At 39.0% G+C, this 282,949-nt stretch overlaps 6 protein-coding genes across 17 annotated transcripts; 1 reads left to right on the top strand and 5 right to left on the bottom strand.

The window, feature by feature from the left end:
* Positions 1–3,265: 3,265 nt before the first annotated feature.
* On the bottom strand, positions 3,266–73,582 carry dnmt3ab (DNA (cytosine-5-)-methyltransferase 3 alpha b). Of its 5 annotated transcripts, none has more exons than XM_084742922.1 (23): positions 73,448–73,582; positions 71,554–71,758; positions 65,724–65,831; positions 57,123–57,474; positions 46,087–46,133; positions 44,094–44,240; positions 31,736–32,116; positions 28,297–28,455; positions 27,937–28,044; positions 25,694–25,850; positions 25,299–25,445; positions 23,092–23,136; positions 22,638–22,717; positions 22,338–22,450; positions 15,381–15,564; positions 15,149–15,233; positions 14,765–14,910; positions 11,938–12,028; positions 11,620–11,768; positions 11,129–11,214; positions 9,835–9,904; positions 8,690–8,808; positions 3,266–8,528 (listed from the first exon to the last, which is right to left on the bottom strand). In XM_084742922.1, the coding sequence occupies exons 2-23, from the start codon at positions 71,632–71,634 to the stop codon at positions 8,387–8,389; spliced, it is 2,997 nt and encodes a 998-aa protein (XP_084599048.1). In that variant the 5' UTR covers positions 71,635–71,758; positions 73,448–73,582; the 3' UTR covers positions 3,266–8,386. The 5 variants fall into 5 exon arrangements, with proteins under 5 accessions (XP_084599048.1, XP_084599046.1, XP_084599047.1 ...); XM_084742920.1 differs by having other exon boundaries at positions 11,114–11,214; XM_084742921.1 differs by having other exon boundaries at positions 11,114–11,214; positions 73,476–73,579.
* A 12,524-nt stretch (positions 73,583–86,106) lies between these two features.
* On the bottom strand, positions 86,107–133,322 carry dtnbb (dystrobrevin, beta b). Of its 7 annotated transcripts, XM_084742547.1 has the most exons (21): positions 133,120–133,322; positions 129,566–129,612; positions 126,666–126,733; positions 126,335–126,415; positions 126,011–126,224; positions 121,360–121,445; positions 120,863–121,017; positions 120,645–120,750; positions 119,333–119,499; positions 114,472–114,596; positions 106,056–106,130; positions 98,390–98,480; positions 96,621–96,709; positions 95,359–95,472; positions 92,422–92,518; positions 92,053–92,073; positions 90,080–90,239; positions 89,803–89,892; positions 88,567–88,620; positions 88,363–88,386; positions 86,107–87,214 (listed from the first exon to the last, which is right to left on the bottom strand). In XM_084742547.1, exons 3-20 carry the CDS (start codon positions 126,730–126,732, stop codon positions 88,373–88,375), a joined length of 1,806 nt encoding a protein of 601 aa, XP_084598673.1. In that variant the 5' UTR covers position 126,733; positions 129,566–129,612; positions 133,120–133,322; the 3' UTR covers positions 86,107–87,214; positions 88,363–88,372. The 7 variants fall into 7 exon arrangements, with proteins under 7 accessions (XP_084598673.1, XP_084598672.1, XP_084598671.1 ...); XM_084742546.1 differs by lacking the exon at positions 88,363–88,386 and having other exon boundaries at positions 120,645–120,747; XM_084742545.1 differs by lacking the exon at positions 88,363–88,386.
* Positions 133,323–137,810: 4,488 nt separating this feature from the next.
* asxl2 (ASXL transcriptional regulator 2) lies at positions 137,811–156,665 on the bottom strand. Of its 2 annotated transcripts, XM_084742290.1 has the most exons (12): positions 156,415–156,665; positions 153,990–154,072; positions 151,602–151,710; positions 151,189–151,330; positions 149,085–149,203; positions 146,598–146,715; positions 146,209–146,268; positions 144,373–144,533; positions 143,117–143,213; positions 142,889–142,994; positions 140,946–141,678; positions 137,811–139,970 (listed from the first exon to the last, which is right to left on the bottom strand). In XM_084742290.1, the coding sequence occupies exons 1-12, from the start codon at positions 156,469–156,471 to the stop codon at positions 138,189–138,191; spliced, it is 3,567 nt and encodes a 1,188-aa protein (XP_084598416.1). In that variant the 5' UTR covers positions 156,472–156,665; the 3' UTR covers positions 137,811–138,188. The 2 variants fall into 2 exon arrangements, with proteins under 2 accessions (XP_084598416.1, XP_084598418.1); XM_084742292.1 differs by lacking the exons at positions 151,189–151,330; positions 151,602–151,710; positions 153,990–154,072; positions 156,415–156,665 and adding an exon at positions 149,871–150,008.
* A 1,079-nt stretch (positions 156,666–157,744) lies between these two features.
* kif3cb (kinesin family member 3Cb) lies at positions 157,745–168,561 on the bottom strand. Its single transcript, XM_084742880.1, has 8 exons — positions 166,854–168,561; positions 166,659–166,760; positions 164,739–164,861; positions 163,075–163,193; positions 161,508–161,621; positions 160,094–160,208; positions 159,395–159,573; positions 157,745–158,537 (listed from the first exon to the last, which is right to left on the bottom strand). The coding sequence occupies exons 1-8, from the start codon at positions 168,258–168,260 to the stop codon at positions 158,387–158,389; spliced, it is 2,310 nt and encodes a 769-aa protein (XP_084599006.1). The 5' UTR covers positions 168,261–168,561; the 3' UTR covers positions 157,745–158,386.
* A 1,026-nt stretch (positions 168,562–169,587) lies between these two features.
* Positions 169,588–180,848, bottom strand: hadhab (hydroxyacyl-CoA dehydrogenase trifunctional multienzyme complex subunit alpha b). The gene is made up of 20 exons (XM_084742166.1): positions 180,696–180,848; positions 179,888–179,929; positions 178,814–178,884; positions 178,599–178,732; positions 178,230–178,368; positions 178,006–178,125; positions 177,458–177,560; positions 176,956–177,078; positions 176,735–176,853; positions 176,489–176,545; positions 176,292–176,401; positions 175,736–175,870; positions 173,566–173,737; positions 173,390–173,476; positions 173,166–173,306; positions 172,427–172,495; positions 172,083–172,278; positions 171,854–171,968; positions 171,519–171,664; positions 169,588–170,426 (listed from the first exon to the last, which is right to left on the bottom strand). The coding sequence occupies exons 1-20, from the start codon at positions 180,760–180,762 to the stop codon at positions 170,281–170,283; spliced, it is 2,292 nt and encodes a 763-aa protein (XP_084598292.1). The 5' UTR covers positions 180,763–180,848; the 3' UTR covers positions 169,588–170,280.
* Positions 180,849–183,931: 3,083 nt separating this feature from the next.
* rps6ka5 (ribosomal protein S6 kinase A5) lies at positions 183,932–208,735 on the top strand. Its single transcript, XM_084742083.1, has 17 exons — positions 183,932–184,246; positions 189,305–189,376; positions 189,564–189,782; positions 190,009–190,124; positions 190,236–190,337; positions 191,967–192,050; positions 192,188–192,291; positions 192,388–192,538; positions 192,713–192,874; positions 196,181–196,306; positions 197,994–198,127; positions 199,673–199,766; positions 202,129–202,299; positions 202,618–202,809; positions 204,833–204,992; positions 206,284–206,447; positions 207,515–208,735. Exons 1-17 carry the CDS (start codon positions 184,177–184,179, stop codon positions 207,806–207,808), a joined length of 2,415 nt encoding a protein of 804 aa, XP_084598209.1. The 5' UTR covers positions 183,932–184,176; the 3' UTR covers positions 207,809–208,735.
* The last annotated feature ends 74,214 nt before the right edge of the window (positions 208,736–282,949 follow it).

Here is a 282,949-nt window from a genome sequence, read left to right on the forward strand (position 1 = left end):
TTTTCAGAATTTCAAATTTAAAAATATATTTTGTTCATATACATATTGTCATGTTTGCATCTTATAAATGTTGTAACCCCTTGTAAAGAAACTGTCAACCTATGTTGAAATATTTTTGTCATAAAGGGGGATTTGTTTACTGTCATAGAGGACTAAAGAAACCAGAAAATATTCACATTTGAGAAGATAAAATCAGAGAATTTGGATATTTCTTATAATACAAAATGACTCAAAATGATCCATCAGTAATTTTTGGATATTTATCTTACCTTCTGCACTTGAATTTTTAGGATTGTAAAGTGTAAAGCACATTGTGTTACCTTGTGTACAAAATGTGCCACATAAATAAAGTTTGACATGAATTATACTTGACAACTAATCAATTAATCGACTTATGGTTGCAGCTTTAATGAAGTCATCATTGGGTGAAATACTAGACTACTAAAAGTAATTGTGTCAGGCTACAAATATTTCTGGAAATGCAACCTATTGCTGAAATGTAGAAGAATTACTACTCTTCATAAATACATCCTTCCAAAATTTTATTTTGTCAGCTGCCAATATCACAGCTGCATGAAAGTGTTTGACTTAAAGTACATCCTAGAGCTCGCTTAGTGCTTTTATTTTGTAAGCTAATCGCTAATCTTCCGGTACCAGTCCGTCTCTCTGTGGTCAACTTGATGCGGCTCGCAGCATCCAGGCCGTGCGACGGTGCGACGCTCCAATCAGCGACACTGAGTGAAGGCTTGGTCGCCTAAGCAACCAATTACTGTGGACTTAGGGCGTGTCCACTGTGAGGAGGCTGTACCACTATCAGAGGGAGAGGGTGACATGGAGATAACAGCAGAGTGAGGCTGCATAATAGACTGTCATCAAGTATTATCAGCACCATTTTTATGGAATTGATGAGCTTTAATTGTATATATTCATGGTCTAATCTTCTTTATGTCTCACCTCACATGACCTGCTGCATCTGCCACATTTATGATTGAAGAAAAAGAAACATTCAACAGATTAATAATATATTTTTTAGCATATTTGAATTAGTAGGAAATGTAAGTGCAAACCAGTAAACTCACAGTGTGATTGATGGCTGAATGAGAGGCTGTAGACTGATGACATGTTCAGGTTTGATCAGAGAGGAGCTGCAGGCCAACACCCTCATTTTGAAGCTCTGAGGGAGGTGAAGAAGACCCAGGTGTCAAGACTCTGAGTAACAGATCCCCTGCTGGAGGGCATGATGGCACAGAAACTGGAGCTGAATGTCAATGACCACTTCTCCTCTATCATCCCCCCCGACAGTTAGACGCTAAAACAGATTTGTGTGAATATTAATTACGGTCTAAACTGTCCAACATCCAAAATATCATCAATTCTAATGAGATAGTTTGACGATGCAAGCTGGGTTTCATTACCAAATTATTTTTTTCCACCATAATTCTGACTTTATTGTATCATAATTAGGTGACAGTTCATCATAATTACAAGAGTTCACATAATTCTGACAAAAACATGTCATAACCTTGACTCATTTTCTCAGAAGTCTGACAGTTCTTAACGGTAGTAACACCTAAGGTTTTCCTAAAAGTTAATATGCCATGTGTGCATATGATATATGTCACAATATTGAGGCAGAGTCACATGATTATTGTCATAGTTATGAGAAGCTAAATCAGAATTATTATATTCGATATATTGAATGTTAATATAATAATATATTAGTGAAAAACAAATTAACATGTGTGTAACAGACCTGCAGATATTTTGACTTCTTGCTGTAGGAAAAGCACATATGTTACTAATAATTACATAAATAACACATTAAACATATATTGTGCATTTTTATAATGTTTTTCCATGTTTTCTTGCTAGTTTTCTATTTATGCTTCATGACTTGCAGTATTTGCTTTTTGTCTGTCTTTATATATTTCCATTCACTATGTTTATTGTTACATTATGCAGAACAACACCAAAGCTTTAAGTAAGTAAAGTATTCATACCATAAAACGAAATCAAGTAAACTTTAAAATGTGAATCGTAGTGACACAGCCGCAGGAACATGTCAAATAAACTGAAAAATACTATTAAATGTTTGGAGAAAAAAAAAAAAAAAAGTTTGACTGACATCTGATGGCCAAGTTTTGTATAATTTGCCGTGAGTATAAAAGTGTTCAAGTGTGTTGATTTCTTGCACATCAACAGCAAAAACAGTCTGCCAGGAAGATTAATATGTATATTATATGCTATTATACACAATTATTATGTAGCATGCAATTGGGGCACAGCAAGCATGACAGTGAGCCAGCATTCAGCCATCATTAAATTTATTATCCACACCTGTGTTTTTACTGCTGTGACACGTCATAATGACTTCTGTGGAAATAAGTAATGGTTGAGCTAAAATATGTGGTAATTAGATTAATTTGAAGCAGCTGTGAGTGTGTGCATGTTCAACAGGCTGGAACCACATTATTAGCAGTACACAGATTCACCATTAATGATTGTGCGGTTTAAGGCCTTGACAAAGTTTCTTTAGTTTCTTATTGCTGAGGCTGATTGGGCTCCAAGTGAGCTCACAATTTTCTGCTAAATTTTGAATAGTTTAATCTTTTTTTTTTTTTTCTTTAATTGTAATGGGTTTTTTTTTCTCTGCTTCTCTTGCTGGCTTGGTGTTAGAGACTGAGCTGACATGGATTTCTGTACACCAAACAGAATTTATCAACATTTGAATCAACATCTGAAGATTATTTTTTGGTTGTTTAATGTTAGATTATAAAGATAAATAGTGCATTGTTATAACACAAAAAACTTTAAGTTTGTACGTCTTATTAACGTGAAAATATCTTGTCATAACAAAAACTTTTTCATGTTGTAATGTGACATTGGTCAGTTTTTCTACTTCGAGTAATATGCTGCTGTACTTTAAAAGTAAAATATGCAGGATTTTCCTCAAAATACTTCATAGACTCAGACAAAAATAATCCCACTATTTAATCACCCATGACCCAGCAGAGTTTTGTAGCAGCACCTGCATCCACAGATAGCCTGCCCTCTGCCTGTACCTTCTTATTATCTCATTATTTTACTGCGCTCGGGACACTTTACCAACCAAAACGTCCTGGGAATGAGACTTAACTATCAACTGGTGCATTTATTAACAGGAACCGACTCCAATTTATTCTACCTTTAATGTAAATTCAAAAGGTCTGTTTGTATTAAATATGAATAATAATATTTTTTTTAAAAAAAAACAAGAAGTGGAAGATTTTTTGCACAAAAACAATACATTTATTCAAGTGTTCTCCAGCACAAGTACATACGGAGCCTTTATCTTCTCTCTGGACACTAAACATAAGTATGGGGGGGTGGGGGCAGGGAGGGGGTCAAAGTGGAGAATGACTGCTACATTTGCTGTACGAACTGGTCTTGAGGAAAAGCGTATAGGCCATAAACAGTTATGACAGAAAGAAAGTCAACAGTATCACCGAATATAGAATTATTGACCTGCCTTGAACAGTAAAACTGAAATGTTGTTTCTGATTTTAAAATAATAATAAAAAAAAAAACAATCAATTCAAAACAACATTTTGAAAACAGACATGGAGAATAGTACGGCATGGAATGTAGGATTAAGAAGCAATGCGCATTAAGCATACATTATGCTACAGTAAAAGTTATTACCGTTTTTTTTTTTCTCACACGATTTTCCCACAGATAAGCACCAACTACAGCAATCTCTAGTCTAAAACAATATAGGAAACCTTTCATTATTTGTTATCCTTATTTTTTCAAGTACAAAGTTAAAATGCCTTTGTTAATATATTTATACGAGTGAAATAATAGTTCTTTTTCCATTACTACAAGGAAACTTAAAAACAGTCATTGTCAATACATGTTTATTTCTCTTCCAATCAAATATATTTTTCTTGATTAGATAAAATGTTTAGCACCATCAGAAACACCTACAATCCCTCTTTTTAAAGTCTTACAAAAGAAAACAGAAGCCAAAAAAATAAAAAAATAAAACACCACCGTGTAGGGCTGTGCAGTGAAGTTGAGACCGTTCATCTTAAAGCTGTCCATAGGCCACTATTAAGATCACATGACATATTAAATCTGGATTCACTTGACACAAAAACAAATCAGTACGATATAGTCGACTTGGAGTCTCCCTACATCTAATGCTCAAAGCAAAGTTTTGAATCAAATTTGTCACTTGATTTTTTTTATTTTTAACCTAAGATTTTCCCTAATTTGATGATATATATTAGCAAAGAATTATATTTGTACATCTCATACGTAATAAAAAAAAAAAAGATAAAAACAAATTGAAAACAGCAACCGGAAAACTCTATGTACAAAATGTACAAATGTGAGGGGATGTTAAGTATTATAAGGAGGAGGGGGGAAATAACATCTGGTTAAAATATCACAAAGCACAAGAGTGCATGGACAAAAATGATGGCAATAAGGTCACTTAAGAAATTAAGTACATTAAGAAATTAAATTTCAAATTTTGAATCTTAAATATGATATAGATAAGCGATAACATCTGTTTTTTATTTCATTATCATCTTTACTCTTTGAGTGCTGACGTCTTCGTCGAGCACTGTGTCAGTTTTACGTTTTGACAAACTGCAGCCTAAATCCTCCATATTTAGCTTAAGAGGTTACAATCAAGAGAATTTAGTTTGTGAATGTAATCCAAATTTTGGATCAGCACTTAAATTTGTCAGCATGACGACTACGATTTATCTGGGCCAACTGTCCTTCACAAGGGACAAAATATTACATTATAAAGCGCAGGACACAGTTCTTAAACTCTGTCTTGCATCTTACAATCTTAATAGAAATAGACATTCTTTAAATCTGGGGAGAAACATACTGTATCGCTGCTGTCAAACAGAGAACAATATAGATGATGGAGGAGGGGAAAAGGGTTACAAATGTTGGTAGCACTTTATTTGAAAGGGTGTTCATAAGACTGTCATTACACGGTCATAACCATGTCATGACACCTGTCATGAACGCGAAGGGTCTTTATGAATGTTTATAACTCTTGTCATTAAGTATCATTCAGTCATCTATGTCATTTTTAATGCAAAGTTGACATTCTTTGAGATTTTTGTGATGACAACTTGACATTAATAGAGCAAATAATGTCTTTGTTACGATAATTTGACATTAACTATGACAACATAACCTGTCGATGTCTTAGTAATGACAACTTGACATTAACCAAGACAGCATAACCTATCAGTGCCTTTGTTGTAACAATTTGATGTTAATCAAGACAAAAATGTCATTGTTGTGGCAGCTTGACATTAACCAAGCCAATAATGATGTTGTTATAACAACTGGACGTTAACAAAGCCAAAATACTGATGAGACATTTTTGTCTCGGTTAATGTCAAGTTGTCATAAGACAGACATTTGTCTCGGTTAATGTCAAGTTGTCATAACTAAGACATTAATGGGTTGATAAATGTTAAGTTGTCATAACCAAGACATTGGCTTGGTTAATGTCAAGTTGTCATAACAAAGACCTTTGTCTTGGTTAATTTTTAGTTGTCATAGCGAAAACATTTTTATCTTGGTTAATGTCAAGTTGTCATAACCAAGACATTACTAGCTTGATTAATATCAAGTTGTCAAAACGACATTTCAAATGTCAACTTTGTGTTACAACATAAATTAAAACATACACAACTGACCGAACGACAACAGTCATAAACATTCATAAAGACTCGTTCCTGTTTATGACAAGGGTCACGACATGGTTATGGCAGTGTAATGACAGTCTTATGCACACCCCTTCAAATAAAGCGCTACCCAAATGTCAATCCATCTACTGTACAATGAGTCAAATAACATGGGTTTCACATATCAAAAATCCATTCTTTCACTTCTATTGGCACAGCCCTACTGTATACAAAAAGTATTACACGAGGGTAGATCAGTTCACATCATAAAACGAAAAACAATTCACAAGAACCAATATCTTTTTTTAAAAAATATCAAGAAAAAAAGAAAGTATACATATAAAAGTGCTTTATAATGTTGATAAAACAGCACAAAAATTGCTATAAAAAGGTAGAAGAACTTTGTGAAGCCGCACCATATTGTTGAGGATTTTGCACCTGACAGTTTTTTTACAGTTTAGAGGAGGAGAGGTGGAAGTTGAGGAGCAGAGTCACCCGGCCTGGTCAACCTCCCTCCCTCCAGCGACCACACTACTTGCTAACAGTTGTACAGTAATGTCATTGGTCAGGATGAAACTAGAAAAAAAATAGTTTCACAGACGTTGATCTTATGGTTGTTTTTTTTTTTCTTTTTTTCCTTTTTTTTTTTGAATGACAGAAAACATCATTTCCCATGTGGCTAGCTTCACTTTTCTGTTTTGTGCAGATTCAGGTAGTGAGCCTGAGCGTAGCAAGGCTGAGAGATTAAATGAGCACCAGTACAAACTGTATAAAAGCTGTAAAATGCAGAAAAGAGGATATGCTCTATTTTGCAGTCTACTGTCTGTCACTCCGACTCCTTTGAAGGGAGCAAAATGGCACAGAACAGATTTTTTTTTTTCATTAAGTGTAAAAACATCAAACACATGTTTTTCCAGCAATAGGTTGTAGAGCTCCGTCTAGACTTAAAGGGATAGCTCAGATTATTTGAAATTGGGTTTCATGAGGTATTCATCCACAGATGGGGGTCGGCACACTCTCAGCTTGGAGAAGCAGAGACGGACGCAAACACGGAAGATAATAAATGGACTGTTGTTGACAGGATCAGCAACAAAACGTATTTTAGCCACTTAAAAAAAGGCCTACCTAAAAACTTAAGTGTATGCTATATTTAGAATATTTTCCTCACTTTACTGACAACCTTTTTTTTGAGTGGAAACAGCTGCCTTATGAGCCAAATGTAGCTCTCTTCAAAACAACCAAAGTCCATAGGCAAAATCTGTAATTTTACCTCACAGAACACAGGAGTTGCTGGTCTGTCCCTGCCTAGATCTGTTAATTTATTTGTGTTATTGTGTGACTTCGGTGTTTTAAAGGGTTAGTTTGGATTCACCAAAATCACAAAATAACACTAACTAACTAACAGATTGAGTTAACAATTGACCAGCAGCCCCTATGCTCTGCAAGATAAAAATACTGATTTCACCTATGGAGTTTGGTTGGGTTTTTGTTGATGGATAAAGCACTGAAAATATTCTAAATATAGCATATATTTAACTAATCTTGATTTTTTTCCCCCTCACACTGACAGAGGTAGGTCCTCTAGAGGCGGTGTAAACTTTACAACTGTCTCTTTGCTGAGAACATAAAAGAAAACATAAAATGTCAGTAGCTCATCTGGTAATGTGGCCTCAAACAGGGTGGTTTTGCAGCCTGTGATGTTCTGGATCTTGTGCCACATATCTTTGGTGTTGTTGGTGCTGAAGTCTCACTTTGCCCTGTTGATGCCAGCCTTTATTCTTGCACACTGAAACTATTCTAAATATAACATATACGTAAACTATTTTTTTTTTAGGTGGACCTTTTTTAAGTGGCTAAAATACCTTTTGTTGCTGACCCTGTCCAAAGAAATGCATTGCTCAGCTTCCATGCTGGTACTCCTCTCTGCTTCTCCTAACTGGGGGCCTGTTGACCACCATCTACTGCAGGTAATACACAGACTATCGATAAGTACCTCATACAACCCCACAACAAATAATCCAAACTATCCCTTTGAGTTGTAGTGCCACATGGGCTATGATGTTTCTCATCATCTTGGAGCACCATGGTATTGTAACCATATTACAGTAGTACCTTTATTACCTTCAGTTGTGTATAGAAACTGTAAACAAAGAGGTATATGTGATCTGGTGTTTTGGATTCTTAGAGACACAGCTCTCCTGACACTGAAGAAAACCGTCTTTATCTTCACATCTCTGTGAGGCTCAGTAGCTGGAAGCATGGCTGCACCGCAGGTGGGAATCTCGCAGCCCCCGACGTACAGTACGCTCACACAGCAGAAACATTTCACATATCTCAAAAAAAAAACAAAAAACCGCTACCTATCTTTCGGGATCTTTCCAATCACGTTACTGTCTCTTTTAAAACACACGTTTCTGTCTCAGTGTCTTGAGAAGAAAGCATAGTCTCAAGTATAGCTTGCACAAACAAATCAACAATACTTGATAACACTGCTAAAAGGTAAAATGACATATCAAAAATTAAATAGAATAAGAATTACATTTCAAATACAAGAAATAATGTGAAATCTACGTCAATGTTTCGCTTGCAAATTATACAGGAGTATAATTTGAGGATCAAGGCTCTTATTTCTAGTCACAACGTACAGTTGCAGTTCCTAAATGGTTCTGAGTTTTCCTCGCTGCTCAAACACAGGCAAAGTAATCTTTGAGTGGTGCAAACAGGTGGCGGATAACTGGGACGCTCCATGACCTGCCCAGGAGCCTCTGCCTCGCCAGTCGGCTCATGTTGGACACGTCTGTATAGTGGACTGGGAAGCCAAAGACCCTGACAGGGAGACCAGCCGGACACAAAACAAACAGGGGGACGGACAAGTGGGCAGGGAGGGTGCAGGACAAGGGGGAGAAACAGGAAGATGATCTTGAGATTTCTGATCTCTGAAAGAGCTGTGAAAGGTAGTTTGGCAGACAGTCTTTATGTTTACATACCTCTCCATCTCAGTGCACCAGAGGATGTCCTCCTTTTCATTCATGTAGACAGGGAAGTGCTGGTCCTTGCCCTGCTTGATGGAATTAGACCTGGTGGTGATGGTCCTCACCTTGCCAAACTGACAGAGAAGAACAGGAAATATTAGTGCCCTGAGTCTAAGATTGCTTTCACACTACCAGCCTTAGTGTTAAATTTGGATTTATTGCACTGATCTGATTTTTTTTTTTGTGCTTGGTTGTAGGGCTGCACAATTAATCTCAAAATTACAGAAACCGCAATATGCCCGAGTGCAATATCCAAATTGCAGAAACGAAAACAATTTCTTGAAAAAGGAAAAATGTGAGAAAGCACAAATTATAATGAAGCACTGTGGTGCTGCAGAGATACCATAGCCTAAAAGTCTTGTCCTCCATATGAAAGAAAACATATTTGTTTGGTACAGACCCCCACAAATGTCACATCATCACAATTTTAATAGTTTTGATACAGTTAAAATGAAATATTATTCACGTTAATCGTATCACAATCGCAATTTAAGTTAAACAACCGTAATATTACTTTTTTGTACCATATCATGCAGCCAAGTGGTTTACTGTATTACAGATCAGATCGATTGATAATTCCTCATTACTGATTGTTACCTCTTGTTGCCACTGGGAGCCGCCCATGTGCACAGTTGCTGACTTCTGCTTGAAGCAATCAAATTCTTTTATGTCATGTACTACTACTTACTTTTTGGAGTTGTTTTTTTTTTTTAAATTAAGATTACATTTCTGAATACCACAAGGTGGTGATGGTTTCCTTGGTTTTCAAAACATGAGCTGACAGAGAAACTCATATTTCTGCAATCAGTTCAAATGCACTTATTGTGTTTAATTATGCCTCTACCAAATTAATGAATTTAAGCAATGTAAAAATGTTAAACTGAGAGAAGCTGCACACAAACCATCGATGAAATGCTTGGGTAAAAGTGTTTCCTGGAAGCAAACTGAGTGTTTTTGAGATACTCTTTGATTAAAGATGCATGTGTACATAAAAATCACACCAAGTCACTCTTTTTTGAAAACAATTAAACTGCATTTATCATAATGGCATAGTCATGTCATGATCATCTTTCACAAAAACCAATATATTACACAAGTACCTTAGCTGTTCTGCCATGTTCTAAACAGTCCTGGAGGTCCAGCTTGTCACTGCCCATAGCACTCAAAGGCCTGCAAAGAACACAGAAAAAAAAGCAACAATTTAAATTTAGATTTTACTTAATAAATTTGATACTTGATAATTAACTGCACATTTTTATCCTTGATGATTTTAGTCTGGAAAGACCACATATTTTGAGTCCTCTTCATATAGATGAGTCACAATTCTGATCTTCAACTTTGAACCGGATTAGATCAACACATAACTTGGGCTGCATTTGATTTTCATGTCATTTTCAAATAATGATAGATAAAATAAATAAGATAAACATGTACTTGAAATGTCACACACCAATACCAGGTTCAGAACTGGCCAATATTATGCTTTTTATATTCAATATCTACTAGTTTTAAAGTTGGCTAAAGTTGGTTGCAAGTGTAAAGTTATTGGTCAGTTATATGATTCTAAAGTGGACCGACCGGTTGTGTCAGGCGTTGTTTGTTGTGCAGCATACAGTGGAGAACAAGGACAGATCAGCTGCTCCTGAACAGCTGTCAGACAATCGGATAAATTTCTGATATGCCAGAAAATTTGGTCAGGAAAAGTCTGCGATTTCAGTGGCGACGGTATGTGTCATGTGGACAGAAGGTATGGACAGTGTGGCAGGCTTACCTCGTATTCTTTCTGCAAAATGGAAAAGCCATACTGTCCACGTCTTCCTCACTACCTGTGAGTCTATATGGACCATATACGCCAGCAACACCTCATGTTTTTTTCAAAGTTCCGGCACACAAAATGGCACAGACGATCAAAGCAGCGCGTTTCTGCCTTGTTACAACTATAAATCAGCTTCAGCATTACTGCTAAGAAACAAACTTCTACCTGCCACGGAGCTTAATCTTTATTGACAACTGCCAATAGTCAGGGCAGACTGCAGGGGCCAACACGCCATTTTATTTTAGATTTTACACATACAGTGAGAGCGCTCAGGTCACGGCTTGACGATGGGATTGTACAGTGTGAGCACACAAATCATGATCGCGGACAATCCACTCGTACAGTAGAATTAAACCACAACATTTCTAAAATCACCTGTGTATGCCCAGCTTAAGCTCTGAAGATGCACTCTGGTAAGTAAACCAAAAGTCATGTAAAAAAATAATTAACTTTAGCACTCATTTCTCAGTTTAGTTAATATATGACTGGCTTGTCGCTATCCTAACTAGGCTCTGCTGAACAGAAAATCTCTTATGTACGCCACAGGCCGATGCATCCCTCACCATTCACACACCAACCTGTTCATGCCAGGAAGGTTACCCCAGAAGTAGCGGGCACGGTGGGCAGCAGACACCTCCTTGGCATCGATCATCACTGGGTTGCACTGAAATCCAAGTAAAGCAGAGGAGAGGTTAGATGCTGTTTTACAGTACAGTGAAGTAGAGTTAGCTTTGATTGACTGACTAAACTCGATTTAGGGTCAGGTGAATACTACGTATTTTTCACAGTATTCCATTGTTTAAAAAAGGTTTCAAAACCTAATAAAGTTGAAGAAAATTTTAAACAAACAGCTGACCAGATCTTTGCATCAGAGTCTTCCCTTCTAATGATGTGTCTTAATATAATAAATTAGTACCACAAGGGGGCATTCATAATCCATCTCTCCTTTGTCACTGGAGTCAGATCATAAAATATTTGCACTACAGTCTAACACTTAACTTGTTGGTAGGAGTTATGACTAGTGATGACCTGCAGGATTAGATAAACTAGCCGACAGAGAGAAGCTGACCTCTAAAAAGCGAGATATGTCCCTCTTATCGCTGACACCCATGGCAACCACGTTTTCAAAGAGCCAGAAGAAAGGCCGGTCGTCGCCCTCCTTCGGCCGAGCCTCGTGGAGCAGCCTGTAAAACTCAAAGAACAGGCGGCCGGTGCCCTCTGTGGGACAGAAACGACACGTTAAACAGTGCTGAACCACAGTAATGATGATGAATTATCTGTTCAGATCAATCGACTTGTTTGTATTTGACAGGATCTTTAATTTTGACCAGGTGAAGATGCGAAAATACCTCACAAAGAAAGTCATTCCACTGATGAGTCTACCTACCATAAAGACCTTTCCTTGCAGGATTGACTATGGAGAGGTCGTTGCAGGGGCTCCCACCAATAACTAGATCAAAAGGACCCCACTCATGTATCTGTACAAAGATAAGATACAGAGTCAGAAACACAGAGATAAAGATAATATACAAACACTACAGATAATATGTTGTAAGATGAAGTGCTCCATCCTGCAGCTTACAGGTATATTGTGCAACAAACACAAATCCATTAACAAAACGACCCATTCAGTTGTATTTGTAGAGTCTGGCGGAGGCTTTAAAAACGTCTTTATTGTGCCCTAGTCTACGTTTCTATCTGTAATGAGTTCATGCACTTTGGTAACAACATTTTTGTTTTTTCTCTTGGAAATGTTGAATGTCAGCGGCTGAGAATCTTGTAATATGATGGCAGTGAAATGTGCATCTGGCATGTTAAGAAACCTTGAATGTCAGACATAGGAGAAGCTACAGATTTTATGTTTGCAGCTTTCTCTGGTTCACCACCATTAGAAAAACCTGTTTAGAAAACATTTTTATATTCTTACACTTCTCAAAATTTTATTCAAAGGATTTTTTTAGAGGCCAGACGAGGTTAGTATCCTATCCTATATTTTCCATTAAAAAATAAAAACAATTTTGTGTAACATGATTTTTTTCCTAATTGGTTTAATTATCTTGTGACCCCTCAGATTTATCTTTGGATCCCAACATACAGGTTCAGAGCTACTACTATCCACTATGATGAGTAAAAAGAGCAACTATCGGTATCTCACAATGAGAAAAAAAAATATTTTTAGCATCAACCAACTCAATTTGAACAATACTAAAAAACAGTTTCAGCATACATGAAGCAAGTACATCTGCCAACAAAGTGTCATCAGAGCATCACTGCACTCTGACAGGAAGATTAAATTGTTTTGCATGAGGTTAGACACTAAATGACGTCTTTCTAAAGTCCATGACTAATATGAGAGGCAGTCATGTGACAGACAAAGAGGTATTAGACAAGAGATTATTACAGTATCACCTACAGTAGGTGATGTTACACTGTCAGGTGTTATAACCAGAGTTGGGCTGTAACACATTACGCACTAACTTGTTCCTGTAATATTGTTACTTATCCAAGTAACGCTGCGTTACAGGCTGATTCCATAAAGCACCGCATGTCTGCGCCACAGTTTTGATCTGTCCTCCACACGGCTGCAGCCCCCACCAGCAGCATTTTTAAAGAAGTGTTTCAGCAGTGGAGCATTTTGCCCATCTGATTATGCTGACTTGCTCAGAATTTGTTGATCTGGTCCTCATTCCCCGCTCTTTGTACTTCCACCGTGGATAATTAGGTTGCTTAGTTTTTTTCTGTCTGTCCTTATGATCGCGAGTCTGCACAGGGTCTTTTATTTTGAAAAATGACCAGATTCTCTGTGTTTTTTGTACGTCCGACTTCCTGCCCACTCATTTGCTCTGAGCTAATTGATACGCCATCTGTCAAAAATAGACTCAGCGTGTATTTGTAGCGGAGAGGACAGCCGCTCCTGGGACACATGCATGTTGGCATAAATCATCTACCCGCCAACAATCCAAATGTATTACTTCCTCCGATTGAGAAACCCACACCTCTACGAGTTTTAAATTAAGTTGAGCAGTGCAGGTTCTCCAGGTGATTTCTGTATTGTGTGTTGAATTGATGTCTGAGTGTTTTCTTTAACTTTCTTTACTAATGATTAAAGAAGTAATGTCACTGCAGCAAAAGTAAAACCTATAGTTATAAACTCGACAGGACCGAAGAGTCTCTCCAGTGGTAACAGAGCTTGTGCTTTTGTCTCATGCGTAAAGGTCCACACAGCCTCTCTCTCTGGGAAGACGCACACTCTTTCCCACCCACGACCCATCAGCCATTAATCAGAAAGTTCATTTTTATGACCTGGCCTCCTGTGACCCAGCCCGCCCTGCGGTTATAACAGCAGTGCAGTTTTAACAACAGCAGAGACTGAACCAGCATGCAGTGGAGCTTCTTCAGGCAGAGACACACATTAGGACCTCTGAGCTGATTATAAATATGATTTGAGCGTCACAACTGATCGGATCAAGCTGAACTGAGTCTGGGTCAGTTGATGTTGGCAGCCTGGAGATAAAATGATGTAGTGTGTGGTTTGGGGAAGTTCTCATACTTTCTCATATGATTCAGTTCTTTAGTTTTACGATGCACTTTTTTTTTTTTTTATTTAGCCTTTATTTAACCGGGTTCCTCTCATTTTAGAGATACAGGATCGTTTTAACAAGAGAGAGCCGGCCAAGAATAGCAGCAACACAACAGAGTTTCAGCAGTAAATTACAACCAGACATGTGGATTTGAAGACGTAGCTTTAAAATTTGTTCAGGGTTACTATGCTTCAACTATGCTTGAAACGCACTTTGTGTCAAATAAGACAAAAACTAGAAATACTGCGCTCTTTATTAGACAATATTAGACCCTTATTAGACTTTATTAGAGGATCACTAGGGTAAAATCACCATGGAAATGGTAAACTAAAGTGAATGATTTCCCACGTTTGACTCTTATTAAACAGCGAACTGCAACAAAATCAATTTTTACAACCTTCTGAACGATAACTAAGTATCCTCATGTCCTTGTATCTTTATTAGACTTTATTAAAAGGTGACCTCAGCCAACTATCACTCCCTGTGTTGTCTCTGTATTTACACAGTCGTTCAATACGTGCTTTTTCCCCATGTTTCAGTCTAAAGAATCTGTGCATGTTGACAGTCGTTATGTGGGATTTGATCATGCAAACCTCGTGCAACCGGCCTAAGCAAAAACAAAATAAAACTCACGTGTTTGCGCGTGACGTTCCTCACGTCGCCAACATACATGATGCGACCCTGATGCCGGACGATACCCACAGTGATGGAGTCTTCGCACACCTCAGAGGCTACGTAGCGATCCACTTCGATGCCAAGTTCTTTCAGCACCAGCAGCCCTGCACAGGACGGGGTCAAAGGTCAGACAGTACTCAGAAAACTAAGGACAGTAGAAATCCTATGCTGAATAGAAGTGAAAATGACCACTCAAATTCACCAATCCCCTCCAAACCTGCCCCCCCCCCAAAAAGTTCAGGGGGCTGCCCTTTTACATGAGGTGTTCATCTGTGTTTTTTTTGTCATGACATTAAATTTTGGTGCAAAATGATACAGATTTTGATCCACTTTTTGTCTAACCTGTTGCTATGCCGTCAAATAGCGACAGGACACGAATTGGCTTCCTCTTCTCCACCATGACTGGGGGGTAAACCTTTGGTGTTTCCTGAAATACAACACACAGAGACAGAGAGAGAGAGAGAGAGAGAGAGAGAGAGAGGAGGCGAGAACATGAGACACACTAAAAGGGAAAAGACTACATCAGCGAAACATGGCCCAGAAAATATGGCCTAAAAAAAGGTGCATTACTCACAAAATCTTGGTCATGATTATTTGCAAAGAATAGCTGGAGACGGCTGGGCCAGTCGGTGCGACGCCCCAGTAGGCCAAACACGCCCTTCTGACTGCACATGTAGCAGTTCCAGGGGTCCTCTTTGATAGCTGCGTGTGCGGCTCCTGGTCCAACAAGTAGGTCGACACACTCCACACAGAAACACCTGAACACAGAACAAGGACGTTCATTAGTACAAGTCATGACGTATCTATCTAGTATCCAATAGAACAACAGGATATTTAACGATTTAATGTTCTTATAAAAATTACGGTGGAGACGTGCTCTATACGGAAAATGCCCTGAGATAACCGGTGCTGTGTCAGTGAAATTAGTATCAGCTGTTAAACAAAGAGAGCCAAGAGCCACCTGATTTTTGCAGATAACAGAGACAATACTGTACATTGTCTACATACACTGCATTGTGTTTTAACTTGTTTGAGGTTATGTCATTCAACGCATGTCTGGTGATGTTGCATATTTTCCTTATTATTTTCAATAAATCCCATTAAAAGGTGAAAAAAGCATGAATTGTTCCTACTAACAAGTATCTGTGAAGCTAAAGCCTGATGCATCTTATTGTCTTGAGCCATGGTGCCAAGCCAATGTTGTGATAGCCAATTATTCCAAAATCTGAATAGTCCAAAAAAAAAAAAAAAAAAGTCCGAAAGCCCATTGGTCCAACAGCCAAAATACCCACTTTGGTAACACCAACTCATGTACGTAACTCAACTGAAGTGACTAACAGGCTCATTTTAACCATAATCTTTTCCTAAAACCTGACCAAATGGTTCTGATGCCAAAACTCAACCAACCAACAATTATACAATGTTAACCACGTGTTTATTGTTGTTGCCACGATGACAAAGGTCACCTGAGTGTGACGACAAAGGTGACCCGAGTTTCTCCTTTCCTGTACGTCCAGTTTCGCTTAGACATAATGGGGGAAAAAACTGCATGGAGAGTGTATTTTTGGACTTCGGTCTCCTGAACTTTTGTGTTCACGATGATGGGAAGTTGGACGAATGGATTCAGATCATATTTTTCATGTATAAGATGATGAATTTTATGTTTTTGTATAGTTTGATATTTTGAAATTAGCTTTTGTATCACAGTTCTGTAGCATATCATTTCTTTTAAAACTTTGCCTTGCATCTATGTGATACTTGTCGAATCACTCTCCCTCTACCTGTCGGTCAAAAGCACCATTTTTCTGAGTACTGAGGTTTCAGAATAATGGACAGTCTCCTGCACCATACAGCTCCAATGTCGTCCAAAAGAAGATTAAAAATAAATCAGTGAGCCACACCGTTGTGCCGGGGACATGTTCCATTTGTCCTGCTCACAAGTGCACCAAATTAATGAGCAGCTGAAAATATTTCCCAAAAGGAACCGAGCCCCAGTAGCTGAATGGTTACACCTGGTGCATGTCTGCTGCAACGCTGCCGGTTTGATTAAAACCTGCAGCCTCTGTTGTATGTTGCACCCCTCTCTCTCCACCATTGTCCATTAGATTATTGTTATGCCTTTTTTTGGAAATTAATCTTTATACATCTGTGACCTGCTTTTAAAGAGTGAATCCTTCGGTAGTGCTCGGGGCTGAGTGCCGCAGACAGGGAAGTGGAGGACTAACTCTGTTAATGGGATTTGTTGGCAATATCAGAAGCATAGTGGAGTAGATACTCAGCATTTTTCAAGCAAAAATCAAGTAAGGAACAAAATCAAGAAAGCAAATCTGAGGTCATAGGATGATCAGTAATTCATAGTAAATTTTCCCAATTTAAACACACAATAAGTATAATTAAAGACAATAATAAAAGGTTTAATTTCACTTCATGCTGTGCAATATTAGTGCCGAACTCAGGTATACTATCATAACTGTGCAATATCAATATTTTCCTATGTGCAATGGTGTAAATTTGTCCACTTATTGTTTACATTGTATATACTGTTCCTACACATTTTATCCTTCCTCTAGTTTGTCTCCTTCAGTTTTTTTTATATCTCCTCCTATTTATATTGCTTGATTACTTATTACTGTGTTTCTTTTTGATGTCTGTTCTATTTTGCCTTCCACTTTGCTCCTGTGACGCTGCAAATTTCACTGTTATTGGAAAATAAAGGAATATCTTATGTTGTCTTATAGCACCTAGCAACTAGCTAGCAACAACCAGCAGGAAATGCAACACGACCTTGAATAAATCACAAATTTCTCTGTGATTCAAGATTGTTGGAAACATTTGGGGTAACGCAAGTACATAACTCAACAAAATATGCCCAGCATTTTGTAATGTGGACATTTTAAATATTATAGGATGAAGGCGTGGCGGTGGCTCAGTATGTAAGGACCAAAGTATGGAGGGATTAATAAAGCATGCCTTCTTCTTTAAAACAAAATGTTGCACATGCAGTTATTATGAAAGATCCGTCTCATTGGTGAAATAAACACACCATTTTCCCATTGCTCTCCTTCCAATTCTTTTTGGAGTCATATGGAGTCAGTCATCTGTTCTAGAAGATGTGGGGGTTTAACAATATCGATAAAGAGGCCTGCAGTGTGACAGTCTTTCTGAAACCAGTGTTTTGTAAAGTCCTTTTTTATTTTCTGCCAGCGAGATCTTTAGAAGATATAAGGTCTAATCTTTACTTAGCCTGTCAGAGATATCTTGGATGTGAATGATGTACTGATACTATAACCCCGGGTTTTTGATTTGCCACTCTGTTCCAGAAAGTCTGAATGGAGGGACGGAGCCAGAAAACATGAGCACGATCAACTATGATTTCTCTGCGTTCCCTCCAGCAGCAGAACTGAGTGCCAGTTTGTTTAGACTTCTGTTTGGGAGCGATAAAGAAGCAAATCAAGTTTTTCCAACAGAAGTCTCTCCAGGTCCAGGAGTTGGTGGAGGACGACTGTGTTTCCCAGGCATTCAGCCACATGTCTTCAGTTATCTCACTGTCCAATTCTTTTTTCCATCATTGTTTCATGCAGTCTGCCACGGTATATCTTCCCAAGTTAAAGGCATCAATAAATATATGAATAACAATTGATGGTTTTCATGGATTAGAACTTTTCCCTTTTTGAAAAAATAATTAAGACCTGTAAATGCCTGTCTGACATAGATTGTCTAAACTAGCACAAGGACAGTTCTCTCCCAAATCAAAAATACACATTTTTCCTTGCAGAGTTTTGGAGATATAGGTGGCAGAGGTGCCTACTTTCTCTCCAATATAATGGAAATGGTGCTCCAAGCCCAAAAAACAGATTCTACAGCTATGACTCTTTCAACAGTTTCATGTAGAAACTATGAAATTAAGTAGTTCTGGTAGATTCTACTTGAGTTTTTCAACTGTATATTTTTTGGCACACACAGAGCCCCCGTGACAGTACAGGCCTGAGGAAAAGTATGTATTTTTGATTTTAGGGTGAACTGTCCCTTTAAGCTCCCAATTTTATGTTACGGAAGTGATGCCAGAATAGACCCGCTGTCTGTATTTATGATCTTGTGATGCTGGCATAAATTCAGGGTCATACGCCGGCCATGTAAGCAGTTTAACCTCTCCTTGGAGCTGGAAATGGCCGTGCAATAAATGACGGGCAGCCCTCTCCTCCCAAAAATCAATTTCTAAATCAATCAGAGGTCAGATGCAGGTCACGCAATAACAGCATCGGTCTTTGTTTTACACCTATAAGGCCTAGTTTCAGTGGCTTTGAATGAGATTTGGGTGTTTAGAGAGGCAACGTGTTATCATCAAAATGTCATCCAAATGTCAAATTCCATCATCTAAACACACAGTAAACCGTTGTTTACTGATTGGCCTCGACATGTGACTGAAAAGGCTCAATCCATTCTGAGCAGTATTTCTCTAGTCTAGTCTTCTCGTCTGGCTGCGTGAGGATACTTTATTAGGCCCTTTCTTTATAATCAACAGTGGCCTATTCAACTGGCACACAACCGGACTTTATATAATATTTGTCGTGAGCCACTGGACCTCCATGATCGTGTCTGACATCACTGCTGCTAGATCTGTGACCACTACAAAGCCTCTATTATGTATTCAATATGTGCAGTAATAGCACAATTCTGCCGTCTTTGTTGGTGTATTTGTGTCATATGTCTTAAGGGGATTTACTACAAATATTTACAAATAATAGATTGTGCAATCTCTAGATTCAGTAGTGTCCCAGATAACCACATCTGGATTATTTTGGATTTGCTGAAGAAACGCCACTGGGCATCGCAATTTTAGAAATTAAACAAATAATAACTTCTGTGAAACTTGTAATGGCAGAGAGATCAGAAAAAATAATTTGAACATGGAAAAAGGCTGAACATCTTGGCAGAATGTGGTAAATTTGTAAAAGAAGAAAAATGCTACATAGATATTATTATTATCGTACTCCAAGAGGACTCCTCTCAATGGAAATGATGAGGGATGATTTGTGCTGGCATGCAGAGTGGAAGTGGGAACTTTCCTATATGGACATGTGCATTAGTCAGGTGAGTGTGGGTCAAAGTTATGGAAGTTCTGGTTGAACCATATGGCTCAATAACTAGTGACTTATGTTTCTTCACGGACAGATTTCAAATACCAAACGTGCTACTGGTTTTGGAGAAACCTATACTGTCATCCAGATGTCATTTCAAGGACATCGCTGCTTATTTCAACAAGACAATAACGAGACACATTCTGCAGGTGTTACAACAGCGAGGCTTCATAGCAAAAGAGTTCAGGTACTAGACTGGCCTTCCTGCAGCCCAAACCTGTCCCCAGTTCCCAAACATCACAGTGGTAAACATGCCCCTGTCTCAACTTTTTTGAAGTGTTGCAGGCATCAAATTCAGAATGAATGTATATTTTGTTTGCAAAGCATTTGATTGAATATAGGTCGAAAAGTTTTTGCAAATCATTGCATTCTGTTTGTTTTCATGTTTTACACAACATCCCAGCTTTCTTGGAATTGGGGTTGTATTAAACCTATTTTTCCATATTTTCTATACATTTCTGCTTCATTTTATTCTCTATATTTCTATATATATGGTTGTTATATATTGTGGCAGTTTGTGTAAATGCAGAGATAAAGTAGAATCCACTGAGTGTTGAGTAGATTAAAAGTTACATCATTTTCAATACATAAAAATAGCCTCTTTGAAGCAGAGATAAGAACCTGCTGTGACAGGTTTTCTTTTCATTTCTTGCATCTTGCGTACTGGGTCTCTCAGGCTTCTTATTTAATTCATACTTTATTTCCTATACCATGTGCTGTATGAATGTATATTCCTATAACCCTGAAATGATGTAAACATTTACCTGCTGTCACGTGCCGATCCTTTCTTTCATCATTAAGTGCGTTTCCGTCTGTTTGACTGCCGCTCTTCTAATTACATCATCTTGTTGTGCCCTCGTTTTAATGGCATCTGGATGGATAATTACTGCCACCAACAATTTAACTCAATGCATGCATTAAACTAATATGTGCAGTAGCAGCAGTAGTGGATGAAACACACATTTGGATTTTCTTTTGCAGATTTAAGGGAAATTCTCCTATAATTTGCAGCACAGTTTACTGTAAACTTGACAGTTGTACACATTGTTTGTATACTGTGATACTGACTATGTTTACATGCACAAAACAATGTATATTGTATATGTTTTTTCCCCTTATTCCAAAAAAGACAATATTCCTTCTAGACTGCTTACATGTCTAATTAAAGTGAATATTTCACTAATATTCCTCTTTAAATGAGGCTGCGCATGATCCAATTAACAAAATGAATGCAGAGTGGCCATTGCAATATTTGTGCGTATTTAAAAATCTTCCAACTAAAAAAGTGGACTTTCTTTTGTGCATCTCTACCCCAGCTTTGCAAACTGTTGGCTGGTTGGTTTGTTTACCACACATAAAGCCGACCGTGACCGTCTTATATTTCTTCTTAACCAAAGCAGTGAGAGGAAAATAAGAGAATCCTACGTGGGATTCATGAAACGTGCGCCGACAGTCGAGTCTGTTCTTACCCAACTGAGTCAGTTGATGAATCTTAAATTGGATGCACGTGCCAGGAAGTTTGCAATTAGCATAAGGACACACCCAAATAAATCCATATGAGGGCAGCAGACTGAAGCGCCACATGCGAACCACAAACCAACAAGCCACTGACATTTGACAGGTATTCTTAAACTCAGAAAAAAGAAGAAAAGAAATGAAAAGGAAAGGAAATGACACTGAAGGACAGCAAAAAAGAAATGTTTTATCAGACATGAAGGAGCACATCAGAGCATCATTGGAGAGGTTTCTCTGTCAGCGGTGCAGCAGGTGCAGCGAGGTCGTGCTCTCCTGCACCGCCCGGCCAGCGGGGCACAGCGTTCCAAGATTCTGTGCATCACAGATTATTTAGAAATTTATTTAATAGATTTTCACCTTTTGAGGAAGGTCATTGATGTGGAGATGGTGCTCTGATGTGCACATGAGTGCAGTGGATTGCTAAGCAGCGGTGTATGGAAACTGGATGAACCGTGGTGTTAAGTGGAGAAGTTTGGGGAGCACATGGCGTGTCCATAAATACAACCATTTGGGAGTAATCCAGCATTACTACCAGTTAAATGGCTAAACGGGTTGTTAAGAATCTGTCTCGGTAACCTTATCATCTTTAAGTGTAAACATTTTAAGTCATTAAATTAACAAATAGTTGAGTAACATTTTTCTTCTGCATTTTCATACAATGAATTACATTGTCTATTATCTATTATTAATATTTTACATCACAAAACATGAGTTGGCTTTTGTGTATACTGGTTTACATGTGATCACGAGCGCTCTGAACTACTTGCAAGCACAAAGATCAAATCTTTCCACACGAATGATTCATGCATGAGGCTCGTTGTGGTTTTTTATCACCAGTAACACCTCTATCACTCAGTGGAACCCAATAGAAACCTCACCTGCAACAGTTGTTGTTTCCACACATGAGCACCTCTCGTCCTCCGCAGCAGATAGTGCAGTACGACTGGTAACCATCGTCGTCATATTGATATGCACATTCTAGGAAGCAGTTCTGTCAAAAAAATAAGACAAATCAGAAGTGAGCAGTTTGACATATTTAAAGATTTTACAGGGTCATTTAAGGTGCCGCTTGAAGTATGTTGAGTTTATTATTAGCTTTGAAAGGAGCTGTGATTTTTTTTATGATGCAGCAGTTGGAGTTGAGTCCCAGACTTTTAATGACCTCTATCACAGCTTACCTTACAGCTCTGGCACATTCCTCCGGCAAACAGCGGGTGCTCAAGGCTGACATTCAGACTTCCACAGGAGATACAGATGTCTGTAGACAGAAGTGCAGTATGTCAGTATTTAACGGGTGGAGGTCAGGGAGGTGTGAACACGCTGCCGCTGCTGCAGCGCTCCGACTTCACACATCAATGAAATTATTTGAACAGCTGTGATGCAGGTGTAGATCTAATGATGTGAGCTGGTGTGTTTGGAGAGAACTCACAGGGGAGCTAGTGAAGCAGGGAAAGTCAGGCAAATGTTATTTCTTCACTCTTTTATCATTTTATTAACACAGACGCATACATTTCTGCTGGTTTGCTTGTCAACAACTAGGGCGAGCGTAAGGAGTCTGGGTGTTGATCCCCCAGGAGGCCCTCCGGTGCTGCTACAAGCGAGAGCACACAGAGGACGCATCACATCACTTACCCTCTATGCTGCGGCACTTTTGTCTCACTTCATGAACGAGCCGCTCTGAAAATACATATGAGAAATGTAGGTTAACAAAATAATTAGTCAAAATACGCCTCCTTTCAACCTCCAGTTTTAGTTTGGTAGATCAATATAAATACAAATAATCAACCGTCCGTGTACATTCAAAACCAAAGATGCTCTTACGAATGGTCTGAAATTTTATGTTTGAATCCTGTAAAAGCCAGATGAAGTTATACTAAAAGCTGGAGATGAGCAATTTCTTGATTGATTTTTTTTAAAGCTCTCAGGACGCCTTTTGAAGCCAAGCTTTAAAATCATATTTAAGGCCAATTTAGCAATTAAACTAAGCATGAAATGTGAAAATACAGACATACTATTCTGAGTAATACATACAGTGTCAGTTCAAAATTATAAGTGAGACAAAATACCAATAAGTGGTTGAGTTAAAGAACATTTGTCCAAATATTTTTAAAAGCAAAAAACGGATATCTGTGCACTCATTGCACACATACTTAAATGAAAACAATTATCTGCTATGAATGAGACATTTTTTGCAACAGCCTGAGGTTTCTGATATTTCACAGAAAGTATCAAAGACTGATGTCACCTGCAAATAAAATATTATATAACATCAGACAGATCATGTGTGTAAATAAGGAACCACAAAGGCCCCAAAATTGACCCTTGTGGTGCACCAAATTCTAGGAGGAGCTGCTATCATAAGAGAAAATGTTTCAAACTAGAAATCTTTGGATTCAGTTTGGTATTAAATCCATCTTGGCTACCTGTTTTCCACATTGGCAAGATGGAGCGTTATTAGCAGCACAAGTAAATGGGTGCATGAGATACATTTATAGCTTAAAAGTTTTTTTTTCTCTTGCCTCATTAAATCATCCAGTTCGGGGTCAAAGTTGGATAAATAATCAGATGCTAATGGATCTGACTCAGAGCCAGAGTCTGAGCAGGAGTAGATAGTTAACTGATATATGAGAGCTGATGTCCATTCTATTACTGAGCTATAAATTATAGAGAGAACCCCAAAGGATTCAGCTTTATCATATTAATTTAAGATAGCGTTAAGTCAGTTTTTAAGTAAACTTCAGTATCACAGTTACAAAGTGCTGATTTAACAGGTGCACATTTAATGCAATACCATGAAATCCAGCAAGAATTTGAAAGAATGGAGAACATGAAACCATAGCCCTGACAAATTAAATAACAGATTTCAACAAGAGTTTTTCTAACATTAATCTACACTGATACTGGTGTTTGTTATGTCACTGAAGCGTTCACTCATTTCCAAGACACCTACAATACTAACTAGGGTTGAACCAAATAGTTCAAAGCTTAAAAGTTTTGATCTTGAATTCAATTTCAGTGCAGCAGAGCTTTTCATTCTGTTTAAACCTGGTATTTCTGCACAGTTGCAGATAAAAGCTACACTAATATTATTAGTATTACAGTATCTGTAGAATCAGATTTCAGAGGTGGCTGCGTAGGATTGTTTCTGACTCGTGTGATCCAAACTTTACCAGTAACTCCAGACAGGTGTGAAGTCCAAAAGTCAAGTGAAAAAAAGACAGATGTAATCATTTTCAAAATTTACATGTTTTTATCTAATGAAATATTCTGCTTCAATTATTATTTGTTGGCATTTAGCCTTTTAAAAAACAACATTTGCACCGAGATTTAAAAAATCGTTTGTGCTCCCACAAAGAGAAGCACACACCTGTAGCAATGCAGCGGTGCAGCAGCAATCTAACAGCACCATAAATCACACTTATGTGGATTAAACTGACGAGTTCTAATCATTAAACAAAGGTGATTTAATAAGAAAAGACTAACTTTAAATCAAAGAATCACTGTGTTCAAATTTAGGATTTTGTCTGACTTGTTTTGCCATGAAATAATGACGACAGATATTTGATTTGAAAACCTCAATAGAAGCTTTGACTGTTTTCTGGCTTTTCTCAAAAGAAACCCAAACAAACATTGATTTGTTATCTTTGGAACGGCCCAGACCTTTTTGCTTTGTCCCATCACTCACCATCATCTCAAACCGGACGCTCTAATGGACCTCTTGTCCACACACTCCTCCTCCGACCACTTACACTCCGGCGTACAACTCTGCTGAGTCCTCCCCACGGGAAGGAATATAGAGTTCACGACTCCTATTTAACTTAATAAATGAGGCACCTTACCTCGTGTCCTCTCATCAATGATGTCCTTGACCTTGGGTTTCTCTGCTGTGCTTTTGCGAGGCTTTTTGGCAGGAGGAGGTGTATAGGCTGCTGCTTCAGGCTCCACCCACATCTCGGGGTAAACCTCTTTGTATGGGTTACGCTCATCTGGGAATGCACAGCATATCAGACAGTTAATATCACAGGCAACGTTGTGAATGATTCAATCACGTGCTTAATTAGAAAAAATTGTAGTCAAAGAGGTGCATTAAGAGCTTTTATCTGTGAGAAAGACAGAGTTTACACACATGGGAGGTTTATTGGAAATGTAGAAAGTGAAGACTCCCAGTTCTTGGCAAAAAAAACTTCAACAAAAGTCCAACAATTAAACCTTCACAATAGTAACATTCACTTACCCTCTGGTGGCTCTAAGGCCTTGGGTCCAGTGGGCTGAAATCCTGTCATCGCCCACTCAATCATCTGCTTGTTCAGCATTTCCACTGATTTGGAGGTTTCTGTCTCGTCACTATCGGGGCAGGCCATGAAGACTTTGCCTGCCCGGCTGCTAGCCACCTACGAACACACAAAAAAAAACATCCATTGCTTAAGTTCATCCTCAGTCCTCAGCATGGACAGAGTATCAACAAAAGGATTAATCTACCTACTATCCCAAAAAGGGATCATAATTCTTATAGATAAGCACTTTATTTTGAAGTGACAGTTTTATTGACAGTATTTTATTGCAACAGAGTGGAATATAATTCCAAATCACATCAGACAGCTACTCACTTATAAATCTTTCATTAACCAATTAAAACACGTAAATATTTCAGCACTTAACTCTCTTTTTGCTGCTGCTATCTATATGTCCTTCCTGTTTGCAATTCTTCAATTCAATATGTGTACCCTCTTGATCTATTTAAGGAAGACTTTTAGCACCTTGACCTGCAACTACCAGTGAAAAATAGGCTTTTTCTGCCTTTTTTTAAATCATGTATCTTTATTAATTGTACTAAATGAACTCTTTTAATAAACTAAACTAAACTTTTACCTTCTTGTGCTAATTACACTGAATTTTGATACAATTTTTGTGGTTTTATGTACAGTGTACAAACAGCTTGACCTACTGGGAAACACACACTATAAAACACACTTTATGATGTAGAGAATTAAATGAGAAGAAATAGTTCCAGTTTGTAAGTACCTCTGAAGTGCTCATTTTGAGTACTGATTAAGAAAGCAAGATAACACGTTAATTTGTGAGATGCTGGTAGGCGTATTTTCAACGTGTACTTGTCCCAGGTTGTCAAATATTGCTTTGTCACGCCCCTCAGTGTCTCATACAGATTCATGGACATAAAGGTAGTCTTAACCGCCTGAGACACGCTGCCAGAATAACTTATGAAGCGGTCACAGTTAGGTTTAGAAAAAGAACTTTGGATTTGGGTTTAAATTAAAGCTAATACAAGGGGTTTTTAACTGGTTATGTAACAGTCTCAGTTTATTACTGATGCCACTATATGACCCAAACAAACAAGACTATCAGCAGGAAGATCAGCTATTTCTACATAATTATTCTTAATGGCTGCCATTGGGTTGGAGTCTCCTTGAAATCAGATGAAACAAGCTTGTGTTTACATTTTCCCAGGAAATTATACAGTAAGCAGTACATTAGCCAGTTAAAATGAAGAAGGAGGAGATTTTTATTTACATAATATTATTTTTTAGGTTCAATTTTGTGTGTATGGTGGAGGAAACACTACCACTTTTGTCCAAAATCAACACAATATGAAAGTTTCTTGCAGTAGCTTTAAGCAAACAAGATACAGAATGCTAAGATACATCTGTTGTCTGTATCTTAATTTTATTAATTTTATCAGTCCTTCACAGGGACAAATGTGATGACTTTAGACTCGACTTGACAAAAACAACTTTACTTGGACTTGAGCCTTTTAACATGAAAACACTTGTTATCCTGCCGCAAGCCCAAAGAATTAAAAATCTGTCATCCAACTGTGCCACAAATCAATGAATTTGTCTTTATTTCCTGAATCAGCTATCAGTAAATAACAAGACTTAATGCCCCAGATCCACTTTGTTTGAACCAGTCTGACAGCATCCAGTAAAGCTGCAGGAAAGAACCATGGAGAACTAACATTACATTATTGAGCTCCAGTTGGAAAAAAATATGAAACCAAAGATAATTTCGTTCACATACAAATGCTACGCTGTGGTTAACTGCAGTCTGCAAATATGCAGGTTGAAAATTACAGACACCGGCGCAACAATTTCAAACTTCATTTGACATTTGAAGTTATACAAAGAACGAGAAGTTGAAGCTGTGTTATTAAAATGCCATCACATTTGGTGAAGAGCAAATTATGACTTGTTCAGGACGACAAACTAATTTTAGGACTTAACACTCTGGACTCGGGTCTTGAGTGCAAAAGCTTGAGATTTACTTCGGGGTTAAAAAACAATGACTTGGACCCCACATCTGGAATGTTTGCATCTAACTCTCAGCAAGAAAATGAAAAAGTTCATTCAACATATGCTGAAATATTCCTTTGAATAAGAAAAAAACAACTGTGCAGTGCCATCGACCAAATGACACTTTCTATTATAAAAAAAAAACAGCAGTGAAGCAGGTTAAACTCACCTGTAGCACCTCATAGATGGCTTTCTTGTATGTGGGCTGCTTGTTGTAAGTTGGTTGGTGAAAGGCATTATTGAAGGAACTTAAAGGCAAGAGTTTCTCTACACAGACCTGTGAAATACACAGAAAATATAATAATTATTTACTCCACATCACAGGAAAAACTGTGTTGTTGAGGCAATACATCTGGAGATTAATGACTCTTATGTTTATACTGGAAAAGCGCGATTACTTGAGCAAATAAAACAGAAAAGCTCATTATACAGAATGTGGTTGTCACTATAAACGGAAGGCTGTTTTGCTTAATTTCTGATGAAAAAAAATCACCTGACAGCAATATTAATGTTGGCTCTGGGCACTCACCACTGAGAATTTTCCATCTCCAAACCACATGACCCATCTGGTTCCCTCAGCAGCTCTGCTCCGTCCCGTCATCCACCAGGATACGATGCGGCCTGGCCACCACGAGAACCCTCGCAGCTTCCCCCAAACCAGCTCGCCGATGCCAAAACCACGACCGTCCTGCAGCCAAAATAAAAGACAAATCATCCTCTCTGTATTAACTTCTTCTGGGCATAATTGTGAAACCTTTTTAAACACTGTCTGCCTCCGTTTGGTAAAATTAAGTCAAGACAATTTTATTTTTATAGCCTCATATCACAAATTTACCTAAGGGGGTTTTGCAATCTGCAGAACATAACACCCTCTGTCCTTAGATCCTCGATTTGGATGGGAAAAACTCCCCAGAAAACTTTAACATGCATGGAAGAAAACTTAGGAAGAGCAACAGAGGAGGATCTCTTTCCCAGGATGGACAGACATGCAACAGATGGCATGTCTACAAATAGACCAACCATCCACCATATACTATAATCAATAATATAACAAACTAAATTTAACTCTTAATAATAACTTAAGGCACAGAAAAGCAGCACCTCATCAAAATTGAGAAGCTGGAGCTATTTAAAAACTATTAAAATAAATATTGTCATCTTGCAGAGACACGATATTCTACAGACGTCTGCCTCATGAAAGTTGAAGACTCGAATCATTCAGTCGGAGACCCCTCAGTCCACTGAGATTCTTCTAGTTGAGCAGTTGTTTTTTGACAGAAGTGAAGAAAAGTGAGCAGGGAGAACATTTCGATGAGGAATTATGAATAGGAGGAACCAAATATATTTTGTATTAGCTGGTACACTTATTTTAAAATAATTGTCGTGACAACTAGAGCTTTAATTGGGCCTAAAAAGTTGAGCCTGACAAAATTCTGTCCATAAACGACCCAAAGCCGACCCTCATTAGCATCAGCCTGACATTTTTCTTAACAAGCGTCTCGACTAAACTGGGGAAAAACAAACCCGACATGAGCCTGTGAAATATGTGAGAAATAAGGCCCGACCCGACCCGAACCCATCAAGTCAGGTCAGGTTCAGGCACAAATCTCAAGCTGAAACGAGTGGTTGGTAAACAAGCTTCCGCTCTTGTTTTTTAGCTGTGCCATTTAACAGCCTGTAAACTTTACATACCGAGTCTCAAAATCAACGCAAACCACAAAACTAACTGTGATGGAAGCAGAGAAGAGTGATAGAAACGGACCGGAGTGTGTAGAGCAGGTGACGCAAGCATGTTTTTGCCACTGACAGACCCAGACTGTTGTCATGGAAAAGATCATGATGATGACAGACCTGATTTTAAAGAGTAAGACATATTTTGTTTACCAGAATCAGCTGTTTGAATCCTCCCACCAATCTCACCATCTCCTTTTGTAAAACTAACTAAAATTTTAACATCATCATCTTCAACTTAATTGAAACTCAACAGAAACTAAATAAAACTTGTCAAAAACATTTTGGTTCGTCTTTCCACTGTTCAAACAATCAACAACTGTGATTTGGTCGAAATAAATCCTTAATTCACGGCGTGAAGGGGCGTGGAGCACACAGGGCAGGTGACGCCGGACAGCAGCTGCAGCGCTGCAGCGTGGGGAGAGAAGCTCTGTGATGTTGATTTTATACCTGAACTATAAGAGGATGCACACTTCTGCTTTCTCTGACTCTATGAAAATCTGATGTTTTCGCATCACAGATGATGAAGAAAGGTGTTAAAAATAAAGAATCACTTGTAAAACATACACACATGGGCTGATATGGGAATTTAATTTATAAAAATCGCAAATAAATTGTAATATCTAACTACAATACTTGTAGAATCAAAATATGTATCAAATCAGCACCTGACAATTTTTTATAAAGCCTGAGGTTTGTGACGTTTATATAAGAAAGAAAACACACAAAAGACACCAGCAAATAAAATATGAGATGTCAATTTACAAACATAATGGCAGATATCATATGATATCATTTGTCAGCCTACTGGCACGAAGATTGATCTTAACTTAATTGGAAACAGAAGAGAGTGCACCAACACATTCAAACTTTATGAGGGATGTAATGAAATACTTGGAGCGAGAGAAAATTAAATTCTCTCTGGAAAAACAAGAAGGGAAATATTACAGAATTTGGCAACCCTCTATTGCCCATTTTAATCATATTAATCAATCTTTTGGCAAGTCTCTTAGACTCAGGACAAAGAGATAAGGAATATTTTAAGGAACATTTTTTTTTTTATCTTTTTTAACTTTTCTATTTTTTGAGGATGGATAAATGTCTACACTATATAAGCTGAAGGTAGTCACACACTGATAAAGTCTGTAATGTAAAACATCTTTTGAAATGGTGGATAGATTTTGCAATGTGCATTTCACATTTTTAAAATCTCTTTTGAATATACACTTTACACACTACAACTACAGCTCAGGAGTACATTATATATAATTTTGTGCTATGACCCCATTTCTAAGTCCCTTTTTTAAGGCTTAATTTTATTCCCGTCATAATTATTCATTTATTTTCTCCTCTTCTTTCTTTCTTTTACTTACTATTAATTTTATGTTGTTTATATTACTAACATGGTACTTCGTCTGTATATTTGTATGTATGGTACCATGTTACGTGTGTCCAAAAACACAATAAATACAGTTAAAAAAAAATAATAATAATATAATGGCAGGTGATTTATGTAAACTGGGAAGCACAGGAGCACTAAAATTGTTTCAAAATAGATTTTTTGGGTCCAGATTAGCATTAAATCAATTATGTACTAATGTCACCAGTGAATAAAATATTAGATGTCAATTTACAAACACTATAGCAGATGATTTATGTAAATTAGGAACCACAAGGCCCCAAAATTTACCCCTGTGGTACACCAAATTTTAGGATGAGCTGTTATTATAAGAGAAAATGATTCAGAAGGGATTTTTTGGGCCCAGTTTTTATTTAATACGTCTGGAGTATATTTACAGCTAATAAGTTTGTTTTCTCTCTTCATTAAATCATCCTCGTGAAAACCCACATCAAATAATCTGAACTATCTCTTTAAACTGTACGGAAGTAGAATATCACATGGTACACAACACTATACTGTCCACTCAAATCTTTAGATGTTTATTTGAAAGAAAAGTTATTCATATTATAATCTTAACTATTCTAATTATCTATTATCTCCTCCTGCTCATTCATTTATTTCCATCTGCAGGATGTTGGATTTTGGATCTCCACAAGGCTGAGAGTTGTACAACACCTGAAGTGATTCAATTCCCAGTGCACGGCTGATTTAGTTCACATGGATTAACCCTGGCCTTAAACAGAATCCTTTTTCCAATAGAGATCTCTGTAGTAAAAATCCTGTCAGTCTGCAGTCTGACATTAATTAGCATGACTCAGGCTCACAGTGATCTTACCTCATACTCTGGCTCAGTGTCTGCAGACTTGGGGGATGCCTTGTCTCCACCTCCGATGGCGACAGGTTCAGGGGTCGTGGCCACAGTGGGGGACGCGGGGTCAGTAGGCTGCTGCTGCTGAGGCGGCTGCTGATGCTGTTGTGGCTGTGGCAGCGACGGCTGTGATTGCTGTTGATACTGAGGCTGTGACTGAGTGTGCGACTGAGGCTGCTGTTGCTGTTGCTGCAGCTGCTGCTGCTGCTGCTGCAGCAGCGGCGGCTGCAGCTTTGAAGGCGACGGGTGTTTGATTATTGAGAGTTCTTCTTTCTGGGTCTCTCTTTCATTCTCCTTGTGATCCTTCATCGCGTTCATCGCTGACATCAGTTTGGCCTTTTTCTCTGCCTGAAACACAGTGATGAGAAAAGGTCTTTTCAGATGAAGTGTCCGGTGTATCAAAACTGAGAGTTTCATACCAGCTGGATACTTTACTTTTCTAAATGTTAACACGTTTTTCTCCAAAAATAATTTTTTGAATTTAACAAAAAATGACAATTGACCCTTCCAAAGTCCGGCCTTTTTGCTCTGTGCTCCAATAACAGTTTAGCAAACTGGTAATAAGAAAGAGTCGGCTGTTAATAGATATAGCTGTACAAGAACTTTGCATAAAATGCACTGTAAAGTAAAATCTTTAAAAATTGAGATTTAAATCAGGAATAACCGCTTACACATCTACAAGTAGGACAGCTTGGTGGAAAACTCTCTTGAAAATTGTTCTTAAAGGAATAGAAAGAATAGGGTCATGATGAAAAGCCGATATAAAACGCTCCAAACCAAAACAACCTCAGAAAACCCAAAAAAAACTCTTAATGTCAGCCACATTGCCAAGCAACCAATTTCTCGCTGGCTACCCCGAACCTTTACGAAGAAGAGAAGGGTGAAATGGGAGTCAACTCGTAGACAATGCTCATGGAAATAAATCAGGAAATACATAAATCACTTGCCAGTGTTCAGGTGCTATGGACACAATTTTTGAAACACAGCCGCACGAGCATTTACTGGTTGTGATGGCTCCAATGCCTAACTGCTAAATCCTGAATAAACAAGACACAGCAGGTAAAATCAGACAGCTTTGTGTTAATCTATGGTAAACACATACTGAAATGTATCTGTGCAGAGCAGACAGAGAAGCAAATGATATCAATTTCTGAATAATTTAATAATTTATATCTGACTGCTCAGTAATAATTAAGGCCGTCACAGCTTTCCAAATCCACAATTCAATTTGACTGTCAGAATTCAATTTGATTCAATTTGATTTAATTACAGATCAACAGATCATTGCTTTTATGCACTGAACAACTGTTCAAAGTCTTCTTTAAAAGGTGCAGCTGCAGGTTACTGGTAAGCTACGCTCTGTCGTCTTTGAAGTGTTGCTTTATCTTTTTTCTTTTCAGACATGTGCTGGGCATGCACAAGTAGGTGGGTGTGGAGAGAAACTTAAAATGTTTCACTATGTTCAGTTGCTAACTTTGTCTATATGAATGGGGGGGGGGGTTTCTGCTGTGAACAGCTGCCTGCTGCACCTGGAAAAAAAACACTGATGAGAGCAGTGAGAGTGAACTAAAACATTAAAGCTACTACAAGGAATTTTCATATTTTGTTGATTTTGGAGATCTCATTGGACAAAAGCGGCAGTTTTTCCAAAAATAAAAATAAAAATAATCCAATGAAAATCTCCTCCTGCTTCTTTTTAACTGGCTAATGTACTAGCCATTGTACATTTGACTGAGAAAATGTAAATATGAGCTTATTTTATCTGATTTCTGAGAATCTTCCCTTCTAAGAACTATATAGGTAATAGCCTTGGTTGGTTTTGTTTGCTTACGTAGGTTATATAGAGGCATCAGTATTAAATTTAAGCTACTTCATATGCAGTTAAAACTTCTTGTAGTAGCTTTAAAGTTGCACACTGTAAAACTAAATCAATGAGCTGAATGACACTAAAATGCATCATAAAGCCGAGAGGAACTGCAGAGACAGGTGATAATTCTTTGTTTGTCATTACGAGCATCATCTTTCAAATTACACACAGTGATTTGACCCATTGTTTATTTTAATATATTGATTAATGCAGCTTTAAGTAGAAATACCTTGTGGTGCATACTTGTCCATCACACCAGCAATCATACAATATATAATGTACAAATATATTTTGCATTAATCATGGCCAAGCAGCACTATCAATAAAGGTGCATTACTACCAAATACAGTATAAACAGAGGCTGATAGCATGTGTAGCCGTTTAGCTGCACACCACGTTGTGCACATGGTCTCTGCTGCGTTCGTACAGAATCTAGATTGTGGGAGCCTGACAGCCTTTGTAAACATGGCTTTATCTCCGACTGTAAGGCCCATTCATCACTAGCACCGTATACAGTAACTCTCTAGTGTCCAGAGCGGCAGCGGAGAGTTCACTGGGTTTGTGGTACCTGACACTGAACCGCTAGGTCGATCAGAGAGGACGAGACGCAGCCGGGACTTAAGCCTCTCACAGTAAATCCCCAACAGCTGCACTCATTCTGATGTCTCTCTCTCAAACACACATACGGTAGGACTCAGCATGCACACACATGTTAACTTTCTTCCCTCCTTTTCCTCAAAACACGCACACACTTAGAGAATATATATCTGCGGCCCCATATGTAAACACGTGTTAGTCATACTATAGGCTCCACGTGAGAGCGGGGCTGCACAGCTGTGCTTACTTTCCGCAAGTCCTTCTCAAGTTCTCAGGTCTCACACACACACTGTAAATGTCCAGAGGTGGACTGGGTGTGTGGGAAGAGGCGAAAAAAGGCAAGAACGAGAGAGACGGAGAGAGAGTGCAGCACAATCCTCCGTCCTCTCTCCCAGTGTGACTCGTAAACAATAGCGCCTTTAAGGGGAGGTGGTGCCTAGACGGCATGGGGAGGGGTTTCAGCGCAGAAGAGTAGAAACATGTGCTCTTCAATCAAGAGGCTCTGCTGTGGTTTATAAATATCTGTACTGTAGTGCTGGATGGATGGTTCAAAGCCCTCGGCCATATGTGTTAGACCTCTTGGCTCCAGCACAAGCACATTGGAGTTAGTGTTCGACAGACTGCTTGGATGTGTGGTTCCAGATGGTAAACTGCAAAGAATAACAAATGTCAATTAAACTGCTAAATGTGTTATGTGTATGGGAAGAAACAATCTGTGATCATATATCTCCGCTTATTCAGACACTATGTAATATTGGGTTTGATTAAATTGCTGGTATGTGGCTTCATAATTACCTTGTGAAAGACTTTAGTGCAAAGTTGGAAATATCCAATCAGAGTTTTTACCAGCGACAAAAGTAGTTCCACAAGGGTCAGGTCTGGGCCCTGCCATCTTTACAATAAAGCAAAATTACACAGAAGGGTGTACTTCACAACATTAACCAACAAAAGAAAAAATATGATCCAAATGAAATTCAGATTGTGGGGAAATTCACTCTGAACATAAAAAAACTTTTTGCTAGTGTTATCTCTATTTCCATGGAAACACACAGGGTCTATCTAATAACAGGAAAATAATCATTTACGTCAGTAAACTCCTATTAATGAAACCATCAAGAACGCAGGCTGATCCGTAGCAACCACTTAGCAACAGAAACGACTTCTAGGCCCTGTTGAGTCCAAACTCCGGAATGACAACGCCACATGATGCACTGTGGCAAAAAAGGCTTTTTTCCGATAGACTTACATTGTGAAAGAAGCAGTCGTAAAAAGGTGGATACATTTTATTGAGCATCACAACTCCTGCAAAATGACTTGTTTCGCTATCAGGAATAGATCCATTCTGTTTAACTGCACAATTAAATCATTTTATCCCCACTGCAGTTAGCGGAGGGCTAAACTGGAAGTTAGCAGTTAGCCAAAGGAAGTCCAGTGTGCTTGTTTTCTGGGCCGGACATTGCAGAAACTCTGACAAGGAAGTTGGCTTCATGCATCATTGAGCAGCTCTCATAAGAATGAACGGAGCCTCGCCTCCAATGCTGTACTCAGTTCTTCTTTATATATCCACGGTTGAGTCAGCCAGCCAACTTGAGCTAATGTTAATACTTCTTAGAGACTGTGGGATTTCCCAAACTGAATAATCTTGCTCTAACCAAAATATCTGCTGAAAAAAATCCAACGCAGCTGATGGAGGATGCTGAACAGAGTTATTGTGTGATCCAAATAACTCCAGAGTGTGTTAAGTCCAAAAGTCAAAATGTGTTAAAAAAGATAGACAATCATAATAATTTCCAGAACTCACAACCTGTTTTATCTAAGCCTAAAGTGCTTTACTACAAAGAAATTACACAAAGTGCTTCACATAAAGAAGACATAGAATGGGCATAAAACAGGAATAAAGTAAGTTGGTTCTCTCTGGCACAGAAATCCATCCAATCTTTTCCATCGGACAGTCAACATCCTATATAATGTCTAAGCTGGACCGGACTGGTCTTATGGTTTAAGTCCACAGGTTTATTCTGAACTCAACAATTCTGTCCTGCCTGAGGCTTAAAGGAGCAATGTGTAAAATATTGCCATCTATGGAAGGTAACTACAAAGACATAGGTGACAGCGTATCACCAGAGTAGCCTGCTAACTGCTGCTCACTTTACTCTCTGCTGTAACTATCTTTGGCTGTAGCTAGCTTGCTAGCTGTCATTAGCTCAGTTAGCTGTGCAGCTAGTGGCCCTACTATGACTAAAGTCTGGTCAGACCTGCAACTCGGATCACCAGTCCTCTCAGTGAACACAGCAGGACTGGGAACGACCACGGTCTCTGAGACCGACAGCGGCCAGCCTGAGTACAGGGAATACAGCACCAAGGTGACTTACTCCAATCAGGACCTCTGATTGTGAGGGTGATGGGGAAGGCAGGTGGGGCATCCAGCTAATGTGTTGGATAAAGGATTTACTTTCAACCAAACCAGCGTTGGTGATTTTTGAACAGTGGACAGACAAACTAAGAGTTTTGTTTTGTTTCTATTGAGTTTGACGTGTGTTTAATGAACAAGATCATCTTTGTTCATTAAACAAGAGAAACCTGAAGGTGTACAGTTTATTACACACAATAGATGTAAGAATATTTCCTTTCTTGACCTTTTGTGAGTTTATTTTGTTTATTTCTTAGAGTAAAAAAGCTAAGGAAGATTGTGAAGGCTGCAAACTCACCGCTCACATACATCCCCCAGCTCAAACTACGGCAGGAACTGACTACTGTCACTTCAGGTAAAAAGTGTTATTAGACCTCTTGACAGGATGGGCTTGGTCTAGCTGGTTAGCATGCTAACTTCAGTAGATATCTCTGAAACAAAAAGATGACTGTGACATAATGTTGCAACTGTTATTTCTTCATATCCTGTGGATAATAATATAAATGGGAGATCGTGTGAGATAATGTGCTAAAAGTTCATTTTTTAACATTTAAAATTTACATTTTTTCCATATTTTACATGCTGCCCCACTAAATAAAAGTTTAAATGATTAAATATGTGAGATCAGCTGCTGTGGGTTGAAATGGGTGGACTGAGAATAACTCTGGTGAGCAGCAATCACAGGTATACTGGGAGAAAATATAACTGGCAATAAAGCGGCTGAGCTGCTGTTACTGTGCTCATTTTGGTGTGTTTAGGGTCAGACTGTCTCCAGGGTTTTTTCTCCTCAGAGCCAATGAGAAAGTGACGCTGAAAATGCCAGTGGGGGGAGGAGAAAAAGTACAGTGGCTATAAGAACCAGATATTTGTCTCTGGACTTCTTCCCAGTTGTAAATGCCCCCCTTTTGGGGGCCTCACAGTGTGTGTGCAGCTCCACCAGCAAGACAGGCCCTCCGAGTCTAAAGGGGAAAATAGGAAAGGAGGTAGCGGAGACACAATGCGGTCTTTATCTTTTACGCACGCCTGCCCGTCACTGACAGCTCAGAAATACCACCACTTATATCTGCTGTCACGCCGTGCTGAAGACAAATACCAAAAATGACAGCAGACATACTGTAGATGTATAAACACGGCAGAGCAAATGTGTTTAAACAACCTCACAGTGAAAACATCTACACTTTTTCCCCCTTGGAAAAATGAACACAATGGAAAACCAAACCTAAGTTACTGTACTCACAGTAATCGTGGATTTTGTTATGAAGAGGGTGAAAACAGAAGCTCTGCAGGCCTCCGGCAGGGTGCAGAGACATGTTGGGTGCACAATAAGGGATAATCTGACTTAGAGGTCTGTGCAGCATGATACCCTGAGGGCTCAAGGGGTGACAGAGTGCACTGGGAGGCAGAAAAAAGAGAAGAGATATTGGTCTCTCGGGTGTGCAGATGATACTTTAGTATCTAATCTGGGCTGCAGTTAACAAAAAGGTCACGTTTACTGCGTAGCTTCAGTTATTTATAAGACAACAACTGCTTGTTATAGAGGTTGTTAACTTTACAAGGCAAACTTTGAGTCAAAAGTGCAGTTGTTGAGATGAAACATTGTGCATAAACTCTGAAAACTAACATGGAATATATTGACAAAGACAACAGGCCCGAAACAAATTAGACATTAGAAAGACAAGATGTTAAAGTGGCAGTTCAGGTGCCATTGAATCAAAACAAACAGGCGCTCTGCACACTCTGATTAAAGGTAAAAGTTAGATGAAACAAACTGTCACTGAACATTACTTCCTCACACAACGCGACAGCGAGCCTTTGAAGCAACACAAAAGAGTTTGACCTTTGAATGCAGTAGTCTCTCATGCGCAACAGGCAGGAGAGACACAGCGGGGACTGTTTTGTGTAATTGTTTGATGGATAATACAGTCAGATATGTCTTCAGTGCAAAAGACCTAAGCTTGTCTGCAGAGCAGGACTGCTTAAAATAATAAAAACTTCCTTAAGTCGCGACAGGTGTAGTTAACTCAAGATGCATGAGAGGGAAGATCCAAATCTTTGAAAACGGCCGCTTTTAAAGTGGAAATACTGTCTGAAAATGCACAAGTGGCAGGTTGTGTTGTGCAGAAATGTGGCTACTGCATTCATTAGCCTGATTTTAGCACAGATCCCTACAAAGGCTGTGTATTTCATGAGTGGCCTTGGGGGGTCACACCAAAATAGGCCATCTGGTTCTCATTGTATTGCGTCCTTTTAAGAGATAATTAGGAATATTACAGAGTCAGCCATGAATACATAAACAGAATTCCCCATGAATCCACAAGTGGAGTTGTTAAAAAAGCTCCCTGAGGAGGCTGCTCGGCTTACTCCAAAGCCCTTTAAAATCTTTTCAGGTAATCAAATTACTCCTCTTGCTGTAAATCCAGAGTCAAACAGAACAAAGTGCACGATGATAGGAAGGAAAGGGATTCAAGGCCTAGAAAACAACTTCACCTTTTTCCTAGTTAAATGTTATGTAAGGTGCCTCTCAAAACACAGCAAATATATCTGACCTAAAACAAAATTATGCTGCTCTGACATTTCAAGCTGCTGCTATGAAACAGGAAATAGTTTCTGCACATATTCACCCCACGGGAGAAACTTTTTTCTTGCAAGCAACTTTTTCCCAAACACGGCTAAAGCCTGCACTCACTCTTCCCCTTTTTTTTAAAGAGACGGGTTCCCTTTAAGCTGTGCAGAGCAGATGGTTCACGACAACTCTCGTGGAAATACCTGAAGTCAGCATATTCCCCTCGCTGTAAGCAGGCTAATCAAACATGCACACTATCCCCCCGTGTTATCAAACAAACAATGCAGTGCACATACCCATACACACCAGCGCGCAACCCTCATAATCCAGTGTGGGGCTTGAGTTTTTTTCACCCCCACTCTCAGGGTAGAAGAGATCGCTTAAAAAAAGAAAGCATGAACATTTCTTTGTCTGGGAATTCAGGGTCAGGTGATTGCCGACAGGAATTCTGGTTGGCTAGAGAGGACTTGCAAAATGTTGGCAGCGAGCCAAGAGGCTGTCTTGCAAGCAGGGCTGGAAATTTGCTGCAAACCTCATCTTCACCCTCATATCCATAGCACAGAGTTCATTTCCATAGCTGGGGGAGGGGTCAAGAGAAGAATGGGGGAGGGAAACAGAGAGGGAGAGACGGAGAAGTCCACTGTAACACAAGGCACATGAAAAAAAAAAAAAAAAAAGAAGAGAGATCCTGGAGAAAGTGCAAGACGGCAGTAACCCTTTCAGCCACCGTGTCCTGCCTGCTGCACAAACATGCAACAGCAAAAGGCTCTGTGTCAACAGCAGCACCAAAACTACAGGCTGTGCATCATATTACTCCTCAGGAAAGAGCTTTGATGCCTGAACAAATCAGTCTTTGTGCAAATTAGATCAAAGCTTGCAATACGCCAGATGAGAAAAGGGGAAAAAACAGGCACACTCAAAATTTGCATCTTGCAAATCCCCTTAAATCTCCGCCTTGTAGAGCCACTTGTTTAAGAAAATCCACCTCTGTTTGGAAAACGTGAACTGCCTACTTGCCTCGTATTTTACGACATTTCACTTGTGGGACCCCGGCATGTCCTGCTAATTTGGCAATATTTCCTCCCTTGAGACATTTTTATGGCTGCTCTCGGAGCCTTCTCCAGAGGAGAGCAGAGGGGGGCGGGGAGGCAGGAGAAGTGGAAGACCCCATGTTGATACGACGGAGACTCCTTATTATGTAACACATGAAGTTGCACTGCATCATTTTACTACCAGGAGTCATATTTAACATGACTTAGTAATGAGCAACGTGGGGAACTCAAGACTTAACATCTTGCTGTATTTAGGAGTTTTCATTAATGATCCGAAAGGAAATCAGAGCTTTTTCAAATCCCATATTTGTGAAGAAGAAGTGCTGTGTGTTCACGCAGAAAATATTAGTTTTTTTTTGACAAAGTGATTTACAAAGTCCATTATTTGGTAGTGGTTTCGAAACTTTCCATTGAATCACATGATCCTCATGAGTCGACCGACTTTGCTCAGTTGTCCTAGAAATGTTCGTGTTCAAATTTACATTTCTCTGAATTCTTTAAAGAGCCATCCTTACCAAGAACAATAACTATAATCATAACAATGTTAGCATCTAAACTGATGAACAAAAACATTCAGTTCCCTCGTCAGTGGGGCCAAGCATGTGCTGGATGCTCCACTGTGTTGACAGCTTAGGAAAATTGATATTGATGACCTGCTACTGCTGTATGTTGCGCAGAAACTGAAAGAAAGCCAGAAGAATATGGGTTCAAGAAATCCTTCAAAGATGAGAGGAGTCAGGGGAATCCAACAATCTGTTAAGAGAGTTGCTGTCTTTTGAGGACAAATTTTATTCATGGTTTGAGTCAATATCAGTGTGATGGCTCCCTGGTGATTGTCAAAGAGGACATTGGTAAGAAAGAGTTTCAGAGACCCCATGAATGTCAAAGACCCTTCGTGAAGCATGTCTCTGGTAAATTTATTTATTTTTAATGTAGTTTTTTAATGTAATTTGCAGCCTAATATTATGTTACGTAAGGATTTAAATGGGCTAAGACAACAACAAAACGGCCCTTAAGGACTTCTTATCCATGTTGGCTTAAAAGATGAGATGACAAATTTGTTCCTGACCTAAGGAACAGTATTTGACAAAAGAAAAATCTCCATTTTCTAGCTATTCTGGAGCTTAAGGACGATCATGTGATACAACTGAAAGCTCCAAATAGCTACTAAATGGGAGGAGCTGTATGTAGGCAACCGGACTTGCTTGAGGTTTTGGAAGACGTTTCACCTCTGATCTGAGACGCTTCTTCAGTTCTAACTGACTGCATATTTTCTTGTAGGGTCATTAGTATCTTGAGAGTCATGTGAGTTATTGACCCAACAGGCGATCATGTGGGTCATGTTGAAGAGCTCAAACAAGTCCAATTGCATGTGCACAGCTTCTAAAGAATACCATGACCTGGATGATTGTTTTCTTTTTAAAATCAAAGATCTAGAATTAACTTTAAATTGTTAAAAGTTTCCATACATTTACACTGAAAGTTTTTTTTTCCATCTGTTGACAGCAAGCTGTGTTGAGACAAACTTTAATCCCTTAAAGCCACATTTCCACTGTATGGTACAGCTCAACTCGACTCACTTTTTCTTTGTTTTCCATTGCAGACAGTACGTGTTAGTGTTGGGCAAATGGAAAAATATATCGTATATCAGCAATGTTTTTATTTTGGCCGATTATGGGGGTGATATTTGTCACTTGGAGGGGGTATCGCCAATTGAATCAAGTCGATAGGCTCACATAGGTTGGTTGGAAAAATTTTAACATATCATCCAACCTTAGTACTAGCACTTTTTAAAAAACTGTCACCTCAGTTGAGTCTCCAACCAAAGTGACTGACTGGTCATGTGGCACAGAACATCCTGCACAAACCTGGAGTTTTGAGAGCGACCAAGCTGCCATCAATAGCAACTACAAATTTTTTATTCATTCAAAAATGGCAGCCAACAAAATCCATTCATATTCTCTGTTACAGGTGTAGCATAGCTCCTTATTTGTGTGCATAGTGAGTGTGTGGTTGATGTAGAGAGAGCTAGCAGCAGAGAGTGAGCAGTGAAGTTGTCAAACTGGCAGTAAATGTACAGGGTAGGTTACAGTTTGTCAGAAAATAAAGACTGCAGCATCTAAAACCCAAAGCCCCTGTGTTTGTGTGTGTGTTGTTTCCAAACTGCTGGAGCAGCGTCACTGTGATGATCTGCTCTGCCAACGCTGAGAGCAGACCGCCAAGTAGAAGTAGAGTTGAGTTGAGCTGCACCATGTAGTGGAGAAACATCTTTATTCATCTCAAGAAAAAAAAGGTGAACCTGGGAACTTTCACCACAATACCAGTACAGGCAGATTAGGAAATGTGAGCGACATGCTTTGACTTTCTACCTTTTGTTGATTCTTTAGAGTTAAAATCCTTCCTCACTGAATTATAAACTGCTGTGCAGTGATTTGCCACCTGATAAGCCTTCAAAGGCATGGATCTCATAAAGATTACTGGACTTCACAACATCTTACCAGTACCCGAGGCAGCAGAAGCCCACCAACACACAGCTCTTTGTGTTTATTTTTACATGCAAGACTGTTCTCAGTCTGAACACAGACATAGTCTGAGGAGCATCCAGATTAAAGGGACAGTTCACCCCAAAATCCAAAACACATATTTTTCCTATTACTTGTAGTTCTATTTATCCATCTAGATTGTTTTGGTGTGAGATGCAGAGTTTTGGAGCTATTAGTAGAGGTGTAGAGGTGTCTGCCTTTCCTCCAATATAATGGAACTAGATGGGATTAGGCTTGTGGTTCTCAAAGCACCAAAAAAAAAAAAAAAAAAAAAACATTTGAAAAACTCAACAACAATGCCTCTTTCAACAAATCATGATCTGGTAACTGAAGTTAAACCACAAACCTTGTCGTGAGCATTTTTTTGTAGGAATAGAGCTTCAATTTAGCGCTGATGGCTATGTCATTGGTAAACTATAGTATTGATTTGTAAAGATCCTCTGGTTTTATGCCCTGTCTGTAACACCGCACAGAAGGAAGCATGCATCTACTCACGGACAAGAGGCTCGTGCTCATGGCAGTCTTGGACGTTAACATCAATGGCGCCCTCGTCAGCTGACCTGTAACCTCTCATCCATGAGTAGATGCACACTTCCTTCTGCGCAGTGATATGATTGGTTGGTGCAGTTCAGTAGAGAGAAAATTGTGCCATGCACTTCCATTATACAAAAGAGAGAAGGCAGACATATCTACGGCTGGTATCTCCCAAACTCTGCAACTTACACCAAAACAATTTAGATGGATAAACAGCACTACAGGTGAGAGGAAACATATATGTGTATTTTTGATTTTGGAGCGAACTGTCCCTTTAACAAGGACATTGTTTCTGAATAAAGACCATCTGCATGGCTTGCTACAATTAGAAGTAAGAGGAAAAATCTGTTTTTTGGGGGGTTTAGGTGAAATAACCCTTTAGTTTAACATAGAATCTCTTCACTGCAGCTTTGAGGCACCAAAAGCAGTCAGGGTGATGCAAATCTAAATTTACAGCAACGTTTTCATTCAGGAAGCATGAATCATGTCAAGGCATCAAACAGATATGATCATCACAGCTGCTCCTCCACTAACACAACAGACAAGAACAAAGTCAGGAAATGCAGGAGCCGACTGAGCCAATGGGCTCTGGAAATCCACTGAAATAAATGGTACCTTCATGAGATATCAAATGACCCATCAAATACACTTGGCCGTGAACACACCGCAAAGCCCTGTCTTTGACCCTGGCAGCTTTGGGTCCATGCCTGTCACTCACCCTATCATCTACGGTGGCTGGGACAGAGCTGGGGTACTCACCTCCATCTTCCACTTGGCCAGCCACTCCTCTCTGGTCCGCTTGCTAATGTAATAAGGGTCACCAGCCTGGAAGGTTATTCTGGGCACGGGCCTCTGACGAAGGCTGATCTCCCAACCAACTCCCCCTCGCAGCCTGCCTCGACCTCCCTGTTTAAGGTGTTAAAAAACAAAAAAAGTTAGCTACTAGTTTTTGATTCGTTCTTTTCGACTTTCTCTCATGAGGAAGCATCCAGATTTGTGGTAAATCTGTGCGTCCGATCTGTCACTAGAGACTCTGGTTAACAAGTGAGTAATAATTTGCAAATGAGGCGGTTGATGGGGTTGTCTAATTTCGAAAGATGATGACTCACGTGTTGGTGTGCCGTATGGTGCTATTAGCTTGTGATTGGTCAGGCAGCACAAAATGATGCCACAGTGTCTAATCACAACTGCCCGGCAACAGTCTCAAGGTCACCAGCACCAACTGATACAAGAAGCTCCCAAGTGTATTTGATATTTCAGATCTATACACCATCAGGTACCATTTCTTTCACAAGTCCAAAGGCAAGAGAACTACTCAGTTTTTCTGGACCATGAAGAAGAAGCCCTGAAGAAAGGCGACTATGCAAAGCTTCTAGTCAAGCAATGGTGTGGATACTTTCAGTGCAAGCTTTCAAGATACGTTTGTGGGAGGGTAGGTGTCAAAAAGTTTAAGGAGACACAGAAATAAGCTAGAAGGAATAGTTTGATGTATTTTTCACGTTCTCGCAGAAAGTTAGACGAGAAGATCGATACCCCTCAATACAAAGCTAGCTAGCAGCAAGTTAGCTTAGCTTGCATAAAGACTGGATACGGTCTACTCACACAATAATACAAACAAACTAACTGATCGAGGTAGCTGTAGACCAGCAACTCCTGTGTTCTCTGTGAGAATAAATTACTGTTTTTGCCATTTGAGTTTGGTTGCTTTGGAGAGACCAATATTTGGCTTATATACTGGTGATTTCCCATTGAAAAAGGCTGTCTGACAGCAGTGAAAATATTAACCATATAGCTCACACTTTAATTGATATTTATTTTTTTAGGTAGTCATTTATTTGGGTGTCTAAAATTTGTTTTGCTGCTGCTGCAGTACAATGCTTAGCTTCCGACACTGACACTCCTGCTGCTTCTCCAAACTGGAGGCCTGCCAACTGCCATCTACTGTAGTTAATACACTGACTATGGATAAGCAACTTGTACAAGCCCACTTCAAAAACTCTGAACTATCCCTTTAACATTCTACTTCTTGTTTGTTCAATTTGTACAAATCCAAAGTGTAACAGCTGCAAGCTACTGGTTCCTGCCAAGAAATTGTCAAGCATATAGAAACGATGATGAATTGTGGATTTTATTCTTAAAAATGTTTATCGCTGGACAAACTTGGATAGTTGTTTCCCCCCTGTTTCCAGTCTTTATGTTATGGCTAACTGTTCCTTTAAGGGGGTGTAGCCAGGCTACCCGGTGTACCTGTACCTGGTCTTAATGCTAAGATAAGCTAACTGGCTGGTGGCTTTAGCTTCATATTTACCTAGAAATCCTTTCATCAAACTCTGGGCAAATGTATTTCCCAAAATGTCAAACTATTCCTACCCAGCTGCAGACATGCAAAACAGCATGTAAATATCCACATATCAAGTATTCAACCTGTCCTATAATCAATAAAAAAAAGAAGAAAATTGCTGTAACAGCACTGGATGGGCTGATGTTCTTTTAACATACCAGTATGATGGAGAATCCTGTTATATTCAGTATTTCTTCTGCAAAATCTATCCTTATTCAAGTCAAAAAAAGGAACTTCTGTTCGAGCTGCACCACAACCATCTATCATTGTTGGCAAGCAGAGGGTTCACAGTCTGTGACAGGAAAGGTAATTTACCCAAAAAAAAGGAAGCTACAGCCCTGGCAAGTGTGAAAGACACCTCAAGAGTTACGTCAGCCTGAGAACAAAGACTGAACAGAGCAGAAATCTTACCTCGGTCTTGACTGCATCGGCCCCGTCCTCCTCCTTGTGCTCCACATCTAGAGAGAAGACAGCGACACAATGGATGGCCTGAATCATTCATAGCAGGGTGGAAATTGACCACATCGGTTATCCTCGCGTCTGTGTTCAACTTAACTGGCCCCGCATTCATCAATAAACCATATGACACATTTATTAACCCAAATCGTTAACGCTTGCCCTCCACATCATCCCATTAACTGTGAGTTTGATCAAATTAAAGGCAAATTAATAAAAGTGCTGAGAGATACTGGCTCGGGGGGAAACTCCTCCTGCGTGCTCGGAGTTTTAAATCGTCCGTGATCACGGGAGCTTGTGTGCGCTCAGGTGCCGTACGAGGGTTTGATGCAACCCAGAGGGTTTGGAGTGGCTGCCCAGGTTATGATGAGTGTGGAGAGGGGCCAGGTTTACTTTGGCAAATGTCACACTTCTGACCTTATATCCCCCCTTCATGAGACACACAGCTGGTTGCTATTAGTGTGGCCCCTCCCACGCCACTGACACTGACAACATACTGCTTCGCTTGACTGTGGCTCTGGGGCCATATATAATCTCCTTGCCAATCTCCAAACCCTCAACAGGACCAAGACATGAGTCTGTTCTTGCTACAGCTAAGTTATGTACAACTGGAAGGTAGAGAGATGCAGAAGCTGGTATTTGTCTGTTATTTAGAACAACAATTGCTGCACCACTAATCAAGTCAATATTTTGTTTTATGATGATAAAATTAAGTCATTTATTTAAGTTCTCTGCTTAAGTATAACATTGAGGTACTTGTACATTCTTAACCTTGAAAAGATGACAAAATAATCTCACACTAAGTCCATTATGTAGCTGTTCTGGAGCTTTTCGATCATATCATATTATCTTCATCAGCAGATAAGATAGAGTTTGCCAAGGTCTCTTGGAAATGTAGATTTCTGACCACTTTAAGAGATTTGAAACCTGACTGAATTGACCCTTCGCTAAGCCCCACCTAAAAACAGCAACTGTCCAGTCATAACTTAACTAGAGCTAGCAAGCTTTTACATTCCTCTACATGTTGACGCGGCTTGCAGGAGGCTCTGAGAAGAGTGATATTTGGCTTTTCATGAGTCTGGACAACGGCGTCTTTTCTGTAGCCTCTAAAAATGCCAAACACAAGAGCGCACATGTGGGGAATGTCTTCATCTGTTCCAACATAAGCCGCAAAACTTAGCATGTCTGGCTAACTAACACTAGCTTACTAGCTGCAGTAACTTTATCTTCAGCCAAACTTGTTAGATATCACTGCATCTGCATTTGTTCTGTGAGGGTTTGAGGGGAAGGATGTGGGCTGATGCCGAATCGCTGTCTCAGGTCTAAGCCGAGTTAGCTTAACTCTTATCCTGGCATCTTGTTATCTTATTCCACAATCGCAGTTCACTGTGCTAATCGAGTCCCTGCACTTTCTTTTCCCACGTTAATGAATGTGTTTCTGTCATTTATCGAGTTGATATCGCTGCCGTATTTTATCATCAGACCAATGTTTGCTGAGGGGTAAGCTAGCTTTAGCCTCAATCTTTTAGCATTAAAGTTATACCATGTGTGCAGCTGTCAGGTAACTTTACATTTACACTTTCACAGTGTTTGTGTCTAACAACGTGTTGGATGGAAACATTAAACCGTCAGCTGGAGACACACTTTTCGTCCGAGTCAAGGACTTAGTAGTAGCTTACATCAGCCAGTCACACTTATAAAATCCACTTGTGAGTTATTATTTTAGCGGACGAAATCCACTGTCGTCAGCTAGAGACGAGAAGCTGCTTTTGTTTATGTCTCTAAGGAATCAAAGACCTTGCGTTTCAACAATTGCTCTCAATTTCGATGTTATATCTGCCACTGTAAACTGCACAAATGCAGTGTGAGATGGGAAAGTTTGGCAGGCTTAGTAACAGTAACTAAGGAGGGCAGGGCTTAGCAAAGTGTTAATTGTCCCTAATATGAGCATGAGAACTGGGCAAACTCTATATGCTGATGAAGATCACATGATATGATTGAACGCCCCAACAGCAACTAAATGGACGTGGAGGTGAAACCGTTTGTAAATTACTTGTGCTTTACATGAGTTCAACTGTCAACTGAACCAAGAGCTGAAACGCTAACAACATGCCTGTAGCTCATTAAAAACATCAGATTTCAACATGCCAAAGGATTATTTTAGCACCATGTCTACCAGAGAAGAGAAGTTATACTGACAAACTCAGTTTCACTTCTCTTTGTGTTGCTTTTCTTGGAGAAATGATCCCACTGAACGGCCAGAGGTGAAACACTTCAGTCGAATCACCAGGTATGATCATCATTTCACCTAACAAAGGCCAAAACCGGGTCTTTTATAGCTTGATTTGCTTCAACCTCTGCAGTTTGTCTGGACAAATTAGCAACTGTAACACCCACTTAGGCAGGATCCCGCTGTTTTTCCCATTCTTTCTCCTGATGCCCCACGTCCTATCGCCTCTGTCCACTTTTGCCTTTTAAAAGGCTCAGTTTTTGCGGTTTAGCAGCTCATATAAAATCAGCTACCCTCTTGTTAGTGCATCCCACCATACAGCAGGTTTTTGGCATTTTTCTGTTGTTTGCTAGCAGACAGGAATGTCATTTTCCCCTCCCCTCCTTCCTGCTGTGTCTCTATACAGTATATTTGACAGCTATAGTTCCAGTGTTGTGTAAATATAATTTGCAGATTGTGACTTTATGCAATGTAACACATGTTTCTAATAATAATAATAATCTAGTAATAAATATAGTATGTTGCTGTCCTGCCAAGTTTTAAGCATTTTTCTCAACAATCCACTTTTTTTTTAGCCCAAATAGGAAAATTGACCCATAAATTAATACTTAATACTTCACCTATTCCTTCTAATGTAATAAAACTTTTAAATTGATCTATAAAATGCCTGCCTTCTACTTTTTTGTCTGATTTTTGTTCCTTTTTCAATGTACAGCACTTTGAACAGCGCATTTTGTATTAAAGGGGATATTTGAATAGAGTTTATTATTATAAATTATTATAAATCCACAAAATGAGCTGCAACTAAAACTCAAATATAATTCAGCGTAATATCACAAAAAACAGAATATTTTTCCAGGTTCATCTGTGCTAACTTTTTTTTTTTTTTTTTTTTTCACATTAACCAATTATCAGAATTGTTGCCTTTTCATCTTCTTCCAGTCCACAATCGATTATTTGACTAATCTATTAATCTTTCACAGTACATACTTTCACTTGTGACACACATTCTGCCACTTACACTTGCAAACCTTTACTTCCATAAAATGTTTCATGCAGGACTAGTATTTTTAAACTGCAGTATTGCCACTTTTATATAAGTAAAATATCTAAATACTTCTTTCCAGCACTGATGTATTGTGAGGATTCAAAACTCTTGAATGCTATTAGCCGTTTCTTAAAAGGACAAATATTTTCCACAGGAAAGAAAATGCCCATATATGCAGAGAAAGCTGCAAAACCCAAAGCGATAGATGCAGCAGGAGGGTAAAGACGGTCAAAAATAGCACAGAAAATATTTGGTGAAACATGCGCTGAAACCGCAGTCTAATAAAAATGTCTTGAACACAATAAAAACTCCAGTTGGGATTTCCCATTAACTTGGTCATGATTTAAGATGTGGAGGTCCACAACAACAAGGGCCTGTTATTCATTCTTAAACAGCATTGTTTTCCTGCGTTCAGCAGAGCAGCGAGGGGTGAGCCAGGGAGCATGGATAGCACCCAACTGAAACACTACGACAGCAGTCAGGATTCATGATTCATGAAAAGTTTTACACCCGCTGCAGCAGCAGCCACAGAAAAATAGATAAGGAAGCCAAGATCAGCTTCATCACAGGAGCTCAAACCAACACCTCTGGTATTACTTTCACAATGTTTGATTTTAGTGTAAGCAAGTGTTGCTAAAAGCGCCTGGGCGCGGTGATATGACACCAGCGGAGTATATACACATCATTCAAGCAGCTGTGCCCTAAATTAGCATGATGGCACAGCCTGAGTAAACATGACTATCTGCCGAGCCGAAGCCCAAACACTATCATAACACTTGAGCCCTGAGAGGCTAAGGACAACTTTTGATGGCGTGTTTTCTGCACAGCCAACTCTGGCTTGTCAGTGAAGTACCCTACAGACCTGTCCAAACAATAGCCCGCTCTCTTAGCACCCTCTTCAAGTTGGTTCCATGTGTAGCGGAGCCCCCAGTTCCTCCCTCCCCCCCTTGCTCATTTTTTTTCCATCCCTCTCTGCTCTGCTCTGGTCTGGTCTCCTCGTCCTCATCGGGAATAAGTGACTATATAACAAATCGGTGAGGCGGCGCGGACTGCCAAGGTCATTGGGTTTGTGAGGGGAGCTGGCTAACGTTGCCCACAGAGAGTATACCTTGCCAGTTTGAGTGGGTTCCAGCTCTCGTATTGCTAGAGCTCAGTTCCACTCCAGCCGGAGCTCAAATCCTTCCTGTGCCCTCCAGATGGATAACAGAACCCCTGTTAGCTGAGTATCGATCCACCACACTGCCCCCCACCAAGGACTCTTCTCTCTGAATATACCAGCACTCCCTCTGTTCAAACTTGTTTGTTTGTGGGATTTAAATCTTCCAGAGTGTACACTTTAGTCACGGTCAGATTTACTGTATAGTGCATTTAAGGTAAATCAAGACATCATGCAGGCGCTACACTAAGTGATTTCCCAGAAATCACTTAGCAATTAAACTCTGGGCAGCGTTGTGGGCACTTTTTGCTGATGTAATCTGAATTAAAAGTCTGTGTGGCCCCCTGTTTTTTGTTTTTTTTTTTAAGATTGCACATGCCCACTCCTGCTGCTTTTTGTTCCACAGTCGCTTCCTCCCACAATCCTTTGCACCAAGGCCACTCACTAACATGCAATCTGCAACAGTGTGCATTTTACTTTCTCAAAGGGATAGTTCAAGTTATTTAATGCGGGGTTGTATGAGGTGCTGATCCATAGTCAGCGCATTACCTACTAGGGTTGGGCTGATGGATGATGTCATCGTCCATCGATCACTGAGCCCTCTGCCGTCGTAACATTGGGATTTAAAAGCCTTCTGTATTTAAGGTATTGTGTCTCCTCGGACTGGAGGCAGGAGCTGTTTGCGAACTTACAGCACTAATGTTATATCTCTATATGCCGCTCGTAGTTTTACTATTAAACCTGCCCAGTTAGGTGAACCCATAACGCTTAGCTACATCAGAAGGACTTGTGTTTCTTTTCTGTGGCTACTGTCAGTGTGTTTCTTTGTGTTTTCTTAGCTAAGGTTCCTCAGTGTAGCAACTTCAGCTTCAGAGGCTGAACAAAGCTAAGTTACGGACGTGTCTTGCAGAGTCGAAGACCCTGTTAAAACAAGCACAGAGATGTATGTCAGGACACTTGCTGAGCAGGGATGTGTGACAACAGAATCATCATCCATCACGGTGTTTCACTGTGGACATCATCCTGTGACAAATCAGTAGACGTTGTACCACCTTATTACTTGCAATAGATAGCGGTCGGCATTCCCTCCCTTTGGAGAAGCAGCAGGATGCTAAGAAATTAACTGCTGTGGACAGGGTCAGCAACAAAATGTATTTTAGCCATTTCAAAAAGGCCCGCCTAAAAAAAATATCAGTTTAAGTATACTTATTTAGAATATTTTCACCACTTAATCTTGCCATCAGACAGTCGTTTCCAACAGGAGAGAGACGTTACCAAGACCAAACTCCATTGTCAAAATCAGTAATTTTACCTCACAGAACACAGGAGTTCCTGGTCTACTGCTGCCAAATTGGTTAGTTTATTTGTGTTACTGTGTGACTTTTGTGTTTTAAAGAGATAGTTCGGATTCACCAGAGTGACACAATAACACAAACAAACTAATAGAACGAGGCAGCGGTAGACCAGCGACGCCTGTGTTCTGCAAAGTAAAATAACAGATTTCACCCATGGAGTTTGGTTGGTTTAGAGAGTGATATTTGGCTTATATAACAATGGTTTCCCGTCAGAAAAGGCTTTTCTGATGGCCAGATAAAGCTGTGAAAATATTCTAAATATAGGTTACATTTAAACTGATATTGATTTTTTTAGATGGACCTTTTTTAAGTGGCTAAAATACCTTTTCTTGCTGAGCCTGACCACACCAGTTCATTGCTTAACTTCTGTGGTGGGACTCCTCTCTGCTTCTGCAAACTGGAGACTATCTACTGTAACTAACACACTACAGATAAGTACTTCATACAACCCTACACTCTCCATTTAATCCTCCATATTATATTGATGTCTTAACTCAAGGAAATCCTATAACTGTTTTTTCAATGTGTCATAGGCATCAGATATTACTCACAAACTAATGACAAACAGCACATGTGTGCGTGTGTGCAGCTTGCAAACAACAAACTACCCACCCTGCACTATGTTCGCACATTACAACATGACTTCTGATGCCCGCCTGCAGCCTTGAGAGAGGGAAAAAAAAAACATGTCACTAGCATCTGCTGCAGGTCTTGAGGGAGCTGCGGACCTCGTGCAGACCTCTAATCTGAATTTCTGCACGTCTTTTCTTTGACTTTGTGGCTAACACTGCTGTTCTGATAGTGAGTTCCTCTTTCTGTTGTTGCTTGTGTTGAGATTGTGAAAGAAAATACTTCCTGTAAGTCAGACTAAGTCTAACTGACAATTTATAACAACATATTGTAACAAACTGGGCGACACACTAAGAGTTAATGTCATGCTATGAGAGTCAGTGTTTAGAGATGTTAGTTCAGTTACAGAGATCATGATGAAATGACTGTTTATTGCAGGTGCTGCTACTGTAATTTCGAGAGTCAGTAAACATGTGGTCAGCCTGTCAGTCACTCCATCTACCTACAGTAAGACAGTGTATTTGTGTGAGACTGTTAGAGGTAGAGGCAGGGCTGAATGATTTTGCAAAAACATCTGATTGTTTTGACTAATATTGCAACTGCGATTTGATTTGCAATGTTAGAGGTAATGATAATTTTTTGATGATAAATTTTGCATCATCGTTCTTATTTTGATTGAAAAACATGTTAAGATGACTACGGTGTGATTTTTTTTTTTTTGCAGGAATCTGTAGCAAATGAAGATGCTTTTCTTAAGTCTGCAGAATCTGACGTGTAGGACAGGACAACTCTGCCACATGATATTCATTCATTTAAACATTTTGACACACATTTAGCCTTCAACAAATATTGCAACTCCTGCAAATTGCAGAAAGCCATATCGTGATTTCGGTAAACTTTTGATTAATTGTGCAGCCCTAGTTAGAGTGTGTTGTTTTTTCCTGCCGGATGGGTGAGCTCAAGTTAGTCTGTATGTGGAAGTCTTAGTTAGAGGCTAGTTAAAAGCTAACCACACAGCTAATGGGTTTTGTTGTAGCCTGTGTTCTGTAGCAGAACTCATTGTTCTCTGACTGAAAGCCCCTAAAATATGTGAAAGTTTACTACTCAGGGCTTATTAAAAGTGCAGATAATATTGTGCAATGTTGTGGGACATTTTCTCTTTATTTCATCATCTTTAAAAGGTTAATGCAACAAATGTAATTTTATACTCGTGCTGATAGCTGTATATGATAGCCACAACCATAGTTCCTGCAGTTTTTGTGTTATAAAAGGAGAAAACACACCATAGGAGCCAGATGCTATTCTTATTTATTTGTATTTGGAGTTTAAATTGATGTTATGATGAATATCTCTTTTTCAGTGAATTATTACGCAGGTGGAAGGAGTGGGTTACGGGGTTTGTGCTACAGGGACTTTTCTTTTGTTTCCATGTTGATGACTCCTTCAAGGACTGGTGCCGCGCTGACGGACTTTTGAATCATTAATGTTATGAGAACCGCAGAGATGCTGCTGTGTTTTTGTTTAGTCTGTGTTCATTTTATCTTTTGTACCTGTTACTGTAATCTATGTTGCTCTTTAAATGAAAAAAAAGTCAATAAAAACTTAAAAAAGAAAAGAAGAAGAAGAAGAAGTCAGGATAGTACTGACTCTAAAAATGCTTGCTCCAACAATTCCCATCATGCAATGCAATATAGCATCTTTGCATTATACCCTCTCTGCTTGGTAAACCCAAAATAATGACATCATCAGGATTATTTATAAGCCAAAGACTTTATAAATGTTTCCACAGGCTGACTAGTACTGCCTGTAATAAGAGAAATGATCCTCATGTGTTAAATCCGCGGACTGACCCTTTAACAGCTTTCATGATCCGTCTCTTGAGATCTAAAATATCTATTCATATTCTCCCGCCTCATCTTGCTTTAATTCTACATCCTCTTTTAAAGAAAAAGGACTGTGCAACATTTTCGAGTGTTACGCTTTAACAATTAACTTATTTAAAACTTAACGCAGATCATATAAAGCAGATTTATCCTTGTTAGGAAATACTGACGGTGTGAATATTTGTTAAATTGATCAGAAATGTATCATCATTAAGGTAAATATGTCAAATCCTCTGTGTTCACCATTGTATCTGTACCGGACCCAAACCCAGATGAGGGAGCAGAGCCGCACACCTGGTTCAGAAAACCCGTTTTTAGCCACTCGCTCCAAAAGCAAACAGGGTTCTCCCGGATTTCTGCTTTGAAGTGAAGTAACAGATCCTGGAAGCACAGATCAGGTGAATACAGAGTGCAGACTCAGTTTGTAAAGAGTTCTGGGCACGACGCCATCCACCTGGCAGGGCCCCCGACAGGGAGGCGGCCACAACAGAGACCCGCCAGCTCCCAACAGAGGCTGGTTGCCAGGAGACGAGTCGCTCCTCCCCGGGCTTTATTTACCGCACTCCTCATCAAGGTCATAGCCAGTGTCTCTGTGGCCGAGTGAGGAGCGACAGAGACACGTGGCTGAGACACAGAGAGAAGAGAGAGATAGGACTAAAACGCAGAGAGCGGGGGAGCGGCTGAGTGATATTGTTCATCTCCATCTTGGACTAAAAACTACCTGTCAGCACCAGTCTCTCCCAACAATGCCCCCCTGATTTATATCATCTCTATTCTCTCAAGTTATCTACTGCTGCGCTGTGGCTGGTGCAGATTCACTTCTGTACAACCAAAACTTAATTTAAAATAGGCCTGGGTGATATGGACATTTCAGCAATATTGTAGCATTGACAATACCTAGTTTCATATCATGCTGTCGCCCTGCCTTAATTTAAAATTGTATTAAATTTAAATATATGCAAGTAATAATGTGTAAAGTTTGCACTTAAGCAGATGAATTAAGTTCTTATTATCATTTCAGGAAAAAATATTTTGTTGCATTTTGCATTTTAGAACAAGTAATGTTTCCTTTTTTGGGTCATGCTTTTATCTTAGCAGTTATTGTGTTCAAAAAAATTCAAATAATTCTCATAATTAGGGCAACTAACGATTGATTAGGGATGTAAACACAATAAAAAAAGTCCAGAATATGATACGTATCATTATAAAAAAACAGAGAAAAATTACGACTTGAAAAAATGTCCTTGTCCTCTGATGTGTTGCGCATATTTTGCAACTACTACAAAACAAAAACAATGTGGCCGTCAGTGGAAGAGATGAAAGAACTACAAAATAAAACAAAATAAAATGAAATAATTAACAAATAACAGTCTGATATCGAGACTTTTTTTGTGCAATGTCACAATATTCAATATGACGTTTGTTGTCTTGATTAATTGTAAGAAAACGTATAATTCCCATCACAGTTTTCTAAAATATGACATTTCAAATTGCTTGATTGTTTCTGACCAATGATCCAAAACTCAAAGCTGCTCATTTTACTGTGACTTAGCAGCAAAAAAGAAGCTAAACCAAAGGAATGTCACAGTTTCAGTTGATGTACAGCTCATTTGAATTATCATTTATGTAAACAGTTTACCAAATAATTCATTAATAGTTTTGGGTACAGCTACAATTTAAAAGGCAAACTGGTCACAGAACCTGTGCTTGTATGTTCTGATGAAAATGTGTTTAATCTTATATCTCAAACATTTTTCTGAATTTCTGATGACTGCAATCTATTACTCAGAGTATCCATATTGTAACTGCTGTTATTATGTCGCACTCTATCCAAATGATACACTCTGACTAACTTTACTTTCCTTTTTGCTGCATGATTTCAAAGATAATCTGTTTATTGTTTCACTCTTGCTTTTTCATTGCAGCTGTCTGTTACTCAGTCATAAATCTTATTTCGGTCACATGGTGCACGCTGCACATTCAGATGTCAACTGGTTGTGCATAATGAAATCATTTGGGAAGCCACACGGAGACATTCAAAAGAACTGAAACATAATGTGCATAATATTCAGTATAATATTTATGAGATGAATATTAACAGCTAGAGATGTAACAATATATGAAATATTATGATATCACGATAAAAAAATACCAGACTGTGAGAATATCTACTGTTATACGATTAATAATTTATGTATTAATTTATTTTTAGATTATTAATGGACTGCTACTGACTACTGCATTGTTTTTGTTTTGCAGTTGTACAAGCATAATTCAAATATTCATAGCCATTCAGACCATTTTTTGCACATGCTTAGGTCTTTGCTAGATACTTTTACTTTATATCATTTAAAAATGAAAGCAGATTTGCTATGCACATCCTATTTATCATTTCATAAGGGAATTTTTTCAAGTTGACATTTCTTTGTTTTTTAATATTGCAGTAAGTATCATTGACTTTTAATTGTAGTATCCCGTTCTGTCTCTGAGTTTTACATCCATGTTAACAGTATAAACACTGTAGTATCTAATTTAAAGTGCAGCATTAATATCCACTCGTGCCGTGTCCTCACAGCTCTGTGCAGCAGCATGAATGCAACACTTTTATCCTCAGTGTTACTAATCTTGGCTGAATCAGTGCCCTGCTCTGTGTGTCTGACATCCATTTACACTTCATTACTCAACATCTTGTACTCATCACATGACTTTTCCTACTGGACCAAAACAAGCACAAGCCAAAAACACTCACATTTCGTTGGGCGCTCCAGTTTCCGCCTCCCTCGTTTCTTGCGCGGCGTCGTCAGGCTGTCGTCCTTGTCTTTCTCCGAGTCCTGCTCTTCCCGGCTGGGCAGGAATCCGTTCTCCTGGGACAGGCTCCGGCTCTGACCCTGGGAGCTGTCCTCTGCCCGGCAGGAGGAAGGGTCTCTGGGGAACCCGTTCTCCACTTCCCTCTTCTCCTGTTTGGGGAAGCAGGCATCGGACGTCCTGTCTCTGTGCCCGCCCACGTCCCCATTGTGGACCTGTGCCATGGACGGCCTACCCACCCCAGTGTAGCTGTTGCCCACACCCAGACTGCCTTTGAAAGCACCGCAGCTCTCAACCTGCAGGGGAAGAGAAGGAGGCGGGTGAAATGTTAACATTCTGACACATGTATCAGCTTTAGAGATGATTATTGCTGTAGCAGTACGTTACAGCTTGATGTTTTGAAGGTGCACGACAGTGTTGTGGCTGTCAGCAGTTATGAGATATCACTGGATATACTGTAGCTGGCTGTGCAATAAACAAAACCTCTCAAGAGTTACAACAAATCATCCTGCATGCTTGAAAAAACAGTCATCTCAGTGAGCAACTAGAATTACCACCTTGCGGTTGTATGCCTCCGCCAACCAGGCGAGCTCCACTTCCATCAATGTCTCTATAATAAATGCAGTGAAGACTTTGAAGGAACGTAATAAAAGGTTTTCAGCGTATTTCTTGATCACTGTAATTACATGTGCGATTCTAGTGAATAATTTCCAGAGAAAAACGTGCTGTCTTCACTTAAAGAATATTTTTTAACAGCTGAGTACAGACGACAGATAGAGACCTCCACGTGTTTTTGCAGAACATTATGATTTGACAGTGAAGATGACCTTTCACCTTTAGATGTAAAATGTCATTTCATCATTTTATTCTAGAAGACATTTGTGTGAAATTTTCTTAGAATTAAAAATTAGTCTGAAGTGGACATTTGCTCCAGATATATTGAAATTCCCTCCCGAGATATCACGTTCACGGGAATGAGAATGTCGTGAGGTGACAGTGACCTTAAACTTTGACCGCTGACAAACAAAATCTAATCAGTTCATCCTTGAGCTCAAGTGGACATTTGGGCCAAATTTGAAGCAATTCCCTCGAGGCGTTCCTGAGATATCGGGTTCACAAGAATGGGACAGACGTGAGGTCACAGTGACCTGAACTTTGACCTTTGACCACAAAAATGTAATCAGTTCACCCTTGAGTCCAGTGGGACAAGTCTACCAAGTTTCAATAGACTCTGTCAAAGCCGTCTTAAAAACTCATGTTAATAAGAAGAAGGTTGTTATGACCTTGAACTCTGACGTCCAAAATCTAATCAACTCATCCTCGGGTCCAAGTGGACATTTGTGCCAGATGTAACAAAATTCCCTTCAGGCACACACCGAGATGTCACACTCACAAGAACGGGATGAACTTGAGGTCACGGTGACCTTGAACTTTGACCTTTGACCACCAAAATCAAATCAGTTCAACCTTGAGTCCAGGTGGACATTTGTGCATAAGTTTGAAGAAATTCTCCGCAGCCATTCTTGGCTTCAGATCTCACATTAACGAGAACAGGATGGAGAGACAATCCGAAAATCACACCGCCTCCGGCCACGGCTGCTACCAGCACAGAGCCATAACAATAAAACAGCTGGCATTATCAGAGTGAGGATAAGCACTCTTCAGTCTCTAGTGGTTAAATGGGCTGTTTGAAAGAAAATGTGAATTAGAGCATTCATCCATTTGATATTAGATAAGCTTAATTTCACCCCTTAAGCCTCCTCGGCTTCTATCTGCACAGAATCAAACACGTAGCTCAACCTTCACACTTATTAGGCAGTGAATTATGGCATTTCCTTTTCAGCTCTGTTAAAACTAGAGTTGTAAACTTCAAAGCGTTGCCAGTAAATCTGCTGTACAGCCATTAACTTGCGAGTGAGGAAGGGATTACATTAGAGTTCATCAGGTACACTACTGAGCTTCCTGTAGCCGTGCATTTATCATTACAGCAGCACGGAAACATGTCAGGAATGTTGGCTGTTTGACAACGAAGGAGTCTTTCACTCCGTCCAGTTTGGAACGCCCAGTTAAACTATTTCATTCTATGCAGAGGAGTGCATTCAAGCAGAGCTGACCCATCTGAAGCTGCAGCTGAAGTTACAGTCGGTTCGCTTTGCCTAAAAACAGCAGCAAATGTCTTGGAAGACCTAGAAAAGATTCTTCTCAGCGCAACACTTTGAAGAAATGTGATAGTGTCTCACTCCCTCCTAAAAATAGCCCTAAAAACACACTTTCTCAGACAATCCCATTACTGGGTCACTGGGAGCAGAAAGTGGAGCATGTCTTGTGAGATCAGACTGTCAACACTGACGAGAGCAGCGCTGAAGCTTTCATCTCCTGTAGATGTAGGTGCAGCCGTTTGCATTTAAGGCGGGCGACGGCAACGCCTCAGGAGGCATCTGCTTTTCTGCAGACAATATTTAGCAAACACAAGATCCTTCGAGAGAAGCTAAAAGGTCAAATGTAGCCTCGTTCTTGCAGGCTGGAAAGGAAAACACAATGTAAAACTAGCTGTAATGTGACCCAGAGACCTATAAAACGTCTGTGTAATGAATGCAATCAAATTATGCGGAACAGACCTGCAGAATAAACTTCAGTGAAAGGCGTACTGTATCGTAAAACAAAGCTACATCAAGCCAAAGCTGGTTTTTAAGCATTCCTCGCAGGCCGCAGAACTCTCAGTGACTTCATCGTTGTAGTAACTGAGAACAAATTAACTGTAAATGTTGAACAGTTGCACTCACACAAACAGCAGCTCTCTAGTAAATCTGTTTGACACGATGAATGAAAACAACAAATCCACAAGCTCAGCCATTATTAATATTCTGACTCATATTCACTAGAAAAAGAGGCTGCAGAGTGTGTGTAGGCAAACAACCACACGAGCGCAAACAGACACACAACTCAGGGAATATGCTCACTCTCACACACACACACACAAACAGTAGGCTACACATTACTGTCGCTGAAAGGATTACACAACAGATTAGTGACCCAGTGAACTACATGTGGCCCCTGCCAGAGGTCAGGGGTCACAGTTGGTAAATTAGGCAGCTCAGGAAGGGAAAGAGAGGTCAAAATAAAACGCTGGCTACTGCAGCCAACTGACTGCTGCAGCGTTACAACTTAAACATACATTTAATAAATGTTTAAAGCTGCATTAATCAATATTTTCATATTAACAGTGGATCAAATTACCATTATAAAGTGAAAGGCATCACTTTTATTGAAGATAATTTGCAGCAGTGGTGGTCAACCAATATGGGTTTTTCAGTGATCGATTTGATCCAATATCAAAACAAAGAGCAGTTATTTATAATTTTATTATTCAATGCACATTATAATCTAATATAGATTATTTGCCAGTAACATGCTGTTTTACGTGAATTTTTTATCAATCAATTAAACAGAAAAACACATTAGGTTATGCTGTAGATTTCCGAAAGTGACTTGTATTCAGGGAAAAGCATCATTCAAATCCATTATTTTATATATTATAACAAAACGTATAGTTAAGACTAGCCAATAACAGCTTTAGGTTAGTTTTGCTGTCATTTAGGATGGAAGAAACGTGTTAACATTCATAAAAGACGGACCGATCAATCAATCTGTCGTGACTTTGCAGGTCACCTCAGTTCTACAGAGTATTTTAGCGTCTTTCAGCCCCTTGTTTGGGTTTTTACGGCCTGCAACTTTGCTGTTTTGGTTCATGCTTACCACTTGGATAAACCCACTGTACACTAAACTACACTACCTGCTCAGCACCAAACTGCAGACAGACAAAATAAGCAACTAGCTGATGAAGACAGTGGAGCATTTCAACTGCTCAAGAGCCACATACTTCACTCAGAAGAGGGTGGAGACCAAAAACAGAGCTAAAAGTGAAAGATTTGATTAATGCTGCTTTTATTATAAATTACAAATTAACTTATGTCCTGTATTCCTAAAATTTCACATGCATATTTGTGAGACTGCTGGCAGGCTGCTAGCGTCACATGCAGCTCTTTTTCTCCAGTGTCTCTCTGTGGCAAAAAACTGCATGTAAATGAATGACCGCTATTTTTTTAAGTGTTTCTTACACTCCAGTTATAAAACTGTGTAGCCTATACACTCATACACTGACAATTTAATATTTAGTCAACAAAAATTTACATCAAAGCCTATGTCTACAGCTTTTAAACAATTTTTTTTCAACTAGCTTTGGATGCCAAAACCAATGAAATAAAAGCCTCTGAGGAAAATATAGAAAATATAATATAGTTGTGGCTCCAGGTGGATTTGTGTTTTCTTTATATGGCCAAAAATAGCTCTTTTGATATTAAAGGTTGCTGACACCTGGTATAATACAGCACATGACGAAATTACATATTCGTATTATATGAATTTCACTCAGTTATTCAGCTGTACTGTACCGAAATGTGATTAAAGGGATGCAAAATTTACAACAGATGCCAAAAACTACATTATATCAAAGGCAAAATGGGTAAGATCTGCCACTTGGGGTCCCTCCCATATTAAAACAATAACAACAGATGTAGTTTGACAATGTCATGACGTAGCGTGGGATGATAGGAAGTGTTGTCTTCATTGTTTAACAACCGCAAAAGCATATGTCTGCTGTTCATGAGTATATGTGTGAGGATCAGAGGCGCAGAGAGGGAGAGGAAGGAAGGAGGTGAAAGACGAATGGATGAACAGAGAGCAGCAGACATGCTGCTGGAGCCTGCAGTCATACTTACGGTATTTATCTTTCTCAAAGTCTCACAGAGAAATCATGACGTCTGAATGAAAATTTACAAGATATGTATCGGTATCAAAACATGTCTGATTTCAGGTATCAGAATCAGATCAGAACTGATAGAAAGTGTCCAAACTTGGCCAAAGAACATGTCAACATGCAGCCAGTTTGTCTGAAATCACATCGATCCTAATTAAATATTATATTATGAATGTAGCGCAGATATAGTGGTACAACATGTAACCAGGAGAGTATTTTTTAACCCACTTCAGACTAACTGAGGGCACTGAATGTTACAGCCTGGACCCATGAACAGCAAGATCAGTTAATATGTAAATAAAACCCTGTGAACTGAGCTGAATGAATAAATACTTCACTTTAGTTGGCATTTTTCAAGCACTCGTCGAACATTTTCTATGAGGACTTAATTTGACCTTGTCCGTAATGTTTACGGGAAAAGGCTCAGGGTTTGTGAAGACCACTTCCAACAGCCACTCACCAGCCTTTACCTGACATTTAATAATTAACACAAAGAAAGACATAAAAAAAGCAGGGAATCTTCAAACTTAAAAAAATCCAAATAATGCCTTATAGACAGCATATTAAGCTGTAAAAACAGCCACTAAGGCTCCCTGATTCTGACTATAGCTCTTCTTTATCTGTGATTGGTAGTAACCACTCAGCTGCTTTAAATACACACTGACACAACCCCTCTGGCACATCCCTCTCTACCATACATATCTGTAAATATTTCTGTAATCCCTTTTTTGGTTTGTTTGAATAATACTGTGAGAATTAATTAGCGTGATTTTTAGCAGAGGCTTATGTAAATGATAACATCTCGGGGAAAAAAATACCCACATACACGTTGGCCCAAGAGCCATTATTAAATCAGGGCATTTAACTACAAAAGACATCTCAAACAGATTACAAATGGTGCTGGTGCAGTGTGTTTGTGTGTAGCTGAGAAACATGGAGGAGTGCGTGTGATGTTTATGCATGAGTACAAAGTATATGTGGTGTTTCCGAAGACTGAAACTGCGTCTTTATTTTTATGCAGTGGCTGCTGATGGGTGTCATCGTGTGCAGATATTCAATATTTTTAAATTCTCTCAGTTTCCTAGCAACAAAACAGAAATTTTCTAATTTTTCCTGATGTTTCACCCTGGCTTTTTACTGCTTGCAGTCTCTGAATTAGCGTTTAGACCATCATGTGACACTTAAGGACGGGGTTTGCTTAAAACAATCTAGTTCATATGATGTGTCATGCGGCAAAAATCGTTCCAAAGTGCCGCAGTCCCAAAAGGGAGACAGTTCTTCCTCAGAGGCGCTCATTTCATGGTGTTGCACTCGTTTTGAATGAGAGCAGGAAAAAAAAAGACAGCTTGAGAGAAAAAGTTCAGACCCTGTAAGAAAAGTGCGCTGAGATAACCTCAGTTGTGGTTTGGCACTATATAAATAAAACTGACTTGACTTCACTTGACCACACTAACCAAAATTCACAGCAGCCACCAGACAAAGTGCTGGTAAAATATGCAAGTGGTAGATTTGTTTCACTCACAAAATAAAAAGAATGGTAGTCTGTTAAATGGCTGGTAAAAAAAAATAAAATAACACACACTAGTTGACAAAAAAGTTCATTTTGGAATCTGCTTGATCTGCAGACTTAAAGCCTGAATATACTCCCAAAACAACGTGTACAAAAACAGCTGTGAACGCCATTTCGTTATACTGGTTTACTTCAAAATCAGTGCATACAAACAGGTTTTTTAAACCCAGGTAGACCTACTTAAAATATGTGGTTGACCCTTTCTCCATTGTCAGACGACGAGTTTGCCCTTTTTTTGTTTGTTTGTCTGGGAGCCCCAGAAAGCCAAGACACAAGTCGTGCATGCAGGAGAGCAGAGAGAAGGACACTTTTAAAAGTGTCTGTGTGTCCAGTGCTCTGTACCTTTGTAGCTTCCAAATGAGTCTCTGTGGTTTGAGGTTTAGTTTCTCCTCTGTGTCGCTGTTTGTACTTTCAAGTTTCTGTTTTATTACATTGTTTCATACTCAGTTTAAGTTCACTAGGAGTCGTTTTAAGTTAGTGCTGATGAGAACCAGGTTTGCTGCTTTATAATAAAGCTTTCAGATAACAAAATAACAGGGGAATTTTAGTTTGAAGGGTTTATAGGACATAGCTTGTTGCAGTATAGTGCAGTCACAGAAAATTGTAGGTACACGGACGTCGGTAAAGAGCCTGTGCGTAGATCATGTAGACCCAAGCACTCATAGCATATAGTATAGTAAGTGTAATTTCAGATTAACTCACCTCCACATATTTTGCTTATCAGATGATCAAACACCATCTGAAACATGCTCTTCAAAGACACGCACCTTTCTGATGACACAATTGTGGGCACTGTGTCCAACAATGTCTGCAATCCGACATTCACACCCACCTCACGCAACGGTTGCCCAGCTGTGTGGAGGAGGTGAGGAAGTAAACCTGGTTTGAACCTCTCTTTCAACCTCCCTTTTCATATTCTACACACAACTATTTCTGTGCAATACAACAAAGACCTCTGTCTGAAAACTCGCACATTTATCCCCAAATACAAGTGATTAATCGTGTCCCGCCCTTCTCAAAGACAGCAGGATTTCGACTCTGCGAGCGTGGACGTCCAGAACAGCTGCCTTAACTTGTGACTGAACAACGTGTTTTTGCCTTTTATTTGACATTGAGGAGGCAGACAGGCAACAAAGGGAACAAAGGACCCTGGCTGGAAGACTGGGGCTATGTGGCACACACTGTAATCATTCAGCTACCATGGCGCTCCATATGAAATAGTTCTTATCGAGCATAACCCGGTCGGCCTTAACCCATTTCCACCAGCATGGGACACTAAAGCCCCTTTTACACTGGATGAAAATCCCACTAACCCCCACTAACATCTGTCTTTTGTCTTCAATTTGCTTTCATTCCCGGGTCAAATCACTCTGCAGTGGTCATGAGTATTTAACAGCTCCGGCTTCAATCAGCAGTGATAGAAACATGACACTCAGGTGGACATGTCCCCTTTTCAGCAGAAGCAGTGAAGGTTGTTCGCCTCCATTTGTAATTTCTTTTTCCTTTTTCATACACATGTGCTGCTTGGCTTGACTTAATTTGACTCGATGCACCAGCAAGTTGAAAGTGTCCTTCACAATAAAAGTTCCCAGTTATTTTGTGATCTAAACGCTTTTATTATGAAGCAGATAAATCCGGAAACGGAGAGAAAGGGAACTAAACGAAGATTCAGTTTGAAGCTACGAAAATAGCACAGACACGCTTGTCTGTCTGCTCTCCTGCACAGACATGAGTTGAGTCTCGACTTTCGGCGCACATCAGATTCACACATCAGTTCATCTGATGGCAATGATAAAAGGGTTAATCGCTTAATTTTAGCAGGTTTAGCTGCACTTAAAAAACCTGCATATATGCGCTAATTCTGGTGTAAAGTGACCCAGACTACAGAACTTCTTGAAGGGTTGGAAGTTCCTAAAACGGCATCGACCCATTCTTCCAATTAAACAACAGGACAAATTTGGAACGCTACTAAATAAATAAAAAGTTTTTAGTTGCTGTGGTCAAGGACTAGCTGATATCTAATACTGACTACATGCAAAATTTAGCCAATATATTGTACGACATAGAAGATCACTACAAAACAAGTATGCATGGATGAATGGATGGATGCATGGATGGATGGAGTTGTAAAATTTCTGACATGTCAGATCAATACTCACTGAAAATTGCTTGCGCTTCCTTCCAGGCTTGCCAACTTTACAAGAGGCACTACTTTTAGCTGACATCTCCTCTGTCATCAGGTCCATGTCCAGTATTGTGCTTTCACCCTGTTAAAAGAAAAGCAGAGCACATCATGTACACCAGGATTTGGACTGTAATAATAGCCGTAACAGTGTCCTTATCTATGGGAGTGTCCAATTTTCATTTCAGGCCTGGATGCACATAGGACACTGCATCTTTCCAGGTTATGAAAGCCTGTATTTGTGCGTACAGTAAGCTAAGTGGCAGATTCACCTCAGCCAACGATGCACCAGGAGTGATACTAGATGTCCAGGACACACACAAAACTGCACCGCACTGAAACACTTGAACATTTTGGGGGGACTGCAGCAGGGTCCTTGAGTGTCTTTGGCGTGAGCGGACAATGAGACAGATAGAAATTGAATGGCACATCGCTTTGAACTGGGCTGAAGTGAAAGCTCCACGGACGCAGCGCTGACCTTCCACAGACAATCCCCTCTTGACACCGTTACAAAGACGTCGACCGGCCCCCACCTTCCCCCTGCTGCAATTTCCCTTTGATTAATAAAACTGTCTACCCCCATGAACAAAGCCCCATGTCCGCCACCACCAAGTACCCCTGGGGTTGATGGGAGAAAAGATGATCCTAATGTAGATGCTTTGAGTTTCAATATTGACTGAATAGGACCACCAGCACCAGGTCTGAATGCAAATGAGACTGCAAGGCCATTGCTGACAGCTGCGGTGGGGGGTGGAGGGCTGGGTCCTTATTAAATTCCTTCAGTATTGAATGTGAGATTCCCTCCAAGATAAATGAGCTCTCTGCACTGTAAGGCATTCAGCTAACCACGGCCCTCTGCTGACTTGTTGTTAAGGACTTTTATTTTAATCTTAAGCACTGTGGCGTAGGATGACATGAGAGAAGATTACTGTAAGATACTGCATGACTTTGTCATTGTGTAATGGATGGTGTTAAATACATCAAGACAAGTAGGGGAGACCCGGGACAGGTGCAACTAGGGCTGGCCATCAGTACGCAATCCCTATAAGGCATCAACTGAAATAACCCAGTACCAGGTAGTATTGAAACTTCTCCAGTCAAATGATACCTGCACTGGATCTCTTCTGCACTAAGATCTAGAAAAAAATAACTATTTATATGTTTTTGAAGATGTACTAAAATGTTGTAAAGTATTGCTAAAAGAAAAATGTTGAAAATAAATGTATAAAATGCTGTAGGAGTTTCCACAGATCCACAAAAAGAAAGTGGTAAAAAAAAAAAAGGTTGCAGATGAAGTGTTTTAGTACTGGTATTGTTTTTAAACAATACCCAGCCCTGGGTGCAACACCTTTAATTTCCCAAATGAGAGGCGAACTAGTGTGACAACACTCTACGCTGCACATGTGCAATTACATAATCTTCTTGCTCCAAAACGTGATCTCAAAACTATCTGGAAACTAGTTAAAATTTAAAATAAAATCTACTCTGAGACTGCACTTCAGTATGGTACAAAATCACTGTGCTATCCAGACTTTGAAGTGATAACTTATTACATTTGATTACTTCTTGATTACTTTTCTAACAGATGGTCAATAAAGTTGAAACCTCTATATGTTGGTAAAGAAGTCTTAGACTGTACAGTATTAGAGTGTTAGAGCCTTTATGTGATTTTCATAATGAAGATCTTTCACAACATGGCCATCTGCCTTGACATTGTCTGGCTGCAGGCACAGCAGACTCAGGTTGATTTAATTGGCAGACAAGAGGCGGTGCAACTTCAAACAAGAGAACCAATCTTAAAATTGGAGGCTGTCTGGACGTACACACAGCTCCTTTAAGCCATCCTGCCCTTGGTGGTGTTGCACTCAAGTTTGCCCCAGCAGCTTTGCTGACCACGTCCAGAAATATGACAAAACAAGACATTCCTACACAGCAAAAAGATGCAAAGCAAAAGAATGAAGCCTATTTACTACATATAAGATTTTTACTGAAAATAATATATTCAGATGTAACCTTTTTGCTATCACATCTTGATTAGAAAAAATATATAATAATTGAAAATAATATTATGTGCTGATCAAATATTGACAGGTTGGAGTGAGGTCTGTGTGATATGCAACAATACTGTAGGCATGACTAGTGTTGCTTCCATATGAATTTAACACTGAGATTTTTGATAAATAATCACCAGCAATGTGGAGATAATGGCTAAGCGGGTAAAGACAAATAAAAGAACAGGTAGAAGAAAAAATACACTTTACTGTAAGACAGCCTTTAAAATCAGGAAACGACAACACTTAGGCCGTATCATGATGTAAGGATAATCTAAGACAATATCTAGCGTCATATCACAATATCAATATAATATTGATACATTTCCCAGTCCTAGTTGGAGTAATATATCACTGCTACCAGAATGTATGACAATATAGGGAAGCAGAATTTGAAAATCAATTACCTGCTGTTAAGAATTTAACAAATAAAAATGTACTAATTGATAATTAATCTATAGTCTAAAATGAAAATAAATGCACCTCATTTGACATTGTTTTGCAGGGTGGAGCCATTTGTTGAATGAGGAAACCTAAACTGAAAATGAGAAAAAAACAATGAGGAAAAAAAGGGGGAAAATGTGTGTTTTGTGTCCTATGAATTATTCATGATCAAGTGTCAGCATTCAGTTGAGGAAAATGCAGAAAATTTGCAACCGTACTCTAAATACAATAGCATTTTGGGCAGAAGACAGAAAGGAAGAACTTCTTTTTTGCGCATGCAATAAGTTCCATTCATATCTGACAAACCTTCACCACTGTAAAGGTATTTTGTTCTCTTTTTCAAGTCCATGTGAGCTCGGCGCTTGAATGTGCATGACTCAAAAAGTGACAAAGCTACCTGGCTAACTAGAAGGTCACCGTTTTTGATAACTGCAATGAAAATAAAGCCTTTTATGTGACCAAAAACATTTGCAGTGACAATAAAAGCCTGATCAGGCGACGCAGGCTGATAAGTCACGGTACACATGGGAACACCAGCCAGGAGCCTCTGTGACATCTCATCAACTTCTCTCTATGCTCTGTTTTTCCTACTGTCCAGTAAAGATGCCATAAAAACATCCTGGACCGATGCACGCACAGACTCCAGCAGACTCGACTTGTTAAATAATTTAAAGGATGGAGGATGTTAATAAACACGGGCGGCAGGAATTTCAAAGGTCAGGCCATGTTACGTCCTGAGAGTGTTTGCTGCTAAAATGGAATAAATCCATCAACCATTAGTGTCCCAGGGTGATAAACTGATTTGCATAAAGAGATAGATGTAAGTGAGTGACTGATGCTGTGATTAATGGGCTTGGGGTTATAACTGATAAATATAAATCTGGAAAAATCATCATAAAATATTCATCAATAAATTTCAGGATAAAAATACAAAGGTTACCGCTAATGGTAATTTTAAATGTAGATATTGATGCTTTTTGTGAGAGGGTGTGTTTTGCAGATGGTCCCCGTTCATTGTGTGATTACTAATAGAGAGCCTGGTGCTTCAGTTTTTCCTTACAGGGCGGCAGAATTTGCATAGATAATAGCACGTTTTGAGTGCAGCCTGGTGTGCAGGCTCATTTGGGAACCACTTACATGGATGACACAATTCAGTGGTGCCTGCAGGAGCAGCCTACACAACACCGTTCATCCAATTCCCAGCGCGAGCGCTCAGACACACTGAATGGAAATAACACGCCATTTTCACACACAGCTTCACTCTAATATTTTCTGGAAAAAAAGGAAAAAAAACAACAAAAAAGCAGCCTGAAATATGGTTTGTTGTTGCCTGGAGTGAACCCTACTACATTGTCAATATCTCTAGCACTATTTCCGTCTAGGTAGCCGGTTATTTAAGGCAATGTCTGTTGCCAGGCAACAAGACTAAGGGCAGTACTGTGTAATGGGAACGTAGAGGAAGAGGACAGATCCCCCCCCAGTAAAAGAGCTGGAGCTGGAGAGCCATTCCAGCTCTGGCTCAACCTACACCAGCCAACGCCCACGTCACCAACCACCATTACAACAGCAAATGTCACATAATACAGCTGCATCCCGCTACAGCCTCCTCCGTGATGCTGCTGCTGCCGCTGCTGCTGCCGCCGTGGAGCATCAGTGATGCTGCAGCTACACACAGACTGTGATAATGAGCCTGTCTGCATCATGAAAGGTGACATGGCACTCCACATGCTGTCGGATTCCTCAGAAAAATCTGACTATTTTATCAATAAGCAGAAGGATCTGAGGCAACTCCAGGAAGTCTTTGGATTGCAGAGATCAATAAGGCATTAGCTTGACTGATTGATGAGCTCCTATCATAAATTTGGGAGAGGTTTTAATGGATTTGACCTGAAGTGAAGATGAAAGGTGACCCGGCACTCCACGTGCTGTTTGTTTCTTCAGAAAAATCAGACGATTTTATAAATAAACCGGTGGAACTGAGTAATCTCCACTAAGTTTTTGGATGGCAGGGATCAATCAGGCTGATTGATAAGCTCAGCTCATAATTTTGAGAGTGCTTTTAATTGGCTTTGACTTGAGGCGAAGACACGACACTCTGTATGCTGTTGGATTCTTCAGTAAAAATCTGACAATTTTATCAAATTCCAGACAAATTATCAAGTCGAGAGCTGCAGCGATTTATGAATTATTAATCGATCAGGCTTATTAAATTAATCACCAATTATTGTGATAATCAATTAATCAGTTTGAGTAATTTTCAAAGAAAAAAGTCAAAATCATTTGATTAAAGCTTCTTCAATGTGAATATTTTCTGATATTTTTACTCCTTTATGGCAGTAAACTGAATATGTTTAGTTTGTGGGCAAAGCGACATTTGAATATGTCAGTTTGGGCTTTGAGAAACAGTGATTGACATTTATCACCATTTCATAGAGCAAACAAGTAATCAATTAATCAGGAAAATAATCGACAGGTTAATCGACAATGAGAATAATTGTTTGTTGCAGCCCTAGTCAACTAAAAGTCAAACTATTTATCAATACACAGATGGAATACAGTCAACTCCAGGAAGTTTTTGGATTGAGATCAAGCCGAAATTCGCTTGATTGGTTGATTCATAAATTTGGGAGAGGTTTTAATTGGCTTTGACCTGAAGTGAAGCATCATGGAAGGTGACATGGCACTCCCCATGCAGTTGGATTCTCCTGTAAAAGTATTTTCCCAACAAACAGAAGCAACCGAATCAACTCCAGGAAGTCTTTGGATTGCAGATCAATAAGACATTAGCTTGACTGATTGATGAGCTCCATTCATAAATTTAGGTGAGGTTTTGATTGGCTTTGACCTGAAGTGACTTTACAAACCACATGCATCTTAATTCAAGGCTCCATCAACCTAATATCAAAGTAATAACACTAAAAAACACGCACATTCATGCATGCATGCACACATCCACTCTTTACAGATATTTTAGGAAAATACTAAAAGGCACACTGCGCTACATCATAGCTGGACGTGTCCTGGAGTGAGTAATCTCCTTTTAAATCAGCTCTGGTGACTCCAAGGCCTTTCAGAAAATTGCATTTTACAATGATGGAAGAGTCAACTCTAAAATTAATCAGCAGCTTAGCCCGAGTCATTCAAAAAAGCCAAAACACGACTGAATAAACTCTCTGAACCCACTACTAGCAATAAAGCTGAGAAATCCCGAGTCATTCACCAACATGCCAAGCTTCAGAGGAGCCTCATAAATACCTCAAGTGGGATTCCTGAGGCGTACTTTTTATATTTCACACGTGTTTTCTTTCTTACCATTCTGTTTCCAGGTGAATCGGCATAGTCTGAGCCTTTGAATGCAGTGGTGGTGGCGTTGGTGACAGTGTTGGACGGCATCGTCAAGGGTCTTGTGGGGGCTTATGGGTAATGTCTGATGAGGTGCGATGTAGAAGAAGATGAGGTGAAAATAAACTCAAAGAAAATAAAGAAATGAGAGATGATCCCTCTTCTCTCCGCTCTCCTGGAAGATAAAGAGAGAAAAGTGACAATCAACTTGTTCATAGAGCAGCAATGACTAGTCAATTAGTTGATTAGTTGTTAACCATTAAATCAAATGGCAATTATTGTTTTGAGTCATTTTTTACGAAAAATATGTTGAAATTTTCTAATTTCTGCCTCTCAAATGTGAATATTTTCTGGTTTGTTTAGTCCTCTGTGACACTAACTCAAATATCTTTTATCCATTAAATTAACTGCCAGCTATTTTGATGATCGATTAATCAGTTTGAATAATTTTTCAAAGAAAAGTTTCTTGATTCAGCCTCCTTAAATGCAAATATATACTGGTTTCTTTACTGATATCTTTGTGTTGTGGACAAAACAAGACATTTGAGGACATTAACTTGGGTTTTGGGAAACGATTTTCACAATTTTCAGACATTTTAATCAATTAACTGAGAAAATGATTGACCGATTAATCAATAATAAATAAAATAATCGTCCAACTTGATCATTCCTCATATATTTGATACCCCTGTATTACAGCTGTGATGTTTTCATTCAGAGATGAGCCTGGCACATTTTCTGCACATTTCCTCAAATCACTTTGGTTTAATGTTATTTTCTGTCATAAAGAGGCTCTTTCTGAGCATCAGGTTTCCTTTGTTGAGTGCACGTCATGTATAGGAACCTCTCATGCTGGCTTCTATAGGATACTGTATGGCTACTATCGCCTATAGGCCCTGGGCCACTTCTTTACACCACATGCATGTATGGGTGTACAGTAGTCGGCATCAAATGGCTGCTAATCAGCGCCCAATAACCTGCTGCAGAAGAAACCCAGGAAGAGTTTATTGTTTGGGTCTTTTTTTTTTAATTAATTTATTTATTTTTTTAGAAATTATTAATATTTGATTTTCACCTTACGCGTCTGGGTTAAAGTTACTCCTGCAGTCAGCCATGCGCACACAGCGGAGACACACACTGTTGCACTCGTGGAAATGTGCAAAAAAAAAAATCATCAGCCTATATATCTATATTCATATAGGATGTGTTTAATGTCCTGTAAGGGTTAATTCCAGATTGATGACAGCCGGTTCTGACTTATTTAAAAGATGCAATAAGCTGCAAGAATGAAGTCTTCGCTGCTGAAAAATAATTGCTGGCAACAACCAGAACGTGTAATCTTGAAAAATAATTTATTATAAGGGCCACACAGGCGGTAAGTGTCACCGCATTTCCCCGCAAATGAAGCTACAACCGGGCCACACGCTTACATTCATGCCACCGACTGACTTGCATTTATTATTCACACGCCTATGCGTTAAAATTGTAAAGTTTTAGACGTCTTTACAGCAGGGGAAGTCTGCAATATGACCCAGGGGGTTGTGGCTCTTTTACAGGCCACGGCCACTCAAGAATAAATCCCCGTTATTATTTTTAATTCATTTAATGAGGCCGGTGTTTTCAGGAGCCGCGGTCCTGGTTCTGTGCTGTAAATTCGGTCAAGTTCAAGTGCACATCGCGATGTCCAATCAGCACATCTGCAAAAAGCAAAACCCCCCCTAAATTGCTATTTCCCCATTTCCATCGAGCGCCTTCCGCTCTCAGGGCTTTCACGTTTTTGTTCACATCAAGGTTTCCCTTCCTGCGCGGCTACCAGTGCCGGGTTAAACGGATTTAAACGCGTGAATCGCTGTGTGTTCGTTACCCGATTTTTCCCAAGTCCCAGGCCTGACCCTTTTTGTCTCGCTTGCTCCCGGAGCCTCCTTCCTCTTCTCTCCCCGTCCTCCACCTCCCCAGCCGGCCAGCTCTCTTCCAGATGCACCGCTCTCACTGCAGGGGCCTGCAGACTGTCTGCCGGCTGCCACCGGGTCCTAAAGACTGTCGAGCTCCGCTCCACACCGCCGCGGAGTGCACAGGGGCGGGGGAGGAGGGGTGAAAGTGGTCAGAGGTGGGAGCAAGTCATTATTTAACAAGTCACAATTCTCAAGTCAGGTCATAAGTCAAGTCCCAGGTAGGGCTGTTCTTGTACGGACTTACCGGCATCGAATAACCTGGACCCTGCTACTTCCCATTTTTTCACAGGATGGATAAGTCATCCTGTATGAACAATATTCACCACCAATGCTTTATAATAAACTAGATAATGAATGCAAAGATGGCGCCCATTCAGACCGATGAGAGCTAGCGCATAAGCCGAAAAAGTATTCTAGCTTCCAGGTTTACTTCCCGGTTATATGGCCCACTGACTATGTTTGTTACGTTACGTTACGTTACGTTACGTTACGTTACGTTACGTTATAACTGTTATTTTGTTCTAACCTAACATACTGGTTGTTTAGCTTGGAGACAATTAACATCACATTGCAAGATTGATTACATCTAGTCTGTTTTACTTGTGGGCTTAATGTCCAATGATATTTTTGATTTAATTTATGTTTTTCCTATCATATCATGTAACACTATCAGACAGTAAGCCTGCTTTTAGCAGCTACATTAGCTGTTGTCTCACGGTAACTAATGGGTTATCAAATTTGTTACTTTAAATTGAAATATAATAGTTCACTGGATCAGCACTTCAATGAGTAATGTAACTTTTAATCGGTAAAGTAATATTATTACTATTGTTATTACTTTTTAAAGAAGTAATGAGTAAAAAGTAACCTCACATTTCGAGTTACTTGCCCAACACAAGCCATAATGTAACAGTGAGTTTCCAGCTTCACTGACTTTCAAAGCTACTTAGCTGTTAAACTAACATTTGTTCAGCATTAGTTTGCTAGCTTTGTTAATATTAACCTCGACTTACCGTTCTATGCGCAACTTCAAATGTTGAACAAAGTCTGAATTGGTAATGTCTTCATCTGTAATTTGTGATGTATTTGGTGTACTTTTATTAACCACTGCACAGCTTTTGTACATGAATGAAATTTTATTTGGTCGCATTTATTCCAAATTAATCTCAGTAATGTGACATTAGTGCTTCATGGTTGTCTCCTGCAACTTGACTGGATGCTGTTGTACTGGTTCAAACAAAGTGGAACGAATAGTGTAGGCATGATTTGATTCACCAAGTTGAGTTGCAAGTTTTTTTTTTTATTTTATCAAGTCAAGTCTAAAGTCATTAAATCTGTGACTGAAGTTTGACTCAAGTCCAAGTCATGTGACTCAAATCTACACCACTGCTAAGTAATTATCATGAAATACACTCATATCCAGATCTCTTCTCAATACTGCATATGAATTCCTCTCAGGAGCCTCGTGGCATTGAGAAAACACTGCTGAATTACCCTTTATTTATTTTAAAATTTGTTGGGAATTTACATTCATTTGACAGTAGACAAATAGACAGTAAACACCGGGATAAAATAAGGGGGGTCACATGCGATACAGGTCAAAAGACAAATTTAAACCAGGAGTATTGGGATCACATGATTTGCATCTAAAACCACCAGACCCACGCAAGGATGTCTCAAAATCTTTATTTAAAGGTTAAAATATTAGCGCCCGATTGGAGCACGTCCATGTCAAATATTTTAATATCTAGTATTACACCTGAGAGACATGTGAGTGGCCCAGGAGCCCCATAAGTACCACTCAAGTTGCCCTAAGTGCCCCTCTGATGTGACCCGAGGGCAAATATAAACACTAGACCTGTGTGCAAGGACGAATGCCCTTTTCTTATTTTAACCAGCTCCCCTTAGAGGCATTTGTTTTATGCTGATTTAATTGCTGAGGTACCGGTGTGTAGGCTGAGCTGCGTCAGCCTAAACGCACATGGAGCTGTCGAGAAAATGTGTTTGACCCTCCCCCAATACAAAGGTATCACATTACACAGAAAGATATAATTGAAAGATGTCACCAATGGCACATGTATTAATCAATTAAAACTGCATTTATTTTTTAGCTGACCTGTTAGGAGGAAGTGTTTACCCATTTAGGTTTAAAAGAGAAGCGAGGGATAAGTCAGGCACAGGAGACACCGTGTGATTTAAAGGTTTTATTTACCTCAGTGTCTGAGAGAAACAAAGCACTTAAACTTGACTGTGAGAAGAAATACAGCTCTTTAGCTCCCTGTGAAATGAGGTCTAAATCACAAATTGAGCCGCCCTGAGCAGACACACACACTGAGTTAAGCATTTACGTGTCGGACCAGACAATGAGTACAAAAAGTGTGACGGGGAACATAGAATACTTCTGTGGTGGAACAAGCACCCCTTTACATGCGCACGTGTTAATTACTTATAATTAACCACAATTAGAATAAGTGTGAGGCAAGAAATAAATTACCTTGCTAAATTGTAGACTCTTAGAAAAAAAGGTACCAAAAGGGTTATTCTTGAAGGAAGAGATTTGTATTACTCACTACAATTTTCTTCTGAAGAAATCTTTTTTGAAGAAAGTGTTTGTCAAAGAGTTCCATTAAGAACCCTTTTTGAAAGACTTCTTCAAGGATTCCTGAAATCCTTGAAGAAGTCTTCTGCCAATTGTTTGTCAAGGGTTCTTTATACCATAAAATAAAAGGGTTCTTGGTAGAAACCCCTGGCTGTGTTCTTGATAGAAACCTTAGAATATAAAAAGGTTCTTGGTAGAATTCCCTTGCTGGGTGCCAGATAAAAGCCTTTGCATATGAAAGGGTTCTCAGTCGAACCCCCTAAATGTGTTCTAAGTAAAACCCTGGGAACATAAAAAAATTCTAGGTAGATCACTTGGGTGGGTTTTAGATAAAAACTCTTGCATATAAATGAGTTCTCTGTAGAACCACCTTACTATGTTCTAGATAAAATCCTGGGACTATAAAAAGGATCTCAGTAGATCCTCTGGATGGGTTCTAGATAAAACCTTTGAGGACAAAAGGGTTCTCAGTTAACCCCCCCGCCAAGAGTGTTCTAGAAAAACCCTGGGAATATAGATGGGTTCTCAGTAAGACCCCCTGGATGGGCTCTTGTTAGCACACTTAGTAGGTGGAAATGTTCTGGATAGAACCCCAGAAGAGGTTTCTGGGAGGAACCATTACACATAGAAAGATTCTCTGTACGAACTTGCAGGGGGGGGTCCTGGGTGAAATCTTTTGCAGATGGACTGAGGTCTAACCCTTTATATTGGGTTCTAGGTTAAACTCAGAGTTTCAAGCAGAACCTTCATAAAAGTGTCTGCAAAGAACCAAAAAAAAAGGTTCTCCTGTGGGGACAATCTGAAGAACGCTTTATGGCTCTAATTAGCAGCTTTATTTCTAAGAGTGCCGCGTCTTTTCAGTCGAGCCTCCGTCTTTTGAAAAAGTGTATAAAATAAAACTGCACAACAAACACAACGTAATGTTACTAAATGTTGACAAAAAAGAACACAGGAGCCTGAGGAGGCTTCCCCATTTTAATGTGCTGCATTTATGGGCCCCCTGGTGGCTGTGGGGCCCTAAGCAGCCATGTAATTAGCTGATGCCTCGGGCCAGCTTTGAGGCCTAGTGAAGTGAAGCATGTGCCTTCTATAGTTATTGTCCTGATAATACAACGCTGCATATTTACTTCTTGACACTGGTGTGAACTCTTAATCTAATGTCTCATTCATTCTATAGTGCAGGCGTGCAGAGCTCATACTCAGCTCAGATACGTCTGCGTCGGCACAGATGTTTGAGTGGTAAAGCATTTTATAAATATACTGTGTAGTGGTTGCTGACACTGGCGCATTCCACTGCACAAACCTCAGCTATTACACCATATAGGCCCCATTCTAGTAGTTGTGTGGTCACATTTGTACAGTTTTGACATTCCTTTGTCATTCTTGCATGAAATTATCTTTTTCTTCATGTATCTCTGTATCGCTCTGAGTACTGTTTGGCTGCTGTGACACCTGAAGTTTTGCTCAGGGATAAATACAGAGTCCCGTTAGCCTTTTCTGGCTCAAATTCACCATTTGCACAACAGACGTTTTGATTTGTCAAACACAGGTGTAACTAATAACATTGTTAATTGATGCAATGCATTACGTTCATTGCTGGAACGGAACCATCATTAATGTTATTAGTTCCACCTGTGCTTTCCCTGCTATTACGAGTTAAAATGTCTGCAAAAAGTTTGATGAATCTGATTCATTTGGGGGACGATAAAACTGAAAAGGAGAGCTGTGATGCTAACAAGGTTAACATGAGCAAAACAAAATGAGTGCAAAAATACATAAAGTACACAAACGAGAGACTCCTGATAGGGAAGAAATTGGTGGTGCTGCTCATTAAGCAAAATGATGGCGTTTCTGTCAGTATAGTAGAAAATTCAACTTGATTTTTTTCATTTGTATAACAAAAAACAAAAAGAAACATGCGTAAAGAGACATACAGTCTATCACTGAGTCTGTCTTAACCTTCTCTCTTCTCTGCTGGTTTGGGAACCCCAACATTAACTCCAGTAAGTAACGTAAAATAGTGAAAATGAGTACTAAGGTCTTGTTTTGCAAAACAGGTAGGGAGGAAGGATATAAAGCCCATCCTTTTTGACAGCTCCCACCCCTTTATTCTCTGAATTTCAGTTTCTGCCTTCTGGCTCTTGGCTCAGATTTCCCACCTGTTAAGAGTAACAGGTATACATTGAGTACTCCTTCATCCCCACAGCCATTTCTCTTTTGAATGCAGGCCAGAGGAAGAGCTAAACTGAGGACTGAGGCTATAGATGCCTGTGATATTTGATGTGGGAGACTGTGTCCTGATGGAGGGATGTTGATCATGTAATACATCTTGCAGGATCACTGTGCACTTTACTCACCTATTGTATACTTCATACACTGCTGCTCATTCAATGTGCACAGTTAATTTTGTTTAAATGTGTGTTTTTGACATTGCAATGGTTGTATCACAGTGTCTGCTGTTGTTTCAGCTCCTAGTAATTTAAATGTCCGAAAAAAATTTAGATGTTGTAGAATACATGTAATGACAATAGAAAGTCTGAATGTGGAAAAACAAGACACTGTTGAAATTTACTTTATTTTTTTCTTCAGATGCCTCCGGCTGCTCATCATCTGTTTTATAAATGGTATTGATTTTGAGGATTTTCACAACGCACTTGTACTTCTTATCACCAAAAAAAGGTTTTAATAAAAATGGAGGTAATGTTAATTAGGCTATAGGTTATTATGTAAAAGTTTTACTGGGCTGCATATTGCTCATGAACTAAAATGAGTTTGACACCCCTGACTTACAGCAGCCATTGGTATCAGTCTTGTCATGTTAGTTGACTGGGAAGTGGTGTAAGTAGAGGGAGACTTTTGTGAGTTTCTCCAGAAATGTAAATTCTATATTTGCTATATTGTTACAAGAGTTTCTGGTTGCTTGTGTTTTCCTAAATAGATAACAAAATGATCTAAATAAATAAGAATGTTTAAATTGAGAAGTTTGGACTTATCTTTCTGTTTATTGTTTACTTATTAGGTGAACTACGACAACACTTGGTTACAATGCCATGCATTTTACAGAAAAGAAACTATAATATAAAAACACTTTGCATACATCTAGATAAGAAAATTTACACTATACTATACTCTGCAAAAGAATTCAATTCAAAACTTTACAAATCTCCTCTGGCTGCATCTGGCAGTTGTTGTGGCATTGCAGTAGGTGCTTCACCACCTGTTGCCTGCCAGAGATCTGCCCTCTGGGAATCCTCTGGGAATTTTTTTCAGCTTTCAAATGGTCTATGACAGAATAAGTTTGAGAACTACTTTCTTAATCTACTGAAGAGGCATGTCTCTGCTCACAAAACTAAAATGGCAATTATGCAGCTGTTGAAAACATATAAACATGAGGGAAGCAAACACCACTACAGTGATCATTTTTGCAAAATTATCCTGTATTACAACACAATGACACCATGCTAATAGAAAACGTGCTCAGACAAGAAGTACTAGACTCATTTATAAAGATATAGTCAAACCAGTTTAATTCCTGCATGCACTGAACTAACAGCTTGTTTGACTTTAAATCTGCATATCAAAGCAGATGTAGGAGTATGTAGCTCATCTCATGCACTCATAGATTTTATCCTCTGAGAAGAATCTTCATCTAGCACCACATCTTCATTTCATTTCCTAGAAGAGTGCAGCGAGAAAAAGATATCAAATCTCTCCTTATCACTTTCAAGTCCATTAACCCTGCAGCAGCAGCGTTTATCCCACACATGCCCACTAGACGGAGACACAGTGAGCGTGCACAGATGGATCTATAGAGGCTCGCGGGGCAAAAACCCCTCTCCTGTGAGGCAGATTGAGTGCTTTTGAGGGGCAACGAGGGAGAGAGGAAATGTGTGCACAGCAGACGGATGTGGTTCACTGATCTGGAAGCAAAGGCGTCTCCTCTTTCGCATAGAGTCAATGGCCCTGAGTGGTTCATGTGAGGACAGCGGCAAGATGATGCCACATGACCCACTGACAGGAGCAGTGTGACAGTGGCTGGTGGAAAGTCTCTCTCTCTTCCTAGAAACCCACAGAGGAGGATGCTGATAAGGTCACAGCGTCTCGACCTCATTTTACCTGTGTAGTTTCTGTCTGAGCCTGAAGCGACAAGAAAAAGGCCAGGGTTTTGTTTTTGATTTAGGTTGTAAGCGAAGCAGGAAATGGCATTGTGTTTCTGGCTGACCTGTTGGGAGGAAGTGTTTGTGTTTAAACGAGTGAGGCACCAGAGACACAGTGTGATTTAAGGGTTTTATTCACCCAAGTGTCCAAGACAAACAAACCACTTTATCTTGGATGTGAGCGCGTTCAAAAACAACAAAGAAATACTCTGTGCGGCTCCCTGTGAGGTCTACATCTGTGATCTATGTCAATCTATGAATCTGGCCTGACAAATGAGTACAAAAGTGGCAAGGGAACTTACAATACCTCAGTGGTAGAAAAAGTACTTCTTTACATAAAGGGACAGTTCCTCCCACAATCAAAAATTCTTATTTTTCCCTTGACCTGTAGAGCTGCTGTTGATCCATCTAGACCAGCCGTTTCAACCACATCAGCATTATTCAAACTGCACTCTGAGCTGTGCATTTTTTTTTGCACACAGCATGACTGCTACAGAGGTTAAAATTTTTGTAGCACAGGTCAAGAAAGAAAGTAGCTCAGCATCTGTCACCACCTCTAAAAAACAGCGCATGTAATTCATCACTCAAGAAAAGTGGTGTCGCTGCTCATGAAGCACACGCGCCAGTCAAATCCAAAAGAATGACTAATGATGTGAAGTGACTCTTTTACAGCACTTTGGGTTAAACTTTCATTTATCATTAGCACAACAGAAACTAATAAACTGGCATGCATGCATCTCTTTCAAAAAACAAATCATGACCCCATTAGAAACACACCTCTACGCAAACCATGTTGTGAGCAGTTTCCTTTAGGGACTAATTTTTTACCGTGATAGAATCTAACAGAGCTACTTTCTGTCTAGTAGAACAGGGGAATAATATGTATTTTTGACTTTAGGTGAACTGTCCCTTTAAGGATGTGTGACTAAAGTATTTTTCTAAGAATGCAATAACCATTAATTCTATGAAGTGACTTTATAAATAACAGTGGTGGAAAATTCTGATCCCTAAGTAAAAGTGCTAGTACCATTAAGTTAAAATATTCCATTAAAAGTCATATTACTGCATTCAAAATCTGACTTTAGTTCATCAGTATTTGTATATTCATTAATTATTATATTATTATTCTACTGATGCATTTTTTTGTATGAAGCATTTTAATGTAATGATAGCTGGTTGAGGTGGAGTAAATTTTAGCCATTTTATACACTATTCAATAGTTTAGTGTGTGACAATGCAAAGATATACTTTGCAAAGTAACAAGTAGCTCCAGCTGTCATGTAATACAGTAAAAAAGTACAATATTTCCCTCTGAAAAGTCATGGAGTTCAATTTCAAAACATCAAGTACCTCTTAAGAAATGTACTTAGTTGCTTTCCAACACTAATAAATAACACATTACCCATCAAAACCATATTTTAAATCTTTTAATATATCTCACATTTGATTTATTTACAAAAGACAGTGGCTTTGTGACATAAAACTATGTTTTGTAAAATCAACATGAGAAACAAATGTGTACCAGAAGCATAACCATACAGAACACATACATAGATAAATAACATCAGGGGAGCGTTGTTGTCGAGGTCGTCCTCTTTGTCTCTCTGCAAACAATAAAAGGACCACAATGTATGTACCTCTGTATGACCGCCTGTGTTGTATCTGTGTTATTACCCCGAGTTTGGTCTGACAGGGTTTACAGTATTGCCTCCACATTGGCTAAAATGACATCAGTGACTGTCTACCAGTAGATTTGGAATGTGTTTTATCTGTCTTTATTAACTATTAATAATAAATGCAAGTTTCTCCAGCAGTGGAAAACATTAACTGTGAACATCTCCAGGCATTCTGTGAATAAACTATGGGCAACAACAACATACTAATGCAGATATACTTTGATATATACCTGTAATTTGTATGACACACAATGTCTGCAAACAGTTTGGCACAAATGTAAAGGCTGAGCATCAGTTTTCCCCCAGAACACATTTAATAAATAAATAAAATGTCTACAAAGTCACAGACTAAAACTCTGACATAAAGGCTGATAGATCGTCTTATTTGCTGAATGGTTACTTTATACAGCACTTTACAGAACAGCTACAGGCACAAACTGAAAGAACGAAAACAAAGCAAACTTCTGAAGTCAAATGAGTGGTCAGAATGGAGGGGAAGACCTTTTCCGCTGAATAAACGCAACTTTTTGACAACAGTTGTCACAGAATTTTAATTTGCAGCACTTCAATTTTGAAGCCTTCTTCATATTAATTTATGATTGACCCTCGCTAAGTCCCGCCCCTTTTTGCTCTGTGCTCCAATAACAGTTGAGTAAGCTTGGTACCCAAGAGAACTTTGGTGAACTTTTTCCTTTTCCTGTATGTGTCTCTGCTATGTGCTTGGCTCGTCCATGTTGAAGACAAGAATAAGGTTACAATGGTTACAAGATGTGACCTGTAAAAGCCACAAGTCGCATCTTAAGTGAGCTAATGTTAGCAAAATGCTAGCTAACTAGCTAGCTCACACATGATGTGCATTAGCTTGGTGGTTGGTTAGCATTTTGCTAGCTTAAGCTATCAGATGTCACTGTTTAGCTATTTAGCTAGCTTTTTGCAAGAAAGTGCCAACTACAACCATGGAATTTTCTTCAGCTGGTCCCCATGGGAGATCTCCTTTTGGTTCCTGGTAGAACCTTTGTAAATGTTCCACTTGAACACAGAACTATCTGCAAAAGGTTTCAGCCAGAATCCCCAATGAGAGGTTCTACAGAAAACTCTTCTATTGTATAATAGGTCCACCCAGAACCCTCTCTGGAGGTTCTATCCAGAACTGTTCCACCTTCTAAGGGTGCTATCAAGAACTGACCCAACCTGAAACCTTTTTATATTCCAAGGCTTTTATCTAGAACCCTCCAATGGGATTCTATTCAGAACATTTTTAAACTCCAGGGCTTTTATCTAGAACTCTTTCTTCCAAAATGAAATGGGTTCTTAATGCAACTCTTGGTCCTATGAAGAACCCCTAACAAACACTTTCTTCAAAAGAGAAATGGTTCTGGGTAGACCCCCAGCCCCTCTGGAAACCTCATTTCTAAGCGTGTGTTATTGGAGCACAGAGCGGAAAGGGGCGGGGCTTACAATGGGTCAACTGGGTGCAAGTGTGAGTGTGCAGTTGAATCTGCGTTTTGACAAACTCATTACATTGACTGTACTCCACTAATAAACCAGAATAATAACAATAATGATTAACATAGAGCAGAACAGAGAACTGAGTGAAAACATCACATTTAGAACGGCGATAACAGAGGAGCCTCTTTTTGTTCTTTTTCTTGACACAGTGTAACAGGTTGTCAAAACCTTATACTTAGCTTATAGGATAGGCTTACTGTACAAATCTCAAAAACAAAACGTTCAGGCTTTTCCGTTCAGATTTTTACCCACGACTTGCTTCGAAACCTGAACATATTTCTCTAAAACTGCTCCCAGACCTTTACCGCATTCCATTTACTAAAAAGCAAACATTGCTCATTTTCATTTGAGATGAACGGCTACCCTGAAGGACAGAAAACATTGAACCAGAAGACAAAAAATGTAAAGGTAACTTAGACCTGATCTCTCTCCGGTTGACGGCTACCTCTGTGACAGCTTTGCTTTTCTCCGTGACAGACACAAATTCACACACAGACAAACTATATCCAGCGACATGCTTCAACAAATAGCACTTCAGAAAAACTTCTCTCCATCTAATGATCCACATTCTTCACCCGACATTTAATCACTTGCTGTTGTTTTCCTCGATAAATTTAAAGGGTTTCGTTCCAAAATGAGACTGATAAAACGAGAATAAAATGAACCAGTTCCAACAGGGATTGCAATTAAGATAAAGGACTGATGCTTGAATAACAGTAGAAGTGCATTCTGGAACGAAACCCTACATTTTTAATCATCATTAACCTTTAACCTCCCAGTCTGTGGTCGATGATGTCCAACAGTTAAAGGACGTTACTACCATATTTCACTAGAGTAGCTCTGCAGTCCCTGAGCACCTACCTCCATTGCACATAAACATTTGTCAATATTCCTTTATTAACTAAATAAAGCTATCAAAGCATTTCCTACTTACTTACTATGACCTTATATCCTCACGTACTTTATAAGTGTTCATTTTATAACTCACAACTAAAACTCAGTGTTCCTAGTTCATGACTATTTTAAACATCCTGAGGTGCTTCCCTACATTTGAAACAATAAATACTGAGGCTACCAGCTAGTCAGGTGTGTTCAGTTATGTTTTCACGGGGAGGAAACAACGAGACTCGGCGGCTCATTGCTGTGTTTGTAGTAGCCCCTTTGTTTCTCTTAATTTGCGCAGCCCTCTTAATTGCAAGGGTGGCTCACTGAGAGCACAGTAGCAGCAGTACAGTATGTGACTCGGTGAGTGTGTTTACATGCACGCAGTATTCTGGATACCAGCTAGTCGTCTTCATACTGTATTAACAGACAGCGCTGCACACATTAATAGAAAGAATATTATCATGGAAAGCCAACAGACATTATGCCAACAGCAGGAAGTGTATGAAGCTGCAGCCAGCACCTGGTTAGCGTAGCTTAGCATAAAGACTGGAAACAGGCCAAACCGTGAGCCTTGACTGTATCTCTATTGTTTATTCTGTATAAAAATAAAGCGTTAAATGACAAATTTTAGTTTTACAGGGGTTATTCTGCCTGGCAACTTTTAACAAGACTAGACTCGACTAGACTAGACTTGCAGATGAAAATGAGCTTTAAGCTAAGTCTTATAATACATCAAATGGTAAAATTTATGCTTAATATTGAACACGGTCCCTTACAAATATATAATTTTTAAAGAAAGATTTTGGACAGCCAGGAGATGGCTAGGTTGACTAGCGTGACCCTGTCCAAGAGTTAAAAAAAAAGAAAATACACCTAACAGGTTTTATCTTGTGTGTTGAGAGGGATCTGGATGCAGACCTCCAGAAGAGCATGCACAAGAGGTAACTCTGCAAGTGACAGGAAATTTGATTCCAACCAATATTTTTTGGTCTGTCCTGTCCTCTGGCTGCTCAGCCTAAATTTTTGGTGATTTACAGTTTCCTAGTGGACAGATAGCTTTTCTCGCTGGTAAAGTAGCTAACAGCCAGCCATGCAGCCAGCAGCTCGCAGTGTTGCTAGCACAGGAGCTTTGGACTGGGGGTGGAGTTCCAGAGGGAATGCTGGTGGGGATCAGCGCCTGTATGTGCACCAGAACCAGAGCCAGGCGAGTGGACAAGAAAACCGGACTCGGCTAATAGGGCCACTAACGTTAGCTGCACATGTTATTTTTCCCCCAAGGCTGTTCCGCCTGGTCACGCCCCACTGTGCAGTGATTGCTGCAACTACTGTGCTGTGATTGGCAGTGAGATTGAGTGTGGTGGCAGTTGGGAAAAAATGTGAAGCTAAATAACACTGCCAGCTTTTTATACTTACTTGACTTGTTGTTTTCAGTTTTCAGTCATAGTTTGGGTGGGTTTAGACACCAAAACTACTTGGGTAGGTTTACGTTTAAAAGATCATGCTTTATGGTTAAAATAGACCCTTTGACAATGTTAGAAACAGCTTTCTGTTGGTCACAAGCATGCATCATTGAAGTAAGAAGTACTGGCCAATGACAGAACAGTAGGGCAGGATGGGGCGAAACAGTCTTGGGGGAAAAAAATAAAGCAAGCTGCACGGCTAACTGAGCTAACTAGCTAACAGTAGCAACAAGTGCTTAGCTATTTTAGCAACAAATAAGCCTGTCTGTCCATCAGGAAATTTTTGTACTGTTATCAGTGAGGCCCAGCCTCCAGAGACATTCTAGAGGTACCTCATGTGCAGAGGTCTGCAGTTAGGTATTCTTGTGTGCATTTAATCACGTCAGTTTGTGTTTTTTATTGGGTATTGTGTGCTGGACTACAGTTGGTCATGTTTAGAAGGGAACCCAAGATTTGCAGAACTCTTAGGCGATTTGTATGCCTTGTTTCTTCATTTTGCATGTACAAACAAATTATGTTTAACAATGTGACAATGCTGTGGTTAAGATCCGGGAAGGTTTCGGGACACAAAACACCTGGTTAGGGTTATGGGAAAGATAATGGCTTGGGTTAAAATCATTTCTCTTTCGCAGGTCTGAGATTTCCTTCTAATCTCCTAAACTTGTTGACCAGGCGCAGTGATTTCCTGAAGTCTCCGCTGGTTGCTCGGCACCTTCATGGTGATGGCAAGACACTGACAGGTCAGATTTTACAAACTTCAGAACATGGATGTGCGAGTAAACACACTCAGCGTGAATTCTGAGGCAGGACACTCCTGACACCCCAGCTGTCACCATAAACCCATGAAGAGCTGGCATAGCATGGTACAGTACCTAAATCCAGACATGAGTGCAACTTCATGCAAAAATGATAAATAAAAAAAAAGGAAAAAAGAAAGAAAAAAGATACTAGTGCTAATCATACAAAAGCAATGACAGGGAACATGTTGTGTGACAGGAGGTCACCGTTCCCACGGTCATGTGTTTACAGTATTTTATATACAGAATGATCTGCTGCGATGGAACAGTTGGGGGAGAAAGCACAGCAAGCCATTCCTTAGCAGTCATGAGGGAAATCATCGGGTAATTACAGCAGTTTTTGTTTACAGGACAACATACACACTCGCTAATTAGACACATCTTGCTACCTGCAAGGTGTGAAGAAATGTTTTTTCACATAGTGAAATCCTGTTAGATTACAGCATGCATTACTCTACGTGCTAATGCCAGGGGTTTTTGTTGTTGTTGTTGTTGTTGTTGTTGTTGTTACTGATTCTTCCCAGTTGATGACTGTATGTCCTTACAGGGTGGAATGGTGTTGTCTTGTCCTCAGTGCTTCGGTACTCTCACTGTGCCTGGATGCACACACACACAGAAGAGCGAGTTTAATGCTGCTGACAGCCTGCAGAGTCTGAATTAATTTGAAAAAAAAATAAGTATAAATGACTCTGTGGCTGTGTGCCATGGTGCTTTGGGTTGGAGCAGAAGCTCATTATAATGAGCCAAACAAGTATTTTATTGGCTGATAAAGGTGTCATGCAAATGTTTAGCTGCGGCCAACTCTCCCAATCCAACAAATGAGTAAACAATGCTGCTATAATTAGCACCAACTTCTGTTTGTCCACTTGCAGAAAATAAATGAACTTCAGGCACTTTGCTTCCATAAAATTATTATATACGGAGGCCAAGAACAGATGCGGTTGTAATCATTTTATTTCATCCCATTATCTTGAGATGACGAGTTAATTATCCACTTATCTCAGCATACAGGAGTCATGTGATGATGGTTAATTATCTTCTTTTTCATAACTCTGTTGTTTCCCAAAATACGACAATGACGGGTTGTTTTCTTTTGTTAACGGGTGAATTATCCCGTCATCTCTACATAACAATATGTTTTTTGAGAAAACTCAAAATTTCAGGGCAACTTGCCGCAATAGAGTTTCGACTTTTGAGTCCATCTCAAACTCTGAAGTTTTGAAAAAGTTTTGCCAACTACTAACCTTTTTTTGAGATAATTTACTTAAATCTTTGTGTTTTAGAAACAGTAATAGTATTTCAAAAAATATTGATTAAACTCGTTTAAGTGAAAGTGAATTATGGTTAATATTTTAATATTTTCCATCATAACTATTTAATCTTCAGGCACCCAAATAATAACAAATTATGTTTACAGCTCACTGTGACTAATTTTTGAGATAACTTTGTTTGTCAACTCAAGATTACAGGTTGGGAAAACTTTTTATAATTCATTTTCAAAACTTGAGAGTTTCAGCTGGGCTTTAAATAACATATTTATCTCATTATCTAGAAGAACCAACCCGTTGTTGTATTTTGAGAAACAAATGAGATAATTAACCCCATTATCTCAAAATAACAGGATATGTCATTTTTGATGTTGGGGTAACAGAATGAAATTAAATTAGTACAACCACAGCCATTCTTGGCTTTCGTACTAAAATTATATATGCATAATATAATATTAATTAATTATAATTCCTACTTTTTGTTGTTCATTCTGCTTCAGCTGAAAAAAAGAGAGGGAATGTTGAATTTATATTAATATGTTTTGGCCTTGGTTTTTATGATGAACAGAAATAATTCTGCATTCTGTTTTTGAGTGAGATATTTTATTTAGTATGACAGTATAATATGACAGGCTCTCAACGATTAAAGTAGGAAACAATTAGCATGTAGTGAGACTCACCTCTGTCCCCACCATTCCTCATGTTGGTCTCCTCTTCGTCTCCCCCGTCATCTACTATAAAAATAAAACCAGCAATTTCAGTAATGCCTTTGGTGAAAACTCAAAAATACATCAGAAGAAGAGAACGGTTGAGAAGTCAGTAATGACATCTTAAATTCCTTATAATAAAACAGATAGTTCTGCTCCTTGATTATGATTGGCTGAGCCACATTTGAAGCTGTTGTAAAATACTCTATAAACACACACCTGTGACCGCATTACATCAGTATCACTGCGCCAGCAAATTGTTTAAAAATGTCAGATTTTGCTGTGGATTTTGATTAAATGGGGCTAAAAGTGGATACGAGGTTGAAAGAGAAGGAGGAGGAAGATAAAAAAAGAAAGGAGACACTGAAATTAATGACAGAGAAACTGAAGAGCTGGTAAAGTCAAGAAATGAAGCCGCTTGAGCCGTTAAACAGTGGGATTTATGTCTGAGCAGCCAGGGAACCTGCTGTGTCCTGTCGCTTTGATGGAAAAAATAGCCCGCTACCTCTCATTGCTGCTGCCCAATCCACCAGTCCTTTATCTCCATCCAGAGTGGACAAACAACACAATGGCAAGTAAACGATGTAACTTTAGCTAGCTTAAATCATGTCACTGACAGAGCATAAATGTGAACCGTCCCATCAATCTTTCTGCGCCCCAAACTTCAACGAGAGAAGATGCTGGAGGAATATCTAACACACCTGTCCACAGTCAAACACCCTCGTACCGGCAAAGAGGAGTGCTAACATAACTGAACACTACTTCACTGATTCAATAGATATTCAGATAGTCAGATAAATACTATTAATCATTGCAATCTTTCAGCATGACTTTGAGACTTTGAGTTCAGTGGCTGCCTGTCTCACTGCCTGCCAGACTCCATTAACATATTGCTCAATTTAACCTATTATAAACATCTACGCCTTCTACAAGATTATTATAGATTTCTTACAACTTTTAAACAGACACTTACTCATTTGGCGAGCATTCGGCATTCATTTGAACTCTAATTAACATGAAATGGTCAAACAGTAATAGTTATGCCAGCCTGGAATAGAAATTTCAAAATTTTAACACGTTTCCTTGATCGCTGATGGCTTATCATGGTCATTTTCATAATTTCTTACATTAAATGTATTATTGATTCCTCCTCTAATCCAGGAAATAAAACAGTCATAAGATACACCGAAACATGAGGTGTAGACTAACCTGAGTGGAGCTCTTTCACAAGTGATGACATTGTGTTTGTGATTGAGTCAGCAGCAACTAATAGATCATTCCGAAGATTTCTAGGTACACCTAGAAAACACAGACATTTTCACGTGAAATTAAAAACTCATTCAGTTTCTAAGATTATAAGCTTTTGTTCACTGATAACTATTAAAAAATGTGGTTATATACATAATTAATAACTACTCTGTGTGCTATAGATTGTGAATAAGTTTATAATAAATGCTCTTTGTTTCAGGTGTTGATGCATACTCACCCTGAGCGAAGGCCTCAAGCACGTCCCCTCCCACCCCCGCCAGGCAGTCCTGCGGCGTGTGAGTTGGGGTGGACCCAGCCGAGGTGGAGCGTATGGGCATGGGCATGGAGCAGCCCGCACCGTGACTGGGGGAAGAATGAGGGGAGCCTCCAGACTGGGACTGCAACATAAAAACACCTGTGATAAGTACAGTATCGTCAGCAAATTAATGTATTATTTAGAATTTGACATTTGCTGTATGTTCTCCCTCAAGTTTAACATGTAAATGGAAAATAAAGTTTTTATTTATTTCTTTTGTTTCTTTATTTTAAATAATTTAAAGAAATAAGGTTGTTTTGTAGTAAATCAAAAGATTTAACATGAAAATTAATGAGCTTTAAAGGTGCTGATATGTGTCACGACACACTTATAATGGTTTTGTGACAACCAAAGTCAAAACTAACCACATATGACGGTTTAATGTAACATTAAAACATAAAGACAAACATTTTGATCATGTCAAGTTGTTGTGACAAAGACACTGATAGGTTATGTTGTCTGGGTTAATGTCAAGTTGTCATAACAAGGACATTTTTGTCTTGGTTGATGTTGAGTTGTCATAACAAATGCATCTCAAACAATGTCAACTTTTAATGACATAATTCACTGAATTACCTGCATTACAGAATCATGACAGATTATGTTAATTATGACAGTGCAACGGCAGTGTCGATATTATTTTATGTGTTTGACCGTGACAGGGGCAAAAAGACTAGTTGACTAATTAACAGGCATTTTTTTTACTGGTACATAGTTAATAAATAGCAAGTTTTATTATTTAAGTGACATACTAGATATTAGAGCTGCAATGATTAATTGTTTAATCGACTTTGATCCAATTCCAGCCTATTCAGTGTTCAGACTTTTCTGGTTTCTTTGCTCCTTTATGAGAGTAAATAAAATATATTTCAGTTGTGGGCAAAACAAGTCATTCGAGGACGTCATATTTGGGCTTTTGGAAACACTGATCCCCATTTTTCACTATTTTCTGATATTTAACAGATCAAACAACTAATCAGTTAATCAAGAAAATAATGGACAGATTAATTGATAATGAAAATAATCATTAGTTTCAGCCGTACTGGATAATCTTCCAAGTTCAAACCTTTCTTTCATCTGAGCTTCTGATGGAGAGAAAAGAGCTTAAATCTTATTAATCTCTACATCAATAAAGCCAGTTCTGGAACATTTCAATGGAAGATGCCGTATTGCGATCACAGATTGCAGCTTTTGGGCAGAGATGGCCTTTTTGGTTCTAAAGATGACTTTTATTAAAACAAACACAGACACAGATGTGACCAAAAGAACTTAATCCTTACAGGGAGAACAAACAAAAACAAGGCAAGAAAAAAAAAAAAACCTTCTGGAAACTGGCTGGCTGTGCTATATGTCGTCTCTATAGTGCACCTTTACTGCATCGAGGGGGTAATGAGAGCCATATGAGGGCGAGCGACCGGGGCCTGTGCTGAGCTGAGAGATATATCTCACAGAGAAAGGATCACTGTGTGTCTCTGGGACTGGTGCAGGCCTGGGTCGATGGCTCGCAGCCAGGCAGCAGATGGCCGGCCAGACTGCAGTCACATTAGAAGGGAGGTTGTTAGCGCCGATGAAAGGAGCAGGTCCCTGACATTTGGGCTAAGAAAAACGCGGTTCTCTCAACTTGTTTGGACCGAGGACCTGAGAAAACTGATGTTAAAGATGGTGTCGCAGGTTATAGTTTTAGCTCTCTAATGGTGCTAGCGAGGAGTGGTGGAGTAGGACTAGATTAGTGTAACCCAGTTAGATCGTGGAATCCTATTATCTCCCCTAACATCCCTCTTAAAAATCTATTACAAAAACTTCCTTCAATCACATCTGTGTGACGGGCGGAGTATAGCAGCATTAAACTAAGTGCTGAGACTAGAGCCTTGCAAACTGAATTAAGGGCAACTTACAGCCTGCTTCTGCTCCTCATCCTATCAGCCAGCAAAGGTAAGCGGTGAGAAAGAGCAAGAAGAGTGAGAGCAACAGAATTAAAGCAGCAGAAGATCAAGAAGAAGAAGAAGAAAGGGATTTCTGCATGCACCATATGGCACATCAACAAAACTTAAGATCACTGCAACGTCTTGGTTTTAAAGAATCAAACATGCCAACATCTTATTTCATCAAACATGCCACCAAGCTTTAAAAATAGGATCATGTAGACTATTTAAGCACTGCAGATTCAGGACAAGGTGTTAACGTTTATGCACCATTCTAGCTTGGATATTTAGATTTAGAGGGCTATTACATATAAATCTTCTAGAGACAGGTGATCGTCTTACCTTTAGCAGCCTCATGAGTCCCTCCAGCTGCACCATCAGCTCCCGTCTGCTCTCCTGCAGGGCTGACATGCGCCTCTCCAGCTCGTCCTTCCTGTGTCTGCAGCAGACAGAAAGAATTTGGGGACAGATTAAAAAAAAAGAAACTCTGTACTTAAACTCAAAGTACTTCACTCAAAACATGCTCCTGTCCAAACTTTTTTGGAACATGTTGCAGGCATCACATTCAGAAGGAGTGTATGTTTACAGGAAAAAAGTTTATCAGTTTGAACTTTGAATATCTTGTCTTTGTACTGTGTTCAGTTGAATATAGGTCTAAAGTTTTTGCATATCTTTGGATTCTGTTCTTATTTACATTTTAAACAACGTGCCAGCTTTTTTGGAATTTGGGTTGTAGTTAAATGTTTGAGCTTCATTGTACAGAAAGGCATATGTGCAGAATTCGCCACTAGAAGGATGTTTTCACAGTTATTTGCTGAGAGTGGAAAGTTCCTGTGTTCCAGTTCGAAGGGTGGGCCTACAAGCATCAATCCCAATACAATCTTCATCTTGCAAAAGTGTGATATGGAAACAAACACTCAGCTGTATTTTTAATGAAGCAGAGGGAGTAGATGTCATTTCAAAGATGTTAACAAGATCATTTTACTTTTTTTGTGAATTAACATTATCAGATACAAATTACTATTCAGTAGAAGCACTTTATATGCATGGTAAAACATGTCTGCAGGGCATCTTTAAATGAAACATCGTGCATCGACGTGGCGTCACCATGGGATACGTTTGCAAATTATTTCACACATACACACATTTCCTGTAGATATTTTCTAAGATACCTGTACAAATGTGTGCATGGGGGTTACTTTTTTTTTTTTTTTTTTATCTTAGTCCAATAGTTCAAGATACTAGATACTAGATGCTGAACGTATGTAGAGTCATGTGGCATTTTCTTCATTCACATCCTTCCACTGCGCCGTGTTAAGCTCATGCTGTCTTGTCTAGTATAATAATACATCTCTAGTTTTATTTGTACAAATGTCCCTGTTACAAATACCTTTATTTTCATAATTAATCTGTCAGCGGCACCTTCAACGCTGAAAAAAGTGACATTGACTCACCAAGGTCATCTGTCTCCAGGGCTTTGAGTTTAAATGCACAAAACGAGTATGACTTCCTGTTAACAGGCAAAATTGAAGAACACCTACTATAGACACGTGTTCAATTTACTGCAAAATCCAGTTCACAAAGTCACTTTTTTTCTCACTGTGACTTTTTCCCCCCCTTTCTTATTATTTCATTATCACAATTTCCCTCATTTTAGCAAGGCTGTTCTAATGGAGCATAAAAAGCTGCCTTTTTTCATACTCAACATCTGCACCTCGCTGCACTAAAGCTGCCAAAGTATTGAAATGTTTCAATGTGTTTAAAATGATACAATATCCTTTAATTATAGCTTAAGTACATTAAAAAATAATTAAAGTGCTCATCCAGGACCTCAGTTCAGTCTTTGTTATCCTGCCTGAAATTTGGCTTGCAGCAAAACTAGACAGTGTGCAGTGACCTTTTATGCACCAGTACTGTGTGCAGGTTGATAAAAAAAAAAAAACAGACTTTTTTTCTTTTTGCCATGGTATTAAAAGAGGGATCAAGAATCTTTTTTTATGCTGTGATTCAAACAAAGTTTAAAATTCTGGTATTGTGATCCAACTGAACTTTGATTTACTGCAGTGCACTTGATGTGAAAAATGTCTCTTTATAAACCCAAAATACTGACCTGGAGCTCTGACAGTTGGGAGGTGTACAATTGATTATTTATTAATTTACTGCAACTATTACTCATGTCATTGGCAAGGACAAGGATGATGTTCTCCAGGAATACAATCTCAACAACGCTACTCATTCTACAGCTAAGAGGGAGTTTGAATTAACTGTTAAAGAAATAGCACAACGTGGCCTCTAGGTATTTTTTAAAAGTTTGAAACCCCTGTCAAAGGTTCACAGTAGCTAAATATTGTCTCTGGCCATCTCTTTTCAGTGAGGATTCTGGCTCATTATCACCCTCTGGTGTTCACCATCTGTAACTGCATGCTGAAGACGCCTCAGAAGACTGTAGCAATCGTCTGTCTGTCCTATCAAAAACTCACAAACATCTGCAGACTATAAACACCTCGGCTCTGTTATGTATCCCCAGGCTGAATAAAGGCAATATCAGAGCCGTCCAGCCGGGCTCCAAACACAGTGCACAGCCTGCATGAAATAATTACTACTTGATAATATCCTGGTCTAAAAGCTGAATCACAAACAGGCTCAGTGAGCTGAAAAATGCTTCTAGACATGTTTGAATTAAACATGAAAGTATCCTCTGGTGATATAAACCAATTATCTTACACTTTAATTACGATGTCTTTATGAAAAAAACAATAATATATTATATATTCCTGTACAACGTAACTAAGAAATTAAAATTCAACTCTAGTTCTGCTATAACTTTTTAAAATTAATCAATATTAAAAAGTTCCCAGTAATTTATGTCATGAAACATTTAATAAGTATAAAATTTAAATCTTTATCACATCTGTTGACCATAAACATGACTGCTGATTCATTATTCAGACCAGACCGGACAAACAAGGAGTCATTCAGGGCAACAAGTGCTCCAACGCGTCTCTTCCAAGAACTGGACCCGAGGGTCTCAGCATCCTGCCAGCATGACAAATGTCCACGCCACTGCTGGTAAAGCTAATTCAAAAACACCCTCCTGAATTAGCGAAGCACTATTTCTACTTGAAGAATGAGTTCAGCCAACATAAATACAACAGCCCTGAAGCGGCTTTACTACTTGATTTTGTTGATGTATGGCTCTTTGTTCCTGCTGTTGGGAAGAAGATGCACTGTAAGAGGTGTGGTGGATGTGGAGGTGGAGGTGGCGAGCACGGATGGTACCTGAGGAGCCGCAGTTCAGTCAGAAGCGTGGGGTTCTGCTGGGCTTTTTCTGGGGTCGGCTGAGAGGCCTGCTCGTGCTCCAGACGCAGCCGCTGGATCTCCTGGAGGATCTCCCTAAAGACGTGAGTCGGTTAATCAGTTAACTAAACAGAAGTGGTGAGTCTCTTCACTTAAAGGCACGGTTCACCCCAGAAATCATGAATATGTATTTGTCCTCTGGCCTGTAGTGCTCATCATCCATCTACATTGTTTTGGTGTGAGTTGCAGAGTTTTGGAGACATCACAGATGTTAGAAATGTCTGGCACTCAGCTTCTGGTGCTCAAAGCAGCAAAAAAAACCCACAAAAGTTCAACAGCAATGTCTCTTTCCAGAAATCATGACTCAACATACTCCAAACTTTGTTTGGATGTAGGAAGGAAGTTTCATGTAGGAACCTTTTTCTTCTATGACACTACACCTGCCAGTGAGATGTAAGCATTAATGGCGTCGTCCTTGGTTGAGCTGTAACATTAGCACCATTCAGCTAGCTAGCGTAGTGAAAAGCAGGAAACTGAGGAAAAGTTGCGAATGAGTTTTTCAGATGCATTTCTGCTGCTTTGAACAGCATTTTAATGTTGTAGCTGGTCAAGATAAAGCTAATTTTAATGAAAAAGTTTGACATTTTGAGAAATGTGATACTCTCTAATATGTCACTTACTTAAACCCCCCCCCCAACCCCCCAGTGATGACAAGGTGCTTTTGGGAAACAAAAAATCTGGTACATAACACCCTGTAAAAACACAACTTGTCCTTTAATTTTGTTTGGATTAAACAAACAAGATGTAACGTTTAAGTTTTAGATATGCAGGTAAGCAGTTTTACACAGAGTCAGACTACCTGTTATGCTAAGCTACCTAGCTTTTCGCTCATTTACAAGAAAGCAAACAAGCCTATCTGCCAAAATATCAAACTGTTCCTCTAATGGTTTAACAAAGTGTGCTGGGTTGTTTAAATTTGTGGAAATGTGTCAAGTTTTTCAAGCGCATCATGTTTTACATGTAAAATGTGAATAGAATAACCATGTAAAGTCATATGTAATATGAATTATGAATATGTAAAGTTATCATTAATCATAGTTGTCAGATAAATGTAGTTGAGTTTAAAAAAAAACCCAAAATAAGTAGTAGACCAAAGTAATACTCAAGTAAAGCACCTATCAATATATAAATATAATACTGATTAGTTTCTGAAGTGTAACTGAAGTTTAAATGATAAATTGTACCTGTTTTTGTTCTCCAGCTCTGCAATCAGCTGTCTCTGCTGTTTATTCGCATCGAAGTTGAAACTCAGATCTGATGGAGGACATTGTTGCTGAAAAACAAAATTATCATAGAACGGCATTAACAACAGTGGGAGAACAAAAGTCAAACACCAGCTACCATCTGACCACAATGAGCAGTAATGATTCTCTGCTGGAAACTTATTATGTTTCTGCATAAACGGGGAGCCATTTCAGCTCACCACAGCTTTCCTTTATCCCTTCATATAAAACGTCAGACTGCAAAGTACAAATCCAAACAGACCCACGGTGACCCGACATGAACGCTTTCTGCCCTAGAAAACAGAGCAGTTTGGGTAACTTCACAGGAGAGATTTCTGTTTCAATTTTACTTTACTATTCTTGCAACAATAACCTCATTGTTGCTTAACACAGAAACACTGGCCTCTCGGAGACAATGTGAGGTCAGGACTCGGCTGCCATTGTCATGGAGAAGAATCAAAACTCTTTGATCAAAAAGAAGAACAACAGTTGCTGAATTAACCTCAAATTGAGCCCAAAATGAAAAGTGAATAGATTAATAAGATACAGATTATAAAAACAGTTTTCTCAACGCTGTAGTCTTCAGCTTTCACATGAGAGTTTCATGCTCATGTGAGTCATAAAATATTGCCCCACTATGCAACTATAGAATATTTGCTTATATAGTTATGAATATTTGACGAAACAGTTTTCCTACTGCTGCTACGTCACTTTAAAAGTCTTCAACTGTACGACTTTTATTGTGAAACAGTCGTAGGAAATGCAATGTATTTGTCACTGTGGTCAGTGCTTACAGAGTTTATCAAAAGTGCAATGGTTTAGCTAGTTTACTTGTAGCTTAAGTAGGCTAACAGCTATCTGCTGGTATTCATGAGACCATTACAAAAGCATTTGACAGTGCAATAACACTTCATGACATATTTATGCAAATACAAACTGTACCACTTTACTTGAGGTCAAGGAAATTATCCATGACATACTTTGAAGGGTCTCATGACAGCCAGTGTCAAAACCAACCACATATGACAGTTTAACGTCATGTTAAAACATAAAGCTAAACAGTTTCTCTTCGTTTGATAATGTCAAGTTGTCATAAGAAAGACATTTTTGTCTCGGACAGTGTCAAGTTACAACAAAGACATTCACAGGTTATGCTGTCAAGCTGTCCTAAAACAAGACTCGTTTTACATCAAGTTGTTATAACAAGGACATTGACAGGTTATGTTGTCTTGGTTAATGTCAAGTTGTTATAACAAAGGAATTGATGGGTTAGGTTGCCTTGGTTGGTGTCAAGTTGTCAGAACAAAGATGTCTCAAACAATATCAACTTGACATTAAAAATGACAATGGACATAGGCCGAATGACACTAGATGACAGTCATAAACATTTATTAAGACTTCTGTAATAATGACAGCCGTTGTGAGCATGGTTATAATGCTGTCATGTCAGTCTGATGCACACCCGGTCAAAGTGTTCCCAACAACTGCAAGTAAAACTGTTGGATAATAGGTTTACTTATCCCTCCCTTTCTTCGTGTGTCTTTAAAGAACATTTATGAATGGCTGAGTATTACACAGTCTGACTCGCCGTGTGAGTAATCTTTACTCTGCAGCTTCAGCAATTAAGTTCTACAGCCACAGCGAAGCGTCTAACAATAACTTGTCAAAGCATTAAATGTGAAATGTAGGTTGACTGAAGCCCACCACGGGGCGTCCTGCGAGACACTCACTGTGGAGTTGCCCGCCTCGGCCGCCAGGCGGGCAGCGTAGCGAGCGATGAGGCGGTGCTCTTCATCTAGCCGGCTGGGACTCTCCAAGACACTGCCCAAAGTCAGAGACAGAGAAACACATCACACACAGACACACACACAGACACACACACAGACACACACACATACAGCTGCAACACTGACTCTAATGTGAACGCTGTTATGTAAGTAAAGTTTATACAGTCACAGTGATTATATAAAACATTTTGCATGAATAAAACTTTATAATTGAGGTGACCTTCGTGTATGACACTTGGCTTTTGACTCCAGTGTTGATAGACAGTCTGAGATAATTGGTCATAACAATGAACTGAGATGAACAAGAGAGAATGCAGCATGCCAAATGCGTTTGTGACTGTGCCAACGTCCGTTCTGGCCATTTCATCACTGCCTGGAAATGTCAAATAAGGCGTGAGACTTTAAATGATCATGGGCGTGGCATATGGCGAGGACAGATGACAGGACATATGCTGTCCCTTCTCGGCGGGCAGCCCGCAATGAAGAGTGAAGGAGAGCTGAAATGGTGCTGGGCGCTATCTAACTCTGACTGGACAGCGAGCGATGATTAAGACCATTAAACCCAATCTGGCTTCAAACTCTGCTGCATCAACAACCACCACAGTCCCTGCAGCTTTGGCTACCCAGAAACACACTGCACACCAGCCTTTTTTATCGACATTTCTATTAAAATCTTATCTTTCTCAAAGCAGATTAAAAAAAAAGCTGTCAGTGTGATGAGATAATTTTAGCTCCTACCTCGCTTTTTCAAGGGTTTTCTTAGCCCGGCGATGATATCTTAAAATAGTCAGCGGATCATTCGACTTGTTTTAAGATTGTGCCACCGACTCAACAAAAAAAAACAACATTCTGCACTAAATCACTCTGCCGACATGTCAAAGCACTTGTTTGGAGTAAAATCTCAAAAAAATGTTGTTAAATGGGACGCACTCTAAATAATTTACAGCCTCGTCCTCAGGCTAAACAGAGCATCAGACGCAGCCCGAGGTTTCTTGTAAGATTAAAGCAATACATTAATGCATGTCAGGGAGCTGCTCGGGTTGGCTCAGGAAACGCTGCGACCCCGCGAGGTCGTTTGGAGCCGGACTACATGTCTGGATCTTCGGGTTATCAGTATAGAAGCTGCTCCTCCTGCCTCAGCTGCCTTCATCGGGGAGCTTCCTGGCACCACCTGATGGTCTGTGCCAGGTTTTGGACAAAGATGCATGAACTGCCTTCAAGCCCTCCCGAACTGGCACCTTTCCCAGGCATCTTTTATTTTTGTCACGCTTTTGAAGATACCGGCATTTTTTTACTCATACACGTTATCTCAGACACCACTGGTCCTGTTTTGGAAGAGACGGTGCTTTTTAAACGCTGTGTTCTGAGGCCAGAGATACAAATTTGTTGAACATCTGGAGGGATGATGCATCTTGTTCCTGACTGGCCCTGCAGCATTCATGAAGGATGGCATGTTTACTTGTTCAAAGGACTGAGCAATATGGCTGGAATCAGTCTCCTGATATTTATAACAGTATTTTTTAAATTTGATATATGATATATTAAATTTCTTTATTATTTTTCTCTATTTGTAGATATAAAAGTCTCATTCTAAGGTATTTTCAGGTGATTATACACTAATGAACAGTCTTATGGCTAATGCACCACAAAGTACCTTGTTAGAGTACTCAGATTACTTTTTATGTTGTCCAATGTAATGTAATATGTCAGTTATTTTGTAAAATTTTCAAATTAGCAATCAATCACCGTTACAATTTCCTCATATTTCCACCACTGCAAGAAATACTGATACCTGCACAAGTCACTAGAGGAGACTCTGAGGTCGACTTTTTTGCGTTTCAGACAGAGGACAGACACGGGTTACCGTCTCGGTGGACGCGTGAAATTGTGGAGCATCTGAAGTCAAGACTTGGGACAGATTTCCTGAACAAATTCCCCACGATCACATCTTTCTACGAGCCAGCTGTCCAACGTCATCCAGCGTGCTTCGGGGTTTTAGCCTTGAAAGTGTCGACAGAGGAACCAACATTTTGAAAAACTTCTCCTGATTTTTAAAACCCTTTCCACTTCTATAATTTGTATGTAGACATTACACCATCTTTTATAAACTCATAGATTAATGATCTCAGTGAGACTACCTGATTAAATAAAGTTACTAATATCAAGTTAAAGCAAATTGCCCTTTATTTTAATTCCCCTGTTTACCATTTATAAGTTGTATAATGCATTTAAGTGGTTTACTACACACTATAATGTAGGTGGAAGCAGATATATGTAGTTATTAAATGCATTTGTCAGTAACTCTCATGGGTAAGTGGATGCTGGTGTATACCCAGCTAGAAATGGTACGTTTCCAGAACGTCCCTGCTGGTGTAAAGGACGTCGCCTTGTGACAGTCACGTTGTGGAGTGGGGGACATTCAGGGAACATTCAGGACCACAAACAAATACTGAATGACAATATAGAAAAACAGAGTTGCAATAAAATAAAATAAGTCTTTACAGGAGAAACTGCTGTACATAAACTATATTACAGTCTGTAATACATTAAACATTCATTTATTTAAACATTTATAAAATGTTTGACTACTGCTTATAATTTCTAAATCAATAAATGATTATACTGAATTATTGCCAACCCTGACTAGGTCCATTTGAGGACATATTTTCTTATCAAGTTTGTTTTGAAATAAAATTAGGAGGCGGCAGAGGTAGTTTACTCAGCAGGTAATAATTAAATGTTTAATCTAAACTTTCATTCAATTAAATATTTTAGTTTCTAAGTCTTACATAATGATGATGATGCCTCCTGATAGAAACACAAACTGCTCCCCCACAAGCAGCTGCCTCACATTTAGTCAATTCTCAGTTAAGTCTGAATTAAAACTCATCAAGCTCGAGACAGCATTTTCTTTTTTCCTCCTTTTTTTCTTTAATTTTATCTTCTGCCGCTGTGGTTCTGCATGACTAACAGGTAATAAATTGCGGTTCGCCCTTGGAGGACCGGCTAGTGGTGAGCGATTGTCTGTGAGGGAGCTGTGAGGTGGGAGGGAGCAGATGCCATGTCAGCAGAGCAGACAGTATCACAGAGCAGACTGTGATGGAGGCTGTGAGCACAACATGCACTGTTTCTCAAACGGAGAGCGTTTCGGTTTCAGCTCTGCACTGACACACAGTCAGGAATGTTCTTTTTCTCTGATAAAAAAAAAAAAAAGTGGAATCTGAAAGGGTCAACAAACAAGGACAGCAGCTCGGGTGCTCGCTTTCAGTTTGGGGCTGAACTGAGGCAGAGCCACAAGGAGCTCTGCATTATTCAGCAGGAGCATCTTTGACTCATAGGCCCTCTGAGAAATAAGGGTGCTAACTAGAACCATAAAGGTTCTTTGGCTTGTCCCCGTAGGAGAACGCTTTTTTGTTCCCAGTAGAACCTTTTCTCGAGGTTCCAGTTGGAATCCCTTCAGAGAGTTCCATCTATAACCCAACATAAATGGATATACCTTGAACCATCTGTGAAAGGTTTCATCAAGAACCCCTTATGAGAGGTTCTAAAGGAGAACCCTCCTATGGTATAATGGTTCCACCCAAATCTCTCTCTGAGGGTTCCATCCAAGCTGCTAACAAGAACCCACCCAGGGGTTTTATCTGGTACCCATGCTGAGGGTTCCACAAAGAAGCCTTTTATATTCCAAAGTTTATCTAGAACCCACCTAGGGGGTCCTGCCAAGAAGCCCTTTATATTCCAAGGGTTTTATCTAGAACCCACCCAGGGTTTTCTACTGAAAAGCTGTTTATATTCTAAGAGTTTTATCTAGAACCCACCCAGGGTTTTCTACTGAAAAGCTGTTTATATTCTAAGGGTTTTATCTAGAACCTACCCAGAGGGTTCTACTGAGAGGTCTTTTGTGATCCAAAGTTTTTATCTAGCACCCACCCTGGGGGGCTCTGGAGGTTCTACTGAGAAGCCTTTTATATTCCAAAGGTTTTATCTATCTAGGGGCTTCTACTGTCATTTAGAACACACCAAGAAGGTTTGACCAGGAAAACTTTTATATTCCAAGGGGTTTCATTTAGAATCCAGTAAGGATTTTATATTATGGTACAGAGAATCCTTGACGAAAGCACATGTCAACAATCCTTCAAGAACTCTTTCTTTGAATCGAAGGCTCTTTGGATGAAAATGGTTCTTAATGGAACCCTTAGTCATTAGGAAAAACCCTTGACTAACCTTGTCTTTAAAAAAAAGGGTTCTTCTGAGAGAGAGAGAGCCTCAGAATTTCAGGAGGAACTCTTTTGGAACACTTATTTGTAAGTGTGTGTGAGAGCAGGCAGGGCAGTGTGGTGATTATAGAAACAGATATTAATATTTACAAACCAAATGTGACTCAGTAAATGGTCGTCTGGTCTCTGAGACCAGACCTAAGAGAAGCTGCTCCTTCCCTCCTCGTTCAACACCTTATCTACCGGTATCCATGCTGACTCTCAACACAAACTATTTTGGAAGTGTCACGGTGGCTTCATGCACTATTTCTGCCCTAAATATGGCAGCTTTGTAGTTGTTATGCCCCCCCAAGGCAACAGCATCCTCAATGCATGACATCTTCCCAAAGCAGCACTGACTCACAGAGCAAAATGTCAAGACAAAGGTTATCAGGCTTCTTCATTACTGCCACAGTGAAACAGACCTCAGGAGAGCATCGCCTTGCTCTGGTACACGCCGCGACACGTGATGTCTTCCACTGACCTCCACGGGCATCGCTCACCGCCTCGGGTGTCCCTATCTTGTCAGCTTCCTTCAAACCTGCTCTGATCTCGATACTGTCAGCCCTCGGAGACAAGGCTGCGCTGCACAAAATGTTCATCCCGGCAAGAAACTTAATCTAGTATTGATTGTTAGCGTCTCATTTTCCTAAACACAGATAGGAAATCTTTCAGCGAGGTTAGATAATTACACTTGAGAGAGAAAAGAATTTACAGGATATTGGCAGATTTTTATTATTAAAACAACCCCACACATTTTGAAGGGATAGTTTAGATTATTTGAAGAGGGGCTGTATGAGGTACTCATCAGTAGTCAGTGTATTACCCTTCTACAGCATATTGGGGATATTCTCACCAATTTACTTGCTGTCAAACTGCCTTTTCTCACAGGAAACTGCCATTACATAAGACAAATATCACTCTCTCCAAACTGACCAAACTCCACTGATAAAATCAGTAATTTTATCTTGAAGAACGTGGGAGAGGATGGTTTACTGCTGCCTCCATCAATTAGCTGTTTGTGTTATTGTGTGACTTCAGTGAATCCGAACTATCTTTTCAACACACCGAAATCACACAATAACACAAACAAACCAACCGATCAAGGCAACATCTCCTGTGTTCTGCAATGTAAAATTACTGATTTCACCTATGGACTTTGGTTGGTTTGGATAGTGTGAAATTTGGTTTATATACTGGTGGTTTCCCGTCGGAAAAGGCACACATAAATATAAATATAGCGCACACATAAAATATGTGAAAATATGTTTTGCTGCTGACTCTGTCCACAGTAGTTCATTGCTTAGCTTCCGTGCTGGTGCCGTTTTCTGCTTCTCCAAACTGGAGGCGTGTATCAAAAAGTGCCTCATACAACACCACATTAAACAAACCAAAGTATCCCTTTGAGCTTCGGTCTTGCTGGGCATTTTTTGCAGTGTGCATGCTGCCCTTCAGCTGTTGGGGTCCTTGGTGTAGTACTGTACGATAACCCTGGAAAAAAAAAACCTTCCACCTGCCACAGACCTTATTCAAGCTTCTCTAGGATCCTCCACCAAAGTCTTTGTCTGGATTTCAATCAAACACCTGATCTTAATCGGGGAGGCATGCACACCCCTGTACTTTCTGTACGCCAGACAGTGACGTCTCTTCCCTCCTAATGTGCCGTGGGATGTCCTGAGTCCCTGAGCAGTCCCATCTTGCATAAACACAAATTGCCGGAAAGACGCGATAGAGAGACACAAAGGGAAAACGCACCCAGCACAGACCTGCAGGACAGAGTGCAAATACATTACAGCTGCCTCAGAGTGCTTTCCATTATCGAATTCATAACCACAATGGTTCATTACCACTGAGAGTAAATACTAATAGAGGTGGCCTTTAACTGAGAGAGAGGCTGAAATGTGAGGACAATTAGGCTGCTTTCATGAGGCCTCTCGCCTGCTCTCTGCTTACATGATAAAGCTCCAATTCTATCATAATCTATTTGTCAAATCAACCCTTTAAGTAGGAGTGCTCACATATTCTTCATGACAGCGTAACAAATTTTCCTCTAAAAATACACTCACAAGGGCATGCTGCTCAGATGCAAAAAATGTGTGTCAAGTGCGAGGGAACAAATAACATCTGTAGTCTGATTTGCTGCGCCATTCTTGTTATTATTTCCACTGATGAGAGAGAATCTGTCACCTATTCTGAGCACGACGTGATTAAAAGAGCTTATTTTGCATGTGTGTAAGTTAAAGTGACATTTAAAGAATACATTAAAGGGAATAATCATAGAAGTGAAGCTAATTCATGTGGAAACATCAGAACGGTATCTTCAAAAAGACATATGCCTGCGGGGTACCTGCACAGAAGCTAAGCAATGTGCTGCCGTGGACAGGGTCAGCAGAAAAATGTATTTTAGCCACCTAAAAAAAGGTCTACCTAAAAACATCAGTATCAGTGTAAATTTGTGTGATATTTAGAATATTTAATTGCTTTATCTTGCGATTAGACAGCCATTTCTGACGAGAAACCGTCATTATATAAGCTAAATATCACTCTCTTCAAACCAACCTCACTCCTTTGGCAAAAACAGTAATTTTACCTCACAAAACTTGGGAGATGATGGACTTCTGCTCCCTCGATTGGTTAGTTTGTGTCATTGTGTGACTTCAGTGAATCTTAACCTTGCAAAAAAACGAAGTCACATGATAACACAATCAAACTAACCAGTCGAGGCAGCAGTAGACCAGCAACTCGGGTATTTTACAAGATAAAATGACTGATTTTGCTTATGGTTGGTTTGGGAAGAGCAATATTTGGCTTATATAACGGCAGTTTCCCATGAAAAAACTAGTAAAACGGTGAAAATATTCTAAATATAGCCTACAATTTTACTGATGTACATTTTTTTAGGTGGACCTTTTTCAGGTGGCTTAAACACCTTTTGTTGCCGACGCTGTCCACAGCATTACATTGCTTTGCTTCCATGCTTGTTCTCCTCTCGGCCTCTCCAAACTGCGGGTGTGCCGGCCGTGCCAGCATCACAAATTTTCCTCTAGAAATACACTCACAAGGGCATGCTGCTCAGATGCAGAAATGTGTGTCAAGTGTGAGGCAACAAATTACATCTGTAGTCAGATTTGCGGCGCCATTCTTGTTGTTATTTCCACTGATGAGAGAGAATCTGTCACCTATTCTGAGCACGGAGTGATTAAAAGAGCTTATTTTTAGCTGTGTGTAACTCAAAGTGACATTAAAAGAATACATTAGAAGGAATTATCACAAAAGTGAAGCTAATTCATGTGGATTCATCAGAATAATATCTTTAAACATACATTGTGCAGTATGCCTGGGGGGTTGCTTACCTTTTGGTGGGAGTGGGTGCCCCGGAGGACATGAGCATTGTGTCGTTCATGTTGTTGGCCACTGGTTTCGGCTGACTAAAAGACAAGATTAGAGGTCTTTAATGCTACGCTGCAGAGGCCTGTGGTGCTTGTCACCAGGGGATGGAGGAGCAGAGGGCATTTGCATTTTATTAGTAATCATGAATCAGCGATCCTGACTGCAATTTAATCCAACTGTACAAAAGAGGGCAAGAGGGGAGGCAGAGGGGGATCATTATGAACTACTAAATGTGCTGCACAAAATACAACATGTTGTACCCGACTTAACTTGATATTGTAGCGAAATAATTGACTTTTCCGGGGAATTTAAATGTTTTGGGGACAATTAGCTTAAACCTAATTAACATGAGCAAGAGCAACAACAGCAGACAAGGAATCTAATTAAACTGGAAGTCTGTGAAAAACTAGGAGAGGTGACATTGTGGGAGGTAATTTGTGAGAGTAAACAAAGCGATGGGGTCCATCTGGCGGCTGAAGCTCATCGGAGCCCAAACACCCCGGACCACAGAGTCTCGTTAACGGATCAGAACATCACTCCTGCACATCTCAGGTGATCTCGGCTTCACACCTTGCAAGTAGCAGCCGCTCACGACATGATTTCCACACCTCTGTATAGTAGTCCCACCTCATAGTATCTCTCTGTAGTTGATTCTATTGTAACTGACTGTTTTATTTAAAGCACTCATTATCACATAAAAGGCAAAAAGCACTGAACAGCATTGTGTCCTATTATGCTTATTTGTCCGTTCAGCATTTTTGCCCAAAATCAAACTATTTATATCCACATTGTGCAGAATACTCTTATCAGCACGAGGCACTGAGAGCTTTTTTCTGTCACAAAGTGCCTCAACAGCAAACACAAGTCTTCTTTTCTGTGAATTATTGTGCTGCTCAAAACAAAAACAGAAATAAGACCATCAATTTTGCTTTGCTACTTGCATTCAAGTAATTTGCGGTGTTAAGTTACATATTCCCTGCATTGATGTGGATGCTCGTGGGGTTGCTCGTGTTCTTTTCAAAGATGCAACAACTGCAATTATTTATCAGATCACACATCTGAATTCCCCTCAGGACAGACAGTTAGAAAAGAAAAAGCATGGACAAGTGCATGAGTAATTCATCAGTCCTAATTTTTAGTTTTTTACACAGACACAATCCAGCTAATTCTTATGTTGCAAGCCATAACAGGAAAAGGAAAAATCAGCTGCCACTACTCAGTCCTGCACATGCTGCAAACTGTGAGCACAAATACTCCAAGTACAAATGTTTAGCTCCCATTTAACGCTCGTTACATCGCAATAATAATCCAGCCCGAAGAGGTGAAGAGCTCCAGACAGACAGAAGAGGAGGCTTCACACTTACCTCTGTGGGGAGAGAAAGCACCTGTCTGGCTGGCAAAATACATCCAAGTGCTGCTGCTGTTGCCAGATGCCTAATCTGCCCTCAACTGAGCAGGCGAGCATCTCAATGTACTACACTGCTGCTGTCTCCAAGGAAACTCGGCGGGTCACGTGACTTTATGACGACATAGATTTCTCCCTCTCTCCTCTCTTCTCCTCTCTCTGTCTCTCTCTGAAGCTCTCGGCTCTGACTCTGTCTTTTCACCTCTCTCGAACACATGAATACACACTGGAAATTAGGGAAATGCCATTTGCTCAAAATACGCCTAAAAAAAGCTACTCGCATCCCTTCAGGAGAAAACTGTGCAACAAACTGGCCTGTATACTCTATACTGCAATTGCATTTACATATTTTCCTCGTACCTTCAGTGAGTTACATAAGTCAAAGCTCTTCACAGCTATTCTTCTATAAATAATCAGTCCTTTTTGAGTACACCAACTCCTGTGGAGAACAGTAGGGTGCAATAAAATAGGAGCTTCCTCGCTTACCTAAAAGCTTGACAGTAGTTTTATTTTCCAAAATTTTAAGGGGCCTAACTCATTCACATCTGCAGCCCCGAGGCTCACCGACTGACTGAAGAGATGCTGATTAAGGATGCACGGTCCAGCCATCCGGCCGCTGCTTCAGAGGTCAAACGGGAGTGAAGTGACACAACATTTAGGCACTAAAAGATCAAAGTCTGCAATGCGCTAAGCCTCGTGCTACCTGCGTGCACTGAATGACAATGTACCACCCTTTCCTTGTACTTGGCAGTTGGCAGGGGTACAGGGAAAATTAAGTGTGCCGGAGCTTCACACACACACATTCACCTTATTTCTGACAACGACGGATGCATGGCTGCCTTCAATCGCCCTCAGTCAGGCTAAAAATAATAACATGAAGCATCCTCTCCCCGCTGGCAAAGGTGCTCCCATTTCCCCGGGAGGCCTGTCAGTACCTCGGCCATAAAAGCCCAATGGATCTGATGCGCACAGAAAAGTGAATTACATGCCTGTTCTCTCCATTTTTAATGACATTGATGGAATTTGCATTGACCCGGGGAATAAAAAAAGATGTAAAACAGAGGGAGGCATTTTGAAAATGTCAAGGGATTTCTGGGGATTATATAGAGAGTGGAAAATTGGTTGCTAAATATTAAACATGGCACTGAGAATTTGACGCAGTAGCGTGTGTTCCACATTAATGCAAAGTACGCTAAGGTGCCTATTTTCGACTCTTTCGGTGCTTAAACTGTTTTGGAGGAAGCGGCAGCTAAGACTGAAGGTAAGAAGCCGTATCGTAGATTTAAAGTTCCCGAGACAGACGGTGCATCCCAACCCTATAACTCCCCTCCAAAAACACAAATCCCCAAGAATCTCGCTGACAGTTTGAGTGGAGGGAAAAATTCACAGCTCAGCTCGCTGTTAGTCTTTGCTTTCAGATGCCAGTAAATATTTCAAAACAGTATCAGAATAGCTACACTTTGTCTGAAGACGGTGTGAGGGGCTGGGCAACTGGGAGACTCATGTCCGTTCGATTTGGGAGTTTTGATCAAACCTGACGCTCTACCCTGATTCTGCCATTATTACTCACTCACAGGCGCTTCGTCAGCCTCGCACACACGCACACACACCTGAGAGACCACGCTGATGGATGTCTCGTGGCTCACACAACATTAAATAACACCTCTTCACAGACAACATTCATCAGGATTGGCAACTAGCGGCACTACATTTAGAAAACCAGCAGCACATTTCTCTCTCTGTTATGTATCATCAATAAAATGAAGTCAATGTAGAATTAAATTGGAGGCTTGGCAGTTTTCCTGTGACTAATTATCTGAGAGATCCAGTTTGAGGGAAGAGTTCTGTAGCCAGCAGGGAAATCGACATGGGAATGGTCGGCGGAAAATTACTGTATTCACCCATAATTTCTCTGAAATTGACCGTTAACAAGTGGGAATTATTCCATTAGTGCCAGCTCTTCATTAATGCTCCTGGCCACAAAGAGTCCAGGACATTTACAATTAGTATCTTGGATTTAAAGAAATAGTTAGTTCAATTTTGGGAGAATTATGCTCATTGCTTTTTTTTTGCCAAAAGATAAATGAGATGATCGATATCACTCTCATTAAATACGAAGCCACAGCCAGCAGACAGTTAGCTTAGCTTAGCATAAATACTGGAAACAGTGGGAAACAGCTAGCCTGGCCCTGTCTGAAGGCAATAAAATCCACGTCAGCACCGCTGAAAGGTGTGTTTAAACCCAAGCTGAAATTGCTCGCACTGAAAAATCTGTCAAAAACTGCAGTTCCTCAAATGGCGAAGGAGGCGTGGGGTTTGGATTAAAGTGGACACTGAAAGGATCAACAATGCACGCGACATCTTTCAAAGATGCAGTAAGATCGGCTGCTGACCACCCGCTGACGCACTGCTGCTGACCACCCCAGGAGTAGAGGAGGTGAGCGGATAAAAACTATGCTACAGCTGGGACTTAAGGCTGCTCCTGGCTAATGTCCAGTCAGCAAAATTAACCAGACAAAATGGGCAAAGAAACAGAAAATCAGAGACTGTTGTGCCACATCCTACAGACACCCTAACATCGCAGATCAAGGTGTTGCACTTAACGGGCTACTCCGAGGTGACAGGATGCAACACGTAAGACTCCAGCAGGACGAATTTGATGAATGTATGTTGTATTTTAGCAGGAAGACCTACGATTTCTAACCCTTTGTTGTGCAACGATAACAAATGATTTCTTCATTCAGAAGTTTCCCCTTGTTTCATGACATTATAAGCTATAACTGTCTCCTGGCTGGAGCTTCATGTTGAACAGACAGACATGAGAGTCTGCTGAGCTTCTCAGTTATATATTTAGCAGACAGATATGACAGACAGACAGAGTGGTATCTCATTCATCAAACATTACAATCTCAAATGAGTCATGATCAAAAATAATGAAAAAACAATCTGTGTGTTTCCAAAATAGACTCATTTCCTTTTCTTTGGACATGATTTGCCAATAAAATATGTTCTGCAGCTTGACGACATGCACAGTTAAATTTGGAAGCATTAAGTCTGCACCAAATTGAGAATAGCAGTCACTGATGAATACATAGTTTGAATGGTTGTCAGGTTTAGAAAACATCTTTTCATGGCACGGTTGATGAGAGGAGCTACATTATCACCATACAAAAATATAAAAAAAACATAAAAGCTTCTGGAACCATAAATAGACATTTCTCTGTCGTCAAAGACGAGGACTTCTGGTAAATACCTTCCCAGCGTCAAACATAACAATAGAGACGGAGAGACATACAAACAAGTCTCAGGGGTCAACAGTCACATCCATTATCCTAAAAGTCAGTGAACACACACGCTCATAGTGCCACCAACCTTGAAATGCCATCTGCAAGAGCATGAGAATGCACTTTGTCCATTAAAGTCTTAAAAGAGAACATAAAGACAAGAAGTTCCTAGAATTTCTATTCAAAAACTTCCACTTCAGAGATCTCACAGAGATACAGACAGGTGAATGCATTCAAGACAAACGCGGTCATCTAACGATTTCACGAGGATGGACAAGATGTAAATCATAAGCCATGGCCTTCACAGCCAACAAATCTCGTCATCATCATCATCATCATCAAAACACCAAACGAGGAAATATCTTTTGGAAGAACGCTGTTCATCCATCCAGCAGAGTTCAGAGACTTTGGAGAATTTATGACAAGGAAGCAGTGAAGATGTTCCTGAGAATCGCAGTGGACCATGTCTTAAGTTAACTAAGGTACTTTAGTTCTTCCTGTAATTTGTCACCCATATTACTACGTGTTTGAAATAATCAGTAGTGAAATAAGGATTTAGACCTTTTGCTCAAGTAAAAGTACCAGTACAACAATCTAAAATCTACTGCTTTATAAGCAGAAGATCGGCATTCAAAAGCATAAATAGTATCAGCAAAACTTATGTGAGGTTTCAGAAGTAATAGCACTATTGCATCAATGTGTAAGCAGCATTTTACTGTTGTTACTGGTCAAGGAGCAAGTTTTAATAGCTTTATATTAAAAGAGGTATTCCATCTGTGTTCTTTATTTGTTTTTTCAAATGGAAACTCACACTTAACTGTACCAACTCGAATACTTGGATTTGAATACATACTGTAGGGAACACTATTGGGAAAACAGAATAATAGAAAATCTTAAAAATAATAATAATAATTACAATAGATTAATTTAAGTTACCAAACTTAATATAAAGTTTAGTCCCAAAGTTTCCAAACTAACAGTTGAGCTCTTTCCTAAAAGTCAGAGATCATTAATGAGAGAATTAAGAGGAAAAACAATTCTACAAACACAAATATTCACTTTTTCTCTAATCTTTGCTTTTTGTGATATATCTGGGCTTCTAAGAGTTAATCTGAATGAAACTACCTGAAAAGTTTGAAGAAGAAATGCTTATGTCCAGACTAGTAACTGCTGTCGTGTAAGTGGCCACGAGACAAGAATCACTGATTTAATCTTTAATAATACATTGTATTTTATAAACTTATCATACATTTTTAAAAGGAAAGTTTGGATTTTTGAAGTGGGGTTGTATGAGGTAATTATGCATGGTCAATAGATGACAACAGCCTCCAGTTTGGAGAAGCAGCAGGAGTACCAGAAGCTAAATATATAAATGTTCTGCTGTGGACAGAGTCAGCAGCAAAACGTATTTTAGCCACCTAAAAAAGCTCACTAAAATATCAAAGTGTGCGTTATATTTAGAATATTTTCACTGCTTTACCTCGTTGTCAGACGGCCTTTTCTGATAAGAAGCCATTGTAATAGAAGGCAATCATCTTTCTCTCAAAAGCCACTGGACTCCTTTGTCAGAAGCAGTAATTTTACCTCGCAGAACACGGGAGTTGCTGATCTACTGCTGCCTCGATCAGTTAGCTTGTTTGTGTCACTGTGTGACTTCACTGAATTCGAGCTAACCTTTAAAAACACAGAAGTTGCACAGTAACACAAACAGACTGACAGATCGAGGCAGCTCCTGTGTTCTGTGAGGTTAAATTACTGATTTTGTGAATGAAGTTTGGTTGGTTTTGAGAGAGCGATTTTTGGTTTATATACCTGTGGTTTTATATCAGAAAAGGCTGTTTGATGGCAAGTAAAGCAGTAAAAATATTTTAAATATAGAGTACATTTAAACTAATATTTAGGTGAGCCTTTTTTAGGTAGCTAAAATACATTTTGTTGCTGATCCTGTCCACAGCAGTACATGGCTTAGCTTCCTACACTGGTACCCCCGCAGCTTCTCCAAACTGGAAGCCTGCTGACCTCCATCTACTGAAGGTAACACAGACAATGGATAACTACCTCATACAACCACACTTCATAAAGTCTGAGCTATCACTTTAATGTAAAATCATAAGTAAACAGTCGAGTAACCAGTAACTATTGTACATCTGAATGCAGTGGAATAAAAAGTACAATATTTCCCTCTGAGATGTAGAAGAGCTGAAGTATAAAGCAGCACAAAATGGAAATACTCACCTCAGGTACTTCACACACAGTATTTCAGTATATGCACTTAATCACTTTCCACCACTGTAAATAAATCTCTCTTTACACTTAATAGTACTCAGGCAGGACCTGTCAGTTCAAGGAAAAATAATTCTGAGGAAAATAGTTGCAATAAAAAAGCCTTTGTGCCACAAAAATCAACATAACCAAGACACGTAACTGGCCAGAACTCAATGTTCCCGGGGCGTCCATCATCTGAATTTGTTAACATCATTAAAAAAAAAAAAATTGACACGGATTACTGCTTGCTGGGGGCACCGGAGAGACATAATCCAAAGCAGTTTAGCCACAAATTTTATTTTAATCAATATTAATCTACTTGTGTGATGTAATTTCATGCTACACAGCCTATACCGCCCGCCCGGGCTAATCCAATCGCCTCATCTCTCAGCTGGAGGAACACATCCAGGTCGACAGTTGATTCTCCATGTTGGTGATGAATTGTAAATTTATGCAAATGTAAACTTCATCTTCAATGCATAAGTTTGGGCACAATGCAGAAAAAAATCCTCCTTGCCAGCGGGCAGAGGCTGGAGAACTGATTCAGAGATGATGGTATCTATCAGGCAGTAAAACAGGGAATCGTGTTGATGTATTTACGTTGTGTCTATTTTTCTTGGCATTCACTGAGCTAGTTTCTCCCCCCGCGATGGAGCTCCCTATCAATTACTCACTGACACTTGCCAGCAGCAAAAGCACATACAGACAGCTTAGGTTTACGGCCGTGACTGGAATATGAAGCAGGATTTTGTTATGAAATGTGCCATGAGAAATGTTGACAGCTCGAATGAGAAAGTTGAGAGATTTCCTGTGATCCTATTAATGCCATGAACAAGCAAAAATCATAAATCACTTTTTTTAATCCGAAACATTATTAGATTTTGTCTTGGCGGAGGCCAGAACAGTTTCGGCGTAGCAACGATGAGAAAAATATGAAGTGACCTTAGCGACGTGGACCGCTCTGGATGTATCTCGGTGGTGGAATTGATTATGGAAATCGTACAATTTTTCAACTGTAATGTAAATGAGTGTGCAGAGTTTAAGACAGCAGTAGAATATAATGCATTTCCTGTAATGATTTCCAGGAGCCTCAAAGCAGCCTGCAAGCGTGAGATTTATACCATCGTCCTCGTTTCATTGCCAACAGACTGATGAGGACGACTGTGCTGTTAACGGCTCAACCTGCGCACTATATCACCATTTCCACGTTAGCAAATAATCACGGGCCTGACGTCTTAGAGAGATGGCACCCAATCAGTCATGTGCTGACGGCGAAATGGAAAGATGGAGGCAGTTACATGACAAGAACAGACTATAGATCATGAGCATGCTGGGCCTCACTGTGCTGTTAATCAACAAATCAGCTGGGTGTCCCTCATTAATGACACAAACAGTGGTGACAAATGCTTCGGGAATGCCACTTACACAGTATGGGTGAGTTCCTGTGGTCGCTCGGCCTGCTCGGGGAACACAGGATGTGGCGGCTCTCCGATGGGGACGCAGCCGAGAGATTTACTGATGGCGTGGCTCAGCTTTTTGGCCGGAGACTTCTGTGAGGAGGGCAGGAAAAAACAAAGTATCCGTCACCTTGTGTGTTGCATCCACGGCTGTCATCGTGTCGGAATAATAGAAACAGTTTTAGGCTGCTTCAGATGTAATTTACATAACTGGGTCAACTGTTTGTTTACTGTGTCAAAAGTGTGGATCAGCAGTAGTTTGTGCAGATTCGGTGAGTGTTTGTAGCTGCTACTTCACAGGCAGGTTTGATGGCTGAACAACAGTCCCATAACCACGATGCAAAGAGTCTGTGTTCATGTGGACAACTAGTACAGACATTAACCTCACGCAAACTGCAACATGAACTCTTTCAACTGTTCTAGTCTAATCATGTCATTTATACAGGGGGGTTGAATTGGGTAGAGACAGTAGGGACATGTCCAAATCAATATCCAAGCATAACTGAATTGCCATTACCAATAATTTTGATTTTTTTTTTTTATTTAAATACATTTAGGGCTGCACCTAAGGATTACTTTCATCATTGATTAATCTGTTGATTAGTTTCTCGATTAATCTATTAAGTTGTTTTGTCAATAAAATGTCAGAAAATGGTGAAAAATGTTGACCAGTATTTCACAAAATCCAAGATGATGTCCTCAAAATGGGTTGTTTTGTCCACAGCACAAAGATATTCAGTTTTCTGTCAGAGAGGAGTAAAGAAACCAGAAAGTATTTCATTTAAGAAGCTGAAATCAGAGAATTTTTATATTTTTTATTGAAAAATTGCTCAAAAAATGAATCGATTAATCTTGTCACTTGAAAAAAATGTCCAAACATGTGGACATATGTCTGTATGCTCAATATGTTTGGACCAATTTTTTGTTTGGACATCTATAATGTGTTGTTTTGTTCACAACCCAAACTTATTCACATTTAAGAGGTGGAATGAGAGATTTTGCTCTTTTTTCTATTAAAAAAACTCAAACCAATTAATCTATTATCCAAATAGTTGGCAATTAATTTAATAATTGATTAATAATCTATTAATCGCCACAGCTCTAGTTAGTGAGATTCAGTTTTGTAACAAAGCACCAGTGGCAATTACAGATGCAAGACAATTTGTTTTTAAGTTCTGAAAGATTTCCCTCATTGTGCCTCAGATTGTTTTGTTCCACTACCTTCCTGCAGTGGGTCTATTTTTACTGCAACAATAATAAAGAATGAATATATGAATTAATCAATTTGCAACAAATCCAGTTTCATTCAGACCACCAGGGGGAAAGTGGAAAACATTATTATTTTATATTATTTTGTAATTTATTCCCACACATGCTGTAATCTTAGTCAGCACTCCTCTGGCAGCAGCACAGCGTCTGTCTGTCTCCCTTCACACACCTCAGACAAGAGACTAACAGCTTTTAATATGTTTATGTCCATATTTCCCCACCAACTGTGGCATGAAATATCCCCCCTTGACAAATCCAGTATTGAAAAATACTGAAATGCCATAATTTCCCATTGCCACCTATGTTAAACAAATGATTTATGCATGTCTTCTCCTTGTCCACACAAAGGGTTCGGTGCCGTCCACAATCACTAAGAACCTATGTTTTACATGAGACATGGAGTTGGATGCAATGAACTTAATGTGCAAAAGGAAATTATTGGCCCTTAAATACATAGTGTGTCAGAATGACCTGGGGAGCACATTTTCTTACAATATCTTTGCAATATAAGTTTTTTAAAAAAGTGTTATTTTTAAGTTCATGTTCATTAACACTAACATTTATATAGATTGGAACCAATGTGGCAGTCACAAATATTTTGAAAGTAATATGAAAGTGTTAATTTAAGTGTTATTTAAATAATTTTGTTTTAAATTTATGTTAATCAGTGCATGTATGGATTAGTGCTAATTTATGCAGCCTTGCATTGTGTACAAGTATACTGATATAGTGATTAAAAGAAAAATAGCAGGTTTTCCTTGGGAACTAAAGTCTGCGTGTCATATTCTACAGGTTGTTGTGAATTGTGCAGCGCCCTCTGTTGATGAGCATCTGGTATTACAAGGGTTCAACTCAAACCTGGTGGAAACAAGGGTTGGTTAGATAGCATCAAGACTCCAGAACGGGTTCAAAAACCAGAGCTAATTTAGTGGAAAAGGGCCCAGAGAAGACTTTTATGAGTCACACATATTTGTAAAATATCTGTTGTAATTTGTGAGGTTTGCCCTTTTTTTTCCTCATAAAATGTCTAAACTAAAAAAAGGCCTTTTTGGCAGGATCATAGTTAGACAATTTTCTAAACTTTCCCTTCAAACAGCTCCCCAAGATGTTTTTTTTCTCATTCAGAACACACTGAGTACATAAAATTTGTTGTGTTTGTATATATTGAGTGATTACAGAATTTGTTGTACAAAGATTAAAATACTGCACATAAACAAGAACAACATACACATTAAATTTGCATAAAAAACAACTTTTCCCAAAGTTTCCCAGACATCATTTAAATCATTTTAACCAGGAATTATGTTATGTGGCATAACTATAACATACCTTTATTGATAAGTTCTTTTTTTTGATGATGATACTGTAAATGTTTATACTGTAAATATATTATAGTCTGATTACCAATTTCGCTGTCTAATCTGTCAAATCTGACCATTGTCATGCAAAAAAAGGACCAAACTCTCCAGAATTTCATTCCAGGGTAGTAAAGTCTCTGACAGAAGTTTTCTCATTTAACACTCCAGTGAAACACAAACTAAAACACAAACTAATGAATTCATTTTAGGTAAAATGGAATAGCAGTTCCTTTAGGGAGGATGATCAGTGTAGCATGCGCCATCATTTGGGAAAAACAACACATAAATAAAATATTCATAGAAAGTAGACTTTTAAAGGTTTTACAAACAACTATTTATGAAAACTAAAAACTTTTTAAAGTTAATAATAATGTGGTATTAAAAAAAAGGGTAAAATTTTACTGACAAAATACTTAAAGGACCTGTGTGTAGGATTTCGTGTGGCTATTGTTGAAACATGGAGGCTCAACATCAGGACCTGCAACTTCTGTCAATATAAACTGCTCATTCTAACATAACGAAAACACAACAATGATTACACACTGGACCTTTAAGACATGCTGTAAGAGATTTGAACCAGCAGTTATTCTTCAGATTATAACACCTGGAGGGAATTTCATTACATCTGGCACAAATATCCACTTGGAATCGAGGGTGAACTGATTAGATTTCGGGGGTGAAAGATCACTGTGACCTCACAAAACATGTTTTTGCCCACAACTCAAGATTTCACATGCTAATTATGACAGGATTTTCACACAAACGTCTAATGGGCCAAAATGATGCGGTGATGTGAATGTTCAGCTCTCTGTCAGCCCTCTGCACTCCTCTGTGAAAAAAAAAGTCTCTGAGTGAAGACAGCGTGGAAATTATTCGCTGTCATCTCACATGTCAATGCAGTGAAAATGAAACACTTAGTGCCTTTTATTAAAACCCTTCAAAGTCGTCACTTCATAAATTACAGAGACATGGATGTTTAACTGGAACTTGACTGGTCGGCAGAGACGCACAACCACGAGGTGTTGATTCTGGTTCATCCTACTGTGTGACTTTCCGAGATTATGTTGTTGGTTACTTGTAATAAAATGTGTTAAAGGAGTGAAATTGCCTTTAGGTTATATGCTCCCCACCTGTGGAACAAACTTCCTGAGACACCTGAGGTCGGCTGAAACTGTCATCTCATTTAAATCACGACTTAAAACATTCCTGTTTACTGCAGCTTTCCAGTGAAGTAGATACATAACTTCTTGTTAAGATAATCTGTAGCTTTTGTCTTAATATTTTTTTGGTTTTATCCTATTTAATGCAATTTCTGATATGTTTCAAGCATTTATTAGCTTGCTTTTAGCTTTTATTTTTATGATCTCAAATGCAATTTTAATGTTCTTTTACTGTTTTATTTTAATGTTTTTGTTGCTCTTGTTAAGCACCTTGAATTGCCGTGTGTCTGAATGGTGCTATATAAATAAATTTGCTTTGCCTTGCCTCTATAGTGCAAAGAAAATTCGTATAGTATGCTCAGTAGAAGACACAGCAATGACCCTGTATGAGCAGCTGCATTTTTTTTTTCTGTCACAGCGAGGGAAATGGCCAGTAACACAGCCAGCTAATCAGAATAGTGGCAGAAAAACGCTGCCAAGTGCCAAACAGGTGGTTTCGAGTGCTGGAAACCAAATTAAATGTGGTGAACAATGTCACAGATGTGTTTCATAGACATTTACAATTTATACCAATTTGTCACGGAGCTAGGAGAACATCCAGAACAGATTCATCCACCTAACCTTCGTGATGAATCTCATAAATGTTTTTTTTTTCATTTTACAGACATGTAATCGAGCATGTCATTCAGTCCTGAGGCTTCATGAACGCTCATTCTTTTCTGTGTGGGATGGGAATTGGATTTGGGAACCAGCTCCTGTGACTTCCCTTGTTTCGATTTATGACAGAGTGACCGAGCTTTGGGGAAACGCGGCGACACAACAAATTCAATCAATACAGTTTAATTTTCCAAAATGAAGTGAAACCCCTTATAATCCCTGCTGGACATCTCTGAGAGGACAGGAAATGTATGGAGACGGCTGAATGGTCTGCTTTGCTCTACAATCATTCCACACTCCGACAGAGATATTGACTTTTTGGATTGTTTAGAAAAGGGAAGAACACGATGTAAAATTGTGAGTGATCATCAGGGCTCTGCCTTACCCAAGATGAGTGCTCCTTCATCTGGTGCTGGTTGCTATGGGGACCATTGGCATGGCCACGCCAGAAGCAGCTCTGACAGAGCTGGTAGCCATGGCACTGTTGGCACCGGTACCGGAAACCCATCATGCTCTCGCTCCGGCAATATGAACATTCCACCGGATGGAAGACTGAGCGGTGAGAAACAATAACAGAGAGAGGATTTTCTGTCAGACATCTTTATTTACAGAGTCGCTGACAAAAACCTCTCTACACAGACAGCTTTAAGGTGGCAGTTTACAACATTTTTTTGTCTCATGTACCCTCACAGCCACTGCTGCTCAGTGAGAAGTAATCAATTATCTCCCATATGTGTTTTTTATTAAAATAAGTTTATATATCTTGTTAAAATTACTTAGATACAGCCCTACACCTAATGATGATGACTGAATTTTCATTTTTGGGTGAAGTATCCCTTTAAACATCCCACACGATTTCATTTAAATAACAGTTCGAGTCCTAATGAGGTAAAATGATCCATTATTTCTTCCTTGGTCTCATCTCACAACCGCTCACGTTTGTCTGGCGACCCTCAGTTGGGACCTGATCCCTAGGTTGGACACCACTGGATGAAACAACCAAACTGTATCTGAAGTAAATAAACTACATTAACTCCACTTTTACCAGCTACAACAATGAAATACAATTTACAGATTAATGCATCAGTGCTAATCTCATAATGTAAGACTGACACTGAGATTTTAGTGCAGCAATTTTACTTTTGATACTTTAAGTACAGTTACCTGATAATACATTTGTATTTTTCAGTAGGATTTGAATGTATTGTTGTACTGATACTTTTTCTTATGTAAAGGATCAGAATACTTCTTCACCCACAACCCTGTAAAATGATAAATTACCCCTTTCAAACTGGATGTTGTAACACTATAACTTCTGTAAATATGAATATTATTAGAATATTTTTCATACAGTAATCCTAGAATGGTCATTGATAATTTTTTCTTTCACACAGTCATTTTGGCGAAGTCCTCATTTGTACTTCCGCTGCTTTGACAACCTATGCATGACTTTTTAAACTATCTATTTAAACTCCCTGGTTGCATGCCAACTAGTCTCCAGCATGTGGTGTTACATATGACTATGTTATGTTATGTGAAAGCTGTGTCCTGTGGCCCTTGCTATTTTAATTCTTGTTGGGAAAATAAATATACAAAAGATCAACCTCACACCAGTCTATAATCCTATTAGTGTGTTAATCCTATTTGTGTGGATGTACAGTATGAATATAAATAATTGAGTGGAGTCTATATCTCACCATTTTCAACATTAGCAAGTCGGTGCATGAGCGGTAGCCATACGAGGCATTGAGGGGGAGGATCTGCCATCAACACATCCAAAAACGTGTTCAACATGATCTTCTTCTGGATACAAACACACACATGCGTGTATTAAACAAGACGTGTAAATGGTTAAAGATATAATAGAAGAAGAGGAGGAAAAAGACGATGGGGTGTTCAGACATCCGACTCATACCTGCTGAGGGAAGCACGTCCGCACTGAGTGCTCTGTGTAACCAAAAGAAGGACCCTCGAACACGGCTGTGGGGAGCTTCAGCACCTCCCGGAGAAACTGATCAAACTTCGCAAACATCATGACTCCACTCGAGTCAGAGATCTGTGAGAAAATATCTGAGAGAGGACAAATGTCAGACTTGTTATTCTTAGCAAAAACGGAAGGCAGAACAGGCTTCTGACATTTCTGTGAATGTGTATTATTATTGATCCACAGTCTGTATAAACAGCACAGAGGTAAAATATGCACAGTTAAAGCAAATTAATTCAGCATACATGTGCCAACAGTGCCCCCGTGTGTTTAACTTGTGCAACTACATGAAGGCAGTCGCTGTCCAAGGTAATGCTGGCATGTTTCAGCAATTCAGGTACAAATTAATAGGATAATTTAAAAATGCAGCTCATTCATACATATATCTTCTGATATGGCTTGTGTAATGTGCAGAGAAATGTACTCACAGCGTAGTTTGTCCACAATTTTCCCTCCACACATTGTTGCAAGCATGGATTTCATTGAGAAAACTGTCAGCTTCCCATGGCTTTCACTGCGAGAGGAGAAAAAGGTAACATTTCTTCAGCAGAAGAAAGAGGAATAAGAAGAAATAGCTTCATTTTAGGCTTGAATTCATAAGAAGTAAAATGCACCTTTGTCCTTTTCAATACACCAATAGTGGAAAAAGTGCTTGGATTCTTTATTTAAGTAAAAGTACTAATAACATGCTGTAGAAACAGTCCATTACAAGTATTATAAGCAAAACACAGATACAGATATCAAAAGCACAAGTACTCATTGCACAGTAAATGATCCCTGTGAGTATTTTCTTATTATATCTGATGTTTTGTATTAATATTATTGCTGCATGAATTTTGTATGTTGCATTTTACTGCTGTAGATGTTTAAAGTCGAGCTAATTTTAACTATTTTATACACTGTTAATCTACAGCAAAGTGTCAGAAAAACAGCCCTGACTTCAGCTGTATTTTCCAGCTAATGTTTGAGGGTTTTTAATTTTTAGCTTTTTTTTTTATTTTAGGTCAAATTTATAGCTTAAGAAGCAGCAGTATTTTTCTCAACCCATAATGGAGCACTTATCAGAAATAATCAAATTCAAAATCACCAAATTTGGCCTCATGAACCCTTGAATATAAAAATGACCAATGGTATTCGGTTGGAAAAACATAAACATTATAATAATGCTTTTTATCAAGAAGAAAACGCAGCTCCTCCATTTGTTTGTATGCATTTTGGTCCAGTCTTGACTGGACCAAAATGGTGCTGATGTTGGTGTCTACATATATCTCTTTATTGTGCTGTGCCCTCTGTTGACATGAAGAGCTCCTTTGAAGGTAACAAAAACCCAACAATTGTTATTTTCAGGTGCCTATAAACTGATGAAAATGTACTGAATATTCAATATTTTTATATATTGTAACAACAGATCCCTGTAAATCCTGCACACTGGACCTTTAAACGTTATGTAAGGTTTGCACAGATATACTGTATGAAGTTTCTGACAATTCAAATTAAAAGTTAGGTTGAAAAGGACAGATAGAATGTACATTATTTTATTCTATGTTGTAGAGTCTTTATTTAATCTGAGATTTCTGAATTTGAGATGAAAATATAAAGGAAAAAACATACAGCAATGCAAACTACATGTGAAACATCTCAGTGCATTTTTGATGTTGCATCCATTAGAGTTTAAAATGTCAAAAATCATGAACTGAGCCTTAAATCACAGATTAATACAGTATATCCAGGTCATTATCAGGCTGCCTCAAGACCCCTTAAAATCTTTTTAACTTGCCAAGAGAGACCGGCTCTTTCATTTCAGATTCATTTAGCTCTGACTTCCGAGCAGCAGAGGTAACAGAGTACATGAAAGCTCCTCTGCCTAATTCAGTTTGGACCTCAGGGACAGATAGCGAAACTGCTTCCTGTGATCGCAGACAGTCATTTCCACGAAGTTTCCCAGAGATACGACAGCATGAATAATAATGGAGCGGGACCAGAATGGCCTCACAGATAAAAGTAAAGCAATTGAATGGGTCAATGAATGGACAGGGCAAGCAGCCAATCAATTTGAGCACACAAGGTACAATAATGAGAGAGAGCTTTACGGTCAATAATAAACCTCCGCACTCCAGGATACACAGTGTCCAAGGCCTTGAGCACAGAGCAGACATTAAGAGGATGGAGAGACAGTAAAGCATCACCAGGGATACTTCAGCTGACACAGACTTTTTTTTACATCTGCTGCATGATGGAGAAAACAGGCGGCTCCGTGTTTGTTCCAGCTTATTGGCTTATTTCTAAGACCTTAAACCTGGCTGGATCATTTGTTTGGGCTTTTGAGGACAATAAGGTCATGTCCTGCATTTTTTTTTATGAATTTGGGGGACACATGGACAGTATTGTTTTGGCCGATTCCAGTATTTGCAGACGCTGTATTAAATAAAGGATCCTTTCACCAGAATTTCATTCCTGGCAGTGTGGAGAGGGTTTTAAAACAGCATTTAGACATCTGTGTTGGGAAATTAAATGTTTTATTTATAGGTCTGTTATTTAATCTCCTAATAATTTTCATGTTTCCAAGTTCATTAGTGTTCTGGAAAGAAAGAATTATGTAATTAAGTAATAAATTTAGCAGAAACAGATAATGTTCTGGGACTGTTATTTTATTCAGTGTCTAAAATATCTGAAAATAGTGAAAAATGCCTAACGCAAGTCTAAAATTACATCTTAAAGGGATAGTAGGATTATTTTAAGTAGGGCTGTATGAGGTTCTTATCCATAGTCGGTGTATTACTTACAGTAGACGGTGGTGCCAGTTTGGACTATGGGCTAAGAGAAATACTGCTGCAGACGGGGTCTGCTGCAAAACTTTTATTCTAGCCACCTAAAAAACAGCTGACCTAAAAAAATCTATATAATTTTAGTGTTTGCTATATTTAGAATATTTTTGCAGCTTTATCTTGCCATGAGACAGCCTATTCCGACGGGAAAGCTTGATATACCTTGATATACAAGCCAAATATCACTCTGTCCAAAGCCACCAGACTCCTTTAGCAAAAACAACAGTTTTACGATGAAGAACACAGGGGTTGCTAGTCTGACGCTACCTAGAATGGTTAGTTTTTTGTGTTATTGTGCGACTTTGGTGTTTTAAAGTCTTAGTTTGGATTCACCGAAGTCACACAACAACACAAATGAACTAACCGATTGAGGCAGCAGTAGACCAGCAACTCCTGTGTTCTGCAAGGTAAAATTACTGCTTTTGTCAAAGGAGATTGGTGGCTTTGGAGGGAGCGATATTTGGTTTATAGAACAGTGGTTACCCAGCGGAAAAAGGCTGACTGCACGCTTAAACTGATATAGATTTTTTTTAGGTGACTTACTTATGTACAGCAGTACATTGCTTAACTTCCTACACCGGCGCTCCTCCTGCTTCTCCAAACTGGGTCGTGCCGATCGCCATCTACTGTCGATAATACACAGACTGTGGATCAGTGCCTCATACAACCCCACTTCAAATAGCCCGAACTATCCCTTTAATTTTTGCTTTTCCCTTGCGAAATACTAGAATATTTTTCCCCTTCAGGCCTCTAAATATTCTTAAAAAACACAGGCACGTCTTTCTTTTTATGGGTCACAAGATAAAAAGGTTAGGAAGCTTTTTAGTTTCAGCATTTTTGCTTAATAAATTACTTGAAGATTTTTGTCAAATGATTTCAAAGAAATTTCCTTGAACTGCTCAAGTTAATTAAAGCTTGCAGAGAGGGTGATGGAACAGTTTACTCAATACATAATACATGAAAAATCTACATTCTCGAGACTTTCTCCTTTCTGTCATAAAGAGTATCACTTTTATTTTGATAGGTCACGAGAGGGACTCAACCTTGAATCATTCGACTATTAACAGGACTTTTTTTCAGACTTGGTAGGATTAGTTTTAAAAGTTCAAACACCACCTGTAACTTATGTTAACTGTCTGCATTTTTTTAAGTTATAAGTGGCTTTATTAGTATAAAGCAACCACAAGCAACTGCTCAACATTTAAGGCTTTTGTGTAGTGTTTTCACTGGGGGGTTGCGAGATCTGTCTGAGATAGAAATGAGATGAGATGATTCACAGGATGGGAAAAAAAAACATTTCACCTAAACAAAATATGTTTTTGTCAGATTTTACCTTATTCTTTGTTTTTCCCTTGTGAAATACTAAATATTTTACCTGTTCAGGTCTCTAAATATTCAAAAAACACATGTATGGATATGCATATGGAGCAGCCACATATCAGGTCTTTGTCTTGAGAATTTTGGGTGAAAACAAGCACTGTGAAAAGCAGCCAGTCGCCAGTCAAATTAGAGAGGTTGTTTTCACTCAAAAAGGCAGATGGGTTGCTCTTGTCCATAGCGACTCAGCTCTGTTTTTATGGGTCACAAGGTAAAAACGCTGGAAACCACGGCTCTAAAACGTGTTTATGTTTTTTGGAACACGTCATTAAAGGGACAGCTCAGCCAAAAATGAAAAATCTGTCATTATCTATTCACCCTCATGCTGATTCAAGGTCTGGTTTAGTTTTTTAGTCCACATCACAGAATGGTGATCAGTTTTCAAACGGAAAAAAGAACCAAAAACAAAAAAAAAAACTCAAAATGCCTCCATAGCCGTGACATGCCGGTTCAGACATTGTGCACGTGCATAAGAACGTGGCTCCAAGCTAAGAATCTAGTGAAGATTTAGGCAAAAAATGTGGTGTAGATGATGTCTTTCAAGTGAGCTTGGCATGTCAGGGCTTTAGAGACTTGGATTACATCAAACAAGCAGGATGGAGGCATTTTATGTTGTTTTTTCCATTTGAAAACTGGTCACCATTCAATTATTGTATATTGTTTGGGAAATTCCCGTGAACTCCAGCAGTGTTTTATGAAGAAAATAAATCTGACCTTCAATCGGCATGAGAGTAGATAATCACTAAATTTCAATCTTTGGATGAACTGTCCCTTTAAGCTTCTTTTGATATGGCTATGCAGCGACACAACCCAAACAACAGAGACAGCGACTCCAAAGACGACAGCCTACAGATTGCAGACTCCTCCTCTCCCGTACCTGTCGTAGGTGGCCACCATGAAGTTGAGCAGCAGCCCGATGGACTGCTCCACATTGATCTGGTGGGTGGTGGGCAGCCGCTTGTTGAGCTGGTAGTAAATGGAAGACAGGATAGTCTCCAGCCGCGACACATTGATCTCCGCGTTGTGGTCCAATGTGTTGAGCCCGTTGTCACGAAAGGCTTCGATCATGTTCCAGACATCCACCAGATGAACTGTGAGGGGGGGGGGCAAACAGACAGATTGTGATCAATTAAGTCTGTATTCATGTTGGAACAAAGGTTTCTATTGGTTACACAGCTGAAGAGAGAGAAAAATCTCTTACGGTTGCATCTCTTCTGCACAAACCGGAGTTTGCAGGCAGTCCTGTACGTCGACAGTCTGATTACATCGAAGTTTTGAGCTCCTGCAAGGGAAAAAAAGCATATAGAAAGTCTACAAAAAAAACAGATTAATGAAATAAAATCATTTCCAAACACAATCAGGCGTACCGAGGGTACATTTAAACACTATCACTGAATGTGTGGGAGGAATTGTACTGTACGTGTGAGGCTCCATGTATCTCCTGCACAACTTGGAGCCAGTCAAAGAACTGCATGATGCTGCTGCGGACTGTGAATAGTGAAAAGAGATTTCTCTCAGTCGACTCCACTCACTCATTTCCATGAAGAGCTGTCTCTTCTCCACCATGGCCTTGCCTCGTTTGCTGCCTTCCTCGATCATTCTGTGGCACATCAAACAGCAGAGCATGTTCATATATGCAACTCGCAGCTCTTTTCAATGTCCAAAATCAAGCACATACCCTGCAAGTGAGGATGATTTATACAAATATTTTCAGTGCAACTGAAGAAAGTGTTTCAGATTACGACTTAGAATTTTCATGGGGAGCAAATGATTAGGTAAATCTTTGAAACATGGAGGATTTGGTCTTTTTTGTGCTTTATTTTGCAGTTTTTTTCGATCATGTGGTGCGTACATGAGAGCTGCTGGTAAACCGTAATGATACAGTATGTTCTCTCACCTTTATTATTTACTCTGTACATCAAGGACAGTATTAGTCATCACTCCAGCTCTGCAGTTAATATACAGATTACAAGTCTTTGGCAGGCTTTTAACTGAGAGTGAACACAGAATTAGGGATGAAATCAACAGTTTTTCTTAGTGGTACACCAAAATTTTCATTGATTTGAAAGACTCTGACAATACAGTCTGATTATTAGGCCAACCTTTCAGTTTCTTCCAGTTTATTCACTGTTTAAATTGCTAAAAATATTAGAGATGTGGGATAACTATCTTGGCACAGTTAAACATCAGTGTTGTGGAAAGACACTATCAATATACGTACTAATGGCCACAAAGAAAACGTAAAAGAAAAAACCTTTATTCAAAGCAGTAGTTAAACACTTTGGGAAATATGCTTCAGAGCTGCAACAATTAGTCAATTATTAATCAATTACTAAAATATTTAACTGACAAACTATTCTGATAATGGATTAATCAGTTTGAGTATTATTTTTTAAGAAAAAAGTCCAAATTCTCTGATTCCAGCTTCTTAAAATACAATATTTTCTCATTTCTAGTTTTCTGCTTTACCCCTAAATGACAGTAAACTGAATATCTCTGGGTTGTGGACAAAACAAGACATTTGAGGACATCATCTTGGGCTTTTGGAAGCACTGATCAACATTTTTCATCATTTTCTGACATTTTATAGACTGAACAACTAATGAATTAATTGAGAAAGAAATCAATAGATTAATCAACAATGAAAATAATCGTTAATTGCACCCCTAATACACTTATTTGCTTTCTTGGCATGAATTAGATCAGAAGATTGATAACACATTTAAATCTGTCAGGTAAATACCAGGAGCCTATTAGCTTAGCTTAACATAAAGACTGGAAACATGTCCCCTTGGACTGAAAATCCATTATCCGGAAAATAAATGGCCACTGCTCTAAAGGCCCTATGTTCCGAAAATGCACACTGTCCTTGCAGTTATTAGTTTAGTAACTACCTGCCCTCTCTATGGTGCTGAATCAGTGGGGCTTTTGCCCTTAACAGGCTTCCTTTCTGGCCTTACACCAAACAACAGTGTATTTTCTGAGTAATGGGGGTTTGTTTACGGGATAATGGGCTTCTGATCCAATGAGACATGTCTATATGGGTTTTGGAATAATGGGCGGTCACAAGAATGGGGAGTCCTCTTGTTTTGTGCTAAACTGAGCTAACTGGAAAGAAGGAAAATAAGTGCCTTTGCCGAAATGTCAAACTCTTCCTTAAAAGGTGTATTGACAATCCGTATTTAGCGTTAAAATCAGCTGCACAAAGCTCACATTCGTCTGCTGTCAAAACCGAATCCTCCCCGCACAGACTTTAATCTCCAGGTTGCAGGGATCAGATGCTGCACAGAGGAACAAAAAAGGACACTCGTCTCCATCGAAACAAAAGGATCTGCATCTGTTGAACAATTTAACTTTTGTGCTGACACCTGATTCTACCTCAGCGTTGTGTTCTGTTGTGTGTTTTCAAAAAGGATTCATTGTTCGAGCTGTTTTTGTTTCAGAGTAGAGCTCGACAGTGTTCCCTCTGAAGAAATACAGGTTTACTTGTTTTATTCATTCCTTCACTTTACCACACTTCAGAACGTGTCATCTGGGATTTTAATGTTAATTTGAGACACACATCTTCAGTTACTCTTTAACAGTAACTATAACCTGTGTTCTTATGAAATGAAGATATTTAACACAAGTATTAATATGTTAGTGGCCTAAATGTGTGGTATAATGTCCTGGGAAATACACATACTTTACAAATAAGGTTTCCAAAAGGGTTCTTTCTGAATCGCTGAGGTTCTACATAGAACCATTTTGCTTCTGAAGAACCTTTTTTTGAAGAAAGGATTCGGCAAGGGACTAAGGGCTCCACTTAGAACTGTTCTCAACCAAAGAACCCTTTTTGGTAGAAAGAATTCTTCAAGAACTCAAAGAACTCTCTTGTCAATGGTTCTTTGTACCATAATATAAAAGGATTCTTGGTAGAACCCTTTGGGTGGGTTCTAGATAAAACCCTTGGAGTATTGAAAAGCTGCTGGTAGATCCCCTTGAGTGTGTTCTAGATAAAAACCCTTTGAATCTAAAAAGGTTCTCAGTAGAACCCCCTGCGTAGGTTCAAGATAAAACCCTTGGAATATAAAAAATTATTAACACCCTTAGAAGATGGAATGGTTCTGGATAGATGCCCCAAAGGGTTCTCGGAGGAACCATTACACCATAGAACGGTTCTCTGTAGATCCTCTCCAGGGTGGTTTTAGGGGGAACCTTTCACAGATGATTCTAGGTAAAAACCCTTTATGCTGGGGTTCTAGGTAGAACTCTCTGAAAGGGTGAAACCACATGGGGACAAGCCAAAACACTTTACGGTTCTAATTTATTTCTAAGAGTGTAGTATTGTCGTTTTAAGCACATACATGACAGATGACACTGTGTCTTTTACCACACAAGAAATAATTTTAGGATTGTGTATCTGAGGTTCTGAAGATTTTAAAATATTTACCTGTCACTGGCTGAATGTCAAACAAACTGAAGCCCTGAACGTCGACCCTGCGAAGAAAAAAGCCACATTGAGAGAGTTAGCGAGGGTGTCTTTCGACTTGATGTCACCATTACCGTGAGAGATAAGCTATTCCACGCCGACAAAATGTAGTTGACTTTTAAATAAGTAATTAACATCTCCCCTCTCTCCCTCCTTCAAGGACTTCATTAACTCTCAATTTGTGCTTTTGTTTCCCCTCCCTCTTCTTCCTGTAGAGATATTGGTGAGCTGGCTGGGGAACACTCCAGCGCCCATGGTCTGTGCAAATGATAATTCTCTATGACATCCCGCTCAGCAGTGACTGCATCCTGTGGGCTAATGACACCGACTGAGCTGCAAAGGAACCGCTTAATGATGACGGACACAATGCACATCACAGCTGGCCAATGAGTGAGAAGCACCGGACGCCATAGGACGGACCGGTGGACCAAAGCGTCCCAAACACGGCGCGTTCGCTGACTGTGCAGCCAGGGTTCTGCTACCTTCAAAGCCTAAAGACACGGAGGATTTCTCTATTTTTTGGCTTTTGTTTAGCATCAGTCCTTGTTTTAGAGGCACTCTTCCTCTCACGCTGATCTCTGCTGTTATGACAGAGCCTCTTTTGAGTCACTAACTTGCTACTCTGGCTTGTGTTGAGAGGTTCTTGCTGCTGGTTACAGGCACCAGTAAGGGCCTTTAACAGGACCACGTCCACTGAAATCCAGTGTTATTCAAGTCAAGCATTATGTCATTTATTATTTACAACAAAAGGTAAAATACAAATGTAGTATTTTCTCACTTAAAGCTGGGGTACGCAGTTTGTTTTTGGTGTCATTCTGAAAAAGTTCCATAATAACCATGAAGTGTTAAGACTTTGTTTACTCTTGTATTCTTGTAATCAGCAAAAGTATTTCACCACCTGGGAATGAGAGCGAACAATCAACCATCTTCAGCCACCAATCCAGAATGTCGGTGACTTGACGACCTGGGAATTAAACTCGGCAGTCAACTTCTTTCTCTCTCTCTAGAACTGCCACCTGTACCTTTCATCAGTTAATTGTCTACGAAATGTCAAAAAGCAGTAAATGAAAAGCCCATGATGAGAGCTAATGATAATTTTGGTCTTTTTTTAAGCAAGAATGCCCAAAATCTGTTGGTTGCAGCTTCTCAAATGTGAAAACTGAATACTTTTCTGTGTCATATATGATCATAAATTGAATGTCTTTACATTTAGAAAGGACAAAACAAGACATTTAAAGACATCCCCTTTGGGTTCTAGTAAGTTATTACAGACATTTTTTGCCATTTTCTGACATTTCATAGACAAAAAAGCAATTGATTAATTGAGAAAATAATTGGAGAATGAATCAATAATAGAAATGTAACGATATATTAAATATCACGACATTGCAATAAAAAAATGTCTTGACACCATCATGAGCTGTAGCAATATGATATGAGGTGGTTAATTGTTTTATCTTATAATATTTATTCTATTTTATAAAAGGAGTGCTACTGACTGCTGCATTGTTTTTGTTTTGCAATGTAAAGACAGAATTCAAGCATTCACTGTCAATTTTTTGTACATGCTTAAGTCACGGCTGAATACTTTTGTTAAAGAGGTAAAGCAGAAGCACTTTTGGTTGAAAGGAAAAGCAGATGTTAGACATAAAAAAAAATGCTGCACATATCCGATGTATATTTTCATCATTTTTAATATCGCTCTAAATATGGTATTGTGGATTTTTTTTTAATCATGGTATTAGTGTATCTTGAGTTTTTGGTATTACATCCATAACTGACAATGAAAATAATGGTGAGATTTGCCAGAATTCAAAGTGACATCATTAAACATCTTGTTTTTTTCCAACCAACAACAAAAAAAAAAATCCTGAATTTACAGTGATATGAAAAAGAGAAAGCATAAAATCTCACTCGTGATTAGAATATTTCTGGGGCTGTGAACTGGCAAGTATACATATCATGATACTGAATATTTTGTGATATACTGCGATATTGTAAGCAGCATGATATATCGCAATTTTTTAAATCTAATTTAAGAAAAACAGTCACCACCATTTGCATAAAATCTGAGTTTGAAGGACTTTTTACTTTTTGAAAACCGATGACAACACTGCTATCTAGCAGTCCAGGTTTAAACACAACAAAAGGAATCTTTGCGTGCATCACGATATTACAATACAGTGTTTTTGAGGATCGATACAGCATCACAAAACAAAATAATGCAACACTAAAGTGTACTGATATTTTCTTGCACCCCTCATTTTTTAAGCTGTAATTATTCCACCATACACAGCTGCTTTCTAAGACAACGATAAACCACTTTGTGCTAAATTTAACAGCAGTTTTAATGCCCTCAAACGGTGTTACAGCTCTTTATAGCTCAGTGGGCAAATCATGACAATAACTCAGTCAGGACACTTGAAAACACTTGGTCAGCATAATGACATATTAAATGGGGTCCTGAACGGGGCAACACACACTGTGGGCTATTTGTGCATTTTCAGAGGATGATATGTCAGACAGAGGAGCACTGCTGCTGCTGCTGCTGCTGCTGCTGCTGTTGTATACACTTTGGGGAAAAGGAGCCAGAAAACATTTGCTATGCAGTGGGAGATCCAGCAGACACATGTCAGCAAAATAACACAATGGTTCATTGTAAATATTCAGCCTGTGAAGTAACTGCAGAAATTCATGAGTAGGCAACTCGGGCCTTGGATTGGCAGGCGAGGATCAGAAAAAAATGTAAGCAGGAAATACATGAGTTGATTATATCATGTCAGATAAGGAAACAGAAGCAAGTTCTTAATAATTCATAGGCAGGATGAATTCACCAGAGCAGAATCAGTGTGATAAACCTCTGGATTTATGAGATTTGTTTTTAGTCAAATGCACATAAATTACAAAAAACTCACAGATATTTTGATGTCAGCTCTTTTTTTTATACTATAAGACTGTGTGTTTCTCATTATAGGCCCGTAAAGGTGCATTTTTTACTGTAACCGCACCTTCAGCTCCGAGGTAATGACAACATCCTTTGACGCGAGTCAACATAAGGACTCGGTTACTGCAGTACCTCCCTTCCGCTGATATCATCCACTTCTCGGTTTCTACAAGCCTCAAATCTCACCGTGAGCAGCCCTGCAACACTTAAAATTCACTTCTGAAGCGACGGCGGGGCACAAACGCAGCCATATTGCTGGTTTAACTGCCTATTTACCTTATTTCCGCAATGGGAACGCTGTGTCGTGATGCCCATAAAATTTTGGGGGATAAGAAACAATGGCAATCCCGCATCTTTTTCAGCTCTCACTGGTGTCTCAGCAGCCGAGTGAGAAGCATAGCTGTGGACTGAACTGGCCTTTACCGGAGGAAAATCACGCAGGTTGCGTTTAGAGCATCACCATCATCATCATCATCATCCTCGGCAGCAGCAGCAGCAGCAGCATCAGATGGGGAGGAGGATAAGTGGTCCAGGGTGAATAAGGAGGATATTTCCTCCGCCGCACTCTCACCTTTGATGAATCCGCGCGTGTGTCCGCCGACGTTAGAGCTGTCTGAGCGATGAGAGACGGCTCGGACGATCCATCATCGTGTTTCAGCCTCCTCTCCCGTCTCATTCGACTTCAGGCTCGGGAACTGCGGGTTGTAGCCGCCGCACATAGAAACGTACAAGCGCCCCGCTCCGCTCCGAGCGGCATCATCAGCGACCGAGCGGCAGAGGACGGCAGAGAGAGCGGAGCTGCCATGCGCGACCACCTACTACACTTTACGCATGTGCGCACGCACGCTGGTTAAAGGCGCACTACTACTATTGCTGCTTTTACTCTGAATTATGAGCCTCAAAAATAGAGAGGAGAAAAAACATGAAACACAGATTAAATTGAATTTAAAGGGACACTACTGTTATTTCATATTGAGCTTTCATAAAGACAGGGGACTCAAAATAGACAGATCTATAAAAAACATTAACACAGTCATAGCTAACAGTAGCTAAAGATAGTGCTAGCTAGCTGGTTTAATCCACATGAAATGTATTTTCTGTTTTTTTCACAATGGAGAAAAGAAATAACCATGATTCATTTCCATATAATTTTTTGCCAAAGTCACAGGGAGCCACTGGAGAGGAGCTAAAGAAAAGTTTCCTTTTCCTGACTTAGGAAAATGAGATATGATTTCAGACTTAGGAAGTTTCTGTAATGAGGCCCCTGATTCCAAAAGTTAGTTAGGATTTACTAGCACCAAATTGGGAAAAATCCTAGACTCTTTCTATCTTAAGACTTAACATGGAAAGTTTCTGTAATATGGCCTGATTCTGATTTTGTTTATTTTTCTTTTACTGATGATTCAACCTTGAGAGTAAAAGCTGCAGAAGCTCTTCAACTGTGAGTCACAAAACACTGTCTACGGGCAAAAATCATGGGAGTTTTATTTCCAGAACCAGAGGCAAACTGATATTAGACCACTCCTGCCTCCTAAATGACCACTTCCTTTACTCCACAACTAGTTTTTGCTCTGTTTTTACATTTTAAAGCCTCAAGTCAAATCCAAAACAATTTAGTGCTCTTTAGTACTCATCGTGTCTTCCCCTTGAAGCCTACTGCGAGATAAACACAAATAAAGACACAAAATGCTTTTATTTTCATTATTTATTCATAATAGTCTATAACTTTTGATAAAATACACTTTGTTTACAAGTGCTGATTACTATATTACATTCACCCGGAGTTTAAATGGAGACAAAATGACACAGACATATTAAACAAATTCACCTAGTGATAAATGTGACATTTTAAAAGGGTGGAGATTGCCCATGACACTTCAAACCCCACAGTCAGCTCTATATGAACTGCTCCTCTGAATGCACACACAACAGGTAACTTCAATGACAGAGAGGACTGCTGCCTGCCTGACTCAGGTTTCAGTCCTTATTAACAAAGATTTCAGCTGCCTTTTAGGGTTGATTGAATGTTTTTGTTAATTGTTTTTTTTTTTTTGCAGTGCAGTCCTGTCCCCGACTCTACATGAGTAAATACAGCATCCTAACATCACAGTCAACCAATTAAGACCTAAATATTTATGGGGCGGTGAATTAAATCTGTGTTACTGGTACACCAGTTTTAGTGAAATGACTATACTAAATGTGTGGAAACCCCTCCTGACTCTAGACCTAACACCGTCAAACCAATTTTCCACAAGACATCACCCCCATTTAATAACAAATACATTTAAAAATGGACTTTAATCAATCCACTGATCTAAAAATGGTGCTTTAAAAACATGTTTTTTTTTTGTTTTCGTAAGGTAATGACACAAATGTAGACAGCTAAAATGACGAGACACATATTAGACAACATCTCTATGGAAAAATATAGACCAATGGATCCACTGAAAAAACCTGGGCCATACAGAATATTGATACCTGGGCAATTTGAGTTATAAAAAGTCAAGTTACTGTCTGTACGGTGGTCTGTCCAGTCTAGACAAAATCATAGGAAAAATGGACAGCCAATATATTATCATAGTAAATACCCTGTTGATTTTCAAAAACAATTAGCAAATAGATTTATTTTTATATTAAAATATATTAATTAAAATATATTACTTTGATTAACTAGTCAAACATTAAAAACAAGTTCTGATTATTTTGTTTTCTTTAAGGTGACTTTGGCATATTACCTTGGAAATAATTGCTATAAAACAGGCCTACGTTGCACCTCCAGGAGATTTCAAAACATAGTTGATGCGTCTTAATTTGCAATCAGCACAAACACCTGAAGAACCTGCCGAGGTAACTCTTCACACTGGCCTTTTTGCATGTTCGTATGTGGTAAGGTAAGCATTCATACTGTGTTAAAATCATCATAATGCAGCTACAACACAGTGTTCACACCACAAATGTGCTGGTTCATCACACACATACATTATTGTACATTTTTATAAACGTGATACAGTATTTATTTTGTGCTTAAAACCATTCTTACCACATTTAAATGGAGGATAATTCTCCCAATTGTCTGCAAAAAGTCCATTTTAAAGTGAAGTGTTGGTAACACTTGCTTAGATGCCTATATCTATAACGCATTATTAACATACTTAAAAATGTCTTATATTGTGCCTATGGCACTGTATAATTATAGCTACAATGACTAAATATTCATAATACTTTCTACATTTTATAATGACCTATGCGGTCAAGCATCATAATACTTCATTGCTGATCATTTGCTGACATTTCTGGGCAAGAATTAGAATTATAGTGTATTATAATCAATACAATAACATCAACATTTAACATTTTTTTGTAAGTAATGTAATAAGCGGTCCATCATCCAAATAATTTGTCAAAGTGGAGTACTCATAATTTCAGTTATGACCCAATAACCAAACAAATTTGTTATTGTTTGTTGTTGTTGTTGTTGTTTTGTGCTAGCATAGATTTTTCTTCACCTTACTTTAAGGAAACAATGACCACTTACAGTAACTTATAATCACATTATAATGCATTAGAATGTGATTATAATGCATTATACAATAGTTATAATGTATTACAACTATGAAAAGTATAATACTTTATAATGATCCTTGACCAGTAATTATGATGTATTATGATACTTGATCTTATAGGTCATTATAAAATGCTTTATAATGTGTTATGATTATTTTTTATGAAGCATTCCGAACATTTATGAGTGCTTATAACTATAATTATACATTGCTATGGGCACAGTGTAATGCATTATAAGCATGTTTTAAATCATTAGAATTAAAAATTACATAAGTATGCTTATAAATCACTATAATGCTTTATAGACATGGGCATCCTTCAAAGTGTTTGAAAAGTGTTACACTCGCCTGTTAATCAGTGTCATATTTTACCTCCAAATCATTTTGTAAAACTGAAGCGTACTATGCTGAATCATTCTAAGATAAAGCATTTAGCGTTCTCCTCAATCGTCTTTCCACAGTAAAAATAATTATGTAATAAACAGCTGGATATGCTCAGGCAAAGTGTGCGGCACGAATAAAATAAAATAAATTTCTACATCTAGGCTTATACCGTAAATGAGCAAATATTTACAGTGAAAAACAAAATTAACTTCATTTTCTCCCCTCGCCTTGAGTGTTTTTGTTTTTTTCAACTGTTTGCCACTGCTGATTTATCTATACAATATCTACAAACTGGCTTTTTGGGGAGAAAATGCAGGTTCACACAGTAGGAAGTGACTCGACACCTTGACCTGGAATGGAAAAGGTCTAAATTTGTCGAAAGGACCATATGGAAGCTCATTTCCGCCAGTAAAAGAAAAAAAAATCCCCATGTTAAGTCATAATTAAAAGATAAAAATTCAGAATGAAGAGATAAAACATCAAATTATCAGACAAAAAGTATGACTTTATGACTCTGTTCCCCAACAATTTAATTAATTTCTATTTTTTAGCTCATAATTATGTTTAAATGACACTTAATGATTTTGACTTCTTATGTCATAATATTGTCTTTTTAATTTCATAATGACTTTTCTCATTATTATGACTTCTTCTCACATCATTGACTTATTTAAAATCAGTTTTGACACAACTTTTTATCTTATCATTTTTACTTTTTACCCAATAATTATGACTTTTCATGTCATAATTTTGAATTTTAAAGTTAATTAAGATTTTTTATCTCTAATTTCCACTTTTTTATCTCGTTATTATGACTTAAACTTTTTTCTTTTACTGGTGGACATGGGCTTCCATACAAATAGGCATTTTTTTTTAATATATAAACTCTTTTTTTTCCCTCTATTTTAATGTAAGTGCTGTACACAGTTACTACCATAAATCCAGGTGATTTTCAAGTGCTTCGCCATGTAACTATTAAGTCAAAAAATGATGTGATGTGCAATCCTCACGAATCGAAGTATCATTCAAAATTCCTTTTTATATTCTCTTTCTAAAACTATACATGCTCTTTCTGGTCTTAAATCTGAGTGTGTTCAGTAATAAATGTACAGTTTTTATATAAAATAGTTAATTGTAAGTTGCACTTCCCTGCCATGCGTGCATAAATGCCAAATAGGAGGTACTCTACAACCGATGATTATCATTAGCGCCCTTTTTTTGCCTTTAACCATAACTGATTAGGCCCAATAATAAAAAGTGTCAGTCTAAAACACAACAACAGTCATTATGTTCTACAAAAATAGCAACATTCATTTTTCCCTCCTTTTTTTTTAAAAACTACACATATATATTTATATATTTAAAAAAATATATCACACTAATCCTAGCCGAGTGCAAACATTGCCAGATTTTATTTGTCACGCATCTGACAGACTACTGATTTGATTGAAAACTGATTGACATTTCTACCAAAAAATTGCACAAAACAACTTTTCATAGATGTTGGTGAAACAAAAGACCATCCAGTGTAAATCCTTGCCTTTCTGACGGTGACCACGTGCTGGTTGTTTTGTCTGGAGCGCTGCTGATGTGCTTCACCCGCGCACAGGATCTGGATGACCTGCTTCTGGTTTGTGCCTTTCTTCAACACAAATCGAACCCCCGCTATCTTCTAATTATTATTAATGTCATATCATCGTACAACTAGACATGACACGCACAGTTTCGAGGGGCCGATGCAGTCATCGTGGCAAAAGGCACCACATCCTTTGCACATGATCATTGCCTTCAGTCGGCAGTAGCATTTAGACTGGACGTCCTCCATGTTGGAGCCCTCTATGTACGACTGTTCAGGTGAGGGCTCGCCCTGGTTGCCGTGGTCTAATGAGTGGCCGGCGGGTATGGTGGTGACAGTCACTGAGAAAGACATGACACTTCCGTGGACGCCGCCGCCAGCGTCAGCCTCCGATGAGGCCGTGGAGGAGCCGGTGCCTGCGGTGCTGTGGTTCAAAGTTTGAGGTACAGACATGCTGATAGTGCCGCCGTAGCACGACGCTGCCACGGCTTCCTGATTATCGAGTGTCCTCTGGGTTTGAAAGGCAGGCGGCCGCTGGTGACTGGGCTCCACTTGGGTACGATATGGCTCGGAGTTTCCTTGATTACTATTGCAGAGTTCGAGGTGCCTTCGGTGTGGCTGAAAAAAAGGGCTGGTGTCTTTGGCTGTCGCGCTGGTGCTGTTGTTGTCGGCACCGGCTGCACTGTCCTCTAATCCAGGCTCTGTTTTTACGTTGGAGCAAGGCTGAATGCTCCCCGCTTCATCAGACTTGGTTATCGAGAATCCCTGCTGCTCTGTTTTAACCCCGGAAATGGGAAAGAAAACTTTTGTGGCTGGTTCCTCTTCCTTCACCGCCTCCTCTCCATCTGTGCTTTCCCTTTTTAAACTGGACACAGACGTGTTTGGGATGGCTGACTGGTGCAGTCTCTTGCTCTCTGATCCTCGGCCGTACGTGGACACATTGAGCAAGTAATGTCCCGTCATGGCAGGCCGGGGCGTCCTCCTACGACCCAGAAACCCTACAGAGATCCTGGATTGGTCCTGACGCTCTTCTGCATGCACCAGCTGATGAACTTTGTGCTGCTGAAGCCCCACGCCAACATAAGGCTGGCTCTGCTGGACTTTCCTCTGCATCAAAGCTTGGAGGATCTGCTCCTGAGTCTCCTTATCAGGAAGTTCCCTGTGATGTCTGGTGTATTGATCGGAGAAAACTCCTGCTCGTCCTGCTGTACTGAACATCTGCTTATCAGCCCTGTGCTCAGAGGAGTGTGACGTCTTCACCCTACTGCCAGAGGGTAAATTTGACATCTTCACTTCCACCTTGGAAAGCGGTTTTGGGAGGATCTGCTCCAATGGAACCTCTTTGCCTTGCAGAAGCTGAGTGACCAGCGGGTTGTTGGCAGGGATACAGGAGCTGGTTCTGGTTGATGATGCAGCAAGTGACAGGGTTTCTTGTCCCTTCAGAGCATGCATGGATGAAGGAGTGGGTTGGGTTGATGTGTTTGAACCCATTTGAATGCTATGAGGTAAACTGACCATACCAGCAGAGTGACCTTTGTGTTTTTCGTCAGTTATGCTTGAGTTAAACGTTTGAAAGTCCAGTGAGCGAGATGGAGGTGTACTGTTGGAGGCTGGTAATCTGGTTGATGCCTGCGGGGACGTTGGACTCGGGCTGGGCGATGGATGCGTCGGCTCACCGCTGCCTCCCCCCGGCCCTGGACCCGGCACGGCTCCCTTTGACGCAGAGGACACTGCGGCAGCCGCTGCTCGCTGAGCTCGGGCAAGCTGAGCTTTGGCTTTGATGTCAGCCAAAGTGCGAGCACCAGTGCGGCCCGGGCTGCTGAGCGGGGCTGGGTGAGGAGTCCTCGGCGAGACTTGGTTAGGTGACAGAGGAACGGGAAGAATGCGTGACACTGGGATCTGCAGAGTGAAAAATAGAGATTTATTTCAAGATATGTATATGTACAGCCATAAGACAAACTAAACTAAAGTTTCTGCACAACATAGTTAAATACAATGGATGGGTCATGATTAAGACAGTCATTTTGTCTCAAAAATATTTTCCAACAGCTCTTTTCTGCACAAGGGCAGTAGAGCATTTAAGTCGGTGCTGTGACTGTAGTTAGAGGGTCATGTATTGGGAGCTGCTGCTGAGGAACCTAAGTTAGATCGCAGAAATGTGCAGAACTTGAAGGAAAGGAAAGGAAAGGGTTAGGGTAATCAGTGTCTGAAAAACAACATGACATATCAATAATGACCTATGTATTCATTTTTATTTGATATGAAAGAATATGTCAGAAACACATCTTCAGTCTAGATGACCAAACGCACTTTACTTCTCATTGGAATTTTTACACCCAAGAGAAATATTCATAACAGTATAATGAAATTTCTTGAGAAAATTATGACTATACTTTTGACTAAAATTATGGCTAAAACTCTGACTGAATTTATACTAAAATTAAAACTGTGTTCCACTAACTAAAAAAACATAAACAAAACAGGAATGGCTGAATAGTTTCCAGTGAATATGGAATAGTATTTTTGCATGAAACACCCACCCCTACTAAATACACTTCTTCTGTGTCATGTTATCGCCCCCTCACAGCTACAAAACCCTGCTGAAAGTAGCTAATTTAGTGATTTACTTGGGAAGCTAAGACTCTTTGAAATATACTGAGCATAAAGATCAAATATGGATATTCTGATCTTTTTTGGCACATTTCTGTCTCTCGGTTGCCTTTGGAATCCAGTCTAACTGGAGTGAATCCCTCTGCAAAGGAGCAAGCTACAAACTAGTCAGAGCCACCTTTTAAGCCTACAGGTGGTGAGTTTTTGATATTCAAAAGATAAGAGAGATAAGAGGAGACTTTGAGTTCACAAACATTTCCCTACCTTGAGCGGTGGAACTCTCTGATTAGTTGGAGTTGGTGTTGATGGTGTCGGAGGGCTGGATGTGGATGATGCTGGAGGAGATACGGAGGACACTGAAGACACAGAGGAAACTGAGGACATGCGGGGCCTTTTCTCTGGTGTGAGTTCACCCTCCATCTCACTGACAGATTTCCTTTTCAGTGGCTCAGAGGGGCCTCTGGGCTCAGAGATGACCTCTTCTCTCTCCTCAGTGGGTTTAACCACAGACGCCGGCTGATCCTCTTTCATCTCTGCACTAGCCTTTGGTGAATGGCTCTTCTTCACGGGCGACTGGGGGAGTTCTGTTTTCTCCTCCTTCACCTCCTCTTTATGCTCCTTTTCAGGCAGAGTACCTACCGCTGCCTGTTCAGGCAGTCTCTCAGCCTCAGGTGTTTCCACTGAAGGTGTTGGCGCAGACTGTCCTGCTGTGTTCAACTTGCGATCCTCAGCGTACTGTGAGCGCCGTGTCTTCATGGGCTCTGTGGTGAAGACCAGCTCTTTGTGAGCAGTCGGTGCTTTCAGAGGCTCCTGTGCAGGCTTCAGATTTTTCACAGCAGCAGCAGCATCAGTCTGGCTGCTGTCCTTGGTGCCCTTGGGATCCTCCGGTGCTTGAGCGGCAGGTCCTGTCTGATGAGATGGGGACTGGGGCCTGGCAGACGCCTGATTCAGATCAGCCTTTGTCAGCTCTTTGGATTCCTCAAAGCTGAGCCCAGAACTATACAGAGAGAGAGAAGAGGGAGGTGGAAAAAAAGACACACAAAGAAATACATCAAGTGTTTTCTTTCTTTAAACACAGTGTTCAAAGGAATTGTTACGAATACACAAAAAGTTGGCAATAATCCAAAGCATACTAAAAAAAAAAACATTCTAAACATTACACATAAAACATTACAGCATTTTTGTTTACTTTTTCCTTTTGTTTTTAAACTCAGATTCCTTAATGTGAAGTTACACAAAAGCCCTATGAGATGTGAGATGTGATTTAGAGATCACCACCCCTATGTTTGTGTTTCGTCTGGCACATTTGCATGGGATAAGCAAAGTCTATATTTTCCTAAAAATTTACTGACACTATCCCACAAACATGACCAAGGTCAAGGCTCTGCATGACATCCCCATTTCAGAAACAGAGCGTCCACTCTTCAGCAGCCACATTAATAATACAGTTTACAGAGTTATAAGCATAAATATAAATTTTCTCCTGACCTTGTCTGTCATCATCACTCATTATAAACAACATATAGCTCATTTCACAGCACAGCTGTTGCATACTGTTCAACATAACATGAGCTGGAGTCATTTCACATTTGCTAAGTTGTTTGACAACAGAAAACAGATCTTTGTTAAAAAATTAGAAGCCCAAATCACAAGACAGTTGGTAGGTAATTTCCAGCAGACTTTTTGGTACACAATCAAGTGAGATACATTTTAAGCAGCTGGCAGGTCACTTCAATTTGATTTTGCCACATCTTGAAGCAAAATGATGTTGCTGGATATGACGCAATTAAATATCATGTCATGAACTGTATGAACAATTCCACTGTAAATCTCCTACTGATATAGTTTTCCAAGAATTCTTTTTACCGGCGTTTCATCTACTGCTGTTGTATGAAAGGGAGATGAGGGCGGTGTTTAGATCCTATTTGAAATCTCATAACTCCACATAATCCTCTCAAATGTGCCACAGTGTAATAACAATGCACTTCTGAAATTTGATTTTCAATGTTGCAAACAAAAATCCTTAGGATTTGCCACTCTGCTGTTTGTATTGTAGGTCCTAAAGCGAGGTTGTTTGATTTGAAAGGAACTGTCTTTTGGCATTTGGAAAATATGAAAAAATACGCCTTACAACATGTACTCCAAAGCTGGATCGGATTAACGAATCATGAAATAATAAAAACTTTAAGTCATAAAGGAGAACCTACTTTTCACCATAATAGTTTTCAAAGAAGGCCTCCTTCCAGTGCTCGACTTTCTTTTCCTTCTCAATTTCTTGGCGCATTCGTAGCTGCAACTCAGGAGTGAACTCCCCTGTAAAGGAAAAAGTTACATAATAAAAAGAAGAGAAGGGTTACATTATACTCGGTGACATAATTTTAACTTGGAATGTGAACTGAATGCTGTTATCATCAGTTGGAACTGGTTGCACTGACCCTCAGCCAGTCTCTCCTTCCATGACTGTGCTGCTGACGTGAAGAACTCATTGTTTAAGGCAGAACTAGTGACCTTCAGAAGGCCATCCATGCAAGCCTGGGGAGAGGAGGCACAATGTCATGACTAACACCAACGCAATCACCATCACAGCATCAGTACGTTGACTTATGATTCCCAATGTGATGTGCTGTACATTTAAACATGTCCAACCTCATTTCCAAAAAAGTTGGGAATTTGTGTAAAACACAAATGAAAGCAGAATATAATGGATACAGTGCAAAGACAAGATATTTAATGTCCAAACTCATAAACTGTTCTTTTGTAAATATACACTCATTCTGAATTTGATGCCTGCAAAACGTTCCATAAAAGTTGGGACAGGAGCAACAGAAAACTGGGAAAATATGCTCTAAAAGATATTACTACATGGGCTCAGGAACACTTAAAAAAACTTTTATCAGTTAACACAGTTCACTGCAGCATCTACAAATGCAAGATTCTACCTGAGCTCATCCAAGAAAGACCGACATATTTCGGTTTTTGAAAATCATGGATGTTGTGTGCTCCAGGATAAAGAGTAAAAGGACCATCTAGATTGGGTGACTTGCGTATTTGTGAAGGCCAAATTCATGCTCAAAGGTACATACAGGTTTTGGAGCAACATATGCTGCAATCCAGACAACGCCCTTTTCAGAGATATCCCTGTTTATTTCAGCAACACAATACAAAGACACATTCTGCATGTCTTTCAACAGCGTGGCTTTGTAGTACAAGAGTGCAGGTACTAGACTGATCTGCCTGCAGTCCAGACCTGCCTCCTATTGAAAATGTGCGGTGCATTATGAAGCACAAAATATGACAACAGTGACCCCAAACTGCTGAGCACCTGAAATCATATATCAAGCAGAAATGGGGGAAAAAAAATCAGCTTTAAATCTTCAATTATTAGTGTTCTCATTTCCCAAGCGCTTACTGAGTGTTGTTAAAAGAAAAGGTGATGTATCACAGTGGTAAACATGCTCCTGCCTCAACATTTTTGAACATGCTGTCAGTTTGAGCAGTAAATATACTGCCTTTGTACTGTATTCAGTTGAGTAAACAATCTGCAAATCACTGCATACTCTTTTTATTTATGTTTTACAAAACATTCCTTTTTTGGAATTAAGGTTGTAAAATATGAGAGATTACATGTAATAATATTGAAGTCTCTACATTTCGTGCAATAGAAGCTTAAAAAGTATAATCTTAGAGCCACCTGCCGGTCAACTTCGGGCAGAAGTTTGAGCAGCCTCTGTTGGCAGTCTGGGGGCAGGACAGAGAAGGTGTGCTTGTTGATGATCGCCCGCAGGTTGGTGTTAACCAAAATGGAGTCTGGTGTTTCCACGTCTATTTTGCACTTGGTACGTTTTAGTTGACCTGCAATACAAAACAGGAAACAGATGTAAGCACACTGATCCAGCAATGCAGAAACATGTCAATCTTGCAACAGGCATCTTGTCACTTGGTCCTCAACTTCTTGAAATAATGCGGTTAATTCAACCTCGGACCAAGCAAGAGTGCAGATATAAGTTTGCACCCATCTGTCTTTGAAACAATGGATAATGGATAAGGTTGGTGTTGTTCTACATTTATTTTATATATGACAAATCTCATGAAACCACCAAAACCAACAATGCAAATGTCCATCTCTCAGTACTTTTTGACTTTCCTACCCTGACTATAAAGCCCCAAGCATACTGATTCCTAATGAGGACAATCATTTAAAAACACAAATATATAGTTCAATTTAAAAAATTTCCACCTGACAGAAAAGAGTATGCAGGTCTTTGTTTTCCAGATGGCCCTGCTAACTATGTTTTTTCTTTCTAAAACACCAACCACAGTCCTAACTCATTGAGATATCTGTAATTTACAGCATTTAGCATCACTCTCCTCACAGATTTTTCTCTTTTTAATGTGCTCCCTCTCAGCTCGACCTTTTCTCTTTCTCTTGTTTTCTCTTCCTCCTGTGCTGTCTGTTTTTTGCCACGCTGCTCAGCTCCACACACTGCATGCACTCACTGAACATCGTGTTGATGTGTGCATACGACCAGAGACCATGCCATCAGGTTAAAAGCAGGCGGTGAGGCTGACAGTCTACATTTGTGAGAGACTGCAGCTGACCTGTGTTGTTTTCTCTTGGATTTACCCATGTCATTTAGCATTTTCACCTCTGACCATTCAGCTTGCCAGGTCACCAGGAATTCTCCCGGTGCAACCTATGTGTAAGAGTGCATTTGTCAGAGACTATTTCAAGCTACGGATTTTTGGTGCACTAGGGACTTTCTGAATGTCGCCATCACTTTCCTTCAAAGGGCAAATTCACCGCTTTTTATGTGGCTATCCAATCAGTGGTTTTGCCACCTAACGTTATGTTATGTTATGTCACACACCTTAGCTGTCAAATAAAACAGTTGCTTTCTAGTACGGCAATTACTGTTAACATTACGGAAACACTCACTCTGCATGGCTCTGGCAGCAGGTAGCCTTCCATTAGCTAGTAGCTACCTTAAATACAGTTGCTGAAGCATCTGATGATGCACAGGATACAACTGAAATCAGAGGCACCATGCATTACTGCTCATCAGCTGGCAGTGTGTGTCCCTCACCTCTAGGATGACGCACAAAGATGTAAAACACTAGATACGATGTGTCATAAAGACTTGCCATTTACCGTTTATCTATGACATGGCAACCACTGATGATGATGAAGACTGCAACCTTTCCTCAGGTTAGGAAATATGCTCATACTTCTGCCAAAGAAGTGCTGCAGTTGTTCAATTTCAACTTCAATTTTTAAAATTTGCCTTAGCAATGAGAAAACAGTTCTTTAATGCCCTAAACCACTATTTTGTGTTTTTTTAACATACTGATGAAGGCACAGTTTAAGCACTGGTACTGTTTTAAAAGTATTGTTTTTAACAAAACTGCCACCATGGCTACACGAGCAGGACCCTTGGTTGATAAAGTATGCATTGAGAGATTTATTGCTTCAGTTGCCCACATTTACCAAAAGAAGTGAATTTCCCCTTTGTTTAGATGCCTGACTCACCTGCACTGAGGCGCCCTGACCTCTGGGAAACCTTCCTTGGGACAACTGGATGGCATAAGTCTGTTTGGACAGAGAGAAAAGAACGGAAGGAACAGCTCTAAGAAACTGCAGACCAGGGATCGAAACTGTTTCCACACTGATGATGCCAACTGTATGAGTCATGTTTGTTTGATGATTATACAATGTCTTTTGTTGTACTGCACGAATATCAGTCATTTCTCTTCAAACCTGTGTGTCATATCATGCATTGAAAATTAGTAAAACGTCCAAACTGACTGAACATCACACCTGATTTCTGCCAGCTGGATCTACATCAGTGTGCGAGCCCACTGTGTAACTATTAATCTCATCTGATCTTGTATTTGACAATAATAACAGCTGCCACCTACCAGTCTTTGTAGTTATATCAGCCATATCTTTGATGGTCTTCAGAAGCAGTCTAGGACTGGAGGTGGTTGGCATCCCTCCTTGTCTGCGCTGGTTTCTCTGCTGCTGCTGCTTCAAGGCCTGAAAACGAGTGAAATAATGAAGGAACAAATAACCAGCAGTACGAGAAAAAGAGAGTATGAATGTGTGTAACCCTCTGTTTCCCTGCAACTACTCCCCCAGGGCCACTTGCCTGGTTAAATAACAGCTAAATAACAGTGCAGCAATGAAACATAGGTTGCATAACACAAGCATAAATCATCTCTTTGTTGTGAGTCTGTCAAGAAGTCTGATCACATAATGTCAAGAGATTAAAGAAGCAATCCAAGACAGTTCACTCAGAGCTTTTCTTTTGTTTTAGCTGATTGAAATAAAAAGGAAAAAATACACTAGGTTTTTCCACCACTAATATTTTAGCCAAATCGCCATCTTCTAGTGTTGCCTACGCCCAATAAATGAATACAAATTGGTCTTACAGAGCTGAAAATTCCACACCAGCACAGATGGAGTGAATTACAATCTGTGCAATCAAGTGAAATCTAATTAAATGGAACACAAAAGGCACAAAGCAGCCAAAAGGAAAATGTTGAACGGGTGGATTATGAGAACATTAATACTGTAAAAACCAGCTATAGGCACTTTTCCCTGACGCCTCATTGTGTTTAAATAATCAGCACAAGATGTTGCACAGACAGGGAATGAAAGGATAAACATGGGTTATGAACATGTTTACAGACAAAGTTGTCAGCGAAAAAGTTAAAACAAACATGGTGAAATATGCAAAGAAGTATTATGACATGGATTAGAGGTGTAAAAATAATCTTAATGTCTCACATACAATAATAAGATCGCTGATCTAGTTTTTTGTTTAATTTAAAGGGTAACTTCTGTATTCTGTAACTTCAACTTGATCTTCCTATGATTTTGTGTCTAATAGGACACCCGTTTTTGAAATTGGTCCAGTATTAAGAGAGATTGCTTTAGCAGGCCAAGGTAAAACTATGTTATGACGTAATTCCAATGGGCAATTATGCCATCAAAGTAGGTCCACTGATATTGACTGTTTTTGCCACTGACAGGTTCAGTTTGGGAGATCAAGATCAGAGAAGCAGCAGGGGAAAAACAGCGTGTATGGTCAGAATATTTTCACATCTACCTCTGTTAACAAGGCTTTTACTTCGACCAAACAGCCAGGGTAGTGATCGCTAGAAAGGTAGAAAGACAAGCCAAGACGTTTTGGGTGAGTTTTCTTTTCTCTCTGTCAAGTTTAAATAAAGATGATGATGTTAAATTTACAGTTTTACAAAAAGGACTTTGGTTAGTTTGGCAAGAGTAATAAAAAAAAGCTGTTTCTGGTTAAACAAAACATTTCCTACTCTATAAAAATAGATCGGTCTCTTTAGTGATTTCCATAATGTTGTCAGACACTTAAAATAAAAATATGAGCCTGTCAGCGGAAAAAACAAGCACTTTAAATTAATTTACTTTGACTAGGCCTAGCCAATATACCAATATTATATCAATATTGTGATTAAGAAACTAAATATGTCTTAGATTTGGGACATCATTATATTGTGATATGGTGTAAGTGTTGTCTTACTTACTTACAGAAAAGTGATGAAATTTTCTGAAATTATCACTGTTCAAGCTGTTGTATTATTTCCCTTTACCTACTTAGACATTATATCTACATCACTGATGATTATTTATAAAAATCTCATTGTGCTAATATTAAAATATAGTCAAAGTATATCAATCAGTATCGAGGTATTTAGTTAAAAATATTGTGATTAGGGTTGCAAGTACAAATTATTTTCATTGTTGATTATTCTGATAATTTCCTTAACTGATTAACTGATTAGTTATTTGGTTCATAAATAGGTGAAAAATGTTGATCACTGTTTAACAAAGCCCAAGATGACGTCCTTAATTGTCTTGTTTGTCCTCACACCAAAGATATTCAGTTTGCTGTCGTAGAGGAGTTAAGGAAATAGAAAATATTTTGGTAATCTTTTCTTTAAAAAATGACTCAAAACAATCAATCATCATCAAAACAGTTGGGAATTACTTAAAATAGTTGACAACTAATCGATCAATCGAATAATCCTTGCAGCTCAAACTGTGATATTTGATTTTATCCCAGCCCAGTGTTGAGTAGTTCAATCGACGGCAACGCATCATATTCTATAAGATCGTCATATGTTTTGGTATATCAATGCAAGAAAAGCTCCACGGAAACACTGCTACACTATATATGTATATACTAAACATTGCTATGCGATACTTATTGTGCGTTGCAGAGTTGGATGGCATCAGATTTACACTGTGAGGGTGGATGTGAGTAAGAGGGTGTGGCAGGAACTCATGAAACATCTGAGACATCTGTTTGCGCAAATAGCAAATATGGCAACAAACAATTAAAAAATAGTGAATACAGAAGCCTTCGGTACCTGTTTCAAAGCTTTCTTGCTGTGTTTCTGCGAGGGAGAGATGAGTTTACTGGTGGGGACCGAAGGCGACGAGCATCGAGGCTGCGGAGAGGACGGCTGTGACTGCAGCTTGGAGGGAACTATGAAATACAAAAGCACAAAACAGATGTTACAAAATACACTTCCTGAGGGCGGTGTGCAGACTTTATCGCTCATGCTTTTGTTTTGATGAAACTGAAACCAATACAGCGCACAAAGAGACAGGTTAAGTTACATAGCTAAAATATCATATTACTAAAATAGGACTGAACATCTCAATAGGAAGATTGTTCACAACAACCTTGTCTACACACCGAAGCAGCTCCACTTGCTTCTTTTTCTGTGCCACTTAATTTGCATTTGACTTTGCGGTGCTTCGCATTGATTAGTTCAAAAATAAAACTATATCTGAGTCCTCCCACTCAAGCAAGGTTATTTGCTTGGCAGTTTGTAACTTGTGCATAATGAGGAAGTGGTCATGGGTCATGCTGAGAAAATAGTTTCCTGTTTTAACAGTCACTTAAAATATTCAAGTGGCAGAGAGGAATAATGAGAGGCAGTGAGAGCACAGCCTGAGGAAAACAAAGTAATTGGTACTTGAAGAAAAGCTCATTCTCCCAAGTTGCACTGCAATCAGGCAGAATCAGGTGTGCAACAAAAGAGCAAAAACTGCGATGAGGTGACCGTCATGTGGAACCCGCAGCTTCCCTGCTAACAGTTAACGAAAGACATCATGGACATAGCGTCTTGTATAAAGATAAAACCCACCTTTCGCTATCATCATGTCTGATGCTCAGTGTATTCCAGGAATTATTTTGTGATGAGATAGTGGAATCTATGTTAGTGGTGAAGCCACTTTCTCTCAACTTGCCTCCTCTGCTGCTACTTCAGCTGGCTTCCTGTGTTTCCGCAATGACTCAACGGCTGAAAAGGGGCGTCAACTCTCAGAGTCATAACAAAGCAAGGTGACCAACCAGCGAAAATCACCCAATGAACACAGTTACAGTCATTACTTAATGCGTTATTCTTTATCAATATGATCGAACAATATGAGTGAACAATTCATCATATTAATCTCAATCACAGTTTTGGTTTCCCACATGATCCAATATGATCAACTGCACTATTGACATTTAAAGTGCATGCTTTGCTCATAGAAAATTCCACTGCATATCAAATAAAGCAGCCACCCACTATGCAGCAGCCTATTAAAAATCTCCTGCATGTTGCAGCTGAGGAGACAGACAAAACGAAAATCAAAATTTGTCTGCCATAGGAGGAAGAGCTAGTGCATGAGCAAAACAACTCCACAGACATTCGTAACAGCTGCACGGCGCATCATCATTGAAGTATAGCGCAACACTTCCAGGAGACGCACTGTGAATGACGACCAGTTTTTTGATTCAAAAATTTGTACATTAGCAGGGATGTAACACAACAGGGAAGGGAATGTGAAAATGCAAAATGCAAAAAAAAAAAGAAGAAGTTCCTTAAATCAGCAAATAATCGAGGGGGGGCTTATAGCTCAGTTGATAGAGCGTGTGCCCTACGTCCTGAGCCCTCTGCAGCAGCTGCTGGTTCCTTTGTATTGCCAAGGTGTGAACAGATTGTAATTTAAGTTAAAAGAAATGAGACCTTTCCAGACTTTCTCAGTTACCAGCCTCAAGACAGTTTTTCTGAAAAAAATCCAAAGGATGTGACATTTATGTGCACTCTGGAGCGCCTTGCCTCTCTTAAGCCCCCCTTAAGTGCTAAGAGTGTGCAACGCTAGCTTAGAGAAGTAGTCCATCAACATGGTGCCGGTCAATCACGTTCAGTCTTATTTATGTCACGACACAACGCATGCTAGCGTGAGCAACATTTCACTTTATGGTCACCAGTGTCATTAATAACGAGGATTTTCTGAAAATTCTGCATGATACCTTTAAATATTGTTTTTTATCAAGCTACCATAAATGTTGATTCATGATTACTGAATGACCCAATATAAGCTTTTGGAGATGACAGTCTGCACACCCAGAAAAAATTGACTTGGAGGATGCAGTGATTTACTGTTAATGATGATCCTGTATGTGGTGCACAGTACCTCTTCGCATCCACCTTCCTCTCCTGCCCTCTTGAGTGATGGCACCGCTGCTGTTTTCTGTGCTTTGGGAGTCTGAAAGATTGTCACTGCTCTCCTCAGAGCCATCCTCCGACAGCTCCTTCGCCACATCTGAGATGTCCTTCTAAATAAAAAATAGAGTGCATAGAGAATATTCCCTTTATGATATAGATACAGAAAGAGAATGAAACATCACTCACACAATACTCAAGCAGAGCATTCATAATTTAAACAATTTTCTTTGGTTATCATGATGCTGACTAAGATTTAGATTTTCTTGTCCGTTCAGTAGATTGCAATTACTAAAAAAGAATGATTGTGAGGGATTTTTTCTGTGTCAATGTCACGTTGTTTTTTTTTTCACAGTAGTGAAAGCTGCTTCTTGTCTAACTAACCTTTAATGTGTAGACCCCCATTCTGCCCGGGACTTTGTAGAAGATCCCCTCCTCACCACGAGAGTTTGTGTGCAGCATTGCATTCAGACATGCCAGCGGTGACGTTCCACTAGATCATGAGAGAAAAACGTAAATTACACATCTGTTCCCCAATAAATCAGACAGCTGGGAGAAAGACGCAAGAAGGGTAAATGCTGGTCTGATATCTGGGGAGAAATTGCTATCATGCATCAGGAGGACATATGTGAGTTCAGGTCAGATTCACATCAGTGTAACTGTGAGGCAATTTACTGAATGTTTTATACAGAATCAGTTGCATAAAACTGGCTCAAGACTAGTCTAATCATTGTAAGGAACTGATATCCTCTGATTAAACTGGCCTGACATAACTATGTCTGTTGCATAAAAATCTGTTCTATTTAAGTCAAACATTTTCAAAACCAACTTGAGTTAATTAGGAGCACACAAAAATCCCTCAGCAGTCACGCTAGAGATGTATCCAGAGGACCAAAGTGAAGACAAAAAAGATTTTGGTCAACTTTCATTCTGCTATTTTAAACAGTGTAGCATACAGTAAATTACTTATAGCACATCAAGCAACATGGTTAGTGAGATTGAGAAAAATGCAACATATGTTATTTATTTAGAAAATTACACTCATTAGGCTTACAAATGTTGCAGGCTAAAATCTGCCAGATAATGTATCTCATTAAATGTATGCTTCCACTTAATTCTTTGGATGATGTCATGAAGCTGTGTTGAAATTGTGTATCTTAAACATCTATAAAAGGCATTTACAACAGTGTCAGTGCTTTATTTTATTAGAACATCAAGCAATTTACAAACACTATTCCAAAAGAGCTGGGACATTACATAAAACGTAAATAAAAACAGAATGCAATGATTTGCAAAAACCTTTTAAAATATATTCAATTGAATACAGTACAAAGACATTTAATGTTCAGACTGATAAACTCTATTTTTTGTAAATATGCCCTAATTCTGATTTTGATGCCTACAACTAGTTTAAAAGTGCCACAGGGGCATGTTTACCACTATGATGCATCACTTTTTCTTTTAGCAACACTCAGCGTTTGGGGACTGAAGACACTCAATGAAGCTTTGAAACTGAAATTCTCTCCCATTCTTGCTTAATATAGAACTTCAGGTGCTCAACAGTCTGGGGTTTCTGTTGTCATATTTTGTGCTTCATAATGTGTTACACATTTTCAATGTGAAACAAGTCTGGACTCCAGGCAGGTCAGTCAGGTACCTGAACTCTTTTACTATGAAGCCACACTGTTTTAACACATGCAGAATGTGTCTTGGAATTTCCTTACTGAAATAAGCAGAAAAAGACGTTGTCTGGATGGCAGCATATGTTTTCCAAATTGTTCCCAAGGCCATCTAGTAACTTTTATACAATCATGTGGGCTGTAATTGCAGTTTTAAATGCAGAGCAATTCATTGTTGGTTTCCAGCCTTCATCCCTTTTGTGCAGAAATTCATCAAGATTTTCTGAATCTTTTAATATTATTAATTGTAGAAGGTGAAATCCCTACATTCCTAACAGTTTTGTGTTGAGAAACGTTCATAAACTTTTACTATTTGCCCACACAGTTTTTCACAAAGCGGTGAACCTCAGCCCAGCCTTGCTTGTGAAAAACCGAGCCTTTCGAGAATGCCCCTTTAATACCGAATCATGTTCCAAACAAGTGTTTTTGAGACTTCCACAAGTTTCCCAGTGTTTTGTTGCCCTGTCCCAACTTTTTTGAAATGTTTTGCAGGCATCAAATTGAGAATGAGTGTATATTTACAAATAACACAAGCTTATCAGTTTGAACACTAAATGTCTTGTCTTTGTACTGTATTCAACTGAATACAAGTCCAAAAGTATTCATAAATCATTGCATTTTGTTTTTATTTACATTTTACACGGCATGCCAAATTTCTTGGTATTGGGGTTTTGCCATACTGGAAAATAGAATTATGTTTTTATGCAACAGGTGGCTACAGCAAGTCTAGATGAAATGAGTGCGAGTCTAACACTGCATCTTTATGCAACTGAACCTATAGGACATGTTATTGTTAATAACATGCAAAAGGCAAAACCAAACAAGTGGCATTGCAGTGAGTTGGTTAAGATAAGGGGTGGGGGTCTAGCTTTTTCTTACCTTCTGGATGAGAACAGTGACAATGAAACAAAAAGAAATGAAACAATTATTAATTGAGTAAAATAATTGTTACTATGTGAGCAAGAGAAAGGAAAGTACATGGTAATGGCATCAATTACAGGGGGAGAAAGCACTAGTGCTCTCTCTCATGAAAATGTCTCCTATCTAAAGGGTATTTGTTGTAGTAAAGTTACAACATCAAAGAAATATTTACCTTATTTCCTTAAGCCTTTCTCTTTGGATCACCTGCAAGATCTCTTTATGGCTCATAGGCGTGTTGGGGTATTTCTCCAAAACCTATAATATGAAAATATCATATCAAAATATCATAAAAAATCATAACGCCATTTGTGGTCGACCAATCCGGGTTTTTCAAAGGCCATTTCCTGTATTTAGAGTGCAGGGCAGCTGGTGGTTGATATACAATGCCAATATCAAAACCAACTACAATCTAATATAGCCATGTAATTTTAGATAGATTTCTTATTGATTAATGAAAAAGAAAAATAGACTGGATTAAGGGAGAGCTGGGAGCAGTATGTCAGAGTTGACGTCATTCAACTGCATTATTCCATACATTATAATATAATAAATATTTAACGTTATCCAGTAACAATTTTAGATTAGATTTGAGAAAGGAAAAATGTGTGACAAAACAGCAGTATATTGAAACACTGCAGAGCTGCGGACATACCCTGGCCTAAAAATCTTGCTCTCCAGATGTATGAAAACACATTTGTTGGCACAGACTCCAGCAAATGTCACATTTTTTGCAGTGAAAATGAAAATTGTGATGCAAAAATTATCATTCCCAGTATTTGCAAATCATATCGCAATTGCTATCTGTCAAAATAATCACAATGTGATTTTTTTTTTAATCATGTTGTGGGACTCTAATTAAAATCATGACAGTGATGTGAGATTTGTTGGGGTCTCCACCAAACAAACATGTTTTTACATCTGGACAACAAGATTTAAAAACCACAGTATATGTGCAGAATAACAGTATTTCATTATAATGCTATTCCGTCACATCTTTTGCAACTTGGACATTGCACTTGGCCATTATGCAGCCCTAACCTTCCACAAACATTATGGCTTTTTGCCTTTAATAAATTTGGATCTTGCTACGATGTTGGTCAACTCTCTAAACCAAATGCACATCTAAAATCATGCTGATAATAAATAACAGGTGGTTAACTAATATCTTATAGTTTCCACAAATGGCTCTCAACCTATGTAATGTTATAACATGAACAAGCAATGTAGCAAAACATGTCAACAAAAACATCTGACAATACAGTAACATTACAGACACTTTCAATCAATCATAAAAGTAACATCTAAGTCAGTTAACCATTTTCATTTGCTCCTATGTTGTACGTTTTATGTGACGATTGTTCTTATATCCCCACACTGCTGTTGTTAGCAGGTCGAGAATCTCATTCAAAATGACTTCACAGGTGTTTACAAAACTAATCATTTATTATCTATAGTGTTACCTACTTTATGCAAGCATACTACTTATTGGTAATAACTCATGAGAGCAAATACATCACTGGAAATAGATGCTCATACATTAAATAAAATTATAAGTAATTAATTACAAATAATCTAATTACTGTTATTAAGTAGTTTTTGGGTAGATTTTCAAGTGTGCAGTTTTACTCTACACTATGTAACCAATGTAGGTGACAGTTAGCACTCAGTAGTCAAATATGATTTAGTAACTACAGTAACTAAGTACATTACATAATGCAATGCATACTTCAATACAAGAGAAAGTAGACTTGAAAATCTAGTCATTATAGTACAAGTACCAAAAAAACTACTTAACTGCAGTAATTTGAGCATTTGTAATTAGTTACTTCCACCACTGCTTTTACTTAAGTATTTTTCTAGTACCAGTACTTTAACTTGTCATTGAGTAATATTTTACTAGTGTAACAGTACTTGTACTTGAGTACAGAATTTCAATACTCTTTCCACCACTGTCTAATTATGATATAGGCTAGTTGTTAGGAGTTTTGATATTTAACAGTCATTAGCATGCTATGCTAGTCAGCTAGCTACGATGTTAGCTACGTTCAATACTGTGCTCTGACATCTCGCCAAACGTTGGCATGCAAAAGATTAACGATCTGTAATTGAGTTAAAGTAACGTAGGAGACATTAGTTTAATAATGACACTACACGCTTTACTGTGTTTTGTTTGCAGCTGATATCAGACTCAAACTTGTTGACGAACTGTGTTGCGTTAGCATTAGCTATCTAGCATGCTAGCCTGGCTAGCTGACGTGAACACTTCACGGCTAGTTAGGCTAGTTTATTCGACTTCAGATCGTGACAGACGTGACAACCGTGCTGTCTAGACACAACACACAGTAAGGTTGAGGGAGGATGCTTGGGTGCACACAGCTGACAGTGATTTTACGCTCAGCGGTGACAGATGAGCGAAGCTACGCGGCTAACAGAGTGACAGCGCTCCTCCAAACGTCTAACCGTCAACACGGGCCTCGCTGGCTCGCGCAACATTTCGTCTTCAGCAGCAGGTCATGAACTCATAAACACAGTTGTACAAGTGGGAGCGTTCAAGGAAAACAACCACAACAAACGGCACGTAAAAACACCTAGAATACCGTTTTTGCGGCTTCGGCCCACGTCCTCCCCTTCTTTTTCTTCTGTCTCTCCCTCATTGTGGATGTCTTGTTGCAGAGTAGTGTTGAATTAGTCTGTTCCAGTTGAAATGTTGCTTTAGTTACCGCGTAAGATCCACTCCGTCTGCCATGTTGGACTTACTGTAAAGAGTCACGTGACTCCCAAGGAAACGTCATCTTACTGTATATAGCTGTCATTTGAAAGTCTGCAAGTTTCCCACATTTTTGACCTTGTTAACACTGTTTACTCTTTTACTCTTGAAAATATTTTTTATTACTATGATAATCCAGATGACGGTGCTCTTGAGTATTTGATTAACTTCATTATTTTATATGCATTTTATAAACAAACAGAACTTTTGCAGAACTAAATTGTCTATTAAAATCACTTGCTCTGATTGACTGCAAAAAGAGCTATAAGCTCCTGGATTAATATGAAACGGTTTCCCCCTGATACTTTTATTTAACCATCTATTTGTATAACATCTGTGCTTTTGTTCCCTGCCTTTCTCTTTTATATAATTTATATTATTATGCTTTAAAACATATTATGTATATTTATTACATGGCTTTGTGAATTACTATTTTCTGATTGATCTATTACAGCATTCTAAGGTCTTTTATTATTGTATAACAGACTATTGTTATGAAAAACAGACCATTGCTATGGACAATGTTTTGATCATAGACTGTTGAGGAACAGTAAAATCATTGTTAATTCACTAAAAATCATTTTAAAATTAATATTTTGTGTTAAACCTTTGATTTTTTTATACCGTACAGTAATGTATGGTGAGCAGGTCACTAATTTGAAATAAAGCCATAAAATCACATTAAAATGAATATTTTGTGTCACATACATGTGTGCCAAATATTTTTATAATATATTTTTTTTTTTTTGGGGGGGGGGGGGGGGGGTAAGTAACCGTGTAATAAGTGGGATACTGTACAGTTTGCAGGCCATTATTGTGAAATAAAACCTGTTAAGATTTATTTCACAATGATGACCTGCTCACTCTACATTATCCCTTACTTATTTTCTTATTACATCCATATTATGTTTTTTGCATATATATGCGTTATTGGTTGATATTTATATGTGCTATGTTATAACATCCTGCTTGTTTCTTGCTCTTGTCAAAAAAAAAAAAAAAAAAAAAGAGCCCTTGATGAAATTAAACTGGACTTGAGAAAAAAAACAAAGTTTGCCAGTGTCCCCACATATATTTATGAAGCTGTCAACTGCAGTTATGAGCAGGATCACATGAAGACCGCAGCATAACCGCAGCTCTTTGGAAAATACAGTAGGCGGTTCAAGATCATTTCAGTTTATTCTCATGTGTAAGCAAATGGACTTTGCACAATTTCACAACTATGAAAAAATAAGGCAGCTAATCAAGAGAGCATTGCAAGGTTCCTTCACATTTTTTTGGCTCACAATTACATTAGCAAAAATTGAAGCGACAATTCATCAAGCATACAGGCTAAACCAAGGGTGGCCCCCAGTAGCTGGGGCCCTCAGTTTCCCTTCCAATCACCTTCCACTGTTTTGGCAAAGACCAGATACATTTTACAGGCTTTTATCTTTTATAAAATAGGCGCATAAAGTGTTGCTGTTTAAAAAAAGAGAGAAAAAAGAAAGTGAAATGTAATTAAATTAAAAATAAAAACTGTCAAGTTACTGTATGTCAAACCTGGTTTTAGAAGATCACATTTCGGCTGTGCTATTCATTGAGACTGACTCAAGCCACAAGAGACTACATGTTTTTTAGGCAACAGTAGGCAAAAATGATGCTTGTCTTTCCGGTTAAGCTGAATACATGCTTACTAAAGTGATTCTTTTTCAAAAAAATGTGTTTTAAATCAAGGCATAAGATTTCCCCCCTTGTCTCCTTTGTGCCACCTTGAACTGAGGCCAGCTCTGTACATGTACATTTGTGTTGACAGATACATATCAGGGGCTTGTCTGAACTGGACCTCCCAGAGGAATATAGGCAGCAGAGGATGGTCTTTGTCTCTGAGACGGAGAGAAACTCTGAGAGTCTGACGTCAGAGTGGTGGATGATGAGGATGACGGGACGGATGCTGCTTGTGGTGCTTGATACCTGTGGACCATAATAAAAAAAAAAAGATTGAATTATTATTTAAGATGCAATATGTTTAATCTCAGGATTTAATGAGGTTGATCAATAGCACTATGATTAAGTATTTCATCAAGTGTCAAAATAAACTTTGGTATTTGGGGGGAAATGGGTTGATAAATGTAAAGCGCATGTGATTTATAGTTGAAGGTACATTATGTAAGAATGTGAAACAATCTACAAGTATTTTGCTTTATATTGACAACTGTAACGTAACATAAAAATCGAGACCTTCTCCAACTTTCTTGGCTGTCTTTAACAGCCTGTGGACTGACTTCTATGTCAAGGACTTCCAGGAAAATGCAAAGGATGTTACATTTATGTGCTCTCCTGAATGCCCACTTTTCTGCTTCCCTACAGCACCAACAGTGTGCAACACTAGCTAACGTTAGCCTAAAAATGAAGTCCGGTCACGTCATAACCAGCACTCACCACAATAAAGAGTCCCTAGTCAATTCTAAAATTACTTTATAACATGTTAAATATATTGTGGTAGTGTGGTTTTAGCTGGCTAATGTTAGTTAGTGTTAGCTTAACTGCTAATGTGGATGAATTGCTAGCTAGCTACTGAAGCAAAATAATGCCTAAGAGGATGATGTGAGCTAACTCTCAGGGATGATCTGGTTGGTAAATTAGCTAGCTCAACATTTGTAAATAACTTTATCAGCTATAGTATAGTATACAATTTGTAACACAATTAATTAAGTTCCTTACATAACTTTTCTACTACAATATTCAGTTTTAACCTGAATTCATTTAAACCTGAACTTTCATCATCTAAAAGTATGTAAGACGTCTGCATTTCTCAACTGTTCTCTCACCAGGATTGGGACTTCCTGACCCGTGACGATGAACCGGCCCTCTCTCTGATGGGAACATTTACCAGAAGGTCCCTCATCAGCCTGGGAGAAAAGGCTCTCTCCAGGTGAGCACCATTAAGGTTCAAGGTGAACATAGTTGGTGGAGACATATCTAACTCCAACAGCATTATATTCTCAGCCTGTAAGAATAAAACAAAGTAAAGTTATAGTTATAGCATAATGACATATGCAAATGCATTTTGTAAGAAGCTTTCCTGGGGCCTTATTACAGAAACTTCTTTTATCATTAAATTTACAACAATGCTAAGTGCCGCTAACAATGATACCATTGTATCTGTCATCCATTGTGTAAAAACAATAAAAGAGCAACCACACAGATTAAACAACATCACCATTAGCTCCTGTTAGCTAAAAGTCCAGTTAGTTACTGTTAGCAAACACTGCCATTAACTACTCTTAGCTAACACTACAGTTCACTTTCATTTAAAGCTTCTTTGTGAAATAATATTGATGGACCACGGGTGTAAAATGCAACTGTTCAAGCCGTGAATGGTTTCCATGGATACAACCATCTTCACATCCTCCAGCAAAGAAGGAGGCAGTGAACATGGAAATAGGCTGCATAAGGCCACTTTTTCACATGTCTCTCTGTGCTGTACCTCTGGCCAACTGTCCCCATGAATATGCCCAAGCACTGACCTTGTATCTACATGGGGCCCCTGTTGCCGTGGCAACAGCCATCTGTGCATATTGGCTGATTGGCCTCTTGTATCCCACAGCTGAGAGAGGCCTTCTCTTGACCTGAGTGGGTGCACTGGGATAAAGACATGGGAAAAGAAGGATTTAGATTCAGTTTAATACACTTAGACCTGGTTTAGTGGTTAAGATGTGAGCGTCTGGAACCACAAGTGCCCCATATACGGTGAAGTGGTCAGTTCCCATCAGACCAGTCTGCCCTGTTATCTCCCCTGTACCATCGTCCACTCAGATTTCCAACCGACTCAGTGAAGACAAATACCAAGGGTGTCTTGTTCTCCTTTATATAAAGATATCTGTTTCTTGGTAAGGCAGAATACATAAATTATCTATAGCATGTTGGGTCAGATTGCTTTACAGTCCATCTGTGTACAATTTGGTGACTCCAGAATACACAATGGGGCTAACTAATGCAAAAACTCAACAAAACTGAGATTCACGATTATGCAAAAGTAAACTCTAATCTATGATTTTCATTAAAGGAGGTAATTTGGGTTAAAATGTTAGTCTTATTCTCCCTATTCCATTTACAGAACACTGTTACTGATTTCCTACATTTCAAAGAGTGCCAACTGATGTATTCAGGTGTAAAATATGGAGATCAAAACAACCGAAATAGGAATAGCAGAGCTAAGGTTTCACCAGTTTTAAATTTGTCATCTTATTTAAAGGTGCTGTAGGTGACATTCATTGCCACTAGAGGTTGTAGTAGACCACCAGAATCTCAGACCAAAACAAATATGCACTTTGTTAACTTTATGTCAAAACAACAATAAATTATGTGTTCTGAGTTTGTCACACCATGGAAATGTGTTATTAACCATCCAGCCAAAGAAGAAAAAAGAAAGCTGCATATGAACACACACTGCTGATAAAACTAAGGTCAAACTCTCAAACTAGTTAGTACTGATCAAATACGGGTCAAGATTATGTAACTACATTGCCTATTTCTCGACTAAAATGTTTTCAGGAACATAGTTTAGTGCACTGGTTGGCTATACTCTGGGGCGGATGTAGAGGGGTGGCATGGGTGGCAGCTGCCACCCCTAAAAGATGCCTTGCAATCCCAGCTGCCACCCCAGTTTAGGACAATTGTAGTTCAAAATACATGTATGAAAATTTGTGGCTGGACGTGAACTTACAAGACTGAAAATTGGAGTGCCTTACATTATGCATTATGGTCTATTCAGGTCACTGATGTTGGCAGAAATTTGTATCTCTGCCACTTCAGTGATGGATTTCACCCGGTAGATTGATTTATTTACTCTTGTTACTGACTTACAATTTGTTTCTCTCCTGTTCTCTGCTGCACCATTAACAGTAGCTAATGTCAGCAACATGAGACTAATCCACTGACCTCTCTGGAAGGACCGGCTGGAGTCTCCACTGATCCTCCTCACTGTCAAAATGCAGCCTGTTCATGATCTTGTTCTTTTCCTCTGGAGGTATAAAATTCTCAATCAAGAGATATCTGAAAAGTGAAAAACAAGTTGTGTCAACAGGAGACTACACATGAAAAAAAAATAAATAAATAGTTTAACTACTCGCTGGAGAACAGTCCCATTCCAAACAAATATTTCCTCCTTTTATATTAAAAAAAAACTTTTTATGCCTGGAAAATTACTTCTTTCTCCAGCAGTACCAGCACAGATATTTAGACAATATCATCCCTTTGCCCATTAAACAAACTGCTTACCAAGCCAAAAGAAGCCTTACTTTCCCTGCCTAGTTACTGTTCTGATTGATCCCTCCCTGATATCCTGATTCAGCTGGAAAAAAAAAACATCTAATTAAGAACAAAATGCTCTCAAAGTGCAATTGATTAGCCTCTTGGTGATGGCAGTATTTAGACAGACGGCAGGTTACGTCTGAAAAGTCAAAAGCATGTGAAGTGTGCTGTTTGCTCATAATTAGCAGCATAATTTAAATGGTATCCTTAAAGTTTTAGATTTTCATTTGCAGAATATTTCCATATATCACCAGAGCAAGAAAATGAATTTATAAGATTTTGCTGTCATTTAAATGAATTAGAGCTGGGACTGATCACATCCAATAGCGGTATCGAGTGCCAATTCATCAGACATCATTGATCCAAGTACTGATCCAGATTCTAGTCCAGTGTTTTTATGAATTATAAATATATAATGATGCACTTTTAAATCCATAGCCAAAATATTATAACACAAATTACTTACTTGGTAATTCAACAGTTCTATAAAGACATTCGCTAGTCCCCATATGTAATGCATATTCAACACGGCCTTAGTTTGGAGATATTTTAGTCTTGAAACAGAAAAAAAACACAGAAAAGCAAGACAGTAACATGTAATGTGTTCAGGTATTGGTAGATATTAAAATTCTGGAATCTGAATCGGATCAGAAACTGAAAAAAAGTGGATCATGCATCTCTAAAATGAATATCTCCAATGAAAGATGTATAAAACATTTCTGCAAATATAGTAGCGGTATATATAGCAGTTATTATCAACTGTTAACAATAATTGGGGAGGCAATCAATTTAAGTCGAATTTTAGTGAAAATAAAGGTAGGTATAGGCATTTCCCCCACATAAAATCATACTTATTTAACTTTATTTCACTCAGTGTTTCTCTCCTGATCGTCCCCCCTGCCAACCCTGTAGTCCTAATCAAATCATGAGGAACCAAGATATTCTCGCCTCTAGTACTCATGACATAATGTAGTAATGAGTACTGAGTACTCATAGGTCAGAACGTCAATATGTTCCCTGGTGTTGCAGCTGGTGTGATCCCATCACAAGATGGTCTGTAGTCCACATGGCATTACAAAATGTTTGTTTTTTTATGGATTTTCCTGTCTTTATGCGAATTTGGTGATAAAACCAGACAAGAATGAGATTACATACATCACTGTACATGTTTGCATTCACTAACTCGTCCACTCACTTGTACTTGAGTTCTCTGGTGAGTTCGGTCTGCGTCTGTTCGAGCTCCTGTCTGGTTGTGACGTGTTCGCCGATGACATCTCTCATCTCTGCCTTCACCAGCTGTAGTTTGGCATACAGCTGCGCAGAACAGGAACATATCGATTACTGATGTCATTAAAGCTGCACCAGACAACATGTTTATATACAAGGTACATTTAATTATCATTTTACAACAATATATATAGTACTGACTTTAAGTTGCAGTTTCCCTTTTTGCTACTCACAAACACAAACATTATATACAAAATTTATATACAGTAGATTGGATGAATAAATAATAAATCTTATAAATAAAAATAAAACAAACTATTGTGCCTGGTGGAGTGTGACAGCCTGAGGGAGGAAGCAGCTCTGTTGTCTGGTGGTTTATATAAAACACACACTGAGGAAAAGACGTCAGTCTGCCCAAAGAAAAATCCTCTCTGACAACCAGAAAGGAAAAATCTAAATCTTATGGTTCTTCAGCTTGTTCTCACTGGAGAACCTTTCTTGGTTCAGGGTAAAAGCTTTTATAACCATTACAGAAGGTTCTACCTAGAAGCAAACATAAACAGTTGTACCTAGAACAATCTGTAAAAGGTTCTTCACAGAACCTCCTATGAGAGGTTCTACAGAGAACCCTTACATGGTGTAATGGTATCACCCAGAACTCTCTCTGGGGATTCTATCCAGGACCATTCTACCTTCTAAGGGTGCTAACAAGAACCCACTGAGTGAGTTCTTACAAGAAACCTTGTATTTTCCAAGAACTTCATCTAGCCAGCAAAGGGGGTTTTACTGAGAACCCTTTTATGTTCTAAGGGTTTCATCTTGAACCCGTGCAAGGAGTTCTACTGAGAACCTTTTTATATTTCAAGGGTTTCATCTAGACCTCAAGCAGAAGGAACCATATTGTACTATACACTCTTAGAAATGCATACATAATTTTTTTTTTTTTGACTTGTCCCCACAGGAGAACCCCTTTTAGTTTCTGTCAGAACATTTTATAGAGGTTCCACTTGAAGTCCTTTCAGAAAGTTCTACCTATAACCCAACATATAGAGCCATACCTAGAACCATCTGTTAAAGGTTTCACCCAGACCCCCTGTGAGAGGAACCCTTCTATGGTGTAATGGTTCTACCCAGCGCTCTCTGTGGGGGTTCTATCCAGAACCTATCCACCCTCTAAGAGTGCTAAAGAACTTTTTTATATTCCATGGGTTTTATCTAGAACATATCCTGAGGGTTCTACTGAGAACCCTTTCATATTATGGTATAAAGAACGCTTGATAAACTGAAAGATAAAAGACTTTTTTATGGATTTCAACAATACTTTAAGATCTCTTTCTTCCAAAATTGGTTCTTAATGGAACCCTCAATCCTACAAAGAACCCCCGACAAACCCTTTCTTCAAAGAAGGGTTCTTCACAAGCAAATGGTTCTGGATAGAACCTCAGCCCTTTAGCGAGAACCCTCTTGGAACCCTTATTTCTCTAAGTGTAAACACCAGGAAGTCCAGAGGAAGCTGGACTCAGCAGTATCACTGTAACTCTGCTGGTGACGTCTCTCTTGAAAATTGAATTATGATTAAGTGATTTGGCGATAATGTCATAAAGGAACACGTCACCGGGTGAGTCATCTTACCCTCTTCAGCTTCTTTGTCTTAAGTTCCACCTCCTGCTGCAGGGAGGAGAACGTCTCCCTCATCTCTAGCGTCTCCTCATCCTGCAGCATCATCTGCTGCTGGATCTCTCTCTCTCGTCTTATCTGCAAACCAGACACAACATTAAGAGCCATTAGAGATAATTACAAACAGCACTCCCTTCAAAACAAAGGTCACGTCACAACATGCGTGAGCTCAGACAACCCCACAATTACACTGAGGAAACCTCTTTATAGTGATCTCGTCTGGCCGGGTGAAATTCATCGCTATAAATGGATGATTACTATAACACCGTTTTTTGTCTTTTTCTTTATTTCTACTAGGTCTACTTCTTCTTGACTACCATCTAACAGACACTTGTGTATTTATTACATGAATTTAAAGTAATGAAATGGACATTTTTGCTATTTACTGGCTTTTATTGACTATTTCAAAATACAGAGCAGCTGTTTCAAACTGCTGCACAAATTAAATTACTGTGTCTGATTCAAATAGACTAAAGTACGGGGCAGTACTGTATATAAAATATATCTCACTGTAATTTGGCTGCATCTTGTTTGTTATAAGATTTTTCCCATCTGAATTTCAAGCTAGGAGTAATTGTCTTGTTGTCAGCAACTGTGGTATATATAGTCCCAAGTCCCAAAATAAAAAGCACTACTTAATTTCCATGAACAAATTATTTAATAATTCTGTCTGAAACTTTTTGATCCATGTAAGCAGTTTACACAGTACTTAGTATACTGGTAATATACACAGGAGTATGTTTTATAAGGCGTATTATTAAAATCTTCTTTATAGAGCTGCAATGACTAATCATTTAGGAGACTGAAAGAAAATTAGTTGCCAACTATTCTAATAATCTGTAAATGGTTTCAGACACTTTTCAAGCAAAAATGTCAAACAGTTGCTGGTTCCAGCCTCTAAAATGTAAGAATTTTCTGTTTTTCTTTGTCATTTATGACAGAAAGTGAAGAGTCTTTGGGTTTCGGACTGTTGGTCAGACAAAAGATGCTATTTGAAGACGTGACTTTGAGCTCTGAGCCAAGAAGCTGAATTTTCTAGAAATTAAGTTGACACACAATAAGTTCAGCCCACATCTCAAAATGTGCTAAAATTGACATGTGGTGAAACTCAGGTTGATAAATGACAATTAATCACTTTGTCGATGGAAAGAAAATTAATTGCCAGCTATTTAGACAACACATTACTACTATACTAGTGAGTATTTTACTGTATTATTGTATATAATTGTGTAAATACACATTTTACTTTATTTTATGTCAATTTATCCTATGACTGCAAATGTATCTAATAATTATTTTAATTTTATATTATTATTTTCTGTATTTTTATCAGTGTTTGTTCTTATTTGTGCTGCTTTACTTGCTGTTTCTTTGTTTTGGCTGCTTTTATTGTTCATTTTCTGTAAAGCACTTTGTAACCTTGTTAAGGAAAGCGCTATATAAATAAAGTTCATTATTATAATATTATTTTGTTTCTATTTTTGCTATTTAGCTTACTCTTCAATGGAGCTTCCCAGCAAATGTTTTTCACTTGTTTGTACTTACATATCTGATGTGACAATAAACATATATCTTGAATACTGACCATTTAATTTAAAGTAGTTTTTCAAACAAAAATGTCAAACATTTGCTGGTTCCAGCTTCTTAAATGTGAGGAGTTTCTGCTTTTCTTTGTCATTTATGACAATAAACTTTGGGTTTTGGACTGCAGGTTGGACACAAGAAGCAATTTTAAGATGTCACTTTTGACTCTGGGAAATCGTGATCAGCATAGCTTTTTGACATTTTGATCATTCAGTTTATCATGAAAATAATCAGCAGATTAATCAATAATGGAAATAATCTATAGCTGCAGCCCTAATTGTTAATACACACCTGTTCTGCAATTTCTTGCCTCTTCAGCTCCAGCATCTTTTGCTGTTCGTTGGTGTGATCAATTATTGTCTTTCCTCCAACTAACAGTTTGCTCTCCATCGCCTGAAAACAAAGACATAAGATTAATTATTTATGGAATTTTCTTTTGTGTCTCATTTACCGGGGAATAACAAGGCACATGCTCTTCAGAAGTACCTTATATTTCTCAATGATCTTCTCCAGAGCGTCCTGATCCCACTGCATGTCCTCGATGCTCTTTCTGTTCTCATTCAGGTGCTTTAACTTCTCGCTGCTTCCCTGGCAGGTCAGCACTTTAGGGACTTGGTCACCTCCCTCTTTCATGGGATGTTTCACCTCCTGTTCCTCCTCCAGGGCCTTCCACACGTCCCCATCTCTCTCTTTGAGCATCTCCTCCTCCATGCCCACCAGAGTTTTACTCAGTCGCTTGCTGTTCCTCCTCTTCTTCCTCTCCTTTGCGAGCATCCCTCGCTCCTCGAGCTGCGCCTTCAGGCGTGCAATCTCCTCCTGGAACTCCCTCAGCAGGGCATCTTTGGGGTCCTCATTAATGCGAGGTTTGTTCTTGATGTTCTTGGCCCTGCTGGCGTACCTCAGCGTGGCAAGGGATTCGTCAAAGTTCTTGTGCGATGGCCCTACAGTTGCGACCATGACTGTCTTGGCGTTGCCTCCCAGGGAGTCCTGGAGCAGGCGGGTCAGTTTGGAGTCCCTGTAGGGGACGTGGGTGCTCTTCCCGTCCACCAGAGCTGAGATGACATTCCCCAGCGCCGAGAGGGACAGGTTGATCTTGGCTGCTTCTTTCAGTCGCTTCCCCTTGGCGCCGGTCTTGCTCTGGCGCTCACTGCCGGCCAGGTCGACCATGTTTAGCTTCCCAACACGGATGTGGTCCTCGCCATCTGGCCCTACCTCACTACACTCCACAGTTACGACAAAAATGGCGTGAGAGCGAGAGCTGCGTTCGTTCATGTTGGTGAACCCCACAGACCTGGACTGGTTGCCCATGTTCATAACGTGTTCGATCTCATTGACGTTCTTCGTCACCACTGAGGACAGGTCTTTGACGTAAACGCCAAAGTCTGGACTCTCTTTGAGCTCCAGTTTCTTGTTGTTGTCTTTGCACAGCAGGTCCCTGATCTCCTCCTGGTAGATCTCGAGATATGAAGACCTCACCAGGTATTTCTGGTTCTGAGTTCTGGAGATTTGCGTGAAAATGTGCTGGAATGAGTTCGGTATCACCCCTCTCAGTTCTGGGTCGTGTGAAACCCCCTGCATGGTGTGTGTTTTACCTGTCCCAGTCTGGCCGTAGGCGAATATGGTCCCGTTGAAGCCCTGGAGCACGGACTCCACCAGAGGTCTCACCGCATCATCGTAAATGTCGCCCTGCTTTGAGTCCCAGCCGTACACGGAATCAAACGTGAACACCTTCATCGGATCATCAGGTGGCGCCTTCGGGTTCCTGATGGTGATCTGGCCCAGTTTGTCATCAATCACCAGGATGTTTTCACACTCCGATGCCTCCTCTCTCCTGCTGAAGGGCCGGCAGCGGACCACCACCTTCACCGCCTCGCACTGTTTGCTTTTAGACATTTTTTGGAGGGGGTTAAATTCTTAAAAGCAGCGCGTTAAAAGAGCCATTTTCTCGGGCGGGGTCCGCAATTTTCCTTCTCCGTACAGGTGCGACAGCCTCCGTTTCAGACAAGACAGAGAGACAGACCTTCATGTGCCCGATGGACGCAGCGTCTCCTCCGCCCTCAGCATCTTCCAGAAAGGGAGCGATGACAGGAGATATTTAAAGATGCTGCTGCTGCTGCTGCTGGTGGAGGAGGAAAAACACCCAGCCAGCCTCCCCGGCCCAGCCCACACAGCCTCCCCGCGGTACACACCCTGCTCTGCGGACAATGGAGATAAGACATGTGACCTGCGCAGCGAATTGGATTCAAGCAAATCTTGTCATGGATCACAGCTATCCTGTATGGAGGACCATTTCAGCCAATAAAACAAAAAATAACCCCGTGGTCAGTCATAATGAGGTTATGACTGACCACTAAGAAATTATTACATAAATTAATTTTGAGATTTGAAAAGAAGTAAATTATGAGATGAGATTTACTAAAAAAAATGTTTTTCCTCAACTGAATGCAATAAGGTCTGGAAATAAATACCAAGAAAAAAAAAAAAGAAATTATGATTATAAAAAAAAAAGTACAACCCCAATTCCAAAAAATTGGGGATATTGTGTAAGACATACATAAAAACAGAATGCAATGGTTTGCAAAAATATTTTCAACCTTTATTCAATTGAATTTAGTACAAAGAAAATAGATTTATTCCAGAAAATCTGGGACAGGGGCATGTTTATCACTGTGACACAGCATTTTGTTATTGAGGACACTAATTGTTGAAGCTTTTTACACATGCAGAAAGTGTCTTGTCATTGTCTTGCTGAGATAAGAAGGGACGTCTCTGAAAAAGACGTCATCTGGATGGCAGCATTAATGGGGCCTTTTTTCAACTTTTCCAAAAAAAACAAATAAAAAAACCCAATAATTTTTGATTTTTTTTTTTTAATCTCATGTCTCCAGCACATTCCTAAAAAGTTGGGACTGGAACAACAAAAGAAAACTGCAATTGAAGTCGTACATCAAGCAAGAATAGCAAAGGATTTTGTGCTAAATGTGCCAACTCTACTGTTTTGGAACATGCTGCAAGCATCAATTTCAGAATTAGGTGTATATAGTTAATATTTTTTCTCTTTAAAGTATAACTTTATCTCATGACTTACTGCGGGGATATTTTTTTTTACCTTTTCCTGGCAGAAATAGGCTTCCATAATGTTCCAGTTCTGTAAAAGTGATTAATTACCTTCCAACTAGCACCTGAACGCACCTTGAGAGAGAGAAAAAAAAAAGTGGGATTTTGATTCAATAACAAAATTTTATTCAGGCTTCACATTTACATCAATGTTCAAACCAGGCCTCCACAGTCTTTAATGTACAAAAAAGAAAAGACACTCATACTGGTGGTTGACATTCATCAATGATGGAGAACTAATTGGCCAGTTGGAAAATATTTAAATTCTTCTGTCTCTATAGTATTTTTACATCCAAAATGTGTGAATGATTAGCCTCCATCTGCCACTCAATCTATACATCATCAAGTAAATCAATAATGTTAAAGTACAAAAAAACAACATCCTTTTCTGTTGATTTCACACACTCTCTGTTGCCAGTTTATTAGGTATACCTAAAACAATCATGTAATAAATCATACTGCCATGAAGGTTGTAGTTTTTTGTTTGTTTTTACTGAGGCGTTTGTCTCCATTCATCAGTGAGAGTACAGGCTAAATAACACAAACACCTCTATATATCTTCTCATATTGAATAAACATCTTGGAAACTGAACATTATAACCTTCATCAAAGTAGGATTTGTTGCAGGGCTGTTGTACTTTACTGCATTAGTTTTAGCTCGGTGTACTGCACCTCATGAACTGCCAACTGAGCGTATTTTCAGTATGTTTGCCCCATTTTCTGATATAAATATTAGGCACATTCTTGCGGCAGACTGGAGTTCTGTTAAAAGCTACTGGCACACATGGTGGGTCGGTCACTTGTGAAATTTCTTGCTAGAATCCTTTGCATGATCCAGTAGGAGTTGGCACGGTGTGAACTGGTTCCCATAGACGGCTTCAAACTGCCTCATCTTCTCCACCAGCTTGTCCGCGCCGAAGGTGTCGACGAAACGGAAAGGCCCTGGACGCAGAAAAGACTTTGTTAGAAATATTATCACAGGGACACGTCAAATGAACAATAACCAGACCTATTTCAGTAAATGAAATAAGTCTGGTTATTTTAGGCTTATTTTCAGGAAATTCGATTTCATAAAGGAGGTTTAAACAAGTCTGACCAAAGTTGCTACTAACTCCTGCTAGTTTTCAGGCTTATCTTCAGCACATGATTATCCAGTGTTATAATCTAACCGCTAGACTGAAACAGTGTTTCTCCAAAACACACTTTGACACATGGGCAGAATTTATTATGTATTTAAATGGACACTTTCTAGAAATGATAATTCCGACTTTGTTGTGAGCAGTTTCATGAAGGAACTATTTTCTTTCTACCCAACTACACCCACCAACGGTATCACTGTGCTAGCATGCTTCGTGGTGCTTCGACAAGTCGGACGCCACTAATGTTTACAACTGTCTTGCCTGTAAGTAGATGCTGATGATGATATAGATCAGTATAAATAAAACAGTTCCAACATGAAACTGCTCCCAACAAGATCTGTGAATTATCCTGAGTAACCACGTAATGATTTTTGAATTTTTTCATCCCTACTTGTGTAAAAAGCCCTTCTTGGATCTGTTAGTTGCAGTGGTTTTATTCATTTTAGCTGTGTTGTTTAATTCTGAGTGTTTCCTGTGGCCACAAACACCACAGTTTTGTCTTTAAGTGTCTTTTTACTTCACTGTGAAGTGATGTGATCAGTGCTTGAGGTGTTGGAACTGTGTTTCACAGTCTTTGACTTAGTTTGATCTCAACATTTCAAAGTTGGCTTTATGAAACAGTTTTATTCTCGTTCACTTCTGTTAGGCTCAATCAAAGCAGGGCTTCCCGGAGACACCTTTATGAAACATCCTTCAGCTGAGTTACTGAACTATAAAGAACACTAGATCAACAGGTTAAAGGCCTTGTTTCATCCTAAATGCATTGTTACTGTAATTTCTGGACTCTCAAATTCACTTAGAACAAAATGACACCATTTAGGGAGGTTTTCATTGACAGATACAGACTCTGAGCACAAGTGGCTCAGGTGACATTGACCAAAGTTTGAACTCTGACCTCCAAGGCAGGGGGGGAATCCCAGGCCAAACACAGCCCCGATGTCTCCCTCCAGAGGGTTGTTCAAAATGCCCTCTTGCAAACACAGCACGGCCTCGTTGACGAATCGAGAAATGAGTCTGTACTGCACGTCAGAGTCTGATGAACTGTAAAAAGATAAGAAAATAACAACAGTGCAACATGTTAATTTAACTGCAATAAAATGTCATGTAATATCAAGGCTCAACAGTTTGTCCATTCAAAATAAATCTAGTTCTTATAATAACAAACAGAACAATTTGTCCAAAATTTATTTACTGCATGACTACTTCTGCAACTGTCCACTATCAACTTACACAGCAGGATTTGGTGTAATCCTGTATTTCTCAAGGATATCTCCAATCTCTGGGTTGACCTCTTTGACTTTGAGTCCTGGCTGGTAGATGTAGCAACCCTTCCCTGATTTGCGGCCTTGAGAATATAAAAGGCAAGAATAAATACATTTTATTAAAACATGTACACATACAGTAAAGTTCTACATCCAAATATCACTGGCCACAGTCCTCCAGTGTGACCACCTCGTACCCTTGAATCCCAGGTCCACCATGGTCTTCAGAACCTCCACGTTTCCACCACCAAAGCGGGAGCCGAAAGCTTTGCCGAGGTCCTCAGCCACGTGGGCAGCGACGTCGATACCGACTTCATCAGCCAGTGTGGCTGCACCCACAGGGAACCCAAAGCCTGTGGTGAGTGAATCTAACTTCTTGGGGTCAACTCCTTCCTGCAAGTGCAATTGGATAAAATTAATAATAATAATATACAACAGCTACCCTTATGCATCTTAGGTCCTAAATCCTCCACCACCCTCTACAGTACAAAACAAACTCAGTATTCACAGCTGCATTTTTTACTGTAGAGATGCTACTGACCTGAAGTACTCGTACTGCCTCAGCCAACATGGGAGCCAGACACCTTGTCGTATAGAATCCGGGGCCATCCTGCAAAGACATTTGTTTAATATTTTATTGAAGTGCAATATTGATATAATTATTAACATGCATCATCATCAGGATCAGAAAATTGTCCATAGCAAAGTGACTGAAATTTGTCTTTTTGATGCATCCTGTACAGAGGTCACATTATCTGGATATCTGTTTTTTTTTTTGTTTTTTTTTAGCAAAGACAGAAAAATCTGAAGACTGTCCATCATACTGACAGATTAAAAAAAACTTAGGGTGATCTACCCTCAGTGTTCCTGATTTACATGTCCTTATAAATGCATAATATGTTAAGTTTATGTTTATTAAGTGTTATTGTGAATAGAGGTCATTGCTTTTTTTTATTATTAAATGCTAGTAAATAGATGGTCTCATTCTTATTAAAAATGGAAATTAAAATAACAAATAAAAATAGATTATTATGTGTGATGTGAAAAAAAGACAACACAACCTCTGTATTTATGCATACAGAGAAGAGCAGTTTGGCTGTAAAGTGATGCACTGTGGTCATTACTTCAAGCTACTGCTGTGATTAATGTTTTTGCTGAATCACTGTCAACCACCTTATAACGTCATTGTGGGCCATTCGTGGTCATTTCTTTTACACAGTGTATTCATCGGACAGTAACTACACAGGGAAAGAAGACAGAAACATGACGCTAAACCTCACCCCGACAACAATGATGACTTTGCCCTGCTTCAGGCCGACTGCCACAGCAGAGGCTGTAGTGTCTTTTGACGTCTGAGGAGTCGTTATAATCTCAAGGAGCTGCATCTTGTCCACAGGAGAGAAGTAGTGCATTCCAATCACCTGCAGACACAGAGAAAATACTCAATAATATTGCTGTTTATTTCAATTTGGAAGCACTTTTAAATAATAAGTGAAGTACAAACCTTGTCTGGTCTCTTGCTGGCAGCAGCAATATCCTTGATGGGCAGAGCAGATGTGTTGCTGGCAAATATGCAGTGAGGGGGAACCACCTGCAGACAAAAGTTTGTTAGATCGTAGCTCAAACTCTAAAACTAAATGTTGCAACAGAGGCCTACTGAGGTTCTTAAGTCACACTTACAGCCTCCACCTCCTTCAGGACTGCATGCTTGATTTTAATGTCTTCAAACACAGCTTCAATAACCATGTCAGCTTTTTCGAAGCCGCTGTAATCCAATTGGCCGGTCAGGTTGGACAGTATGGAGTCCCTCTGAAATGACGTGATGTTCTTCTTTTTGGTCTTGTCGTTGAGCCTTTTTAAAAAATAAAGAGTCAAATGATTTATCATCAAACTTTAAGATCCCACATTTTAGATGCTACAAAATTTACAATTTACTGTCAAATATCCACAACCACAAAGCATCTCTCCTACAGGAATGCTGCAGCGCTGTCAGCCCATGAGTGAAAAAGGGGTTGACAGTAGAGGAGTTTGTAGCACCGTCTGGTTCAAAAGTGGTTTAGCCAACTTCACTGACAGTCATCATCAGAGCAGAGAGCATCGAAGCAGCAGCTAACACACTGGAGTTGTGCTGCGCTGCCTTCAGCTGGACTTATGATCACCATAGTGAGCCTGACGCACGGCAAAAATGACATTATATCATGTGTCAGCTTGAGCGTGAGGCTCCAAAAGTTGCGGTGCTTGGTCATGCCCCTGTGAATTTTTCTAACTCGTCAGCCCTGGTGTGAGCTGCGCCTCTCAGTTCAACATGGAGGAAGACTGGCCAAGCAGGTTGCCTGTACAAACATCATATGTAAACACCATATACATCAAAACTACAGAAAGATTTGAAGATGCCTGCCCTCTTGTTAAAACTACATCTGTTCAAACAAGGTGGATCCCAAAATGCCTGTGATATACTGTATAATAAATTCCCTCCTTAAAATTCATTATGATGATGAAATACCCACTGATCTCTCTTCAGGGCTCCTACAGCCTTTTAAGAGTCAAATTAGTCAAATTAAAGCACGTTCTAGGTACCTAAAAACCAAATTTCCAGACTGTCAAAGCCTTTATCATCACATCTAAATCATTATAAATGTCATTATGAATTCCATTATACACACAGGAATATTATCACTATTTTACCAGCTGCTCATATTAACTTTGATTGTGCGTTTTGATCATAAGGGATCAACAGAGGACTTATCTAGCTATGAATGACAAATATGACGACAAGAAGATTAAAGTATTTTTGACTTACATGAGTGATTATGTATTTTGGGAATGTAATTATGATTTCCTTATGAGGGAAAAAGTTAAACACTTCAAGGGAATAAGACAGACAACTGCTCTTTTATATACATTTAGTTTTTATATTTGATTGACAGGTGTGCAGACAGTACCCTTAACTTGATGTGTTAGGAAGCAGTGTATTATTTATACATTCAGCTATATGATACGTCATTTAGAGAGTTTGCGTCCATCTGGTGATTTTAAGTCCATTATTCATTCTGCCTTACGTGTCTTCGGTCTGGCCCATCAAGACATCTCTGCACAAAGGCAGTGGACACAACGTGTAATCTCGTGTCCCCTTTGTTGTTTTTAATAGACATAAGAAGATAAATTCTTCCTCAGCACCGAACTCTCTGGTCAGCAGAAGCAGCCATGTTGGATAATGATGTTCCTCCAGTTACACACAGAATATTTTGTTTGTACGCTCTCTGACATTTTGAAGAATAATGCAGCAAACAACATGTGGGTCATGTACCATCTATGGGCGCCTGCGCCACTGTGTGCAAGCATAAACAAGGCTTCGCACTGCACTCCTTTAACCTCTCTCTGCTTCCATCACACTAGTTTTGTAATTTGTGGTCATTTTGAAAGTAAGTTTCACAGCTTATAATGCTGTTGCTCTGTGTGCAATCAATGATGAAGCAAAATTACAAAAGTGCAGAGATTCGACGGACCAAACGTGACTCGGCTGTGACATCTCAACTACTGACATGAATCATCAATTTTTCACAGGCAGCCCTTGTCAGGATGTGACTTAACTACATATGTAAAATAATAGTAATTTTTATAGTTCACTTAGAATTAGAATTAGAAGTCATACTTACAGTAATGCAGTGAGTTAATGATCAAGATGCATTTTGAAAGATCTCATTAATGTTACATGTCTAATACTTGGGAGTAGGTGACTCTTTGTTGCTTCCTTGTAAATGCATACCTTTAATTTCCTTGATTGATATTCCCATAAGGAGGAGACTAATGACCAAAACAACTAATATTTCAATGTGTGATGATAACTCACCCTTTGTAAACCTGCTGTTCTCCCCTGGCCAGTCCATCCAGAGTTGTGTCCTTCAGGACTGTGTGCACACCTTTGTCCACAGTCACCTGGGCGATACCTGCTCCCATCAGACCTGCACCCAAGATGGCGAGAGTCCTGGTGACAAACAAAAAAAGACAGACAGTTTATCCACCACCTAAAAAAGCAGTAGAGAATAGCAGACAATAGGCATCAGTGGAAACGCTGAACAAATATTTAACTGTGAAGTCAGTGGGATTTGTCTGAGCTGTTCGTAAACACATCAGGATGTCAAATACAGATGTTTTGGGTTGGTGAAAGGTCCCAAGCACAGCAAAACAATGAGAAAAACCTAACAATGTACAGGCAGAGGGCAGGGTTTCTGCACATACTGACACCATCACACACTTTAAGTGGGCCATAAGTGATGATTATTGTTTATTAAGGAAAATATTACACCTTTAACAACAACCATGTAAGCATGACCAAACTTGTCTGAAATGTCAGATGCAGGCTGAACATGTGTTAACTGTCCCACATCATAGCGATGTCCACTTACTTCACTTCTCTTTCAGGAGTTCCAAAGCGGTTCTTCTTGCAGGCGACTTGACCGTGATAGAGACCAATCAGGGCTGCTGATTCTGTGGTACTCGCCAAATTACCAAAGTTCTGTGACAGACATGAAAATATGGTGATGTTCACTTGCACAGTGTACTACTGTAAATACTACTGATGTCAGCCAACAACGACTCTTACCTGAGACTCGGCTAAGTATCCAGCAATGGGGCCCTGTTCTACTCCAGTCTTCACACACTGAGAAGGAAAAATGTTAAAAAAAAAGTGAAGATATGTTACACAGGAGAATAAAAATATTCCAAGATGATTAATAAAGCGGAGAAGTCAAAAGAGACTGTTAGTTTACTACCAAACCAGTGATTCATATTTAACAAGCTGTGGCCAGTGACTGTTTGGCATTTTAATTGACAGAGACTTTTTACTTACTTCAATGATTTTCAGGGGTGCTGGATAAAGTCCTTTGCTCTGCTTCATAACTTTACCGTGGACAGTTTTGTAAATTTGGTTTCGTACCAACTCAAAGCTCATAATGTAGTCTTGAATTTCTACAGAGAAAGAACATTAAATCTTTGATGTAGTAATTTTTAATCATGATAAATCAAGTGACTATACAGAGTCAAATGCTTAATAAATGCAGCCAAGCTTACTCTGCATGGTGCCTTTCTCTTTCTTGAGTTTGATCTTCTTATTGGCGATGCCTCTGGCATAATCGATGGCAACTTCCTCAAGGTAGTCTATTGTTCTTTCCTCTGGACTCTTCAGCCCAGGACCTAGAATACAAGTACAGATAGCAGAAAAATAAAGGCAAATTAATTTTAACCTAAAGATGTTTGCATGTTTGAATGTGCAAACTTTCCACCACCTCAAATGAATGAAATGCAGGTTTTATTTTGGAGGACAGACATCCAAACTTAACAAGTATAACAAGAGCATATTAAAGACACAAGGTGTAAACATAAAGACAAGATTGGATCATTTATTATACAAATAAGGTATCCAGATACAAATCCCCTTTTAATACGAGGTGTAAATGAAGTGTTTCTGATTAGGGATTGCAGATTACAATATCTGCTGGTGGTAATACTTTAAAAGTAGCCTCTGAAGCAGTTAAATTCTTCTTTGAATTATATGCGAGTCGAGATAGCTTACCTAGAGGGTCAACAAGTTGGTCGACAAGCCCCATCTTCTTGGCTTTATCTGCTCTGATATTTCTTCCTGTGAGCATCATGTCAAAGGCGTTGGGTAGACCAACCTACAGGTAATGAAAGAGACGTATGTGAACTGATTTATCATCAGTATCGATAGTGAGTTGTGCTGTGTGTAGAGGAAGAAAAAAAAATAAAATTCATGTTATGAATACAAGTTTTATTGTCATTAGTCACAATCTTGTGTTAGGAAGGACAGACTTGTTGAAAACTAGACATGATAAGCAGGGGGAAATAATCTGTTTGCAGGGTCTCAAATGTGAACGTAAACATCTTAAACCAATTACGAGCACTAACCAGATTATTTCGCTGCACAGTCTGGCTATTTCAGCTCTTGTCTTCACATGAGATTCTATGTTATAACCATGATAGGATCCTTGACATACGTGATCTGCATGATCCTGCCTCCTGTATGTTACTTGCGCTTAAATTAAATCCAGTAATTAAAATAAGGAACCGTGGAAATTTACAGAATATAATCCCAGTACTAACCATTTTGGGAAGCCTTTGAGTGCCACCAGCTCCAGGTAGAAGACCCAGCATCACTTCAGGAGTACCAAGAACTGTTTTCTTGCTCTTTGTTGCAATTCTGTACTGGCAGGCGATGGCAAACTGAAATGCAAATAGAAACCATTGGATAACACATTATTATCAATCATCCACAGTCAAATATTTCCAGTATAGTCAAACATACTGTTGAAACAAGGTAGTTTTACCTCTAAGCCTCCTCCTAGGCATGAGCCGTTGATGGCAGCAACGATGGGTTTGGGAGATTTTTCAATCAGGTCGAACATCTTCTGCCCTTCCTGAGAAAGTTTGGTGACCTCCTCTGCACTCTTGCAGGCCTGAATCATACTGACACAGATGCATAAATATATTAAAAGAATTCAAGGAAATCCAAGTTACGTCCATTTTTACAATTCATTCAAATATAACAAAAGATCTGTGGGTGCAATGTGTGTTATGTTAAAACAAACTTTTAATGTAAGAGCAGATATAAAAAAATAAACATTTAATTCTACTGTGTAATAATTAATAACAGAAGTAGACATATTAAGCAGTGGATTTAATGAGGTTCCTCCTACTTAATATCGGCTCCTGCAATGAAGCATCCCGGCTTTGAGGAGATGAGGACAGCACTCTGAACAGCGTTGTTGGCCCACACTTCACTCATTACCTCTGCCATCTCATTTTGCATCTGGATTGACAGTGTGTTAACCTGGAGGGTGAAATGACCATTAGTTTCACATTACATCCTCATAAGTGAAAGCTGTCACATTTATGTTTAATGAAGTCACACCTTAGAGTTTGGATCGCTGATCCGTACAACAGCAACATCGCCCTTGACTTCATAGTTCACATGAGTTCTGGCTAAAAATAGAGAAGGGAGATAATGTACAGTGAGAAAATAAGTGTGTCACAGGACAGCCTGACCTATTTTTATCCCACACACTATATAAATGAAGACTGGGCAATATCCATATCATGATATGAGACTAGATAACATCTTATGTGTTTGGATATCATTATATTACGATATGTCGTAAGTGTTCTCTTTTCCTGGTTTTCAAGGTGGCGTTTCAGTAAAGTGATGTAATCTGATGCACTTAAGATTGTTCTAACTGTTCTATTGTTTGCCCACTTACTCATTATACCTATATTACTGATGATTATTTATCAAAAAAAAAAAAAAAAAAAAATCAAAACTCATTGCATGAATATTTTGTGAAAGCACCCCTCGTAATCTGTTCAATATTGCAATTACAGCCGTCACAATACCAGAATTTTAAACTTTGATACAACACTAGTATAGTTTTTTTATTACCAACCTGCACAAAGTACACTTTCTACACTATAATTAATGCATATTGTATTGTTTTAAACATGTGGAATTGAAAAAATATTGATTCTTAGATACTTTTGACTAGAACTGCAACGAATAATCAACAATTAAATTAGTCTCCAACTATTCAGATGCATAATTAAGATTATTTATTTTTTTTCTAGTAATTGTTCGATTAAAAATGTAAACAGTAACAGTAAACTGAATATCTCTGGGTTGTTGACAAAACAAGACATTTGAGGATGTTACCTTGGGCTTTGAGAAACACTGATCAACATTTTTTATAATTTTCTAACATTTTATGGACCAAACTACCAATTAATTAATCAAGAAAATAACCGACAGATTAGTTGACAATGAATTTAGTTGCAGTCCTACTTTTGACAACCTTTGTCACAATATTGATAAATATCGATAGAGATATTTGGTTTAAAAAAAAAGGGGGGGGGGGGGGGGGGGGATATATAGGGATATTTGATTTTGTCCTTATCACCCAGCCTTAAAATAAACGTGAAGTGATTTTGGAGTTACCTAGCATTGCAGGAGCTACTGAGAAGGTGCGAAAAGTGCTGCCTGTAATGGAAAATGACAGTAAACAATGCATTATTACAATCACAACATACTGTTTAGGTCATTCATCATTATGCACATTGCTTCACCCCTACAGTTCAGATTAAAACCATTATATTAAGCCTTAAACACTGTAAACAAACCAAACATCCTCGTACAACAGACACATCAAATATATGTGAGTCGGTCACATAATGTAGCCTTGACCTCAGACGGTCTCGGCCATGCTGTGCAATCCAGTGGAAAATGACCCTTCACCTACATTCTCCGCCTGCCATTCAGACAGACAGAGGCAGCAGCAGCCATCACAATGGCGAATCAATGGCACAAGCCTTCAAATCCCTCACAAAATAGTCTAAACAGGGATACCTTACAGTTAAAAGCGGCAGCAAGCTGTCTAAGTTAAACTTTAATTTTAAACTGGAGCTCCCGTGACTTCACGTCAACTGGAGCTATTCCGTAACAGCCAGCTAGCTAGCACAGATAGCAAGTATACACTTAAAGTTTGCTCGCTAAAACAAAAAGTTTAGAAGTTACAATTTTACGAAATATTCTTGTTGAACCTTCAGACAAATATGTGTTTGCATTAGAAACAAAACTATCATAATGTGTAAAACACTACCATACATTTCTGCATTAAGTTTCACTCTGCGGAGCTAGCAGCTAATCTAACAAGCTAATTACTCATCTACGTGTAGCTAGCAATCCCCGTATTTTCACCGTAATGGTTTTATCTTATTGCTGAATACTAGAGGCATGCATCTTCTACCTGGATAAAGAGCATATTTCCTTGCTGTCAATCTGGAAAGAACACCAAGGGCTCGAACACCAGCCATCTTGGGAGCGGAGGTCAGTGGTGTGAAGTGAAGCTAACTAGCTCACTGTCAAAGTACTATCATCGGTACTTGAGAAGAAGGCAAGATTGGTGACTTCATACCACTTCCGCAAACGATCGTTCTGATCAGAAGCTCATTGGCTTTCACTGGAAATAACCGCATGTCATTGGCTGACTCTGAGGTACTCGCAGCTCATTGGATGTTAAATGACTACAAAACGCCTCTTGATGACGCAACCGCTTCTCATGCCCGAAATGAATCTGAAAGCTGACGACTGGAAATCCTTTTGTTTTAAATTCACATCGGCATTCAAATAATTGTAACACGAATATAAGACACTTTAGTCATTAGAAATGTATGTATACAGTAAACCTGCTATGTAAAATATAATGATTAGACTACTGAAAACAATAGCAGGATGCTACCACAAGGGGGAGGCAGAATTCAGTTTAAGAGACTTCTAACTTTTTTTCAACTAGTAATAGCTACAGATAAAAACAACAGTGGAAAAAAATTATATTCATGTCATAAAAAAACAATTATATATTATATCCAACGAATGCAAACTATAGATAAAAAGAGGAAAGAAAAAAAAACTTTGGGGGACTGCTAAACAATTTAAGTACATTTTAAAATGCCTAAATAATGTAATAGTTTATTATTATAATAATTCAGAATTTTGACTTTTAAGTTCTCAGTAGTAGTCACATCAGTTTTAAAATCTGTATTTAAGAAATGTCAGTGGAAGTACTTTTAATAATATTGAGAGACTTCAAACTGTAAACAGCTGTTGTCCAACTGTTGTACTGAAATGGTTCAAATAGCCACAAGCTACACATTTTGAAAAAAGCTTGTTAATTAATTTTACTTTATCATGACATCAGACAATCATTGTAACTATTCTTCAGGGCAAAATCCAAGTTTGATAAGATGAAGTCATGCTTTACATCCTTTTGTAACTGAATGGATTCTTACATTGAGACCATCTCATTATAAAGCGAAAGAACTGTAAGGACATATGAAATGTATACAATCAATCAATACATTGTTTTATATTATTTTAATTGTTTTATTTCATTTTTTCCTGATATTTATTCCATTTTATTTTTCAAACAAAATATATGTTTGCCTCTGGGTGTGTTTACCTGTCTGTTAATTCATGTTTACTGTACATTATGTTGCTGAGCATTTCACAAGCACAAGAAAAATGTTTTTATATTTTGTTTGTATAAAATGAATATTCTGTTTTAGTTCTTCCTTACTGCAGCAATTACTTTTACATATAAAATTTAACAAAATCTAAGTAGTAGACTGACTACACGACGTTCTCAAAAATCTGAAGATAAAATCTTCTCTAAAAAGATCTCTAAAAACTTTTCTTCTTTCCTATATTATTAGTATTATTAGTCTGTCCTCTGATTTTTTGTGACCCCTTCAAGGGACCTTTCCCCTAGATTGAGAAACACTTAACACTACCTAACTGTAGGCCTATATAAAGTAGTTGAAGCTACAAGAGAAAAACACAGCTTGCTCACTGATCAATCAGTATTGAAAGTCTAATAAAACAATAATATATCACTCACATGGAACATTTTACTGCACAACAGCTACTTTTAATTTGATGTTTTCTGTGCAGTTTAAGTTAGCTGATATTACCTATATACTTTTATTTAAGTATTATTTTGGATGTGGGGCATTTACTTGACAATAAATAGTGTGCAGAGTGTCAAGTGAAATAAACTCATCCAAACATTCCTCCTTCTGGCACGTTTTCATGTATTTATTGCTGAAAGATCTTATTTTTTCATGCAAAAATGCTTTACATCATCAATTTCACCATAAAAGCCATCATGTTCACCAGTACCCCAAGAATGGTTAAAAAACTCTTTGAATCTTGAATGAAAGTTCCTCAATTCACATGTCAGATCACAGCAAAAAGGTGACACCCTGTGTACAAACTGATGAACTACATTAACATCGACCTCTCTTAAGGAAAATGGCTCCTACTCTGCAGGATGCACTCTAGCTGATTTAATGCTGAGGGTCCCTTCAGTTTTCCAGGTTCTGAATAGAAGATAATTATAGACTGGTGATAAAGCTTTGTCCCTTTACTTTTTCATATCATGTCATGTCAGGCCATTCATCACCAGCAGCACTTTGCATTATTTTGCATATTTTTCTAAAGCAGGTCAACTCTTATGACTCCCTTCAAAATGAACACATTGCATTGTTGACTCAAATTAAAACACACAAGTAAATTCACTATGAGTAATGATCTTAATTCCTGGTACCTCATATATTTTTACCTCATCTAACAGGAACTGATCATTTTTGAGATATCCCATTTGTCTTGCCTAATGACTGTTTCACACCACTATCTGCGTCTCACTGTGGCAAAACAAGATGTTCTCAATTGCCCTTAGAAATGTAAATATATAAAAAAGGATGAGATGGTGATATGCTTTACCTTTAGTAAAAGTATCAAATTTTAATTTTATTATATTATTTCTGATGCAGTCATGTTTAAGCAGTACACACATCATATTTTATATTTTCAGATTTTACAAGATAACCATATGTTATGTTTATGAAATTTTGATCTTTAAACTAGGAACTATATCTGTCAAGTGAATGTGGTAGAGCAAAAAGTGTAATATTTGCATTTAAAATGTACTGGAGTAGAATCATTAAGTAATATAAAATCAAAGTACACAAGTAAAGTCCCTCAAAAACTACTACGAAATTACTTTATTTATTATACTATGATACCTTATTATAAATACTATTATAATATCATACATTTAGTTTAATATGATAAAGGTATTATTCAAAAAAGTAAAGAGTAAAGAATTTGTTACTCTCCATTAATGTGCTAGTACTACTAATAACACAACTTATTTTCTGAAATAAATCAAAATCCTCCAAAGAACAATTCTGTTGTATTTACAATTATATTCTGAACTTGGAAGTATATATATATTAATGCGCAATTGCACTTCAATGTTTACACTTCTGACCTTTGACTTGAGCGTGTACGAGGGGCATTTGAAGGCAGCATCAGTCATTTGAGGAAGGCGGGACTGTGTGTCGCTAACACGAAAAGAACCAATCAGAGGTCAGATCTTCACATAGCAACTCCAATCAGCGCAGAGGGACTGTCTGGTTGCGAAGGTAGTGGTAGTGTTGGTGTGCTGGCTGGACGAAGCAAGTGTTTCCTCTGGGCTGGCTTGCTGTTACGTTTAGTAGCAACATTTTTGCCTGTAAATCTATTAAGTTTGGCGTCTAACTATCAGGCGTTTAATTATCTTGCTTAACAATTCAGTTTATGCATGTTAATGCTGCAAACTGGCGTGCGAGGTGAACGTAACCTTGTCTGAAAAGCATCTTTGAATATAATTGGAACACGAAATTACGATGCCATCCCCGATGGAGGGATCTTCCAGAGAAGGTGACCTCTTTACTGTGAAACATGAGCTGAAAAATGGTAAGTTAACGTTAGCTGCGAGCTGGTTAAACTTTTAATGCAGTCCGTTTTAATGTGCCGTTTATGTTAAGGAGACACGTGCCCTGAAGAAATGTTAGCTGGCTAGCTTGGAAGAGCCAACTGTCACTGTCAATGGGCATTTGTAGTGGGCGCTAACATTAACGTTACTCAAGTCCAAAAATGGCAGAGGAAGGCTGTCTGTCCTTATTAACGTACCTGTGAGGCTACTGCTAACTCACGCAAACTAACGTTACCTAACCATTTCACTAATGTTAGCTAACTGCTACTTAATAACCGCTGTGAACCCAGCAGGTAATAACATTAGCTTAAGCTAGTTGTTAACGTGTAACAAAGCTAAATTAGACCATCGACAGAGATTTTGAGCAAGTTTATGTCACTGACGACGCCCTAACTTAATGGTAATTACAAAAAGAGTTGGTTTTCCTGTTATTGGCTGGATTTGTTAGCGGTCACAGCTAACTTCTCCTTAGCCAGCGAAGAGCAGACACAGCTGCAGTGCTGTCAAATCAGTAAGGATAATGTACACTGAGCAGGTCATTATTGTGAAATAAATCCCAACAGGATGATGCAGGGGGTCATGAATCATCCTGAGGGGGTTTATTTCAAAATAATGACCTGCTTACTGTACATATTCCCGTGTATTACACGGTCACTTACAAAACAAAGAATATTTGGCACACATTTATGTGACACAGTATTCATTTTAAAATGATGTTATGGCTTTATTTCACAATAGTGACCTGCTCACTGCACTGTAATTCATGTTACGTGGTTATATACGAAATAAATCTGAAAAATTTGACACAAAATATTAATCTTTAAATGATTTTAGTGATTTAACAATGATACTATTGTTTCTCCAGTGTTATAGTGGTTGACAGGTAAATTTCTTTTTAACTCTATTCAGCATCACCCTCAAGCTAAAACTGTGATGAATTCTATTGGGTGTTGTTTCTTAATGTCACTGAATGATAATATCTACAAAGTGAAGTAGTGTTGACATTAGCATCAGAAACATGACACCAAAAAAGATCAGCAGGAAATACAGTTATATTTAGTGTGAAATATTTATGACTGAGGCTTGAGTGAGGGTGGTTGTGTGGGGATAGTGGCAGGTCTGCTGATTCAATGCAGAGGGCTGCTGCTGAATGAAGTTGGACACACTGTCTCAGCTACAACTGGTTTTTAATGACACAGTGCTGCTGTTCAGGCTGCAACATGACTATGCTGCACCCCCATTCACTGCCCTGCCCTAAATATGCAGTTGGTCTAGTTGTCACTGGCACTCGTTTTTTTTTTTTTGTATTAAATTTCACACAGCATTTTAGCAGCTGCATCACGCTACTCAGGACCATTGCTGCAGTATGTGAGAGTGGAGACAATAGTAAAATAAAAGAATAAACAGATCAGGACAGTGTTTCTTTTTTGTTTGTTTGTTTGTTCTTTGCAATTATGTTCTTAAGCAATGAGCAGATTGTAAAGTCCCTTGAGGCAGATTGTGGTCTGTGATATTGGGCTAAATTAAATGAAAATGTAAAATCAAATCAAATTTGACCTCCAATATCGTGCAAAATCAGTACACAACTGATTAATCTGGCAATTACTTTTTTTGATTAATCGATTAGTTTTTTGGTCCATAAAATGCCATAAAATGTTGATTAATGTTTCTCAGAGCCCACACTGACATCCTCAAATGTCTCATTTTGTTCACAAGTAGGGTTGAAAATTTTGTGCATCTCTCTTAACCAGTAGATGAAAACGCTAACAATAATTTTTGCATGTTTATTTTCTTTTTTTTCCTTGTTTTCAGTTTTTTCTTATTTTTTATTTCAAGTTCAAGTACAAGATTCCTTATTAAAAAAATGTTCCAACAAACAAAACAAGCAGGCCCACTGCCATTTGTAGACTATCGATTTGTTATCAATTAAAGCATTTTAATTGGTTGAATTCTTAGCTGCACTTAATGGAGTAGTAATTAATCATTAGCATCTCTATCCACAACTCAAAGATAGTTTACTTTCATAGAGGAGTAAATAAACCAGGAAATATTCCCATTTGAGAAATTGAAATGAGAGAATTTGGATCTTAAATAATTACTTAAAATGATCAATTATCAAAATAGTAGGCGATAAATATAATAGTTGGCAACCAGTCATTTAACTGACTAATTGATCACTGTTCCTTTCTGTCTTAATCTTTCTGTAAAATTGTAAATATTATATCTACTACAGTGAATGTAATTGTTATAGTTCACATTATCTCAGATATGGTTGTGTTGATGCAGACAATCATTTAGTTGTTATCAGATGTTTGATTTTTAAGATTGATCACTCAAGAAACCACCTAAAATACACACTTTGAAGTGGGGTGGCAGCCAAGGGTAATTTGACAGATATTTTTGCATCACAGTTTTAATTTCACTGAAAAGAAAACATGATGATATGACATTTGTTGTGATCTGTATCAAACAAACATGTTTTCTTACACCTGGAGAACAAGATTTGTAGGGCAGGGCATCTCTGCAGCACTACACTGTTTATGATTTCAATATTACACTTGGCCATATTGCGATTTCGTTAATATATTTTGATTGATTGTGCAGCCCTAATTTAAGGAAAGCATTGTGTTTTGAGGAACATGGGCATTTCCCTCCTGCAGACTGCAGAGGTTCCTCTTGTCTAGCAGTAAGGCATCATCTGGTTGGACAACTCTGTCAGTCTATTAATAAACAGAAATCAAACTTGGTCCTGGCAGGGTGAGCTTGACAAGGGTGTTATGCAACCTGAACCTCTGACCTCAAATTTAAAGGACAGCGTTGTTGTTTTGAAATGACACAGTGTGCTCCCGAAGAGCCTAATATTTGCAGTTGCATTTCTTCTCGTGTGTAACAGGAGAAGCAGCCGCGGAAAAGATTAAATCAGCCGTTTTAATTGCTCAGTAGCCTATTTTCAGAGTGTGAGACAGAAGGAATGTATTCACTACAATGGACATGCATGTCTGAGAGTGTGCTATGCTCAGTCAGCTGTACTGGGACACCATGATTTAGATAGACACGAGAAGTCACTGACAGTGTGTGCTGAATTCACTGAAAATCTTTGATGGAAGATAATGACCCACCTTTTGCTGCCTAATGTAGCAAGTTTGGTTGCAGTTGCATGGAAGCTTATCTTACACAATTGAGAGAGAGTTAAGAAGAGCAATTTGTTTTTAGCACAAGACTTGAATGCAGAGCTGCAGACGAGTAGAACTGTGTATTCTGCAATGGTGAATTTGTTTCATTGAAAAAAATGGGCAAATGCTGCAGACAGAAAACTGAACTTCTTTCACATTAATGAAGACCTACAGAAACCATTTAATCACCACCCAGACTAACTGGTCCAGTGTTTTAAATTGCACGTCCTCCAGTTTAAATCCCACCTCTTCAACCTTTTCAACTTCACTGGCCTCAAAGCATCATGGCTGAGAGGCTCTTTGTATCAAAATGAAATGCATGAAGAATACATAATTTATAACTTGGCGCTAGTTACAAAACAAAAAGTATAGAGGACTAGAGTTGTCACGATTGCAGAATTTTAAACTTCGATTCAATACTAGTATTTAAAAAACACTTATAAATACTTGATACCGTGGCAAAAAGAAAAAAGTGTTAGACACACAAAATACATTTTTATTTTAAATTAACAATCTGCATACAGAAAAAGTCACTGAACACTGTCTGGTTGTACTGCAGGCAAAATAGCAGGCAGGACAGTAAACATTCAAGTGAACTGAGGTCTTGAATGAGCACTTAACTTATTTTCTTTACAGCTTTGGTGCTTTACTATAAATAACTGTCACTATATTGTTGTAAAGATGTGATATCAATAAAGTGTTGAATTATCAATACGTATAGACTGCAAAGTGATGTAATGTATCAACAGTTTTTAATAGATATTGAGAATGTCTTCACCAATTTTGACAAGAGTCATTTTATTGCAGAAATGTCAGCTTGTTACCTTGCTGGTTAACTAAGCATCACCTCACCTTTTTATCATTTTGGAGCAGAAGCAGCTGCGTCTTAGAAATGAACCAGATCCTTAGTTGTTCCATTACAATCTGCATCCACAACTTGTACTTATTCCTATTCCTATTTTTGAAACCAATATTGATTTTAGAGGGGAAAATTTTTACCAAAGACCTTTTCTATGTGGATTGTGCTCACATACATGGACAGGTATATCTGTTATAGGACCCTAATAACAATTCAAATTGATTTTCCTTTGTCTGGTCTGATATCGATTCATAAAATCCAAAAAGCGATCCAATCCAATCCATCTCCCATTAATGTATGGTCAAGCCTCATAACGCAAGATTTTGCTAATTTTAGTGTGTTGGTCAGGTCATGTTTAATAAAAAGTACAGGTTTAATGTAACTGCTTTGGGATCAATTCTTAATGTAAACATTAATATTTTAAATAATGCACCAGGTTAGTGGGTCACTTGTACAACTTAAAGATCCCTGAGAATCTCATTCACATCCAAACAAAATTGGTATTGTAACTGAATTGTCTCTAACTGAATTGAATTGTGAATTAAATCAAATTGGGACCTTGTGAATTGAACTGAATCGATTTGGGAAATCTGAATTGATACTCAGTCCTAGTATCTGTATTAATGAATGGCTTGTGGGTCATGCTAATTACTCTAATAAGTTGTCCAATAACATGGCACCAGTCATGGTGGGTGGGAGATTTATAATGCAACGGCAAACAACAATTGCTGTTGCAAATGTTAGAGCTGTCAGTGCAGTGATTTATAAACAGAAATTTCCCTGTGTTCCAGATAAGCCTCAGTGGAAAAATACTTAATGTGGAAAATATTCTCAGTTTCTATTTGTGGTCAAGGGAATACATGTACTCTACTGATCTCCTGTAGCAACAATATTTGTTATTATTTTGTATTTCTTTAGTATTTTATCATTCGAGCCACATTTGGTTTGTTATATGAACTAAGAGGCTTATCTGATCTTGTAATATTTTATTTCTGCTCCGACTTCAGCCAACCTGACAGGACACGTGGAGAGGGTGGGCATTGAAAACTTTGAGCTTTTAAAGGTGCTGGGCACAGGAGGTGAGTAGAACTTTTTAATATTAGTCTCTCTCTTTAAACCTGACATTTAGATGATAGTGTGCATGCCGGTCTGGCATCTGATATTGTTTCTTTTTGGAATGATTAGCATGCCATACCAGTCATTTCTGCTTAAGCCTTTGCCCTGCAATGAACTTTGCCCCCTGATTTTGTTTATTCTAATGACCAGCATATGGCAAAGTGTTCCTGGTGAGGAAAGTAAGCGGCCATGATGCGGGGAAGCTGTATGCCATGAAGGTTTTGAAGAAGGCCACTATTGTACAAAAGGCAAAGACCGCTGAACACACACGGACGGAGCGGCAAGTGCTGGAGCACATCCGCCAGTCTCCATTCCTTGTCACACTTCACTACGCCTTCCAGACGGACACCAAGCTACACCTCATTCTCGGTTAGGATATTTTATATTAAACTACCTTCTGTGCCACTCCTGTTATATTATGTTTATACAAGCAAAAGAAAAGGTTAATAATTGTCTTTAACCCAGTGGAATATTTTCTCTAGCTGAATGAATCATGAAACAGAAATTTAAAAGCAATTGCTTTTCCCTGTAGAAAAACAAACCAACTTATATTGTTTTGAATAAAACTTAACATGCATGATATATTCGATTATAGATTATGTAAATGGCGGGGAGCTCTTCACACATTTGGTGCAAAGGGTGCGATTTAAGGAGCAGGAAGTAGCCTTGTACAGTGGAGAGATTGTGTTGGCACTCGAACATCTACACAAGGTAACCCCTTGATTCAGTACAATCAAGGCTTCCTGTCTGTTTATTAGTTGTGCATTTTGATGCTTACTTGTTTTGTGTTTCACTTAATCCTCTGTCATTTTCTCGTTGCAGCTTGGGATTGTCTATCGAGACCTGAAACTTGAAAATATTTTGCTAGATTCAAGCGGACATATAGTTCTCACAGACTTTGGCCTCAGTAAAGAATTTGATCAGGTACAGTATGTATCAGCAGTGTGTCTTAAAACTCTCAATCCTAAAAGCTGATGAGAGCCTAATTTCAAATTTTTGATAAAAACTCAATTATCTCTCTTTTCTCATACTACATTTAGGCTACATTCACAAGAATATGTTTTCATTTCAGAACAGTGTCTTATTCTACGTCAGTATTAACATGAGTCTACTTAATGGTTGGTTGCTTTGTTGCAAAAAATACTTTGAACAGGGAACAGCAATCATGAAAAGTAAGATCAGAGATTTCTTTGCATGGACTGATGACGAGGTGGAACTGTTTCTGAAAGTAACACATAGACAACAAGGTCGAAAGGCCTGTAATTCTTTATCTCTGTTGAAATCATTGCTGGTCGTCAAGGCTGATGTCCTCTGTTATGTTCTGTGACAGGTGTGTAACGAATCAGGGTAGGACATGTTGTGACTGATAAGACCCAATCAGGAAGTGATGGTTGTCTGCGTCTTCGTTTTTAAAAGTCTCCGTTTCCACCTGTCCAGACTAGAACGAAAACCCAGAGTTTCCAAAAGTCTCTGTTTTAGGGTTTGACAACTCTGAAAGGTGTGTGGATGTTAGGCATAAATGTGGAAAAAGTGGAGTGTTTTAAATTAAAAATGTACTAGTATGGATTTAGCCTTAGAAAGAATCAAAAAAGGTATTGTGTCTTTTCCTTCAAGGCTTCAAAACAATTTTCTCAATTAGCTTTTTAACGTGAACAATTTGGTCTTGGTTGAACACACTATTTTCTGCCAAAGTAAGAATGGATTTGGTTTCTTCACATAAGAGAAATCATCTTACAAGCTCGCCTTACTGGTTTGAAGTGTGCAGGCTCAGCTGGAAAAAGGTGATGCATATGTGCATGCACCAATCAGAGTTTAGCAACATTTTGATCAAAATATGATGGCAGTTGTGTGGTTGTCCATTGGGTTATCAAACCACAACCCAGTGGAGCAGATTAGTTGAGTTTTTTGTGAGTTAAGCTCCAAATAAATAATGCCTGGAGATCTGTATTGTCATACTTGTGCACAAGACAAACAAAATAGGGACTCAGTAAATGAAAAACTGCTTCATAGTAGAGCCACACAATATCGTAAAAAATAACTTTGTGATTATTTTGGCAAATATTCCGATATGATTTATGATTAGCAATTATCATTTTTGCATCACAATTTTAATTTTCACTGAAAAAAAAAAACTATGCTATCATGTGACATTTGTTGGGGTCTTTATCAAACAAACATGTTTTCTTGCATCTTGAGAACAAGATTTGTTCTCCAGGGCATCTCTGCAGCACTACAGTTCTTCATTGTTACACATTTTTCCTTTATCAAAAAAGTGCAGCTTCTGCAAGCTGGATATTGCACTTGGCCATAGCAGCCCTACCTCATTGTTATATGAGAGGTTAAAAAGTCCACAGGGAACCTTTAAATGTTATAGACAAACACTTTGAAATAGATTTTAAACCACTTTTTTCAGGGACTTTAATTGCTCTCTCACAGCCCTAGCCACTTGCAGGCATTTTGCAGCACAGAAAAGACTAAAATTGCCTGGGTCTTTTTGCTATATTTGCATCTCAAAATGTGTCAGTTAATGAATTTGTGCATTTGTTGCAACAGATGGAGCGGGCCTTTTCTGTCTGTGGTACCATTGAATATATGGCTCCAGAGATTGTGGAAGGCGGAGAGTCTGGACATGACAAGGTAATTTGTAGCTTTATGTTTTATGCTGTTGTCTGTTCGATCAAATCAAGCAGCCCAGAATGTGTCTTCTCTCCACTGAGATTTTTCTTTTAGCCTGTTAAGCCAAAGTCAAGGATGGGTGCTTTCATGTATTCCAGGCGGTGGACTGGTGGAGCCTCGGCGTGTTGATGTACGAGCTTTTGACTGGCGGATCGCCCTTCACCGTTGATGGAGATGAGAACTCACACACAGACATTGCCAAGTATGGATTCTTCTCTGATCATCAGCCGCAGTTTTCAACCACCCTTCAGTTATAATCTCTGTACAGCACTGACCATATCTGTCTCACGCATCACAGGAGGATTTCAAAAAAGGATCCTCCTTTCCCCAAAGATATGGGACCACTGGCCAAAGACGTTATCCAGCGACTCCTCATCAAAGATCCAAAGAAGAGACTGGGGTCGGGTCCTAATGGAGCAGAGAATGTAAAAAAACACCCGTTTTACCAGGTGGATCTCATTGCCTGTCTCGACTATTCCACAATATTTAGAAAAACTAAATGGCAGGATGGGCTGTTACTGTACAAAATGAGACTGCTTTGAGTGTTTGTATAAGCTATGTTAATAAGGATGGGGATGAACCACAATGTTTGTCTTTTTTTTTTTTTTTTTAACTCACTTTAGAAAATTAACTGGGAAGACTTGGCAGCTAAGAAGGTGCCTGCGCCGTTCAAGCCGGTGATTCGGGATGAGCTGGATGTCAGCAACTTTGCAGACGAGTTCACAGAGATGGACCCCACCTACTCTCCTGCAGCTCTGCCTCAGAACTGCGACCGCATCTTCCAGGTGGGAGGGTGTTAAAGGCTTAGTTCTCATAGATGCCAGTCGGCACACCCCCAGTTTGGAGAAGCAGAGAGGGGCACCAGCAGGGAAGCTAAACAATGAACTACTGTAGACAGGGTCAACAGTAAAATGTATTTTAGCCACAAAATAAGGTCCAGAAAATCTATATCAGTTTAAGTGTAAACAATATTTACAATATTTTAACCACTTTACTTAGCTGTCAGACAGCCTTTTCTGATGGGAAATAGCTGTTATATAAGCCAAATATCATTTTCTTTAAACTAATCAAACCCCATAGGTGAAATCAGTAATTTTACACCACTGTAATAATATAATAAAACTTTACCCACTGCCTTGAAGAAGTCACACAATAACACAAACAAACTAACAGATCAAGGACGCAGTAGACCTGCAACTCCTGTGTTCTGTGAGGTAAAATTACTGATTTCACCTATGGAGTTTGGTTGGTTTAGAGAGAGTCATACGCAAATACATATTTTTACTCTTGCCCATAGCGCTAGTTATTCATTTAAATAGTTTTGTTGTAAGCTGCTGAGTTTTGGAGATTTTGGCTGGAGAGATGTCTGCCTTCTCTCGAATATAATGAGACTAATTGGCACTGTGGTTGTGGTGCTCAAGGTGCTAAAAATAAATTTCAAAAACTCAACAGCAATGTCTTTTTCCAGAAATCATGACCTACTACTTAACTACTTTCTTTCCAGTAGAAAGTTCCAGTGGATTCTACTGGAGAAAGAAAGTAGTTCCTACATGAAACTGTTCACAGCGAGGTCTGTGGATTATCCTCAGCAACTCTCATAGATCTAGATAAATAGATAGATAGATATATGTATATATATATATATATATATATATATATATATATATATATATATATATATATATATATATATATATATATATATATACATATATATTTCCCTCTTACCTGTAGTGCTAATTATCTATCTAGATCTATGAGAGTTGCTGAGGATAATCCATGTGCATATATATATATATATATATATATATATATATATATATATATATATATATATATACATACATACATATGTATGTATATGTATGATTTGGGGGATGAACTGATATTGATTGATCTTTTTCTCAGATGAACCCTTTTAAGTGGCTAAAATACCTTTTGTCGCTGACCCTGTCTACAGTAGTACAGCTTAACTATCGTGCTTGTACCCCTCCCTTCTTCTCCAAATTAGGGGCGTGCTGACATCCACTGTAGGTAATAGACTAACTATTGATATGTACCTGATACAGTACCACTTAAGTAATCAAAATTCCTTTTAATGGATGTTAGACAACCAGACAGCTTTTTTTTGTTGTGACTCGTGGCTTTGTTGTTTACAGACAGGGACATTCCTTTGTGCTGGGTGCAGGACAGCACTTTATTTGCATCCTCTTTGTGCCGATGTTTGTCTGGGCTTTGGTTGCAGTTGGTGTGAAATGTTGACACGGATGAAAAATCGCATTATACATTATCCGCTTTTTGTCTGCGACTATATTTGACATACTCCACAGCAATCGAAGTAATCAAGTGAAGTTTTGAATGTCCTCAAAAGGTTGCTGTAAGTCAACATGAGTCTGTCTGTGTGCACTGGTATTCAAATTGACTAAAGGGTCTTTTATTGAAGTAATTGCTGCCATATGCAGCTCTTATTGAAGTAACAGATGTGAATGACTATTTTTGATGTAGCTTTGAACCATAATATGGCCCACAACTCTGTGCCAGCTGATGGCTGTCTGATGTATTGCATGAAATTTCAACTCTGATTGCCTTCTGGATCCTTGAGCTCGGTAGATCAATAGATCCATTAACGGGCTTCTCTCATGGAATAAAAGGTTACACTTTGAGAGCATCACCACGTCTGTCTCGGTTACGCCTTCAGTCTTTGATTGCCAACTTCATCTTGGCTTTTTTCGCTCTCAGCTGCCATTCACATAGTCTGAAATTTTGTGGTCTTTATAATTTGCAAGCCTAGCAATCTCTGAGATAACGACAGCAATCCCAATTTTAAACCGTGCACTTGCTCCCCCACGGTGCCTCACAAAACAAAATTAAAATTGCATTAAGAGTGCCAAGATGTAATTTCACAGCAGAGCAATCAAATATTCAAGCCCGGCAATTTAGGGCATCTCATTCATTCAACATCCATCCTTCCGTCCATCCATGGCTGTCACTACATACCACACAGCTGTGTGTGTGTCGGTGAAAAAAGGGAAAGAGAGATTAATGCCAGCTCAAAGCTTTGGGCTCCCCACAGCTGGAATTAAGCAGGCAGCGCTCCACAATGACAGGTCTAACAATAGGAACAGCTGGACAGCCGCTGTCACTCTCAAATTAATAGAATTGAGTTTATTGTGGAGCTGACAGGCTGGTATGACTTTTGAAGAAAAATACACAACAATTTGAAGTTTTACTGTAAATATGGAAATATATAAAATACTCTGAAGGAGCAATATGTAGCAGTTGCACATGCAAAAATAAGTACTGCAGTCCAAATAGTGAGTTGGAGGCATAGACTGTATATTAAATAGGTTGAAATCCTGTCTATCATACAGTCTAAGATTGAAGTGAGCTGTCTGCCCTGCATCCTCAGACTCAGGGAAAACTCTGCAGGCTGCAAGAACAATGCAGGAGCACAGGATGAATGCAAAATCATAAACTCTACACTACACTGTAAGTTGATCAGCCGTTTATTGCTGTAAAGTTAAGTCTGTTATCCTCAAAACAAAAGCCCACTGCTCCGCAAATCCACACTCTGGACTTTAAGTGAAGTGACAACTTGACTTACTGCCTGACAGACATTAACATATTTCTCATTTTAACTGTTATAAATATTTACTCTTATTAATGATTTATTACAACAAATAAATGGACACTTACTCATGTGGCAAACATTCTGCATTAATTTGAACTCTACTTAATGTGAAATGATCATACAAAAACAGTCATTCTGGCTTGGAATAGAAATTCCAAAGGGGACATTATGGCTTCAGCATTGATTTCAGAGAAGCGAGGATTTTAGCTTAATATGTTTCCTTAATCTCTAATGACATATCTTGGTCATTTTATGATTTATTAAAGTAAATAAATAACAGCTTTCTCTTTTAAGTGTCTATACATTTCAGTAACATATATATATCTATATAAAGTATAATCAGTGGGATTTTAATGCTCCAGCAATGGATGTTTCTTTTCCCTCTGTCCATATAGTCCAGCCCTCACTTTATGTCTTTTTAAAATGTAAACACCTAGACTTTGCGTGTCTCTGTGTGCAGGGCTACTCTTTCATGGCCCCCTCCATCCTGTTCAAGAGGAATGTGGTGATGGACGACCCTGTCCAGCTGTGTGGGGGCTCTGAGAGGCCAGGCTCTGCTGCGGTGGCCCGCAGCGCCATGATGAAGGTAAGATGAATGGACTTGGATTCCCCTGTACAAACACACTTAAGCTAATGGCTGCTGTCACAGACAGATGAGACTTTTTCCCTCCTCTCCACTCCAATAGAACTTTTTTCCTACTGTACTTGTATTACTCTGCTCAGAGTCTATTTATTTGATGCTGTTTACTCATGGATGCACTCGTGTATCTGTGCAGCAAAATGATTTATGTGAAGCTTGCAGTACATTGCCTTTCTGTGCTCACTGGGTTTCAGGTTTTCTCACCAGCATCCTGGGTACCTGCTGGTGTAGAGATCTTGTGTTGATATAAGTGATAAGAAATTGAGCTGTTTCACAAACTGTCAAATTTATTATATTGGTAGTTAATCATTTTAATGCATTTCAGTCTTTTTAGCAGTGTTTGATTAATCATCAAAATGCTGGAATATGAAATTGAAATTTAAAAGAAAAAGAGCATTTTGGCTTGCATGTACCCTTGATCATAGTCTACTTTTTCGCAGATCCTTAAAAAGTTTGAAATCCAATAATCTGAATTTTAGTCCTTGAAATGCCTTATTAACAATTCTGACAGGTCACGAAAATGGATTGAATTATGAAGGTAATTAATTAATTTGTTAGTTGGATTTGACTTTGATCTCGCTTTTAAATGTGTTTTTGGGAAAAAGTATTATCAATCACTCTATAACAAAACAATACCATCTTTGAAGCACTAACCAATAATGCAAACTGTGCATGTACCTTTTTCCAGGTACAGCTATGAAAATAAGTCTTAAATTGCATTCATAACGATCTTAAAAAGGTCTTAAATAGTCTTAAATTTAACAAGGTGAAACATGCAGAAACCCTGCACTTACATCCTTCAGTGCTTACACTCTATATAGAGGAAGTTGCAGCTGCGCAGTCGGGCAACAATGTGCTCCAAATGTGCTCAGAATACCATTAAAGCCTCAGCTCACAGTGCTGTCACAGGCTGGAAACAAGCCAGACAGTCTGTCTTGTCTTGTCTTGTCTTGTCTCGTCTTATCATTTAGTCCTCTTAAACATCTTAATTCAGATCCTGAAAATCTAGATTTTTTTTTCACCGCTTGGTTGCTGTGCACAATAGCCACTTCTCTGCTTCTCTTTTTGTAAGCAAATGAAATTGGACAGCATTGCACAACAAGAGAAGTTTGCTGGGTTCCTCATAAAATGTTTTTCATGTTTGCTCAATCACGGTGTGGTTATTATGATAACAACACGGAAAAACACAAAACAGCAAAAAGTTTGAGTTCTATAAACATTAAAAACTTCTTTTTTTTAACAATTTTTTTATTCAACACATAATACTGGAGATGCATATACGAGATGCATATACGCTTAGAATTATTTTTGACTCATATTTTTTTCTGTTCTGAGCATTGTTATGAAATTATTCTGGCAATAATAATTGCCCTGATACACGAACGGGTAACACCAAGGAATTAACAGTACAATAATTATCATATTTACTAAACAAACCAACACAAACTTAAACACAGATTTTTCTTTTGAGCCATGTCTCTCCATTGCATTATGTTGGGGGTTTAATATAGGATCTTTGAAGTCATTCTTTAATTGAGATCACATGCGATGATTGGACAGTTTGGGTACGCCTCTCAGTTAAAATGTATATTTAACCAAAACTCTTCTTTTGGTCTACTGTTCGCATGTGCAGGACTCACCTTTCTATATGAGTTATGAGATGGACCTGAGGGACAGCGTTCTGGGAGAGGGAAGCTTCTCCATCTGCAGACGCTGCACACACAGGAAGACTGGACAGAAATACGCCGTCAAGATTGTCAGCAAGAGGTACAAGCTCACAGCCTGCCCTCCTGCTCAGATGTGTTTGTCAGCCTAGTTGCTTTTGGCTGCGTGATGTTTATAGTTTCACTCTCCTCCTCTCTCTGGCAGAAATTGGACTTAACACAAACACAGTCTTACAAAAAAACAAGGTTAATCGTGTTCAGTTAAACTTCTGAATGCAAAATAATGTCTTAATTTGATTTGATTTCTTAATTCCTTGGATTTTATTTACCTTATTACTCTGTGTAAGGTTGCCAGAGGAGAGTTAAATTAATGTAAATACACCTCTGCTCAGGAACCTGGTTGTTTTTGCTGGCTACTGCTACAAAATGAGCTTTGATCGTGTGTGTTGACTTCAGTCCTGCACGACTACACTCCTACACTGACAGTGTGGCACCAAATATTATGGCTCTAATAAGAACAGGCCTCACTGGGGCCATCTGATAATAAACACATGTTCCTGTGATTCAGATAAGCACATTCAGAAAGTAAATCAAACTTTTCTTAATGCAGCACATTGTTTTCTAACTGTCTATAACTTGGAATTAGTCTGTGCCAGGTTAAAAAAAAACAGCGGGGTTGCAGAAAAAATACATATAAAAAATTTGTAGATATGACTCTGAAATTGAAAACGTGTGAACGTTTTGAGAATTGAACCTTGTGGGCTGCCCTAGCTGGTTTGTGGAAACTGGCAAAAGAAAATGCCACCCCCACTAGGGCTGCAACCACTGATTATTTTCATTATTGATTGATCTGTCGATAATTTTCTCAATTAGTCAATTAGTTGTCTGGTCCATAAAATGTCGAAGAAAATAGCGTAAAACGTTGATCACTACTTCCCAAAGCCCACAACCCAAAGATCTTCAGGTTGCTGTCATAGATGACTAAAGAAACCAGAAAATATTAGGGCTGCAACTAAGGATTATATTTTCATTTTCAATTAATCTGTTGATTATTTACTTGATTAATGGAAGAGTAAAAAAAAAACAGAAAATATTCACATATACAAAGCTGGAATTTTGACTTTTTATGTTAAAAATCTACTCAAAACGTTAAATTGATTATCAAAACAGTTGGCAATTAATTAAATAATCAATTCATGATTGATTAATTGTTGCAGCTTGAGAAAATATTTACATTTCTGAAGTTGAAATTAGGATTTGGACTTTTTTTTTGGAACAAAAAGACTCAAAACCAATTCAATCCAATTGATTATCAAAATAGTTAGTGATTAATCATTTTATCATTGCGATTCTAAACCCCACACAGCCCACTTTAAAAACTGTGTTGTACCATTAATTGCCACAAAAAGTAGAAAGCTAGTGGGGAATAGATGCACTGACTGGGGGTATTTTGTCTCAGCTGTTTTTGTCTTGGTACATTATACTGACAGTTTATTTGCTAATATATAATGCAAAGAAATGCCCAGTTTAACCAGTTAAAGGTTACAAGAACTGCCCTCTGAAAAGTGTATTTCTCACCCTGCTGTGTTTGTGTATTTATGTTGTATTTTGTGACAGTTATCTGGCTTCCTGCTTGTGTTTGCTGTAGGATGGAGGCACAGACTCAGCGGGAGATAGCAGCCCTGAAGCTCTGTGATGGCCACCCTAACATTGTCAAGTTACATGAAATTTACCACGACCAGGTAAGCCTGACCATGGCGGCGGTTCTATTTGCCACCATAAATTCTGTTTTGCATGGCTCTCTGTAAAGCCTGTAGGGACGGTGGCCTTATTAAGTCCTGGAACTGGAACAAGGCTGATTAATGGGGAAGCTTGAAGCCCTCGAGGTCTGTCTCTGTCTCTTATTGTCCCATAAACATCTCTTTGTGTGCTCGATATTTCACACCAAATGTATTTTTAAACCACAGCTGTACAAACAACCATTTTGTAACGCTGAATAGAAACAACCTAGATTTACTTGTGTTGCTAATCGAGCGGCACACTCAAACCAAACTAAGTATGCATGTGTTCGAACTGAAGCTTCCCTCGGTTATTGGGAGGGTGTGCCTGTGCGGTTGACTGTGTACAGGTTCATTAGCCCCGGTCCTTCAAGCCCAGGAGCACCACTTTACTGCTGATGAGCTCAGTGGGGTTATTACTGTACCTCAGAGGCCTGTGACCCAGATCAAAGCAGCGCTGCCTCGCCTTGCCTCAACCCAGTCCTGCCTTTGTTCCACAGACCCAGCACTAATGAGAAACTCTACCCCACTGCCCAGGCACATTATTCCCTTCCCAATTTGTTTGGCCCCTTTCACTTTTACTCAACACCATTATGGTTTGATCTCACCATCATGGGATCAAGGTTGGGCTGTTTTTGCTATATTTATCATGCAACAAACGCACTCTCATCTACTACTTCTCAGGGTAACATTGTTAGTTTTATTTTGCACCATTTAAAAAACACAAAAATGGCAAAGATAACAAATAATATACTGTGTAAGGAGAGGCAAAAACCCAGGGGGCTTATTTGAAGCCTCTACCTAAATAAAATTTCACAAAGTTATTGAGAACACAAAATTAACATACAGAGTATAATACAAGTGTGGGCAAACTAGTATTCACAAAATATGTATGTTAACAACAACAATAACAGCAGCGATAATAACATTTTTAATAATATTGTGATTGTAAGAGTGTATTAGTGTGCAAATGTGCACATGGGCCTGTGTTTGTGACAGGGATCATCTGAGCAATAGTAAAAGTACATATTACTATGGTTAATTCAAATAAAAAAAGGTATCAGCAGGGTTTTAAAAGTATTAATAAAGTATTCAATTTGAAAATATAAAATTAAGGCCTTAAAAGCATTGCATTTTGTTTATGTATTCTTGAATTTCAATAGCGAAAGGTCTTTTTCTCATCCTCTCATAGGGTTATATAAATAACGTCATAAATAATTGGCAGATACTTTTGTTTTGGTGTAATTTATCATCATGCTGCAGCCTCCCTGCTTTCTGTCAGGGGCAGCTCCTCCACACACACAAACACAATCTCACACACAGAGTGAAGTCACTGAACAGCAGAGCAGAGACGGCACAGTGGAGAAACAGTAAAATGAAAATAAGTCAAAGCTTAGAGACAACTACTCTCATTACTGTAAGTGTCATAACACTTTGTAACTAAAAAAACAATAATTTATCAATACACAGTAATTTATCAATACACCTGTGACCTGTACAAGTCACCAATACAGTGACTTGTTAATCTGCTCTGTCTGCGGTTTCTTATCCATCCACTATGTTCTGCAAAAGCGCAGTACACTAGCTTGGCTAATGGCCAGTCATTACAAACAAGCTTAAATGAAAGCTGTTTGAATGTCGTCTCACTGTTTATCTCAGTTTGCCATGCATCTTAAATTTGGAAAATTGTATTAAACTGAGCTGCTGGATGACCCCAAGAAGCCGCTCCTCTCTGTCAGCGGAGCCTGCAGACAGTAAATCACATCAGAAAAGGAAAGAGGACAGGATGAAGATACTGTCTGATCTGTGTTCTTCGTTCTTTATCAACTTCACTCAGTATTTTGATGTCAGAAAAATTTGTTATTTTATTCACATGATCAATTTGTTTCCAGTAAGATATTATTTAGAGACTTTCCTGTTCTAAACATGACTTTTGCTGCTCTAGAAACAACAATTAGTTAGATTTAAAATGTTAAATTCTAGTCCTGTTATTAATTTATTTGTTTTGGACAAAGTATTTCTCTTTCTCCCAATAGTTGACATTTCTGTACAGTTTGAGGGCTGCAAGTTCATGTAGTGTGTTTGTGTGCATCTGACCTCCTTTACACACATTAGTGATTAGTTCTGATTGGGTCTCTTCCCAAATAGTCCCTCCCTAACATTTTCATCATAGTTTTTGTCATCATTTTTATTTAATCATTGTCTAGTTTTTGTCAGTGAAAAATGCCCTTGACAAACAAAAACTGCAATAAAAATTATTTGTCTACCTAATCAACTGTAGGTGAGAAGTGTAAATATAGTGTGTCCGTGTGTGTGTTTGCTCTAGCTCCACACGTACCTGGTTCTGGAGCTGCTTGGTGGAGGGGAGCTGCTGGAGAGGATCCGCAGAAAGCAACATTTCAGCGAAACAGAGGCCAGCCGCATCATGCGAAAACTGGTGTCGGCCGTCAGTCACATGCACGACGTAGGAGTGGTGCACAGGGACCTTAAACCGGAGGTATTGGAGACACACTCAGCAGGACTTACTGCAAGAAATTCTTTTCTCTCTGAGCAGTTTGTGTCTTTGTGATGAATACAGACACACTGGGTCATAAGCTTTTAAAACAGAATTACTGTGTTTTTCTGAACTTAGTATGATCTGTCATTCTGACTCTGCAATCTTCTGCACAACAAGAGTAAAATTGTTTGACCCTAACACGGGTCAAAAGTACCTGGTCAGACAAGTCTTGATGTCCAATTTAGTAAGCTCTTGAGCAGACCAGTTCTGCAGAGCAGAAAGAAATGATTGCTGTCCGTGTCTCGAATTGCTTCGCAGAACCTGCTCTTCACAGACGAGAGTGAGAACTCCGAGATAAAAATCATAGACTTTGGCTTTGCTCGCCTCAAACCACCAGACAATCAGCTCCTGAAGACTCCCTGCTTCACGCTGCAGTATGCAGCACCAGAGATACTCAAATATGATGGCTACGATGAGTCCTGTGACCTGTGGAGTCTGGGGGTCATTCTGGTGAGTGCATGTGGGACGACAGAGACGTGCTCGGGTTAAAAGAAAATGCTGGTAGTTGGACTGGTAAAGAATTATTCCTTATTCAACTTAACATTATCCTGAGGGTAAAGAAACATATCAGCAGTCTGTTAACACAACACAGCCACAAATTTTTACTGTTTACGGCAGTCTGATCAGAAATTCTAAACACAGCAGGAAAGAAAACTCTGTAACACTCTATTTGTAAGGGTGTGCATAAGATTAACATAACACTGTCATAACCATGACATGAAGTACTCTATGAATGTTTATGACAGTTGTCATTTACTGTAATTCGGTGATGTGATGTCATTTTTAATCCAAAATTGAAATTGTTCAAGCTGTCCTTGTAATGACAACTTGACATTAATCAAGACAACAATGTCTTTGTTAAAACAGCTTGACATTAATTAAGATAACAATGTCCTTATTTGATATTAAGCAAGACAACGATGTCTTTGTTATGACATTTTGACATTAACCAAGACAACATAACCTGCCATTGTCCTTGTTATGTCAACTTGACTTTCACCAAGATAATATAACCTGTCATATTCTGTAATCACACAATGTTTATGTTAACTTTATGCCATTTAATATTTGATGTGTTCAGGTTAAAAGTTAGTCACAGAATTGCTCCCTGCATCAAAACTAAGCTTCTACTTTGGTGATATTAATGCTGCTCAGTCAGGAATTGGACTAAATAACAGATCATTGATTAGCCCTATTCAGGAGCATCATTATTTGTGACAGCACAGTCACAAAACAAGTTATATTCCTCACTTTTCACAATGCTCCAGGAAAGTGACCTGATTATGAATGTATAACTTTATAAAAAATCTTTTGAAATTCCACAGCTTTGAGCTCCACTTTAAAGTTGTTTTTCATAATGCTGCTTACTGAAGCATTTCTAAAACCAAATTCATGTTTAATCATGAATGTTGATTTGTTGATGTTATCCAGTTTATGGATTAAACATTTGCTGCAGGCCACTCTGATTGAGCAATCAGCTGTTATTTTAACTGATTTTAGCTGTAGTTTAAGCTTAAGGGGGTGTTTTTTTTTTGCATGTTATAAGGACATGTATGTATGCATGTGTGTGCATGTTCTGTTTAATCTGTTTTGCATGATATTCATCTCTTTTTCTTGTTCAGCTCTAAAACCCTCAGCATCCTGTGGTGAGCTGACACAGTTTAAGGCTCACCGCGGTGTGAAGAGCAACCAGCCTTGGCTCTCAGAGCTGGTTAAGGCTGTGCTCATATGAGACGGTGCTTCCCGGCAGCGGAAATGTCATCCTAATTCAACCTTTTTCTGCTCAGAGGAGAAAATTAAAAGGAGAGGTAGAGAAGAGACGGAGAGGGCACATGGGGGAAGGCGGAGAGTTGAGAGAGAGATTTCTGTACTTGGCCAGTCATCCGTACACGGTCTGGGCTCCCTTGTGCGAGTGCTGTTTTGCACCGTCGCCCCCTGGGGGGATATGGGAGTAGTGTGCCTCATGGAGCTTTGATGAAATGGCTACTGACAAGCTGTGTGCACAATGCCCTGCAAGCAAAGTGAGCCAACACACAGAGGGAGGGAGAGGGAGCGATCAGGGCAGGACAGATCCTCCACTGCCAAAAGGGCTGTTCCCAACTACTGTCATTTTAATGAGAAATCTGAGGGCAGACGTAAGCAGGCCAAGGTGAGAGGATCCTGTCCATTCAGCTGAGCACAGACCACTCTTCTGTTTAGTGCTGGTTCAACCACGGTCAACAACACGCAGTATAACAATGTGGACAGTCGTGATCGGTTAAGAGCTCCTCTGAAAGATGTTGTGTCAACAGCAGCATGTTTGAACACTGATGTCAGCTCATCATAGGCAACATTACTAGCATGTAGCATTCAATCTGTATCACACTGACTGTACAAAATGGTTAGATTGTGTTCACAGTGTGGACGTTTAAGCCTGGAAAGTGTATTCATGGTATTTTGACAGCAGCTGGTGTGTTTTGTCCTCTGCTTGCAGTACACCATGCTTTCTGGCCAGGTGCCTTTTCAGTGTCAGGAGAAGAGCCTGACCCACACCAGTGCAGAGGAAATTATGAAGAAAATCAAACACGGGGACTTCTCATTTGAGGGCGAAGCCTGGAGGAATGTGTCCCAGCAGGCCAAGGACCTAATACAAGGTGAGGATGTAAACAGGTCGCTTTTTGTTAAATCCAATTTCTTAAACAACGCTAGTTTTGTTTGGGTTTTTTTGGGGGGTTTTTTCACAAGATGAGAGGTCAGGTGTTTTGTCACTTTGAGACTGGTTCACTGGTTTAAGGTACATTTTTAGTGTATTAGTGATATAATTTTAAGATTTTAGAGGTGTTTTACTGTAGTGTGTATTTAAGATAACTCTGCAAAAATATTGTAATTGCAAAAAATTGCAGGGCTACAAGACCATTTTATCATGCCCTCTCAAGTATTTTTTTTTACCAGGCCAGATACAGCCCTTTTGAATTTTTCTATGGCCCACAAGAGGCTGCCTGCAGATCAAGCTGGTGCTGCATGTGTGATGTGATAAATAAAACTAAAGTACATGTCCCTGAGCCATTAAGCACGCAGCATGCTTACACTAAGATCTAATAATGTTGGTGATTAGCTTTCTAACATTACATGTCTTAGAGGCATGCAGGAAAAACAGGATTTTATGCCCAGATTTTGGATTTTTTTAACCACCAGGTCTTTGAACATCTTCATTGTTTATGTGAAAAATTATACCGTAATATGCACTGTAATCTTCTTTTGTTAAAATAGTTTTGGTATTGAAAAAAGTATTGCTCAAGTATTTATTTACTTTGCCACCTGCAACAAGTTCTAAACCTTTGTATTGATTGTGCCATGAATGTGTTGCTATGATGAAAGAATACAATGTGAAGAGGCACTGCAAGTAAAATCATGGCTCATTTTTTGCCAGTTTTCCCGAGGGATCAGGGAAATATATCTATTAACATTATACTGTAAGAGTTATTTGTAGCCACTAACTTACAAAAGTTTTCTGTGTGGCCCTCAAACCCGCAGTGATTTTACAACTGACCCACTTGCTGTTGAAGGTGAATAGCCCTGATTTAGACCAAACAAACTACAGGTGTTCAGGATTCACACCTGTAACTAATAGTAAGCTTAATAGTGTGACTTCTTTGGTAAAATTGTTTTTCAACTAATTGTGATTGAAAATGCTGGCCTCTTTTACTCTTATTTCAGATGAAGTGATGTGAATGAATCTTTACAGCACTATAAAAACATAACAAGCTTAAAAGTAAGTTGTCGTGGAGTTTGTGTCTTTTTCAAAAGCCCTGTCAGCCAGCCGCACAAAGTAGCCCACAGTGACTGAGCTTCTTGAAGAGGAAATCTCACTTCCTCTCTGTGGCTCACCTCCTCACACGCTAATGAAAGCACTAAAGGTAATTATCTGTGTCTCGTTTCCTGCAGAGCTGCTGACGGTCGACCCAAACAAGAGGATTAAGATGTGTGGCCTACGGTACAATGCCTGGCTGCAGGACGACAGCCAGCTGTCCTCCAACCCGCTCATGACCCCAGACATTCTCGGATCCTCCACTGCCTCCGTCCACACCTACGTCAAAGCTACCTTTAATGTACGCAATGACCAGCCGTGCACACTTGTTGTAGATATAGATCAGGAATTTCCAACATTTATACTCCCTGTTGTAAAAGTTGGCCATTGAACAACTGCTGTTCAAGTGCCAACCTGCTGCTGCTCATGGACTGTGCAGAAGACATTTGTACACCCACATTAATTGACCAAACGTACAGATCAAATGATCAGTCAGTCAACTGGGTAATATAGCAATAAACAGAAAATTTATTGTCAATTTCCATAATCCATTAGTCCTTTAAAGGACCATTAGTTGCATCTAATGGGGAGTTTGTAGAGTGCAAGCACCTTGCCTCACTCGTCTCTTGTAGGAGAACAGGTGGTGGCAAAATTCATAAGAAATATGTCTTTAGAGCCAGTGTTTGGTTTGTCTGTTTTGGGCAATTGTAGAAACATGGCAGACTCTGTGAAAGAGGACCTACACACTATAGATATAAAGACCTCATGTTACACTAACAAAAATACAACATTTTTTATGAATATTGATAATGAATATTATATTCAATTTCTGCCATATTCTGCCAACAGATCCTGTTAATCTTACATACTGGCACTTAGTTTCCTAAGCAAAAATATCAGAGCAAAAAAGCCAAAAAAAAGTTCACACCCCCCAACTGATACTGACCCTATTTCACCTGATTAAGTACTGATAAGACAAGACCTGCTCAAATCATATAAAATTCAGTTTCTTTGTCAGTGTCATTGTAAAAATTTAGTGTTTCCTCAATCAGTTACATTTATTCAGTCATGGCAGGTTGCAAACTTGGTTCTACAGCAGCTCAGATCAGTTCAGTCTTTTTTGTCCAGCTTGAATTTTTGCTTGCGAGGTGTGTTTTCTTTTTGCCATGGTATCTCAAGAGGTATCTTTTATTTTTTGTACTAGTATTGTATCAAAGTCTTTTACTTAATATCAGCAAATATACTAATCTGAGGAATCTAAATCAGAATCAGGAGAAAAAGAGCTAGTTCGGTGCATTCCTTGGAAAGTAAGTAAGTCATAGAAACCTTAATAACTTCCTCACCAATCTCCCCCTTTTTTTGTCTCAGGCATTTAACAAATGTAAGCGGGAAGGTTTCCGCCTGCAGACGGTGGACAAGGCGCCACTAGCCAAGAGGAGGAAGATGAAAAAGACGAGTACCAGCACAGAGACCCGCAGCAGCTCCAGCGAGAGCACCCACTCTTCATCCTCCTCCTCCCAGTCTCAGGAGAAGGCTTCTCCAGGGGCCGACACCAACCCGCCGCCCTCCAACAGCACACCCGTTAACACACCTGTGACGCTGGGAGTGGACTCTGAACACCAACCGGCGCACCCAGCCTTTCACTTTTCAGAAGGACAGTGAGACAGCAAGAAGAAAAAGGGAGATTCAGATAGTTTGATGAACCGCAGGATGGCCCGGACCAGCGTAGAGACAGACAGCTCTCTTCTCTTTCTCTCTGTCCCTGGCAGCTCTCTGCCTCTGGCTCAATTGCATGGACGTCCGCACGTCTCCAAAACCAAGCATGCAGCAGGAGCAGCAACCGTCACCTCAATATCAATCAATCATCACTAGCAATAGCCTATCCCTTTTTTCTTTTTCTGTCACTGTCACACACAGACTGTATCAATCAGGGACTGGACCAGGAAGAAGCAAAATGAAAAGGGCTGCCCTACTGCCCCAGGTCCAGACAGACAATGGAGAGACACCATCAGTCTCAAATCACAGCTCAATCTGTCCTGCTCCATTTTACCTGTCTTTGTCCATGCCTCCAGAGGTTTTAAAGGGAAAGTCGTTGTGTTTACACCACGGATGCTTTGTATTTTTCTGTCAAAGGGAGAGAAGAAATGCGACGTGCAGCAGCGTAACGTAAATGTGGGTCCACTTCTCTTTTCTGGGAAGTCTCTGCAAGATGGAGCAGGGTATTTATATGTGAATTTTACAGACTGAAATTTATTTATGATAAGCTATATTGTTAACTTATTTATGGTTCAGACTGATCTGAAAAGAAATAATGGATACAGTGAGTCTTTTAAAAAACAGAAAGAGACATTTTGTGTATGTGTGTATTTTTCCCTATCAGCTATAAAGACTGTTTCCATGTAGTCTGATGGTTGTTCAAACATCTTTATAATCATCATAGTGCTTCAAGTAGGCTACTGAGACACAGTTATGTAGGTATTTTAAGATTATTATAGGCAAAAAGAGATTAACACCTTTAGCTGCTTGTTACTGGTTGTAAAGCAGATTCATAGAAGTATTTATGGAGGCTGGTTGATTCTGGGATTGATCTGCAGCTGTGTCCAGTGGTCAAAAAAAGTCTAAAAGAAGCAAAAGTGTACACATCTTTTTGTAGAAACAACCAAATGTGGATGTAGTCTGTTCAGCCAAATCTGTGGTTTTATTGTTGTATGGGGAGCACTGCTGCCTGCGGGGATGTGACCCCACAAGAAGAGCTATATTTAGATTTATTTTTGCCTCTGATCTGTGGGAGTATGACTACTTCAAGGCTCAGCGTCGCTGCTGTTCCACATTCTCTGATCCTCAAGTCAGTATATTTAGCCCAGCAGCGGATTTACCGTGTGTGTGTGGTATAGGACTTAATTGTCTCGTTATCACTACGACCAATTGGATTGAGCTGAATGCCCCAAATGGAAAATTGAGATCAGCTTAGTGCGAGGTGAATGCGTCAAGAAGTTTGAGGTATTCCAAGATCCAAGATGCCAAAGGACAGCATTAAGTGGCTTCCTTTTAGATGAAACAAGATAAAATTATTTTAAAATGGAAAGTTTATGTGCCAAAAAATGCAGTTTAATCAGCTAATGGACAGGTTTGAGCCTGAGTTAAGAGTAGAGAGAGAGAGAGAGACACACACTTTTATTGCAATATGGTGCAGAAAGTTGCCCTTGTTTCCAGGGTTTAAGGGGTAGTTCAGGTTTTTTGAAGTAGGATTATGTGAGATTCTTTCGTCTGTGTATTACCTACAGTAGATGGCGGCCGATATGACCCCAGTTTGGAGAAGCAGCAAGAGTACCAGTGTAGGAAGGGATCAGTGCAAGTGTACACAATATGTAAAATATTTTCATCCCTTTATCTTGCTGTCAGACAGCCTTTTCCGATGGGAACCCTCCATCATAAAAGCCAAATATCACTCTTTCCAAAGCCACCAGACTCCACTGGCAAAATCATTCAGTTGTTTTACCTCACTGAACAAACTGCCTCAACATATTTGTTTGCTTGTCATTAACACAAACAAACTAACACCTTGTTTATACGGCAAAGGTCACATCAGCATCATGCTCACATGATGACCTTGTTCACACCACACTAAAGCATCTGTCTATATGGGATCTGTATGAGCCACACATTTCAAAGTGTCCAGCAGCAAATAGAGTTGACATCAGCAAACAGATAAGCAGCCAGACTTTCTGTGCTGTGTGCAGTTTTCCTCCAATTCGTGTGAATATTCCTGATCTGTTTTGCATCAACGTGATGCAAAAGCATTGTAGCATTTGTATTCATATGTTTGCACAGTAGATGTGGATGAGAAAAAGTTGAAGTTGTTTTACCCACGAAAACAGTGCAGAAAAAGTCCAATAAGTATTGTGTCTTGCTTCCCAGTTGCTGGGTAAAGAAAGGGAAAAGTCTGTGGGAATAAACTGGGGCAGAATGAGCTGCTCTGTTCCACCCAGGGTCGCATTTAAGCACATATTGCGTAAAAACACTTTAAGTAAATAAACACTTCTGGAATGAGAGACGCAAAGAGCTGCACTGATAAAAATGAAAGTGTTTCTGTTGCGTGAGATTTTGAGTGAAAAATGCAAGGCAATCATAGACCAGCAATTATTTTCTTTTTTTTGCCAAAGGAGCCTGGTTTCCTTGGAGAGAGTGGCATTTGACTTATGTGATGTCTGTTTCCCATCAGAAAAGGCCACCTGTCTGCAAGGTAAAGTGATGAATGTTTGCCAAATAGTCTACACTATATTATATAGATTTTTTTTTATGGCTAAATATGTTTTGCTACTGACCCTGTCCACAGCAGTACCTTTCTTAGCTTCCTACACTTGTACAAATGAGAGCTTGTCGACAGTATCTACTGTAAGACACCAACTGTGGATAAGTACCTCATACAACCCACTCTAGAAAATCCAAACGCTCCATTTATAAGTCTTAGAACCACTGCAAAATATCAGCCCTTTATAAAAACATAAATTTCTTAAGTAAAAGCACTCCTTTTACTTTGGACACCATCCCTTGCTCTATTTACCATATTGTACTGCATGACTGAAATCTTTGCACTGTGTGACAGCTCTCGCTCTGAGGCAGATATCTGGTTAGTATTAGGTCCCCAGTGCATGATGTGAACTGAAACATCAGCCTCTTCTTTTAATTTGTGTTTTTTTATGGGCAGATTCTTACTTGATTTAATGTGAGTTTGTTTACTTGCACATTTGAATATCCCTGATTTAATCCGGGACTTTTACTGTTTGAGGTCTGATGGATGTAAACACAGAATCCCCCTTTTTTTTTTTTTTTACAATAGCCTGAATATTGTAATGTCCCACTGTTACAATACTGGTGTTAGCCAGGGTAGTTAGGCAAGTAAATGCCATGCTCTGTGAATTGTTTTTTGCGAGTATGTGTTAGTCTGTTTCCATGGTAATAGTTGAAAATACTGTATTCTGTTCATATGTACAGGGGTATTATTTGTGTTAGGTGTGTGAAGCTGCCTGGAAACAGTTTCTCCTGCTCGATCAGGATACAAATTCTTAGTTGGACTACTGTGTGCATTTAAATACACTCCCTCATCTTCTTCCATTTTAATGCACTCTGAATCTGAACCAAAGCATTAACTTCAAGGTAGCTGCTCTAAGCTGCATGAGATCCTTCCTTTCATGCAAATATGCAAAGAATTGCTTCATATATCACGGTTTCTTTCTGTTTGTTTTTGTCCGACTGGTGAAATATGTTAGATGTTTCTAGCTCAGATCATTTTGTATTCGTGTACAGTCAGTGTGTTTTCTTCAGAGATTCTTTACTGGATCTGTAATGTCCATATCCAGCACATTATCATGCTTTAATCTATGCATCTCTTTTTGCTGTTGTGTTGCTTTTGCCATCTCAAAAAGACCTCACCAAATGAGTCCAAACATTATGCTTAAAAGGGCGTACCACAATGCACATAATGTGTACTCTTCCTCTCATGGCATCAGCTACAGATATCAAAATAGGATCCATTGGCATACGAGAAAGCTGGAATCCTTGGAGCTAAACACTACAAAGCTCTTGTCTAACTTAGTTCGCATGAGTTCCCCGTTGCTGCCTCATTAAGCCTCTTTTCTTTTGTTTGGGTGTATTAATAGCTCAAGTGGAGGAAGAGGAAAAGTGTCCTATATCGAGCTCCCCCCTGGGAGCCAGGCTCTATTAGCTGATGTACTGCAGTGCTGTTTGTTCCAAAGAAAATACCGTACTCCACTCACTGCCTCTGTTGGGACCAAGCTCACTTTTCTTTGTAGGGAAAATAACAGTGTATCATAGGAAAGGGTTGCTTTAGTACTGACGTCTCTTGGGGCTGATTTTCAAACTAGGTTTTCCCCCCTTTGATGAACAACTTGTTCAGTGTGCCACCATGAGGAAGGAGGGAATGAGGCCAGTTTTGATTTGACATCCTCTTGTCTTTGATGCATTTTAGTGTAGGTTCCCTGGAAATTGAATGAGAGTTCCTTTTCTGCCTACAGTGCTTCCTGTTTTTTGCTTCTCTCTTATTTAAGGTTGAAAGCACCCCATCTGATAAGCTAAACCTTTGTACCTTTTTGCAACATTAATAAGAGGGCTGTTTTGGACTGGGGTTGTTCCTGTGTACTTCTGTCAGTGATGTCATGTATGTGCATAATAGACAGATGTGGGTGCCAAAGCTGAAAGCATCAAACGTCTTGCACTGAAAGCACGGCTTCTCAGTCTGGTGCTTTTGTGCCTGTGAAGATGCTGGGGCTGGTTTGGTTCTTTTTGGTCAGTTTTTAGGATTGGATTATAAGGAGCTGTCCGCGGTGCTGAAGTGGCCAAACCTCTGGTGGTGCTGCAAAAAACAAGTGGCTTTCCACAATGACCCCTAATAATGTGATCCTTTAAAGCAGTGATTCCCAGCCAGGAGTACTTGCGCAGTTGTCAGGGGTGCCTGGGCAATTTTAAGAATAAGGAATCGACCTGTCCTTAGTCCCACCCCTCTTCGCTCTGTGCTCCAGTGACAGTTGAGTAAATTTGGCACCTAGTAGAATGCAAGTAAGCTATGAGCTAGGCTCATCTATGTTGAAAAGAAACCAAATTTTGAAGATAGATAAAAATACATAACTGGAGGACCTGTAAAGTAACATCTTAAATTAGCTAATGTTAGCAAAAGTGTTATTTTTTCCCAAAATGTTCCGCCTGGTCCCGTCCTACTGGGCTGTGATTGGCAAGTTCTGTGTTATTGTCAGAGAGCCTTTCTGATAGGGCTGCACATTTAATAGCAGTATTTTTTTTTTTTAATGGAAAAAATGTGTGAGAAAACAGCATTATAATGAAGTTCTGTAGTGCTACATAGATGTCCTTGTTCTCCAGATATGTTTTTTTTATTGAAAATTATAGTTATAATGCAAAAATTATCATTTTTCATCATCATATCCCAACCACAATTTCATTCAACATAATCATAATATGAGTTTTTTACCACATCGTGCAGCCTCACTTTCTAATGTTTTGAAAGGGGGCAAAATCATTTCCTAAGCCTGCTCGAGTAGCTTTTAAGCCTAAACATAACCTTGATGAGTGTTAGATTTATTCATCCACCACAGATTCGTTGCAAAACTTCTCCCAATTGCCAATATCTACGTTCGTGCTCACAGCCAATAAGGGCACAGTGGTTATAGCTCATCACAGCACAGTAGTGGGCAAAAAGTAATACTCCGCAAAACACTAATGAAGTGGCTAGCTAACCTACACCAATCATTAGCTAGCTAGTTAGCCAATGCTTTGCTAACATTAGCTAACTTAAGATGAGAACTTATATGTTGTTTTTACAGGAAAAGGAGAAGACTGACTGAGAAGTTTACTTGATTATTATTGGAGCACACAGCAAAAAGGGGGCAGGACTTATGAAGAGTCAGTTGTTCTAAAGAGTAAAAAAGGGAACTCCACCAGTTTATCACGTCAAAGGCTGTCATCAGGTCTTGGGGAGTACTACTGCGTATGTCAAAGAAAGTTGTTTTGTGGCTCCAGAGTGAGCTGTGTGAAGAGTTTCCTCGAGTGATGCCATTTGAGTCAGCGTTTGTTAGACCTAAAAGACAAGTTTGAAAGAACTGCTGTAGCCATAGACATATATACATAGACGCTGCATTGACCACTTTGGTCTGTTGCTGCAGTACGTCAACACTGCCGCTATAAATTGTCCGTCATGAGTCCGACAGTGTTACAGGGGTGTAATTTCAAACGCTGGGTTGCCCTTTTAAGTATGTTTATTTTTACAATTTGTGTTACACTACCAGTTACAAGAGGTTGACTTCACAGGACACAGCTTTCACCAAACTGAGACTGTTGTAGCACCTGCTGTGACGGATGGATGAAAACTAGCATGATGGAAAGTTTGAACAGATCACCAATGAAGCTGCAGTGATTAGTTGAGCGAAAGAAAATTAGCTGTCACCTATTCCGATTATTGATTTCAGTCTTTCTTCAAACACAAAATGTCAAATGCTGTGCTGCTTTCTTTCTCTTTCTCATTTATTTTCTCACAAATGAAGAGTATTTGGGGTTTGGACTGTTTTCAGGAGTGATTTTCAATTTGACATTTTGAAGACTAAATGATAAATTTATCTGCAGCTTAATTGATATTGAAAATAATCATTAGTTGCAGCATTACAGCGAAAATAATCTGTGGTTGAAATGTCCAGCTTCTGCTGCTCTAAACAGTAGTAGTATGAATGCAAATATCTAAATCTATATACATTTAAATCGGATTGTAGGGTAACCTCGGACAAAAACGTGTGAGAACCACTGCTTTAAAGGGTCAGTACACTCAAATGAAATGACAGTATTCATCAGGGCTGCAACTAACAATTATTTTCCTTACTGATTAATCTGTGGTTTATTTTCTCAATTAATCGATTAATTATTTGGTCCATTAAATGCCAGAAAACATTGATCAGTGTTTCCCAAAGCCCAGGATGACGTCCTCAGATGTCTTGCTTCATCCACAATCCAAAGATATTCAGTCTACTGTCATAGAGGAGTAAAGAAACCAAAAAAAATACTCACATTTGAGAAGATTAAGTCAGAGAATTTTGACTTTTCATTTAATTTATTATTTGAATAGTTGGCGATTAATTTAATAGATTGATCAACTAATCGTTACAGTTCCATCAGGAATTTCTCAGATAGATTTTGTCACAGCCGGGTCACATGGAACCAAAGCTAGGTACAGCTTACAAGAAGATATTGTGGGTTTTTTGAATTTATAAGAACTGACCCTTTAATAATCCATATCATAACCCCTGCTAGAGAGGTCAAAGCATACGGGCAGCTACAGATCGGACTTGAACATGCGTTTTTTAATATTTTAGGTTTACTCAGTCCAGTCTGTCTCTATCGTCTACATGAAAAGGTTTCAGTGTTTTATGTTACTGAGGGAAACAAGTTTTAAGGTTTGTCATTCAGGCATCTTCATCATCATCATCATCATTATCTTTATCATGCATGTGCTACTGCTCGATTCCTGTCAGTATTTTCTTTTTTTGTCATTGATTCTTGTCACATCCTCGTCGTATTATTGTTACCGAAGCGTGTCAAAAAGTACTGTAGCAGTGAATCCCTTTTGAGATTGGTCAATATTAAACTGTTTCAAAACACGCAATCAAGCTTTAAGGGCAAAACTTTGCACTTGTATGTTATTTTAATCATGCAATTGATTTTTTTTTTGTAAGAGAAAAAAAAAATGTCCTCTTTGACTTTGTGCAGGTTCAGATGTTTCAGCTTATCCATTCGTCTGTTTGTTTCTAAGACAATACTAAAATATGAACCTCAACACCGGATAGTACTGCAAAGATACACCATGTGCATACCTGCTTCTTTAGGGCACTGTGAACATCATCATTCAGGTCTTCTTTAGGCACACCATTGATAGTACGAGGAAAAAAAAAAAACTTGATTTGCTTCAATAAATGCTTTACTCGCTGGCTGAATACATCTGTACATTTAATAACCTGATGAGTCTTTTAATAGATCCTTGGCTTCATTGTATTTTCAAGTGTATTTACATCAAGATATTTTGTGATACCAGGATTTGTGTGTATGAGTTGTCAGAAGGACAATAAATGTACGATTTCCTGTTCATTTATTGATCTTGACTAATAAATTAGATTCAAACCTTTTCATATTTAAACATGGTATTCTAATTTAAAAGGAATGTTAGGAGATGTGTTTCAGCGGGCGGCCTCTAGATGGCAGTGTTTAATAAAGCACCACTCTGAGAACTCCAGTCAGCCTTTATTATTTAGTCATAGATAAGTCAAATATAAGATTGTGTTAACTACAATAAATGTTTTCATGTTGTCTAGCAGGACTAGATATTTATGTATTATGTACCTGATTGGTTAAATGCATATTTACAACCAAACTAAGAGTTGTGTTTTAAAAAGTGAACTGAAAGTAACTGTCCAGTTATATTGTTCTTATGCTCTGATTAAAATAGTCAAAGGACCTGTCAAAAGGTTTCCACTTCCTTTAAAGGACTGATTAGTGACTAGTGTGAGACAAACTGAAGTCTCTTAATTTGGGTCATTAGAGAATTATTGCTCATTTGTAAACTAATGATAAATGATCATTGTTTGTGTTTGCAGATTTTGTCTGTTTAGTGTCATATCTGTCGAGAAATGTTTATTTTAAAAGTTAGGAACTTTGATTCCTTTCAAAAAATATGAAACTGTTTGTCATATGTTGCAATAAAAAAAATCTAATCTTACATATTTTCTCCCCTAGGGCTGCAGCTAATTATTACTTTTTTATCAATCAGTTTGAAGATTAATTGTTTGATCTATAAAATATTAGAAAATTGGGGAAAATTGCACAATTTCTCAAAGTCAAAACTGACTTATTCATAATGCTTGTTTTGTTTTCCACCTAACAGCCCCAAACCTCAAAGATATTAATCTTACTATCATACAAAACTAAGAAAACCAGCAGATATTAACATTCGAGAAGCTAAAACCAGTTATGTTTTGGCATTTTTGCTAAATAAAAAAGAGAAAAGAAAACATGAGCTGACTAATAAAGTAGTTGCCTACTTTTCTGTCAATCCGGTAATCAATTAATCAGCTAGTTGTTGCAGCTTTCCAGCTTGAAGTTGTCTCGCTGTTGTGTGCTACCACAAACTGACAGGAGAGGGCGCTCTTTAGCTCTCAATTAGCTGGACTGTGACTGCTAATGTCAAATTCATCTGCTCTGTGGAAAAAGATAAAAGTTTTTAGTGCTGAGCAGGTGATCAGGCAAGAGAAAAATCAGATTATACTCCCAAAACAAACTGGTAATTTGCTCTCAAGACCTGGTGAGGTGGTCAACAGAACGGGTCTGCAAACTGCAAATTATAAAGGTCAGAGGTCGTCCGTGTGCACAGTTGCTCACAGAAGTATCCTTTATGAAACTGTGTTGCATAAACATGTAAAATATATTACATCTTCAGAAGGGTATCCATTCAATTTATAATGAAGTTAAATTAATCTGAAGTTACTGAATTTTTGTTTTTAAGAGAAAATGCTTCAATGGCAAACATTAAATGTTTTGATATTCATGTTTAGTTTGGAGGCGTTTTAAGTGACACACTTTCCTTTTTTGTCTTTTATTTCTGCTTTTTCCATCATTAAATTAAACATTGAACACAAGTCAGCTGGCATCAGGTTGAAGCAGCACTAGGCTACTGTATAATATTTAAAAAAAAACATAGCAAACTTTAGATTTTGCTCTACAATGCAAATTGTTGAGTCAGCTGTTGACAACCCCAACTCCAAAACAGTTAGGACACTGTATAAAACATAAATAAAAACTGAATGCAACGATTTGCAAATCCTTTTCACTTCATAAGCCGGCATATGTGATGGTATGGGGGTGTGTTTTGCTTATAGCAAACAATACCAAATGTGTTTTTTCCCTCCTAAATCAGAGTTTTATTTCCACAGCAACATACTGTATTACACAGCCTATGGAACATATAAAGACATAGAAGCTGTCTCCTACTGAGAATGTGTGGTGCATTATGAAGTGCAAAATACACTCTGGACTGTTGAGCACCTTAAGTTGCATATCAAGCAAGAATAGGAACTTTAGTTGTAGCTGTAACTACTAGGAGTGTGTTTCCCTCTCTCAGAAGTTACATGCAGTTTCTTCCAGCTTCATGGCCCCAGATTAGGGAGTTTTTTCCTGTTTCTACTTGCACAAAGTGAGGTCGATATAAAAAAATGTTTTCTGAGCTTGGTGTGGAAGAACTGCAGGGATACATAACAACCCCATCCAACACCTTTTAGCTCTATCTTCAGTGAACATAAATAGTTTTTGGGTTTTTTTTGACTGAAGTTATCATCAAGTTTCTGGTTGTTATACCTTGTCTCAAGGTTTCATGTCCAGTTTACACTTTTGGTCATAAAATCAGCCATCTAAGAGGAATCTGAATATCAAAGAAATTTACGGACACGTGAGGAGAGTCTTTTGGGAATATGGCCGACAACAACACGTGAACGAGAACAAAAGTAAAATTGTTTCGGGTTGTTTGCAGAGAGCTTTGAAGGTGAACAAAAAAGGGTTTGCATAAATAGGCAGAATTATGCTTAATAGCACAATAAACAATGGATCACATTGTCTTCTTTTTACTACTATTGGCCGAAAAATCTGATTCAAACTTTTTTAGTCTTTACATTTCACCCATCGCACCACCATAATTAAGAAATAATTTATTCTAAGCTACTATTTCTTTAAAAAGAAAACAAAATCAGCTGATCAAATCTTATGCTTGAGGCTTCCTTCTTGTACTTCAAATCCTGTAATAGATTTGGGTGTATTTTTGTCTTGATGTATTAGCAGAAATCTGAATGATGGATGTTAGAGTGCAGGCTCTCCATCTGAATACTTGACCACAGTATACAACACAGTGTTTAGTAATGGATAGCATGTTAGTGCAGAGAGATTTCAAAGGAAAGAGATATCATGCACCCACACACACACACACACACACACACACACACGGAGGACACACTATAATGAGTCGCTCCCACTGAACATCCACATCCACATTGCAAAATTAGCCAGGCAAAAGTGCTCTGTAAGTGCACCATCTGTATTGTTGCATATAGTAGCAAGTGGGGTGAGACAACAAGTGGATTGAAAGCAATGCATAAAAATATGCTCTTCTGAAAAATATTTTGCAGCAATACTATATCAGCCTGAATGTAGCCTGTATCATTGTTTTATCTCATCTTATCTATATTGATTGTACTTTGTGTATTTTCTTGCATTCTGTTTGTATGATGGCTTTAATCAGTCTACCAAACTGGAGCCCCAGAGTGATGCTAGCTTAAAGTTTATTATGCTAATAATAAAGTTTACACAAGTGCCAGATAGGCTATGCAGTGTAGTAGTAAAAGTAGAAAAGTGTCCTAAAAACAACAGCTAACCCATTATACAGCAGTATCTAAAGTCATCCTGTCACTTGTAGATAGATAGATAGATAGATAGATAGATAGATAGATAGATAGATAAAGTTAGGCTACTTATGTACTTTCTATTTTACTTTTACATTTCAAGTCGTATTTGTTACAGGGCAGAAACAAAAGTCACTGAAAAATGTGTAAGATAAAATGGACCAATTTAAAAAAAAACAAAAAACTTTTCCTTAACCGATATAACCTCTATTACAATTCTCTAGTCAAGCTGAGAAACAGAATAACAACAACAAAAACCAAACAATAAAACATACAAAATATTTGATGTATGTTACATGAGTTGCCCATTTATTTCTAAATGTATATTCTTCCTGATGTGTAAACAATTCATTTTCTGAAGTTTTTTGTTTCATGTAATTTTTTATGTCGTATCTGAATTCCTTGGTACTTCCTTCCCTCCTTTCCCCCATCTAAAGATTTATTATTATATTTCACTTATAAAAAGTCTTTATATGTTACTGTTGCTTGAATTTGACTTTTATCAATAAAGTTGGGGGGAAAAAATGGCTGCCAGGGGGATACCGGGGACGCAGTCTCACATGGGCCTACCGGCTTGTGAACACAACAAAAATGCACGAAAATTAAGGCCTACATTATGCTGTAAGGGTTAAATTATTGGATCTTTTGTACTGTATCATCTACCTTAATCAATCACTGATTGAACGCACCACCCGGCGAAGACGCCAAGTGACACAAATCAAACACACGTGTCCAACAGGTGCAAGCTAGGTTTGGCAAAATGCTACCTTGAACGCTAACTTGCCCACGGTGGATCCTCCAGCGGTGATTTCTACATTTCTTACGCCTACATCGCTTCTGAACTTCTTCCTTTAATGGGATGTGCGAGGACTTTCCGCAGCAGAGCCCCTTTCATAACAAAATGTTTGATAACTTTGAGGACAGAGACGCTAAGTGGACTGGTTACACTGGGACACAGAGGCTGAGTGGACTGGTTACACTGGGACACAGAGGCTGAGTGGACTGGTTATGGTATGAACTCAAGTTGCTTATGCAAAGAAGCTGAACCAGGAGCAGATTTTCAAGAACCTTGCGGTACATCAGAATGACGTCCAGACAGGTGAGTGGGCCTACGCCAAACCACACAGGTTTGTTTATCAACATCTGTAGCGTTGTATGTATCTGCATGCTGTAATGTGACTATGTGTCTAAACTGCGGTCGCTGTGGAGTTTATATCGCTACAGCTCTGTGTTGTCTGCTTTGGTGGTGTTTTATTCTGCTGTTACAGCGGTAGTTATTTGATTTCTGTAGTCTCGGGATGGGCAAAAATATCGATATTATGATATCATCTTAGATTTTGAATATTTTTATGGCATCAGTGTTGGTCCTCGTCTTAAAGACTGCAACACAGTATAGCCAATTAACATTGTTTGCTTACCTGCTAAAAAGTTGACAAAACGTTGCATTGTCTGTTAGTCAACATTAGCAATAATCAGTGGTGGAAAGAGTACTGAAAATCTGTACTCAAGTACAAGTAGTGTTACATTGGTACAATGTTACTCAGTTACAAGTAAAAGTACTGGTGTCAGAAATATATTTAAGTAAAAGTACAAAGTATTCGCTGCAAAAGCTACTCAAAGTATTAGTTACTTTTAATTATTGATGTCACAGTCACCTCTCCAAACTAGGGTTGCAAATGTTGTGCATTTTCCTTAACCTACAGTTTAACACTAACGATCACTTATTCATTAATGATTTATTGTAACTGAATATTTTTTGTCCTTTTTTTTTCTCATTTTAAGTCTAAGTTTAATTTTCCTTATTCAACAAACTAAGTAGATTACATCTTGTAATGCATACATAAGTACAAGTAAAAGTACAGGCTTGAAAATGTACTCATAAAAATACAAAAAAAACAAACAAAACTACTAGTATTTGTAATTAGTTACTTCCACCCCTGGCTAAAAAACTTAGTTATCCTACTTATCCTTCTCATGATCTAATTTATCCTCCTTTGAGAAAAACTTGGAGGAACTTGATTATTTTACTCAGTCTATCTAAAAAAAAAGCAGCCAAAAGTTAAACCTCCTCATGTATAAGTTTAAAGTTAACACTGGATCTCACACACAAGCATTTAGTCAAAAATATTGTGATTTTTTGACTAAATGCTTGTGTGGTTTTATCCCACTTGCTGCTGTATGCAACAGTACGCATGCTGCACTTGCAGATAACTTTTGCTGAACTCATTTTGCAGTGTGGGTGCAATTAACAGTCAATCAATAATATAGGCTGATGTAGGATGTTGAAATGCGTAAGATTTACAATTGCAAAATGCAACAATGCAGGTTGTCTACACATTTGTTGCCCCCCCCCCAGAGGGCATTTCCTCAAATTGGGGGGAGCTGAGAGATGAATACAGACTGGGACAGGACATGATGGAGGACTTTGAGCTCTGAGCTGGTTTGTGATGAGTGTGTGGTGGTGGTCTAGTTTAAGGACTGACTCCTGACACCCCCACCAGTCTTGTGCAGATGTTTTGGCCAGGTCTCGTGGTGATTTTTGGCTCCCTGGTTAAGATCAGGGCGAGGTCTAAGTTTATGGCAAGCCTGCAGGAAGTGAATATAAGCCAGTGCAATGTTCTCTTAAGCATGCCAAAATCAATGAGTGTGTGTGTGTGTGTCTGTGTGTGTGTGTCTGTGTGTACATGCTTGTGTGTTTCAGAGGGCGGGGTTTAGGCCGGACTGTAGAGGGGTGAAGTGCCTCCGATCCTTGGGAGTGGAACGCATTTCCTTTTGTTGCCCTCCAATTTTTGACTGGCTTGCCCCAGCACATGAGCATGATGGGGCTGTTGCTATTATCCAGCTTCCCAGACCCCCCCCTCACCCTCATCCAGCCCTGCTCTGCCTGTTCCCAAAGCGATTGGCATTCCTGGGGGCCACCAGTGAAGCAGCTTTAGAGGGAAGGCCCGCTGGCTCCTGGGTGGCCTCTTGTGCACGGGCTCCAAGGGGAGGAGACAATGTCTTATTAATTGACTGGGCGTCTTGGGCAGAGTTCAGGAATTTGCAGGAGGGGGAGACGGAAAAGTGGGGATGAGGGATGAGCTGAGAGGGATGGCGGGGCGGGACGAGCGGGGAAGATTCACAGTCCACCAATGAAGATTCATTAGCCTCTGTATCAGATTTATTTCTGTTTGATTTACATCAGTGCCAGGAGGGCGAAGGTTGAGGTGATGTGGAGATGTAGCTGCTCTGTTTGGGCAAAGACCTCTGCTGTAAAGATTTTTTTTTTATTATTTTTAAAGCAGTCTGCAGAGGACTATGTCAATATTGTGATATGAGGCTCACATTGTCTTAGATTTTGGATCATTATATCACTATATTGCTTAAATGTTGTCGTTTCCTAGTTTTGCATCCGAACTTAGCAGACTGTTCTAGCAGAAAATGTTGTGATATTTGATTTTTCTTAATTTCATATTATTGACAGCTTTAGATTTGGCTGCAAGTGAAGAAACCATCTGTGTACTGACAGATATATTGGTCAGCCGATATTGTCATATCACAGCTATATCGGTTGGCATCGAGGTTTATTTATTTGATCCTTCTTCTTAATTCCTATATCTAGTGTATATCTATATGTATAAAGGCTGAACGATTTTGAAAACAATATCTAATTGATCATTTTGCCTGGTGGGAATGATCATCTTTAGATCATTATATTCATTTTCATTGAAAAAACATTAATCGGTGGTGTGGTAGCTCAGTTGGTAGCTCGTTCACCCCATGCACTGATGCTGTGAGTCAGCTGCAGCGGCCATGCGGTCGACTCCCACATGCGGCCCTTTGCTGCACGTCATACCGCCACTCTCTCTCCCTGCTTCCTGTCCTCACTTCAGCTGTCCTGTCCATTAAAGCCTCCAAAAATATTGGGGAAAAAAGAGAAAACATACGAAAAGGATTGTGGTGGAATTTTTGTGGTGATCTGTACCAAACAAAGATGCTTTCTTAAGTCTGTAGAATATAATGTGTAGACCAGAAAGTCTCTGCGACACCACAGTATTTAATTTAAAATGGTATTTAAGTGGCTAAAACAGCTGTTGCTTAGCTTCCTACACCGGTACTCCTGCTGCCTCTCAGAACTGGGCGTGTGTCAAGTGCCATCTACTGTAATTAATATACTGACGTGGTATGTAGCTCATACAAACCCACTTCAAATAATCCAAATGGTCTCTTTAGTATAAATATAAATGATAATAATCAAATCATATAGGAGAACACTGACAGGGGCTTTTCTGCATAATGATTATTGTTGCCAATACTTCTGGACTTTTAAATTAAGTTTTGAATGCAGGAATTTTATTTGTAATCTTATTTATTTTTTGTGTAGTATTGCTACTTTTACTAACTTAAATGATCTGAATTCTTCCTCCACCACTGCTAGTTGGTTAACTTTATTTCTATTAACTTTATAACTTATCTAACCATTTTTCATACATACAAGCATAGCAGAAATGTTTCCTCTCATCAACCAAACAAAAAATGCAAGCAACTTGATTTTCCCCTTTTAGTGTTTTGTGGAAGTTTTTCTGAGTCCACACACACACACACACACACACACACACACACACACACACACACACACACACACACACACACACACACACACACAGTCATTCTGCAGGTTAACAAACATCAGGGGGTGGGCAGGCAGCCGTGCCTCTACAGCAGACTCCTGGTTTTGTGCGAGTTTGATGGAGTGGGACAGGACAGGGAAGGGTTTTGGCAGGGGGGCGGGACCGACGGCTGTACCATCTCCCCATGTGGTCCCCCCCCTCCCCCAGGTGTCCTCACCCTAATCCTGTTACATGTGTCCCCCATTAGCACTAATGGAGCGGCCATTGTCCCCCCGTTGTGTGCTGTCGTGCCCTCGGCCCAGTCACCTTGAGTCAGTAAACTCAGCCCTGTCATGTTTGGACTGCTTCCCACACACAGGGGTCTCCATGACGACGATGGACACCCCTCCACACACACACACACACACACACACACACACACACACACACTCCTCTTCCCACCCATTGACAGAGCGCAGAGGCTGCTGAAACATGAGAGAAAGTGATGGCTTTCAAAAGACTTTAACAATATCAAAATTCATATAATTTACATCAGCGTGTTACTTGTGAGAGAGAGGAGAGGAAAACTTACTGAACTTCCCTTGGTTCAGAAAGAGAACTGAACAAAAAATATTAAAACACTTGTAAAGGTGACTTTTTCCCCACGAAAAGCCAATCAGTGCAAGCTATCATTAAATTTGGCCTTTTTGTGGCTTTCACATATAATTCTGCTCGTTTTACACCTTTTCAGTCTCTTTAATCCGCCTCCTTCCCCTCTTTTTCTCCCTGTAAAGTTTGTTAAAACTTTCTTGCCAATTATCTAAAAGGCACCTGCAGTGTGCATAAAGCAGAATGTGCAAAATGACCAGACCAGACCACAGTTTACCTTTAAATTTGACAGTATATCTCTGATTGAGGCGATTAATCGATTAATGATTAATCTTGTTCATCTCTTCTTATGTATGCGACTTCCGTTGTATCACTTCTGTCCTGTGACATACATAACCCCCAACCAAGATGTTTTTTCTAAACTTACCCATGCATTTTTATTGCCAAAACCTGAAGTTTTTATGGTGAAACCTACCCAAACTGTGACCGTTTTACAAACCATGTGTGTAATGTCACATGCGTTACGTCATATAACTTATGTAATGTAGTTAAGGTCCAATAAGCCTGACGCTGTCTGTACTCTCCATCAGTCATGTTTGTAGTTTTGGGGAGTCATTAGTTATTCTGTCATTAAGTATGATGATACGTTGAAAGAAATAGTTGGCTTTTTGATTGAGTGTAATTTATAGTGATCCTGATTTGATTGTCTGATGATGAAGACTTTCTTTTTATCTTCAAACCTAAAAAAAAAAAGAAGGGACTCCTTAAGACAAAATTCTCTCAAACTGATTTTAAAAACAAAAAATCTTTGTTTTAGGACTGCAGTTCAATATTAGAGGGCATGTATCAGGACCAGGGCTCCTCCATTTCCTGTGCCATCCTCAGATTTCTACCAAATGTAAGTGAAGAACTTTGTACATTTTGGGAGAAATAAAGTGTGCACACGAGCAATGAAAAGATTGTTAGCTAAACAGCTAAACAAAATGTAATCAATTTGCAACATGACCTTCCACAACTTTCAAATCACAGGAAGCACAATATTTATGAAAGACAAAATGAGTGTCAAAATATCAAATATTGTCCTGCTGCAGAGATTTCCTGGAGTACAAATCATATTCTACGTACTTAGGAAATGATCGTTCTTTGGTACACATCTCTGCAAAAAACACACCATAATCATTTTAATAACTTTTACAAATTGTGTCGCAACAGAATACATAATTTAGCGTTCAGAGGGACGTAGACAGTGACTGCGTATATGTGTGTGTGTGTTAGAGAGAGAGTTAAAGAGGGGAGGAGGGGACGCTGAAAAGGGACTCGGGGCAGGAGGGTGTGCACTGGGCCATCTTGTTTGGTGCATTTTCAGGTGACCCGGGCCCCGCGTTGCATCCATCATACGGAGACTGATTGAGCTGACCTTCAGGCCTGCCCCGCCGACCCCCGGGCTTCCTGTTCTTTGTCAGCCTCTCACAATACCGCTGGTATCACACAGACAGGGGAGGTCTGAGAACCGACCGAGGGAGTCCACACAGGCCGAGGCGGGGACGCTGGGGTGGGGTGAGGTGGAGAGGGGAACAGGGGTAAGAGAGGGTCTTTGGGGAGGGAGCTGAGGACCCCCTTTTCAATTTCGCTCGGTCTTTCCAAATGAGAGAAAAGGCAGAGAGTGGTGTCCTCTGTCACCCTGCCACACAGGGACCTTTAAAAAGCAGCCTCAGTGCTTTCTCAAGTGAGGTGTCTTCTCAAGAGACAAAAAAAAGAGGAAAAGAATGAGTGGGAGAAGAATTTAATTGTGGTCCTGTGTGAGGGACTGGCAGTGGGAGGATGGCCACTCTAGCATTTGTAAAGGAGCGAACCGGTTTACTTGTCCTTCCTCTGTGCGTCTCTCTGGCCCCGTGAAATCTGAGGTGGGCTCAAGCACAGAAGCTGCATCACTGATCTTTCTCAGGTGACTCTCTTTAACAGTCGTGGAAGAAGTAAACATGATAAACATTCTTGAGAAGTGTATGATGCAACTTTTCCCCCTCATCTAATGTTGAAAAGCCAAACAAAAATTGCAATAAATCATAATATTCAATTGCAATACTTGTAGAGATTTCAATACTTAAAGGGGTAGTTCACCCAAAATGAATATTTAGTCATTATCTACTCACTCAGCCAGACAGTTTGGTAGTTTAATCCATTGGTTGCCAGCTGAGGGGTCAGGGCCCCCCAAAGGCTTACATCTGGGGGCTTGTATGATGGAGTAGAAAAGAAGAAAAAGCAAAGATTGGAGCCAGAGTTTAGTTTAGTTTATTTGCACAATAATAAAGATACAAAATACGCATGCAATAGAAAGGACATTTCAATGCAGCAGAGGAACCTAAAAGGCTTATTCAGAGTCCTTCTTTATTTAAACAAATTTAAAAAAAAATAAAGTCACTTCCATAAAGGTCACTAATCTTTGCTTTTTGTGAAGTATTGGATAATTTCAGCATTCAAAGTTTCTCAAAGACGTGTTTTCTCATTGTTCCTTCACTTGGATGTTTGACCTCACTGTGCAGATTGATGTATGTGCAGAGGTTTATACTTGAAGGCCGTTTTCACATTCATCTGCTGAAAAGGGAAAGTTTCTCTGTGCTCACCTTGTGTGTAAGACGTGAATGGACAAGACGATATTGTGACATCACAACTAATTTAGAGGCCAGTCTTTGTGCAATATGCAAATTGGACAAACGTGATGTAAAAAAAACCTTCAGCGCCCATACATTGAGAATGGACTTTTGTGTGAAGAAGCAGTGTGTCCAGCAAACTTTCCTATTTTGTTCGTTTTGAGGGCCCCCATGGACAAAAGCAGTAGTGATTCCACTGCCATAACCACAACATGTAACATGAAAAATAGTAGAAAAATAGACGGTAACCTCACTTTTGAAATAATTAACACAACACTACTTTTTGAAGGTTTTCTTTATGCCCTCCCCTCAAATCCACCCTGCTCCGTGGTATGAACTTTTGTCAAGTGAAAACAAGCATGACAGTGCTGGGCCAGTCAATACGAGCAGCGTGCGTCTGTGCCAAAGTGTACTTCACTTCACAGGTTAGTTAATGATATTACAAAGTAAATTAAATGTGCGCTGATTTTGCCTGTACAGTAGATCAAAGTGAATCAGAGATGGCTATAGTGATCGTGTAACTAAAGTTTTTACTGTGAAAAACCTGCTTTTAGAGTGGAGTTTAACAGTCTCTCCACTCGAAAGTCTGCCGGGAGCAGAGGTTATTTTAACATGAATAATTCACATAAAGTGAGCTGAGCTACCTTCTAATAAAGAACCTTTGAAACAGCTGAAAGTAACATTGGAAGTGGAGATGAAACCAGCCTGTTTTATACTTCTCTCAGCTTGTCATGTAAGTTCACTGTATCTATTTTTTAACATCTAATTAGTATTTAATATCTTAGACAGTATAACGACATACACAGTATTATGGTGGTGCTTGTGTAAAACTTGTGTAAAACGGCTGAACTGACTGTACTCCTCTGTCCCGTATAGTTCTCCCTTAGGCTTAGGTGATTGTCATCCCACAGCTGGGAACAACACACTCAGGAGTTCTGCTTCGTCTTGAGAAGCTGCAGCTTTCAGTCGCTGATGAGCACAAACCCACACTGAGCATTTACAGCTCACTTACTACCAGGCCGACAACTTCTCCGCTCACCTTTTCCTCCTCTCGGCGCTCATTCGCCGTCGCTCTCTGACACCACAGACAGAAATCGGTCCATCGCTCGCCCTCTCTCACGCTCGCTTAATTACACACTCACGACGAAACGCCACTCTCACCTGTCGGTCGTCTGCAGTGTTTTTTAGCATACTTTTATCATCGGGACTGAGCTCAAAATAATCCCAAACAGAGACAATTTTTTCACTCATTAGTCCTGTAACTTTATCCTCCAGACGCCATGTTTGTCTCCTCAGCTGCACTGTAGTGCAGAGACTGACCCCTGGTGGCTGCGCTCTACAATGCAGCATCTCACTGTAGAGTTTAATAGAAAGAGGAACATCTGTATTTATGATGGTTGTAAAAATCACCCTGTCTGGATTTTTTAAGACCGTGGTATACTGTAATATCTTTATACCACCTAAGCCTAGTGGCGGCAAAGAAAAGTGAAAGGCCATATCTTGAGCCAGTGTTTGGTTTGCCTGGCGTGGGCGGCTGTAGTAACTTAGCAATGGTGTGACTCGGGCAGGGTATCATTCAAATGCTGGTAGGGACACCTTGACTTTGATACAGATTCCTGAATGACGCTTTCTTGATACCAATTTTATAAAAAAAAAAATTTTCAACTTTATTGGTTTTAGCCCGTGGGCTAAATAACATAGCAATGTACAAAAATACAGCCACATAAATGTAAGATCTTTCATACTGGACCTTGAAAATCTTAATCTGCAAAGTAACTGTAACTGTCAAATGAGTGCACTTGAGCAAAAAGTACAATATTTCCCTCTAAAATGTCATGGAGTGGGAATATTAAATAACATAAGATGGAAATACTCAAGGAAAGTGCCGCAACACTGTACTTAATTCGGTACTTGAGTAAATGCACTTTGTCACTTTGCACCACCACTGACTGAGACGCACGACGAAGACTGAGGCTGAAGTGAAGATAACATCCATGTTGAATTATGTCTTATGTAAAGTTTCAGTCTTTCAGCTTCTCTCACAGCGCTGCCTTTGTCTTGCTCTCGCTCTGGTTTTTGTACGCCTGCTTATGCATTCATGTGCATACGTGTGTGTTTGAGTTCTTACTCTATGAGGATACCTGTGGCTTTGTCTGAAGTGCTCACCGGTTACCATGACAATGCTTCTTTGCGGGGGTTTGGAACAATCACCTACCTGTATTGCCTCCCTGTAGAAGCAATATTAATCAGATTTGTCCTTGGGTACTAACATACATCACTGTGTGAAGGATGGGTTTAATACATTGTGTTAATCGATCCTGGTTTTATACAGCTGCATTCATCACATGGCCAAAGTAAATGCATTTTCCCTCCACACACATGCTACACTTTCAATATAGTATGTGCAGGGTCCTTGCAGCATTGGATATTTATGAATAAAAATCAATAAACCTGCATTGGTTGACCATCCCTTGAATTTAACAAAAGGCTGAAGAAATGACCATCAGCAAGCCTATTATGTGCATTGCCATTAATGATCACTCCATCCATTGCCATAATATGAAAGTGGTGGGATAAAAACATACTTCAATACGTGGACGACAAGCATTTTCTCATAATATAAAACAAAAAAATAAAGAATGTCGCCCTCAGACTATAAGAAATCAGTAGTTATAGCTAGTGGCTAGTAGCTCACGAACCACAGGGTGTAGAAGAAAAACATCTTTTTTTTCTGTGGTTTATTGTGTGGATCAAGGCCTTGGTTTTATTACAGGAACTGGAAACTCAAAGATGCCACCCGCTCACTCGAATGAACTGTGCTGCCCCAGTGCACTTCCCCACTTGACCCATAGGCTTTAAGTGACGACACTGTGCAAAGAAAGTAGCTCTATTATTTTTCAGATATTAAAAATTCATAATGAAAGGTTTAATAATTGACCGATTTTCTCTCTTTTATAATAGAGAGCCACTCTTCACACTTCAGGTGGACCACCGTGGGATCTAGACGGTTTCTAGAAGAGTTTACCACGTCTTTTAACTCTGAACATTTTCACCAACACTGGGGAGCATTTTACTCTTGCTTTTGTTGTAATAACTCTGACAGAATCCATGTACTGCATTAATCAACAACCTTTACATGACCTGACCGCGAGCTACCAAATCTATGGCTTTATAGTAGCACAATTATCAGGATGGTGCTGTGGCACTCTCAGTAGTGGGAAGACCTTGGCCATTAAATAAACAGATGTATTGTTCCAAACAGCGTTCTATATCGTTGAATGGCAGCAAAACAAGTAAGTCTCGTAAAGACATGAGTTTTTCCATTTCTCTCACACATGCACACTCTTGAATGATGCATCCTTCACATTTTAACAGTGAATTACAAAAATAGGAGTCCATGTTTCTATATACGCTTTTGTTGACCTAGTGTATAGATAATAATGGAGGCCACAGTTCCAGGATTTAACCTACAACCTCAGTTAAAAAAAAAAAGTTGAAACGCTGTGTAAAATGTCAGTAAAAACAGAATGCAATGATACTTTCCAACTTTTCAACAAATGCAAGTTAAAACTCTGTCATGCAAAGAAAAAGCCACATATCAACAACATCCAGAAACGTTGAGGACTTCTCTGGTGCCCAAACTCATCTGAGACGGACTGACCCAAAGTTGAAAAGTGATCTGTGGTCTGATGAGTTCACATTTCAGATTGTATTTCGACGCTGGGTCCTCTGGGCTAAAGAGGGAAAGGATCATCCACATTGCTAGCAGTGCAAAGATCAAAAGCCAGGATCTGTGATGGTATGGGGGTGTGTGTATCTGTGAAGGCTCCATTAATGCTAAAAGGTACATACAGGCTTTGGAGCAACATATTCTGCCATCCAGACAGTGTTTTTTTGTTTTTCTGTTTTTCAGGGACGCTTATTTCAGCGAGATAATGCCAAGACACATTCTGCCTGTGTTTCAACAGCATGGCTTCCTAGTAAAAGAGTTGAGGCACTAGACTGACCTGTCTGCAGTCCAGACCTGTCTCCCATAGTTGCTGTATTTTTGTGCTCCATAATGCACCACATATTTTCAGAGAACCTGGACTGCTGAGCATCTGAAGTCATGTATCAAACAAGAACGAGGAGGATTTTCACTTTCAAAACTTCAGCAGTTAATGTAGTGTCCTGAGTGTTTTAAAAAGAAAAGGTGATGCATCACAGTGGTAAACATGCTCCTGTCCCAACTTTTTTGGAACATGTTGCAAGCATCAAATTCAGAATAAGTGTATATTCCCCCCCAAAAAAAAAAAAAACAAAGTTTACCAGGTTGAACTTTAAATGTCTTGTCTTTATACTTTATTCTATAGGGTGAAAAGGATTTGCAAATATTGACTGACGTGCTTTACAAAGAGATTAAAAGTACTTCAATTTGCATGTTTTCTTAATCTCTGATGACATCATGATAATTTGATAATCTATTATAGTAAATATATTACAGATTTCTCCTTTAAGTCATGGAGGATTTAAAAAAATGCAGTTTAAAGGCTGATTGAGCTAACTTCAGAATATTTTTGGTCAAAGCTGCTGATCACACCGCTGTCTCCGCGTCCCACTGTCAGCTGCTCCTCGTCCCACAGCGTCCTGGCAGCACTCGGTCAGGATGCTGATCCGTTCTCTCCCATGCAGCCCAGACTGCAGGCCTGTGGCTCAACACACTGGAGCGCCACTTCTTTTTCTTCTATTTCATTTGCAATGCTAATCCACAGGAGACAGCTGTCATCTTGCAGCGACCATGATCAATCCAAAGCCAGGGGGGAAGAGGAGGAGGGAAGGAGGAAGAAAAAAAAGATAAATAAAACTGCTGGGTAAATAGGTCGGCCTATTATCTTCTGGCCTTGCATGGGTGCCGGTCCTTGAGAGCATGAATTTCAATGAAAGTCCCTTTCACCGGGGGAAAGAAGAAAGAGAATAAAATATGGAAAGATGCCTACAGAAACAAATGAGAGCAGAAAATTAAAAGTGGAATGAAGGAAAGCAAACAAGTTTTGTTGAAAGTACTCTTTATCAAGCAGAGGAGGGCAGAGGATGCTTCCTCTTCAGCATGTATGTGTGTGAGTGCTCTTCATTTAGGATGTAGATGTCTCTCTTCTTGAGAACACATATATCTGATTACTCAGCTTCCCTATTTTGCAGAAGTGTATCTGGCAAGCATTGTTTATAACAATCCAATACAGCAACAACAATGTTCAGATAGTATACGAGTTCAATTGTGCATGCAAGTTTTTTTTTTTTACTGGAAGTAATTGATATGCGATTGTTTCAAAAAGCTATTAATTTAAACACAGGCGTCTCTGCTGTTGCTCTCAGTGAATGGTCCAGCTTGAGTTGGAGCCATAAAGTCAAGAGAAACACAGAACTGACTTTTATTAAACATTTGGTCTATAATTTCTCATGTCATAAAGTGAAATATGCTCAAATATCAATGTATTGTATTACGATTGCAGATAAACACGGGGGGGCGGAGTACTTAAATACTTTATGCATTAAAATATCTAAAAAAAAATCTAGACATATGTTATATATTTTGTTGTGTACTTACATTATCCTAAATGTTTCCAATAGACTTGCACCGATTAATCGGCAATGCTCGGAATCGGCCGGTTTTCACGTGACTGGCCTTGACCGGTGACCGGCCAGTCAGCGTCACAAATCCGATTCTGTGCCGGTCATTGTCACACACATGTTCGGCACGATGGTCACATCATGCGCGCAGCAGACAAGCTGACCATGATATCAACACTGCGCTGATAACAGCTACACACTCAGACACATGCTTGCTTGGAGCTGGTGTCTGCGACAGAGTCCAAGAACAGGATAAGGAGAAGACAGACAGTCTACAACGAGACAGAGCAGCTGACAATGTCACAGAACAGCCGTAAACTCTCTAACTCTTCATGCTAATGTTAGCCAGCAGCAGACTGCTGTTCACAGAGGGACAGTTAAAATCTCACCTCCTGTTCTGGCTGAAGAATAAACAACCTGTGTTAACGTGTCTCCTCAAACATTTGTCCAACACAATTTAAAGACCCTGTGTGACAAACTCTTTTACAGGTTTTTTTAACTGTCATGCTCAGTATGTATCTTGATCACAATTCTTTAAAAACACAATCCAAGATTGTTTGTCTAGTTTATGTGTCAAAACGTCCTTTTTAACTGTCAAATATCAAGTATCAGCCACAAAAATCCAGTGTTGGTTGGGCCATAGTCATCAGAAATCCCTCCAATACAGTCTAAAAGTCTGGTTATGCATATTATGTCATTTATTAGCTCAAAATGGCATCCTGCTAACATGATAGAAATACTCACATCACATCCATACAGGCTTCGTAGTACGCAGCTGTTCAAAATTCAGAATTATTTTAGATATACATATAGGCTGTAACTAACAGGTATGTTTGTTATTCATTAGTACAGTCCAAAACCCAAAGAGTTTCCTATTACTCCTCCATAAAACGAGTGAGAAGCTAGACTAATGTGTAGCTGCTTTCTGCGGAAGTTTTGGAGATACCAGAGTACGACAGGTTATAGCTCGGTCATTCATGTTTACATTCGGTGCTGCCACAAACATGAGCATCTTGTCCATGAGTAGATTCACGTTTCCCTCTGCACACTAATACTGGTGGTACTAGTAGATGGAAGTAATTCATTCAGTTTTAATTTAGACCCTTTTCTGAGCAGTTTCAAGAACAAACTGCTACAGAACAAGGTCTACAAAATCTCATTTGTTGTAAATCATTCATCAAGAATTATCTGAATTTCCCTAAATAAAAAAATAAATCATAAATTGCAGAAAGAACAAGGTCTGTGGATTATGTTTCGTAACTGGAAAGATGCGTTGCTACTGAGTTTTTCGAAGGTATATTTTGGTGCTTGGTGCACTACAAGTGCCATCAAGTTCCATCATATTTGAGAGAAGGGAGACATCTCTTGGCATATCTCCAAAACTTGGCAACTCACTGCAAAACAATCAAGACAGATAAATAGCACTATGGCCAATATGTATTTTTTTTATTTTGCAGTGAACTCACTCACTAATTTTCTGTTGATTCGCTATTTGATTAATCAACTAATTGTTTCAGCTCCAGTATAATAAAGATTAACATAGTGCCATGTTAACAATATTAAACAAGGTAATGGCTCAGTATTAATAAATCTATAATATAATATATAATATGGTAACACAGATAGGTTTTCCTGCATAATAAGTACTTTTACTCTTGATACTTATAGTATATATGGCCAATAATTACGTGCAAAAAAAACTGATTTACTGGTTTAAATAAAGGATCAATTTAAAAATTTAAATGGTGGATTAATTAGTTAATTAATTAGAAGCGGCCACACTGGAGGTGTAAGTCAAAATGTCCAGACAGAACTCTGTCATTTGTAAACCATATGATGACAATAGAGGTCAGTGAAGACACAAGAAGCTATTACTTTCCCTTCACTGCCTTCACTTTCTGCGCTAATAATGTTTGCCTAAGCTAGATTGAGGGAAATGAGGTGGAAAACTCAGAGCGTGTTTCTGTGTGTGTGTGTGTGTGTGTGTGTTTCTGTGTGTGTGTGTGTGAGGTGGATCTATTTCGGTGTGGTGGGTGGGTTTGGTGTGAGGGGGGAATCAATTGATTCCTGTTGTTAAGGAGTAGCGACAATGTTTCATCTTAAGATGTCATCTCTCTCTATCTCGCACCCCCAACCCACACACACACACACACACACACACACACACACACACACACAGCCTGTTGATGTCAGAGGCAGCAGCAGTAATCCCTGTGCTAGGCCGCCCAGATCATTATAGACTCTGATCTGCAGTCCCTGAAAGAGGGAATTAGCTGGGAACACAATCCCAGTGACCTCTGTGACACGGGGACAAAGCCTCAGCTGCCGGGGGTCCACATCCCCTAAACCAGCCCATATGGCTCAGACAAAACTGTTACAATGGCCGCCACAATGGAAACACAGTGGGAGGGTCCGCCGTGCCGCCTCCGTGTGCGAGTGTCCCCGCGAGATCCGACAGTTTGTCTGTGTTTGTACACTAATATGTTGATGTTATCGTGTCGTCAGCTGGGCGGCCTGGGGTGGAGGACACTCACAGTTTTGACACACGCTGTACAAATATTTCCCAGCGCTGATGTACGCAGAGACATTGGTTTTGTCAAGTTTCTCCCGTGTTGCTTCCTACTTCTGCAGTATGTAGGAAACTTCAGACAGGAGTGGAGGGTGTGTGTGAGTGTGTGTGTGTGTGCTCCTCCTACACAGACTGCTTCCTATATGTAAGTCTTCCCTCTGCCCTCTCCCTGTGAGCTGATGGGTTTCCTAAGAGCCCCCCTGGTGTGCTCATGCTGAGCAGCTCTTTGTGTTTTGGGCGATTGGAAGAGACCCCCTTGCTTTTAGAATACACACAGGATCTCTCACTGTCTGACTGACTCTCTCTCTCTCTCTCTCGCTCTCTGTCTCTCTGTCTCTCTCTCTCACACACACACACACACACACACACACACGCTCACACACACACACACACACACACACACACACACACACACACACGCTCACACACACACACACACACACACACACACACACACACACACACACACACACACACACACACACACACACACACACTCTCAAGCCATTCAGGCACCTGTTCTCTTCTCTCTTTTCTTTGTGACGTTGCCATGTATAAATGAGACAATGACTTTCACTAATGTTACAGGCTGTTACAATACATTTGGAAGAGATTATTTTAAATGCGTGTCACTTCAATGATGAAATAAATCCACGATTAGACCGTTTTTCAAGTTTTAAGTCAAATACTTCCTGAATTGTCCATCTGGGGGTGAAGGGTTGGCACAGTGATTAAATTAATATGCATCACAGCAGTCTCTTTGAGTTGGAGGTCCACTATTTTCCTTACCAGGCGTCTGACAAATAGGGTCTGTGAAATGGGATGGAAATTAGACTTATTTTAAAATATGCCACTAGAGCTGGATGATGCTCTTATCTCCTGATTTGATGCTATCACATTACTTGAGTGTGGATTCAATATAAGATAAGATATTTCTTTATTAGTCCCACAAAGGGGAAATGTACAGTGTAACAACAGCAAAAATGTGAAGAGGCATAAAAAAAAAAAAGAAAATAAAGCATAAAAATGTAAGCGAGAGGAAATATAAAAAATGAACAATTTAATCAGAGGAAATATAAAAATAAAAATAGGAACAATATATACAGGAGAAATAAAAAAAACAGACACTGTATATACACTGAAAGGAGACACATCAGTTGAATTTGCACCACTGCACAGAGGTAATATTCATATTGCACATAAAATTACGATAATACACCTTGTTACTGCACATTGGAATTAAAGTTCAGTTGAGTGAAATATTGACATTGCACACTGAATAATAATACACTTGATTTGATATGATGATTCATTCAGCTTTTTTTAACACTAGACAATGTGGAAAAAGTTGAATCTTGCACCTCTGGAGACTGTATGTATATTATGACTGATATTTGCAAAAGCAATTCACATCATATGTCAGTGAGCTTATTGGTTTGTTTCCAAAGAGCAGAGGAAATATATGCCTGAAAGTCTGAACACGCATGTTGTTTTATGTTAACCAACTGAAGTAAAATGGTTCCATTTAAGATAACATTGCTATGATGCTAATTTCTGCCAGAAAATTCATATTAACTAACTTTTACAGTTAGCATTGAGCTAACTGACAAAGCCCTAGTTATTTATCTATATAACCGATCGATTCAGCAGTCAAAAAGATTGTTGCAAGAATTGTAAAGATTGAAAGTACGTAAGAGAATTAATTTTTTTTTCTGCCACCCCGAATTATCATTATACTAATGTGCTTTATGTGTCAGTTTTTCAGGATTATGAATGCAAATTAATTGTTATATTAACTGAGTAATAAGAACCAGATATTTAGAGTAATAAATAAATTAGTCCTTGGGTTAGTTGACGAATCGAAAAAAAATAATTGTTAGGTTAATCGTTTAAAAAAAATAATTGTCAGGTGCAGCGCTTCATATGTGCATACAAACACATAAATCTTACACTTTGGTCCTGATGCTCAAAACTTTTATTTAACACGCCGCATTCTAAGTAAATGTTGTTATGTCCAAGAGAAAAAAAAAACAGCCTTAACTGTTTCAGAAACTGTAGGTTGAAGTGACAAAGCCCTCTAGCTGCTCTGTTTTACAAAATGCCAGATTTTATCTCAGCTGTTTGTCAACACTGGTTTCTTTTAACCAGAATCACGACCAATTCCCAAACTTTAACCACATGGTTATCATGTGTGGGGCATTTGTGCAATCAATTTTGTTTTTGGACTTTTGTGCAGTTCCTTTGGATGGGGCATCTGTGCAGCACTTGGTTTTGGGGCATCCTGTGATAGTCGTGGGTGTTTGCTTTTTCGGGTGTGTGGATCTGGGGGTTGTACTGTGGGTTGGTTGTAGTTTGATTGTACATGTGCGTGGCTGCGTCGCCGGTGTTTCCTTCAGTGTCAAAGACAGATTTAATGAAATCAGTGTGCAGGATTTAGTGGCATCTAGCTGGAAGCTTGCAGATTGCAAACATGTCGTCTCACTCTCCCCTTTCCTAGCGAACCTACAGGGTCCCTCTCTAGAGCCAGTGTTTGGTTTGTCCGTTCTGGGCTACTGTAGAAATGTAGCGGTGCGATATGACTGCCTCAGTAGAAAACCTGTGGTCTCTGAAGATCTGAAGGGTTCGTTCAGGTGATTATAAACTCATGAAAACACACTTATGAGTATTATTTTCCATTACTGCCACATTCTACCAATAAATCCTTGTAAACTTTACACACTGGGGTTTAAATAAAGTTGGTTACAAGAACTGGTTTCTGTCATGCATTTGAAAAAAACTGTGGCTGTTTGATATTTGCCTTTTATTTAGTAGTATCATTGAAATTTGCTCTTTTTTTAATAAACAAAAGGAGTGTGTTTTTGTCACAGACAGACTGACTGTAAATCACAGCCGTCATCAACAAGTAGTATTTTTTAAACCATGTAGAATAGAGGCCTTAACTCTCTGATAGTTGTTTTCTGACTTATAAAAACAAACAAAAAACCTGCTACACCAATGAGCTGACCTGTCATTTTTCATTTGCACTTTGTCGCCGTTTCCGTTCATCTCTCGTCTAACTCCACGCCGTCTCTCACATGTCAACGGGGCAACCGAAACCGACGTACCTGTGAAATGATTGGCTGTCGGTGTGTCACTTGTAGCTCGCTCCATTATCAAGAGATACGGCAGGCTGTCTATGAGACGGGGTGTAGACGTTTTGTGTTTTCATGGCGGTTTGCATTCAATGCATGTCGATGAATCTATCGAACATTATATTTAACTACTTTGGCTTAATCACCTAACATTAATAATAAAAAGGATATCGTTTAGAAAAGTCTGAGTGTTTGAGGTTTGGTCGAAGATATAGTTCAGAGAGTAGTTTGGGTGAATTTTACAGCAATATTTGACTATATTTAGTAACTGTTGAGTGTCTGGGATCAAATAACATAATAATGATCCCTGATGTAGTCAGTTAAAGGGACAGTTCACCGCAAAATCTAAAATTCGTATTTTTCCTCTTACCTTTTGTGCTATTTTAATGCGTCTCTTTTTTTTTTTTGGTGTGTATTGCAGAGTTTTGGAGGTATCAACCATAGAAATGTCTGCCCTCTCTCCAACATAATGGTACTAGATGGCACTTGTGTTGCTCAAAGCACCAAAAATTAATTTTGAAAAACTCAACAGCAACGTCTGTTTCCGTAAAACACGAACCAGTTACTCGAGATAATAAGATATCCGTAAGGGCAGCCTGGGGCCAGGTGACCATACTGAATCCACTGACCTTGTTGTGAGCAGTTTCATTTGGGAACTATTTTCTTTCTACCACTGAAAGAAAGCAGCTCCTGTCTGTGTGGATAAATAGCACTACAGGCCAGAGGAAAAAAAAGTGTTTTTGATTTTGGCCTTGAACCGTCTCTTTGTGGTTGCACAATAGGAGGAAAATTGAGTCTTCTGCACTTGTCATCTGTTAACTCACATGAAAACTATTTTTGTGTGCACGAAAGCAAATAATTTAGGAATTAGCATGCTGTTTTTTGGGTGTAGGAGTAATATAAGGTGTAATGTACATTTCCCATTTTCATTTTTTTCGCTGAGATGTAAAATCTGTGTCGTATTCTGTTTAGTTTTCTCTTTTTCTTCTGCTTTCTGGAGCATCAGTTGAGGCATATAAAGGATAATGGGCTCTTCTAATCTTTCATTGCTGGGCAGTAGTTGTAGTAGCTGCCAGAATGATGAGCCTTGCTCTCTTTTCAAATGTTTTGTACGCACTCTTTTCTGTTCACGCTTGCCACAAAGGCAGCAGCGGTGGGAAATCTTCCTTACAATCATTTTCACCTCTTTTAATCTATTCAGGAATTTAAGAGTGAATTCATTACATACTTGCCTGAACTCGTCTGACATTTCTTACTTCCAGCTATCTCAGAGTCGGGCCCAAATACAAAGGAAGGTCATCAATAACAGCGCACCACATGCTTGGATCTTGATTTCTTTTAACAATGAATGCAATTCACTGGCAGAAAGTGGTGAGTACTCAGTGCTGCTAAATGGTTATAAGGCTCCTGTTTTCACCTATCAGGCCCAGTTATTTCTCTAATGGTGCTTGCTGATGTGAAGTGGGTTAGAGAGCTGGCCACTTTCTGCTCATATGGCACCCTTCATCACATATTTAAAACACTGGGAACGATTACACAGAAACATTTTTTGAGCTGCTTTTTTTTTTTTTTTCTTCTTCTTCAAGGTGAGAACATGAAGCTGCTATGAGCCTCCGCGTGACTTTTCTTTCCAGGCAGAGGCGCGTGTCCTTTTTCACCGGTATTAACGTTTGGCATGATCCTCGGCGAGTCAATAGTGTTACAGCGGAGGTGCATTTTCTCCGGGGGCCATATTCTCTCTTTCTCTTTTCTCTCCACTCTCTTCTCCACTCTTCACCCTCTCCAATTAGGGGAGCTCCAGCTGTGCACCAGTCAGGATCAGAGGCTCCCTCTATTAGCCAAATCCATTTGTGTAGCGATTGAATCACTCCCCAATCTTCTCTTCACCCCCCCCGCAACTCCTCCGGCCCCACCAACCCCAAATACACAAACGCAACGCAGTGCCCATACACACACACACATACACACACAAATCAGCTTTTATGATTGTGCCATGAACCCCAAATAGAAAAAAGTATAGATACATCCATCCAAACCATCCTGCCAACAAAATCAAAGCATTTCTTATTTAATTTAGGGCGGCTACAGTGGATTGTAGGGACGAAACAAGATATCAAATATTTTATTCAATAAAAGGACTGCTACTGAGCCAGACCAATATATCAGCTGGCTGATATTATCGTCCTGATATTGGCTTATCACAGATATATCAGTCTATACATGTATTGGCATATGTGTTGTATATGTGCCAATTTGAAAACTTTTTTTTTTTTTTTTAGACAGAATATAATGCAGATCGTTTTTATAGTTTCATAGGCAGACATTTTATGTATTCTTCATCGGCGCTTGTATTTAAGTCCCAAGTCATGGAATATGCAGTGCATCATTTTAATTGTAAGGTGTTCAAATGCCAAAAACAAAAGAATTGGTACCAGCGCTTGTTTACGCACTTTCATAGGATTTGAAGTAAAATTAAGTGTTTTACGATGAGATTTGTTCAATTAGCCTGGGTTTATTTTGAAGAGCAGGGATGGCAGGACTTCCATGGTGGACCAGAGTCAATGGAGTGTGAATTGAATTAATTGTGAGTGAAAACTGAAGTTATTAAACTATATTTCTGATGTACAATACTAAAAAATCAACTTTGATTTTTTGATTTTTTGATCAGTGCATCTGGTTCGGTGAAGTTAGAATCCGGGGAAAGTTGCGAGGCACCAAGGAAAAAAGTTCATTTGAAGCCCTGTACTTCATCCTTTTTCTTAATTCAAGTTTATATATAGTTTTCTTGTTCTGTTTTCTTTTTTTTTAAATTAATTATTAACTATTAATCAGAGTTTACTGTTTCAGGGCCCTGTCGTCATTTTTGTTCATTGACATTTATTGTTGAGCTATAAAATATGCTTCCTCAATTGCATATCTTTGACATAAGCATTTGATAACCTTATTTGAGGAATTTTCACAATATTGGCCTTTAGATCGATATAATTTTTTTTTTACTCTCTAATATTGTTATTGGCATCAGCCTCAAAAATCCAGTATCACTCTGCTGTATTGTTTTTGTGTTGCAGTTGTACAAATGTAATTCAAACATTCATTGCCAAAGATGATTCATGCCAGTGTGTGCACGTGCTGAGGTCATGGCCGGCTACTTTTATTTTATTTCAACACACAATATGTGACCTGTATACCAGCAGGGGGCTCTCTCATTGTGAAGTAGCGTGGGATCATGGAAGTTGTTGTCTACGCTGTTAAACAGCGACCGAGAAGTAACGACTAAACAGACCGTTACCTTGAACGAATTACTAACTTCTCTCAGTTTGACGATTGTTGAAAACATCTGGGATAACGTGAGTACAACTCAACAAAATATATAAAACAGGTGCGGCATTTTTAGGCATTTTAATATGAAAAATGTTTTCGCTTTAACTAAAAAGGAAAAGCAGAACCACTTGAAGTCAAAAGAAAAAACTAATTTCTCTGAGAAAACGCTGCACACGTCAGATTTATTGTTTAATAAAAGACATTTTTTCCAGTCATGATGAATATTACCTTGAGTAGTATTTTTACATCCCCAACACTATTGCTATTGGCTATTTCTGCAAATACCAATACTATTGAATTCCTTGCTAACACTTTATTTTGCAGGTCAGTAAAAGTTTGCTAAATTTTTCTGAAGAAATCTGTTTAAATGAACGAAAGTTGAAATGCCTTTATTGTCACGGCATCAAGCTTTTGTCAGGGAGTCAAAACGAAGCATTGGTGTTGTTTTGTTTTACGGTCCAACATGTGACAATAAAGAGGTGTTTTAATTGTTTTAAATCAGAGTCCCTCAGAGCTTTTTGTGATTTTTGTCAACAAATGTAATTCAATAAATTCACTGGGAGCAGTTCGACTTATCCAATTCCAATTCTGGAACAACAGGGCAAACTGAGAAAAAGTAGGACACCAGATTTGTTTGTAATGTTTGTCCGTGTGATTGTAGAGTTGTTGGTTCAACTTAATGCCTTATGCTTAGTGAACATGTTTTCTCAAGTATATCTTTATTAATATCAAGTTTGTTTGACTAGAAGACTAGTCTTGTCTTTTGAAAAGTCAAGTTACCTAAACTTTTAAGGCCCAGACACTAACTTTTTTTAGTTTTTTAAGTAAACTGTGCAATGCTCACTAAAGTATTACTGATTCTGAAAGCCAGTGTCAGTTGGGCCCCACTGTAAAATAAAGATTTAATAAGGAAAGGAAATTAGAATTTCATGTAATATTTTATAGACACACCCCTTCACAGAATTTGTATGTAAAAGAAATTCACAAACAAGCAGATAAATAAACAATGTTATTCTGAGACTGAATCCCAGATGAACTCTTCCCTGCCCTTGATAGATTTCCCCATTTATTCCAGAAGGTGGCACAATTGTGTAGGAGCTGGTCACAGGCCAGGCATTCATGTGGCTGCCATTGATGCAATATAAAAAGCCTGTCACTGAGGTCTTGTTCCTTAGACAGCCATAAAAAAAAAAAAACAGTATCTCCGCTTTGTTCCCTGTATGTTAAGAGACCTCTTGACCCTTTGCCCTGAAGACAGTGTTAACAAATTGCCAAAATGTCTCTTTTGCAAAAAAAAAAATTATTGTTGGGTGAAAAGAAAGAGCCTCAGATGAAGAGTATGTGGCCCTTCCACAAAGTCATATAATTCAAACTCACCAAGGTCAAGTCTTTTTTAAATCCTCTCTCCATCAAGTGTACTTTCCTGTCTTCCGCTCTCTCTTGCACTGTTTTTTTCCCATTTTCTACCCACATTCTGTCTCTGTCACACACACACGCACGCACGCATGCACACACACAGACACACATGTCCTTCTTGGCACTCTTGAGTGACAGTGCCTGGTCCTAAGCACATTGCTTGCTGTAAAGAAACCTTCGGAGTGGCACTGGGCTGAATGTTAGACATGATCCCTCTGCAACTTTTAATGGCTGCCAGATTTAGCCCCAGTAATAATAAAGTAACCAGAAGAGATGACTAGGATCAAGCTACAGCCACGCGGTGTGTTTTTTACTTAGTGAGATCTGTTGCTAAGTTAACTCAGCTTTTTATTGTCAAATTTTGAATGAAATGTGGCAAAAGTGGCTTTAAATTCCAGTTCAGCTGGTCCATGCTTAAGCTTTTTATGACCTCCACCAAGGAGGATATATTTTTGGTTAGTTTGTTGCTAGTTTTTAAAAATATTTCAGAGTGACATTCACTTAAAGGTAACAGTAATCACTACAAATGGCAGTTTGGTAATATAACAGTACGAAAATTGTGATCACAGACAGGTTATCTTGTATTTTCCTGAACTTTCTAGCAACCCTTCCCCAGTTTCACCCCTCTGGAATAACGAATAAGTCATAACAAATGAAAATAGAAAGGAAAGAGCCGTATCAAACAAATCAAAAACAAAAAAAGGGGGGTAAACACTGAAAAAAGAAAGTTCTCTATTGGTACAGCAACTCCGACAAGTTTCATTCTTATTTTTAAATATTTTTGGGGCTTTTATGCCTTTTAATTAAAGGATGACAGGAAAGTAGGCAGCAAAGGGCCGCAGGTGAGAGTCAAACACACAGCCTCAGTGTACGGGGCGAACGCTCTACCAACTGATCTACCGCGCCACCGCCAAGTTCATCTAAACTCCCATCCCATATCTCTTCTGCGTGAGCAAGCACATCATTCACATTGCTCTTTTCAACATAATGTCTAAACTCTTCTTTGAAAAAGTCTTTTTCACCCTTTAGAGTATACGTTATCTTTTCCTTTTCAAGGCTGTAGGACATTTCTCTCAACCACTGACCTATTCAAGGTCTTTTAAGGTTTTTCCAAGAAGTTAGTCGTGCCTGAAAACTTGCCGACAACATTCATCCCGAAACCAACCCTGAACCCGACCCTCATTAGCATATTTCAGCCCGGACCCGATTACAGCCCGACGTTTTTCTTCACAAGCTTCTCTCTAGGAGTTTTCAGTGCCGGGGACGATACATGCATGGCATTGGAATTGGCAAAGACTAAATTGGGGAGAAAAATGAACATAAATAAAATAAATATCTGTTGGTTTTGGTTGTTTTTCCGTGTGAAAACTGGTCACCATTCACTCATGATTTGGGAGATTCTGCAGCACTCTTTTCCACTGAAACTCCAAAAAAACTAAACCTGACCTTAAATCTGCATGAAGTTGAGTAGATAATGACTATTTTCATTTTTGAGTGAACTATACCTTTAGTGATGTTTTCAAGTTGTGTTATAACTTTAGTTAACGCTGCGTTTTCTTTCAGTTTAATTAATCAGAAGCTGTTTTCTCTACTGAAAACTTTAAGTGGTTTATGAGAGCAGACACATGCAGGCACTTTGCTGGAAGATATTAAATATGTTGGTAAAAAAATTTTCAGTGAAAGCTGAAAAATGTTATAATTGCGGCAACTCTCCTTTACCAATACCAATATTGTTTGTCCAGGAGCGTATTGATAATTCCATAGTGACCAGGCAGGAGCTGATATCGGTTTAGTACTGGTTCTTGATACTATGATCTCTATAATTGATTGAATTTACACATTTATTACAATGTCACTAATAACTGAATAATACAAGCTTTGTAAAGCCGACCCGGGCTGTTTTATTAGACTGCATTAGATTGTACAAACTTGTCTCCATTCTTCCCCAGTGTGTTAACTGTTTTTGCGTCTGGTGCACCACTCTCTTCTGTGCCATACTTCACTTCTTTCAACAACAAAAAATATATAATTAAAGCAACTTTTGTGCTTCTGTGGCATAAACAAAGGCCGTGGGGTCACGCAGCAACATGTGGATGCTTAGACAGGAAAAAAAAAAGATTCATATTTCTATGAGAAAAAGTAAATGTTGTGCCGTCAGAGAGGCTGATCTCGAAGTGAAGTGCCCTTTTCTATGTGACTGGATTCCAGCTAATTTGGTGGCATATAAACGTCGGTACAATGTTTTTCCTCTTTTCAGAACAGACTCGAGAGAAAACATTTGGAGGTTGAGGCATTAAATGTATTCACCGGGGAGCACACCTGATCCGCCTCACACTGATGTATTTTCCTGCCCGGTCGTCGGCCCACTTCACCCCCCCCGAGAAGTTCAAGGCTGAGAGATGCCTCTGGTGCTCTTGATGACATGAGTTTAAGAAAAATAGCTGTGGCTAAAAGGCTTGGCAAGGTGTTCTGCATGGGCATCCGAGTGTGTTTGTTTGAGGGGGCACACTTGACCTCCTCCCTCTCGAGGAGCGATGGAGGAGACAGTGGAGGGCTGCTCAAGGCTGTCAGTCAGACTTTTCCCTCTCATGGTGCTGCTGCTGCTGCTTCAGGCTCACGGCTCCACACGTATAAAACACTGAATAAATTGACATGTTGAGTGTTTGATTTTACACCTTTGTTTCAGTGCAGTGCTGCATTAATGGCTTTTTGTGCTTAAACATAATAATCATCTGCAGTTTAGGGCTGCACTGTAAGGTAGAATCAAATCATATTGTGATTATTTTGACAGATATTGTGACTGCGATATGATTCATTTACATTTCACTGAAAAAAAATCATGATTATGTGACATTTGTTCAGGTCGGCCCCAAACAAGGTCAGGACATCTCTGCAGAGCTACAATACTTCATTATAATGCTATTTTGTCACACATTTTTTCACATTTGCAGCTCCTGTGATATTGTGATTTCAATAATATTTCAGTCAATATTGAATATTGTTGCCCTATAAGTTTTCTATTGTGTTTTTGCCTTAAAGGAGCAATACGTAACAGTGAGTTGGAGCTATAACCAACATATTAAATAGGCTGAAATCTTATTTAATTTCCGATCTATGGTCGTTTTCCCTAGAAAAGGAAGCTCAGGCAGGCTGCACGAACACTGCAGCAGTACAAGACGAGTGCAACATCATAAATTGATGATAACAAGCGATGCTGAGTCCTCCACTGTAAGACGATCAGCCGTTTATGACTCTCAGTTGTCTGTCGATGTAAAGTTCAGCCTGTCATCCTGAAAACAAAAGCCCGCTGCTCTGAAAATACACACTGTGGAGTTGAAGCTCAGTGACTGCGATTAAGTTGCTACAAAGTGCTGTGAAATTTGTAAAATGTGGATTAAAACCAACATCTGTACAAAAACACAGATAAAGGATGAGACGGGGAATATTTTGAAAACTGCTTTCAATTTATGATTATTTTATATTATCTGATCCTTTTTATAGTTAATATTAGTATCATACAATATTTTATTTTACATTTTAATGAATCTGACTTTAAATTTTGTTTGATATACTTTTGGTTTATATTTGTTTTTTAACTGCAATGCAAAGACCAACACAATCAATGAGAGTAATATTCTTTATCAAAAACCTAAAAACAAATTTAAGATGTATGTGACTGATCTTGGCCCAGTATTTTTTCTTGAATGGGAACAAAACGGAAAGCTCTGAACAGCAAATCATTTATTTTCTTGCTTTTCTAAGGGATTGTGGAAAGTCACTACGGAAAGGAAAAAACACTGTTCTTCTCAGCGGAGGTCTGTGTGATGTCCTTGACCTTTGACCTTTCAAATGTAGTCAAAGAAAACTACTATCTGGGTTTTTAAGTTATTCTTTATGAGCAATTTAAAAGCCGAAAGGTCACCCTTGAATACAGCAAAATACTTCATTTTGGAGGTGAAGGTACTTCTTTATAACAAGGCCCTTTATAAATGCTTTAATATAATGCTTCATAAAATAATTATAGATCATTAATAAACAATTATAAACAGGTCACAACACATGCATTATTCCTATTTATAACTGACAAAAGGAAAGGTTATTGTAAAGTGTAAAACATGATGAAATGTCATGGTAAATAAAGTCTCGCTGTATGAATCTGTGGATTTGATATGTTGATTTGAGATGCCAAATGAAAGAATATATAAAAGTAGTATAAGTATATAAAGTCAGCTCAGTATGTAATGAGATCTGAGGCTTGACAGTACACATACATGTGAGCTCACTATTTGGCTTTTTTTCTGATGTGTCATAACAGCTTATTAATGATGTATAAAGTGTTAATCTTTGGGATGTTAATGATTAATAATAAACAATTTGTTAAGAATTCAAAAAGCTATTAATCACTAATTGATTGATGGTCTAGGCATGGCAGTAGTTGTGCCCCATTTTACAGTTTTGTCTTGTGGAGGCATATGATCGATAAGGAAGCGTAAACTTAAAGCAATATATAACCATAATATTTTATATACGGTCTAAGGTTGAGGCGAGCTGCCCCCTCCACCCCAAACCTGAGGAAGCTCAGGCAGGCTGCAGGAACACTGCAGATCACAGGACGTGCGCAACATTGTGATATGACGACAACACGTGAGGACAAGTCGTACCCTGTAAGTTCATTAGCTGTTATAACTGTCAGTTGTCTGTCACTGTAAAGTTGAGCCCCTTGTCCTGAAAAAACGACACTAACTCATTCAGTGAACATTCAGAATTAATTTGAAGTATAAATAACATGAAACAGACAAACAAAAACAGTCATAGCGTTGTTGTCAGAGTTGCGAGTATTTCTAATTTGCATGTTTAAAATGAGAACAAAGAAGGAAAGAGAAAAAACTGAAAATGAGAGAAAAAATTTAAAAGATTTTTAGGATTTTCAACTATCAGTTAAGGAAAATGCACAAAATTTGCAACCCTGGTTTATTTCTAATAGTTTAATATCTTAGAGTGATGCTGTTCGACCTGCACTCAGTGTGACTTTGATCTGTGAAGCTTTAATGCTATGAAAACCTGCAGTGTAGAAAACTAACAAACTTTTCACTTTTCATTTTTCACCTGTTTGAATTTGCTTCAATTTCTGACCTAAAACGTGACCAAAATATCAAATAAATTCAGGGTCACACGTTGTGCAAATACCGTATCTTCCCCCTACAAAACCCTCTAACAAAGACCAACCATCTACCACCGTCTTCGAACTTTAAATTACGGCTCTAACTTGGTTTTGTTTTCACCGTCTCTCATCACTCTCAAGATGATAGTGGCTGATTGTGATTTTGTATTTTCAAAGCTGGGGCGGGAAAAGCGTGTGTGGGTGTTCAGGGGGGTGTTAGGTGTTTGCAGCGGAAAAAGACAATACAATTAAATGATTAATGCACAGCGGGGCCACTGACAATTAAAACTATTATAGAAATTAAAATGGCATTATGTCACAGTGGAAAGCTGATGATACCCGTGCCGTCTTTTTAAAAGCAATTTTCATAATTCCAATAATTGAAATTACAGCATATTCATTCATTTACTGGGTGAGGAGGGCTAAGAGCGGCTACTAATGAAATGCAATCATTAGCATCCAAACAAAGTAATTGGGTAGTCTTTTATCCTTGGAGATAGGTGATAAGGCACAATCACCCCCGTCACCCCCCTCCATCAAAATGCAAAAGCAAGTAATTAAAGCGCAGACAAAGATGAGACCAGCGCTGCTGCTCTGCTGTACACCTCTGAAAACAGCTCTGATTGCCTTGATTAGAGACCTTACTGTACCCTCTGATTTTGTTTATGGATACTCTGACATTCTTGGGGAATAGAAGGGGTTGGGGGTAGATGGGTTTGGGTTATGAATTTGTTTTGGAGATGCTTAAAAAATCTAGAAGAATGGGAATATTTCTTATGTATATATGTATATAAGAAAGAAAGACGTAATCTTTTTAGGTCATTTTTGTTTTGTAATGTATTTCTACGTTGTCATCGTTGTCATTTTCGTCTTGTTACGTCTGTCATGTTCATTCAAAAAAATGGTCTTTTATGTGTTATTGTCTGATCTATATAGGTTGAACTCATTCTTGATGGTGGGAAGCAAAATAAAAATAATTGATATCCCCCCCCCCCTCGAAAAATAAAGTAAAAGCCCTTTTTTGAAAATGTAAGTAGTAAGAAGTACAGATGTGTTTAAAATGTAGGGAGTAGAAGTAAAAAGTGCTCAAGTACAGACACCTGAGAACTCTGCAGTACAGTAACAAAGTATTTGTACTTCACACCTCTGTACCGATGAAATATATGTAATTTATTAATTTTTTGGTCTGCTTTCATTTCTTTTAAATTCTAAGCTTGCACTGTGCAAGAAAACACATACAAAGCCCCCATCCCCCCAAAGCAATCCTCACCCAGCCTTTAAGGTATCGATTAAAATAACGCAGTACTGAGTAGTATCGAAACTTCTCCAGTCAGGTGATACCTGCATTCAATCCTTTTGGTACCCAGATTCTGACAAAAATGACTATTTATATGGTTTTGCTTGCAGCCAATCACCGCAAGCGTTCCTCCTACAGAATAACCTTCAAAGACGGCTATCGGATGAAGTTCTCCATTGGTATCTGCATCACTTTAAGAGTTCAGTACCCAACCCTAAAGGCGACTCAGTACAACTATACTTTGAAATGAAAAACTACAACATTTTGACAACTCCATAAGACAAAAAATCTGACAGAGTTGACGTTTACACTTAATAAGATTTAATAGTCAAGAGTTTGAGCTTTTGAAATATATTTTTTGTAACTTAAGAGTAAAAATTACCCCTTCCCAAAATATGGTTTTGTCCCTGAAGAATGAGTAATATACTGTACTCCATATTGCCACCTCAGGGTCCCCCTTTCTGCCTGTGATGGAGCTTGAAATCGCAACTAAATCCACATTTAGCTCAGTTAGGTATTAGCTCCTCGTACATACTTAAGTTAATGGAAAATAGTGCTGCTGTGTGCGACAATTACCAACCTGCTCCAGAGGACAGAGCGGCAAGAAAAGAGAGGATGGGTGGAGGTGGAGAGGTGAGCCGCAGAAGAAGAGAGAGATTGAAGTGAGAGGAAGATGGGCGCATGAAGAGTCTTGAGAAAAAGAGCTCCTTCTCACTCGTGTCTCTAGTGGGGACACCATTCTCTCTTTTCTTGACGTTCGGGGCCGCTTCTTCGCGGTATGTCAGCCCACCCCCCACCTCCCCCATCCCCCATCCCTCTCTCCATCCCTCCCTCCCTCCCTTCTTCTTCCTGCACAAGACCTCCATCCTTAAAGAGCGTCATTAGGCCCTCCTGGAGGGGAGTCAAGAATATAATGCGAGAGGGGCCACCTTCTAAAAAAGAGCCCGGTGGAACCTTTTCTACTCGTGCCGTCCCCTCATTAACACTCTCCTCTGCTCTGCACCCGCTTCAAACTTCAATCTCACCTCTTCCTCCACTCCTGAGCTCATCTCCAGCGTAAGGTAGCTCGTGTATCTACCCAACCCCCCCTACCTCCGACGGCCGGTGAAGGGAGACCATCTCTTGCTGGTGGGGCAGACAGTTGTCATAGCCACCTCCTCCCACGCCCTCGCCCCGTTACCTCCACCTCTTCTGAGATGGACTGATGAGAGGATAACAAAAGGACCTGGAGGGGAAAGAAACTCCTCTCCTTACAGCCTTGGCCCTGAAGCCCACCATTCCATTTTGCAGCCTGTGAAAGTAGGGCTTTTCATCTCAAAAGATCAACACATTTCTCTCCTGCAGGCACCTACACCATTTCTCTCTCCCATTTTCTCCCTCTCCCCTCTTTCTATACACCTTTCTCTTTCTTACTCCTTAGCAAATGGGAAAACTGTCCTTGGTTGGATTCTGTTTTTCAAAGGATTCAATTCTCCTTTGTACACACTTGATCTGACCCTGTGACAGGCATTAAGTGTGTCTTCTGCCTGATACAGAGGGCTCGTGTTCTGTGTGCTGATGGACACGGCCCATTATCACACACAAGTGCAAGCGCATGCACTCTCACACGCACACACATTTAAAAAAAATGCACTTTTTCGCATGTCCATGCATGCACACAAGCACTGAATCATCTACATACCGCACATTTGTACACATACCGTGCACATGCCGCTCAAATGTACATGCATGCAAGCAGCCGCACATACTCACACAGACTCACTCACTCAGAGTCAGTGTGGCCTGTGAGCTGATGTGCTGAGAATAAAAGCGATTGAGGTTTAAGACCATAACTTATGTGCTGCTGAGCACAAACTAATGGCTTTGAAGAAAAGGTCACAGGAGAGAAACGTTTCACAGCTGAAGACACCTGAGGAGAGGTGAGAGAGCGGTGATTAGACATGAAACACAAGACACAAACACCAGCTCAAAGCTAAAATCTTCGGGTCATTTAAGGGCAGTGACCAGAACTACAGCTGCAGTGCTTACAAAAAAAAAAAAGTCTTGTAACTCTGATGACTTTAAAACTTTAAACCAAAGACCTGAGATCTGTGCAGGTAAACTGTTGTACCAAGTGATAGCGAACAGATCCAGTGATACTTTTAGCCAGGATTTTATAGTTTTTATTGGAAAAACTGGCACTTGTGGTTACAAAAGATTCTCTTCAAATTCAAAGGCTGTGGTGTAATCAGAAAAACATTCTTCCCTTTCTTGTTGTGTACTGAAACCAGCTGTGTGCGATAGATATGGAAAAATATTCAGTTTACAATAAGAATTTGCTTCAAGGTTCGACTCTGTAGGCTTCGTCTGAGCTGAACATCAAATACCAAGGTTCTGGACTGGCGAAACTTCCCAAGCACAGCAAAACACTGACAAAAAATAAGGAAGTACGGGAAGAGTGCATGTCTCTGCAGATACAGCCACATTTCAAGTGGGTCATAAGTAATGATTGACAGGGATTCTGTAATAATGTAACAGTCTACATGTTGTTTTCTAGGGAAAATGTTGCAGATTATACCTTTTTAAGTATTGTTCAATATCAATCTTAAACTTTAGGACCTGGGCTGGGTATTTGTAAAGCCATCAATACATTCTGTGCAGTAAATTTTGATGCTCAGCATGAGCAGCGTGCAGGATTTTCTTTTCATAAGACTGAGGTGACGCTTTCCAACACACCTGCATCTGAGATAGTTTAACATGTGAATATCTCATTTATTTTACAACTAAGCCAAGTTTGATTTTACAAAGAGATTGTGTAACAGGCTCCTGGCACTCAGACTTGCCTGTCTGGACATTTGCTGCTTTCAAGTGGAACTCGTGAGCATGTGGTTGGGAAGTTGTGTATACAATATGCTTGACGTTCAAGTGGTTCAGTTGTTGTCGCTGCCAGGCAACTTCAGCATGGACGACAAAACTGTCTGTGTCGAGACGCCACTGAGGCTGAAAATTTAATTCAAAGCCATAATGAAAGGATGAAGCTTTGAGAATATCAACATTTTCGCCAGACATATTTTAAAATTAAAGTCTGTGTAAAGGAAAAAGGGATTTTTTCTTCTAAATGTTAGGAAATGGTTGCTGAAAACATTGAGAACTATGTTGTACTGAAGTCTGGAGTTGACTGTTGTTCACAATTTCTGTGCTCAGGATTTTTTGACTTGAAACATGGCTCGGTGATGTGCCAGAGACATGGTTCCCCCAGCACTATAATAAGCCCCGCAAACTGACTTACAAACGACACGACCTCCTCCGCTCCTCATGCTCCCTGACGGTCAGTTAAAAATGTACCTTCAAGGACTCTCTTGGTCCATATCTGCCCAGCAGTTCACTTCAGCTCGCTTCGGTTCCGACAGTCCAACACAGAAGAAAAAACAGAATGGCATCATGTCACAGTCCTCTGGTTCTGGTGACTCAAACATGTCAGGTCATAGTGGTGTTTGACACTGAGACAGTTGAGTGGACACACCCCCAGCAAAACTGCTAATTTTTCATGATTTTGAGACCTTATTTTATATACTTGGCAATTTTTTTTAATCATTCAAATTTGGCTGGGTGGTTAATAACACGTGTTTCTGTGGTGTGACAAACTCAGAACACACATTTATTGTTACTTTACAAGATATTGAAGAAGAAAAATTCTACTTGACTAAAACCTCTGTGGCCTCCACTATTTTGTAAGCGAACATATCACAACTCATGAACTCTGAACATCACAAAAAGGGGCAATTATATGGACTCTAAACATGAACGTGATGAAAATGACTCTATTTGAAGGCAGCATATTGACTTTAGTATCAAGCGATGAGACTTAAACCTGTGACTTGAGCAAAGGTCCCATGTTTTGATTGTTGTCAATCTTTTTTTCTCATTCCCAGGCTGCTGACTGAAGGCCAGCTCAACACTGACCTGCGATGAAGTTCTAAAGACAGAGATCAAACTCTGAGCTGCTGCTCCAGGTATGAAAAACTGCAGTCAGCCAATACACTGAAAGGATAAGATGCATAACATACAGCTTTTTGTATGCATCTCACAGAGATTTGCAGTGTAGGTCAATTGCAGCCTCCATGTTAAAGTGGTCAGGGTGCTTTTCTCTCTTGCTTATAGCTGCAGCTATAAAAGCTTCAGAATGTATGTCGTCACAGCAGATATAATAGAATATATACAATGTAGATGTACATAGTATTAAAGGAGGAAAATACATAGAAACATGCTACCAAACAGCTGCCAAAAGTTTCCATTTTCAGGATTACAATTAACTTCCATAGGCAGGAAACTGGCCTCTGTCTGCTCTGATTTTGGTCCTCCATCACTTGTTCCTGTCCCCATTCTCTGCTCTACCTGTCTTTCTCAATGCTCTTTAATTTTCTGTGATTTCTCCCTTGTTGGTGCGTCTCACAGCTGATACAAAAACCCAGCGAGTCTTGAAAAGGCAAAAGATGAGAAAAGAGGCTGAGGAAAAAGAGAAAGGGAAGACGGAAGAATGCGTTTGATTAGCGCAAGTTTGCCGTTCGCGGCAGACTGTCTGAGAGCCGCGGAGCCATTGTGTTCCTCGTGCATGTGTGAATGTTACCGCGAACAGAGCGGCTAAAAAAAGACAGACATGGGAAACATGCACACTGACATTTCTTAATCAAATATGGCAATCAGGGGGCCAACCAACAGCATACCATTTGCAATCCCTTTTAATTCATAATCAAAAGCCGAGCAAATGAGGGAGAAATTGAGAAAGACCAAGAGAGGGGTGGTGGTGGGGGGGTGTGGAGAAAAATGAGGGAGAAGGAAAGAGAACGGGAGAGAGAGAGATGCAGGTCATTACATCTCTTTTTACTGGCCCGATGAGAGCAATGTAGAATTAATCAGAGGCCATTAGGCTGTATTTACTTACCACTGCAGGGGCTCGGATCTCTCTCCGCCACTCTGGATACAAACCCTGATAGGATCCTACTCGGCCCCGACCCTATAACAGAAGATGGAATAATAAGAATAAGAATAAGGGCATAACGAGAATGATCCCGCATATGAGTGTGTGCGTGCGTGTGTGAGCGTGCACGCCAGCTTGTGTCTGTATTCCTGAACATTATGCTGCATCAGGTGGGTGTTGTATGCACCGAGTACTGCAGAGAGGAGAGGAGAGGTGCTGGAGAGATGCTCTTAAATCAGAGTGCGTAATCCCCGGTGGGGTCAGCTCGAGGCCTCTGATGTTGACTCACAACTCGGGCTATCATACATCTCTCTCCCCTCTCTCCTAATGCACTGCTGCCATTACTCACCCCCGGTCCTGCCACTGCCAAAATCTCTGTAATAATGGGACTGGGTCCCCAAAAGCATCTTGGCACTAAGTTGGTGCCATTTTAAGAAAAATTGAGATAAAACCTCTCTGAAAAGGCATGCTTTTTAAGTTGTAACTAAGGGCTTTTTAATGGCTAATGAATATTATTAATGCTTTGTATATCAGGAGCCTCATTTCAGAAAATAGTCCTTGTCCTGTCTTAAGTTTCAAAGATGTGAAGAATCATATCTTCCTGTTACAGAAACTCCTAAACTCATGACCGTGTCCTATCATATCTCCGACTTCATATCTTATTTTAACGTATGAAATCCTAACTAGAACTGTAAACGTGATTCTTTAATTATCACGCATCCAATCATACCTGTAAATGTGTTCAGAATAAGAACCAGATTTGAAAATAATTTTTTTATTTTTGACAAACCATGATCCAAATTGTTTTTTGTTTGTTTAGCTACTTATCAGTAAGTTATGTTCAGCAAAAATTTAAGCAGGAAAATTGGCTTACAAGATCTCTTAAAGACAACATAGTTTTATTCAGTCCTATTCCCAGATTAACCATCCACAGGACAAATGCAGAAGAGTCTCCTGTAAGAAGATGAGATTTGTCTAAACAGAAAGCAGCTTATCTGGAAACTCAAGAGTAAAACTAAATTTTCAGGTTAAATCAATTCATCCATCTTTCCAAAACCCATTTATTACCAATTTTTGACATTTACAACTCTGACTTTGTAGATTATGATAAAAGGAGGAATCTTTTATCAATAACTTATCCATTAATAATATTTGAAATTGTCCAGAAGAATGACATCATCTTTGTTCAAATGCTCACAGTGACTAACAGTATGTTTTCCCTACAAATGACCTTTAACAGTCATTCAAATAATGATTGTTTTGTCTCTGTAACAAAAGGTAAGGGTAGAAAGACGTTGTTGTACCGACACACCTTTAGGGGCCAATCAGGGTGAATGGTTGGGTGTAAAAAGTTGACACCAGAGACTGCGGTTAACAATCTAGTTTTAGTTTTCTAAACCAAACTCTAAACTCAAAGTAGGACTTGTTGGAGTTTTTAAACTCTGTACCTGATAGATTGTACTTGTACTTGTAGTGGAATAAAAGTTTATCAACATGCATAACTGCACATCTAATGATGATGGTTTGTAAGAAAGCAAGCAAGCCTCTGATATTAACTTAAACACTGTAATTTATTAACAAAGCTGCAGTTATAAATGTTAGCAAGTCACAAAAAGCATTTATCACTCCATACTTAAAACGATTGTAGCGAAATAATCCTTTATTAAAGTTTACAGCTGCTTAAAGTCCACAAAAAAATTAAAGCAGAGTGCTATTTGCTTCTGTAAATTTGTGTCCTGTACAAACAAGGAGGGACTTGTTGCGAGTATTAATTGGTATTTACAGTAGCCAGTAGCACTGAATGTGCATGCAGCTATAGTGGTCCGCTGAGTACTGTTTCTGAACAGGACCGAACACGACCTCTGAGACCAACCGAGGTTACTCCTGGCTCCTGAGGCTGAGTCAGCCAACTTAGCTGCACTGCTAACTGAGCTAACAGCACTACAGTTCGCAGTCAAGTTAACTACTTTATCAATAGGTGAAGCAATATTTCGATCAGGAAACTTCTTAAATCACCTTGGTACTGTATTCCTTGTTGGTCTCGGTGGTTGTGTTCGGTCCTGGTCGTTCCGTGTTCACTGTGAGGCTGCTGAGCCTGGTTCTGTTGTTCACTAATGGCAGCCAAGTTAGCAAAAAACTCTGATCCAGAGTTCAAACTGAGCAGCCAGATGACAACATTGGTAGATATTAGTTGGTTCTGGTTTTCATGATGTGTTGTTTCACATCATATTTTTTTTTTGACTGGAAGAACACTTTATTGGATTTTGACACAAAAGACAAAGGAATTGACGTTTGTGTATGTATATTGTATATTTTTGGCACATATTGTTAAATAGGTGCATAATATGAGTGGATGTGATTTAAAAGGATTAAAAGGGCATTTTTCATTTCATCTGGACTTAAACACTGCTGTTATTTTATACAGTGAAAAACCTGTTACCCTTTATAATAATAAGCCATAAGGTACTATTCTAATGTCCCTCAAGCCAGCAGTTACAGATGTGAGTGACATTTATACATTTCTTCCACTACAATATATATATGTGTATGTGTATGTGTATGTATATACATACATACACATATACATGTACATATACATATTAATTTCAATAAATGTTGATAAATAAGGTTTGGTTTAGATGCTTTGCAGTTTGTTTAAAGTGGAAATAGACAACTTTTTTGGTTTAACTTTTCACTAAGAAGTAAATGTTGATTGCACAGTGTAATGACACCATCCATGTTTAGACTGGTTCCCTGTGAGCCTCACTTTCATCAATCTGCCACGATTTATGCCTGGAAAACGATTTCTTCATCATAAACTAAATTAATGAACAAACACCTTTTTTATCCCAGTGTTTTCTTCTAATTTTACTCCCCCCTCCACCCCGACATCAACCCCTGCTGTGACTTATTCATGCAAAGCGATAATGTTACTCAAACTCACATCATTAAAGTAGCTTATGCCAAAGAATGTGCAAAAACAAGTTACTCTAGAAGATTATCTCACCCATCAGTGGTATTTTTCACAACCTGAAAACCATAAAGCTGTCCTGCAATGTCCATTAATGGCTCATTCGTGATCTGTAAACCATTAATGAATGACTTATTAAAAAAGCCATTAGTTACAACTGATTCAATGTTCTTTATTATTAGAAAGTTGTACAGGTGTAATTGTGAAACCATGCACTGAGAAAAGTGTGTGCACAGGGCTTTTTAGTTATTTTGCCACGTGACCGCCTCAAATTGCAACTTCAGGGTCAGCTTTCAGTGACCATGGAGGTTAATTCTGCAGGTGAGACGGCACTTCAAAGCTGCTGGCACTGGCTGACCACGCCATTACAGCACAAACCTCTTTAAACAACTGATAGTGAGACAAAGGAGGCTGCGGCATACTTTCTGTGGGCGATATGAGCAAACAGTTAATGACGTTTACTTAAGATTACCAGAGCTCGCCACCAAAGGAGTCTGTCTTGGAAAGAGAAAGAGCTAGCAGAGAAGAGAAATAAGGGAAAGAACAAAAGGAAGGCAATTCAACACTTTAGTCATTTAGTCTACATTGTTGTTTGTCTGTTTGTTGGGTGTGCCGGAGGAGTGGAGGAATGCTGTGTTTAGAAGTGAATAATTCGCTCGGGCCTTGAATGCCACGTACAGGCACAAACTCTACCTGCACACAAAGGCCTGTGGGAAAAAAAAGCATCTCATGAATAAAAGATGATTTAAGTAGAAATGTTCTCAAACAGTATCGCTCATCAGGGAATTCAATAAGTTGATTTGAAAACAAAGAATGCTTCTTCATGGAGATCATGTTGAGTGGATCATGATGATTGTGTTTAGTGAATTTTGCTTAAGATATGAACAAATACAGGGGGAAAAAGTCTCAGGCTGCAAGTGATAAACACTGTCAGCTTAAAAAGGCAGGTGACAGTATGCGCTGATTTATAATGATGTAAAAAGACTGTAGTTTTTTTTTTTAAAATTTTACTTTAGTTAGTCTTGTTTCTGCAGTGTTAGTTCCTCAAAATTATCATTTCCCTTCAGCTCCCCAGCAGATGGGTCAATTCACCCAAATTACAGAGAAAACAGATGCAAAAACAACAACAAAAATGCACTTTACTTACTTGTAGAGGTCTTTGGCAGTGATGTAAGAAGTATTCAGCTCTTTTACTAATGTAAAAATAGTAATACTCCCAGTGTAAATGTACTCATTTTGTACAAACTCTAAAAGTACAGAAGTAAAAATATAAATCTGAAACAATGCAACATATTTTCGATGATCATATTATCTCTTTCAATATCGTTTACTTTCAAAATCTTAATCTGCAAAGTAACTAGTAACTAACTATACCTGTCAAATGTTTGTAAAACAGTAAAAAGTAAAGAATTTACCTCTAAAGGTAAGAAGTAAAAGTATAAAGTAGAATCGCATGGAAAATACACACCTCAAAATTGTATTTAACCTGCAATTAAACAAACAAGCTATAAACACAACGCTGACATGTTAACTAAATTTATATGGTAAAGCAGTTCAGTTACTTATTTATACATCCAGCAGATATGAAGCAACATTATTATTCATTTGTGTGCATAATTCTGACACTCTTTTAGCTCTGTTTTGGGCTCCACCAGCTCCTGAGGGAAATATCTGGCTCTTTAGCTGTGAAATGCTGCACCTTGCTGCACCTCACCGTTTGTAGTACCGACGTGATTTAACGTTACAGCGACTTCAACGAGGAAGACAGGGCGAGCTCAGGTGAGGACGGGAAGAATGAAACAGTTAAAGAGCAAATTTGTAACATAGCGAGTTAATTTGCAAACATACATCATCTATTGTGTTGATGAGCTGTGAGTATTTGTTTTTGTGAAGTTGGAAGTTATTTGTCGCTGCCTTTTGAACAGCGAGGTTACACTTTGTTTTTATCTACAAAAAGTCCAGTGTCCTTGCTTTATTTGTCCTTGCTGTTTGTCCAAACACATTCAGAGCCATTACCACTTTTGCTGTAAGCATTCAACAGGCAGCTAGTTTCATATCCCAAAAATATACAATTAAATAATTAAATTACTATAGTAATTGTGAAATACGACTGCTGGTCCATTCAGAGAATCTATAGTCAGCATCAACCTTAGCATTTTGCAATGCTTTGAACATCATAACAAAATTGAGAAGAATTTATCTTATTGTGTGTGCCTAGGATATTTTTTATTTTTGCCATGGTATCAAAAGAGATTTTTTTTATACTAATATTGTATGTAAGTTTTAAAATTCTGGTATGGTCACAACATTAGTGGCATCTAGTGGTGAGCGTGCAGATTGAAAACACCTCGTCTGACTCTCCCCTTCAAAGCGTGTGGGAGAGACTACGTTGGCCGTGAAAGTTGCGCAAAACACGAAAGGCCGAATTGTTTGGTTTGTCCATTATAGGCAACCGTAGAAACACGGCAGTGCATTCTTGTTTTAAGGTGATTATACATTACTGAAAATATATTTATCAATATAATATTCAATTTCTGCTGTATTCTGCCAGTAGATTCCTGTTAAGTGCACACTCTAGAACTTTAAAACCTCAGCACATAACACAAAAAATACTTGCATGACTACTTGATACCACTTTGTGTAGAAAGAAAATTGATCTTTTTTGTGATGTGAACTGAAGTTTTTTTTTAAAGGCAATGCAACACATTAAAATTGAAAGGAAAGAGAACATTTTTTGGAAAATGTTTAATCCTCTTTATATACACATTATATGTTCTATCAAACGTTCTTCACTTTAGCCACATATTCTCTGTGGCTGTGTATGTATATCTAAAGGGTGGGGCTGTGTAGGTAAACTAGAGCTCCCACACCTTAAAACACTAAACTTTACCTTCTAACTCACCTCCTTCCCCCCCAACAAACACAGAGCCAGACGTCTGTCTCCATCACACAGACACGACTGCAGCCACACTGTAAAAGGCACCCCGACAACAGCAGCTGATTCCTCCCAGAACGTGTAATTTTCTCATTTAGCTCACAAGCGTTCGGCCCGACACCAATTAGCACGGGGCCCTGACCTCAGATGTCTGTACCAGGAGACATGGCGGCAAACGATGTGCCACGTGGCGCACCTCAATCAGCCGCTTGCACCCTCTTTTCTCTTTTGCAGCCATCAAATCATTGCCATATACATAATTCATACACCTCAGATTTGGAGGTTTATTATAACCCCCTCTCTAAGTCTGAGAGTATGATTATATCTTCAACTTTATAAAAATAGGAGGATGGGCTGTCTCTCTGTTCCATCTACATATCATCTCTCAAGAACCCTTGTTTTACATAGACTCAGCGGCTGTTGTTACATCTTGAAATACTAAGCAAAAGAGCTTTATGCATGTCATTTCTACATCGCTGATCAATACCTTATGATCAAGTTATAAAGCATTGCACACTAGTGACAATTTAAAGGCATAATACGCAATGTTTTCCTAAAAAAAACACAATTTATAGACTCATATAAACAAAATCCCTCTCAATCATCACTTATGACACACTTGAAGTGTGTGGTGGTATCTGTATCTGCAGACACCCTGCAGCCCTCTGCCAGTATTCCCTTATTGTTTCATTACTTTGCTGTGCTTGCGACTTTTTACAAACCCTAAACATCTGTATTTGACATCGTGGGAGTGAGACTCAACAACCGACTATTGTTCTGTTGTGCGTTTACAAACAGCAACAGACAGATCCCACTGATTCTACCTTTAAAGCTCAAACCAGGACGTAGTAGACGTTCATGTCAGTGGCACATTCACGGGTGTACCAGGGTGTGCCTCTGCCACCCAAGGAGCTGGCACACCCAAAAGTTAGATGCCACCGTGTCCACTGTCACGCAGATTACCTGCCAATCAAATTTATACAAGCTGATACATGCATAAGTAGAAGAAACCCCAGCGAGCATCATGGGAGATTTAGAGCAGTTAAGTAAACAACACAACATCTGCACTTAGTGTTACTTTAGACTAAATAGCCTTTGAAAGGTACATACAGGTTTGGACTTTGGATTCTAATGAAATAATTGTGTCATTTAAGGCTAAGTCTTGCTGAGGCTAAGTGTTTTGTGGACTAAAAAAACTCAACCTTCAATTGGCATGAGAGCGAGTAGATCATGACTGAATTTTTGTGCAAACTATTGTTATTGTTATAGTTGAGTTGTTATCTGTTCTACTGTAGGTCCATTTTGTTTTATTTGATAAGCCTTTGTAAAGAATGATTGCACTGTGACATATAAAATATCAAAGAATAGACTGAATAATGACTAAAGCACTTTGAATATTGTAGGCATGCTGCAGGCAAACCTATATGGACAATATATGTATGTTTTGTGTAGGTGCACAACCTACTCTGTGTGTAGAGAAAATTAGTCGCACCCAGTTTTTCTGATGCACACCAACAGTCTTTGTTTCTGGCTATGCTTGGGGTTAATGTGTATGCTCTTACCTGTGCAGAAATGCATAAAACCCATATTTCCATTTTTGCCTGGCCATGTTATGCAATACCAGATCTCACCATAGGAGGGTGGGGTCATACCAAAGTGCTGGAGCTGTCACCCATGGCCTCTCAATATGAGAGAGCCATGATTGTCAATGAGGAGGGTGTAGTGGGCGTTGAGGCTCTCTCAGTGTAACAGTCAGATGAAGGAAATTGGACACACATTAGCATCTTCTTACCCAGGTATACATGATGAATACATGTGAAATAATAATGACAGTATGCACAATTAAAGCTGCTACAAGGAACTTCCATATCGTGTTGATTTTTTGAGGCTCATGTGAAGAAAAACAGTTTTCCACTGTAACAACCACAAAATATGATGTCAAATAGAAAACTATCTAAATAAAAATCCCCTCCTGCTTCTTTTTAACTGGCTAACGTGTTACTCACTGTGGTATTGTCTGGGAAAATGTAAACACAGGCTTGTTTCATCTGATTTCAAGGAGAATCTGACCTGGTAGCAGCTATTAAGAACAACAGAAATAGCCAATCTTCTCAGTCTTCTTTGATGGTCTCATTAACTTGTGTAGGTCATATAGAGCATCAGTAATAAATAGAGACTGCTTCATAACCTGTTAAAACTCCTTGTAGTAGCTTTATCTTGTAATTCATTTAAGGACTATGGTTTTCTTGCTGTGAGACTCCATGCAGAACGATAGACTGTTCGTCATAAACCTGTAACATGACACATTAGTTTGCACAATGAGCTACAATTAGATGAACTTTGGTTGTTTTGTCATTAACCTCTTGTGCTCATCTTGTTGTAGAAATTCACATTCAGTGGACTCACATTATATCTGATTAGTTTCCTGATGCACTTATTTTGATTTAATTTGATGATGTTTGCACTCGTGTCAACAGGCTCGCGATGTATGTGTGTGTCTGAGTGTTTACATATGTATATGTATGGATGCAAGTGCGTGTCTGTATGCGGGTCCATTTGCACGTGTGTGCGTGTGCACATGTGTGCGTGTGCAGCATGCACATGTCTCTCCTCCTTGACGTCGTCTGTGCACCCCACCAGGCAGCTCTTGGCCTCCTCCTTTCATTGCTAAGAAACCATCCATTCTGTGTGAGTAATCAGAGCTGTGCCTCCAGGAGCCCAGCCAAGCCTCTCATCCTTGGGCTGCTCAAGAGCTGCTTTAATTAACCATCATACCACAGATGGGATCAATTTTTCCCCCCCACCCCCTCTTTCTCGCTCTTTCTCTATGCTTCTCTCCCTCTCCCTTCTATCTCTGCTGCTTCTTTCCTGCACCCTTCTCTCCCATACACAAGCCCCATAATTGCACTGGAACAGTGCCAGCCGCCAGTCGGGCCCCAGACTGCAGGCCTCTCCTCTCCCTCTGTTCTCCTCCTCAGCCCCTGGCCTCACCTGCTCAATACCTTATTAGTGTCAGGATCTGTAGAGAGCCATTGCGGATTAACTAAAGAGATGTGAGATTGATTTCTGCCCCTGCAGATAGAATTGAAGTTTTCTTCTTGTGTGTGTGCGCACAAGTGCACGTATGTGTGTGTGTCAACGAGGGACAGAGAGTAGGAAAGAAAAAGTAGGAAACATGTATCGTGATTCTTCTCTTTACGATTCCTGAATCGATTTTTTGAGTGCTCAATTTATTTATATATATATGTATATACATTGATTGTATGTATATATATGTTTATGTGTGTGTGTGTGTGTGTGTATATATATATATACATACATATACATATACATATACATATATACATATTTGTGAAATAACAAGCACTTTGTTAACTTGACGGCTCGATGCTAATATATAATGGAAATTCCCATTGACATGCTAACATAAATTAGCATTGCAATCACAGTAATGTTATCTTAAACTGATCCATTTTACTTTACATGCTAAACATAAATTGACATGTGTGCTCAGACTTTAAGATACATATTTCCTCTGCGCTGTGGAAACACTAATGACTGACTTGACATGGTTAGTGTACTCTATTGGCCTAACGTCTTGTGTTATGTATTATATTCTCATGGCACTAGCTTGATGAGCAGGAACAGCAAGTTTATTTCAAAAAGTGGGGTGTTTTCTTTCTTTATTTTATTGCAGTAGAGAAATGATGTTGCTGAAATACAACTCTGACTTGATGTGCCTTACGTGTTTTTGGAAATGGGACTAATGATATACAGTCTCTAGAAGTGTATGAGTAAACTTTTTCCCATGAAATTTCCCAAAGGTTGCAAAAAATCACAATATCGAATCTAAGGGGTCCTTAGATTATAGCTGACTTTGTTTCTACCTGATTTAATCATGTTTTTGTAAAAATATGATGGAGTTGATGGAAAACTGGGACACAACTTTGAAAGGCCAACATTTTTGTAAAAAAAAAATATACTTTAAAAGGATGATTATTCATTTTTACACCTATTTTATCAGTAGGATTTGTTAGGATTTTAATGCATTTTGTAATTGTTTGAAGTTGTGGATTCTTGTCTGGGATGAGGGTGCTTTCTAGCAGAGAGCAAGTTTAGAAATTTTTAAAGCAAAATATTTTATAAATTATATATATTTCATATATAAATCCTTAAAAAAAAATAAACTGACACCAAAAAATTGGAATTAGAGTGTAGAAGTTGGTAGGACATGATTTGTCCCAGTTTTCAAGAATGGGTTAGTTGTAACCATGAGCAAGGAAATCTGTATATTTGTTCACTTCAGATGTTTTATTCTGCGTCGTCTTGAGGCACATGCCCCCTATGATAGTACAGGACTGATGTGAGTACAGCTTACAATCTCTCATTTCGCTCCGCTTAGCACAATATTGTTACATAAGATCGTAGAATACAGATCAGTGCGTAGATCTGTGATGTTAATCTGATATCCGATGACTGAATTACGTCAGTATTGGCCCCTAATACTGATATATAATTGATCAGTCCCATCTCTATCAGAAAGCAAGACAGGAGGGTCTGATTTTTACTCCACAAACTGGCAGGAACATACTGTACACGTGCACATGCATGTTCTGTGTGTTGGTGGATTACTATTCTCTAGTATGTATGAGGGTTTTTGAAATGAGGGTTTGCTAATTTGCTATTGGAAGACCCACTTGAGCCTCTGCCTCTCTCACAACAAATTAATCCCCCCTCTTGCTTTACCTTCATTGGTTTTCATGTGGCGCTATGAAGGCACTAGACAGACCTATATCCCTCCGTGTTACACTGTATTCAAGAGAGAGCTCCTGCCTCCATACACATGAAGGAAGAAACATGCACACCCGCCTCCACCACCAATCTGAAAGTCCAATCTCAGATTCTAATCTGCCGCAGTAATAGTCAGGAGAAATGACCTGTTCGGGGGAAATATGTTCACGAAAATAGCGCCCTATTGATTATTCATGGCTCGGGCATGGCTATATGTGTGTCAACGAGGTCTCAGAGGCAGCCAGTTGGGTGAGAGATTAACATCTATTTCAGAGATAGGTGAATTTGTCGCGGAGGAGAGGTGGCGGGTGGGGGTGGGCGGGTTGTGTGTGTGTGGGGAGTTGCAGGAGGTTGAGGCTGGAGCGGGGTGGAGGGTTGTCTCCTCAGGATTGTGCTGTAATCACAGGCCTCCGTCTGCATGGCACATCTCAAGAGTGGTGTCAGCTGGGCTCTCCTCTGTTTGCTAATAGCAGGGGGTCAGGCCTCTCTCACAAAGAGGTGCGTTTGATCCCCAGGTATGGGACACGGAGGGAAAGAGGTGACACTGCTGAATACTAACAGGGCAAGCTGCATGGCTGCTTATCTTTCATCTGGGGTGTGTGTGTGTGTGTGTGTGTGTGTGTGTGTGTGTGTGTGTGTGTGCATGCGTTTGATATCCTAATAGTATTTGTGTTTTGTAGGCAAACAGTTAGCTTAGTTGGTTTAAAACTTGAAAATGTGCTGTGGATTATTTTTCTCAAGGCCTGAAAAAAAGGAGAAACTGAAACAAATGACGACCGATAGAGGCCAATATTGACCTATTACAGCTATATTTTCAAACGACATCATGCGGATTGTGTTATTTGTTATCTTTATAGGCAGCATTCTGTGTATATTTGATCCTTTGTCTTAATTCAGGTTTAATATATACTTATATCTTGCTCTATTTGAGTTTTTTTTTTATTTATAGTTATTTATAATCATTAAAGGTTTAATATTTAACTGTAAAATATCCTGCCTCACATATCTTTGTCACACATGTTAACCACTTTTAAGTGGTTATTGTGAAGGCTGTGTGTTTATTAATATATTCTATACTCTGTATATTATTATTCTGTACAAAGAATATTGGTCATTATATCAATATTGAAATTTTCTTACTCCTTACTTAAATTTTGGTATCAGCCCCCAAAATCCAGTATCTGTCAGGTCCTATTCAGTGTTTCCCTACCATTGTCTTGGGGGGCGACTCGTCCCCCCAATAGGACCTGTGCACCCACTGAACAATACTTTTATTTTTTTGCAAATTTTATTTTGAAGTACCGCATTTGTTCCCACATCCTGATGCTCTTCTCTCTGCTGCATTTCTTGTTGTTACAGTGCAGAAGTTACTGACGATGTTCTGTCACTCGATTCTCTCTCGTCATTTATGATAGATGAAGTAACTTGTTGCTGTAACGTTAGGTGTAACATGATCTGCAGATCTTACCTCTGTACACAGAAGCAACTTTATGGTCTGAGCAAAGCTAGCTCAGATTAGCTGGGTGCTAATCATAGTTACAAAAGCTGTTATATTGTTACCTTGAGGGCCAGCCAGTAGGGTAAATTTACACACAGCAGCAACACAAACACACTCATACCAGCAAAGAGGATCACAGAGCAGAACCGAAAGGCCTCCGTATAACAACAAAGCTAACGCTAATGCAGTTCATGCTGCAGTATAACACAAAACAACATGGGCAAAAGGTTACCGGCATCCTGCTACTCTTATTATTAATTTGGCTTCAAATGGGGTTTAACGTTCACTTTGACTGTCCTTTATCATTAGTCCAACATCACCTCAATCTGTGGTTGTAGCCACGTCAGCCGCTTAACATACTAACGCTGGGTTCAGCTGGCTACCAGTAAAACAACATAACAAAACTTAGAGCTTCCAAGTTTAAAGTCAAGTCACGAACAGCCCAGTACTGATCCATCCTTGAGCTTGAACTGTTACAAGCCCTGATATCACTTGTTGAATTTTTTGAAGCATTTATTCATTCAACAGGCACTGAAAGTCTGTAATTTATTCAAGGTAACAGTGTCTTTCCTGCTAGCCATTGCTGCTAGCTGTTGCTAACTAGTTGCTAGTTGATAGAACTTCCAGGAAAACACGGGATACGTCAGAGAGAGAGGAAGGAATAAAACTTAAATCTTGTCACATGATCTAACGCCTGAGATAGATTTTCATCAGCTATGTTGGTTCTTTCAAAGTAAAGATTACAGCTCCCATGATCCCACGCCACCTCACAATGTCATCAAACTGTGTCTTTTGTTATTGTTTTAATATGAGAGAGACTTGCAGCAGCAGAATTTATTTATTGTGTTCATATTTAAGACGGCGGAAAAATAAGAAAATAACGTGAGCATTTTTTTGCGGTTGCTTGCCATCCCCTGTGGTTGGCTTGTTAATAATACAGTATTTAAAAATGACAAGTATTGGTACAGCCCTAAGACTATGACCTCTAATAAAAACTCTAACAGTACTATAATCAGTACTAATACTAATAAGCATGCAGCAGATAAAATGGAAATCATTCCAACCGGCCTTGAGCAGAACTAGGGCAAACTTTTCGAACCAATCCTCCCTGTTTCTTGTTGTCGTGTGATGGCAGGTGCATTGCCTTTTGTGTGTTACAGCTGCTGATTTGTAGTGTGGTGTTTGTGCGTTTGTATAACAGCCATTGTGGTGGCAGTTGTGTAGCAGTTCATGGGTCCCAGGGCCCAGCTGCCAGAGTGAGGCAGAAGAGTCAGACATCATTGTGGTGTGATTTCCTCCTCTCCTTGCAGATGGAGTGTTTTTGTCAGAGCGAGGGCCACTGTGATTGCCTCTTCGCCAACGGTGTCAGCCCAGGATAATACTGCAGCCGTCCCCCCAGGAACAAAACAGGATCAGCGCAATCCATTTTCTTTTTCTCTGCCAAAATGGAATAATTTCAAAGAGACAATCCCTGGTAGTCTCCAAAGCCCAAGAAAAATCAAAAGACAACCATTATGGCAAAAAATCGTGAAAGAGGTGTTCCACCTTTCCCCCTCGGCGCCGCCAAATACTATGCCCAGCTCTAGCTAACAAGCACGGCCACAGATAGACAATGAAAGTGGATTGAAGAGCAAAGCTAGCAATCTCACAAAACAGAGCACCAAAGCGATACATGAAAGATGCATGCACACAGACTGCAGATGAAGAAACAGAAAGTGTAGTCCCCTAGCATGGCCCCCTCACACTCAGATCTTTACATTTTAAAATATGGTGCCTCTATGAGTCCATACATCTGCAGCAATCCGAGTTCTATGGCAACCTGCCCTTTACAATCCTAATGACACTTCAGCAAAGTGTGGTGGCTGAGAGAGGGCGGGAGCCGGGAGGCTTTCCCTCTGAAAGAGCTGAGAGCATCTTATTGGGAAAAAGGGGCTAAGAGTGTTGTTGTGATGCCTGACTCCATATTCTCGGGTCATAGATATTCAAGAACCGCACCTCCCTTTCCATCCTCTCTTCCTGTCGCCATAACATCAGTCGGGACACGGAGACCTATAGTCAGCCACCTGCAAATGAATATCTGTGCAGCAGAGACAGCGGCGTGATGGGGCTTGAGCTCGATGGTCTGATGTGTAATAAAGATGGGGACAGGCAGGCAGGAAGACTCTTGTAAAAGGGACCTTTCTTCTGCACATTAAGGTGGAACTGAAATGATGAAAAATCGGCGTACCTACTCTTACCTGTAGCTTTTTTTTTATTGTCCCTTCAAGAGAAATAACTCTTCCCATATTTCTCAAGAACTTGGAATGACACATGATGTTTGAAGCTCTACTATGCACAGGTGCTTGAAGGACAATATCGGAGTAGTTGCCTATTATTGTACAGTGTGAATGAATGAAGAGTGATTGAGTGCAGTACTCCACGCCACCTATATAAAGCAGAAGTATTGCAATGTGAGGGCCGGAGAGAGACAGGGTAGGAGAGCTCTAGAGGCCTAAATGAGGTGAAGGGAAGTGGAAGTGTCCAGTAGGGGGTCTGCTGCTGTGGGAAGAGGGAGGGAGGCGGGGGGAGGGCTTGCTCTACGCAACGCCTGGGCCAATGCACGAGGGTTTGGGGCTAAGTGTCTCATCAGCATCCAGCTCAGGTGCTGCCAGGGCCCACGCACTAACTATGCCCTGACTTGATTGTAATTGCCTGAATTCAACTCCCGCTGCTCCCTCCTGGCAATATCACAGGCACATTTAACTCCCGAGAGCCTGGGGACCGTGCAGCAGGGCCACAGAGAGCAGCTGACTGCCTCTTGTTGAAGCCTGTGGGCTGCAGGGGGATCCTCTCTTGTGCTGTCTGCTTTGTGGGGGGAGGGTCACAGGTGCATGCACCCCCTTTCCTCCTCTCTGGGTGTTTTGTGAACATGAAACAAGTGCGACTGCATCAGGGCGTGCACTCCAACAGTGATGGCATGAGCATGACAAAGGTATTTGCTGTTTTAATGTCGCCACTTGTTCTAAAAAGCTTTACAGTAGGGGAGACTGGGGGCAGTTGTAACATGTTTTACATTGTCCTTCATAACATAGAGACTACTTGAAATACACTAGTCATTATTTGATATAAGAAACATACATAGGTGCACTAATTAATCACCCATTCTTGAGAATTGGAACAAATCATGTCTGACCCAAAAAACTTGAAAAAAAATTATTAATACTAACACACTAATTCTATTTTTTGGGTGAAAATTTATTCTTTAAATATATGTGATTCACTAAATGTTTTGGCTTGCTTTCATCTTTTTTATCTATAGATTTTCTCTGTGCCTGGAAAACACCTTTACCCCATACAAGAATTCACAACTTAAAACAATTCTAAAAATCTAAAACTAACAATACTTACTCATAATGTAGATATAAAAAAGTGCTATTATAATAATCTTTGTTTTGAAATAAGTGTTTTATGAAAATGTTGGCCCTTTAATCTCCAAGATTTCTGTCAGCTCTGTCAGATTTTTAACCATCATTTGGCCCATCACAAGGTTTTAAGATTTAATAGCCAAAAGATTGATCTTTTAAAATAGATTTTCCCAGTATAATTGAAGAGTCAAAATCAAACCCCATTTTAAAAATACATTTTTGTCCCAGTTGTCAAGAATGATTGTAATAATACAATCAAAACATTTTCACTAATAAGGATGAGACTGTAATACTGTATTAAATTTAATTTGTTTAAGTCAGTGTGTTACAGGTCATATCTAGAAGGGAACTCTAGATTTGTGAGATTGCACTATTGCTTATGTTTGTCTTTATGTATAGTCTGAGAGTGCATATGTAAAGTACTTAAAAGTAATTTAGAAACAGATAAAGACAATAAAACTAGTCATGGTGTTATTCTTGTATGACTGTTGATGCCCTTCAAATTTGTTGAGACACAAATATCTAAAAGTGGCTCCAAAGTGCGCAGTTCTAGAGATCCCTTTTACACACAACCAGTGGTGGAGGCAATTTTCTAACAGAAAAGTCTGTCAGCACAGATTAACAAGCTGCTCACAGTGAGCCACGTGGCTCAGGGCTACAACTGCCTCCAATTTTGCGGCCGTGATGACATATCATATGCTAGCTAGCAACAACTACGTTAGCATAATTTGTTCATGTTAATTTATAAACAGTAACCTAGAGATAAAATTGATGCAAATTTAAAATGTGCGGTCATCCAAACTGTAGACATCAGAGGAAAAATACTGTACATTAAAAAAAAAACTAATTTTCGTACCTCAAAATATTTTTATTGTTGAAAACTTCTGCTGAGGTCAAATGATCCCACTCTTTTTACACAGGTAGCAAGAGAATCCTACTGAACATGTGCAGGTTAAGTGTCATCACTCTAGCTTGTTTCTGATCGGAGGAACTGAGTGTGTTACAGCAGCCCCCAGTCTCCCCTGTGTGCACGTTTTGTGCTTTCTATCCACACTCCCAGCGGAGGTTATTCATGAGACATGTAACTTCATTCTGTATTTCTGTGGTGTAGCTGTAGGTTTCCAGAGTCACAAAAACCATAAATTATTTAACATTCTTTAAAATCTTCACAGAATTGGACCCCAAAAGAAAAAAAAAATAAAGCAAACACTCTTGCTCCCGTCAGTCTGTGTTTATCATGTCCAATTCAAAGCCAAAGAATGCACTTGATTGCTTCGTATTGCCACCTACAGTACTTTTATTTTACACACTGTTGTGAAAATCATTATCATGCTGTAGTTATGCTAATGTTTGTGGGCTTGAAAATTGCTCAAATCTGCTTTTGAAAGAACAATAAAAACCCTCCAGATGCAGGAAATAATTGAATGAAAAACACGAGACCTCCATCAACAACTTTACAGTAAGTACATTTGGGTTTCCTCCAAACAATGCATATGAATTCAGCCCCAAATGTGTAGTTACAGAACATCCAAGCTGCCTATATCTGAGCCCCTTTTGTTTGTGACATTTGTGACAAGGGCAGGAATGAAGCACATCATTCTTACGCCGACAACAGCCCTTATTCAAAAACAAGATACAAAATTACAAGCAGAAATAGATTTTTCCAGTGGTAATACGTAATTTGTTTCCCAATCGGCCAGCTTTGGAAACTGCAGCAGGGTTAACTTAAAAAAGTTAGCCTGTGGCGCTCCTCATCCTGTGATAATAGGCCTGTCTGTAATGAAGAACAGGCTTGTTGCCAACAGGTGGTCTCTTTAAAAGACCAGAGCCACAGCACTCAGGGTGAGGAAAAAACTGCCACGGCAAAATGTGTCAGAATCTAATGTTCTGCAGAGTGAAAAGCCTGTTTTCTGTCTTTTGTTCCCAGCTAGAGATTTAGCCTTGTTCCTCATTGTTCAGGGCACAAACGAGCAACAGTCTTTTTTGACACGGAGCCACAGATGAATAAAGACTGGAGCTGACTAGTCACAGGAAAGAGCTTTCTTTTTGGAGGGCTTGGAGCCCATTAAGAGTTTGTGAGATATGAATGGATATGAATCCTCTCCTCCGACCCCACCAAAAAATACAAGCGGACTCACAAGAAGGACAAGGAACACCTCTGTGTCTTTTTTCACCGAGGTTCCCAAGAAAATAACAAGAAATCAGGCAGAGGGAGGACTGATTGACAGGCAGGAATTACATAGAGTCAATGAGGAAGTGGCTCTTTGTTAATTTGAAAGGGTACACTATGCCCACCCAACCTTGGAGCCCTAACCACTGACACTAATGTTGACATATTGACTTTATAATCTTGACAGAAGCTGTAGGAAATGAGCCAGGTTATTACAAGCTGCATTATTGTGATATAAACTTTACATTTTAGCTAAATTCACTGTAGGAAGCTGCACGCATAATGCGCTCATGCAATAAAACAGACAGGATAAAGATAATGAGATATTTAGTGAGCCACTTCATGCAGACGCTAGTCAGCGCGCTCGGCTCAATGGGCAGATGATGGGTGGATCCCAGCGAACGCAGCCCACAAAATACAACCTTTTGTCCGACTCTATAATCCATTTGTTACACTCAGACCAATTTGTCCTCATTAACCCTCATAAGGGGACTGTGTCTGAGACAAAAGCTCCTGGGGAACAATGAGCAGCCCCCCTCCCCTCAGCCTCCACATCCATCCACAGCGCTGCAGCTCAAGTGCTCCCCTTCCCAGCACATTGTGGCCCCTTCAGAAGGTTCCAGTCTATGAGCAAGAGACGGACAGAGCCGAAACAAGCGAGGTATACACCTGAAAAAAGGGGGTGCAAAAAGAAAAATCCCCATTTCCGCGTTTAAGAATGAAATATCTTCCGAAAAAAAAGAAAACACAATGCGGCGTCCTCTATTGTGCTCGGGTCACTCCATCAATCAATGCTGAAATAAATCTTGACGTGACGTACAAAGAGCAACAGCAAAGAAAAGGAAGGGGAGTTACAGTCATTTCCAAAGACGTGAGAAAGTTGTTGTTTTTTTTCTTTGTTGCTTTTTGTCACACCTGTTGTGAAATTTATTTAAAAATGTCCTATATTATCGCCATTATGCGCCATGAGAAGAAGAACAAAAAGGAGTTAGATTTTGAAGTACTTTAAACTTTGATCCGGTGGTTCTGAACGACAGTCTGTCTCTGTGCTTTCTTTCACTCAACCGTGAACTGGTCAAGGTACCTGCTGCTTCAAAGCACCTTTTTTATTTGAAATTAATCAGTTTATAAGAGTTTCATGTTTTTTTTAAGTGAATATGTCATTGAGGTAGTAGTTCCTCTCTTTTAAACTTGGCTCAAACAGACAGCCTTTGCAAGCAAGGACATCTACTTCAGTACAATTTGGAGGTACTTCAGTATTAAAAAATATATTCCTATTCATCCCATTTTATTCCTATACTCCTCTACATTTCAGGGGGAAATATAGTTTTCCCTCCAGTAAATTTATTTTACAGCTATAGTTAGTGGTTACTTTACATCCATCATTTTTAATTCAATAATTATTTGTATATGGACAAGTATAAAGCATTGAATCAAAGCCACACAATGAAGCTGTTCTAGCCAAAGCTAATTTGCAATCCCAGTCCCCAGAAGGGTCTTCACAGGGATGCTCACGCACCCAACTAACATTACTCTCTTTCAAAGGCTGCAGAGGGCTCAGTTTTTAAAGTTAGAGTGAAGATGCCGCCATCATATGAAACTAGACCTAATGTCATGCTAGCTTGTTGAGAAGGAGGCTTTATAACGCCGCAAAGTTAGGCTGTTTTTAAGGAAAAACTGGCACGGCCATTTTCAAAGGCGTCCCTTGACCTTTCACCTCCAAATATCTGAATGAGAATGGGTTCTATGGGTTCACAAGAGTCTCCCCTTTACAGACGTGTCCGCTTTATGCTAAGCCCATCCAGTTCTGGGCAAAAACCATGAAGTTCTTTGCATGACAGTATTGGAATTGTGTAAATCGGGTATAACTGGAAAGCTCTTGTGTTTAGCAGTAGCCATTTCATTGCAAGAAATTTGACTTCACTGTATAAAATGACCTACAGTGACCTTTGGGATAATCACAGCCTCATGAAACTTGACAACCACAAACTAGAGACCCGTGGCATTCAAAGGATGTACGGCTTTCCTACGTATATTAACAGTAAGGGCATCTCTGAGCTATTCCCAGAACAGAGGTCTGTAAGATTTTTTGCCATCCAATCGGCAAAAACTCTTACAGATATCTTCAAAATGTAAATATAAACAATATAAAACTCGCTAAAAGCATCCTTTTTTGTATTTCTGTTGTTCCAACAGGCACCAGCTCTGGTCTGGTTGGCTCCACGCTGCCTCTCTGATGCCCAACCTGCCTCTCCTGCTCGATGCCTCTCCTTATCCTGCCACCTTATCCTGTGTTTGACGTCCACGGAGTCAGAGTCTCGGTAAGAGTTACTGTAAATCACCTCGGTACTGTATTCCCTCTTATCAAACTGGTACAGGTGTAAACAATAAGTCAGTTAGTCTCAAAATTACCTCATATTTAGGATTTATTGTAAATCAGCAGTCATGATCCAGCCAACTGTTGATAAGCTGCACTTTTGCAAGTTTGGGCTTAAAGGGACAGTTCACCCCAATATCAAAAATACTAGCGCTGCAGAGATTAATTGATTATTAATCAATTATTAAATTAATTGCCAACTATTTTGATTCGTGATTATTGGTAAATGGAATATCTTTGGGTTGTGGGCAAAATAAGACATTTTAGGACGTCATCCTGTGCTTTGGGATACACTGATTAGCATTTGTCACCATTTTCTGAGATTTTTTTAAAGACCAAACAACTAGTAATCAATTAATTGATAAATAATTGACCAAGTAATCAACTATTAAAATAATTGTTAGTTGCAGCCCTAAAAAATACACATTTTTCTGCTGGCCTATTGTGGTATTCTCCATCTAGATTGTTTTGGTGTTGAGTTCGTGAGTTTTGGAGGTATCTTTATATTATCTTGAGTAACCAGGTCATGATTTCTGGGAAGAGACATTGCTTTTGAGTTTTTCAAATGTAATTTTTTTTTTTTTTTTTTTTTTTTGGTGCTTTGAGCACAACAAGCCGAGTGCCACTTAGTTCCATTGTGTTTGAGAGAAGGCAGACATCTCTACAGCCAAAATCTCCAAAACTCTGCTACTCACATCAAAACAACCTAGATGGATAAATTGCATCACATGCCAGAGAAAAAAATATGTAATTTTGCTCAAGATGACTTATAATCCAGCTCTGAAAAAAGTCCACATCAAATCCAACATTCTTATATGTATAACTCAGTCATCCATTTATGAAGAACGGGGCCAGATTTACTCATAACAGGAAAAAAATCTGAATTATTTTTTCAGCCGCTTGTGCAGTTAAAGCTTCATGCTAAAGCCTTTTATAAACAAGTCACAGTGTCAAACGCAGCGGCGTCCCATTTAATGCTGGTTTGTTGGGTCTCCAATATGTTTTCCAAACAGAGTTTCAGTAATCAGGTCATTTGTTATAATGACAACCATTAGGGGTGATCATCGTCACACAGCAGTCAGGCAGATAAATCAGGTGCTCTCTCAGATTCAGCTCAATTACACACACAGACACATGTACACACACACACACACACAACTTCCCAGCATTAAACATTAAAGTAGAAAATGTTAAAAATCAATGATAAATGAATTTAATATCAACCATTGTTTTCTTTAAAGGTGTAGTTCAGTTTGTTGACTCAACTATTAGAGTTGAAACGATTCATTCAGTGTCAGACAATTAATCAGCAACACTTGATTATAGGACTGCCACTAATGATTAGTTTATGATTACTAATTATTTTCATGATAAATTGATTAATTGTGTAGCTCATTTGAAAAAAAAATGGTCATCACAATTTCCCAGAGCCCAAAGTGACGTGTTCAAATTGCATCTTTTGTCCAACCAGCAGTCCAAAACCCAAAAACTCTTCGTTTACTGTCATAAATGACAAAAACAGGAAACCCCTACAGTTAAAAAGCTGGAACCAGCAAATGTTTGACATTTTTTCTTGAAAATGACTGAAAATATCAATTGATTATCAAAATAGTTGGCAACTAGTTTTCTTTTGATTGACTAATGGATTACTTGCCTTAATCGCTGCAGCCCTAATTGATAATTCATCATTTAGATTACAGCTTTTCAAAAGTAAAAAAATGTATAGACCAAACAACTAATCAAGTAACAATGAAAATAACTGCAATAATTTGCAGCCCGACTTTCTAACAATACAAGAATGATTGGGATCAGATTGCACATTAAAGATAACCATCTTATCTTAAACTCACAATTAACCCTCTATGGTACACATTATGATGCCAGTGAGGGAAAAAATGTTTGGAGTGTTTTTATGTCTCAAAATAGACTAAATAAACATCATCTGAAGAAATTTTATTTTTATTTTTATTTTTGGAAGTTTTTGGGGTTTGTTGCCTGTAGGCAACATTGTACCATAATGGTGCATAAGTGAAAAAGAACATTCCTTTTCCAATTTGAACATTGTTTATTTCATAAACATATGCAAAAATATTCAATAACATCAAGAAGTCACAATTCATTTTAAATTTTAAATTAAAAAGAATTATGAAAAGAATTTAAATATATATGTATGTATGTATGTATGTATGGTCATATATATGTATGTATGTATGTATGGTCATATGTATGTATGTATGTATGTATGGTCATATGTATGTATGCATGGTCATATGTATGTATGCATGGTCATATGTATGTACTGTATGTATGCTCATATGTATGTATGCATGGTCATATGTATGAATGTATGCTCATATGTATGTATGTATGTATGTATGTATGTATGTATGGTCATATGTATGTATGTATGTATATATGGTCATATGTATGTGTGTATATATGGTCATATGTATGTATGTATGTATGTATGGTCATATGTATGTATGTATGTATATATGCTCATATGTATGTATGTATGTATGTATGGTCATATGTATGTATGTATGTATGTATATATGCTCATATGTATGTATGTATGTATGTATGTATATATGCTCATATGTATGTATGTATGTATGTATGGTCATATATATGTATGTATGTATATATGGTCATATGTATGTATGCTCATATGTATGTATGTATGTATGTATGGTCACATGTATGTATGTATGCATGGTCATATGTATGTATGTATGCATGTATGGTCATATGTATGACCATATGTATGTATGGTCATATGTATGTATGTATGTATGTATGTATGTATGTATGGTCATAAGTATGTATGTATGTATGTATGTATGTATATATGTATGGTCATATGTATGTATGTATGTATGTATGTATGCATGGTCATATGTATGTATGTATGTATGTATGTATGTATGGTCATAAGTATGTATGTATGTATGTATGTATGTATGTATGTATGTGTATATATATATGCTCATATGTATGTATGTATGTATGTATGTATGTATGTATATATGCTCATATGTATGTATGTATGTATGTAAGTATGGTCATATGTATGTATGTATGTATGTATGTATGGTTATATGTATGTATGCATGGTCATATGTATGTATGTATGCTCATATGTATGTATGCATGGTCATATGTATGTATGTATTCTCATATGTATGTATGTATGTATGTATGTATGTATGTATGTATGGTCATATGTATGTATGTATGTATATATGGTCATATGTATGTATGTATGTATATATGCTCATATGTATGTATGCTCATATGTATGTATGTATGTATGTATGGTCACATGTATGTATGTATGCATGGTCATATGTATGTATGTATGTATGCATGTATGGTCATATGTATGACCATATGTATGTATGGTCATATGTATGTATGTATGTATGTATGTATGTATGTATGGTCATAAGTATGTATGTATGTATGTATGTATGTATGTATGTATGTATATATGTATGGTCATATGTATGTATGTATGTATGCATGGTCATATGTATGTATGTATGTATGTATGTATGTATGTATGTATGTATGTATGTATGTATGGTCATATGTATGTATGTTTGTATGCATGGTCATATGTTTGGCCATATGTATGAATGTATGCTCATATGTATGTATGCTCATATGTATGTACATATGTATGTATGTATGCTCATATGTATGTATGTATGTATTTATGCTCATATGTATGTATGTATGTATGCTCATATGTATGTATGTATGCTCATGTGTATGTATGTATGTATGTATGTATGTATGTATGTATGCATGCATGTATGGTCATATGTATGCATGTATGTATGCTCATATGTATGTATGTATGTATGGTCGTATGTATGTATGTATGTATGTATGTATGTATGTATGTATGGTCATATCCCTCTATGGTACACATTATGATGCCAGTGAGAGAAATGTGTTTTTATGTTTTTATGTAAATATTCAATAACTTCAAGAAGTCACAATTCATTTTAAATTTTAAATTAAAAAGAATTATTAAAAAAATTTATATATATATGTATGTATGTATGTATGTATGTATGTATGCTCATATGTATGTATGTATGTATGTATGTATGTATGCTCATATGTATGTATGTATGCTCATATGTATGTATGCATGCTCATATGTATGTATGCATGGTCATATGTATGTATGTATTCTCATATGTATGTATGTATGTATGTATATATGCTCATATGTATGTATGTATATATGCTCATATGTATGTATGTATGTATGTATGTATGGTCACATGTATGTATGTATGTATGGTCACATGTATGTATGTATGCATGGTCATATGTATGTATGTATGTATGCATGTATGCTCATATGTATGTATGTATGCATGGTCATATGTATGACCATATGTATGTATGTATGTGTGTATGTATGTATGGTCATATGAATGTATGCATGGTCATATGTATGTATGGTCATATGTATGTATGTATGTATGTATGTATGGTCATATGTATACATGTATGGTCATAAGTATGTATGTATGTATATATGTATGTATGTATGTATGTATGTATGTATGGTCATATGTATGTATGTATGGTCATATGTATGTATGGTTATATGTATGTATGTATGTATGTATGCTCATATGTATGTATGTATGTATGTATGCTCATATGTATGTATGTATGCTCATATGTATGTATGTATGCATGGTCACATGTATGTATGTATGTATGCATGTATGGTCATATGTATGTATGTATGTATGTATGTATGGTCATATGTATGTATGTATGTATGTATGGTCATATGTATGTATGCTCATATGTATGTATGCATGGTCATATGTATGTATGTATGCTCATATGTATGTATGTATGCATGGTGATATGTATGTATGTATTCTCATATGTATGTATGTATGTATGTATGGTCACATGTATGTATGTATGCATGGTCGTATGTATGTATGTATGCATGTATGCTCATATGTATGTATGTATGTATGTATGCATGGTCAAATGTATGACCATATGTATGTATGTATGTGTATATGTATGTATGGTCATATGAATGTATGCATGGTCATATGTATGCATGGTCATATGTATGTATGTATGTATGCATGGTCAAATGTATGACCATATGTATGTATGTATGTGTATATGTATGTATGGTCATATGAATGTATGTATGGTCATATGTATGTATGGTCATATGTATGCATGTATGATCATAAGTATGTATGTATGTATGTATGTATTGTCATATCTATGTTTGTATGCATGGTCATATGTTTGGCCATATGTATGAATGTATGCTCATATGTATGTAGGCTCATTTCAATCAGGAGAGACTAAGAGTAAAAGAGAAATGGTTTATTGGCACATGCATGATATATGAAACATGAACAGTCTTTGGCGGTTAGACCCCAATGAGGTGAAACAATATGTATATATAAATGGGGGTGATGAAGCTGTAGTGAAGAGAACCCCCCCGGGGTCTAGACACTGGTGGTGGTGGTGATGATGAGGTGCAAAGCAGAGACTGGTGAGGTGAAGTGGCTCTGGACTCCTGCTGCCTGGACCTGAAGGCTGGAGGAGAGGGCGTCAGGGAGGATCGAGGTGAACATCTTCTGCTACCTGGGTCCAGTGACTGGAGGAGAGAGGGGTGGAGGAGGGTCGCGCGATTGACTGAATGACAACTGATGAAGCAAAGACAGAGGCGATTTAAAGATTTGGCAGCAGCAAATTGACTGGCTATCGCGACCGTGGCAAAATCTGAATGGATGGTAAAGACAAAGGTGAACGCCCACAAACAGCTGATTAGAGGGAATAGGAGGAGAGAGGCGGAGTAAAGGAAAGTTGTGAATGAAGGCAGCGTAATAGAAGTTCTTCCTGATTGAACTTACGCTGAGCTACATATGTATGTACGTATGTATGTATGTATGTATGCTCATATGTATGTATGTATGTATGCTCATATGTATGTATGTATGTATTTATGCTCATATGTATGTATGTATGTATGTATGTATGTATGTATGTATGCATTTATGCTCATATGTATGTATGTATGTATGGTCATATGTATGTATGTATGTATGTATGTATGTGTATGTATGTATGTATGTGTATGTATGTATGTATGTATGTATGTATGGTCATATCCCTCTATGGTACACATTATGATGCCAGTGAGGGAAATGTGTTTTTATGTCTCAAAATAGACTAAATAAACATAATCTGAAGAATTTTTATTTTTATTTTTATTTTTGGAAGTTTTTGGGGTTCGTTGCCTGTAGGCAACATTGTACCATAATGGTGCATAAGTGAATAAGAACGTTCCTTTTCCAATTTGAACATTGTTTATTTCATAAACATATGCAAAAATATTCAATAACTTCAAGAAGTCACAATTCATTTTAAATTTTAAATTAAAAAGAATTATTAAAAGAATTTATATATATATGTATGTATGTATGTATGTATGCTCATATGTATGTATGTATGTATGGTCATATGTATGTATGTATGCTCATATGTATGTATGCATGCTCATATGTATGTATGCATGGTCATATGTATGTATGTATTCTCATATGTATGTATGTATGTATGTATATATGCTCATATGTATGTATGTATATATGCTCATATGTATGTATGTATGTATGTATGTATGGTCACATGTATGTATGTATGCATGGTCATATGTATGTATGTATGTATGTATGCATGTATGCTCATATGTATGTATGTATGCATGGTCATATGTATGACCATATGTATGTATGTATGTGTGTATGTATGTATGGTCATATGAATGTATGCATGGTCATATGTATGTATGGTCATATGTATGTATGTATGTATGTATGGTCATATGTATACATGTATGGTCATAAGTATGTATGTATATATGTATGTATGTATGTATGTATGGTCATATGTATACATGTATGGTCATAAGTATGTATGTATATATGTATGTATGTATGTATGTATGTATGGTCATATGTATGTATGTATGCATGGTCATATGTATGTATGGTTATATGTATGTATGTATGTATGTATGTATGCTCATATGTATGTATGTATGCTCATATGTATGTATGTATGCTCATATGTATGTATGTATGCATGTATGGTCGTATGTATGTATGTATGTATGTATGGTCATATGTATGTATGTATGTATGTATGGTCATATGTATGTATGCTCATATGTATGTATGCATGGTCATATGTATGTATGTATGCTCATATGTATGTATGTATGCATGGTGATATGTATGTATGTATTCTCATATGTATGTATGTATGTATGTATGTATGTATGGTCACATGTATGTATGTATGCATGGTCATATGTATGTATGTATGTATGCATGTATGCTCATATGTATGTATGTATGTATGTATGCATGGTCAAATGTATGACCATATGTATGTATGTATGTGTATATGTATGTATGGTCATATGAATGTATGCATGGTCATATGTATGCATGGTCATATGTATGTATGTATGTATGCATGGTCAAATGTATGACCATATGTATGTATGTATGTGTATATGTATGTATGGTCATATGAATGTATGCATGGTCATATGTATGTATGGTCATATGTATGCATGTATGATCATAAGTATGTATGTATGTATGTATGTATTGTCATATCTATGTTTGTATGCATGGTCATATGTTTGGCCATATGTATGAATGTATGCTCATATGTATGTAGGCTCATTTCAATCAGGAGAGACTAAGAGTAAAAGAGAAATGGTTTATTGGCACATGCATGATATATGAAACATGAACAGTCTTTGGCGGTTAGACCCCAATGAGGTGAAACAATATGTATATATAAATGGGGGTGATGAAGCTGTAGTGAAGAGAACCCCCCCGGGGTCTAGACACTGGTGGTGGTGGTGATGATGAGGTGCAAAGCAGAGACTGGTGAGGTGAAGTGGCTCTGGACTCCTGCTGCCTGGACCTGAAGGCTGGAGGAGAGGGCGTCAGGGAGGATCGAGGTGAATATCTTCTGCTACCTGGGTCCAGTGACTGGAGGAGAGAGGGGTGGAGGAGGGTCACGCGATTGACTGAATGACAACTGATGAAGCAAAGACAGAGGCGATTTAAAGATTTGGCAGCAGCAAATTGACTGGCTATCGCGACCGTGGCAAAATCTGAATGGATGGTAAAGACAAACGTGAACGCCCACAAACAGCTGATTAGAGGGAATAGGAGGAGAGAGGCGGAGTAAAGGAAAGTTGTGAATGAAGGCAGCGTAATAGAAGTTCTTCCTGATTGAAC

The sequence above is a fragment of the Lutjanus erythropterus genome, chromosome 18 (genome assembly GCF_056507025.1).
Source record: "Lutjanus erythropterus isolate fLutEry1 chromosome 18, fLutEry1.hap2, whole genome shotgun sequence".
In the NCBI taxonomy this organism is placed as follows: Eukaryota; Metazoa; Chordata; class Actinopteri; order Lutjaniformes; family Lutjanidae; genus Lutjanus; species Lutjanus erythropterus.

Excerpts from the sequence above, each read along its gene's own strand:
- hadhab (XM_084742166.1), bottom strand. The coding sequence starts at position 180,762 with ATGGCTGGTGTTCGAGCCCTTGGTGTTCTTTCCAGATTGACAGCAAGG. Across the intron at positions 177,079-177,457 it reads CCAACTTGTTGACCCTCTAG|GTCCTGGGCTGAAGAGTCCA; the intron begins GTAAGCTATCTC and ends CTTGTATTCTAG. Across the intron at positions 173,477-173,565 it reads TCCTGAAGGAGGTGGAGGCT|GTGGTTCCCCCTCACTGCAT; the intron begins GTAAGTGTGACT and ends TTTTGTCTGCAG.
- dtnbb (XM_084742544.1), bottom strand. The coding sequence starts at position 126,744 with ATGTGCCACAGAATGATCGAGGAAGGCAGCAAACGAGGCAAGGCCATG. Across the intron at positions 96,710-98,389 it reads CCGAGGCGGGCAACTCCACA|CAACAATGTCCTCCATCAGA; the intron begins GTGAGTGTCTCG and ends TTTGTTTTTCAG. Across the intron at positions 87,215-88,566 it reads GAGGAATGGTGGGGACAGAG|GCACAGTGAGAGTACCGAAG; the intron begins GTGAGTCTCACT and ends GTGTGCATCCAG.
- dnmt3ab (XM_084742920.1), bottom strand. The coding sequence starts at position 71,634 with ATGCCGTCCAACACTGTCACCAACGCCACCACCACTGCATTCAAAGGC. Across the intron at positions 44,241-46,086 it reads CCGATGCAGTCAAGACCGAG|GGAGGTCGAGGCAGGCTGCG; the intron begins GTAAGATTTCTG and ends CACCTTAAACAG. Across the intron at positions 15,565-22,337 it reads GGAAACAACAACTGTTGCAG|GTGTTTCTGTGTGGAGTGTG; the intron begins GTGAGGTTTCTA and ends TTCTGTGTTCAG.
- kif3cb (XM_084742880.1), bottom strand. The coding sequence starts at position 168,260 with ATGTCTAAAAGCAAACAGTGCGAGGCGGTGAAGGTGGTGGTCCGCTGC. Across the intron at positions 164,862-166,658 it reads GGCAAGAAATTGCAGAACAG|ATAAGACGAGAGAGAGAGAT; the intron begins GTGTGTATTAAC and ends TCTGGTTTGCAG. Across the intron at positions 161,622-163,074 it reads ACCAGAGAACTCAAGTACAA|ATATCTCTTGATTGAGAATT; the intron begins GTGAGTGGACGA and ends TTCACTTTTCAG.
- rps6ka5 (XM_084742083.1), top strand. The coding sequence starts at position 184,177 with ATGCCATCCCCGATGGAGGGATCTTCCAGAGAAGGTGACCTCTTTACT. Across the intron at positions 190,338-191,966 it reads TCAGTAAAGAATTTGATCAG|ATGGAGCGGGCCTTTTCTGT; the intron begins GTACAGTATGTA and ends TTGTTGCAACAG. Across the intron at positions 192,051-192,187 it reads GAGAGTCTGGACATGACAAG|GCGGTGGACTGGTGGAGCCT; the intron begins GTAATTTGTAGC and ends CATGTATTCCAG.
- asxl2 (XM_084742290.1), bottom strand. The coding sequence starts at position 156,471 with ATGAGGGAGAGACAGAAGAAAAAGAAGGGGAGGACGTGGGCCGAAGCC. Across the intron at positions 151,331-151,601 it reads TGGGGGTCTACACATTAAAG|AAGGACATCTCAGATGTGGC; the intron begins GTTAGTTAGACA and ends TTTTTTATTTAG. Across the intron at positions 142,995-143,116 it reads GAAGGAGAGACTGGCTGAGG|GGGAGTTCACTCCTGAGTTG; the intron begins GTCAGTGCAACC and ends TTTCCTTTACAG.